Consider the following 204,845-nt stretch of genomic DNA (forward strand, 5'->3'; position numbering starts at 1 on the left):
GCTCATCAACTTCTAAATGCCAGTCAAACAGTTCAAAATTAAACCCTGCCGTCAACTGAATATGAAAAAAATTCGACATTGTAAATTCACATCCCGAATGTGAAAAAAGGTTCAGATTCTGGTTATATTGTATCGCAACGTATCAATTCAGGACTGACAGCAATCCGTTTCTAACTTCATGTTGAAACCCGTGAATATAAATGTAGCTTTATGGATGACAACTTCTTTAAAAATATAGTACAACCCGATTGGCTCGGTATAGAGTCTTATACCTCCATTTTGCAAGCTTCGTTTGAATAATCTGGCAGAAGATCTATTTGACAACGGTATCGCTCTAAACTTTCACTGTCATAAGTTTTCAGAAAATGTTGATCATTTTGATGATGTAAACCGATAAGGGCAATTGCAAGTTTAACAGGCTCTTTTCAAATGTCACAGGCTGGGCGTATTGAATTGCATGCTTGTTGTTTGGAATTTGCTGAATTAATTCACATTTGAAACAATGATTAATGCAATTTATGAGTCAAAACCAAACTCAGAAAATGTATCATCAGAGTGCGGGCAGGCAACTTTAAAGATGGGCAGGCAACATTCATTGGTCACCTGCCCAACTGTCTTGTTGAGTTTGAAAATTATTTCGATCACTTATGTGACAAATCAGTTTTCCAGATCGGGGTGATTCTGGAATACACTTTGCTCAGCGAGGTATGGGGCTTAAACTTCAGGGACACAGTGATGAAACAGAGGTAGTTCTATCGGGAATACATGGTCCTACCCGTACCGACAGGCCTGTGCGTTATTTGTTACATATGGAATACTGGGGACATTCTGGCGATCTTGCCTTTTCGCGAGTACTCATTCTCGCACCTTTGATATTTTTAGCTCGTTTCCAAAGGTCTAGATCGGGAGAATGTCCCTTACAGTGTTGCATAAAGGCCCAATGTGTGCAGCCCATTCGTGATGTTTGTATTTGCTCTAAGCGATATTCCAGCATTGTCAATGCGGTTTCGAAATAATCGAGTCAGCAGGACCAGGCAATCCATGACACCACGAGCATCGATCTACACAATATGCATAAAGGACGACATGCTCCAGCCAAGTCAGCAACTCTGACCCACAGGGGTTCGAATCACTGTTTGGACAATAATTGTTTTAAAAATAATCTAGATTTTTGCAGTCGTATATTGTTTTTATATGTTACTATTAACGTGTATTTCAAATTTGAACGAGATCCTTGAAGAAATGAATTTTTAAGAAAATTCTACCGCTACACTCATTACAGGTTACTCATAACATATAAAAACAATATACGATTGCAAAAGTCTAGATTTTATTTTCAAAATTATTGTCCAAACAATGATTCGATCCCCTGTGCTCTGACCCGTTCATCGTGTCTCACAACGAGCATGGGTTGATGAATAAACAATACAATTAGGAGGTCATTAGCTGCATGTATTCGCTGGGCCGTTTTAGACTTATCTTTTCATTTACAAAATACTACAAAATGGTACTGTTACTTACGGTTTACATCTAGTTGCATTGAAGTGTCATACATGCATAATCTACATTACAATTTGTCATTGAAGGGATTTGTATGGTTAACATATGTATTTGTATATTGTCACATCAAATTGGCGACTGGCTGAGCGGGTAGGGTACCCGACTACAACACCCAAGATTGATATTACTTCTCAGAACTGTCGATATTACTGGGGTTTTGCAAATAAATATCATGGGATGGCTGATTGTGGGATTACAGTCATAAACACTTGAGGTACTTCAACAGGTGTTTGTTATTGATTGTGCAGAAAACATGTCCGGCTAACGACGGTTGGTCTTTTAATTATGTGGCTGAATATTGCCAGACCGGAAGTCACACACGTAGTATCCACGATGTATATCTAAAGATTTAATACAATGCCAATATTTCACTACCAATATTCAGCATAGCATTTTATGCCGGAACAGTTTTCAATACTGCTCAATAACGCCTTTCATACCTATCTCATCTTAAAGCTCATATGAATATATCGTATTCATGCTTTAATATCTATTAAGAATGTAAGACTGTTTTTACGTTTTCTCTGTCGTGGCGTGGGTAGGCAGCGGAAGTGTAACTCCGTTCAACCGGACTGCGATCCTAGTTCAATCCAGGTTTACATTGTTGGTTGTTCGTTGTTTAAGGCCGCAGCTATAAGGCGGCGGTCTGTAAATAATCGAGTCTGGACCAGATAATCCATTGACCAAACTCATGAGCATCGATCTACGCAACTGGGATACGATGACACGATTCAACAAGGTCAGCGAGCCTGACCACCCGATCCCGTTAGTCGCCTCTAACGACAACCATGGGTTGCTGAAAGGTCACATGCAACCAAAAAATCAAACATAATTAAAACAGAATTATCACTTATTCGTGACATATAATATACATTGCTGGTTATGAAAAAGCATATAAACAAAATTATAAGCGTACAATCGCAAATCAAAAGTGCAATATTTTGTACTTGGGTTTACTTCCCAAGAAACGAAGCACCCGGGATACCGAACCCAGTCAGAGCGGGTGGGTGTGCACTCAAGTGTAACGGCTAGTTCATTTGCAGATGCCGTCACGGCTCATTGTCTGTGTATATATAGAGATGATGGGTTTTGTAAATACATGCTCATTTTTTGTGTATAACATTTTGCAATCAACAGACATCATAACATGTCATGTGTACAAGTATCACACCTGCCTGTCTGTGTAATTACATAATGTGACAGAGACCGAACTCGGGCCATAAATCAATGCGTTTTGTTTATGGTGTATAGCCTGATAGGTGTTAAGTTCAAATTGCATGTGGCCAGTGATCGAATTTGTATTGTGTATTGAATATTGTCATTAGCAGACAGGCAGGCAGACACATAGGCGTCAATAAAACAGACATTGAGTTTTGTCTGTGACAACGACATATCTATATCACAGTTAGAAATTCTGTCAACGCTAAATAATGATATTGCTTTTAAGTATCGAACTGAGAAAGTGACTCGGTAAGAAGAACGTGTGGTGAAATAGACAAATGAAATTATATAAACAGTTAAATCGGTAATCTACTGTAATAACATATGAAAAGCTCGCGCCTGTGAAATATCAACAAAACATTAGAAAAATAGCTCACACCAAAGCCTTCACCGAGTATTCACCGGACAGCCCGCTTCCAAGCTGCGCGAACCTATTTCACTGCGCATGTTCTATGAGCGCAGCCCAGCTGTTGAAACCACTTCAATTCCCCCACGCGCTGGGGGAAAATTAGTGAATCGTTTGAACTCCGATTTCGCGCGGATTTTTTCATCGCGTTATTTTTCAACTTTATAAGTTGAATTTGCACTTTTGATGATTTGTTTCGGTAAGTCCATACCGAAAGGTATCAGAATCTGCAAAGTTGTGTTTTACGTTGCATGTGACCTTGAAGCTAACCCGGATCTTCACGGATCTCCAGGTTGATTAATTGGGTACGGGCTGAAGTCCTTTGTGCACGCGTAGATGTTCAATCTGGAACAACGGGGTTCCGAATGAAAGCATAAATACGATATGTATAGCTATACATATACTGTATGCTGGTATTATGGATTTTCGCAGACTTCAGAAACATTCGTCGTTTTCTTTACAATGACACGGGCGACTTCAAAACATTTCACTAACATATAGAAGATAACTTTCTACTAAACACAAGCCATTATTTAAAGAATTTACAATAGCTGTGTGACGATACATCTCCTTTTAATTCGAGAATACACCGCCGTCCAAAACTGTATGATATCCGAAAAGCATGATCCAACGATACGTTGAACCACAACATACTATCTGTACATTGTTATCGGTTTACAATGGTTTCAGAGGCATGTTGGTTCGGAACCTACAGCCCAGTAATAAACAAGTCAGTATTATCAATCTAAAACTTGGAATGGAAAAATGAGATCTTGCCAATGATCTGCAAGTTCTCAAATTCTTAAGATAATGACAATACTGAGATAGCAAAATGGGTACCAAATCTACAACAAACACTGCACCAATGTACAAACGTACAAGCGCGCTCCCAAACACACGTGCACTCGCGCACACAAGTAGATATCTACAGACCCGTGCAAAAAGTATTCGGACACTTGACGTAATTTCCATAGACTTACATGTTATTTCAGTGTAGGATAAATATTTTTTATGAAGTAAGTTTAAGGTGGATCTTCGTAAAATTTGACAGGCAAATTTGAAATCATCTCTGCTCTGCGCGCATAATTTCAGTTCAATTGTCCAACCATTATTTAACTAATGACATCACATTTATCAACTTACGTATGGTTCCACAATGCACAATCCCATAGGCCGCCATGTTAAAGGAGTTCTGTACATATGTTGATTAAATTGTTGCCATTCGATAAATAAGCAACGGAAAATTAAACAGAAAGTATGTGATGGTAGGTAAGATGATTCGTCGCAAATGTGCAAATTTGACTTGGATATTACGAAAATTAAATTCATGAAAATTATTTATGCTTCACTAAATTAACATGTAAGTCTATGGAAATTACGTCAAGTGTCCGAATACTTTTTGCACCACTCTGTACATGTATTACTTTGATAAAGTCTATGGGCGCACCTTGCTCTTAGCATCCAAGGATCGAGATTTGAAGTCACGATCAAATCCCCACCTTCACCCTCCATCCACTGAAAAGCGCTCCGGCAAACACTATCTGACTGATACCAACTAAACCTAAATTGCCTGTATCACAGACATAGACATTCACAAAATACAAACACTAACCCCCATTTCACGCAAGAAATATCTGGAGTCACGCATAAAACACAACCCAGCAGATTGGGATTGTCGTAATTTGAAATGGTTGAAGCGTACGTAAAATATGTCCTGTGTTCCTGTAATCTTGACTACAAAAGAGGCGACATGAAACCTTGCACACACCTCCGAAGCTGCATCACGCGCCTTAGCTGATGAAGAGGGTATCCCATAAACATCGTTAGGAGTGTGCGAAATGGCCACTGGCCCGCTAGACCGTGGCTAGTAAAAATATCCAGTCGGGCCAGTAAATCTCCACAGTCACACTGGCCCGACTGGCTAGTGAATTTTCATGGGGTCATCTTTTAAATAAAATCACTCTCTCCGACTTGTTAAGTTATAATACACTTTTAAATCATGCAAGATTATGGCCTGATAAATGATGGTATTTTACCTTTTCGTAATCTTTTGCTTAGTTTCTACATTCAAATTTTAGACTAGTGAATTATTTTGTGGCTAGTAACTTTCAGGCATAGCTAGCAAAATTTAGAAACTATTTCGCACACTGATCGTTAGGAATAATAAGGTGATTAAACAAAAAGAGTTCATGTCGGGTCTTCAGTTTTTAGATTCAGGTAGTTTATTCGAGTGTGCCGAAAGAACGTGTGATGTTGACAAAAGGCACACACACGTATATGCGCGCATTTACGGATGTGTAAGACACGTGTTATTATAATATAAAAATACTAAGTATTAACAGACTGATATTTAAATTACAAGTATACACATTGATATAGTTTTGTATGATCAAAATTACGTTTGATGGATATAGCAACCTACATTACAAATATGTGGAGACAATTTGTTAGACATTTTGACCATCGATATTCGATTGATTGAACGGTCGATTGTTGTTGTTGTTGTTGTTGTTTAACGTCGCACTCAGCAATATTCAAGCCATATGTTAATAACCGTGTCTGGGCAAGACGATCCAGTGATCAACATTATGCATTTGGTATACGATGACATGTGTCAACCAAGTCAGCGAGCCTGACTACTCGTCAGTCGCCAACATTGGTTGCTGAAGACCAATTCCTGATCCTCAAGGGTTTCGATGCACGAAACTGGGATACGGTGACTGACTGACTGACTGACTGACTGACTGAGTTTGGTTTTACGCCGCTTTTAGCAATATTCCAGAAACATCACGGCGGGGGACACCAGAAATGGGCTTCACACATTGTACCCTTGTGGGGATTCGAACCCGGGTCTTCGGCGTGACGTGGGGTACGGTGACTATGCGGGCTAGTAATTCCAGGGAATATTACGATAGAACGTCTTTTCAAGACTTTCATACTCAGCATCTTTAGTACAAGGAGTTTCTTGTAAATATTCTAAAGATACAGTTTTTAAACTTCTTTCTTCAAAACAGAACATAGTACATACATGTACAATCACTACAGGTAATTAAAAGACTAATTTTAAGTTTGCATGACGTTTATACCCTGTTGCAGTTCTATATTCTATCGATAGTAAGAATGATAAATAAGTTCTGTCAGTACGATTAAACAGTCACGTGATATTTATTGAGTGAGTGAGTTTAGTTTTACGCCGCACTCAGCCATATTCCAGCTATATGGCGGCGGTCTGTCCATGAGCATCGTTCTTCAGTTGGGGTTCGACGCCGTGTGTCAACCAGTCATCAAGCCTGACCACACGACCCCGTTAGTCTGATATTTATTCAAAGCTGGGAATGAGTGATGGAGTAGAATATACAGTAAAGTGGGTTGTATCTCTGAAACGGAGGGACACGGGCATCCCTTGTATGCATATGGGACCACCCGATCCACTACATGACCTCTTACAGAGGTCACGTCAGAATCCTGACTGTACAGGGTACTTATAAAGGAAAATAAACACACTTCTATTTTCCCGCATACAGTAAGGCAGTTTGTATGGTGTTTCTTTTTGTACTGGAGCTTGTTTGATTATCACAAAATGATAACATTGTTCAAAATCACTTCCAGGTTAAGAGTTACTATACAGGCAGGCTTATGCACCATATGCATGCATGTTGTTGTTTTTTGTTGTTTAACGAGGCAAACAGCAATATTGGCGACGTTCTGTAAATAATAGAGTCTGGACCAGACAATCCAGTGATTAACATGATGATAATCTACCCATGCAGTAAGGGTACAAAGACATGCATTAACTACCCCGTTGCCTCTTACGTCAAGCATGGGTTGGTGTAGTTCATATGAATAAACTCGTATTCCAGCCAAGGCCTACATCGAGCACACCTTGGTATAGTGCAAAGTCGTCTAGTTATATGCTGGACCAGGGTTGGTGAAGACCAGTTCTATCCCGGATCTTCACGGGCCCGATGCATATGCATAGGGATTGAATAGATGTATACATATATCCCTGATATCTCATTACTGATTTAATGTTACACCTACAATTAGTACACCAATATACACATACAGAAATACATACACATACGAACTGTAGGTAACAATGCTTGTCATATTAACCTAAATAATTTATCATGATTAAAATATAAAACAGGGCGAAGATGCACTATTTCTGGCCACAATGAAACCTGTTTTCGTTATACCTACAAAAATCGTTACTCATTGGGTGTGATGTGTTAGGAATAAATAGCAGGAATTTTCAACAATCGCTATTTTGGGTGTGTATCAAGACAACAAGACACCGCCCACTTGTTATGAGGTGAAACCCAAGTTATTTTTAGAATGAGGAACTCGACCTGATATGACGTCACTTTGTGGCCAGCGCGCGAATAGTACTTTCCTAACGAACATCTTTATATCGTTAACAATGTCAAATCGGACGTAAATTTATAGGTTCCATTGTAGTTTTGACAAAATCAACAAATACAACTCAGTGAACCAAAATACGATATCATATAAAATCAAATGAATTCTGGAAGTCATAATCATCCTGCCTAAAAATCCCTGCTCACAGCATCGTATGAATTTGGGTCGCAAGAAACTTGCTTTAAAAATATTTCCTTCAGTATAAATGTTTCAGATGCTTTGTAAGACATTGTTGGGCGTACAGGTACGGTACTAGTAGCATACACAACCCTTGCCTATAGCAAGGAAATGCCACTTTTATTTCCAATAAATACAATGTATGACCGGTTTGAAAGTAAACTTCAAAACATTGACTGGGAGTGCGTGTGTATGGTTTTACGCAGCTTTTAGCAATATTCCAGCAATATCAAGGTGGGGGACACTTGTAATGGACCTCACACAATGTATCCATGTGGGGAATCGAACCCGGATCTTAAGCGTGACGAGCGGACGTTTTAACCGCTAGGTTACCCCGCCTCTCATATCAGGTATAACACTTACATTGTGGTGGTGATATTGTACAAGAGCAGCTGGGAACGATAAGGTACAAAACACTGTCACGTACAAGTGGGGAGGTAAATTCAGGTTATAGTCAACTCTCTTTATTCCATTACTGAAGAGGCCACAGGCCTATAGTACAAAATATAAAAACAATAATGGCATACAATCACAATGTTTGCAAAGGTTATTTTCTTTGTTCAAAAGCATGGTGGATATACATACCAAGTTTACGAATATAAGTTGTATTATTAGAGTTCATTATCAAATTAAATTTAAACATGGTAGGATGTGAATAGTAATATTGTGGTAGGTATTTTGTCCTTAAATCAGCATAGTAAGGACATACCAGCAAAAAGTGGAACTCATCTTCAATTACATTTAGTGCACAAAATTTGCACAATCTGTTTTCTCTTGGTTAGTATCAATCCAGATGTTATATTCTCTGTGAGTAGTCGATCTCATGATCAGCGCTGAGATACACTCTGACCAAGATGTCAAAAAGCGTTTTTCAAACCCTTTTCCGTTTCTTTCATTCATGAGCCACCAGTGAAGCATCGCCTTTGTTCACTATATTTTATGTTATCATATTATGGAGGTGTGATGCAAGGAATACTTGAGATGCACGAGAAGCGCTAAAAGATAGTTATATATACACACCCTTTGAACAATACGCAGTTACACGAGTGAGTGAGTGGGTGGGTGTTGAGAGGGTGAGTGAGTGAGTGAGCCAGTGGATAACATTTCATCAGGAATTATGATGTCATCAACTAATCCTCCTCAGCCACACAAAAGGACTACTGTACATAATTTCCCTGGTTCAACAGAAGGAAACGAGAGATCACGATCAGCGTTACCTATTAAAACCGCAAACAGAACAACCACAGAAGAGTGCTTTAGTTAGAAACCTGAACCTAGATTTTCGAAGCTCTCTTAACGCTAAGATAGTCATAACTGCCATACATTAACATTAACTTACGACGATCTTAGCGCTAAGAGAGCTTCGAAAATCTAGGCCCTGGTCTTCAGTAACCCACACTTGTCGTAAGAGGCGATTAACGGGATCGGGTGGTCAGGCTCGCTGATTTGGTTGACACATGTCATCGTATCTCAGTCAGTATCTCGTGATGTTTATCACTGGATTGTCTGGCCCAGACTCGATTATTTATAGACCACCGCCATACTTCTTTTTATATAGCTGGAAGACTGTTGAGTGCGGCGTTAAACAACAACCAACCAACCTTTATTATAGTTAGGCTTACGCTTGTACCCTGCAAATACATACCAGGGGCGAATACAGCTTTTTGAGAAAGGGGGGTGCAAATTATTGAGAAAAGGAGGGGTGCACACTTCATTTTTACCCGAGTTTCAATGGTCATTTAACAAAATTTTAGCACAAAGGAGTGTGTGTGTGGGTGTGGTGTGGGGTGTGTGCAAACCTCTCTCTCTCTCTCTCTCTCTCTCTCTCTCTCTCTCTCTCTCTCTCTCTCTCTCTCTCTCTCTCTCTCTCTCTCTCTCTCTCTCTCTCTCTCTCTCTCTCTCTCTCTCTCTCTCTCTCTCTCTCTCTCTCTCTCTCTCTCTCTCTCTCTCTCTTGGTATAACAGGCAAGTGCAACTTTAAAATGACAACGAGTCCATTGCGTTGACTTGGTGCATAAGGCCGGAACACAATGTTACATACAAGCCAGATGTCGTTTTAACAAGGAAAATGTTAAACTACTCTGAATAAATGTTGCATAAAAAGATGACATCACAGATGAGTTAACAAACTACCAACATGGTGACCTATGAAGATCCGGGTCTTCAGTGTGACGAGCGTGCTTTAACCACTCGGCTACCGCACGGTCAGTAGTTCAATCTGGTCCACAGTGCACAGTATCAGAGACCATATACTTGTCGAACCACACTCAAAGTAATTATATGTTGTATCGTTTTCAGCTTTCACATTGGTTTATTTGCAGATTGTTTTCACATCACAGATGCATGAACATCCTGGCAGATCTTTTGATGCAGCATAGGAAAGACCGCTACAGTTAGTTAATTAGACTTGTTTAACGCTGTCGTGAGTTTTGGCGACATTTCGTGAGTTTGTGACAGAAGAATTTTAAAGACACTGTAAGCTTATCCATATGTATTATAACAAATGCATTATAGATCCTGTCATTGAGTTTTGGCTATTTTCGATCCAGTGAAACGACCACTTTGCATCAATTAAATAACTTGGCAAATATGAACTCATTTTAGTCTTTCTTTTATATATGATCAGTGCATTTTGCAAGGATGCCTTTTGTTTGATGTATTGTAAACATCATTTTGATGCAAACTGTTAAACATTAATGTTGCAGTGATTCAAAGGTTGCTTGGGGTTTGACGACGGATGTTTTGTCATAAATCGCAAAGTAATATGAGTGGTGAAGATAGTAGTATCGTGATATTTTGATCGCCATTGCGCATGCGGAAGACCTAGCAAGATGGCGACTGTCAAGTGAGAGAATCTTTACGATGAAAACATTCGGGGTCTGCTAAAATTCGACGTCGAAGACATTAACAGTCGGTTCATTAGAACCACTTTGGGTGATAGGATTCCGTTTTCATGTAATGTGAGGTGACTTCCCACTAATCGGGAACTGCATTAAACCGGAAGACGTCTTGAAACCAGAGGAAACAATATTCGGAGAGGTGGTACACCTCAAACTGGATATACAACATGTCCGGAATTTTATCAAGTTTCAAGAAATTTTTGCGAATAGGAGGTGAAGACTTCAATAAGAAGAAGGCACCAAACAAGAACATCATTACTGATGTCGATCCGCTGCAGCAGTGGGAAATAATAAACGAGCTTGGCGATGGAGCATTTGGCAAGGTTTACAAGGTGAGTTTGACAGGACATTAGCTGGCAACAAATTAACTATTTTACATCAAGGTAACAGATGGTTGTTCTTCATTAATATAGTTGTCATATTGATAGTGCACGAATATAGGGTGATATGTGATAAATGATAGTGTCTGTAAGACAGACAGGGTAGCGTCATGGGTGAATGAGCATACACATTGACCAGGACATGGCCTCTACAACAGGTGCAGCTATTAACAGGATCTCAATACACTGTCAGGGGTGTGGATTCCAGTTTATGGGTACAGTGATGAGGGTTTGATCAGTGTGAACAGTCACCAGGGAGGAGGCAGCAGTTTGGATTTCCTAGTTTGTAAATTGCAGGAAATGTTTGTTTTGACTCAACAGGAACCATATGACTACCATAGGTCAACATCAGTCCAGTCAATCCATGGGAATTCATCTTTGTGCACATGTAATCTTCACACTCTATGATCGTCGCAAATGTATAATATTCTGTGTTTAATACCAGCAAAGTCAATGTGGACTGGGTCTGAAACTGCCTATACATGCAATATGTTGATAATATTATTCATTTAGAGACAAGGTCCTTGTTGTAAATGTAACACAGTTGCTAATAAGCAGCTAAAAGTTAAAGATTTAGATTCCAAGAAGAGGAGATAGTCAAGAGAACATCTGGACCCTATCCCCTTAATTTCTTCAGTATTATTAGATAATTCACAGTACCCTTGGCATTAGGCTATCTCTTTTCATGATAGGTCTTGCTGTCTGTTAGATGAAGAGAAATGTTCAAGCTAACCAAACAAGAAACATTGTTTTAGGACCACAGTGGAATATTTAATTTATAACTTTGCTTTCATGACATTGACCTCTTTACTTTCATGCATTGTGTCTCGAAAAAAAAAAGGTGTTTTGTAACATCATTGCAGTCTTTCCACAAAATTCTTAACCCTAGAATCATATTTTCTGTAGATAATAGTGAAGTTGTGTGGGTTAATTTTAGCTGAGTATTGAATACCTGCAAAACTTTACTTGACTGCGGCTTTAATTAATCAAAATGTAAAATTACAGACTGTGTTTGACAACCCAGATGTTCTACTTGCTTCAGCATATCATAGGTATTTACTCAACAATGAAAATAACCTTGATAGCTGTGGAAGGATCTATTTTATGGACACACACATGATGCAAATCCTTATACATTTTAGAAATTGTCTTCAAATATGTCCCTGAACCCTGCAATGGACTTTGTATATAAAAATTGAGGTGTTTGATTTATTTACCTTTGGAGGTCTTGTGTCTGATAATGTTTGAGCTTTAATCAGAATTAGAAGTTATGTGCTGATATAAGGTACTTCTAGGTTATCCATTCTTTGATATTAGAAATAACACTGAACGGTTTAACGGTTATTAAACTGAACAGTCAAGACTGGCAACACCTTACAGGAACGTGTGAGAGACACATGTATGATCTGTGAGGATGAATGTAGGTCATCTGTCAGCTGGCTGCAATCAACACAGGCTGCACACATGGTATGTGTATATAACACACCTTGTGGTCTGCAGCTATTACAGTTATCAACAGCCAAATAATGCTATACTTTCCTGCAATAAAAATTGCTCATGTTATCCTACATGTCATACATGGTGGGTGTGGTTGCATTAGAATAATCATATCTATATACATTTTTATGCTTTATCAGTGCATCCTTAAGTAGAACATTCTTTATCTAAAAAAAGAAAGAAAGAATTGAAAATGACTGATACCACAGTGTTGTTTGTTGGTGGTCAGCTTTCTCATTTGGTACAGTCAGTTCTAAATATTCTCTGATCCATGACATGATGATAGACAATCTGTCCATTTCCTAGTTGTTTTTTAAAACCCCTCTATGTATGCGGGCGGTGGCATAGCCTAGTGGTTAAATCGTTCGCTCATCATGCTGAGGACCTGGGTTCGATTCCCCACATGGGTACAATGTGTGAAGCCCATTTCTGGTGTGATATTGCTATAATATTGATAAAAGCGGCATAAAACCGTACTCACTCACTCTATGTCAGCAGTGTTTGAAATTAAGTTTTAAAGCTGAGAGATCCAATGATGAACCTGATGTTAAAATTAAAAGTTACAATTTAGGGGCACCAAGGTTCAGATGCAGTGGGCCCTAACCTCACAGAGCGCAGGAGTCGCATTAATACCCAACACTGGTATGCATGGTATGCATGTATTGTCATGTTCCCTGCATGTGTATGATTATGGCAATGTTACATACAATGATAATATGCAGTTCCTAATTGATGGTTGGGATGCAATATGATACACGTGGCAAAAACTCAACATGTTAACAATGGTTGAGGACTATACCGTTTATCAAAATAGATACAGTTAAGGAATGAGAAACAAGTTTTACTTGTATGGTCATCAAGTACAGTGTTAGTGAATAGACACTAGGTCTGTAGATTACATCATCTTTGCATACACCCACAGATATATTCAGAACATAAAACAGTGTCATTCAATCAGGATTAATTGCTCTTAATTTTCCCTGGAGCCATCAATTGGTAAACAGTCATGGTCTTGTCATCCTGACTGAAACTGTGCTAGATTTTGTTTCTTAGGTGTACTTTTGACAGCAGATAATTGTTGTTGGTTGCATAGACAGAACTGGTTGATTGTGTTCCCCAATGTTATGAGTGAGGGATTTTAAGTTTTAAGCTGCACTCAGCACTATTCCAGCTATATGGCAGCAGTCTGTAAATAATTTAGTCTGGACCAGACAGTCCAGTGATCAACAGCATGAGCATCATTCTACACAATTGGGATACAATGACATGTGCCAACTAAGTCAGCAAGCCTGACCACCGGATGTTGTTAATCGCCTCTTACAACAAGCATGGGTTACGGAAGACCAATTCTTACCCGGATCTTCTGAAGCATATGTCGCTAAGTTTTCTTTATTCCTTTTCTGGTTTCCTTGGTGACAACTAATCCTTGGCTTGGTCATGTTAATGTTTTAAGGCAGCAAATGATGAGCGAGTGTTATGTAGGAATCCTTGGTTTGAATCAACATTTAAACATCCCTAGATTCTGATACCTGAGGAAAAGTCCTCCATGACCTCACAATAAACCTTAATTTCTAACACTAATATATACAATTGTCGGAGTTTGTTTTGGTTATACTGCTGTGAAATAATATTGCTTTAATAAATCAATCATGGTCATCAGTGTATCATACGTAATTTTCTAATAGACCCCTGAAGGTCAAGGTTGGAATTGCAACCTTAGTTACCTATACTAATCCAAAGAAATTATGTGGGGTCATGTGGTCAGGCATGCAGGTTTGATTGATGCATGTTATCTTATTTTTAAGCAGACATAGTCATGGTCAAATTTGATAACATGTGTGAGGCAGCACAGTGCCTTCATTGGCAACAAGGGGTTTGGCATTTAAAAAACATCATTCTACATACACTGTGTCCACTGGTCCTGGCCACTCTGTTTGGGGAAGGAGTTGTTCTGCAACACTGCAATGGCAAACCCCATGGGACGTTTTTTCATATTTGCTCAGCTTTTAAAAAGTAATTGTTTCTGTGGTCAGCTGTGGAAAGGTGGCGGTGATTTATGATTGTTCAGCTCAGGTAAATACACGCCTGCCATGTGATGCCGTGACAACTGAACATGTACACATTCAGCCAGGTCAGGTTACATGTCAACCTGTGCTCTCACTGACTACACTTTCTTCTCGTGTTTTTACGTCTTTCCTCCATTAGTCCCAGTCTTAGTTGGGTATATTCTTAGTTGGTTTTAGTCATAGTTGTTTTTTAGTTCTGTATCTTCCTTGCCACAAATTCAGGGGGCTATGGTAAGGTAGTGGTTAAAGTTGGCATGTTGTGTTGACTTTGTGACTCAGTTTGTTCCTCCATGGGTGATTTCTGGGCGGTGGGGTAGCCTTGTGGTTAAAGCGTTTGCTCATCATGCCGAAGACCCGGGTTCGATTCCCCACATGGGTACAATATGTGAAGCCCATTTCTGGTGTCACCCACCATGATATTGCTGGAATATTGCTAAAAGTGGTGTAAACTCACTCACTCACTCACTAATGATTTCTGATGCCATTTTGGTTACGTCATGGTGATACGGCTAATATCAGCATAGGACTCAATTCACTCATAACAACAAAAGTTTACGGGTTTTGTCATGCTCCTGAAGTGAAAGATTAGATATTACAGAAGGATCTGCGATATAATGACATACAGATCTTGACTTTCAGTCTGTGTTTAGTAAAATGTATTTCCATAATAAAACTAAATGTACCCAAAAATTCACCAAAATCCCATAGAATTTCAGATCAGGTTCCAAAGAAAAAGCAAGCTGTAGACACCTGTTTGAAGGGTGTAGTATTTAGTATTGCACTTGGAACATTAATTCCAGTTCATACAATACGTTATTTGGTTGACAAAAACATTGGGTGGTGGGAGTGGACATTTATTTTTAGTGATTTATTTTAGCAAATGAATCATCTTGCATCAATCTGCATTATGTATCATATTGTCCCATGAAAACTTGCAATGTTGCATTTTCATCTAGACTAACTAAGCACTTAGTCCCTGAATATATATATGATAGGAATTAAAAGGAGCAGCAGTGAGAAGTAAGATTCAGAGGAAATCTAGACTTGCTTTATATAGGGCTTTAGCATTGCAGAAAGGGTTAAGCAGAAGGGACAACAATGCTGTTTGGAGACTGAGACATTCACCCTCAGTAAGGGCGTGTTGCTATGGATGCATGCGTCATAACATACCGTTAAGGAAGGATGACAGTGGAAGGTGACCAGGAAGTAAGTGTTGTACCATGGGGAGAGGAGACAGTGGTGGTGACACAACAAATGCCTTCTTGAGGAGATTAGATAACATACAGCACCAGTCACTCTGTCACGCCTGATGACCAGTTGGGAGTAAACAGACTCGTACAGTGTACAGATATGCTGAGCTAGTGTCAGTCAACATTTCATGATTTAAGACCATGGTGATATGCTACCAATCATCATGTAAGAGTATGGATTTATGATTTGTGAGTATATATGACGGATGAATATACGCCAGCAAGGATAACACAGTTAGAAATTATACTACAGCAAGTTAATGTAAATTAGGAAAAATACCAGTAGGATATACAACTAGTGAATATACACCAGCAAAAAGGGATATACTGGGGTGGAAATAACTTTAAAATTGCTAGTGTACTCCGGTACAGTGGCACATGTAAAATCACTTGCCCTGATCATTTTTCCACTATACCGGCCGTTTTCCTGTTGATTTTTTAAATAAACAACATAATTAACATTGGAATATCAACTGGACACCAGTACAGTGTGATATACAAATTTGCTTGCTCGACAGAAAAAAAACACTGGACTCGGGCATCGGGCAATGGGTTATTTCCACCCCTGATATACTGCAGCAAGGGTATACAACTACTGAATGTACACCATGATGGGGAATATGAATCAGAAAGAAAAGGATTGGAAAAGATACCTACTTTTAATTACACATAGGCTACAACTAGGGAATGTACACTAACAATGAACCCGTGAAGATCTGGGTTAGAGTAGTAATCCATGCTTGTCGTAAGAAGCCACTAACGGATCGGGTGGTCAGGCTCACTGACTTGGTTGACACGTGTCATCGTATCCCAATTGCATAGATCGATGTTCACATTTTTTATCACTGGATTGACTGCCGCCATATAGCTGGAATATTGCTGAGTGCGGTGTAAAACTAAACTCACTCACTCACTAGCAAGGATTACAGCTAGGGAATATACACAAGCAAGGATTGGTGGCACTGATATTAAATCTGTCTGTGACTTTATTCACTAGTCCGAAGTCAATGACTGTAAAAGCTTGTTTCAGTCGTGTAACATGCACAGCTAATACTCTATATTAACAGTAAAATCCACTGAAATTTATGTGGTGGTGAGATAACACTGAGCTTGTAAACTGAAAGGTTTTTGGGTACAGACTGTCTGTGACCGCCTCTGTGGTGTAGTGGTTAGAGCATCCGCCCGGAGAGCGGAAGGGCGCGGGTTTGATTCCGACCACGTCATACCAAAAGACGTTTAAATATGGTACTTGTTGGTCCCTGCCTGGCGCTCGGCATTAATGGGTACAACAAGGACTGGTCGGCTCGGAGTCAGTATAATGTGTCTGAGTGGGGTATTCATGCTTCACTGCAGCATGGTATCTCAGTGGGCTAGCACTATAAAACCAGCTTCAGTCTGGGCTAGTACAAGCTGACGCATATACACATACACACGCATGCACGTCGTCATATGAGCAAAATATTCTCAAGCACGACGTTAATCCCAATTCCACCACCACACCACCACAGACTGTCTGTCCATGGTTGTCTGTTATGTCTAGTATGTATCAGCTAGGATATACAGGGTCCATTAATATCAACACGATCAATAAGTCGTTTGAATTATCACCTGCATATGAGCTTCATTTAATGATTATTGCCCTATTAGGGTGAATGTATGTTTACACAGACCTGTGAGGTGAATAATATGATCACGTTCTGGAAAGGACAATAGTTGGAATAAGATGGAAAACAAAGTTTGTGGTGATGATTTACAGTAAACACTCTCAGGAACATCAGCCGACATATTTGGTCATATCATGTGCGACTAGACCATGGCACATTTGGGATTTGGGATTCATAAATATACAGATTATTTAGAGAAATCAACTTGTCCCACTAGGTTTTTACCAGTTTCAAACTGACGGACCAGTTGGTGTTCCCTTCTAAATGGCCAATATCTGAGGTTTTTCACCAATTTTAAAAAAAAATAATTAGAATCCAATTTTAGGTTATGATTATAATAACTTGTGATTGGCTGTTATGAAGCAAGTTCAAGAAATGACGACTTTCAAAAGATTCCCATTTTGGAACAAATAATGTGTAGTCTGTTTGATGTGAATTGCACAGTGAACACATAGTCATTGAAGTATTACTGAATATGTTGTAGTGTGATAGAAGATGTGTAGACATGTTTTCTTGTATGGAAGAGTGAGGACAGACTGTAACAATCTGTCCTTCAATTATAGGTATGTCTTTGGTAACCATCTATTGATCGCTCTTGTCCATCTGTTGCAGTCCTATCAGGTTCATCATCATGAATTCTTGTAGATGTCCTTCGAAATTGGTATCATGATTAGAAAAGCTATTCCATCTCATGTCTTTACAAAATGTCTGCAGAAAGAAGGAATCATGGGTTTTATTCATAACTGTCCATTATAAGTTACCTTTCAGAGTGTTTGGGAGGGAGGGGGTTACACAGGTGCCCCAGTTTTCAAAGACGGCTGCAAATCGCTGTGGAGAGGTACCATTCTTTGGCATGCCAGAAACCTGTGACTGTGGTTTGGAATCCTGGGCCTCGATTTTCAAAGCTTTCTTAGGGCTAAGATAGTCGTAAGTCCCATACATTAACATTAACTTACAACTATCTTAGCGATAAGAGAGCTTTGAAAACCTAGGCCCTGAATCACCACAGTTATGTTCCTAGGTTCATCAGCACCATGCCCTGTAGACCGCCTCCGTGGTGTAGTGGTCAGAGCGTCCGCCCGGTGAGCGGAAGGTCGCGGGTTCGATCCCTGACCGCGTCATACTAAAAAGAATATGCTACTTGTTGGTCCCTGCCTGGCGCTCGGCATTAATGGGTACAACAAGGACTGGTCGACTCGGAGTCAGTATAATGTGTCTGAGTGGGGTATTCGTGCTTCACTGCGGCATGGTATCTCAGTGGGCTAGCACTATAAAACCAGCTTAAGTCTGGGCTAGTACAAGCAGCCGCACATACACATACACACGAAATATTCTCAAGCACGACGTTAAACCCAATTTCACCTCACCTCACCATGCCCTGTATGCTTTGTATCAAAGTGGTAAATATCGGAGGCCTGCATCACTTCTGGCTTCCCTCCCACATTAAGTGAGTGAGTGAGTTAGTAAATATTTAACGTCACATTGGCAATATCGCAGCCATATCGTGACGATCCCACATTAAGCTAACACAGTGTGATATAGTTGGAATAATGGTAAAGGTTGTGTTGAAACCCAATTGACCCACTTGCTCACTTTGGTAGTTGGAAATTGAAGGTGAAAGTAATTGAATTATTTTCATAAGCCAATAATTTATGAAAGAATTAGACTTCCCTAGACCTGTATACTGTATGCACTATGGATATTTCATATCATGTTTTTTATGTGTTCGGTTAGGTGTTTTAGGTGTTTACCTGCAATTTGGAAGACAGATTAACAAGATCTTCTCTGAATTAGTTTGTTTAACCACTATAAGTGTGTTTCTTGTTCATCACACACGGAGAAAATATTTCACTAATATGATGGAGGGTTTTGTTTTTCGAGAGAATAATTTAAGAAAACTAAAGCTTCTGAAATTTGGCATAATCCGTTGTTTATTTTGTAGATATATCTAAAAATAGGTTAACTTCATGTCTGAGACTAAATCCTAGTCTAAATAGAGATTTGTAAAGTCTGGACCAGACAGCCATGTCAATGACCATGTTGACCCCATGAGCATCGATCCATGTAATTAGGATAAGATGACATGCGATCAAGCACGACACCGAGTCTGATCCCAATCTCCCTAGTCACCTCTAGTCTATCTCACTGTCCCTGAAACGTTATTTCCCCATCCATCCAGCACTTTCTGTTGTGGGGTGGTGAGGTAGCCTAGTGGTTAAAGTGTTCGCTTGTCACGCTTGCTGAGTTCAATTCCCTTAATGGGTACAATGTGTGAAGTAATCTCTGGTGTCCATCACGGTAATATTGCTGAAATATTGCTAAAAGTGGCGTAAAACTAAACTCAATCACTCTTTCTGTTGTGCTAAAGTCTACATGAAGCAAGTCTAGATTTTCCTCTGGTTTTAGGCTGAATTTCCTATTTCACTGGGACTTTTTTTCAGTTTATTTTCTATCAAAATTATATATATGCCAGAGAATAAGTGTTCCTCTAAGTCATCTCTTACAACAAGCATAAGTTGATGGGGGCATCTTGTCTTTCCCGGACTCCTTATGTGTATAGCCATGCAAGGATAAAATGATTGTGGCCTGTCGAAATATACCTCCTGAAAATATACTATTCAAAAGAGGTTAAGGATCACCCTCTTCTTTCATTACTATACTTACCTGTCTTGATATCCTGACAGTTAAACTATGAAAATATCAGGTAGTCCTTCACTTCTGTTGAGTAGTATATGTAGCAGCCAATATCTGCGCTGACTCTCTTATCTCTTGAACAGGTCTTCTTTGATCATATTGATTTAAGTTTGTTTCATTATTTAGTATTCCCTGTTGAAATATTGATACAGGAAAATCTGATATAGTTCATTTGTTGAGATTGTGTTAGGATTGGATAAATCAAAAAGGTTGAAATAGTCGGTAGAATCATTTTGCGGAATTCGATTTTGCTTTAGTATGTTTGACAGAAATAAACACTACCTGATTAAACCAGGCAGCAAGATATTTAGCTAATTCTGGCCTTGCATCTATGAGTCACAGAGGGCCAATCTGTCACAGTGAAGGATATTAGACTTGAGCAGCTTGGTGGTGTAGATGCTTCTACTGATGTTTTTCTGTTTGTAAACATATGTAAATGGGGACAAACAGTGAATGCAGTGAGATGTGTGACTGGTGTACATCTTCTCCACAGGCAGCCTCCTAGGATGTTCAGCCCTGGGGGTTTCTGAAGCAGAACAGGTCACCTCACCCCTAGCCTGTCTCACAGTCCCTGAACCACATTTTTCACTACTGCCAAGCCCTCCCGCCCTAAATGAAGCAAGTCTAGATTTCGTTAGGTTTTGAATCTCCCATCTCACTTTAAATGGGTTTATTTGTTACTATCAGAATTTTATAAATTCAGAGACTAAGCATCAATCAACCTCACCCCATGCTTGTTTCCCTGGGGGACTTGCAGGGCATAGCAGGCCCCTAGACAATTACTAGTCTCTTATATAATTTATAAATTGGACAAAAACAAACAGCTCCATTTAAACTGAAAATGTGCCTCAGGGAGATGGTACATTCAGCCTGTAGCTGAGCAAAATCTGGACTTGATTCATTTAGGGCTATAGCATGTAGATATAAATCTTAACTCCCATACTCTATCATAGACTTAAGTCATATTGGTTGGATTGTTTTGTGAACGTGGGCCACCACCTGAAGGAAAACATTATTGAACCATAAGACAAACAAAATAGGCCCTATCAGTGTCCATTCTAGTTCTACCATGGTGGGTCCTTGTCGTGCTAAAAACTCTTTTGTACTGGTGATCTTAGGTTTATTCTAGTCCTGCTGACCTAAAAAAGCGTATTTCTTAGGCTTAATGAGATTTCCAAACAGTGACATGCAGTAAGCTGAGTGATGGGTTGTCTTCTTAGCCATGTTCTGAAAACACATTCTAAAGGTCCCTGATAAGAAAAGGTGAATTAATGGCTGGTTCAGGATGATGGGAGCTTGTAAATCTACTGAAATATAGATGCTTTTTCGTGCACTGTTTTATGTTATATCAACAGGTCATTTCAGGGAACAACTGATTCTCATCCAAATTTCCTAATTCTGTTTAGTAGATTGTGCTATTAAAATCATGAATGTGAATAATGTCTCTTACAAAACCACAGAATAATCTTTTCTGTTGGCCATTGTACTGTTGCCAAGGTCATTAAGGGGTGTTATTTTGGTGTGAAATGATCCCTTATATCTGTCTGACCATTCTTATTTTGATGGGCAACAGCAGGCCACATCATTTGTACTGCTGACATCTCAGGTCCTGTGTTCTTGAGGGATAATTAACAAACCTGAGACAATATCTGGCTACATTCTTTTGGTCGGAAGGTATTCTGTGTGTCTGACCTGGTCAGGAATAAATAAAATGGATATGTTTCTGAACATGTTTGTTTGTTGTTTGACATCGCTTCAGGATTAATCCAGCTATATATTATGCCAGGCTGTAAATAATCAAGTTTTGACCAGCTGGTTACATGTGACTATCAGTTTATGCAAACAGGACACAACAGGGGCGGATACAGCTTTTATGAGAAAGAGGGGTTGCACACTATTGAGAAAGGAGGGATTCACACTTCATTTTCACGAGAGTTTCAATGGTCATTTAATAAGCTTTCAGGACAAAAGGGGGGTTGAGCACTCCTGCACCCTCCTTCTGGATCAGCCTATGCACAATGACTAGCATCTAGAAATTAGTGAGCCTGACCACCGATCCCGCCGATGCAGATTTTTTTATCACTTCTAACTGATAAATCTTGTGACATTTCAGTCTTAACTGCCCTTAATTAAAGAATTTGCTTGTTCTGTGTTATTCTCCATGCATTGTTAAAGAGGAGGATTTCATTAAAAAAACAAACCTATAGTTTTGTGTCCCACAAGGTACAAAATGCCCCAGATCATCCAATTTTTCCATTCATCTCTATTTAATTTATATTCATACTGACCCGTTCTAGCCTTAATATTTGCGATATTTTCATGTTCATCAGCCAAACATGACATTTCTTTTCAAGCCAGTATGATATATATGAGAGAAGTCCTTGCAACTTTTGACTAGTGTCTGACTGGAAACATGGGATTGTAACGATCCCTGGTTCAACAGTTCACAATAGTAGGTTTCTCTTGGGACTATGACTTATTGAGAACGTTCTTGAATATCACGAAGCTTCACAAAAGCCATGTGTATCAGCAGGCGGTGAAGGCTAGCTAGAAATGTGACAATGTTTTGTCCCAACTGACTACATCAACACGGTCAACAAGGACGTGTGTTGGAGCAGGAAGACAAACACTAGCCAGTGAAGTCAGTTTGATGGACAGACGGCAACAGACAGAGCCAACTGGACCGTCCACAATGTCAGATCACAGTGGTCGGCTGGTTTATCTGATGTCCCAAAGCATTTGTCACTGGTCAGCAATGATCAAGGACAATGTGCGATACAAGCGTGAGGTCCTCCCAGGCAGGTTGAATGGAGTAGAGACAATGTGTTACACCAGCTCTGCCTGCGGACAGGGATTGTGGTAGTGGTGGTAGTGGTAGTAGCTGGAGGACATGGGTCGGGAGCTGTAGGTCACTCTAACCATGCTCACAACACCTCAGGCCTGATCTGACATGATTAGACCTTCTCTCACAATCTAATGACATGGCTTGTCAGATGTTATGAAGAATGGTAGATTTGTTGCAACACTTGGGTTATTTAGTATCAACTGACCCTTGTACTTGAAACCTCTAACATAACCTGATGTCAGAATAAGTAAAAGTATGTTTATGTTCATGATAATGTACAATTTCATAAATCTGATAATGTCAAATGAATATAATGTAGGGTGTCTGTAAAATATTACATGTCACATTGATATATGCAGGGAGTAAATTAGAAATAATGTTTATGTGAAAAACTGAACAAAGCAAATGATATGTTTGATAGTTGAAAAATGTATGACATCAGTTAATTTTGAAAGAGCAGATCAATTGGTTAGGCTAAACTTCTCGAAAGGTCACAGTGACCCATCTTCTGGAGTACATCTAACATGCTTCACCATCAATGATTTACAAGGAGGTGGTGGGAAAGGAGGGTTTAATGCTGCATTCATGATTATTGCAGTTACATAGCAGTTACATAGCAACATGTGTGGCAGTTTGTTCCAGTCTGGACTTGCAGTGATACTTGCAGTGATTGTAGAGTGCGAACCCACTCATTTAACATGCCACTCAAGAAGAGGGAGTGTCTGCAGTTGTTGTTTTCATAATAATGTAATCCTTGTACGTTATGTCTAAATTCTGTGATTGGTGAAAGAATAATTGTTTGCCCTCTGATAAGCTCATTTGAAGATTCCAGGTTTGAAATGGTAGCCAGAAGCCCATCGCACTTAGCAACTCAGTGGCTTGAGTGATCAGACACAGTGGTTTAGTTGAGTTCATGTGATGGACAAATCATGGTTCTGTCATGGTCAATTCAGGGCCAGTAGTGGGTGGTTTGAATCCCAATTCACCTTGAGTATGTTTCTAGACTTGTTGGTACCATATATCGTTGCAGTTGTGGGTTCCACTAAAGACGAGTATTACTCAAAGACCAGTCTTTGGACTTTCTTCCCACATCTAGAATTGATCTTCAGTAACCCATCAGGGATCAGGTGGTCAGGCTCGCTGACTTTGTTGACACATGTCATTGTATCCCAATTGCGTAGATCAATGCTCATGCTGTTGATCACTGGATTGTCTGGTCCAGACTCGAATATTTACAGACCTCCGCCATATAGCTGGAATATTGCTGAGTGCAGCATAAAAGTAAACTCACTCACTCACTCACTCACTCACTCACTCACTCACTCACTCACTCACTCACTCACTCTGTGATACAACAGGAATACTGTTGAAAGTGGTGATAAACTCACTCACTCACTCATGGTCAAGTCAAGACTTGTATCTATATGATTTACCAATATGTTTTGATTACAAAATCAAAAAAGGAAGTTATGTATTCAGTAAGTGCTATATATTATCACCAACAGTCACGATGTGTTCATCTTGACTCTGTTATATATTCTAGTTTCTTTGAAATATGGCCAAGGGAACAATTATAAGTCAGTGTAATACACTTAAAGCTCTATAACTTCTAAAATAATTGGTCGCATCGCCTTGAAGAAATTGTATTGATGTCAAACTATGCTGGATGATGGATTACAATTATGACCATAGCGTTTTTAGCATTTGAGGTTGAAAAAATAATGACACTGTTTGACAAGGTTCAGAGTGATTGAAGGTGACATTAAGAAGTAACTATTTGTTTTGTCAAAAGTAAATAAAGTTGACGTCTTCATAAGGAAGCTGAACAAGGCACATAAACATGCTGAGTACAACTAAAACATCTGGAAATTCAGAACTGAAAATGGTATTATCAATTTCAATAACAAAGAAAGGCACCCTTTATACATTTGAGTTCTTATTATCAAGCTCGCTTGTGGTAAAGTTAGATTCCCAATTTCAAAGGCGGATCTAAAGTATTCTTGTTTGCACACTTAAAATTCCAAAGGGCACACTTGAAAATCTTACAAACACCCAGTGTCAAACTTGAAAATATATCAGTTTCTTTGTGGACCATTTTGTCTCGGTCTTTCCAATCCATGGCAGGTTGTACTTAAAGACACTGTGGTATATCACACTGAAGTAGTCTACCTTCTATAAATACATGCCATGATTGATAATGCAATAGTTTGTAGAAAAAAACGTCGGTCATGTGTGGTAGTGTGTTCGTGTCACATGTTCGTTTTATTATGCAGATATGCCTCCAACCATGGGTGTAGCTACATATGACAAAACATATTTTTAAAAGTGGAGATGTATTTTTCATACTTTGGACTTTTAAAAGTTTTTGAATTCTTGAATAGGGTTTTGATGATCATTTAATAACTTAAGAATATGTTTGCTGTGTGTGTTTATTATGAGGACATACAGTATGTAATAACAAATATATCAAACAGTGTTGAAGGTAGTTGTTAGGAGAATTGTTTGGGGAATAAGGGTATCCCACTTCTTTTGCAAAGACCGCAGGAACAGTGTTTAGTATCCTGCTGTGTGGGATATATCTGCAGGATGTGATAAATAACAATTAGCATTTTTCATTTATATATTAATAGTCAACTTTAATGGTGCCATTACAGGATGAATATCTTGCTCAAAGCGATAATTTTATTATATAATGGGCTGTCTTCTCGACTGGATGAAGTCAGTGAATAAATGTGGTATCCACTGGTGTTGTATAGAGATGAATGTGCAAATAAGAGGTTGTGTGTCTGGTAGATACTACAATCAATGTTTACAAATTTGGCATTGCCTGTCAGAACTGACCATAAGGGATATTGCCAAATTACTGGTATAAACGGAATCAAAATGTACCAAATATTAAATACTAAAAATCAGCATCCAGTGGAATGCAGCCAACGCGTTTGCAATGGGGGGCAACATTATAGATATGAACAATGACATTTAGTGAAGACATTTGAATCAATTTCTATACCTTCTTAGCTTGTTTAGTAAGGTAAGTTGGAACTATTGACTGTCTTCACCATTGACAAATCGCTGAGCTTCCAACATAACATATTTATGTCCACATTCCATTAAAACTTGAGTGTTTTGTTACCAGTTGGCAGGGGGTTTTTTTCAGCCACAATAGAATAAAAGAATAACATTTTATGCTAATTAGTAGTCTGGCATACAAAACAATATATCCAAGAATATATAATATGCCCATGCAAGTATATAATATGCCCATGCAAGTATATAATATGCCCATGCAAGTATATAATATGCCCATGCAAGAATATAATATGTGGCAAGTTTAGATCACTAGAGTTTCTGAAAATGGAGCAAGTATTGAAGCCTCATTTTGTTATATTTTATTGAGATTTTTTTCGGAACTGCATTTTCTGTAAAATATGTTCATTTCAGAATCTCTTTGTCAGTCTAGATAAAACGGTTATCATGCTTTTGTGTTTAGTGGGAGAGAAATGTCCTTTATTAGGAAGGCTCTTTAAAATACAAAGTGTTTATTTCCTAAAACAGGATATGCACCATCCCAAAACACAAATGTGATGTACAACCTATGTATGATAAGCCTACAGGCTCTGTCACTTCTTGAATTACATTAAATTTTAAGCTCTCAATTTGGCCTTTCGAACTGTGAAGATCCGGGTTAGAATTTGTCTTCAGCAACCCATGCTTGTCGTAGGAGGCGACTAACAGAACAGGGTGGTCAAGCTCGCTTACTTGGTTGACTTGGTCATTGTATTCAAACTGTAGATCAATGCTGATCACTGGAGCATCTGGTCCAGACTGACTCACTCATTCATTCACTCACAGTGGTCATTGTAGCTCAATGGTAGATAACACAAATGGGTTTCATGATTTAAACATATTCATACCTGCAAAGTTTCAGCAGGCAGTCCATGGGTTAGAAAAGACAGGATCAATTTCAGTGCTTGCAGTAAACAAGTTTCATTTGTTATAAATAAGTTCAAGAAGGACAATGTTACAAAAACTGAAAGCTTGACCTTATTTTGACCATACACATCTGAATAAGAAACACTGGAGTATGGAACACTAACAGTTTCTACTGTGACCTGATTACAGAGCTGGAAGTATGTCACTGAATCAATCAGATGGCAGACATTGCAGTGGGTGTGGCACTGGGAGTACAGATCACACATCACGCTAATGACACCAGACATGTGTAGCCGCAGGAAATACTGCTATGATATCATCATTATATGACTTTAAAAATAAGTAAAATCTAGGAGTTTCACATTATGTATATATATATGTATGTATGGATCGTGATGGATAATGCAAGAAACTAACCTAGGTGCAGTTCTTGGAAGTGTTTTTAGAACTAAGGCGCTAACTCCCATAACATAGACTTATAAAAATCTTAGCACTAAGGGTTTTTTTGTACAGCAGCGCCCTGATAAACTTAGTGCCATGATCCAATAATTATGCAAATGCGGTTGGTTGCCTAGCTCTAACTTATTTCAAACTCTTTACCAATGTGATGCCTTCTTTTTCAAGAAACTAATATACTAAGCATGCTAAGGTTGTCAATATGCTTAGATAGTGTTTCCCATTGTTTTGCGCAGACATGATGAAAAACATCCTCTACGCAGCATTTCATTTGGTGTTATATGATAAAATGTATTCTAAAGTTAGTTCATCAAGTGAAATTATATGTTAATCATTCATCATTTTCAGAAAGAGTAATTGATAAAAGAGACAATGTGTTTCACTGTCATGGAAATGATCATATATTATGTAACACAATTCTATGTTCTTAATGTGTGATCTTTGGGATACAGAAACACACTCTTCCAATTATATTTTAACTGAGCTGCAAGGCTATGATGAACATTCATTACGCCAAGGCAAGGAAGAAACCCCAAATTTTAAGACTTATCCTATCTCACGACTTGCACCTCTCTTTCTTGCTTCGACTTTTAGTAGAACGACTGTAAACTTTTTTCCATAGGCCTCCTTGTCCATTCGCTCGTGCACTCCATTAGCTTCCTAGTTCCTAATAAAGCTTGCAGCATGCTCCACTAATTGCCCACGTGTCTACCTTGAATGATCATCCTCTTTCTTGTCGCACGACTGTGTGGACGTGCTGTATATTAGGGACATTATTTCACCCTAACATCATGGGGAAAACTGATAATCAGTCAAGGAAAAGGTGTTTGCTCCTGGAGAATCGCCTATAGGGACAGGAAATCAACAGAATCTGATCCCACTCCCGCCAAGTGTATCAAGTTACAGCGACAGAAAATCGTACCTTCACGCAAGAGAGCGACGTCTGTGGTTCAAGAGGATTTAATGGAGGCTTCATCAGATTCTTACTTATCTGTGGATGTTCGTCACCTATTACGTACATGCATCAATCACCTCCTTCCATAGCGTCAGATCACTCACGGGTGGTTGTGATCGATAATTCTTCGATCAGGGACCAGCGCCGGGAAGCAGTGACGGCTTGAGACAATCGCACGACTTGGACCTCCCCCCCCAGTCGTTCTGACTTACAACACTCCGGTAGGCGGGAGACTGCAGATCTTCGTCCCGATTTGGACCATCCTCAAAGATCCGTACGTCACCAACCTGCTACTTCACGGCTCTCAGCTACCTGTTATTGGCAGTCCACCTCTGACGTCGTATCCTGCTCATCGCTCATATCCTGTGGACCAGCTTCAGACTTTGCAATCCACAATAGGTACGCTATTAGACAAACTCGCGATAGAGCTCCTAGGTCCATCGCCCGTCACTCAAGGATTCTACTCCCATCTTCTTGGTTCGAAAGAAAAATTCCAACAAACTCCAGCTCATCTGCAATGTGAAGTTGTTCAATGCCCGATTCCTGCTTCCACCGCCTCACTTCAGGATGGTGTCGATCAACCTTTTACGCACCATCCTGAAGAAGGGAGACTTCATCATCAGCCTAGATCTTCAGGATGCTTATCTTCACGTTCCGATTCATCCAGAACACCGGAAGTACCTTCGCTTCATGTTCAACGGGAATCACTACCAATGGAAAGTCCTACCATTTGGAATTTCCACGGCCCCATGGCTTATTACCCGAATTACCAAGCCCATAACGAGCTTCTTCCACTTTCAGGGATCACCTTCGAAAGCTACATAGATGATGTATCCAGGCTTAACAGGATCCGATCGTATTGCTTTACCAGCTACAGTTCACCACCACGCTGCTCAGACAGTTAGGGTGGCTGTTGAACATCGCGAAATCAGAACTAATATCGACTCAGAAACTCCAATTCATCGGAGCACTGTTCGACACTCGTCAGGGGATGATGTTCGTACCTCACGACAGGTGGATAAAGATTCAGCAATGCATTCCTCCAGTACTGTCTCAGACGAGAACCTTACGACAGTGGCAGGAGCTACTGGGCCTTCTGACGTCAGCTCAAGCCTTAACGTACAGAGGCCAGCTCCAATTTCGGCTGATACAGCGATTTCTACGCCTGTACCTTTAGGCCTACAACCCCAAGGAACTAATTTGCCTTCCAGAACCGCCGTCCAGTCCTTCAATGGTGGCTCGACGAACGGGATGTTTGCACCGGAGTCCCTATGATGCCCTTTGCACCGACTCATCACCTATTCGTTGCTGCATCCCTCATGGGTTGGGGAGCTCACTTCCTCGACCACCAAGTGGCCGGGCTGTGGTCATCCGACGAACGGGTACTTCATATAAACGAGCTTGAATTCAAGGGCAACAGAGCTTCAATCAACCAGTCTTTTGATCCAATCAGACAATTCGACAGTGGTTTGGTATATAAATCATCTAGGTTCGACAGGCTCGGCGAATCTTCTACAATGGGCGATCAGATTCTTCCATCTCATCGACTCACTCAACATCGTAGCCAGAGCCAGACACATTCCCGGGGTATAAAATGTGATCGCCGATGCCTTGTCCCGATCCAACCGACTGTCCCCTACAGAGTGGAAGTTACTGCCCCAGATCTTTCAGTCAATGATCTACCCGTTATCACGGCCTCAAATAGATCTGTTCGCCACAAGGTTCAACAACCAACTTCCAAAGTTCGTATCACCAATCCCAGACTCCTTGGCGTGGGACCTTGACGCGTTGGCAATATGATGGGAGGGTCTCAATGCCTACACATTCCCCCCTCCAGCTCTGCTACCAAAAGTAATACAGAAACTATTGGCCACCAGCAACATACTACTGCTTTTGGTCGCACCCTTCTGGCCAGCGAGAAGTTGGTTCGTCAACCTAAGAAGCCTGGCAGAGCCAAACCCAGTACCGCTTCACCCTCACTCGGAACTGCACCACGGGTCACCTCAGACCCTCAATCTACACGTTTGGCGCATCTTCAGAGGTCTCTCATAGCTAAGGGCTACTCTCGCCGAGTAGCCACAGCTATCACTACAGCGCATCGTACTTCGACCCGTTCCTTGTACGACAACAAGTGGAAGAAGTTTGAAGACTATTGCAAGCTTAGGGGAATTGCATCTCCCACTTCCACCTCGGCTCAGGTCGTTGCTGAGTTTCTCCAGCATCTCCGCACTACTAAGAAACTCAAGGGTACTACGTTAGCTACCTACTTAGCCGCCATTAACTCGGTTTTGGCTACCACCACGAGCACGAAGATTTCCACTGTTCCCGAGTTGCAGAGTCTACTACGCTCCTATAGACTCTCTGACCAGTCCAGGAAGTTCAGACCTCCGGCCTGGGATCTGTCCCTTGTCCTTCGTCATATGATTCTACAGATTATGAACCTTTAAAAGACCAGGACTTCGAACAAGTGACATTCAAGACATTCTTCCTGGTAGCTTTGGCTACCGCTGCTCGTATATCTGAACTGCATGCGCTTGATGTCAAATGGGTGTGGTTCGAGCAGAAGAAACATGGCAAGGCTTTCCTGGGTCTCCGCTGGGACTTCATTGAGAAAAACAAACTGCCAGGGCAACCGGACCGGATGTTTACCATTCCCCCGTTGTCCACCATTCTTGGGCCTGATGATAATGAAGATTTGACACTCTACCCTGTTAGGGCTCTACACATTTACCTTGCTGCGTCCAAGGATCGTCGACGGCTATGGAAGCGCCTCTTCATACCCTTGTCGAACGCTTGAAGAACTGAGGTTTTCCGGACCACATTGGCCTTCTGGATGGGTGCCACGATCCTGCGAGCCTACACCATTGCAGGGTTGCCTCCTCCAGTCGCTTCCAATCCTCATGAGACTCATGCACTAGCCTCGACGATGGCCCTCCATAGCAACTGCTCCTTGACCGCTATCATGGGTCTTCTCTTCACAATACCTGCGAGACTTGTCTGTCACGGATGTCCAGGGACTACACCAGTTCGGACCTTTTGTACTGGCTCAGCAGCTTACATCGGCCCAACAACGCAGATGAGGGACGGTTCCGCATTCGCGTTATTACTTCCTTGTATATACTGAATAAAAGCAGGGGCTGGCCTGATTCTAGTCGCAAGACTTTAATTACGGGAGTACCTTGTAAATCATGGCGAGGCGAGGCTTACTTGCCGAGTTGCGTCCCTTGTCTTGTACAAGGTTGCATCCGACATCCACATCGCTCGGGAGCACCCATCTCCCTGGGAGTCGTTGTGCTTAGTAAGCCAAGGGGTTCTGGAGAACTCACTACAAGCATAGGAGTTGCGTGCATGCGTAACAGGCCTCCCTTGTACATCGCTTTCTATGGTTGTCATCAGTCCACACAGCTCCAAGACCAGCGGTTCGCACTGTCCAGACAGAAGGGTAATTAGCGTCCCGCCGTCCAACCGTGGGATAAGTGCAAGTCATGAGATAGGATAAGTTTAAACATTTGGAAATTTTATTATAAATTGTATATTTATATACTTATCCTATCTCACGCGATGGATGCCCGCCCGGCCTCCCCACTACTCAGATTACAACGTTGGCTCCAAGATGAGAATGATCATTCAAGGTAGTCACATGGGCAATTAGTGGAGCATGCTGCAAGCTTTATTAGGAACTAGGAAGCTAATTAAGGAGAGCAGCATGGAGTGCATGGGCGAATGGACAAGGAGGCCTATGGAAAAAAGTTTACAGTCGTTCCACTAAAAGTTGAAGCAAGAAAGAGAGGTGCAAGTCGTGAGATAGGATAAGTATATAAATATACAATTTATATTAAAATTTCCAAATTTCTCCAGCCCACCCACACCCTTCAAAATGTATTCCTATCTGCTAAATCCTGAAACTACTATGTGCTAAGGGCAGGGAACTTCCAATGAATACTCATTGACAAGTAACATTTGTTGGTAGAACTCAACTTTGTAACACAGCTGAATATAACTGACAGAAAATGTAAACATAATTGGCGTAGTGGTAAAAGCATTCGGTTGGCATGCTGAAGACCTGGGTTTGATTCTCCCTATATCTATAAAGTGGTGTAAAGGTGTACCTACCACTCACTCACTCACTCACTCACTCACTCACTCACTCACTCACTCACTCACTCACTCACTCACTCACTCACTCACTCACTCACTCACTCACTCACTCACTCACCCATCCACTCACTCACCCATCCACTCACTCACCCATCCACTCACTCACTCACTCACTCACTGTCATATGGAGGTACACTGTATGGGATTGAGACAACAGATTGCAATTGAGTCCATAAGCAGAGACCATCATTGCACACCCATCCCAACAAATGTTCAGAGTACCAGGTGTTGAATCATTGATTTGAACTCTCCAAAGTAGTTCGTGATATGCCATACAAGATTGATCCCATCAGTTACCCTGTGAGGATATGCTGAACACTGCTGAAAAGATGGCTAAGTCATAAACTTCCTAGTCGATGTCATTTGTTAACAGGTTAATGTCTTTGACTAATAGGGTAATAAGACAGTCTGATAGCAATGCTATTTTAGCACTAGCAGGACTTACCATAGACCAGGACACCAAGTAGTGCTGTTACAGGCGCCATTAACCAATTCACACCTCCAGCCTGGGATGTGAGTGAAGAATGTTGTTCTGCATCTCAGCTGGGATTATTCCAGCCAATATAAGACCGCCTCCGTGGTGTAGTGGTTAGAGTGTCCGCCCGGAGAGCTGAAGGTCGCGGGTTCGATCCCGACCGCGTCATACCAAAAGACGTTAAAATATGGTACTTGTTGGTCCCTGCCTGGCTGGGCATTAATGTGTACAACAAGGACTGGTCGGCTCGGAGTCAGTATAATGTGTCTGAGTGGGGTATTTCTGCTTCACTGCGGCATGGTATCTCAGTGGTCTAGCACTATAAAACCAGCTTCAGTCTGGGCTAGTACAAGCAGCCGCACATACACATACACACGCATGCACGTCGTCATATGAGCGAAATATTCTCAAGCACGACGTTAAACCCAATTTCACCTCACCACCTCACCTCACCAGCCAATATAATGCCAGTAGTCTGTAAAGCAGAAGTTAACCTGAAACCTAGATCCAAACTGTGATAACATAACAGCTTTCAATGAATTGAAATTGAATCCTACTAGCCGTTTGGGATTCATTTGAGTAAGTGCCTTTAGATAGTGTGAAGACCATTAGAGTTAAGATAGCTGTGGATAAGGCCTTGGAAACTGTTAACAGATTAACTGATACACACAGTGGAGTTGTGTGTATTCCTGCTCAGGGCTCCAGATAAGGGCCGTATCGGCGTATGTACGGATAAAAAATATCCACGATACGTCAGGAAATAATTTAGAAAACGTAGCAGATACGCACCACAGCAATGGTGTACGGTCTTAGAATCATTTTACAGGCGTATTTATCTGAAAAAAAGTATTGTTTTATTGTTTATTGACCTGTTTACACAAGAGTAGCAATATTGTGGTGCATATATGAAACGAAACACAAGATTACTGATAGTCCATTAATTTCCATTCAGTACTCTAAATGTACACTTAAGGTTTTCCAGTACTCCTATATTGAACAAATAAGGAGTACGTACTCCTGATTTTGAAAAATTATCTGGAGCCCTGCCTGCTGTAAATAGTTGACCCAGGCCTTGATCAGATGATGGTTGATAGCATGAACATCGGATCAAGCCATGGAGGTGATATGACACAGAAGACACAGTGCAACAGCCAGTCCCCCTGCATGTAGTACATGTTGGACAAGTTTCTATTGTCTGAAATCCTACCTAATAATGATACATCATTATTTGGGGACGTGTTTGAAAGTAAGTAAACAAATGTGGAGAGTCATGGGTTTAATTCTTAATACAGATTTGAGATGATTTGTGACTGGGGAAGTAATCAGAATGGTTGATAACAATGACTCGCATTACAGTTTAATTCATGCTACATAATGGGAGAAGCTTGGCTGTGGTTTAAAAAAAAATAGATCTGAATTATGTTTATATATAATTGACAGCACACTCAGCTGGCCACACACAAATCCTGGAAAAGGGGGAGAAACAGGAACTGTTTGGTGGCTGGTTCAGTCAGTGTAGTGTCTATAAGCTGGGTATTCATATTAAACTGCTGCATGGTGTGTTAGTGGGCTAGTCCCTAGACTAGTGCAGACTAGAACATTCAGGCACACACATCAACGCGCACACACATTATTAGTGCAATAACCATGAACATGATCAACAACTCTGCGAAAATATGATACAGAAGGACGGGCATAAGATGTAAACATCAGGGGCTAGAGTTTTGAAGCTCTCTTAGCGCTAAGATAGTCGTAAGTTAATGTTAATGTATGGCACTTACGACTATCTTAGCGCTAAGAGAGCTTCGAAAATCTAGGCCCAGGCAATTTGTCAGTCTAACTGTCATCAGGTCATGCCTGATTTGTGTGAATTGCTTGATAATAGTGTTAGCATCTATACTGAAACATCATGGTTATTGCAATAAAGAAGTTGTCAATCCATAAATCTTGTCCCGCTTCATCATTCCAACTTCTAAATGCCACTTAAGGAAGATTAGATGGATTGTTCACCATGTTTGTGCATCTGTAATTTCCCTACTGCACCTTGCACCTAGTTGCCTGGAGCAACATATTCGATTGCATTTAAACTGATCTGATGCATCAGAGATTATCTTTACCTGCTCAGAGGCTTGTTTTGGCAGCAAATGTCAGTAAAAATTCCCATACTTGAATTAAAGCACTCCCAAGTCGTACTTTTATAATGTCTCTTTGAGGGTTTGGTTGGGTTGATTATGTATTTTGGGTGGATTTTGATTTTAAAGAAGAGACTTGAAAAATCTTTAAGATATACTAGCCAATGGTACATAGTTTGGAATCCTAAATAAATCCCGGTACTAGAGAAAAATGTCTGTCCTTATGTTAGCAAATTGTGTTTGAGCTGTTTAGAAACTCCCCAAACTTTGTGCCAGACCACAGCTGATAACCCAAAGGCAACCAACCAGTCCTATCAACATTGCCTAAAAGTAAATAATTTATTGCACAGTAGAAAAGGTATGTTTGATGAGGTTATTTAAATACACAACTTCCTCAACCTTTGACATATTGGACCCACATCAATGGGTTATCACAGATACACATCAGAATTAAGCTCATAATGTCACTAAGGGTAAAGTGTAGGGATATTATTGATCAAACATGAACCTGTCCATCGGTCAGGAAACTTTTTCAGGCCTGACTCAAAGTTAACCAGTTTATGGCATTCAGGCCAATGACTATATTGAACACTGTTGTTAAGACATTCTTCTTTAGCATTTCTAAAGTTGAAAAATATCATGCCAATAGTTTTGATAACGATCAGTGAATGTCCAGATAATGAACCAGTCTGGAACCCTTATTGAGAAGTGATTATCAGCAACGGGTGGTCAGGCTTACTGACTTTGTTGACATGTCATCCCAACTGCATAGATTGATGCTCATGATGTTCATCACTGGATTGTCTAGTCCAGACTCAATTATTTACACACTGCAGACATATAACTGGAATATCGCTGAGTGCGGCGTTAAACAAAAGCTTTTGAAGTGGTGATTGTCAGGTTGTCAATAAGCAGAATCAGGTTTAGGAAGAACATTACAGACCAATTAATAAATAATCTATGTTATAGTGACAGTCTTACTCCACTAGCCGGAAATTGTCTAATGGTGTTCTGTGTATTTTGTGTTCGCATGAAGACAATCATGAGTATCATACCAGACCATACACAATTTAACTAGACTTATGGACAAGTGCTTACAGTGACAGGCTGAAAGTAGTTTACAGGTACCAAGATAAAATACAGCTATTTCCGAATGAATATTCAACACAGTATTGAAAAAAATCCTACTCCTGCTTCAATCATGCCCTACCAGGAAGTGGGCTTATCAGTCACATGCATGCAATAGATATTGTACTACATTTAGCAAATATGCTTTTGGGCAATTTCAGAACAGAACACACCTGCTGTTAGATCTCTATTTGCAAAGATGATGTGCAAACTCAAATATATTGATTGTAGATTGTGGTATATTTACTTCTGGGTATGTAGTTACACATAGGACATACTATCAAAGTCTCCAGAATATAGATATACACAGAAACTTTCATGACCTCCCTTAAGCATGTTAAGCTTGTTCTCAAATTGTGGGGTAGTCTAGTGGTTAAAGTGCTGAAGACCCGGGTTCAATTCCCTATATGGGTACAATGTGTGAAGCCCATTTGTGGTGTTCCCCGCCATGATATTGCTGGAATATTGTTAAAAGCGCTGTAAAACTAAACTCACTCACTCACTCAAATTGTGCATTATCGATTCTTTATTTCAGTGAGTGAGTTGATTTTTATGCGGCTGTGAACTGTATTCTGTTTGTATCGCTGTGTGTCAGCTTACTGAAGGTAAAAGCCTGAGATGATACAGGTCTCAGATTTTTAATACTTTTGTGAATTTCCCCAACCATGGATATGATACTGACATAACTCTGAACACATTCAGGGCAAAGCAGGATCCAGGATTTGAACACGTAGTCCTAGGTTCCTGGTTTGTAAGTTGCAGTCCTTGTAACAATTAGGTCAATCATGCTCCCTTTGATTTCAGAATTTGTGTGGCAAATATGATATGTGTCATGAATATTGGGTAACGAATGCGAATAATTATTCACGAATACAATATTGTAGTTAAGTGATTGATGCACAATATGGAATGCCCATGTTGACAGTTTTAATTTGTCGCAGCAATAACCAGTTATCTCATGACACTCAGATTTGGTATGTAATAGTTTATAGTGGACAGTAACATGTGTGGCCTTGGCAAACTAACATGACTTGTGCTACTGCAAGGCTAGTACATATTCCATAATTGCATATCTCACTTTCAAAAAATTCATTGTACAGTTGTGTCCCTTGCCATTGCCAGGATCCTCTGACTAAAGGATTATTAAGATCTTAGTGTGATAGCACCATCGTGTTCTGTTAGGTTCAGCTGTAAATGTTCTAAGACATCCTGTCAACAAACTGACATGCCATCATATATTTATCATCTGAAATATCTTTTGAAGCAATAAAGACAAATTTTATTGACAACAACTTTTATTTCATGAGTGTGTGACCGCCTCCGTGATATAGTGGTTAGAGCGTCCGCCCGGAGAGCAGAAGGTCACGGGTTCGATCCCCGACTGCGTCATACCAAAAGACATTAAAATATGGTACTTGTTGGAGCTGGGCATTAATGGGTACAACAAGGACTGGTCTGCTCGGAGTCAGTATAATGTGTCTGAGTGGGGTATTCATGTTTCACTGCGGCATGGTATCTCAGTGGGCTAGCACTATAAACCAGCTTCAGTCTGGGCTAGTACAAGCAGCCGCACATACACATACACATGCATGCACGTCGTCATATGAGCGAAATATTCTCAAGCACGACGTTAAACCCAATTTCACCTCACATCACCTCATGAGTGTGTGATGTTCCATACAGATTCTTGTACCATTGTATCTGTACTGAAATGTCGCACTCAAGAAATAAAAGAAGTTGTTATGGAATTGGTCATTGTTGTACTTCCCAACTTCTGAAATGCCTCTCAAGGACATTGTTGAAGCAGGCATCTATAGGGACCGAATTAGTTTGATTTTATTCAATTTTTTCCCCTATATTTTACTCATGAGTAAATTGAACCCAGGGTGCCGTTGTACCAAGCAACCTTTGCGCTACGCCAGTTGTGGTATGTGAGTTATGATCACCTTAGCACTAAGATCACTTTGTACAACAGAGCCGAGGTCCTCCTGTGCAAACTGCATGTTTAATCATGAGACTATCACACCTTTAACTGTTTCTTTTCATGCCACTAATAATCTTGTTTCTGTCTAGGCGCAAAGCAAGGAAAACAAGACATTTGCTGCTCTGAAGCAAGTGGAGATCAAGGGAGACGATGATCTCGAGGACTTCTCTGTGGAGATCAACATCCTCTCAGAGTGCAAACATGAGAATGTCGTCGGATTACATGAGGCCTACTTTTTCGATGGACAATTGTCTGTAAGTAGTAATATTTTGTCACTTCATATGCATGTAAATTAGTGTATTGCTCATGAATGATATCCTATCAGAGGAGATGGTTGGATTCTAATTTGAACCCGCCCTCATTCCAAGAGTGGCATATGGTCCCCAGGACTCGTATCTTCAAGGGAGATTTAGCCTCTTTTATGTTATCACTATGAAACACACTATGGCCATTACAATGAAGTTTTTTCTTGGGAAAATCAAATGTGAAACATCTATATTATTTCATATGATAGCATCAGAGGAACAACTACCTCAAAACTTTATCCTGGTAGATTCTTTGCATTGCTGATAACACGGGCAGCTTAAAAAAATTATAAAATATTATTTGGAGCAAAAACATTTGCATCAAGATATGTGTTCCCTGAAACCTTTGCCGGATTAGCTGATGTGTTTGTGTACAGAACACCTCGAGGTGTGTAGAAAATGTTGACAATGCTTGTTTTGAATAATGAGACTGTACATCATGATCATGACCTTTCAGACAGGTGCTCTTTGGTCTCTTTGTTGCCATCCCTACAGTATATAGCCATAATAGTTTATCCCAGTAGGAAATCAATTTGGCTACAGCTGTAAATAACAATGATAGCTGTTTGGCTCACAAAGAACTGGGTGTACATTGGCACAGCTCATCATAATTATCTAGTTTGCTTCTAGCACAACAGTTAACTGCTGATGGAAAATGAATCTAAAGGTGGTTGCTTGCCAAAGAGATAAATACAGCCATTCTTATGGCTATCAAACTAAATGTATGAATAAGCTAAGTGTGATCATTCATTAATTTGATTTCATTTAGTCGCAAGTCTAAATGATAGTGTATTGTTTTTGTTTGTTTTGTATCTATTTGAAAAAAATATTGACAGAGCTTCTAATCAGTTCCTGTTAGAAGTGGGGTGGTGGGGTAGCTTAGTGGTTAAAGTATTCGCTTGTCATGCGAGGGCCCAGGTTCGATTCCCCACATGGGTACAATGCATGAAGCACATTTCTGGTGTCCCCTGCCTTGATGTTGCTGGAGTATTGCTAATAGCGGCATAAATCCATACACACTCACTCACTCATGTTAGGGGCCCACAAGATTTAACTATATGACATCAAGTGGTTGCTGTCGGCCCGGAGAGCGGAAGGTTGCGGGTTCAATCCCCGACCGCGTCATTCCAAAAGACGTTAAAATATGGTACTTGTTGGTCCCTGCCTGGCGCTGGGCATTAATGTGTACAACAAGGACTGGTCGGCTCGGAGTCAGTATAATGTGTCTGAGTGGGGTATTCATGCTTCACTGCGGCATGGTATCTCAGTGGGCTAGCACTATAAAACCAGCTTCAGTTTAGGCTAGTACAAGCAGCCACACATACACATACACATACACACGCATGCACGTCTTCATATTAGCGAAATATTCTCAAGCACGATGTTAAACCCAATTTCACCTCACCTCACCTCACCTCACCTCACCTCACCTCACCTCACCTCACCTCAAGTGGTTGCTGGAACACTTTTTGTTATGCTTGTTTGACATTTAATGCTGAACTCATCAATCATCAAATGCATGTGTGACAGCCATCAGTTGAAAATGACCAAACAATCCAGGGATTGACATCATGAGCATCCATTCACCCAATTACCACCTGATACAGTTACGTCTTACAAGCCTATGTTGCTGGTGTTTTGACCTGGAATCTCCATTGGTGTGCTGGGACACTAGTTCAATACATGCCAGCATCATTCAAATTTGTGTTAATTCCCAGATACATCTTGATTCTGGTTTGGTTATTTATCAATGTACCCTTTCTTTTATGATTCCCAAAGCTGGTAATGTCTTTGGATGGTGAGGTAGCCCAGTCTTTTGCTTCTTGCACTGAAGACCCGGATTCAATTCGCCACATGGGTTCAATGTGTGAAGCCCTTTCCTGGTGTCTCCCTCGATGTTATTGCAGGAATATTGGAAAAATGGTGTAAAACCGTACTTACTGGTTCTGTTTACCTGCCTCATATGCAGAAATGCTGTTATATAAGTGAAGTATGGGTTAAACTAAGCTCCCTCATTTGCCAGATTCCCGAGGTTCCAATAGGTCCTAACCTCATGCTGATTATAAGAGACTAAATGGATTAGGATCATATCATATCCCAATGGTGTGGATCGTGATATTGCACACTGGATTGTATGGTCCAGAAATGATTCTAAGAAGCTGCCATCATATAGATTCAATATTGCTTAGTGTGGTATTAACATATGAACAAACAAACACTAGTCAGATATACAAGATTATATGTTGCAAACCACTCGCAAAGAGACATGAGAAAAACTGTTCATAACACGAGGAAATGTCAGGTGATTAGCCAATAAACAAGAGGAAACAGCACTCGCAATTACTGATCAATACACCATCGACACTGCACATTGCTCACTAGGCTAATGTCAACTGTGCTTGTGATAAGAGAATTACAACATTCATTGCTGTAGTCTAGCAGATAAGGAAATGTTTCGCACTGTCAGTAAGCTTCAATGTATCCGTTAATATCATTACTTGGATATTTGTTGACATGTCAACATGGATATGTGATTTAAGGGTTCAGTGATCTGTGATCACATTCTGGTGTTAATTCTATTCATGGATGCAATATGATGAATAATTCTTATATATTGTTACGAGTAGAGCTTTTGACTTCTGACTTGAAACTGACCACTACATAGTATCTTAATAGGATGGATATGTAGCAAATATTTTGGGAGTTTGCATTTAGAACTGTTAGAGTATTTCTTACGCTATGTGAAGTATGCATTTTATATCTTTCCCTGTGTTTAATGTGAATTTCAGAAAGTGAAACTGTATTAACATTAAATGATATAGGCTGTTGTTAGGCCTTTGTTATAGTGAGTGAGTGAATATTGTTGTATGCTACTTTTATGCTACTTTATGCTACAACTAGTCTACCCCAATAGTTTGATGTGGTCCGTGCAAACCTATGACTGAGAGCATGAGCATCGATGCACATTCAGCAAAGTCAATAAGCCTGACCACCAAATCCATTTAATGTACTGTAATGACAGGCATAGGTTACTGGGTACCAGTTCTATCCAGGAATTCCATAGGTTGGCTGGTTGGTTTGTTCCTTAACACCTCACTCAGCAATATTCCAACTATATGGTGGCAGTCTGTAAATAATCAAGTGTGGACTAGACAATCTAGTGATCAACAGCCTGAGCATCAATCTACGCAGTTGGGATACAATGTCGTGTGTCAACCAAGTCAGTGAGCCTGACCACCCAATCCCGTCAGTCGCCTCTCACTGAAGACCAATTCTAACACAGATCTTCACTGGCCTTCCCATAGGTACAAAGTCTCTTATAAATCTTGCTCAGCTGATTACAGTCTGCTGTGGCATGCATCTTCCAAATCAATTATTAACTCGGTGAGTGATATAGAACTGGAACCTCTTTATGAAATCCTAACCAGTCTTAATAAAGCTTTGAGTGCACCGCAAGCTGCATGTCTTCACTCAGCTTCATAGCAGAGATTTCAGCAAAGGCAAACACAGATTGAAAGGATCAATTATGGTTATAGAAGTTGGAGTTTGTGCTGATTGATTAATACTCTTTCCTAGCCAACTTTGTCCTGATATCTTTAACTTGCACTGATCATGAGCATTGACAGGAGACTTGTATAAAAGCTAAATTGAGATTGAAAAGATGGTGGTAGATTTCTTTGTAGAACTTTAAGGCACCAAGGACAATATTTAGAAAACCACAGATGAAGTCATTTGCTGTTTTTACGGTGTCATTCATAAGTCTTGAAATTAGTGCAAAAATATGAATGCATTTGTTTGTATTCATAATGCATTTTTATTTGGAGTATATTGTCATGTTGCCATGTCCGGCTCCTGGCACAGCAGAAGCAAGGACAAAGGACATGTTATCATTTGCTCATTAGTATCATCATTCAAAAACTGTATTACTTGCATTAAGTTCATGACACATTTTAGGCCATTTTGGGATGCCATATTTTCATGATTTTAATTATGTATCTGGTTCTTCAGTGCATCTTCATACAAGAAATTCTTTGACATAATCCCAATTTAATCTAAGGTTAGGGGTGGTGGGATGATGGTGGTTAAAGGTCATCACACTGGAGACCCAGGTTTCATTCCACATGGGTACAATGTGTGAAGCCGATATATTGTGTCCCCTAACGTGATATTGCAGTTTCTTTGACCTATTGTATTTATAGTTCTAAATGAATTTACCCAAATCATTAGCCAGTAGGATAAAATGGACCATTCTAGGATCATGATCTGGCTGTAGTGCTGGAGTGATTGAACCAAAAAATTGGTCAATCAATCGATCATTCTTGCATCATCAATTATCGATGAGCTCGGGAGACAAATCAATATTCATAAAAAATGAAATGTTAGATTAAACTTTAGAAACTATGTTTCTTATTGTTATGTTTGTTAAATCAAGGCAAAAACAATTGATGCAGTTTCCTGATTCATAAAAATGCCGTGTAAACAACTTACTTGTGTGTGTCTCAACAGGAAGTATCCTCGATCGTCTGGATCGTAGTATTAATCAGCGCCTCTTTTGTTTGCACAATGTTATGATTGTGTCCCATTATTGCCCACATGAATTTTGTGGGGGGTTTACGATTACTATCAATTATTGATCGATTCCTGAGATTTGATTATCAATCTGCATATTGTGAGATAACCAGCGCTACTGTCAGTACACCCTCAAGAAGGCATAGTGGACTTTTTTATATAGGGTCACATCAATCGACATACTCTTATTCTGTGTTTTGGGGGCAAACTGACTCAATCTGCAACTTAAATCACAAATCTGAAGCTGAAGTCTAGTAAAATTCTGTCCTATCTAGTAAGCCAAGTTGTTAGAAGCCTAAAATTAACAATAAAACCTACAGAACACCTTGCTTTTATCCAAGGTCATTCTAGTAGTCTCAAATGTGTTTTGGGTAGACTGTTAACCATGAGATGTTGTGTTGCAGATGTTCATCGAGTTCTGTGGAGGAGGAGCTCTGGACAGCATCATGGTGGACCTAGAGAAGCCCCTGTCCGAGGACCAGATTAAGTTATGTTCTTCATGAGATGTGCAGTGCTCTTGAGTTCATCCATCTGAAAAAGATCATCCATCGGGACTTGAAGGCTGGCAACGTCCTTCTCACCATGGACGGGGAGGTCAAACTAGGTATGTACAACTTGGGCTCCTGTCCAGTTAGCTGGTTGTTCATAGATGCAGATAGAGCGCCACCAATACCATCACAAGGAAACTCGGTAGGGTAAATCCACCTCAATTTCCTCCTTTCATATAGCCTGGTCAGTATAAGTATGTCCTTTAGAAAGAGAGGTGACAATCAGATGATCTGTTTTCATAATCTGGTGGGATTAGTCAGGTAAATTAGGCACATCAGTGACCCATGTGTTGATTGGTCAGATCTTGTGTGTGAGCTGTTACAATTATGCTGAGCCTGTTTCATGCCTGACGTGGCACATATCGTGTGTTCTTTGTATGCTTTAGGGGGTGTGGTGGCCAAGTGACCTAAGATAGCGTGACAGTTTGCACAAAGTTATGTCCATTACCTGCCTGGAATCGCTAGCTGGTGTGAATGCCTCAATAACTCAGATTATTGTACCAAGTCAGTCAGTTCTAAACCTGAGCACATGAGCTGCATGAAATTTTAAAAAAAGATCTCTACACCTGCTTTTTGTGTTTTTATGCTTTCTGAATATTACATTTGGTAAAAGTAATATTCAAAATTTTAAATAGTAGAAAACACTAACTCACTCATGTCCTCCCTTGGTATCAGCTCCCAGTTTGTGACTATATCATTGAATGTGTCAATAACAGCCTTGTAGTCTTCACAAACAAGAAGTATGTGAGGGTTATGATTCTGAACCAGGTCCCAATGCTTCAGTTTACTACAAGATGGAACTGTATGAATCTGACAGAATATGAAATATTGTTAACGTTTTTGTCTTGCCAAAGCAGTACTAGCTACACCCTCAAAGGACATAATATTAGTGAATTTATTTATGATATAGATCTTTTAAAAGTCCAAAAGGAACATTGCATCTAAATTGCATCATATGTTCATTGAGGCTTTACTGTGACAGTTCCATGTGAGGGGTGGTGGGGTAGCCTCGTTGATAAGGCGTTCGCTCGTCACGCTGAAGACACGGGTTCGATTCATCACATGGGCACATTATGTAAAGCCCATTTCTGGTGTCCCCTGCCGTGATATTGGTAGAATATTGCTAAAAGCAGCGTAGAGCCACTCAGTCCCATGTGAAGCAGCTACCCCCAAGTAGTCTGTATCACAGTCCCTGAACCGCAATATTTTCCCTTTCGTTCAGCCCTTTTTGCAATACTAAAGCCCTAAATGAAGCAAGTCTAGATTTCTCAGGTTCAGAAACTCCCATCTCACTGGTGCTCCTTTTCAATTTATTAGGAATTATTTGTTTTTATCAAGATTATATACATTCAGAGACGTTAGTCTTGTACCCAGCAATACACAATACATGTGGGTGGGGTGGAGCTGCAAGATACCTCCAATACTTGCTTTTCCTGTGTGTGTGTGTTTATATATACATGATAGATACAAAGCTGTGACCTGCCTGTGTGTGAAGTAGGTCAGCTGTACCAGCCTGTTCGCTGTTGTTATTCTGCAACAGGTTCCTCTGCAGCAACATGACTGGTGTACACCATTTGTATAGATTTGTCAGTGTAAGCCTCAGGCTCGACTCTTCTGCACTGCACTACTGTTGGCAAATAACAGATGTGTTGTGTTGCTGGTGTGGTTATTGGATTTACACTTCAGTGCTGCTGGCTAACCCTTTTTAATTAAGACTTACTTATGAATCTTTAAATTAAAAATTCCCACTTGAACAAAATTGTATTATTTTGTCAGCCTTTTTAATTAAAACCTACATTTAGGTCACAAAATTAATTGTTGCCACTTTGAACAAAATTGTAATGTGGTAAATTAGATCGCATAGACCATTTTAATTTGTCGTAGCATGATTTTACTGTTTTAGATTGGACATTCATCTTTTGTATTCTATTATCACAAGTTCTTTTGAGTGACTGTAGAACACTGTCAATTCTTATAATATTGAACAATATGAAACCCTGAATGCAGTTTTGTGTTTAAAAGAAATATTGCCTGGTTGTCTAAATTTGGGATGGGAGAGTCACAATGGCTCCCAAGTAGATCAAGTACATTTTGAGCATGGATGACAGAATGTTATGGAAGGTGAACGCGCTGATGTAGTGTGTGTATGGCATGCATTAATGCACTTTTGTATGGCAATTGTGAGAACAGTTTGTCTTTTTCCCAAAGTCACAGTGAAAAACATTGTCATATCCATATCCAAAATATCCAAAATTTGAAAGACTGTAATGGCAATACAAATATCACATCCATTATCAGGATTATATTTTGCGTTTGACTAGTATTTTTAGAAAAAATTATGTAATTATTATCTCCACTCAGCAAACAAGTAGGTCAGTCATGATGTCACGGCACATCCAGAGTTTATTTGAAAAGAGATTTGCTTGCATTGAACACTCAGTTGTAATTCATTCTAGATTCTCAATGTCCTAGCCAACAGTTGCTTTACCTAGTATTGACTCAGAGTTGGTCATCTATTTGGTGTGTGTCTTGTGTGTCTGCCTGTCCATCTGTGTCTGCATGTTTCAAACTGTCAGTCAGTGATTGCAGGATTGTATCATTCATATTTTGCTCTCTCACCCATTTGCAACTACTTTTTTTTACGTGGCTCTTCTCCCTTCCTATCCATCCCCACCCCGCCAGATGGGACAGTTTTTTTATGAACCAAGGACAAGTATCTATATCGATCAAAGTTCAGTTTTTTAACCTGAAAACATTAAAATAATATATGTTCATGGCGTATACTCTTTCGCTGTGGCTGTCTTTTTTTTTTTTTTCATGAAACCCCATTCCTTAATCTCACCACCCACAGGGTGTGGTGGGGTAGCCCAGTGGTAACACCGAAGACCCGGGTTCGATTTCCCACATTGGTACAATGTGTGAAGCACCATGATATTGCTGGAATGTTGCTAAAAGTGTGGTAGAACGATACTCTCTCTCACTCACTCACTCACTCACTCACTCACTCACTCACTCACTCACTCACTCACTCACTCACTCACTCACTCACTCACTCACTCAAGAAGGTTCCAAGACACCTACATCGTAACTTCCTGTTTTTTCTTCCTGTTGAGTGTTTCAACACCAATGTTGTAAACAACCTTCAACATGTTCAAAGATCACTATTGAAAGGGAAGTAACTCTTGCCTTTGAATTCCAGATAAACACATATAACGTTTCTTCTTTTTCTTTTATCATATGGACCATATTTTAGATACCACTTATGTTTTTGTCTTCCTTGTATCCTTCCGCCAAATTATTTTAAAAAAATAACAGCAGTTAACAAGAAATTGTCTCACAGTGTGCTGGTTGAGGTGTCAGCCCCATGTCAATATGTCATCACAAGCCTCATTTCCTGATATTATCAGTGTGTGTGTGTGTAACCTATGTGAATATCCTTCTGTGCAGGTTGTATTAACTAACAGCACAATGTGTCACTAGATAAGATATTACTTCCTTGATCAATACAGTTAGTCACAGGCAACTTACAACAGTGGCTAGTTTTCCATGCAACTAAACTGAATTACATGGTATGAATACACAATGAGATTTAGAAACTGGTCAAATGTAACACGTTTCAGAGTACACTTTCTCAGTAAAGTACAGATTCTAGTACTTTTGTTGGGTTGAGACCCATCCGGGATGCCAACCTATTCTCTCAGTCAAGCACCTAATCGCCAGCGCCTTTAAGTCATTAAGTCTTACCCATTCAGCCACCATAGGGGTGGTGGGGTAGTCTAGTGGTCAAAGCGTTGGCTCGTCACGCCGAAGACCCAGGTTCGAATCCCCACATGGGTACAATGTGTGAAGCCAATTTCTGGTGTCCCCTGCCGTGATGTTGCTGGAATATTGCTAAAAGCGGCGTAAAACCAAACTCAGTCAGTCAGTCAGCCACCATGGCTTCCACAAATGGAAGACGGACAATAGTTCACGGACTTTAAGTGCTTGATGTGAGTGTGTGGGTTCAAATCCCGGATGGTACTCAACCCAACAACAGTACTAGAATCTGTATTTCACTGAGAAAGTGTAATCCCAAATATAACATGTGTTACGTTGTATTGCATGCTAGTAAGGCAGACCTTAAGATACTGATATGGCTGTTTTTCACCTGCAGTTAGTAACAAATACATATATCAAACTGATCAGAATAATAGACCACCTTCCCCTAAACATCCCTGGCTGTCTCAGTGGTAGGATCTGTACTCTGAATTAACCCGTGAAGATCCAGGTAACAATTGGTCTTCAGCAACCCATACTTGTCGTGAGAGATGACTAACAGGATCGGGTAGTCAGACATGGTTGACACTAGTGGTGGTCCGATTAATTCAAATAATTGAAGATTGGTCGCAGTGACTAAACGACCAAGCAATCGATCATGTTTTCTCATGATCGAACACAAACAATTCTGGAACACTTGTTTTCATAAACAATATTTTTCACAAGGTTGGTTTTGTCTGTTACATTTCATAAGCACTACAAGTTCGTTTCAAGTCATGATTGAATTTATCTTAAAGACGCCAAGAAATTTATGTTCCTGACATACTAGTCATCCTTTAAAGATGTGAAATTTGGCCAAAAAAAACAAAAGAACTATATGTTTTTCCTTATTTGTTTGTGCATTAACAAATTTCATTAATGGCGCTTACCAATTTTTTTTCAATGATTGATCGGTTGTAATAAACCAATCATCAATTATGAGATTTAAGCCAATTCCCAACACTAGTTGACACATGTCATCGTATCCCAATTGCAAAAATTGTTGGTCATGCTGTTGATCACTGGATTGTTTGGTCCAGACATGATTATTTACAAACTGCCCCATACAGCTGAAATATTGCTGAAATCGATGCTAAACAACAAACAAGACTGTGAGGTACGGCGACACCTACTTCTGTTATTCTAATCTAACATCTTCATCTATTGCAGCTGACTTTGGAGTATCAGCCAAAAACACCAAGACCATGCAGCGCCGAGACACCTTCATCGGAACTCCATACTGGTGAGCTACATACACTGCAGTCTAATTACTCCATCTTGCAAGAACCCTGTAGGAATTGTGTGTAGTAGAAGGCAACCAAATGGTTTGGTGGTCAGACTCAGTGACTTAATTCATAGTGTGTCATTGCATCCTAGGTCGATGTTTACAATATCAATCTCTAATTTTCTGGTCCAGATTTAGATTTAACATGTCGCCATCATACAGTTAGAATATTACTGAGTGTTTATGTGCATTTTATTATCACCACCACCAACAATAATAATAATAATCCATGTATGTAGCACTTGTTTTGTTTACTTCAGTTTTTCCTTTGGGTTGATTCGATACCTTAATTATTTACAGTGAGTGTTGTTACAGGGAGGGCCGCCTCCGTGGTGTAGTGGTTAGAGCGTCCGCCCGGAGAGCGGAAGGTTGCGGGTTCAATCCCCGACCACATCATACCAAAAGACGTTAAAATATGGTACTTGTTGGTCCCTGCCTGGCTCTGGGCATTAATGGGTACAACAAGGACTGGTCGCTCTCGGAGTCAGTATAATGTGTCTGAGTGGGTATTCATGCTTCAGTCGCGCATGGTATCTCAGTGGGCTAGCACTATAAAACCAGCTTCAGTCTGAGCTAGTACAAGCAGCCGCACATGCACATACACACGCATGCACGTTGTCATATGAGCGAAATATTCTCAAGCACGCCGTTAAACCCAATCTCACCACCTCATACCATGGGAGCTTCAGTTTTATTGTGTATGTTTGTACATGACCAACTCAAATTGGGTAATGAAGGTTTTTTTTGCGTGTTTTATTTTATAAAAGTATTTTCTGGAAACACACAGCTTATCTGGAGGTCTGAATTAGTCGTGTTACTGTGTGGAGAACAACAGGGTTGCAAACTGTCGCGGCTGTATTGTGTCACTTCCTGGTCTCCCCTGTAGGTCAGGCCTGTGTGTATGTTGATGCTTGGTGTAGTTAGCATAGGCACTTGTTTACAGGTGGATTGTTCAGCCTCATTCTAGTTCTGTAAAATGTCAAGTATGTGCTGTGTACATTCTGTTTGTTTTTTCTGTGCTGAATCAAAAGAAGATTAAAATGACAAATTCTAATGAAATGTATGCATACGGTAACATTTTACGGTGATATGTAGGATTTAAGTAGTACAATTGCTTTCATCATCACAAAAACCTGTTATCAGTAAGGTCACTGTTAAAAAGGACACACCTGGGGTTTTTTTATACTCGTGGATATTAATGAGAGATAGCATTCATTTGTCACACCAAAGTCCAAGTTTTACTTCTCCTAAGCATGACTGAAATACAGTATTATTGTCTTGGTTTCTATGATTTAAAAAAAAAATAATTTAGTGTGCAAACAGTCATCTGTGGATTACGCATTAGACACAAGTTGCTGCACATTTGTGTTTGTTTTGAATGTATTATTATAACTTTTTTTATCTTGCCTATCTTACAACTATAAGACACTGGTTAAATGGATGAGCAACTTTGTTACAATTATTGTTAAGCTCTGATTATCATGAACAGCATATGTTATGGACAGTGTTGTCTATCTATAGAACTTAGTGTGCAGGAAAGCAGTATACCTTTCATTTGTCAAAAAAGACTTGATTATATTAATTATGTAAACCTGACCATGTGTTCTTCCCACCCAGGATGGCCCCTGAAGTGATCCTGTGTGAAACCCTGAAAGACACACCATATGATTCCAAGGCTGACATCTGGTCACTGGGTAAGTAAATGTAAACACCAGTCCATGCAGCCTTGCAATTTAGCATTTGAAGTCCTGGGCCTAGATTTTCAAAGCTCTCTTAGCGCTAAGATAGTCGTAAGTTAATGCATATGTATGGCACTTACGGCTATCTTAGCTCTAAGAGAGCTTCGAAAATCTAGACCCTGGGTTTTATTCCCACATATTTTCAATGTGCTATGTCCATTCTGTGTGTCCCTGTCAAAAATTAATGGAATATCTATTGGGAATATCTATCTATCTTGCATGGGAATGTACCCATGCAAGTAAGTTTGTTTATCATTCCTGTCACCGGTTTGCCTTTTTCAGAACTTCTTATATACTCATTTACTGATTTGCCATTGTGACTGTTGCAGGTATCACTGCTATCGAGTTTGCGCAGATCGAGCCCCCAAACCATGAGATGCATCCGATGAGGGTCCTCATCAAGATACAGAAGTCCGACCCACCTCGGCTAGAAAAGCCGGGCAGATGGTAAATAAAGAAAACATCACCAGTCCCACTGTTATAACGATAGCCTTCCAGATTATGAACTTGATTGTCCCATTGAGAAGCCAGGATCCATATTTTGTGCCAGTTAATTTTGACTATTGTGTGCACTTGTACTATAGAAAAGCATGACGAGAGTCAAAACACTCTTCCTGTGCAAATGGTATATTGATATGATAGTTACGATATTGTTGGGATAGATTGATGAATACCTTTATCGTTATACAGGTAGTTATCTTTTTTTGCATTATTTAACATTAAGACAAAGGCCAGCATGTCTCCCATGTTCTGTATTTAGCAGATTGCTTTGATAATTTTACCTCTGAAGAGTTTTTTAATGTATCAATCTTTTGGGAATGAATAGGTACGCCTCTTTCATACAAGATGCATCAAGATGAATGGAAAGTTATTAACATATATTTAACTCATTGTTTGACTCATTGTTTTCTTCTGTATAGCTTAGAGGGGTGTTATATTGATGATGGGTTGACATCAGTGTTAGGTTGTGTTCAATGTATTGCAAGCCTTGGATAGTTGGTTGCATGGATAAGTGAGCTTTGTTACTTCACATTGATGCTTCAATAGGTCAGTACAACATTACTAGGTCACAGTGTTGCTGTTTCAGCTGGTAGTCAAAATAGTGTATTGCATGAGGAAGAGTGAGATATTACATGTCTTTAAATATGTTTTCAGGTCGAGAGTTTTAATGATTTTGTTGGGAGATGTCTTCAGAAATCACCAGGTCAGAGGCCCATCGCTGCAGACCTCTATAATGTAAGTCACAGCAATTTGGTAGAGACTCACACACGCGCTAATTCTTGGGGATGTCTATGGACATGGTGGTGGTTGTCCAAGCGGCATATGGTGCCGCAATAAACCCTTATGTTCTGTGCTCATTCCAAGCCTTAGATTTGAGCTTTGTTACTGCTGTGAGGGCGGTGGGTAGCCTAATGGTTCAAGTGTTGGCTCGCCATGCCAAAGACCAGGGTTCGAATCCCCACATGGGTACAATGTGTGAAGCCCATTTCTGGTGTCCCTAAAATGACGTTGCTGGAATATTGCTAAAAGCGGTAAACCAAACTCACTCAGTCAGTCAGTGTTGCTGTTGTGTTATCATCACTGCCACCAGCGTGCAAGTGTGTCATTATAAACTTATCAAACTTTTCCCTCGGTATCCATTTTACAGGTGTGTTTTGTATATAATGCTGAAATTTGCTGATTATAGTTCTTGGTTTGTCAGCCTGTGGTCATGATTTTCATAAACTTCTAACATCAAACTGACACTCCATGAAATAACTGGAATACTGTTTAGATCAGTGTTAATCCGAGCTCACTCGCCCCCTCGTAGTTTAATGCCATGTTTCACCAGTAAATAACCCATGAAGGTTCGGGTTAGAATATTGTCCTTCAGTAACCCAGGCTTGTCGTAAGAGGCTTACTAAAGGGATCGGGTGGTCAGGCTCACTGACTTGGTTGACATATGTCATCAGTTCCCAATTGTGCAGATAGATGCTCATGCTGTTGATCACTGAATTGTCTGGTCCAGACTCGATTATTTACAGACTACCACATGTAGATGGAATATGGCTGAGTGTGTACAGCATAACCAAACTCACTCACAGCCTAATGGTTCAAGTGTTGGCTCGTCATGCCAAAGACCAGGGTTCGAATCCCCACATGGGTACAATGTGTGAAGCCCATTTCTGGTGTCCCCAGCCGTGACGTTGCTGGAATATTGCTAAAAGCGGCGTAAAACCAAACTCACTCAGTCAGTCAGTGTTGCTGTTGTGTTATCATCACTGCCACCAGCGTGCAAGTGTGTCATTATAAACTTATCAAACTTTTCCCTCGGTATCCATTTTACAGGTGTGTTTTTGTATATAATGCTGAAATTTGCTGATTATAGTTCTTGGTTTGTCAGCCTGTGGTCATGATTTTCATAAACTTCTAACATCAAACTGACACTCCATGAAATAACTGGAATACTGTTTAGATCAGTGTTAATCCGAGCTCACTCGCCCCCTCGTAGTTTAATGCCATGTTTCACCAGTAAATAACCCATGAAGGTTCGGGTTAGAATATTGTCCTTCAGTAACCCAGGCTTGTCGTAAGAGGCGACTAAAGGGATCGGGTGGTCAGGCTCACTGACTTGGTTGACATATGTCATCAGTTCCCAATTGTGCAGATAGATGCTCATGCTGTTGATCACTGAATTGTCTGGTCCAGACTCGATTATTTACAGACTGCCACATGTAGATGGAATATGGCTGAGTGTGGCGTACAACTAAACTCACTCACTCACTCACTCACCAGTAAGGATAGGATAGATTCTTAAACTGCTTATGATTTCAGCACCCCTTTATAAGGAACTACACGGACAAGAAGCCTATTTTGGACCTCATCCTTGAGGCCAAGGCTGATGTTATTGAGACTGTCACAGATCTATCAGAAGAGGAAGATATCAAGGAAATCAAGGTAAGGGAGACAACTCTATGTGTTCTTATTTTTCTTGCCTGATTGAAAAATGGGATTCTTGTTTCTTGTTTGTAAGATGGTCTAACATTGTTTCTTGTACAGATATTTGTTTGAGAATGCTGTTATCATTGTTATGAATGTTTATTGTCAAATGTAAGATGTTGGTATTAACACCTGCATGTCAGACTTTCTCACGTTATTGTTGTTTGTGACAAAGACAAGGATGCTTAAGCTTCAGCAACCAACACAGTGATGTAAAAGTTAAATAACCCAACAGCTTACTCTCATACTCCCAGTCCAGTCAGGGGCAACAGTTTTTGTAATGTTTCAAAATAAATCAAATTCAAATCACGGAAGTTACCATACTTGTAATAGATTTATTTAGAATTCAGTGAAAAGAAACATATTAAGTTCACTCAAATGAACATTTTGTTTGGCAGATGAAATTTAAAAGGCACAGGGTTTTTTTCAAACCATTATAGTACCTGATTCTAAGCTTTACCTGTTAGGTATTTCAAGCTATGATCAATGCATATCCCCACATACTAACACTATCAGTGAAAGATGTTGACAACTCAACAGTCCTGTTGAATCTAAATGCCCCACGGTTTATACATACTTTCAAGAAAGGAACATATAGACACCATATAGCATGCTCAACTAACATAGTTGTTTGATTGACTCTATGTTTGATTATTTGTTTATTTTAATAACCCTGATATATATTTTCCACAAGAAAGATACTACCCAGTAGGTTATGCATTGTTATATCCAGTGTTTGAAATGAGGAGTGGCAATTCAACTGGCCAATGGAATTTAACAGGTAATGGGACACCTTGACATAATAAGTGATAAAGAAGGAACAGTGGGAACATCATATGATGTTGGGGTATAATGGGCCTTGGAGCATGCTAACATACAGTATTTTATCATTTTCAGTGGTAGAAGTCACTATGATAATATCAAGTACCTGATACTTATTCATAACTCTGTGGGTTGGGTATATGATTGTCCTGATAAATCAACCAACACCACAGACAACTTAAGACAGAATTGTGTAGCTTGGGAAGACATAATATTCAAAATTTGGGTCCAATTGAGATTCAGACTGTTTTTTCCCCTTCAAAGTTCTGTACCAATGAGGCTGAAAATTCCTGGGCAGAAATTCAGTATATAATTAATAGTTTCTTCATGTTGAGGTGTACAGCATTACACTTTATAAGTTTAAGGAAAATGTATAGTATAAATTTATACTATTTTAGAATGATAAATAAGAACATTATCACTGTCTTTTGATTTGATTAAGTAGTTAAAGAACAAGAAACAGTAACTTTGGGTATCCTTCATTTGAAACAGGAGATTCAGCTGAAGTAAATATTCATCTTGGGCAATAATTCCTAGATATGACTGAAACCGTGTCAGGTGATTTGGGGCCCTCTGATTTCCAACACTGAATATCTCTGGTGAGGTATATGACGACTCTTTCTGTATATCCCCAGTTAAACTTATCCAAAGATGAGGGTGCTGTTGAGGACATATTGGAGGAGGAAGCCCAGGTATTCTGGTGTTGCCATGGCAATGTGGATTATTTTATTGTGATTTTAACCTCTCTTGTGTGTTTTGAGTTGCTTGTCTCAACCTCCCTCCTTACATAGCATCCAGGAGCCCTTTGTTTCAACAACACTGTGTAATGGAATAACATAATCTTAAGCTTTAACGATAGTGTTTTAAATTGTTTTAGCCCAGACCAAGTTAATTCCATTTGACTCATTTTTATGGTCAGTATGCTTATTTCATGTTAATATCAGATATCTCTTTAAACAGTAATGATCATGGTCGTGAATTATTTTACCATGAGAATATTTTCAGCAAAATTATCTGAAATACAAGTCGATTTGGTCGGGCTAGAATGTAAACACTTTTGAAATCCTACAAACACAGTTTTGTACAGTGGTGTGTGTTAAAAAGTGGGAAGTATTTTGTCTTTAACTTTGATTTTGTGTCCTGTAACTCAGTGCGGAAGGAGAATAAAGGACACCTAAGCCAATGCTTTTTTTTAAGGTTCTTTGATGAATGTCTTTTGAGAGATAAATCTAAAGGGAAATAATCACAGTGCATGTTTCTGGGGTTGCAAAGAGTGGTACAAACAGTGAGGCTAATGTATGTTTTGTGAAAATCAGTTAGTATCGGATTTGATCAGTAAGGAAAACTTGCAGTGTGGTACAGCAATTTCTGAAATCTCTTTATTGACTTGTGTGTAGAAAATGTTGTTATTCCTTTACTTTTCCTTTCTCCTTTGTCATTTGTAAATGCTCACATTCATCTTTTCATTTGCACTGACTGTTTGTTACATATTGTTCTGTTTTATCATTGGAACCAACCACTCATTTGACATGTGGCTGAAACAAGGGAGATAATCCAGATGTTCACTATTCTCCCCCTTTAACTTGTGTTTGAATTTCTGTTTAAATGTATATGACATCAAATCTTTTTCAACAAAAAATAACTGATTGTCTGATTATGTATTGTTCCTTCACTCAACAAAATTTTGTCACAAGTTTACCTTTGATTGTTGTTTATATGTGGATTCATGAAATAATGTATGTTTATCAGTAACAAAAATGACCCCCTTTTCTTATTGCTTTCTTGCACCTGTAAGGACAAAGCTTTGATTATGCAGGTAAATGTATGTTGTAAAGTGTCCTGTTCTTTAGTATCTACTCACAGACACCTTAATGTGGGTTCTGTGTTCTCGTGGTTCTGCTCATTCTTGCTCCCCACACCTATTAATGACCAATATGGCGATTATGGATTTCGGAGGTCACCAGCATTCTATGCTGGTCCTATGAGACAAGAAAAGGGATCATGTAGTCAGGCTTGGTGACTCAGTGACAGTTTTTGAAGTAGTTTGAGTATATGATTTGTATGTATTACTTAATATTATTTAAGTGAAATTATCTTCAGAGGAATATATTGGCTCATCCCCCAGCATGATATGAAGCCCATTGCTGGAATATTGCTAAAAGCAGCAGCATAAAACCATACTCACTCACTCACTCACTCACTCACTCACTCACTCACTCACTCACTCACTCACTCACTCACTCACTCACTCACTATCTGAAAATGATTGATACTAATAATAACATTTTCCCCTCATTTATTAGTCAAGTAATATGTATTTCAGAATAGTAAGATTTGTTACTCAAAGTCAGGATATATTTTGGGCAAGAGATCAATAAGGTTTTGGCACTGAGCTATAATATTTTTGTATGTACAAGCAGAGATGCCAACCCTTACGCTTTGGCCGTAATTATTACGATTTTGACCATTAAATTACGCCATTACACTTAATGTGCGAAAATTACGCTTTTCTACTCGTTTTAAGAAAATCAATAAAGTGGAAAAAATTTCACAGGGAAGTGTTTCGTAACGCACCGGTACAGGGGTTCAGAAATGGTCTTACTCTTAGCATCGCGCTCATTCCAATTAACTTGTAAGGAATTAAAGTATTTTGTGTAACATGACCAACAATTTTCGATGTATAGAGCTTCATAATGATTGGTCACATGTATTTCTGTCTAGAATATTTCCTATTCATGTGAATAAACCTTCTTACAGGTAATTTTTATAAAGTTATCACCTTTCACTTAGTTTTTTTTTTAAGTATTACACTTTTTAGGTCCAAATTACACTTTTTGACCTCCAGTATTACACTTAGGCCCAAAATAGGGTTGGCATCTCTGTACAAGGCTTTGTCAGGAGACTTCCTTGTTAGTAGAGACTGCCCTAACTGTATTCCTATGGAGATGCCTAGTTGGAATAGGTCCCCATCAATCAATGCTGGTCACATATGGATCAGGTGGTCAGACTTGTACCTGGATGGCATAAATCGTTGTCCAATATATCAGTCATTGGATTATGTGGTCCAGATTATTTATTATTACTGTCATACGACTAACCTGTAATTACTGCTGGGAACAGCATTAAGCAAAACAAAGAGTACATAACTATGTACATATTTCTAGTGTTGTACGTCAGTAGTAGCTCTAACTTACATTCTCTTACTCGTCTGTTGATGTTAATTTCTGTAGTTGCCTTCTTAACAGTTTTAGTCATTTGTCTGCAGATTGTGTGCTAATTTTATTGTGTAACAGTTTTAGTTATAGATTCACAGTTAGAGGATGTTTAACACTAGAATTGTAGTTAACTGTTCAGCTTTCCTATTTGTTCTGTCTGGGTAGACAATCTTCATGAGCTGGATTTGAAGATGACAGGTACTGAACAGATGGTTATGAGTTCTGTGGTATGCTGGTGTTAAACCCAAATCACTCACTTGCCATTTGCTTAGATTGATGTTCATGGTGTCAATCCAACTCGATTCGAATCCCCACATGGGTATGCACACAGCTGAGATGTTGTCTGTGATGGGAACAATGGGCATGAAACACTCTCCCACCCTGCAGTTGTGTGATGGAGATCACTACAGATATGCTAGGGCAGGATTGGTCCACCACCATACACATCAACTGAAAATGAGGCTTACCGTCTTAGCAGCCTATGTTAGACAACGGCATGACTGTTACTCAGGGGGCAGTGGGGTAGCCTAATGGTTGAAGTGTTGGCTCATCGCTCCAAAGACCCGGGTTTCGATTCCCCACATGGGTACAAGTGTAAAGCCCATTTCAGGCATGCCCTGCCGTGATATTGCTGGAATATTGCTAAGAGCGGCGTAAAACCATACTCATTCACTCACTCTGTTGGTCAGGCTCCCTGCCCTTGTTGATTTTACATCTTCCTGTTCCTGTGGAAATTGCTTATAATATCAGTCACGTGTTTGTCTGGTCCAAACTTGATAATTTCCTAGGATTATTGTGCAGCACTGACCAAACAACTGTTGCAATGTGTGACCTGAATGTTTGTCATCATATCCAGTAACACATGCTATCTATCAGCCTGATTGACACTGAGCACTTACAGGCCACTCTTATATTGCTGACTAAGGATTGAAACAGTTATAGCAGTATAAACCCATTTATTGCGCAAAGTGATGCTGTATCCAAGATCTTTTTGATTTGATACTCAGAGTATGAAATAATTTTGCTCAAAATATGGCTTATTTCAGAAAATATGTTCTATATTTGTTATGATAATGGATTGAAAGGCAGTATAAACGATACTTTCAATAACAGTATGTTATCATTCATCGGTAAAATTCTGTTACATTTTACTTGAGATTGTTATAGATTTGGTTGTTGTTTATTGAAAATATTCCTCTTTAACTTTGGACCCTTTATCAACAGGTGATTGTCCTGTTTTCTGGTGTTATTAACACTATTTGTGTGAAATTGTTCTTTGTGATAGATCTTTGTCATCCCTGCCCCTTATTGTGTTCCATATTTCCACATAATGACATGACACTATACCACCAAGAAAAGCTAACAACCACATGATTCTTTCATTAACTTTGGCTAATCTGTCATTGAAGAATCGGACTGTCATTCACTGTTTTGGTAACATAGAAAGTCACCAATATGAGATGTGAAGTTGATCTGATTGTATTTATGTAATCACTATCATAATCATAATCATTATAATGAGACATATCAATCAGATTAATCAGAAATGATGTATGTTCATAAAATGATTTGGAATATGTGGACAGGTAGAATATAGATCAGTCTTGTGAAAACACCCAAACAACTGTTGTAAACTGATTATTTGGTGGATACTTGTCTCCACTGATTAGATTTGTTTTTTCTGACATTATCCCTGAGGCCAAATAAAAAAAATGTTGTGGTTCCGATTACACCTCTTTAAAATTTAGGGGAGGTAGGTAGGATTTTAAAAAAAACAACATTTTTTTAGAAGTAAAGTACAAACTAATAACACATTCATCAATGTGTAATTGTTTATTCAATCAAGCTTGCAGCCATCCTGTCGGCTTTCTCTATCAGAATGACCAATGTCCGTGATGCTGGAAAAAAATGATGGTATCTGAAAGCTTATTTTATTCATACTGCTTAAAAAAATAGGGTCGGCACCAGAATTGAAGGGTCGGTCAGGTAATTGGAACCACAACATTTTTTTTTTAGGCCTGACACCAGCAGTACAACACAGACTTGAATACACAACTCTCTTCTACAATACATTTCCTTGGTCAAGGGGGATTCTAGGTTAGAGCTGGTCAGCAGCACCCTATGCTGGTCATGAAAGGTGTCTAAGTGGTCAGGCTCTGTCATTTGGTTGATGGCGTTAATAGTTGTTTGCGATGAATCACTGGATTGTCTTGTCCAGACTTGATTATATACAGACCTCTTTCATATAGCTGAAATATTGCTTAGCTGGCTCTGAACAGCAATTGGCTACCCCAAATAGTGTTAATATTTAAGTATGCCTACAAAAAAGCTTCACATTTTATGGTATTCCTTCAAAATTACGCTGTGTGGTTTTCGCTTTTCAGTGTATGACATGGGTTACAAAATTTTGATGATCAGCTATATAGATTGCTTTACTCTATGGCATTATTTGAGTTGTGCTAAAGGTTCCTGAAGGGCTTATATATGGCCGCATTTTGTTAGCTCTTTGGCTCATCACCACTTTGTAATAGAGCATCTGAATGTGTGCTGTAATTCCTGTGAGGAGTATTCAAGTCTGTGATATACTGACAAGAGTGTCTATATTTCTATGAGCATTGTTTTGCAAATTGTAAAAATTGCCACAGTGCTCTATTCCAACCTTTTAAAGTCTCTGTCACCTTTTGAATGACTTCCATGTGCTTGATACCTTGGCTGAACTGTCAGGTAGCATGGTATGAACACTAACTCCGGTTGTCTGTTACAGAGGCATATGAGCGATGACTCACAGTCCATCGACCTGGACAACATCTCCAGCTACAGTGGAGAAACCGACAAGCATGATGACAAGGATCGGGATAAGGTAATGTTCAGCTACAGGATGATCTCCACGAGTAGGTGTGTTTTTAAACATAAGGACCAGTGTGCTCACTGTGTAGATCCGCAGGTCTCTTGTTTTGAATTCAGTGAGAGAACCTCCAGGATCCCTGTTAAATTTCATCATTGCAATCCATACATGGTTATCAGGATCCGAGAATGCCAAGTGTCACATGGTACAAGCCATTGAATGTGAATTAGAATCCATAGCAATTTTCTCATGAAGGGCTGAACTGTCAGTTATCTACTTCCTGATCATAAACAGTACCGTATGCTATTCCATACCAGCCTCTGCTGAATCCTTAAAATGTACCCTCGAAGATCCAGATTGGAATTGGTCTTCAGCAATCAATGTTTGTCATAAGAGGCAACTAACAGGACTGGTTGGTAAGCCTTACTGACTTGGTTGACACATTGTACCCGTGAAGGTCCGGGTTAGAATATTGATCTTCAGTAGCAAATGTTTGTCATAAGAGGCGACTAACAGGATCGAGTGGTCAGGCTTGCTGACTTGGTTGACACATGTCATCGGTTCCCTGGTCGATTATTTACAGACTACCACCATACAGCTGGAATATTGCTGAGTGCGGCATAAACCTAAACTCACTCACTGGTTGACACATTGTCTCGTCCAGACTCGATTATTTGCAGACTGCTGGAATATTGCTGCGTGTGACGTTAAACAACAACCAAACCAAACAAAAGCATTAAATGTTTGGTAAATTAGCTTGACAATATGAATGACCCAGTTGTCAACAGATCTGCATTTCGCTGTGCAGAGTTACCTCCCTTTGCGATGTAGGCCACTCTGATGGGTTCAAATTCTGGTTTGCCCCAATTATGATGTGTCAGCACTATACCCATGCTCATGGGTTTCACCAAATTGGAAAACATCTGAGACACTTTGTGATTTCTTCCCACATCAAGCACATTGTCATCTCATAATATGACCATTTGATTGCAAGACTGTTTTAATCAGAATGCTGTTATGCTTGTAATACTGCTCATATAGAGAATATATAGAGAAGCTGCTTACAATTGTTACAGTGATAAGAAATTAAATTTTTAATTTATTCCTTTTATTATCCAGAGTGTTGAAAAAGAAACCGCGAAAGCCAAAACACCAACTCCAGACAGAAAACCATCTCCCCAGAAACAGAAAACACCGTCACCTGTTAAAGAAAAATTACCATCACCTGCTAAAGAAAAGTCTCCATCCCCAGTTAAGGAGAAATCACCAGTACCAGATCACAAACAGGTTTCTGAAGATGAGAACAAGAAAGCTCCATCCCCCAAGAAGTCTCCTGCTCCACCCCCACCAGCTGTGGTGGAGAGCCCTGAGGAGAAGCGGGAAACATCCCCAGTCCCGGCAGTTAAAGAACCAACACCACCAGTGGTTCCAGCTGAAGTTCCAGTGGAGGCAGCAGCTGAAGCTGTCAAGACGCACGAGAAAGAGGAGAATGATCGGTCATCAGACGAGGGCATTGGTCCAAGTGGAGACGAGAGATCAGAGGGCAGCCAGGTAAATAGGACACATATTTTCTGTACCTTGGGGTTTCAATGCAGGGGGGTTGGGTAGTCCAATGGTTAAAGCATCCACTTGTCATGCTGAAGACAGGGGTTTGATTCCCCACATGGGTACAATGTGTGAAGCCATATCTGGTATCCCCTGCTGTGATATTGCTGGAATATTGCTGAAAGCGGCGTAAAACTATACTCACTCATTCACTCACTCATTCACTCACTCTAATGTACAAGATGCCCCTTTGCTTGGTTCTATTTGTGGGAGGTGTGTCGTGGATGATAGTGTATAATTATGGATGATAACTCTGCTGCTGTCAACCACTTGGGTGTCCTGTCTGCGCAGAGTTGGATTCTTGGCATACTAGAAACTTATGATCATGAGCCTGAATCCTAGATCACCCTGTTCCGTTTTCGGGTTCGTTAGCACCATACCAATGGTTGATGGTTTCACCACATTAAGCTGTCACTCCATGATATATAGAACTGTTCAGGCTTTATCCTAACCCACTCAACCTGTGAAGATCCAGGCTAGAATTGATCTTCAGTAACCCATGCTTGTTGTAAGAGGTGACTAACGGGATCGGGCGGTCAGGCTCGCTGACTTGGTTCACACATGTCATCGTATCCCAATTGCATATATCGAAGCTTATGATGTTGATCACTGGATGGTCCAGACTCGATTATTTACAAACCGCCGCCATATAGCTGGAATATTGCTGAGTGCGGCGTAAAACAACAACCAACCAACATAGCCCACTCTGGTGTGTCTGGGCAGATTGGATTGTTTTTTTAATGTTGCTGGAATTTTTATGCCTGCTGTATGAATTTGTTTCCTTATTGATTGGTTAGTGGTTTATTGGGGTGATAGATTTGATAATGCCAATTGGCAGACATGTTTACTTGTCAATTTGAAAGACCAGAGCATGATTCATAATGTTAGTGTTCCACTCAAACTGCTGTAAATTGCCATGCTTTGTTTGTCGTCGACAGTTGTAGCTCAGAGTTTGCTTTGTGAAATTGTGACCAGGATTAATTCAAGGAAGCTCATTCTTTGTGAAAATGCTGCATTGATATTGCTGAAAGTCTGCCCTTCCTTAGTTCAGTAGCTTTGAAGTGACACATAGTTATATTATATGTCCCACTGTGATATTCCTGGAATATTAAAGTATAGTAAAATAAAACCAAATTTACTCACTGGCTATATTATAATTGCATAAAACAGTTTGTAGCTTAAGATTTATTCAGCAATTGTTGAAAATACTGATTCACAGAATTCTTTTATTCTGATTCTTTAATAATGATGTCCTCTTCCTTCAGACGGAGAGCCCTGCAAAGACGCAGGAAGTTGTGGAAAAAGAAGCTGAAGACACCACAACCGTTATAGTCGCATATGACATCGCTGACGACATCATTGATGACGTCATCAAGTCGACCCGAGTTCAACCATCAGTGCCGAGTGTTGTGTTTGATACAATACAAGACATGACCGAGGCCCAGATTGAGGAGGAACAAGCTGAAGCTGCCTCTATAGACGTGAACACCACCTCCATCACCTCCGACACCACTGTGACCTCTTCCACCTCCGACACCACCATCACCTCCGACACAAAACCTCCCACAGAGGAGAAGGTTGAACCTGCTCCTGCTGCAGTTGAAGAGGTGAAGGTCAATGTGCCCAGTAGTGATGTAAAAGTGGATGAAAATGTTAAAGATGTTATAACTATAAACGGACAGCCTGTGCCTGAAACTGGTGCTATTGTTATCAATGGACATGCAACAGTGGTGAAGGACACTGTCGTGACTGGCGTAGGGAAGAATGAAGTGACAATAGATGAGAAGAGACAGAGTGTGATTCCAGAAACAGATCTTGACACGTTTGTGACAAAGATGACCAGTGATGACCGGTCGCCAGTAGACGGCAGGAATGTAGGTTACTCTAACCCAGATGATGACCTTTCTGACAAGCGGTCAGAGACTGGTAGCGCCACCACAGATGGCAGCCTGGAAAGGGAGGAATCCAAGAAAGCAGACAACAATATACAGCGCAGGAAGAAGATACGTGAGAGAAATGTGAGTGTGCAGATTGTGGATAGTACTCCTGGGTCACCATCCGTGCAGACATTCTTTATGGGCCATCCTTCACATGTATTAAGTAATACCCACTGTGAGTAAAAGGCTGAAGATCTGAGATAGCTGAAATACTGCTCATAGGGCTTACAACCTTATCCACAGATATGTGAGTGTTCCACCTTGGCCTCGGGACACACTTTACAAATTGATCACAGCACTGATATTGACTGGAATATTTTAACATATCTGTACAAGAGTTGCTGTGCTAAGATCACTTCGGGGGATGGGGCCCTGTCAGTGCTTCAGATAGCCACGAGACCTAGTTCATTGAACCCTTATGTCTTCTATTCTTTCCACCCTGGCCTATCATTTAATTTTTTATTTTAATTTTTGTATTTCCACTTTTTGGTTACATTTCCATCCATTTCAAAACAGCAATACATACATGTGCATATAGATGTGCATATAGATGTACACAAGATGGCCTATCATTTTATGATACTTATTTCAATCTGAGGCTCAGGGTCCCAGTCCACAAAGTGTTTGTAATGTTACGACCTATCGTATCTCTATACTCTATCATTGGCTTAGACCGCCTCCGTGGTGTAGTGGTTAGAGCGTCTGCCAGGAGAGCGGAAGGTCGCGGGTTCGATCCCCAACCGCATCATACCAAAATATGTTAAAATATGGTACTTGTTGGTCCCTGTGTGGCTCTCAGCATTACTGGGTAAAACAAGGACTGGTGGGCTCGGAGTCAGTATAATGTGTCTGGGTATTCATGTTTCACTGTGGCATGGTATCTCAGTGGGCTAGCACTATAAAACCAGCTTAAGTCTGGGCTAGTACAAGCAGCTGCACATACACATACACACGCATGCACATCGTCATATGAGCGAAATATTCTCAAGCACGACGTTAAACCCAATTTCACCTCACCTTTCATTGGCTTATGAATAGCATTGTGCTACGAACGTTTAGTGGATTGGGCCCCTGCCTTTAGGCTGTTTTCACATGTCCAGCCCAACTATTGGTAGTATAGTTAAACTTAAGTGGTGGCAGCTTCCGATGCCCCTCCTAAAAGGATTTTTCTCATGCTTCCTTCCCTCTGATACATTGGAAAGTACCATGTCAGAATAGGTCCCTTAAACCCATTGCCTTGATAAAACCAGGCATGATTGAAAAGACCTTGCATTTAACCTCAATTACGCATCAAATACTCTTTGATTATTATGTACAAATATAATGGTCCTTATGAACATATGGTGAACATAATGATGCATGATAACAAGTAATTTAAATTTCCAAGCAGAATTTGCTTGATAATTCCTTAAGTTGCCTGTATTCTACTTAAAAAAACAGCTTTAACTGTTAGTGCCTTGAAAAAGTCTTGAAAAGGCCTTGAATCTGTTCAGGATACCATGTGTGTACAACTCTGTATCTACAATCTTGTTTCTCCTACCAACTCACATAAACACTGTCATGTCAGGATCCACTGTGGTGATGTTTGAAGACGCTCATGTGTAAGAATGTTGTCCTTTTAGGAAAGCAAGAGCCATTATCGTACAATGACCAAGACAAGGACGTACATGAAGGATGGCAAGTTCGTCACAACAACAACTTCTAAAGTAGTGGCAGCGGGCGAAGAAAATCGAGTGAAGGAGGAGCACAACCTCAGGTAGGACAAACACTCATTATATAGCTGGGTTAGCAGTATTGGGGGTGACACAACAACGAGATGCCGCTGCCTCCAGATGTCTGCAACTATTGTATCATTCATCCTTGATGTGTATGTAATACAATGTATACCAACCAATCTACACACATTTGACGATTGATGAATCGGTACCGGGTTATCTCCCCATATACCTGTTCCATGGCGCTGCCTCCGTGGTGTAGTGGTTAGAGCGTCTGACCAGAGAGCGGAAGGTCGTTGGTTCGATCCCTGACCACGACATACCAAAAGAAAAATATGGTACATGTTGTCCCCTGCCTGGCTCGGCATTAATGGGTAAAATAAGGACTGGTCGATTCGAAGTCAGTATAATGGGTCTGAATGAGGTATTTATGCTTGTATTAGTGAGCTAGCACTATAAAACCAGCTTAGGTCTGGGCTAGTACAAGCAGCCACACATACACACGCATGCACGTTGTCATATGAGCAAAATATTCTGAAGTGCAACGTTAAGCCCTATTTCACCTCACCTCCCCTGTTCCATGGTCCATGAAGGGAGAGGTGTACTGATTGACACCTTTCAGTGTACTGGCTACTGTGTATGGTATGTGTTTTTCAGGATTTGAACTGAAATGATACAGAATTGCTGTGTTTCCCAAAAGGAGCTTCGATCATCTACCACTTACCAGCTTTGTTCTATTATTTATCTAAGACAAAATGTGGAATTTTTGAGAGCATGTTTTCTCACACACATTTAACAAATTTCCTTTCAGGTATCATTCAAGTTTTCACCTCACATGGATTTATTATCAAAATGATGCACACACCACTAGTATATAGGCACTAGGACACATGTTTAGTCCTCTGTCACACAAGAATACACACTCACACAAAAATAACACAGTTTATCTTGTTCATCACAGTTGAATGTTAGGGTTTGAGAAGTTAAGGGAGGTAACTCTGGTGGCATTGATCCTTTTGGACACCAGATTTGTCAGTTTTTAGTCTGACAAAAGTATGCTGTGATACAAGATTTTGTAACATTAATGTCAGTATTTTGTACAAGTTATGAGACTACACATCAGTCTCCAGCTGTACTGAGTTATGCTGTGGTATGAGAAAGGTGTTTTATCCAACAGTTGATAATATTCTATTCCCAGCTAGTGTGTGTTGATTTTCCCCCTTTGTACTCATCAACATATGTTTATCTTTGATAATTTGTGAATGAAGGGTTCTTAACTTCCAGTTTTGCTATAACAATATTCTGATACAAGGTTCTGCGTGTTATTTGTCTATTTGCAAACCCCATGGCTCTAGGAAATATTTCATAATGTAGATTTTGAAATACTGTTCATAATAATTATAATCCACCAAAGAACAATCTAACATGAATTAGATTCTAGACTGAATTATTTCATGTTGACTGTCTATTTTGGTGCTAAGTAATCAGGCGAAATATTATTACCAGTTCCGTGGCAGGAGAAAATAAAGGATCTCTTCATCAAAGGTCCTGTATTAAGATGCTTGTCTTTTTCTAAACATTGTGTTAGAACACATCTAATGATTCTCGGGGTGTCGGGGTAGCCTAGTTGTTAAAGCATTCACTCGTCACGCAGAAGACTCAGGTTTGATTCCCCACATGGGTACAGTGTGTGAAGCCCATTTCTGGTGTCCCCCCCGTGATGTTGCTGGAACATTGCTAAAAGCGGTGTAGAACTTAACTCACTCACTCTAATCACTCCCAACAGTCAGTGGGTCGTCTGGCAGTTGTGTGAGAATCAAAAGCTTCAGTGTCAGCCTCATCGTTTTGGCGGAAATTTAGATTTTGATAGTTTGTTATTATCTTATCATGCATTCAATGCAATAAGGTAAAACTTTGTATCAATGTTTTATCCCTTGGGACAGTAGGCTAGGGTAGTAGTTGAAGTGTTGTCACATCGCACAGAAGGCCCGGGTTAGATACCCCTCATGTGTACAGTATGTGAGTGAGTTTAGTTTTACACCGCTTTTAGCAGTATTCCAGCAATATCATGGCAGGGTGACACAAGAAATGGGTTTCACACATTGTACCCATAATGGTATGTGAAGCCCATGTCGAGTGTTCGTTGCTGTAATGCTAAAAACTTGTATAAACTCACTCACTCTTTGCTGTAACTATGATATTGTGAAAAGTGGCATAAATCTATTTATTACCTACGAGGGCGAACATATCGGGGTTCATATTTTTCATACGATGAACAAGGCCATGACGTCACATTTCTTCTGTGACGTTGCGTTCTACATGCGGCAACGGCGGGTAGCCAGCCTGTGTTTGAAAGTAGATTTGGGTTTATTTTCCTCAATTTGACGACTTCGGTACTAAACAGAATATTATATTTGTGCCCATATCATACTATGTTTACGACACTCGTGCCCAAATGTCGGGAAATACCAACATTTAGGCACTCGTGTCTTAAACATAGTATGACATGGGGACATGGTACTAAACAGAATATTATATTTGTGCCCATATCATACTATGTTTACGACACTCGTGCCCAAATGTCGGGAAATACCAACATTTAGGCACTCGTGTCTTAAACATAGTATGACATGGGCACTCATATAATATCCTCTATATTCACTCGGGCCGGTGGAGTAGCCAAATGGTTAAAGCGTTGGCTCATCACGCAGAAGACCCGGGTTCGAATCCCCACATGGGTACAATGTGTGAAGCCCATTTCTGGTGTCCCCCGCCGTGATGTTGCTGGAATATTGCTAAAAGCGGCATAAAACCAAACCCAGTCAGTCAGCCTATATTCACTCACTTTGTGAATGACAAGGTTGCACATATCAACATAACAATTTAGATCTAGCTGAATTGGCGGCTTCAAAGGTTGCAGTCAACTATGATACGTTTTCTGTAACTACTCTTCATATCCCACCATATATACTGTTGCTTTGTTGTGCGTCATTGTAAGTACATGTGTTTGGAAACAGTAATTGGCACTGTGAATATTTGCAAGAATTCTTCACAAGCCTTCAAGGATGAAAAGATAACAGATCTCTTACTGCCCTTTTCAATTCTTGAGATCTATCAAACATTTCAATCCATTTCCATTACAAAGAAGAATGACTTGGATGACCGTGTGAAGCAGCCTTCTGATTGGCTGGCTTCAGCAGACTTCCTGGTATGTGCTTGGCATTGAATGCAGCTACTAAAACCCTGACTCTTGAATGCCTGTCAGATAATTCTGCCACCACTGCGATGAAAGTGTCCTCAGGTTTGTTCATGCAGCTATACTGTTGACAAATGTCTGTGGCCATTACTGTGAACGACTGGATGACCATAACTGCCATCTTCCCTATTCCCAGGCCAACGCTTCATTGACTAATTCCTCCTTGTTCTGTTTAAAGAGCGTGTTAGTCAGAATGGCGTGTATTGACATTCAGGCATGGATGTAGTAAGTGCCGCACATCCATCACAATTGCTCTGAGATGTTTGAAACCACACTCCGGCGCAGTGATGACTTAGCATAACATCACTGCCACAGGCTAGTTTGCATATCACGTGACCGGGACTTTTCTCTTGTTTGTAAACAAACGCGCATATTCATAATAAGAAGAGACCGGCCTTATGCAAGCTTTTCGGCGTGCTCTTCACAATGTTTTACATTGTTACATGTATATTCTTCCACAACTGCGACAGTAAGATTTATGACAGTACATATTTAGATATCAAACTGGCTGCATCGTTTGCTCTCCGTCGGCTTCGATGACAGCACGTGGAGCCGTACAACCTATGTAAACAAAGGATCGCTACGCAAATCAAGATAGTGTTACATGTTTGTCTCAGATGATATTTTCCAGGCAGCTGATTTAAGTAAAGAAGAAGTTATTTTGCAGTTAAGCAACACAGTTCTGATTTAAATATACTGAAGTGTGAATGTCATGTCTATTTCATTTTGAAGAGTTTTGAATCATTACCGCCCTCAAATGTCTGCAATTGTGACCAAATATTTAGAAATGGTTGTACAACGAGATATCTCTTTGAACTAGATAATCAATCTAGGAATCACTGAATATGAGCAGATTGCAACAGTAACACCCATCAAGTGATAAAACTGTCCATATTTGATTAAATTCTCTGGTGGATGTACCAGCACAATGGTTTAATCCTTGTTGACTCTGAACTAAGTGGACTAATGCAGCTGTATGGAATTCCTCCACACCAGAGCTGGAACAGATGCAGGCTGATTCATTTGCTTGTTGGAGCCCAATGCCCAGCTTTGATTGGCATCAATATTTATGATGAGCAAATTGGTCTGTCAAGAAGGGTTTTAATCCAGCGACCCATGACAACTTGCCGAAGCTGCGAAGACAGGAGGGTGTTTGCAGCTGAGAGATTGGATAGGCAGCAAGGGCACTGGGGCCAAGACACAGGGATGCTAGCCAAAGTGCTCATTACGAAGATATTGGCAGATTGATTTCCACTTAACTTGAAATGAATGTTGTGTTATGAGCCAGTATGAACCTTTGAAGGAAGTCTGTTTTGGTTCAGTCAAGCCATTCTGGACGTTGGCGTTTTATCATTACATAATAAGCACCTTTAATCAGTAGTTCAAAGTCTAGTGAAAGGTTTTAGAGCTAGTGGAAATGTGAACTTATTGATCTTTTACATGTTGAGAGTAAAATGTGTTGCTATTCATTGATACTGAAGACATTTTTGGTGGCACATGGAAGGCCTAGTTGTTAAAGGCATCACGATTGGCTGTGCAGAGTTGCATCCCTTTGGCTCACCAAGAGCTGTAGATAAGTGGGTTTGAATCCCAGTTCCTCACAATAATGCTTTTAGGTTTTAATGAGTTCATGGATTTCATTAAAGTTTGAAATGTAAAAGAGTTGCACCAGTTTGGGTTTTCGTCCCACATTAGACCAACATAACTGGACAATTCCATTCAAAGCAGTGTTTAACCCAACTCACTCACGACCTCACTCACGACCTCACTCACATGGACATTCTCTTTGAAGGTTTCTGATTCAGACTGACAACAGTCAATTTGCAAAGTAACTTTAAATCTAAACATAATTTGCAATAGGTGTATAGTTAGTTTTCTGACAGCAACTGAAATGTTTATATAGTTGTGGGGGCAGATGGTAGCCTAGTGGTTAAAGTAATCGCTCGTCATGCTGTAGACCCGGGTTCGATTCCCCTCATGGGTACAATGTTTGAAGCCCATTTCTGGTGTCCCCTGCCGTGATAATGTTGTAATATTGCTAAAAGCGGTGTAAAACCACTCACTCACTCACTCACTCACTCACTCACTCACTCACTCACTCACTCACTCACTCACTCACTCACTCTCACACACACACACACACACTCTCTCTCTATCTCTATCTCTCTATAGTTGTGAGAATTATGGGTTTTTTGGTTACTGATGTCACACACAAGTTTTATGTATGTTGGTTTAGATCCGCAACTAAGTCATCTAAGGCCCCAGTGTTTAGAGTGCATTAACTTTATGTATTTGCAATCCGACTGGTACTTCCATGGAACACATAGTTCATGCTTTATGCAGCACCCTGCACCTATCCCTGACTGACCATCGACTGGAGTGTTTGCTGGAGCATGTACAGAACAGACAGGAATGGCCCTCACTATATGGAATCAATATTGTCTAATTTGTAAAACCTATCGCCTTGTATTAATTTCCATCTAAAGTAGGGGCTCTGGCCATTTACGATATTGGTTTCGCTACTATGCTCATGTTTCAATTCATCACGTCCATCACATTCTTCACATTTCAACCAAAGACCACCGTGTCCGTGGAAATCTTCCCGGTCACTGCTGACAGGCTCTTTCTTTAGCCATTAGTTCCTGGAAGAGACTGACTATAGAACTTTGTCCAGACTGCTCTTGCAGTAGTCCATGTTTAGGACACAACAACTCACACCAGGGAATCATGGCATGCTTTTATTTATGAGCATTTCCCACAGGCACAAGAGTGGCTTGATTGCTTAAAGGCATTGATGTCCATTTTCATGACAACATTTGAAGCATATGAAGATTCTATTGATAGTAAACCTGTTAGAAAGCTGACCTATTGTGCACAGCTTGTCCTCTTTGACTGTGTAGAATGACAAATGGGCTGTTTGCAGAACACAATCTTTCGCATAAATGTTATGAAAGTATATGGAAGAGGAGTTTTCTTGTTGTTCAATTAATTTGGTTGTCAAACTTTGGTACTTTGGCCATGTTCCACAAAGCCATGACTGTCGTAAGTCATTGATACAGTATATGAGTTATGATCACCCAGGGCTCCAGATAAGGGCCGTATCGACGTATGTACGGATAAAAAATATGCACGATACGGTAGGAAATAATTTTGAAAATGTAGCAGATATGCACCACAGCAATGGTGTACAAATCATTTACAGACGTATTTATATGAAAAAGTATTGTTTTATTGTTTATTGACCTGTTTACACAAGAGTAGCAATGTTGTGGTGCATATACCAAACGAAACACAAGAATACTGATTACTAATTTCCATTCAGTACTTTAAATGTACTCTTAAGTTTTTCGAGTACTCCTATATTGAAAAAATAAGGAGTACGTACTCCTGATGTTGAAAAATTATCTGGAGCCCTGGATCACCTAAGTGCTACAGAATCTTACTGGAACGATTCCGTTTATCAAATCATTGGGTTAAAACTGTCACATGTACAATAACACTAGAGAGTGAGTGAATGAAATAAAGCCCATTATGACGACTCAGGTGTTTAACACCTTGATGAAAATCATCATCAAAATCACAGCTATGGTGCTGAAAAACTTAATCAGGGCGACCATAGATTTGACCTCAGGTTTCTGGCTCACCTCAACTCAAATAGTGAATATAGACATAATCCTTTACATTTGTCCTTGGTTTAATGGAATCATTTTGTGTCTACAGGTATGATAAAGTTCAGTGATAGATTCCGTATATCCATTTTGAAAATTCTAAATTCATGATTTAACTCTGTCTTTGCCAAAGCAACTTGGCGATTATCTATTACCCTGAACATGGCTTTAGGAGTCAATTGGCATCAATGAGGATATAATTAACTGAGCTTACTAGACCAGACTAATGGCTCAAGTCTCTTGACTCTTGCTGAAGATTGATTGAATATAGTTTCTTCTTTTATCAGCACTGTGTAGACAATTTGGTGTGGGGAAAGTAGTATATAGCATATACATGTATATGGTAGAGCACAATCAGGTGTTTGAGACAGTAACATGTATGAACTGACTATTTTTTGCAAAAATTTAATAATGATGAATATTTCAGATTATGGTAGTGTTGTACTTTGCAATATAGTCAGAGAAAATGAGCATATTTCAGATTATTCTAAGTCGGTTCACATTCACCTAAATGAAGTTATTGATGTCTTGAACAGCATCCAACATGTGGCCAAATCTTGCTGACCTCAGCACTTTGAGTACTCCTCCAGACATCTCTTAACAAGATGCTGTGGAGGTATTCAACCCTGCTCTCTGTCTTATGTAATAACATGCACCTGTACCCAACAGATGCAGTACTCTCCTTCCAACACAATCGTGCAGCTAGGTAATAACATCCCATAACATGCTGCTGCACATCAAGATGAACTTGTTTGACACATTGTCTTCTCTGTGTTATCTGTTTTTGCCGTTTTATTTGTTTTATGAGGTAAAGCTGAAATGAAAACAAAGTTATGACAGAGAATTTGGGGTTTTATAGACAGATTTGGTGCCATGTGAGAACTACTTTTAAAAAATGGTAATTACCCTTCAGATGCCAGATTAACCAAAACACAACATCTATTGATTTGTTTTAGCAGCATTTGCATGTTTCTATAGGACCAAACTGCACCGCATTAGCCTGGCCAGATGGTAATAGCCAGGCATTACGACCCTTATCTCCCTTTTAGTATCTATACTATATAGCATTCCAGCAGTTCTTCTTTTCTCAGTGCAGACAATTGCATAAAACAGGGCAGTACAATTAGTGAGTTACCTCAGCCCTCCACCACCTCCACCTAGAAGGGGAGATAGATGTGTGTGTTGTAGTGGTCTGTATCTGATTAAGATGCTCAACATTGGCCCACATTTCTGTGGCAGCAGCCCACTCAGTTGAGGAGGCAGAAATAACACTGCTCAGTCGACTCTACAGGTGGATTGCTCAATGAGGCTACAGCCTCCATCACGGACAATACTTCGTCATACCTAGTGTCCTAGATGAAGTTGTTCTTTTGGTTCTCTTGGAGGTGAGTTGTTGGTCAGTGAGGAAAGTGTCACGTGTTTCTGTTCCTGTCATAATGTGACCTGTGAGATCTTTGATTCCTGTTAGATGCACACCTCCGCCCACATGTTGCAATGTGATTTAAATGTCAAGCACTAATAGAAATAAATTGGGATGCTTGTCTCAAGAATGCACTGCAAATGGTATCGATCACCTTGGAAGGCCATTCTAGACTTGCTAATGTTCTTTGTAAGAGTTCAAAACAACTGATGAGCATGTTGCATAGCAGGTTAAGAAAACTATACTTTGGTAGAATCTAATATCTTGCAACACTAATCATCTTATTATTGATTGTCTGAAATCTAGACTTACTAAGGTCGTTAGGATCAAAAGTTTTGCAACCATTTGCACCTTTTGTCGAGATGATGTCAATTCTACGCTTACTTATGATTGTCGGTTCTATCTAGAGTCTTACAACTATGGGCATTAAATTTATATGTGAAATCTAGACATACTAAGGTTGTGGTTAGGATCAAGAGTTTTGCAACCATTTGTACATTTTTAAGAAGATGTAAAGTCTGGACTAACTAATATTGTTGGTTTGACATTGAGACTTGCAACTATGAGCATTTCATTTTATATGTGAAATCTGGATATACTAAGTTTGTTAGTGGAAAAGAATATTGTTCAACTCTGTAACTATAAGCATCTAATTTGTGAAGAATTGATAGCAAGGCTTTCTAAAGCCGTTGGTGGTATCTAGAATCTTGCTATTATAGGCCAGTTTTTACATAATGTCAAGAATGTTGTATTTTTATATGGGACCTGGGTTTACACCAGAGATATGTGTGGAGTTATCAGATCTGTTGTGATTTTGCAATAACTAGGCTTACTTTTCCTCCTAATGAGATCTAGATACTGGTTGCATGGATGTTGAGCAGCTTATCTATTTCTGTGCCAGTAATACTGGCTAAAAGCAAGATCTGCTGAGCTGATTACCAAAGCTACTGTCACAACTGTGTATGTTGTTGATAGCTAATACCCTTATGTAAGGTTGATTAAATTATCATCCTAACGTGCTCATGTTGAAAGTAGGGGACCCATTTTCAAACTTACTTTTTAACTTTTCAATAGCCCTAACCTTTAGCTTGTTCCAACAGTCTGATGGTGGAAAGGCCTGAAACATATACACTTGTCTTTTCTTTGTGGGGCAGTGGGGTAGCCTTCTGGTTTAAGTGTTCCCCCCATCACGATGAAGTCCCAGGTTTGATATCCATATATGTAAAGCCCATTTCTGGTGTCCCCACCTTGATATTGCTGGTATATTGCTAAAAGTGTCTCACTCACTCAACTCACTTACTTATCAATAGTTAAGACTACTTCACATTTGTAACAGATTATTATTGGTTTTATGTATTTGGCTTAGGATCAAACAAGCCTGTAAATCCTGGAAGAAGATCAGGAAGTATTTTATGTTGAGGCCTTGACAGCAGCAATACGACACTATATATCCAACATCAACCAAACTGTATTAGCTTATTTTACAACTGAAACATGAAGTAATGGTTTCAATTCATATGGATTATAAAATATCTAATATACCAGCTTAAGGAGGCTAAACCATCATTAATACCTGCAGCTGTTAGTTAAGAACAGAGTTCTTCACGGAGTGCTGAAGAATACGTTATTTGCTGCATGGCTCTTAAAATAACTCAAGATCTCGAGTTCAAACTTGAAGAACCACAGCGGTCAGGGAATGTAACTTGCTAATTACCTTTGCTACATTGGTATTTATGTAGGCTACATACACCTGCTGTAATGATGATTCATTGTTTGATAATTAAAACAGTAATGACCTTATCTGCCAACATGTTTAGTTGGTATATGTGGGCAATATGTTGGAAATGCTAATAAAACAAAGTCTTCTTTCAATATGAACCCAAATACATGTATTAAGCTTTTGACTAACATTTATGAGGAGTTTGTTCACAAGAAGGTGAAAAATTGCTGTTCTAATCGTAGATTTGGAGATTGGAAATGGGGATGAACCAACACACGCTGGATGCACAGTGCATAAAGTGGAATATGGTTTCCATTGAAGTGTCTTGTTTTCTTGATATGGATCTTCTTATATCTAAGTTTATATACAAAACCTTCCTTACGGCTAACTGCTTTAAAATTCCTAAAAGCAACGTAAAACCCTCACTCACTCACTAACAACTAAATGTTTTCTAGAGTTGTATCTCCTAACCATGTGGAAAGGATACACTTGGCCATCATGCTAACAATGCCTTCAGGCTTTCCTTTCATCAAGGTGACACTCTGTTAAAGAAAGTAATTACTGATCAAAGGAACATTATCCTCAACTCACTCATTAAATCTTAAAGGGTAAGTGGTTGGGTATGAAAAACACAGCTGACTATATTCTTTTGGGCCAAGCATCTAAGTTTTATTCACATGTTACCAAATATAAAACAGACCAATTTAATTTCTGTCCAATATTTCAAATGGATTTTCCTTGATAATGCTGTTCATCATTAAAAGACTATCTGGTAACCCATGTCTCATTTGTAGGCAAGACAAGGGCTGTTAGACAAAAATAGTTTGTTTGATCTAGGCACTTTGTGTTCGTTTACTTTGGTAATCAGTTGAGGCAGACCCTTCATTTTGATGATGTTGAATGGCTTTGAGGACACTAAACTTTGAGTGTTATCTTTCTAAAATAATTCAAGTTACAATTAAGTTTTAAATTTAGATGTAGAAAACTCCTGTAATTCCTTTCATCTAAATTTATTTTAAGGATCTCTCTGCTGCGAAACTTAAAAGGGGAGTAATTTCTGAAGTGAATTTGTTTAATTGCTGCATTTTCTTGCACTAGTTTCTGCATTGTGATGGTGTTTTGTACAGGGGGAAGAGTGCCTTGGCAACTCAGATGAAATGGACTTGATAGGAACAACTCACCTCATAACGTCAGTCGATCGATGCTATCAGGCAGGGATACATCAAACCGGAATTTGGATTTGAGTTGATTTTGATCCAATTGAATGCGGGACAGAGGAGTTCTCCTGTCACATACAGACAGAAATATGACTAAATGCACTCCGGTAAAGAGGAACGTCTTGCTGTGTTCATGTTTCCATTACATTTTATGTTGAATCTAGATCTTAGAATAAAAAAGTGAAGAGATATCATCCAAGGTGAATTTACCCACCACAGTCAGTGGCCCAATGCTCGATAATGTAGTTCAATGTGCTGAGATGCAAGGGTGCTATTTCAGGATTCCTTGGTTAAGGCTGGCTCCAAGACTTGCTCTGATTATGATCCATATTTGATATGATCTGAGGCCGGCATCACTTTCGACTTCCTGCTCTGTCATGATCAAAACCAGTTCATCCTCTCACTCAATCTTCCTCTCATGTTAACAGGGCGGTGGGGTAGCCTAGTGGTGAAAGCGTTCGTTTGTCATGCCGGAGACCCGGGTTTGATTCCCCACATGGGTACAATGTGTGAAGCCCATTTCTGGTCTCCCCCGCTGTGATATAGCTGGAATATTGCTAAAAGCAGTGTAAAACTTAACTCACTCACTCACTCATGTTAACATGATTTGATGATGCTAAAAAAATTGTTAAAAAACATAATTTGGAATCAACAACACATTGTTTAGTTTGATGTTAAAATTACTCAAATTTCTTAACATATCTGCCAGTACCATAAGTTACAAAACAATGCATCAGTAACTGTTTCATTGTTGTAAGGTTTTTATGAGATTCACTTTAAATTTTTGTTCAGATATAGCATATGAAAAAGGTCAATAAACATCTATCAGGAAAAATTATCATGATTCATAGTTCACCAGCAGTTCCATTTCGTAAGAAGTATTGACACCAAAACAGACCCTCCATGGGATGCCAGTATCACTTGCTAGTTGAAAGGGCTGACTAATCCAGTGATTTGTGAGTGAGTGAGTTTAGTTTTACGCCGCACTCAGCAATATTCCAGCTATATGGCGGCGGTCTGTAAATAATCAAGTCTGGACCAGACAATCCAGTGATCAACATCATGAGCATCGATCTGCGCAATTGGGAACCGATGACATGTGTCAACCAATTCAACGAACCTGACCACCGGATCCCGTTAGTCGCCTCTTACAACAAGCATGGGTTACTGAAGATCAACATTCTAACCTGGACCTTCACAGGTACAATTTGTGAAGCCCAATGGGATAACTGGTTAGAATTGGTTCTGAATGGGTAGGTCCAACCAGGTGACGTGGTTGATGGTATGTCATCATACTCTCACAGTATGGATGGTTGTTCACAGTATGAATCAGAGTATTGTCCAGATCATTTTCAGGTTGCTATTTCAGCACTCACTCACTCACTCACTCACTCACTCACTCACTCACTCACTCACTCACTCTCACTCTGTTTCCGATTATATGTAGCTGGTTAGTTATAATCCATCAAGGCAGTTCTTTTTTAATTATATATTCAATTCTGTTCCTAGAGATGTGTCTACAGAGACAAATCAAGGGCATTCCCAGTGTCTTGTTTGTCAAACTTACTCATTTATTGGTATCAGCAAATGAAAGAGCCTCCTTCCTCCCACTTCAAGCTGATATATTGTTATACAACGGTATTGTTCAAAATGGTGCAGAACCCAACTCATTCACCCACTGAACGTGACTCACTTGACACCAATCCAGACTGATGTGATGGACATATGTGATGCTGCAGTCTGATGGGAATCATCTCCCAGTCAGGGTGGGATGGGAGCCCCTAGCCTCAGGGTGTCGGGTGTAATCAGCCATATTATAACACATTATGTCAGCCCTGGACATGTCATATAACTGTTGCTACCATCCTGGGACTGTATGGTTATATCGCTTCTATAATTAATTCATCAACAACTGATTGTTGTTCTGTGGACTTTTACATAAGGGCTAGTGATGGTTATGTGGTTGTGTAATCAATTACATTGCTGAATGCACTTCATGGAGCATGGGTGTGTTGAATTTCAATACAGTAGAATACTTTTATAACGAACACGGATATAACAAACTGACGGCTATGGCGAACTGTTTTAAAAGTCCCGAATAAACCGTATATAATCATATAAAAAAGTGAATAGCAAACTACGGATATAACGAACTAATTCCAGTTGTCCCTTGGAGTTCGTTATAAAGGTATTGTACTGTATAGAAAAGATATACAGATATATGGAGTTTTATTCATTTTTTTTAACACAGTACGTGTGTGCATCAACAAGTGATTATATGGTGCTTCATGGAGTTCAGGGTTTAATAATTACTTTCCTCAGACTGAAATTTGTTTTCATATTACACCTGTAGTAATAAGTCTCCCATTACATGCTTGCACTTACACGCCCAGAGAGCGGAAGGTCGCGGGTTCGATCCCCGACCGCGTCATACCTGGCGCTCGGCATTAATTGGTACAACAGGGACTGGTCGGCTCGAGTCAGTATACTGTGTCTGAGTGGGGTATTCATGCTTCACTGCGGCATGGTATCTCAGTGGGCTAGCACTATAAAACCAGCTTCAGTCTGGGCTAGTACAAGCAGCTGCACATACACATACACATGCATGCATGTCGTCATATGAGCGAAATATTCTCAAGCACGACGTAAAACCCAATTTCACCTCACCTCACCTTGCACTTACATCAAAGGGGGGAACAAAGTAGGGTGCCACTTTTTTGTGTGGCAAGACGAGGGACAATCTGATGGGCTATACAGTCTGCAACTTAAGCCACAAGTCAGCAGCACAAGTGTATTAAAATTCTGGTTTTGAGCTAGTAAAATGCCATATGATAACTAGTTGTGTGACGATACTGCAATAAAATGCTTGAATTTACAGGTCATGTATCAGAACACATATAATTCATTACATTACAGGATATATTACTGTAAAATCATGTAAATTATAAAAGAAACAGGTCATGAACCAGATTCTGTAGTCTTTCCTTGTTGGCTATAAATGGAATCTGCACAGTGCCCACAAGCTAAAATGTTTCTCACCTACAATATCCTATCTTTGCTATGTGAAATTTGAAAACAAAAGATTCAGGTTTGCAATTCAGCTGTTAAAAGGGAGGGAATATCAACTTATGAAATAAATGCATTGTATCAGAATATGAATTGTATCACACCCATATTATCAGGAAGTGTATCATACTGAGGAGTCGCCATATTGTAACACATCTAATGATAACACTAACATGTTCTGGAAATGATGCTAGTGTAGGGGCTAGTGGACTCCAAAGTTTCAGCACAGACTGGATTTATGTTGTTCGTACTATCAACCACTTGTTTACCTACTTCATTTGGAATTACATACTGCTATATTTCTGTTGTATTACTTTCTATTCTGTATACACGAACTTTGCTGATGGGCGATAAGACATGTGACACTCCCTACACTTATGGTGTAATGTCCTTGTGTTTTTGCATAAAAGATTGACAACCTCAGATCCATGGATACTTATAAATGTATTTCTTACTGGACAAAGTACATTAATCAGCTTGTAATATGATGCTCATCTTCTGTATTCTTCTTTCATATTCAGATGGTTCTTCTTATATAATTGGTTTGTCAATTTTCATCACAGACGTAAATGGGTCCGATGATTTATATTTATATATAGTTTATTGGCTGAAGCAGGCAACATATTGAGACACAAACGTTTAGAGCTAACAGATTGAATGAGTAACAATGTTTCAATTATAACACAGTGTGTCAGTTATACAATGGTGTTTCAGTTATTCCACAGTGTTTCAGTTATAATTCAGTTATATCACATCACCTTATGCTCAGGGAGGAAGATAGTTATTATGAAGATCGGTCCCTTTAGAATATGAAGGTTAATGGCCAACCTAAATTGTACAAGTATGAGACAAAATATTATGGATGTCAGTTTCTTGTTTATTCTAAATTGTACAAGTATAAGTTTCTTGTGTTTTCACATTTGTCAAGACAACAAGTTCCTTGAGGTACTATGAAAGGTCACATAAACATTATGAAAACAGATTAAATTATGTTTTTTGGGGTGACGTCAATATGTCTTGTCTGTTATTTGATACTGTGCTACAGAATTGTTGATAAGAAACTACTTGATGTATCGATTTAAACGTTTAAACGAGGAACTTTCTAATGATGTGAAAAAGTCAGTACGAAGATGGCATGGTAAGAACAAAATGAAATATTTTCCTACGACTTAATCCAATTTCCCTGAAAATGTGAATAATAAACCCACCTTATTCCTGAGGGTTCATTTGGAGGCGTTGTATGACCTTGGTGCTATTTCTGTGGTGACAGTGTGACACATTGCTAAGGGGATGACACAGACCGATCTGTCTCCACCATGTCCTGCTTCTTATATATGTGACGTAGGCGCATATTGGATGACGTCTCAGATCCATGCATTAGAGTTGAGATATGTTCAGATATAGTTGTTTTAGTGCTTTTTCAAGATTTGTGTCATCAAATGACTGGTGACCTGCAAATGTTCGTCACCATCTGAACATGTCCAGTACCAGCTGTTTTTGGTGAGGAAAGATTGGTGTTGAGAACATGGTTCTTTGCCTTATCCATTGTGCTTCTAAAGTAAACAGACAGGAGACTTCATTTGTGTTCTGCAGCACTCCCCATCACCCCATGTAGAGAGTCTTTACAGATGTAGCATTTGTGTTGTGCAACATAGAGAGACCTGACTGGAGACTGTATTCGTGCTCTACAACTCTCCCCCATCACCCAATGTAGAGAGACCTGACTGGAGACTGTATTTGTGCTCTACAACTCTCCCCCCATCACCCAATGTAGAGAGACCTGACTGGAGACTGTATTTGTGCTCTACAACTCTCCCCCATCACCCAGTGTAGAGAGACCTGACTGGAGACTGTATTTGTGCTGTACAACTCTCCCCCATCACCCAATGTAGAGAGACCTGACTGGAGACTGTATTTGTGCTCTACAACTCTCCCCCATCACACCATATAGAGAGACCTGACTGGAGACTGTATTTGTGCTCTACAACTCTCCCCCATCACCCAGTGTAGAGAGACCTGACTGGAGACTGTATTTGTGCTGTACAACTCTCCCCCATCACCCAATGTAGAGAGACCTGACTGGAGACTGTATTTGTGCTCTACAACTCTCCCCAAAAACCCAATGTAGAGAGACCTGACTGGAGACTGTATTTGTGCTCTACAACTCTCCCCCCATCACCCAATGTAGAGAGACCTGACTGGAGACTGTATTTGTGCTCTACAATTCTCCCCCATCACACCATGTAGAGAGACCTGACTGGAGACTGTATTTGTGCTCTACAACTCTCCCCATCACACCATATAGAGAGACCTGACTGGAGACTGTATTTGTGCTCTACAACTCTCCCCCATCACACCATGTAGAGAGACCTGACTGGAGACTGTATTTGTGCTCTACAACTCTCCCCCATCACACCATGTAGAGAGACCTGACCGGAGACTGTATTTGTGCTCTACAACTCTCCCCCATCACACCATATAGAGAGACCTGTATTTGTGCTCTACAAGTCTCCCAACCATTACCCAGTGGATAGGAACCGATGGCAGATTGTATTTGCCCCACAGAGCTTGGCTAAGGACTCAGATTGCAATTATTTCTGCCTAATGAGGGGAATTGATAAATCATTTTGACCGTCTCCTGACCTGAAGTCAGGACAAGCATCATTCCTATTAAACAGTTTTATCGATTTGGGCTTGATTTGAGTTTAATTTGTGGATTGGCATTTGTGCTGTCGGCTGTCAGTGTTGTCAGGCTGGACAGACCAAACTAGTTATCTGCCATCTGAACATGGCCTGTAGATATTGGGCTGGGGGGCTCACAAGTCAGGGACTCTCACTTCCACTCAATTAGATTTGGTCACAATTGGACTGAAGAATCTACTTCCACAGTTTTGGTCCAGATCCCATTGTGTTCCTCTGATACCGGTCTCTGTGTTGTCACCAGCACCTGATGGTCAGTGCTGCTGTGTTGTCAGGTGGAGGATATTCTTTAGATTTCTTTCATGCAACCCTTTGTGGGCGAAAATAGATACAAGTCATGGAATGAAATTTTGAATGTTTGGGGTTTAGGTTTTTTGTAGGTATAGTTGACAGGACATTGAGACACCAGATGGGATTGTCACCAGATGAATGTTATCGAAGTGATGGAGATATCACTCTTACTTCGTAGAGGCAACACGCTGACTTTTGTTTTTGTCTGCGTTAAGAGGATCCCACAGAGTGAAAAATTACTCAAAGTGAGGAACTGGTTCCTGAAGCAAAGTGGCTGTAGCTGACACTGTTGAAAAAGGAATGATTTGTGTGCTTGAAGCCAAATCATATTATCCAAATTGTTAGACACAGTTGTACCCCTGAACAGCCACCTTAAAACAGACACTGATTTGTTTACATAAAAATTGACCTGTTTCAAAGATATGGTTTTTAAAATTCAAAAGATTTTAACATGTTCCCAGTAATTATGGATCTCTCCCTGTATAATTTGTTATGAGAATGCCAATACAGATATAAGACTTAAAATACAGAATTTGGTTGAGCTTGTTAGACAGGTGAAAAAGTTGTTTTCAAAAGCAGGTTTATATTAAAGGATACTTGGAAATCTTTCATCCAGGTTATTTGGTGAATGAATTCTTTGAAGCTGGCATAAATCAAGGTTTGATGCTGCAGGTAGCACAGATTTGATTACCGCATTTGTGTAATGCCAACATCAATAAGCTACATCTCGACCCTAATTAAGATAAAAGAATGTTGTCATGGAAACCTGGTAGTCTTCATTGCCATCTAGTTGTTGCCTTGTGATGGATGAGAATCACCTTAAGCTTGCATACACAGGTGAACAATGGGTGGAGGTAGGTAGAAGGTAATTTACAGACAGCGGAGCCACAGAACTTGTTCTTCACCCTCGGCGAGCTGCTGCAGCAGTTGTTGGGAAATGAAATCACTGAGATGCAATGAATGAAATATGCAATTTAAAGTCACATTTACAGTGTCATACACTGACCATTTTAATATCAAGTTAAATTCTGGTATCAATGGACATGAAACAACCAGTCACATACCAACCCTTAGTAACACTTAATATAGGCTGGAAATACACCAAATGTTTAACTACAAACAGTGGCACTTTAACACCATGTAGGATTCAGGCTATAGATTTTCTGGGGTGGTGGGGTAGCCTAATGGTTAAAGCATCTTCTTGTCACACGGAAGACCTGACCTGGTTTGATTTCCCACATAGGAACAATGTGTGAAGCCCATTTCTGGTGTCCACAGTGTCGGAATATTGCTAAAAGCAGCTCAAGACCTCACTCACTCACTCACTCACTCACTCACTCACTCACTCACTATAGATTTCCTACAACCACTCACTCACTCATCACCTCACCACTCACTCACTAGGTTCCAAATAATGATCACTTTACCAACAAGGATGACTTCTGTTCTTGTCTTCATATTCATAGTCATTATTATACACATACTACGGGGTCATTTTTTAAACATCATGAGAATTACTCGCCAATCCACCCAACAAAAAACTAACCTGAGCATTTTCAACACAGATGGCTTCACATGTGCAAGATTTCTGTGTCAGGCACTCTGTATCAGGGACACTAGCTTACTTCTTAAACCTGCCCTATTCCCCTGGTTGGACCTGTTTCCAGTTAAATCACTTACATTGGTCACTTAGTACTACACCATACATATGCTCATGGTTTTAACCAGTGGTAAATGTCCAAGACCTGCATCCATTTAGGCCAAGTATTCCCACATCAAGGTGATATAACTGGACATAACCCCATCTTACTCACTCACAAGGTAGTGGTGTGGTATTTAAGCTATTTGGAGCAATGTGTTTACAATAAAGTATTGACAGACTTAGAAATAATAATCAGTGTGTCAGTGTGCATTGCCTGTGTTCAGGATCGATGTGATGTCCAGTTCCGTGATACTTGATCTTATTACGTTAACATCACTCAGTGTACTATGAAACATGCAAAACAGAATCAGACAAGTAAGTGCACTTTCGATCATTCAAAATGACAATAACAAATACAAGTGTTTGAAAAAGGAAATTAGCTGTCAATTGAGATGTTTTGGGGGTCAATAAATATTGCTTCATGCAGCTTAGCAATTTTGTAGTTATTTGCGATTCCGATTTTTCAAAGTTTGGTTGTCTTAAATTCTGCAATATTACTGTCACCATTGCCATAAGATTGGAACTTGTGATTGTCTTTGTGCTGGGATGACTACACCAAATTCTAATATCTACACAGCTTATTTAGAATGATGGCTGTGTCAGGATGATGAGCTCTCTGTACAGACATATTTCAGTCATTGTATCCCAACTGCATAGATCGATGCTCATGCTGTTCATCACTGGATTGTCTTGTCCAGACTCAATTATTTACAGACTGCCGCTATATAGCTGGAATATTGCTGTGTTCAGTGTTACACAACAAACAAAACCACTCTTATTGCGATATAACTGAAATATTGTCAATTTGATTTTTTACTCACCTGCTTTCCAACTAAAAAGGGTGGTGGGGTAGCCTAGTGATTAAAGCGTTTGCTAATCACTCCGAAGGTCCGGGTTCGGTTCCCCATATGGGTACAATGTGTGAAGCCCATTTCTGGTGTCCCCTGCCGTGATATTGCTAGAATATTGCTAAAAGCTGCGTAAAACAATACTCACTCACTCCATCTAAAAATGTATTAATGGTCCAATTTACCCATCCACAAATGATCTCATCACCATTATACGTGTCATATTCCAAAACAAACTGCTACGCGGAAATTAAAGTTGAAATTTCTCATAAATTACCTCTCCCAACTCTTAGCTATTTAGTGTAAGTGGCACGTGTTGACATTAAGCCTCATTTTAATGGGAGCAGTTGGAAGAAAGGGGAGATGTTTGAGAGGCACAAACAGTGCTCATAGTTAGGACGGAAATGTCACCTGAATTAATTTGCATTGGAGCAGGTTAAGTTCAACAATCTATGATAACTGGCCATCTGGTCAGCATGCTTGTTTACTATACCATGTAACAGAAGGCCGAAAAATAACATTATTGATCTATTGCAGTGCTCCAGATAAGATGGAAATTGGCATAAAATACAGAAAATATATCACCTTAACATTGTTTGGAGCCCTTTATTAGACCAGCTTTTAAACATAAATGTCTACTCGTTGCTGTAACATACCCAAACAGAATGGACCAAAGTGAGAACAAATGTATTTAATACCCAATGAAAATGATCACAGAACCCAGTGTGAATGATAACTTGTAAATAAATACACAGTTGTTTAAACCGTTGTCTGGAGCCATTACTGAACCATCTTTTAAACATAAATGTCTACTCATTGCTCTTATATACCCAGACTGGACCCAAGGGAGAACAAATTTATCGAAAACCCTTAGAAAATAATCAATACCTAGTGTGATTGATAACATGTGAATAAATACCCATTGGTTCGAAACATTGTCTGGAGCCCTGTCAGTAGCCTAGCAGTGACCTAGGGAACGTTGTATACATGTTACAGCTGCAGTATCATGACAGGGATACAAGACAGCAGTTGGGGAAACACACTTCTTTTAGTTAGTATAGTCTGTATGTTGATGCATCAACGAAACCCACAGATTTCTTCTTGTCTTGTAGGCATTAGCGGTTAAAGTGGTTAAAGCGTTGGCTCGTCACGCCGAAGACCCGGGTTCGAATCCCCACATGGGTACAATGAGTGAAGCCCATTTCTGGTGTTCCCCGCCGTGATGTTGCTGGAATATTGCTAAAAGCGGCGTAAAACCAAACTCAGTCAGTCAGTCAGTGTAGGCATTAGCACAGTGGTGAAGGTGTTCTTTTTTCATGCCCATGATTCTGTCTTGAGTGAAACCTGTTTTAGGTGTCCTACATCACATTTCGGGAAGATTGCTAAAACCTCACTTGTCCACTCTGGCAATCCTCTATGTCAGCAGAAATTCTGACTATTTGACTGCTCTGCCAGAACAAAATGACTAAATTCCTAGTTATTGATCTCCCTCTCCAGAAGACCTTGACTTCCTCTCTGCGGATCAATCATACATTATTTGTAAAAAACGGGGAGGGTCATTTTTAGTTAAAAATAAATGATAGTTATGATTAACACACTGCTATGGCTTAACAGGCAGCTTGGATTATCCGGGGTAATAATTATCAGATTGTGCACTTTGAGCAGGATATCTAGCCTGGAAAAGGCGCTTTATAAATGTTCTCATTATTATCACGAAAAAAAACCCAACCATTTGGATGGGTTGTCAAATTAATGACATATTTGCAGAAAAGATTTCTCTTAGTGTCACATGACCAGTACCACATTGTGGATATGCTGTTTGGATACTTAATATTCAATTTCCAATTTACATTTTCAACCTTATTAATGAGTTTGTGTTTGAGTAATGTCTTGGAAGACATTTGAGTGTTTTCTATCATGGTTCCTCTTCTGTCACTAGGATCTGAAATAATTGCCTCCGACAAAGATGTGGTGTGAATTAATCCATCAATTATTAAGGTAAAAAGAAGAGTAACCCTCCCATGATATTTAGACTTCTTCAAGCGGCAGCTGGTGATAATCTCTGTTTTATGAAAAAGTGATGAAAAGTTTGCTAACTCATAATATGGAATCTGCAAAAAACACATTGAACATGCAGTGATGAGAATTATAGCCTGAGTCAGTGCGGCCTGTGTGAGTCATGTGACTTCGGTGCTGCCCTCTTGTGGCCACAAGACCTTGATGTGAGATTGAGAATGTCCGCTCGGAAGAGTCCCGTCTTCAAATCCTAGCAGACAAGCTCATGAGAAAATCCATCACGTTTCCATCAGAGAAATCAAGGTTCTATCACATGTGTAAATCTCCACAAGCCAGAATCCATATTTGCTTTACGAATTGAATTATTACTGGAATTAAAGTCCCATAGATTCCTGTGCTCTAGCTGCAGACTGACCAATCAGTGGATGGTACCTAGATATTCAAAGTCCCCAGCCTTAGGGCATCTAGATCATGTAACAATGATAAATCCTTCCTGCTTTGTTCATCCTGATATACTTTCATGTAACAGACTAAACAAAACATGACTGAAATCTTCTCATCTACAAATGAAAAAAGAAGAAAAAATTGGATCAGATTTGATCCATTTCCGTAATTGAAAAAAAAATAAAATACTTTAAATTAATGATCAAATAACATAAGTACCATACACAATAAACTTCAACCACATATTAGTCAGTATCAATCTATATTTGGAAACTTACTACTGATCCAAGGTCTTAGACTATCTCTCTTTTTTTAATATGAAAATTCTTTGGAAAAGTTAATACTAATTTTCGTCCCAAAATACTAATTTTTGCATCAGTTTTTGGCCCCAAAATGGCTAAATGAGGGTTGGCATCTCTGCACTACTATTGCACAAAAGGTATTTGTAATATACATGCACACAACAAAATATATCATAATCATTTTAAAAATATTTTGAGCCTCAATTCTTCCCCCCTGTATAATAATAGAATTAATCTACTGTTGTAGAATCATATCCACACACTAAGCATGCATTAATGATCTTTTTGTTACCATGGTTTTGCATCCAAATGATTATTACCTTCAGATGTTTGAATAAATTTTAGAAGGTGATCTTCATTTGATGCAGAAGAACACACTACTATAGGTTGGTCGATGTTGTCCGTCACCAAATGTTTTTTGTAAACATGTTAATTTCCACCACCTGTATTTAACTTTAGACCAATTTTTTGGTAAACCAATTAAAAAAAATAACAGTCTTTGAGCTTTTGATTTTATGCTTGTTAGCTTGTAAAATATTCTGTATAGCTGGGATATTCATACTTCTACCTGATATTCTTATGACAGTATTCCTAATTACTGCAATATTTGATATAAACATCTTTATGAGGACTGGGGCGAAAAAGGGTAGCCTAATGTGATATTCTTACTGACCCCAGTAAGCCCATTTCTGGTGTCCCCCACTGATGTTGTTGGAATATTGCTAAAAGCGGCGAAACCAAACTCAGTCAGTCAGTCAGTCTTTATGAGGACTAGTATTGTAATTGTAGACTTGCTTCATATAGGGTGTATCATGACGGTATTGTAGGGTGAAAGGGAGTTTAATATGGTTCAGGAACTGTGAGACAGGCTATCAGTTTCCCCCAGTGTTCGTGATATTAGGTTGACCTGTCTATACCCACGTACAGACAAGGCAGTATTCAGGACCAGACAAAATCAATATACAAATTCTTGTCCACATAGATAATTTCACCATTCCAATAACCATCCAGATTAATGCGACTCTCTCTCTCTAGTGCTTTCCCATTGTCTCTTCTTCCCATCCTTTTCATAATCATATTTCATAATATACAAAATGTAAGTAAACTAGTCCATGAAATATATAGGGAGCCATTACCAGGTTGATTTTTACCTGCCTGCTTAGTATCAATGTCAGCTTTGTATTCATATATAGGATTTTCATTTAACACCCACGTCTCTAAGATATTCAATATTAATGTTTAGGCTACTGACAGCATGCCTGTCTGTGTCAGGATATGTGAATATGAAAACTGACATGAAAAATTTGTATTTGATAAAGTTGTCTCAAATAGTCTCAATTTAGTCAGTGACTAGACGCAACTGTTAGATTTAGTGAAGAATTATTTAAATGGATTGCTTTGTGATACTCTTCTCGTCTCTTGGAAAATGAAATGTCGCTTCCAGCCTGATGAGGCTGTATGTGTGATGTTCCAATCTACGACAGATACAGTTATTACCGTCTTATTGGTTGTGAGTCGTCCGCTATGACGCACACGCAATGTGACAGGGCTTGACGTAGTCTGCAGACACACCTGTGGGTAACTCGTCATTAGCGAGTATCTGGGTTTTAGATAACATTTTCAGGGTAATGATGAGGAGTAAGATGAAGACAGATGGTTCCCTGGGAAGAGATGTGTCATATATACAGAGTCCTGTATCATTGGGGCTGCAGATTAGACTAGCTCAGACTCTGAAATATATATTTTTTGAGAGAGACAACTAGCTCCATTTAAGTTGAAATTAGGAGCCTAGTGAGTGGGAGATTCTGAACCTGATGATAATCTAGTTATATTTCATTTAAGGCTTTTGCAGTGCAGAAATGGCTGTGTGGAAGTGAAAATAATGTTTCAAGGAGTGTGAGACAGGCTAGCTTTATACAAGAGCTTCATGAGCTATGTATTTGTATAAAGAAAGCGAACTAATCACTATTTAATTGATTTAGAGCACAAACATGTATTAAAAGTTCAAAAACAACACTGCACAATCAATTATTTAATGCATCCTTTTCAACTTTCATGTACCTATTTCTTCACAGTTTTTATTTACTAAGCAAGCCCAGGGTTTATTCATACATGAACTCTGCTTAATGTTATATTTATATTGGTGTTCTGAGTATATGTGACATGTGACCCAGTTGGGACAAAAAATACAAAGATCAAAATTAGTTGCCTGGAACGGTGTTTTCAGCAGAACTGTTTGGGAATATGTCCACTCATTGGTGTGAATATACCTAATTCACTGGTCCAGGGGTGTATAATATATATTTAACACCTTCAGAAAGCTGTCAGTATCCAATATGAACTGTAACATGAGTAATTACCTTGTGGCTAAACAAGTCCTGTAGTCCCCCAGAGGGAAATCAGGTGGGAATGCATAGGGCAGGAGAATATAACAAAAGAGTTCATCCTAGTGTGTGTAAAACTCTTAAAATCTTCAAACAATTCTTAACCATAGTCTTCCAGACACCCAGGTGCTTTTTCCAAATGTTCATAGGTCAGTTCAATTATTTTTCTTTCAGTTTAATTAGCACAGAATCAAAATGAAAAAAAAAAAATCTTTTTGGTCATGACACAATAACATAAATATCTGGATGATTGAAAATGAGGGAATTTTATTCTTAGCACATGCTGTTATCTCAATTACAGTGAATATCACTGATTAGATGTTCATGTTTCGGATTAATTTCTAGATTGTTTTGTCTTTAAACAGACCCTTTTGAGAGATATTGCGGGACAACACATTGAAGATCAGTATTGTTGAGGAGGTAATGGAGGAACGAGAAAAATGTACATCTCAGAGTCGGATCAGTAAGATGGGACAAGAACATTTCCCATTTTTATTGTTGACATAAAAAGTATCGACCTTACTGACGCTAGAATTTGTAATCCTTTGTATCAGATGCTTTAAAAAGATCTTTAAGAGCCATTTCAAATCATAAAATGAAAATTTGCTTATGAATTCGGCCTAAGAACATTGCTCAGTGTGTGTAACTGATACTATCTCACTTCTCCATGAAGTAAGTTACTGATATACTACTCAAAAGGAGTTTAAGGAAAACCATCTTTTGTCATATGACTGTAGTTAATACATTATGTTGTATGAAGATAACTGGGTATTCTTTTAACTGCTTTGAGTGGTATATATGCAGCCGAAGGGATATGAATGTTATATTTGATTCCTATGTGTTTGCTGTAGCTGTGGTTCTTCAAGTCAATCAACACCTTGCCCCTATACACTGAAGTTGCAATATTGCAGTTTTATCTGAAGAAAGTGCTAGGAATATGAATGCCTCAAAGACTTAACCTTTGAAGTTTGCGCGCCTTGAGCTATTCAGCAAGGAGGTTGAGTGCGTATTGACTGCAGAATCTGGTAATGCAGTATAGGTGAGAGATAGGTTGGGAGGGGATCACCCCAAAGCCAGCTTCCTGTACTGGAGATGAGGGACCTGAGTGTAGGCAAATGACAGTCACTGTGCCCTCTGGACCTCCGCCAGGGGATAGGCTTCAGATATATCCCCCATCAAGCTTACCACTACGTAATTTCAACACAGGAAACCAAAACTCGAGGGAGCCTGCCAACATTTTGGGGACGAAAAGGCGGTGAATGCAATCCTAAAAGGAAATTCGCTTTGACTAAATTTTGCCAAGTAGAGTTCATCCCCATGTATAAAGCAGCCTATCAGATTTATTTTCTTTCATTTGAGTTTTTCAGCTTGCTCTGTTCTGGTACTATTGGATCAATCTTGTCTGATTCAAGCCTTCAGTCATGTCCCCATGGTTCATTTAGGGTGTTGAAATCATGGGAGATTTTCAAAAGAGAGATGGTCTAATTTGTGGAATTCTTTCTTGAAGACTGATGAGCGTTGATAATTCATTTTCCAAGGAGATTTACGTGACTGGAATAGACTACGTCCCTGCCCTCAGGTGCTGATGTACCCACATGCTCTCGCCATGGTCTCCGGTCTGCACCGATATTGTGACAGTTCAGGTTTTCATGAAATTACTTCAAATTGACATCACAAGATTTAAATTGGATTTTATCTGTTGAGTTTGTTGAAAATTTAGGTTGGTGCACTGGTGGTCATGGAAGGATGTTTGATTGTATGAAGGAAGGGTTTTGTGTTATTGTGGCAGCACAGTGTTGGTTATATTAGAAATGTGATGGAATTTTATAGGTTATCGTACATATAATAGGCACCAGCTTGAGCTGTTTTCTAAACATCGTGGCATACAGCAGATGGGCTGAGGTGAACAAAAGGAAATATTTAGCAAGGCCAATCAATATATCAATAATTACTTACATGAAGCTCGGATACAAACATTGATGAATATTGCTTGATGTGTGTAGACCTGCAATGGGTTGACATATTATATGTGCAATAAACTGTCGAGATTTTGAAGGATGCATCATATGACCATGTCACCAAATCTTTGAAACATTACAGTCCGATAATTCATTATTTCTTATCCTTAACCAAGTTAGTGGCAACATTGATTTATTAATGAATCTCATGTTTTCGATGCAACGTTTAGTAATTTCACCTCCTAATCAATCAACTATTGTGACATGTTTCAAGTCTCTTCACTAATGAGAACTGGGCATGAATCGGTGAGCGGCTTAATAACGCTGTCAATACAGGTAGACAGTCTAATACCTGCATTATCAGGACTATACACGTGACTGATGTAATAAGCACAATACCCGATGCAGTCAGGCAAGACTCTAGTGTTTTGCTGACAGAATCACTAGCCCTGCTGCTGAAGCCTTGTTTAAGTAGCGCTTAGCTTGTTTTGTCCTGTAGAGGGAGCCAACAAATTAACACATCCTACCGCCAGCCCTCTCCCTCATTCACTGGCTGGCTCAGCCGCTTAGATAGCCACGCACTCGCCCACTGGTTGCCACGGAAATGCCAGGAAATTTCTGGTTGCTGGAATTACTCGGCATTGTGTGATTGTATGGTGGAGATGTGCATCTTGCATCACGGCTGTCTGGTGCCTGACACAGCTGTGTAGTGGAGTGTGTGTGCGTGTGTGTACATACATGATCATCTCTCTGCTCACGACAACCACCTGTGCTGGCAAAAAAAACAACAGGGAGATATAAACCAGATTGCGGTTGGAAACAGTCTTAATTTACACCATCGGACAAATATCATCATTTGTCTTCAGAAAGTGTTTCAATTAACTTGGAGTGAATGAGTCAGGGTTTGAGGATAATATGGAGATTTTTGTGACAGTGTTGAACTGTTGAGTCTGACACTGAACCCAGCAGCTGGTGTATATTGAATTATATATCCCAGGATCAGGATCTGGTGCCACCACACGTACACTCGTGTCACATGCCAGCGTGGTCTTCATCAAAAATGGATATTATGTCTGGATGAGGATATTACTGGAAGAGCAGATATTTGAAATATTGTAATGATGGTATCTTGTGTGTGTTGAATACCATCCTGGCTGCTGATCAGCTAGGGAACAGCCACATCTCAGATGTGTCAATAGTGGGCCTTGTATTGTAAACATTTATCATTATCAATTATGTTTGACAATACTGGAGGAGAGGCAGCCAGTTCACGTGTTGGCCAGGCAGATAATGGGCTTACTCATTCCTTCAAGGAATTGTTTCATGGAATATGAACATTCAGCTTTATATAGAACTGTGCTGTGAGAGGTATGTTAAAACGTGAGTGAACTATTGTTTATGTCAATGTGATAGCTGACGACAAACAGGTGCTTCCAGTTTCATAAAACTTGGGATCAGGCAAGGAGAGAGCGAAGTGATCTAACCAACAATCAGTTTTGACAGTTGTAGGAATCAAGCCTACCATTATACAGCCACAGAATCAGTCTGATGCTCATCTCCGTGTAGCATGGTTCTATTCATCTGACATTTCTGGACAATTTGATAGAACATAATACCCTTGTCTTGCATAAGGAATGTGTGTTCTGCTTCTCAAGGAGATTTGATTCTTTGATCATCTCTCTCCTTGTAACAAGCAGGTGACTGGGTTTTCGCTTCAGATCATATTTTGTTTATGGTTGAATTTTTTATGACAGATTTTGTCGAAATGCCACCCATCACCCCAACCAGTTCGCTGTACAGACAGACTTTGGCACTGTGTGACAATAGTTACCCGCGTCACGCTGCCCGATCAAGTTGGATCTACCTTGACATGGACAAGTCGCGTGATAGTTGTGGTGACAGCTCTGAGGGGTCCTACAGCACATGCACAACCACAAGCATGAGTAGTTTGTTCCCCATTCCAGAAAAGATACGCAAACTGTCATGTTCCTCAGACTGTAGCGCTTGTCAGGCTACAACGTTTAGGATTGTGTTCGACACTGCCAACGACCTCTGGAAGGAAAACCCCGACCGAGACCACTACAATACTTTCGCAGTCTCTGAATCGGATCTTACAAAGGCAATACAGCACTTAGAACAAAAACTGGGTCCGCATTACGGTCTTAATTCTGAATCATCCACGGATGGAGTTATCAATATACCCCATGATGAAATGAACAAAGCTCTGTCCCCCAGGATCACCTTTATACTGGACAGCTACTGCAATATATACATGATCAGGTGAGACTCCCATCAAGCCATTACAACCTACAAATTAGCTTATTATCAGATGGTGTGTTGCATGTTATCAGCAAGTCCTCGCAGCATTAGTATTCTGAATTCCAGGCAAGGAAGCAAATTACATGGCAAAGGGTATGTGAATGGGTTTATTGAAATTAGTTCTTTGATCAGGATATTGATTCTGTGGTATGAATCATCAATAATAATGAATTTGTTTAAATCGTAGGATAGCAATGTTTTGATAAATTGTTTTCCTCAAGTATGTTCTTGTATGAGTGTGGTGAAAAATTGATCATTGTGTAAAGTTGCATGTCAGTTTTAGTCAGTATTGCTACAGGGTAACTTCTAAAGATGAATCCAGTCATTTTGATGTGACAGTGTGAGACTATGTGATACAGTGTGAGACTGTGTCAAACTGAGAGTCAGTGCACACCTGCTAGACATAGGAGTTATCTCGTGTTGCAGAACCAATCAAAAAGCCATGTATTATGTGCATGTTCGATTTCCATCTGGGACAGTTGCACAGAAACCAGGGTTAAATCAATATATTCCTCTATCTCTATTCAGTGCCAAATCACTGAAGTAATGGTAATGTCGTTGATGCAGTCAGGCTTTATTTTTCAGACTTTTGAAATTTATATCATTTTTGCTATGTGGTCCGTGTTTCACATACATATTTTATGCAAAGGCTGAAGAAATTCATTGTCATCATTGATCTTCCCAGTAATGAAGAAACTCTTTTCATTCTATGTAAATTTAATGTTTTGTTAGTGTAAATACTATGTTAAACGTAAGATTTTCAGTGACTATAGTTGTGTTTATATCCTCTTGTAAATGTAGGAGCAAGGGAGGGGTAGGGTAGCCTATATGGTTAAGCGTTCATTTGTCACATGGAAGACTGAATTGTTGGAATGTTTGATTCCCCACATGTAAAGCCCTTTTGATGGGGGTACCCAGCCGTGGTGTTGATGGAATATTATTGTTAGCGGCATAATACCCACCCACTCACCCACCCACTCTCACTCACTCACTCACTCCTTCACTCACTCACTCACTCACTCACTCACTCGTGTAAATCTGATTGGGTGATTCCAAGGCAGAAAAGGTTCTCAGCATCCCCTGGCAAACTTCAGAGCTGATGAAGATGAGTTAAAGGGTGTTACAGTGCTTGACATGTGGATTGCCTTACTATCAACGGTTATGTAAAGGCCAGCTGCCATGGTAAAACTTGCAAATGTGTTAAAGAAGTATCACTCAAAAAGTCTCATCACAACCAGCTCAAATTGTTTCTGAATGCACCCCAAGCATCATCAGCGATCATCCATGTAGATAATCAGTTGTTTAATGACTTTAACCTTTTCTGGTGTTTGTGTGGAGAAACTGAACTCCAACACACACAAGGGCTGTGTTTGCCCCGACCCTCTGCCTGACGGTATATATCCTGGCTGTATTACATCGCTCCCAAACCTATTGGGTCAGTGTATGTTACTTCCATAGGAGGATGAGGAGCATCATCAACCACTATTACAGTTCTACAAATTTACATCTCTGGTCCTTTACATAACCCTACTGACGGCCATTGTGGTGGAGGGGCGGTGGGGTAGCCTAGTGGTTAAAGCATTCGCTGGTCACTCCGAAGACCCAGGCTCAATTCCCCACATGGGTACAATGTGTGAAGCCCAATTCTGGTGTCCCCCACCGTGATAATGCTGGAATATTGCTAAAAGTGGAGTAAAACTAAACTAAACTCACTCACTCACTCTTTCGTCACGATATGGCTGAAATATTGCCGATGTGACGTTAAATAATAACTCACTCACTCACTCATTGTAGTTGAGTGGATAGAGTGTCAACTCAATGATGGTTCAATCCCTGTCCATGTATTACCCAAAGATGTTTCAATATGGTAAGAAGATACACACACATGTGCATGCACATTGTCAAATAATACAATAGCCTTGAACATGACTTCTAACTTAGTTTCATTGCCCAACTGTTAAATATCAAATAATTAGAAGGTCACTTATAATATCTAAATACTGAAGCCAATTTCAAAGATTCCATGGCTATCTCCAAATACTATTACAGGTAAATTACACAAAAATTAGAAATACAGATATGTATTCAGTAATTTTATCACAATATTTTATTTTTCTGAAAAATAACTGTTGCATTGGTTTATGAGGTGATGCTGGAATTAGCAGCATCACTGAATTAAAAAATAAAATTCAGTAAAGTTTTGATTCTGCTAATGCCATTGAAGTTAAAGGATTTTTAAACACACATGAAATGGAACTTTGAAACTCTCTGAAACTTAATAAGAAGAGTCATGGGATTACACTAACCCTTTGTTTCAATGAGATTGTGAAATCCTGTCAGGGATGTCTTTCTGATGAATTATCCTGTATGACATTTAAAAACTTGCTTCATAATGAAGTAGGACATGAAGATCACAACCTCCATTCTTCCCAGTGCACAATCATTGGGCTTGTCAACTTTTATGAGAGTTGAGAAATAAGAATTCTATTTCACTGTGCTCATTAGAAACCTTCTTTCCACCTTCCATCTGATCTGGTCATTAGAATGCAGAGCGTATTCTGGGGAGATCCTGTTCTTGACAGTAAATGATGGAGACACTATCGGTGACATTACCTGTTGTAGGCTGAAACCTCCTTAGAGGAATCTGCAGCTGAAATTAAAGCTGAATGATTTAGTCTGACCTTGACCCACAGTGGATGTAGCATGTAGCTAAGCGGGTAAAGCATTGGCGCATGTGGGCTAAGACTGAGTTTTAAGCCGTATATTTATGAATCACATACCTGCTATCATCCACTGTGATATTGCTAAAACTTCATCGGGACCTACGTTAGAATCTCAATATGTGAGTAAATGAGCATCCTTTGGGCATGGTAGAAACTTGTAATGGAGGGTTGTTTTTTATCAAGGTTTGTCCTAATTATGCTTCTAGGTTTTTCAGCACCACTTGTTGGTAAAAGATGTAAAAGGTCTGAAACCTTCATCACTTTGGGTCATCCTTCAAAATGTAGGTGACACACTTATGATATAACTTGAATTACCATTAAAGGTGGCATTAAACCCAACTCGCTCGCACACTCACTCACTCACTCACTCACTCACTCACTCACTCACTCACTCACTCACTCACTCACTCACTCACTCACTCTACCCCGATTGAATCAAGTGTGGCTTGTGGTTTCAGTCAGTGGTGTTTGCCTAGTCCAGACTTACGATCACCAATTACAATATTAAAAGCAGGCTAGAATTACGTTCACATTGATCCATGTGCCCATCTCTTGGGAACTGGTTTGCCTAATCCAAGTCCAGTTGGTTAACATGATACAGCTGGGATGTAACTGGCATGTTGCCCCAGTCAGTCACTCACTACTCATATCTGATGTTGCGTTGGAAAGTTGCCATGGTAACAGGTTACTCTGTCAGAGTACACTTTTGTTAAGTGGCTACATAAGAAGTACTTTCATCTACAACCGATCAATATTCATATGCTCATGGCCACAAAGGTCAGTCTCTGTTTTGAAATTGAGCGTCTATGATTGTAGCACACGAACCCACTGTTTCGTAATGGGCTGTCAAGATACTAGTGATGTATGGTGATAAGAACCAATCGCGACTCGAAAAATCAATTTGTGGAATGTACATAAGCTCTTCTCTCCTTTGTCAGGAAGTGGTAGTGGTTGGGAGGTCTTTTTTGCATGTGAAAAATTAGATCCCGTTGGTGAAGGGTTAATCTAAACTAGGATACTGATTGAAAAACGATGACGCAAAAACTGAACGTAATTTCATGGCCAGTTCTAGAAGACAAAAAAATCGAAGGCACAGGAGGCATGTTTCTGTAGTTAGGACTGAAGGTCAGTTTGGAACACTTTGCTGAAGACAGTTGGAAGCTTAGGGCAATGCAGCAGACATATCGATGATAGGATCTTCAAAGAAACAATTCCAAAGTTAACAGGCAAAGAAATATGTAGTAGGTGAAGAATACAACTTTAATTGTGTGTTTTAATTACTTACCTAGTCACCAGGGCTGTAATTTTGTTACAATGTCAAAACTACTCCACCGTAATGGAAGCTCTAGTGAACATTATGGATTTTTAGTCTCAAGTTTTTCAGGTCAGAATGTGTCTTCTTCCACTTAGTGACAAGATGGCCATCTGAGGCAAGTGTTTATGCATCAGGTAGTCAGACTTGGTGTAATCTTGATGGACTTATAATATCCATCACTTGTTTGTCTTGTACTTGTTCCATTATTCACAGGTGGATGGCATCAAGCAGAAATATTGCTAATTTTGGCATTTAACAACAGAGAAACAGAAGATGGTTCTCTCCATAAAGTATATTTCCAATAAACAGGAAGTTCAAAATAGATGTATCTTAGCATATTTATATGATGCTTTATATATATCTGCTTAATTTTGGGGAAAAAACATGAAGGTAAACTTTGAGTAATCATGTTCTCGACAATTATGTCATGGTTTAGAATGCAAACTATTTGTTTAAATGTCAAAGGCTTCAATGTAAGTGGTTGATTCATATGAAAACCTTTCTTCAAAATCTCTGTAAAACAGAAGGTCAAATTTGACAACACCAAGGATCAGATTAATATTATAATAGACCTGCATTTCTGTCCCTTTTTCCTCCCTTTTTTTAATGTTTTGTTCCCAGCCCAAATTCCTGATCAATGATGTCATTGCCTGGAATCTTTGACCTGTACACATCTACATACAAACATGCAGTTCAAGGACCGTGATGACGAACACAGAGTCCTACTTTTTAACAGTGTATTCAGTAAATAATCTTAAGAGTAACAACAAACAATGTTTGAACTTGATTACAAAAACTGTTTAAATATTAATCCAATTGATCAAAGAATGTTCATCTGTGTGCGAACAGAGGACAGTTGTCTTAGCAGGACAGAGATGGTACTGAACTTTGTATGACCTTTATATGTCATACATAGATCAGTAACGTATATATACCGGGTCAGCATGGTATAAACTGTTCGCAACAATGCATGGTGTCAGATATGTTACCATTATCACAGCAGCTGTAATGTAGAACCATCAGTCGGATCTGTGGTACTTATCACTGGTCACATATGCTCTGTTCAAAGTCCGTTATTGTCTATTACTTGTTTGATATTTTACACTATCCATTATTTAAAAGAGAAATTGATATGGAACATCGTCTTGTTATTGATTTTCTAAATGCATTGTTGTTTCCATGTGAAAATCAATCTTTCAGAGGTCTTACATATATATGTATATGATAGCTGCCAGGCTGAAGTCAGTGGAAGTATGGATGTTTATTCATACAATGTTAAGGTGAACTATATAGCTCTGACTTTTGTACGTATTGTCTTAGTGTCTACAACCTGTTATTCAAACATTCCTAGATATATGCTTTTGTGTATGATAGCAGAATTCATTATTTATTTATTTGCCTCAAAAGTTCTCTTCTTCTTTTTTACAGTTTACACAAAATTAGCTTATACAATTCCACATGTCAGACTTAACACTTGGGAAAAGATGGTTTTAATATTTTGACGAATATAATAATAATAATAATAATAATACTTTATTGCCCAAGAAGTGAATTTGTCTTGCGTTATGGACGCTGGAATTACAATAAATACATATATTTAATGGTAACTGGGTTGGACTTAACAGACAGAAAGAATGTACCTGACTTACATATTACCCATAAAATAAATAAAGTGGGGTTAGAGCATAAAGAGGGACTGGACACAACCTCTGAATCAGTGGTCTTAGTCACTGACAGGAATTAGTTTGACTCCCCAGTGGTATGCAGAGAGCAATGCTCATTTCAATAGTTGCATCCAGGTCTCCAGTTTATTCCAACAGAAGATAATAGTACCCAAAAGTCTCATTCTTGTCGGATATGATAGTTAAATAAATAGGCATTGTTCCTTAGTGCTCCAATTTCTGAATGCCTTTCAAAGAAGTTGCTCTGTGAAGACCTTGAAGTCTTGGTAACCTGAGTGATGGACTTTAAAATAAAGTAATTAGATTTTCACTCAAATATTTTTTTTATTATGGTGTATTAAACTGCAAAAGGCATCTGTATGAAGCATGAGTAGTAGGTTGTATGTGTACTGCACATACCATCAAGTTAAGGGTGCAATGGGGTAGTCTTGTGGTGAAAGTGTTTGCTTGTTACGCCAAAACCCCGGGTTCAATTCCCCTCATTGGTACAATGTGTGAAGCCAATTTCTGGTGTCTCACTGCTATGATATTGCTGGAATATTGCTAAAAGCGGCGTAAAACTAAACTCACTTAATCACTCACTCATTCATCAAGTTACGAAAACAGAACATTCACAGTCTTTTTCCTGTCTTCGGGGATTTGAGAACAAGATGATGTGAGACTGTTTGTTGGTTTGGCAGGACGGGATAAAAATGGTGATACATTATGGCTTTATGGCATTAATATCCTGCGTAATATTTCTGTTTGAGACACTGATGTCACTTGAAGCTTTGCCCACTCTTTGTCAACTCTTACAACAAGCATGGGTACTTGAGATCAGCTCTAACCGGGATAATCACCAGTTTGTTTGAACACGCATAAGAATTGGAATTGTATCGTTCTCTTTGATCATCTTGTCATGTTTTGTTAGACTGTTAAAAATGAGATATTTGATGATTGTGAAAAGCCCTCAGACAGACAGCCAACTTTCCCACCCCCTTCCCGCTTTTGTCTGTGTATGGTAGACAATATTGAATATTATGCCATCTTCTCTTTAGAACTATGGAACAAATCAATGTTTGTCTTGCACCACTCAGTACTTATGTACATTTTAATTAACAATGAGGCAATCTGAGAGTAACGAACCAGAATAGTTCAATTTCTTGACAGACATCAGTTAATACTTGGATGGTATGGTCCCATTCTGCAGACAAATCCTTCTATTGATTCCAAGAAAAGATTGGCCTCATTTGAAAGTCCCCAGTCTGAATAAGGTCTTTCTGTGTGTGATCTACATGAACTGTCTTGCTGTTATTTTCTACCCAGACACATTTATTGACTCGGTGGGGCAATCTAAGGACTATATCACTGGAGTAGAAGGTGCTTCAATTCCTGCAAATATCCTTCAGAATATAAATTGCCATTGTCATATTTCTTGACCACTGGTCTTGCATTTGATAACTGGCCATAGGGCATATGCAATCCAGACAGCATTTAGATAGAAAATAGGAATGAATTGGCAAATTGGAAGTCTGATGGAATTTGGTTGTAATCATGATAAAAAGTTGAAATTACAAGGATGTGTTGATGCTAAATATTTACTTCAAATTTATCTGGTTTCAGCTCTTACTATCTTAGTGATTCACTAACAAAAAAATGTCCAATTCAGAAAGGTTCTTGAACAAATAAAAAAAATATACAACCTGAGATCAAATAATAGATTCCAAATAAGAAAAAATCACAAATAACCTTTACATAACCAAATTACCTAGTGAGTGTTTCCTGTCCAAATAATCATTTATAAGAGTGTTTGGTTGGAGGATGACATCATCAATCTTGGATGAGGAGGGCTGGAGAATGTCTGGAAATTTCTAGCTTGATGGACACATTTTCAGCAACCATGAATATCGAGCATCTGCATGCAGAAAACAGGAGCCCAGTTCAGTCTCTCAGTCCCGAACTTGAGACCAGTCTGTGTCATCTGGGAGCACCAATGGGAAAAGAAAGCGCTGGATGCGTTGGGGATCAATGGAATCATTCTCCTTAAGTTGACTGAAATGTGAAATGTTTTATCAGGTCAACTTTGAAATAGTTTGTAAAGGCCTTGTGGTTGTGTATGGGAAATCATTTAAAGGGATATCGATCAATGAAATTTCAACCGATTTAGGTCAAAAGGTTGTTTGAAGTCAAGTCCTTGTATTTTTATGGTATGTTGTTATCAGAGATGATAATCATGTTGGCAAGAATGAAGAAATAAGATGTTCTGTGAAGGTGTTAATGCGTGTGTTTGGTGGAGCAACATTATTGGTGGTTTTTGCAGAAATATAAAATGAAGCATCATTACTGATATTAAATCAGCCCTAATGCAAATTATATCTTTAGCTGCATCCAGTGAAGCCTTACATCAGGAGACCTTTGGATATAAAAATTGAAAACAAGTTTGGCCATTCTTAGAATATGATGTCTTTCAAGTCATCAAGTCATGCAGTTTGAGGTTAGTTTTGTTGACAATCTGAGATGCTGAAGAAGCAAAATGTATTTGGCTAACACATTACATTTTGCCAGATAGTGTCGAAATAATTAATTTGTCAGAAACCACAAAAAAAGGAACCTGCTTGTAAAGTGGTAGTTTGAAATTAGCTTGCAGCTACAATTATGGCTGGAATTCCATCCAAATAGGTCTGTCTAAAAACTCCCCTGAATAGCCCTATTTTGGGCAGGTCTAAATAGTGCAATTATTTGCAACGTTAGCAACAGCCTCTTCAGTGACCACTTCAGTGCTGCAGGAGAAATGACTGCTTCAATATTCAGCTTCCCAACTGAGGGGGTTCAACCCTGTAAATGACGATTGAGAAATAGCCTGCAGAAGGATGATGCTTCACAGCGTAACAGTATCGATCCTCATCTTTTGGCTGTAAAAACAAAATGGAATTGGCAGGTTCTTGTTGGAGGTTTAATCCGGCTAATCAGGAGGATGTTTGGGTCCCAAATTTGGTTTCCCTCGAAAAAATTGTAATTTTGAAATTCAGTATTTGAACTTAAAAAACAGGTACTTTGCGAAACATTGTTTTCATGTGTTCTATTCGCAGAGGTAAGACGTACATCACTATGGGCTTTTCACCCACAGTTAGCTGACAAGCTGTGCTGCTGAAATACTGTTCAAAGCAGCATTCTTCACTCACCTTTTTCACAGAGAGCAGTAGTGGGCATACATGATGAACATATGCCCCTAGTTACGACTAAATTCAAAATCATTTAACTGCTTTAGTAAAGAATGATATGAAAGTAATACATAACTACTTCATGTTTTCTTTATTTAATTATTTTTTAATCATCTCATACCCTGTTCTGATCTATAAATGTTGAAAAATAACATGCAAGAATACAGTCTACATGTAATTCCTTGTAAGGTAATGTGCCATCCGTGTGTGTGTGCGCGTCGTGTCGGGGCTTGCATCAGCTGTATCAGTGTAATCAGGAAGTAGAGTAGATGTATTGCTCCTGTACTTCAGCAGTGCATGTGAGACAAGTGACAGGCAGTTATTCCATCTTGGCAGCTGATCTTCCAGAAACTTTCATCAACGTTTTGCTCTGTTTTGACAGAATTACCTTGTTGTATTGTAATACTTTAATACTTGGGAGGATAAGGGCGGGGCACTTTCATGCTGCTTGTGATATTTGTATTAATAAATTTAATATCACGATAGAAAAATATGCGGACCTCTCCTCCTGTCGTTAAGTATCAACAATATTTGGAACTATTCTCAACTGGCATTATTGTGAGCTCAATACTAATTGTATGTCATTTGACTAATTACAAACAGAGCTAATGATATCCCATTCAGTGATTTTATTCCAAGGTAATTCACCATAATCTAGTCTTGTCAACATAGAAATTACATGTGAAACCTTTCTCACCCTTGTTTGAACTAATCAGACTAATGTCTGATTTTCAAGAGTGTTGCCACTGAAACAAGTTTGTTAAATGGATGCATACATATAATTGCTTTTAATCAGACATTGGCGTCTCAATTTTCAGCCCGTCTCCTTCACGAGGCATTTTATTATTGCTGTTTAGTGCCTTGCACTTACTGGAAGTAAGTTTGTATTGACATGCGTAGATTATACATCTGTTATCAGGGCTGGTTCTGTCAAGGAGGTGCCATAAGTAGCCACTGAATGCCACTTGCAACACTGGTTAAGTAATATCACCAAGGTTGGGAATTCAGTCAAGCTGGCTATTATTAGGGGCAGTGGGCTAGCCCAGTAGGTAATGTGGTGATTTGTGATGCTGAAGATCCAGGTTCGATTCCCCTCATGGGCCCTTGTCTGTGTCACCATATTGCTTAGAGTGGCGTAAAAACACACACTGAGTCAAACTATAAGTATTCTACGAACTAGGGATGTAAACAGATTTCAACAAATAATAGTCATTTGCAGACTTTCAAAGTTTGAACAAGGCAAGTGATGGCCATTATATTTGAATATATATTTGAAGAGGTTAATTGTCATATCAGATTCCATGTTATGCAATAATTAGGCTGGTTAAGGTGTAACATTGTCAGAATATGAGCAATAACTCTGAATCCTGCTTGGAGGTAATTCATTTATAAGGTATATTTATGAGACTGCTATTTTCGACCCAGTTCTGACATTTCAAGTATTCAGTGGCAGATGTTCTTAGGGCTAATTAATGTGACTGAATGAGCTTGAGCGTAGGAAGAACGAAATCACAGGGCACTTCTATATTTACTCTTTTAATTCTTTTGATAGATACCTTTAATCAAGATTTTAAACAGTTTTTAAATTTTACAACAGTTGGAGACTTGTATTTCAGCTGGGGAGATGTGAAAATATTATGATGGTGGTCCTCATAGACTTGTGGGTCTACAACACTGAACAAATTCTAAATACTTCAAATTTGCTTCATTCTGGACTGAAAAAAATTGACAGAAAAGTCAATAAACTATATTTCTTGTTTGAGCAATACTAACTACAAATTTTTGGGCAAGTTTAATAACATTTCTCGAGTCTCAGAAAATGAATTTTTCAGGCTGTGAGATTACTGTCATGTGCAACAAGGCAATTCCGTTGTGACATATTGAGTCAGGACATTAATTTAAGTATTCAGGCATTCAGTAGACTTGATGACTATCTTGTATCTACCCTGAATAAAACATACATCATTGTAGTGGCATTAGATTAATTGCTAGTCCACGCACCCTACTGACAAGTAGGCATGGAGACAGTCGCCAGGCAGCAGTCCTGCCGCAGGCGCCACCGCCATACCCAAGTAGAAGTGGCTCACGCTTTTGGACAACAGATGAATATACAGATTACAGTAATGTGGTCAACTCTGATGTTTTGCTTGGAAACAATGCTGCCCACCACTTGACTGGTCAAGTAGCTTGGTTCTGTCCGTGGACACATTTCCTGCAGATAAATTTACAATTGGCTTGTTTACACTGAAACAGTGTATCATTAGTCTGGAGTTGTTGCATAAGTTCCTAATGTGTTGTTACTGATTATATTACTCTGTATGGTATAAAAGAGGAAATATTTTCACTGATTTGAATTGACCATTGACAGTGTTCCGAAAGGATATTCCACTTACCGGTAGTTAATTTTCCAAAACAAGAACTTAGCAATCCATTGATCTGCCCATTTAATTTAAAACTAAAATTAATTATGAAAGGTTCATGTGATGTGATGGTTCATAGATATGAGGACATTTTCTAAGTCGTAAGGGCCTTTTCCTGGTGCCAATTTTTCACAGTAAGATTTTCAAACAGTTTTATGCCAAAACTGAATATGCATCATTGGAATATTTCCTGTTCTATTTGATTCTTTGCTTACCTTTGTGCACTCAATTTGAAATAAGTCTATCTATAGTTTAATGATCTTGAAAATTTAGGTGAGCTACAGTGTTTACTCTCCCTTTTGTGTGCTCTGGACCTGGATGAGCCAAGTTCTATCTGGATGGACAATTCATGGGGTCACATTCTCTACAATGGTTAACCTTATAGCAAGCATGGTGGAATTTCACTTATTGTGACTGATTCTTGTGGTGCTTGCATTACAAAATGTATGAGACCCATTGTTTGTGTCTCTAAGATTAATATTGCTGGAATATTGTCAAGTGACTGAGTATGGTTTTACGTCGCTTTTGGCAATATTTCAGCAATATCAAGGTGGGGGAGACCAGAAAGGGGGCTCACACAGGTACTCATGTGGGGAATCAACCCAGCATCTTTGGCTCCTGAGCAAACGCTAGGCTACCCCACTGCCCTGGAATATTGTCCAAGACCAACTGACATACTCACTACAGTGTGATAACACTGATTTTGGTGTATCAGGTGGAATACTATTAAACAACTGGTTTATTAATCGCCCGTGGAAGATACTACAGTGTAATATTTTTACGGCGATATTACAGTAGTGTAATACCGCTAGACGTATGACGTCATAGTGGTTTACAGTTATGACATCACAATGCTAATACCTCTGTCACAATGGTATTAGACCTTGCTTGACTCATGGAAAGCTGATAGTCAATACACTTCGTAGGAAGTTTTTATCAGTTTATGTTGGATTGTAATAAACAGAATACTAAACTCGCTTCCGTGAAATACCATTTTTATTAAACTCGTGAAACATTTAGCATCAAACTCGCTTTCACTCGTTTGATTCCAAATCATTAACTCGTTTGATAAAAATGGTATTACACGGAAGGTCGTTTAGTATCTTCTATATATCTCTTCCTTCCTTGTCAGTGTTAGTTTCTTCATTTATCTCCATCTGCTACTTTTTGTATCATGATGTCATCCCACTATTGATCCTCCATCTGGAGGAAATATCAAACAAGTTGGGCTGGTCTACAGTTTGCTGCATATGGCTGATCACAAACTAACCCGCATTATCCTTTGTCTCCCACCTTCACCTTGACGTCACCCTGCTATGTCATTGTCCTCACTCCAAACAACACAGTCCCTTCTCACGCCGTAAACGTAATTACCACATTTGGGGGAGAGTTTGTCAAACAGGTTACCAACAGATAGGAAACATTGTCCCTCCTTGTCATTGTTCCAGGGCTGGAACGAGGTGCCAAATAACAAATAATTACTCTCGCCTCTCAAACAGCCATATGATGATTCAAGGGTCCGTAATCCATGAAGAAATTTACTTTTCATGTAGTTTTGAACTTGAACTATGTGAGTAGCAATTTTCTGTTTGTGTTTTTATATTTGATTATAATATGCCAATACACTTTATGGCAATATTAATCGTTTGTTTATTGTCTCCATGGACTGGTGTTCAGATGTAAGTCATCGCTGTGTTTTGGAATATCATGTTTCAGAAAAATATCCTGTAATGCATTGTTTATCGTGTATTGAAATGGTATTCCGATCACAATGTATTGTTTGGAGTCCAAATTACGCATGTTGGAATATGAGTTTGTTAACCTGTGTTATGCTGCGTAGTACTTCGTAACACTGATGCTGGAGAAGGGTCATCCTTCGGAGCTGTGGTATGTGGCTGCATCTTACTCTCATGAGGATGTAGGATACATTTGTTAGGTGCCTGTAGACAAGCCAAGGAAACCTGATCCTGTATCCATCAGTATGTCGGTGAACGTAGGTTCGCTCATTGTAATGTTTTGTGTATGGAAAACATACAATAAACATGTTTTCAGATCACTTCATTTTCTGACTGACTGTCATCTGAAATATCCCAAAGAAGTTTGCAAATTTGGTAATAATATCGAAACATTTTGTGTCAAATAATGAGAAAGTGATGATAATGTCCCTGTACCATCTGTCGCAACTAAAACTCTGATAAAATATATACATGTGTCTGAAATTCAGCAGGAAAGTCAAGGAACTTTGTCATAATGTTCAAATGTAAGGAATTAGGTGTGCTCAGAATCCAGTGTCATAGAAGGCCTTAGAGACCCAATAATTATAAACACTGCATACAGTGTTGTTTGAGGTGCATGTTGAATTGTATGTTAAAGGTAAGATTCTATGTTAAATGCTGACAGTTTTTAGATTGAACTATGTTTTCTGAGTAAAGGTAATTTAAAGGTAATATTCATGACATGCTGCAGGGGTGTCCCCACACCTATAATCTCACCCCTGCTTCCAATGTCCCACAGGTCACTCTGTCCCCCTGCCTATTTAACTTCACCCCCCTCCCTTCCCGCCCTTCCTGCTGTCTGTACCCCTCGCTTCAGTATCAGACAAGTACAGACAAGTGTTACCATCAATTTGTGCAGTACATTGCGGTCATCTATTCTAGGATCCACAGACTGTCTTGGAGGTCAAGCTGACATTTGTACATGGAGAACTAAGAACTACACCTATAGATATGGGATATGTATTGTATTACAGAGGTCCAGAGTGTAATATGTATTACCAACCTTCCTGTAAACTTGACCAAGTCTTGCAAGGCATCTTTTTATCCTCTTTTCGCCAACACCTGGTATGGTCACCTGACTTTATAGTGATTCATAAACACATGCTTATTGTATAGTCAGGACCACAAGGATTCTGTTTTCAAGCAGATATGTCTTATTCTGGAAAAGGTTTTGTTACTTTTATATTTTATTTGACGTGTGAAAGGCACTGCCTCCAACTGACCTATCATATGCAAACAAACACACGTCACTATGAATATAATATTCCTTATGTATTAAACAATACATGTTAATGGTTGATATAGAACAATTTGTGTGGATACTATCACAAAGTTTAAACAGTGATTGAGGTAACATAACTGAATATTTTCCACAGTAACATTTATCAGATTTGGGGACTTTTTTTATGGACTAATATAAATGTTTGGCATCTTGTACATGCGACAGTTCATAAATGATAAAATCCTAAAATGTTCCCACCGTTGCTTGATGTAACTAAAACTTGTTTTCAAGCATTCCACTTTGCTATGTTACTGCTTTTAGTAAGAAATAAAAAAGATGCTCTTGAACATAAATTTTTCATATATCATACACCTGCTATGGATTATTTAAATCTTTTTAAGACCGAAAAAAGCAAATGTTGCTTATGAAGATAATTCATTATCATGCAGCCTGTTCAGAGCAGGTGTTTTATCAAACAAGCAGAGAGGCAGAGATAGGTTGTTCCAATACCTCTCCATTAGCTTCAACGTCAGGGTCTGGCAAAAAATGAAAATAGTAGTGGAATATAAAAATGTTTAACACTTGAGTCAATCAGTGCTAAACACAGTGGAGTACACTAACACAAACGTCCGAATTTTTTCTGTACATTTTGGTTAAAAAAGAAAGAATTTGATCCTTACATGGTAATTTGGTCTAGTCTTTATTATTGTCTTTGATTTCCCACCAAATTTGGTATCACACAGATAGCGGGTCAAGTCACAGACTGTTGATATGTAATAATATGTATATCGTGAGGCCTGAAAGAATCATGTGTCAGATTTCACAGTAAAATATGAGGAATAAGAAGATTTATATTAACAATAATATAAGAACATTGCTCTGAATCGCCAGTTTAAAATTGCAATCAGCACACCGTGAACTTTCTTTAGTTAGGTGAGACATGTATTGGAAAGATGAAACATTATTTTAGGTGAGACATAATGTATTGGTATTTAGGCAAACAAAGATGATCCCCAATTATTGAGTAAATGACAAATAAGTCAGTCTTTTGTGAAAAGAGAGGAAGTCACTATTTCCGCCCTGAATTTGTCTAACCTAGATTGTTCAGTAGGAAATTACAAGGTTCTTTGTTGTGATGTGATCATTGGAAATTCCTGTTTTTCCCCAAGAATTACTATCACACTTCGTCACCTGCCTAGTTCTTGCAAGGAATGGCCTCTCCCCATTTCCTGGTCTGTCGTGATTCTAAGACAGTATTTTTCATCTGTATGATTTTGCCCGGGAATCATGCCTCCACTTCATTGTGTCAAACGTTGATATTTTAAGAAAAAACTAATATTTGTCCACGGTTGATTTGTATGGGAATGGTTTAGTATGTTTGTTGTATAAACATAGCATAAGACTTTGGGCTTGAGTCTCGGCGAATGTTTGACTGTCCGAATCACATCACAGGTCAATATTACCCAGCATGCCATGTCCTCCATTTTCATCATCCAACTTGGCGAAGATTCCGAGAAACAGGAAATGGCATCTACGTGCACTCAGACGGACCCCATGCATTCTGTTTCGTGACTAGTTGGACTAATATTGAACATTCATAACAAACAAACAGTGGCGTTAAATTCAATTATACTAATACCCCTCCCCAATGGCACTATAATGAAAATTATGTAAATAGAGAGTTTTTTCAGGTTATTTGTCAGGATATTGATTATTTACAATTTTATAATAAAACAATTGTTGAAATGTTTGTTTGAGTTAATAATTGAAATAGAAACATTATTTCCATTGTTGTTGTTCCCTCATTTGGTTGGACAGTAGAATCCTCGAGTCACTCGTGTTTGCTTCTAGATCAAAAGGAAGAACAATTCATTAGTTTGATCAAAACATGTCTTGGAATGTTTCCCTCCAGAATAGGAAATTTGAAATGGAAAAATAATGTCAAACAATCACCAACTTGAAAAAACAACATATCTACCTTCTGTGTCAGAGAATAACAAGTCTTAAATGTCCAACAATCAGTTTAAAAGACAAAATGAATGGATCACTGAAAAACAGTCATGACACCAGGTGTTGGGTATACCTCTAGACTTTTTACTTTTTCTTTCTTTCTTTTTTTTCGCCATATGCGGACAATAACCTAGTCAGTTTGAAATATGATGTATGGAAATATGATATCATTTTACTTTGAAAATGCTTAATACTGCATTCCTGTCATAAATATCACTTGACAAACATTTCCTTAGAGTGAATTATTGATTTGTAATGGAGACGAGTTCCAGAGAGTTAATCTACTGTTTCACTGAGTCTGTCAAGCGGTTGTGTTCTGCAGCTGGGGAATGCGAACATGTAGTTATCCTTCAACCACACAAACTAAAACTGACATCCTTGTTGATGTAATTATGTCTTCACTGTAAGCCAACTAGGCCCCATTTACTTGGAACTGTAGTGGTGAAATATTCCTGGAATGTACTGGTGTACTCAGCTCAGGTCTATCCAACAACAGCAGTGCACTGTGGTGTTCAAGCATGCCTTATATGCATCACTGTGTGGTGCTGCATCCTTTCATCCTGGTTCTGAGTTTGAATCCCACTTTCACCCAATAATCATACCATGTCAACATACTCAGTTGTTTCACTGAAGAGTAGGGCCGGTAGGCTAGCCTAGTGGTTAAACGGTTTATTCATCACACCGAAAATCCAGGTTCGATTCCCCATGGGTACAATGTGTGAAGCCAGTTTCTGGTGTCCCCCGACGTGATATTGCTGGAATATTGCCAAAAGCGGCGTTAAACTAAACTCACACACCCCACCCTAACCACTGAAGGCAAATGTCTACATTCTTTATGATGATGTTTTGCCTGATGTAACTTTAATGGAGTCTTCGGATTCCCCTCACACACTTCATCATTTTTTCCCTCTGGTGTTCATGCAGCAGTATCAAGAATTCATGCAGTGAGCCCTGCTCATTTATATTGGATAAACCAGGCAGATCAGTTTGTGTTAGAATGTGAATAACTGTCAGTGAAGTCATTCTGAAATTCAAACATCAGATCATGAATAATTTGATGTGACTTGTCACAATGATTTGTCATATGTTATTACTATTCGACTGTAAATGTTGAAAGTCAGGAACTGTTGCCTTTCCCTAATGTGCAGTTGTTGAGTGATCTGGTGGGGAGTCCCTCAAGGAACATCTTTACCAAATGTACTCAAGACTGATGACTGGTTGTTATCAATCTTGTATGGCATACATTAATTCCATTTGTCCTCTTGTGAAGAAGCCTTTTCATCTCTTCATGGAATCCGGCAAAAAATTGTGTGAAAGCCAATCAATAGTACTCTTTCATGTCTACTTGGTACTCAACTATGATCAGTCCGAATATAAGTCAATGAGTAGCTTAAACTCTGTGATCATCTCAGAACTGAAGCCTTGACCATGCTGATAGTACTGTGATTTGGTAGCTTCGGGTCAATTTCAGACCCTATTTTCATCCATTACCAATGCTTCTTAAAGGCTGATTTCATTCCTTGTACTACTTGGTTCTACTTGGTCAGAAGGACATTCTCAGTCTATCCCTAATGGGTCAGAGTCCCTTCAGGCAATATTGACCAATAAAATCTCATTACTGCGTGTCCAGTGAGGCCCTATACTTCAAGAGTAACCACTTTTGTTAAAGAAGATGCCCCAGGGAACACTTGGCCTGATTCATAAGTTGGTAGCATTTACCAATGGCATTTCTAGAGGGACAACTGCCTGGGATCCATCCCGGCAGTATTTCTGTGGTTGTCGTACCTGCACCAGGACACTGATATAACCGAAACGTCATTACAGATGATAAGCGTCATATTGGTAGTGAGGTAAAGCCTGGCAATAAACATAATATCGCCAGTGAGGAGAATCTCATTACATTGATTTCCGTGGCTCAGAGATGCTTTCAACTGAAATCCCTGGATGCTGCAGAATGCTTGTGGTCATGCTGTCATGTAATTCTACCACTATGTAGGTGCTTGTGTGGGAGGGTGAATCTGGCTTGTGGTGGCTTGCTTATGTTACCATTCAGGCCAAGGAGGAGTATAATGTCAGTATTGATTTCAATGCCAGATAAATTGAATTCTCCTACGCAGAGATATTTTGGTAATTGTTTTGAATGATATTTAAGTCTTTTTAATTCTTCTTCAAATCAAGTTGAAGTATTTTGTAGTCATATTTTTAACATTTTCTCTTTTAAAGTAGACCTTCAAGCAATATTTTTACATTTAGATATTAGTGTAAATAATGTTATCATAAAATGTATGTGCATAATTGAACTTAAAGACTACTCTTCCTTGTCATAATCTTCTGTTTCTTCATCATCATCAGAGTTAAATTCAGGTATCCTCATGTTTCTCTTTCTATACATACAATAAGTCACTGGGCTTTGAGACAAATTTGTCTGAGCTCTTTTTTTTTTTTAACTGACATCTGGAGATTATACTTCAGGAGCTCTGTATTTTGGTAGTCCTTCACTATCCTGAGATCATTTTACTGCAGTACATATACCGTATATGACCGACTATAAGTCGGAAATTTGATACCAGAAAATGTAGGTAAAAAATCAGACCCAACTTATACTTGAGTTCATTAATCTACCCCAAAAAATCCAAAGGTCAGGTGTGTGAATCTGCCAGCCCTGTGAACTCAACTGGCAACGTTTACACCGGAAGCAGGAAGCATATACGTACTGACAACGTTTCCAAAGGTAAATGACATCGTGGGACAAATAAAACATAAAATATAAAACTTTGTTGTTCGTCTTTTGTAAAATATATTTCATAGTATAAACAATAAATTAAATTTAATCAGATATTTTGATCACAGCTATGTACTTACCGGTACTTTGTTATCGAGCGATAAAGTTGGGCCACGTGACACGACTTGACACGACTTGTTTCACGTAAAGTAAACTTATTTGTATTTTGTGGCAGTTTTGTGTGGTGGTTTTGAAAAATACTGTTAATGATTTAATAAATGCGGTACTACAGATGATATTAATCAAGAAATTACAGGACAGGACAGTAGCGTTCGCTCAATGCATCCCACACATTGCGTGTTCCCAACTGAACAGTTTTTGATACAGAAATATCATTTTGAAGCACATTTACAGAAATATTTACACATCGTAATTTTCACAGCAAACATATTTGAATATAGTAACATTTATATGATGTGTTTTCAATGATAGTTGGTCTTTACACATACGTTCACTTTTTAAACAAAGTCGAAAAACATTTCACACAAACACAACCTTTCTTGGAAGCGATCGCTTAACCAGTTATGTAAGGCTTCTGTTGATTGGCCTTTCATTTTATCATTAGCCAATCAGAAATCTGCTCTCAAAATAAACAAGTTTAAGGTATCTTGAACTGCCCGTTCGCCAAGCTGGCAAAAGAACACGCTTTTACAAAAGATAACAAACACAGTAAGCCAACAATTTATATTGGATGTTTTATTATGCCATATTCAAAGTGTTCCGCTAGTATGAAACAGTAAATATCAAAACAAAACAAACACGTGTTTACGTTTGTCATGTTACAGTGTTGAACAGTCACGACATTGATATACCCAATACCGATACGTACGGGGAAAGGGGCCGACTTATACTTGAGTTACATGGTTTTGGCAAGAATTGAGAGGGTTGAGAAAGGGGCCCGACTTATAGTCAGATCCGACTTATAGTCGGTCATATACGGTAGATTATTGCCTCTGGTCGAGAAATGAAAAGATTGATCCACCTGCTCAGATATGATTGACATAGAAATAGAAGAATCGACAGGAAATCACTGAACTTCCTTGCCTTTCAAAATGTAAAACATTATCTATGAAAGAGCGTGTTCAACAATTTGATTTACATCACAAATGTTGATTGAAAATACAATACCATCTCTTCAAATCAGCAAAGTTGATTCAAAGGCACATTCAAGAGAGTTATTTCTACAATGGCCAAAATGAAGTCTTCTGTTCGTCAATGCAATAGGTAAAAGTACCAGGCATGATGACAAAATATGAAATGAATAAATATTTGCAACTTTTCATCGAGCGCCACGGAAAAGTGGCTTGTCAGGAAGTTGCTCAGTAGCCCAAGAACAAACATGGTGCGGAGAAAGAAGGGAAGGCTTGCTCTCAGTTCAGTGCTAGTTCACCATGAAGCCTGTGAGGCAGGGATATGGGCCTGGGCAGTACACACTCACTGATCTCATCAACCACAGTATAGCCCTACTGGGCACCTGTCACCAACAAAGGTAGGCTGGTAGCACACCTGCACTTAACGTGATGATGTAATTAGTAAATGAACGTAATATCATAATTAGCTTCTGATGAGTTGCTGGATTAAGTGCATGCTTTCAGGGGCACCTGTCATCAGGTGATGTAAGTCATGGAATTAAGTGATATAATGGTGTAATTACCTTTGGAATTAGGAGCGTGATGAAATGTGCTTACTTCAGGTAAATTATGAGGAATCGATGCTTGATTCATGTTGTAATGAACCCTGGAGGAGATAAGCTGAAAAACAGATTCAGCAAACTTAAGTTAGTGGGTGCATCCTTGATTGTGTAGATCATTTAATAATATAAACCAGTCTCGATATCTGATTGCTATGGTATATCGGAAAGTGCATCCTTGATGGTATAGATCATTTGATAATATTATCCAGTCTCGATATCTGATTGCTATGGTAATCAGTTCTGAGGTTTGTCAGCACTGTAACCCCGAAAGATGTAAACATTTTAGACTGACATCACTTTAGGCTTCCTCCTGCTTGAAGCTGACCTGCCATGGTGTACTGAAATTAGGGATGTCACGATACATAAGTTTCATGAATCAATATGTATCACGATACCCATGTCACGATTCGATATGTATCACGATACCTATTTTCGTGGCATTATTGCATAAATTTAGTTACATTTTGAACATTAATATTACATATTTTATAATTGTCCATGAAAAGATCAACATTTTTTATTCTCAGAGATTAAAAAGTTCTAATGTCCCATCTCTGTGCATGAAAAATAATCATTTATAACTCTCATAACATCAAAAAAACATGATACAATTGCAAAATTTAAACCGATACTTTTGAAAATAAATATCGATACAGTTTGGAATGTATCCATAATTGTATTGTCTTAGAAAAAGTATCAATGCATCGATGTATCGTGGCATCCCTAACTGAATTGCTGTTAACATTAAGTCAAACTAAATATGGAAACATTTCCATGAAAACAAGGAAGCCTTGCTTTACTTATCTAAATTACTTTGTTTTGTTGCATTTTGAATATCTACACACATTTTCAGAAGTTGTCATGTCAATGATCAGTTTGTCCCATTTCATGAAAGATTGATTATTAGAAGTTCTTTCAAAAACATGTTATTGAAGGAAAGGGTCTGTTGATTAAATGTCCATGTGTCAATTTATTGAATTATTTTTTAAACATTTCATGAATAATGAAATACCGTTTGAATGATCACATTAATCTATCATTACATGAGTAAAAGGAACCGTTATATCATCTTTTGAAATCCATTAAGGAACTTCACAATTATGTTGTAGGGCTGTTAGGATTCACTCACATTTTCGGTGAATGAATTCCTTCATGAATTCGTTATTTGTAATCACTAGAATCAAATATTCTTGAAAGTTAAAAAAAAGGAGTGTTTATACCTTAATTTGGATGTTATTTATAAGAGCGTGATATGCACAATGAAATACATCTGGCCAAGCCAGGCAAGATAATAGGCAACACATATATATAACTTGATGGTTACGTGGCAACTTGTCATTGTCAGGAATAATTATCACCGTCAACATGGTCAAAACATACAAAAAATTATTTTGTTCTTGTTTCACTGAATATAATGAATAATACATCTGGTATGGCGTTGCTATTGTTATCCAATATTCTTAACAAGTGTCATATTTGCCTCAGTGGATTCATTACAGCCCTATTATGTAGGATGTTTATCTCCTAAGTCTCAGATCCATCATAATTATGTACATTTTTCCATCACTGGTTTAAATGTTTCTACCCACACATAAATGTTATTCAAAGTTTAACTGAAATAAGACTCGGTAAACACAACTGTTTTATGTGTTTTCAACCAGACATCAATCCATATATGTTTTTCATAATTCAAAGATTACTTCAGTCTCATGAGATCTGTGAAGATTATCAGGCCTTGAGTTGTGTTGAAATTTTTCTTGTAGGGTTATTAATATTGAATAACCTAAACTATGAAAGGAAATTTGCACAATGTCCCAGAAAATATGCTGTGTGCATGATCATGTTACCTTATGGTTTTGTATCCATGGATCAGAAAGAATTTCTTCTGAAGGTAAGGCCACATTCCTACTCTGAACCATACAAGTCTTTATTAGTGATACATATTGGTAGGCTTTGTTTCCCCATCAATCTGTGTTTGAAGAAGAAAAAACACAAACACGTGACATTGGTGGAGCCATACTGATATATTCCATGAAATGAGAAACTTTGAGACCATGTCATCTCTACTCCTGAAGCACAAATGATGAATTGCAGGTGTGAACAGATTAAATTGACTTGTATAAATATGAAATTATGATAATTTTTAAGAGACCAGCATCATATAGCTTAAACTTTGCTTACGTGGCATTAATCAAAACCCTCCAGGTTTCGAATATACAACCAGCAACATATGCTGGTGGCCATTTAAAGAGCAGCCTAATGGATCAGGTGACTTGGGTCAGGCTTGTTGACTTGGTTAGTGGCATGTGCTCATGTTCCAACAGTGTTGATCGATGCTCATAATATTGATCACTGTATTGTCTTAATCATTTTGAGGCTGGTGTCATATTGGTGGAATATTGCTGAGGGCAGTGTTAAACTACAAACATATGAGTATGTTGTAACAGAGTGGAAGTCATGTGAAAAATAAATTATTTCACAGCTGATTTCCATTGTTATAAGGGTCGTTGATTTCCCTATATTGTTTTGTTACAAGTTTTGATGAGGTGTACTTTGCAATTATCATTCATGTTTATCACTGGTTTAAGGTTCTTTTATAAGTACATTTTGGTAGAAAACTATTTGGTCTTACAGAAACAGTATTCTGTTAGTTTCATATGGGTAGTCTGTCAAACCCTACATAGAAATCAGCTACCACTTTCACTTAAGTGATAGACAGGATTTTATATTTTTATAAATTTGTGATTGTTTATTTGACATATGTGTAAACAATGGACTGACGCATTGAAAAGTTCTGCTTCACTGAGAATGAAGAACATAAACATCACAATATTTGCTTCTAGGTGTGTCATTCAGTTTGAATTGTCAACACACAGACCTATATGAGACATATGCTCACCTGTTTTGACAATACAACATTCCGCATGCGTTAACAGGGAACAATAGTTAATGTAACCCTTTCCTCCTTACGACTATCTAGACATGCTGTCGCCATTGAAAATTCTACTTTTAAAGTGAGTGTGGCTTTATTTCTGAGATTTTCATGTGAATTCCTTGGATCAGAATGTGTAAATATGTCTGCACAAGCTGCATTGTTTAGGACATGCATGGAATTTGTTAATGTTCATCATTATTGGTGAAACTATCTTACATGTCAGTATTCAGTAAAGCAGAAATGTAAATGTTGCTTGACAGATAATGACTGCTTTTGGAAATATACAGTAAATATGGCTTGTGGTAAGGTAGTTAAGTGGTTATGGTGTTTGGTAGTCAAGTTGAAATCCTGGGTTAAGTTCCATACTTCTTGTGTGCTTCACAATGATATTCCTGGAATATTGCTGTCATAAAACACTATTCATTCACTCAAGAACACACCAATCCACCCAACACCCACCCACAAACCCACTCACTCACTCTCACTCACTCTTACTTGCTCACTCAGCAGGTTAATACCTGGGAGTTGAGGTGGGGTAGCCTAATGGTTAAAGCGTCCGCTCATCACGCTCACCCGGGTTCGATTTCCCTCATGGGTACAATGTGTGAAGCCCATTTCTGTTGTTCCCCATGATATTGCTAGAATATTGGTAAAAGTGGTGTAAAACCATGCTCACTCACTCACTCACTAGTACCTGGGAACAACAGTAATGGTGGTGAGACACAACAACAGAAACACTGATGCAAGATTTTACAGTTCCGGAAGATAACCATTTAATTCATCTGCTTTTTCTCAATCAAATCATGGCCTCCTTGTGATCCCCTTGAACTTTCTTCGTAAATGTCAGATACTTCATTAACAAGAAAATATCAATCTTATCAGAGCTTTAGCAATGCCATTTTTTCCAAGTTAATCTTTCTCTGATTGACAACAGTCCTGAAAAATAATTGTCACGATCAGACTAGGTTGCTGCAAAATAATGGAAGCTAAATTGGCCCGACGAAACTAGTTTCCTGGTGCAGTGAAGTGAGGAGAATGTGAGTGACGTAAGCTGGCTGATGGGGATGTTTGTATTTCTTGAGGATGCAACTGCACTTCGCTGCTCCCAGGTGAACACCGTCACTTGTTCTACAGAGGAACGCTTGAGGTTGATCTGAGTTTACCGTACGGAATACACAGAGCGGAGCAGTTAAATCAGATGCATCTATACAAGAGCCATATCGATCAAGATTTTCTCTTCCTTGAAACTCCAATTCCTAAGTTGTTCTGTATCAATCCCAGCCCTGTGTTTTGGTTGGAGGAATACTTGCTGTGTGTAGTCTGGTGGCGTGTTGACTTAGGCTTGGTGGTAACATGCCAACCTGAGCCTGACAAACAGGAAGACGATGACAGGTGCCCTGCCAGGTTGACTTTTAACACTTGCACACTGGATCATATGGTGTTTAGAGTCTTCAGAATATCTTTACAGTGAAATTATGAGAATAGGACCACAGTCCAAGGAGATGATAGAGACCTTTTTGTGCAGGTGTTTCTTGAGACTGCTGAAGGTTCATTCCGTACACTGGCACAGTATGGGGAAATATTGAATGTGTCATCTGCTGAAATATTGGTAAAGCTGGTGTAAGATCATGCTTCACTCCTCACTCACTCACTCACTCACTCACTCACTCACTCACTCACTCACTCACTCACTCACTCACTCACTCACTCACTCACTCACTCACTCACTCAGGAGGCTTATATTTAATGTTGTTTAAAGTATTCTGTCTTGGTCATTGTCATGATGTAAAATTCATCTGCTTTTTCTGAAGCCAGTTATTGCCAATACTGGTAAAACATCTCATTCATTAACTAATGCACCTCCCTACTTGACCTATGTCTGATATATCACATTGTTACATACTATATACCTGCTCATTGTTTATAGTTTGGTTTACAATGGAATATAAGCAGTTAAAAGTATAATCACAGATACATTGTTAATGTGTTTACACAGTGCACAGCTAGCAAGACAGGAAGGTGTCTGTGTTTTGTCAGGAAGTGAGTTTTTTTTCAATAATTAAAAACAAGTGGTTTAAGAAAGGTCACAGGTGATGAGCAGCCACAGGAAGGGAAGACAGTTATCTTGTGAATACATGCAATGTTAACATATGACATTATCAGTAATGTAGTTATGGACATGTTGTGTCAGCAGTGCAACTCCGAAGGCGCCACAGACACCAAAGCTTCTTCTTATCTCAGATTGCACAGTATTACCAAGGTGTCACAATTGTCCTTGGTTGTAACCCCATGGGGATTGCGGGTTAGAATAGATCCCATCGACCTGTGCAGGTTGTAAGGGGAAAATCACTTGAGCAGGTGGTTGGTTGTTTGGTTTGTTGTTTAACGCTGCACTCAGCAATATTCCAGCAATATGGCAGCGGTCTGTAAATAGTCAAGTCTTCACCACACTATCCAGTGATCAACAGCATGAGCATCAATCTACGCAATTGGGTGCAATGACATGTGTCAACCATGTCAGCAAGCCTGACCTCCCCATCCCGTTAGTTGCCTCTTACGACAAGCATGGGTTAGAGCAGGTGGTTGGACTTGGTGATGAGGCTGATGCTTGCTGTACCCTGACACCTGGGATCATTGTTCACAGTATCAGACCTTGGTTAAGGCTCTGTTTTCAGGCTGCAATCATATGCTTGGTAAAATGCTGAATGTAGCATTCAACAACACACACTTCTGTAGTTTCTTGGACAAGAAAAGTACCACATGTCACATTTCCTCCTTCAAAATGCTGTCTGAATCTGTTGCCACAGTAAGAGGTGACTAATGGGATCAGGTGGTCAGGCTCGCTGGCTTGGTTGACACATGTCATCGGTTCCCAGTTGTGCAGATCGATGCAGCATGCTCATGCTGTTGATCACTAGTTTGTCTGGTCCAGACTGGATTATTTACAGACCACCGCCATACAGCTGGAATATTGCTGAGTGTGGCGTAAATCTAAACTCACTCACTCACTCACTCACTGTTGCCACAAGGACAGTTAGGTTGGCTACCCCTGTCATCTCTGCCTTACAAGTCAGTGTATTATATGGCCAGATACTATGTTACATGCAAGTATGTTTTCATCATTTATTTTTTCACTCCTTTATATTGAGGTCATCAGATTCTGAATTTCTTACCACAGGTAACTGCTTTCAAATTGAGGCCAGAGAAATTCTTCTTTTTGTCTGTTAGATTTCCTAAGCTACTGTTCCACGTTGCAGGAGGGAAAAATTAAATGTATGGTCAGGGCATATTTTAGATAATTTACTATGAAAATTGACATGTTTGTTGATAAGCCTGAGAATTCAGGATATTATTTTGAAGGTGTGGTAGTTTGTTCTTGTGATATTTTGTTGTGTTTGTTGATTTTCTTAAACCTTGGCAATATGTAGGGTAAAGAACAGACGAAACAAGAAATGGAGGCTGCAGCTGAATAAAGATTTTAACATTTATGTACTTGAGTGTGTTGAGTCTGGAAAATGCACTCAATTGTGTTTATTATGAAATTTGATAATCAGGCAACTAACTTTATAGGCAATGATGACATTTTGTTGAAAGAATATGAGTATGCTCCAGTTCAGTTTTTTAGAAAGAGTTGTCAATTTGCAATCCCAGAAGTTTGGATCATATCAATACAATAAATATTATTCTAGTTTTGGGTTATTTCTAGCTAATATTTCTCTCCCAATTCTGTGTCCATTGTAGACGTAGAACCATCTGGACAGTTACCTTGGTAACATCCACAGTCTGAATTACAATGTGGTAGTAATGAACCGGATGTATCATCAGTGATGCTTGGTTGTGAGACTGGTATTACCTTTGTTTCTATTTGGGTGTGAACCATGACAAGCACCTGTCAACCTGAAGACTTGATATCCACACAGCAGGAGATTACCACCTAGGTCATGATCTCCTTGCTTTGGCTTCTTGTCACAAGATAGATGAATGACCTTCAATCAGAGCGTTGTACCTCTGTAGTTGCACTGTGTAGCTGTATGGTGTCGGTGGTTAGTTATTGTGATCACAGGTAGCATCATCATGTTGAAGGAGTTCTCATAAATACTGGCACTGACCTTTCAAAACTGTATGAAGAGTTTGTATCATGTGTGGAGAATATGATGCTGGATTGTCTGTTGTTGGTAGCACTGCTAATGGGATGTAAGGTAAACTCATTATGTGTCTTAGTTGGAGTAATTCTACACCATTGTCTCTGTATTTCACCTGAAACTGGAGCTGTGTTTAATGATGGTATTGATTTTTGCTTGACTCAACCTTGGTACCTTACAAAATAATAATCAACTTTCGTGAGCTGTGATTATATGTCAAAGATGTAGCAAGCACTTACCATCAGAATCTGATTATGGTTTTCTGGTGTAGATGGGTCTTTTGTGGTTTTCTGCTTGTAATTCTGCAAAGATCTTGGTTAGAACTGGCCTTCAGTAACCAAGGCTTGTCTTAAGAAGCGATACAGAGGATAATGTGCTCAGGTTTGAGGGCCCAGCGAATGTATTTCATTGTATCCCATTGTTGCATGGATCGATGCTCTTGATGCCAGTCCCTTCATTGTATCATCCGGACTCAATTATTTACAGTCATTATGTAGCTTAAATATTCCTGAGTGTGGCTTTAAACAACAAACAATCTGAATTTTAGTGTTATTCTACCTTTCATGGTATTGCATTTAAATGTCCAGCAGCAAGACATTACACTGAACTTGAGTGAGTCAAATATTTATTTTGTTTTGGACACAAAGGGTTTTGTTTTGGCAGGGAAAGGTTACTTGTGGAAATCTACTTTTAGTCACATCAGACTTTCTCTATGTTCTTCCATCAACGAAACAGTATTAACAAAGGAACAGGATGATATTGCATGTCTTCAGTTTGAAGGATTACATCTTATCATATAATGGTTCAATATATTTCCCATGTTCAACATATTTTTTGTAACAAGTGAGTGACCATCTCTTCAGTTGGCTTTTTTCTATTGCGTCCGAGGTGATGATTGATAAGTAGCATTATTAAATTGAATTGTATCTGGACCTCTCTTGTTCTAAAGGGGGCGGTGGGGTAGCTTAGTGGTTAAAGCGTTCGCTCGTCACACCAAAGACCCGGGTTCGATTCCCCACATGGGTACAATGTGTGAAGCCCATTTCTGGTGTCCCCTGCCGTGATATTGCTGGAATATTGCTAAAAGCGGAGTAAAACTGAACTCACTCACTCACTCTTGTTCTTGTTGGCAACTAGAGTAACTCTAGAACATGAACTAAGGACCAGAAGTATCTTCACACTGCACATCCTGGCACTCGTTCCTGTTTGTATAGAACCGAGTGAATGAGTGCCGTATTCTGTATCTGTAGAATTGCACTTTATGTCACCCATACCAAACTGGTACCATAAAGAGGCAACATAGGAAGGCAACCCTTTAGTATTGATCTGACAAAACCCCTGGCCACTAATGAAGCCATTTCCGAACGCATGTCATTCCCTCCTCAAAGACTGATGATGAATGACAGCAAGGCCTGAAGTGTCCAGCACTATGTATAGACACACGTATATGAATCCATCACATCAGTGCTATATATAGAGAGGTACGCCAAGTCAGTACTATGTATAGATAGATAGATCGTCATGTCGGTACTATGTATAGATAGATACATCACGTCGGTACTATGTATAGATAGATACATCACGTCGGTACTATGTATAGAGAGATACATCATGTCGGTACTATGTATAGAGAGATACATTACATCAGTACTTTATATTTACTGGGTACATCACATCAGTACTATATATAGAGAGGTACGCCAAGTCAGTACTATGTATAGATAGATACATCACGCCGGTACTATGTATAGCAAGATACATTACATCAGTACTTTATATTTACTGGGTACATCGCATCAGTACTATGTATAGAGTGAGTGAGTGAATTTTGTTTTATGCTGCTTTTAGCAATATTCTAGCAATATCATGGCGGGGAACACCAGAAATTGGCTTCACACATTGTTCCTATGTGGGGAATTGAACCAGGGCATTCGGTGTGAAAAGTGAATGCTTTAACCACAAGGCTACCCTACCCTACGCACACGCACACACACACACACACTGTATTAACTTTAACTTGGTGCACCTAGTGGCTGCAAGAGTTGTATGATCCTCAGTGAGTTAAGTTTGTCATCCGACGATCAAGCAAAAATCAAAAGCGCCTTTGAGCAGCTGAGCTGGATATTGGGGCTATACAAATGTTGGTATAATAATGTATCATGTCAGTACTATGTATAGACGGGGTACATCTCATTACTTCAATGTATGGACTGGCAGTGTTGGAAATGATATGGTGTCTGAGATTTTTGCCTTTGCTGTTAGAATCTAAGTACCCTTGTATCTCAAGCATATATTAGTGTAAGGAGCACCCTTTGACATGCTTGATTTCGAACTCTTGACAGAGATATTCACACAAGTGAATCAAGTGAAAACAAATTAAGGGGTTCAGGATTCTTTAAGTTTGGTTCCAATAGTATTTGAATCTGTGGACTCCCAAATGGATTAAACTTAATTATCGACATTAATTCTTGGAAAAATGACTTAATGCATAATTTTAGACACTGGCTGTTTTTGGTGTGCCAACTGTTAAAAAGAACCTCTAACCAGGTTAGGGATTCAAATGCACAGTGTTTCAACTTACAGACAGAAACTCTCTTCGGAATTGTATGGCTGCAAGGTAATGAATATTTTAGTTTTGTTGGTACTAGGAGCAAGATATATTGAGGAAAGTGTCACAATGATATGCAACATATTGTGTGGACGGGAATTGTTCTGTATCTGAAGAATATTGATCAGAGTTTCTTCTTAAACAGCATCTCGAGAAGGCCTCTGTATCAAATCACAATGCACATCTTTTCCTTGACTTACTGGATTAGAATACATCAACCCATGCTTGTTGTAGGATACCACTTTGATCAGGTGGTCAGACTCACTGACGTAGTTAATGCTAGGTATTGTATCCCTTTTGTGCTGATTGATCTTCAGTGTGTCAACCCTGGATTGTATGGTTCAGTCTTTGTACTGTTGATCAGTGGATTGTCTGGTCCAGACTCCATTATTTACAGACTGCCGCCATATAGCTGGAATATTGCTGAGTGTGGCGTAAAAGTAAACTCACTCACTCACCACTTACAGACTACCTTCATATAGGTGAAATATCAAGAACCCATAAATCATAAATGTTTGATGCTTTAGCTATCATCAGTATTCCTCCACTAAATTCCATTTATTCATTTTATGAAACTGCAAGGAGTTCCTGTAAAGGTCTGAAAACATCATCTTGAATGATACAAAAATCAAACTGACCAACACATACACTGAATCTATTTTCTACCAGTACATGTAATCAGTGAATATTTCAAGGAGACAAACAAATAACAAGTGGAATCAAAACTGACCGTAACTACCTCTTGATGCGTGAACGTTTGGAGAAGACCCAAAAACCCAACATTTTACAAATAGCAACACTGATCTTAATCAATGATCAGAGAACATACCTCAAAGTCACACAGATAACATTAAAAGCAATATTGATCTTAGCCAACAAATTATCAGCGAACAAGTATTATACGAATACTTACATAACCAATGAAGTTTCAGTGAACATTATGAGAGGACAAACAACATGTGTAAGTAATACTGTTGACATGGTGGTAGATCTTGCACCTGATGTGTTCCGCTTCTGTGTTCCAGGAAGCAGGACCTGCGTGAGCTGAAGCTGCTTCAGAAGCAGGAGAACAAGCAGTACCAGGACCTCATGTACAAGGCCCATGTCGCCAGAGATGCTCAGGAGAAGAAGTTTGAGGCTGACATGCAAGTAAGTCTTCTGATTCATACTGGGCAAAGCCAGAGTTTCCAGGGATGTCTGGGCGGTGGTTAAAGCCTTTGCTTGTCACGCCAAAGAAACAAGTTCGATTCCCTACATGGGTACAATGTGTGAAGTCCATTTCTGGAGTACCCTGCTATGATAATGCTGGAATGTGGCCCAAAGTGGTGTGGAACTATTCTTTAGTGATGTCCACAGAAGCAGCAACCATTACAAATACAAAACCCCAAGCTGTTGACTTGCCTGAACTCCAGTATTTAAACTGTTATCACCCAATGAATATCTTTGAATGTGCAACACAAGCCTTCTTCACTGCCATATGTCTATAACTGTTTGGGACTTTTGGGTAGCATGGTTGTTAGAGAGACATTTGTGAAGGGTTGAAAGCCAGTTTGGGCTTCATATCCATTGAAAATTGCTGAAACTGCCTCAACACTCTCTCTAAGATTTTCAGTGCCCGAGGGTCTTTAGGACAATGATTAGCATATGCATCTTTCACCCTGTGCTCTTCTACTGCTTCCAAATTTGACTGACTGACTGACTGAGTTTGGTTTTACGCCTCTTTTAGCAATATTCCAGCAACATCATGGCGGGGGAATACCAGAAATGGGCTTCACACATTGTACCCATGTGGGGATTCGAACCCGGGTCTTCGGCGTGACGAGCCAACGCTTTAACCATTAGGCTACCCCACCGCCCCTCCAAATTTGAAGTAACACATGTATACAAAAACAACAAAAAAGAATATGTTCAAGAAGTACCCATCCATCCATCATACACTGATTATTTTAAACATGAACGACATTATCTCCTTTCATTTAGGGACTTGGCAGTTGGCTCTAGGTTTCTGTGTCTAGGTGTTTATGTCCTACAAACTTGATTGACTTTCACAAACAACCTAGCCATCCTCACAGCTTAGCTGTAGAAACTAGAGTTGTATAAATAAATACTGCATCGGGACATTAACATAACATATGTTCACATTGATCTTGTAACCAATACATCCCCGCCAGTTTAATGTTTTGCAACAGGTTGCTTCATGTCACCATAGCCTATGTGGTATCCCCTGGACAAAAGGCTATTTATGTGAAATGTTCCCTGAAGAATGCCAAGTTTGATTGCTCAGTTACATATTTGAAAGCATAAAAATGCTGAAAAAACGCTGAGTTATGGAAACCATATTCATAAAAACTTTGATTTGTTGCACAAAAAAATATTGTATTTCCTATGTTGTCATTTTCTTATCTGATTCATGTATTCATGAAGGAATAACTTTGTGGTGACTTCGGTATGGGATAACAGACAATATTGCACCTTGTTACACAACCGGCCCTGCTGGCTGGCACTTCTCCATGGCAATATGCCTCAGTACTGCACTGCCGGACCTTATTCCACCTCTAGAGACACTAAAACTTCCTTATAAGGTCAAACTATTGATTACCATGGTGACTGATAGCTTTTAGCAGGAGTCCCTTCAGACCAGTAGACCGATCTGTCTGAGCTGCCCCAGAATGCAAGCTGCTAATATCCATGGGGATATTTCTGCATCAGCAGAATTTACATTTTTTCAATTCCCCAACTGTGAAGTTCACTTTTTGAAAGTAATAAATATCGGGGGTAATGGTAGCATGGAGGATTACTTGTCTCATGCTAGATTATGGCCTGTTCTGCTCTGAACACTGAGAGCATTGTAGAATACAATAGCTGTCTGTAGAAGGGATTGGTGGGACAGTGGGTATTGCAGACAAATTGTACATTAATTATACATGAGGAGATGCATATAGGCAGTGGTTAGGGAAGGGGGGTGCTGTATGGTAAATGGTACTGTTAGATCATAAGTGATTTATTTGCTGGAAAGTATGACAATATTTTATTGCTGGAACTTGTTACTTGCTGAAATGTGACAATAATAACATATGACAATGTCATTGTTTTCTCCTTGAAACATATGACAGTGTTAAGTGCTACTTGCTGAAACATATGACAATTTTGGTGTTTTATTTGTTGCAGCATATGACAGATTTTACTTGCTGACAAAGCTAGTGTTACTTCCTGAAACACATGACAATATTAGCTTCTTACTTGCTGAAACATATAACAATGTCCATGTTTTACTTAGTGAAACATGTGACAATATTAATTATCAACTTACCGAAACATGACAAACATAAGCCAATTCTACACAAAATGGCTATTAAACATCATTCACTTTCTCTACTGTTGATATCACAAATTAGCAGTTATAATTTTTTAATTTTTTTTCGTTCAGAATCTGGTCAAAAACTTTGACCAGGACATGGAAACGCTGACCAAACAGCAGAAGCAGCAAGTGGAGAAGGCAGAGCTGGCCCAGTCCAATGACATGAAGAATGCTGCCCGCAAGATCAAGACCGAACAGGTACAACAACCTAGCCATTTATCTTAACTCCAACTCTGGGACAGACCGGCTTCAGTAACCTATCTGACTCGACTAGAATAGATCAGATGGTCAAGCTTGCCTGATTGATTTCTGGTGTCCCCCGGCATGATCTTGCTGGAATATTGCTAAAGGCAGAATAAAACTCAACTCACTCACTCATGCCTTGTTAAAACTAGATTATGACATACTGTGAAGTAAAAGTGATGCCCATGGCCTGTGAAGCAAGACATTGGTAAAGTAATATGATAGTGTACATTGTGTGAAGTGTTTTCCTGGTGTCCTTCACTGTACAGCTCAAATACTGCTCAAATGGCACAAAACCAGGACAAACCATGCTTCATCGCTCACTTGCTCATTCACTCACTTAATCAGAATCTTAAGTCTAGTAGTATGATAGTAAGGGATATCATTGCTATCACGGTCTCATTTCTTGATAAATTCCTAATGTCAGTATTGTATTGATGCACATTTTTAATTTTAAATACAACATAAATAATTCCATGCCAGAGGAGCGCTTACGTTTATTAAGTTTACCATGGTTCTGATGGAGAATGACATGAAATTCATTCATAATGATTTGGCAGATAAGTCTACTTCATATTTAGCATTAAAATGATAAATATCAATGAGGTATTTCTTGTGTATACACATACAGAAAACTTACAGTTTTGAAGAGTACTTGGACTAGTCTTTGTTGGAGGAATAATTTTAGAATCAGAATGTTAAATTTTTAAAATTTGTATGTTGATGGGGTGTGGAAGCCAAGTGTAAGGTTCTGGTATTCAGTGATTGTTGATTACAAGTCGTTCCCTTCAGTTATTGTCATTTATTGATAAGATATGCAGACCCAACACCACTTGATGAATTTGAGTGTGAAGGAGTGTAAGATTCAGGTATTCAGTGAGTGCTGGTGATTGCAGGAGAAAGAGGTGAAGATATTCAAGGAACAACAGAAGCAAGAGCTGAAGCTGCTCAAGCAGGAGATGGACCTCCTGCCCCGAGATGGCAGGAAGGAAGCTGTGCACAAACGCAAGGAAGCCAAGGAAATAGAACTTACAGACAAGGTGTGTAAGAAATTCTTAAGCTGGTTTTAAATTGTACTTGACATGGATAGAAGGACTTGATCAGTAAATAAAGAAACATACTGAGTCTTTTGGATGAGCATGAGTACCTGTAAGAGAAAGCTATCAGTTATGTTCAATATTTCAGTATGATGTCAAATGAAATTGCTAATGGCTGATAATGATGTTGATGTCTTACCTAGTTGTTTGTCCTGTAAGGTTGCCTTCTTTTGATGATGTTGATAGCAATATGGTTGATGATGATGATGATGATGATGATGATGATGATGATGATGTTAAAGGAGCGGTTGTTCTTGGAGAACCAACAGGAGAGGATGGAGAAGCACATGAAACAGTTGGGAGACCAACACAGACAGAAGATAGCTCTCTTGGAGAGCCAGTTCCTTCAGCAGAAGCAGCAGCTACTCAGAGGTAGGTACAGATGGGCACTTATATAGATTTGGGGAAAGAGATTGTGGGGGATGCCTTGTATGGACCCTGGGTAGAGTGGGTATAGAGCTTGAATCTTGTATGGATATAAGAGTTGAGAGGGGAGGGTAATCCTGTGTGGACCCAGAGCAGATCCAATCAAGGGGATCACTGGTTGAAGTCCTAGACACTGGAAAAGACACTTCAGTTAACAGAAGAAATACAGCCCTGATTCTGAATCGTGGTCTGTCAGCATCAATCATGTCACTTTGTGGCTCATACATCAAGTTGACCAGTGAAGGTCGGATTTGAGTTCGTCTTCAGTAACCCTTGTTGTAAGGGACGGCTAACGGGATCCGGTGCTCAGGATTGCATTTGATCACTGGATTGTCTGGTCCAGACTCGATTATTTACAGAATGCTGCCATATAGCTGGAATACTGCTGAGTGTGGCATTAAACAACCAACCCACCAATCAACCAACCAACCACACATCAAGTTGGCATCAAATCAGTGTACAGATGTGACCTATACCACATTTAGCTTTACTCCCATGTTAAGCTGAGACACAAAGGATTCTACTTTTGTAGCAATAAGCCTACACACTCCTGTAAAGGCAGATAGTTGAGGACATCAATAGATTGTTTCCTAAATGCCAATTTGAGTATATTTTCAAACAAGACTGTAGAATGTTCTTTTGACAATTAAAGAAATTCAAGAAATGTTAATTTCCTAAAGTCGTTTTGTGTCCAGTGATACCCTGGATAAATACACTTGAAATACACTTGAGGCAGTCCTGACTGGAGCCCCATCAATTTAGATGTCAACTTCAAAAATATATTTACAACATTGTGTTTATTTTGGGGGAAATATCTGAATCAGGTACTCAGGCCTCTACATGATGACTTCATTCGGGACACTTAATTTGGCCATTTAGATGTTGGCTTAAAGATTTATTGACTTGAGTAATGACTAGTCAATACAACACTTGGCCTTCTGTATAATCTGCTTAAGTAGAGCAAAAGCACCACAATCAATAGGGACAGCCTGTGAATATCACATTTGTGTGGATCTTGGGAATCATATGAAGACATGTCCATCAATTAGCATGATAAGGGGAACTGGTGGTCAGGGACCCGTTTCACAAAGCGAACGGTAACCCTAAGATGATCATAACTTCCATCCTTTAACGTATACTTACGACTGTCGTTGCACTACGATCACTTTGTGGAACGAGGCCATGGCTCGTTGGCTTGGCTGATACATGTATTAATATCATTGGTCATCTCTTCACTATTGTCATATCTCTGTGTATTGTATCTGATGGAGATTCCACATAAGAGTATGTCCCATACAATCTGTGCTGGTCATTTAAAAGAGGCAACCAAATAGATCAAGTGGTCAGGCTCAGTTCTTCGGTTGATAGATTAAGTGCTCACAATATCAATCTCAGGATTGTCTGGTCAAGATTTCATTATTTATTGACCACCATCATAAAACTGGAATACTGTTGACTGAATTATTAAACAACATACCAAATAGCATGATCAGGTTGTGTTGAATATGTGTATGTTGTTTGCATGTTGTTGTGGTTGTTCCAGCTCGAGAGGCGGCCATCTGGGAGATGGAAAAGGAGCAGCTCCACGAGAAGCACCAGCTGGCCAAGGGTCAACTGAAGGAGATGTTCTTCCTGAAGCGGCATCAAATGCTCACCAGGCATCAGAAGGTACGAGGGCAAGGAAGTCACAGAGAGGTTCAAGTGGTGGGAACATACAAATAGGTTCAGAGAGTGTGTACGCAGGGAACTCATTGAAGGTTCCAGAGGGTTTGTTGGCAGGTGCCTCACTGGTAAGATCAGAGGGTATGTAGCCGTGGACTTGATGGATAGGTTCGGAAGGTGTGTAGGCATGGATGGGGTGTAGGCATAGACCTGATGGGTAGGTTCGGGAGGAGTGTAGGCATGGACCTGATTGGTAAGTTCTGAAGGGTGTAGGCATGGGCCTGATGGATTGGTTCAAAAGGGGTGTAGGCATGAACCTGGTGGATAGGTTCAGAAGGGTTGTAGGCATTGACCTGATGGACATGTTCAGAAGGGGTGTAGGCATTGACCTGATCAATAGGTATTGAAAGGATGTAGTCATGTACCTGATGGATAGGTTCAGAAGAGTTGTAGGCATGGACCTGATGGATAGGTTCAGAAGGGGTGTAGGCATGAACCTGGTGGATAGGTTCAGAAGGAGTGTAGGCATGAACTTTATGGATAGGTTCATAAGGGATGTAGGCATTGACCTGATAGATAGGTTCAGAAGTGGTGTAGGCATGGACCTGATGGATGGGTTCAGAAGGGGTGTAGGCATTGACCTGACAGATGGGTTCAGAAGTAGTGTAGGCATTGACCTGATGGATGGGTTCAGAAGTGGTGTAGGCATTGACCTGATGGATGGGTTCAGACGTGGTGTAGGCATTGACCTGATGGATAGGTTCAGAAGGGGTGTAGGCATTGACCTGATGGATAGGTTCAGAAGGGGTGTAGGCATTGACCTGATGGATAGGTTCAGAAGGGGTGTAGGCATTGCATTGTACATTGACCTGATGGATAGGTTCAGATTGATAGGTTCAGAAGGGGTGTAGGCATTGACCTGATGGATAGGTTCAGAAGGGGTGTAGGCATGAACTTGATGGATAGGTTCAGAAGGGGTGTAGGCATTGACCTAATAGATATGTTCAGAAGGTTGTCGAATTGTTGGTGTATGTAGGCATGGATTTTGAAGATAAGCATTACTATGTGTTGAAAGTGACATGGTATAACTATCTGTGGCAGGAAATTGACCAGATGAAACGCTACAACTCAGCGAAGGAAGAGGAAATGAAGGAGCGCCATGCTCTGGAGAGGCGCCGCCTACCCAAAATCCTCAAGAATGAGGCAAAGACAAGAGCACAGATGTTTAAACAGAGCCTCAGGCTTAGCACAATATCTACACCTGATGATGACAAGATGAAGATTAAACAGGTGAGATATTATTGCAGGTTACAGAAAACTATTGACACCATCTATGAAGTATTCTATCGGTATAGCACCATCTGGTTTAACACAATGTTTAAGGAGCTCATTATCTTGTATGGTATTGGCAAGAAAACATTACTCATTCAGTGGTTTAAAACCATGTATGATTAATAGGAATTTCAAGATAATTTTAGGGATGTCAACTTCTATATTATGAGGAACACAACCTTACAGAGTATGTATTCAGAGTATATAATCCTCACCTGATGAAGGAGTAAGCATATACTCCAAAACATTGTGTTCCATATAAGAAAGAAGTTAAAATAAAATTCTCTTACTTAGGAATAATATCGTTTGTTTTAGTGTTTCATGACATTTCAAGTTGTTCATGCAGTCTTGAGGAACTCTTGAATCTCTTTTAGTAGACCTTGGTTACCATGGTTTTAGCTTTACTTGAGCAAGTTGACTGTACAATCATGAGGTCTTACATGATGCTGTGTGTATTTTCAGTTTGAGGAGAATGAGAAGAAGAGAATGAAGGCCGAACAACAAAGGCAGGAGTCGAAGCACAAGAAGCAGTGGGATGACCTTGTGTTCCGCAATGAGACTGCCCTCAAGGAACTGGAGCAGCTACAGGTACATGCAACTACAGCTTCGCTGTCACATTACATATAATGTCTATCCATGAAGATCTGGGGTAGGATTGGTCTTCAGTAACCCATGCTTGTTGTAAGAGGCAACTAACGGGATCGGGTGGTCAGGCTCTGACTTGGTTGACACATGTCATCGTATCCCAATAGGTCAATGCTCAATGTGGATCATTGGTTTGTCTGGTCCTGACTCAATTATTTACGGACCGCCATCATATAGGTGGAATATTGCTGTGTGTTAAACAACAAACTTATTTGATAACAGATATGCCTGTAGAAGGGAGATAACTCTTCAATGTTCTATGACATGTCTAGGGAATCAGAAAAATGAGGTGGGATCACTCAGTTTCTCTTTTTGTATAAATTTATATGGCTAGGATGAATAGAAACTACAATTGTGTAAGGTTTGTCAATAAAATACATTCCTTGAACATTAAGATTGTTAATGCATTGTTGTTGATGATGTAGGCTGAGAAGAGGAAGATGTTGATGGAGCAGGAGACATTGAAGATCAAGGAGGTGGAAAAACAGTATGAGTTAGAGCTCAAAGAATGGAAAGCACTGCTCGTACCAAGAAAACAGGTAATCTCACTCTTCATTATGAGCAGGGGCGGTGGGGTAGCCTAGTGGTTAAAGCATTGGCTCAACCGGCCGAAGACCCGGGTTCGAATCCCCACATGGGTACAATGTGTGAAGCCCATTTCTGGTGTTCCCTGCCGTGATGTTGCTGGAATATTGCTAAAAGCGGCATAAAACCAAACTCACTCAGTCAGTCAGTCATTATGAGCAGGGGCGGTGAGGTAGCCTAGTGGTTAAACCATTACTGAAGTTAATCTGTCATGGCATGATAGTATCGGGTTGCCCTTAATATGTTGGTTTTTTTAACTAGTACTTGTACCAAAATTGACAAATTGAATATGTTTGTTCAAGAGAATGTGCTATTATTCGAGGTTGGTTGGTTCAATTTACATACCAAATCTAGTTGTTTCCTGTAACATGTACCTTTCAAAATACTCACTGCAGAAATATTTCCATTGCAGAAACTTGAGGAAGAGTTTTCCAGACAGCGAGATGAACAGGAAAAGTTTTATGGTGCATACGTAACAGGAGATGTAGATGGCCATCCGCCATATTCACGCTCCTCACAGGGTAGTGTTCGCAGCCGAGAGGACACAATGCGATCAAGACACTCCACAGTGATATAGTTCCGACCATAGGGACATTGGTCACACTTACTTACATTCTGTGATGGGACAGCATATACCGGCAGCACAGCCACATCGGGGGGGGATTCAAGGGAGGTCACTCTGCAGGGCCTTCTGTTCTACAGATTGTTTAGCTGAAATATTTCCTGTTGGATTAGCTGAGTTTGTACTTACCTTGTGATGTGACAGTGCTGAAGTGACTATACAGTGCGTGGAGTTGCTAGATGCTGCAGTTAGACTTCAGCATGCCACTGATGGCCGGACTCTTTGCAGATCTGATCCAGACACATGGTGATGCAATACTGGTGCAGCCGCATCAGTGCATGGAGACAGTTCAGACTGCACCAGACCAAGGGTCTTCATGCTGATCTGTATGATTCAAGTGCTGGACATTGGTGCATCCCCAAGATCTATAGACTTGAGTCGAAAATTCATCTCCTGGTGCGCGAAACACTGTTAACACTTTCACTGCTAACAATGAGTGCTCCCAATGTTACCATGTGCAAGAGGGTTAAATATTCGCATATGGTGCACTATATGTTTTCAGTATAAAACTCAATTGTAGAATTGTAATTTCACAACAACCTAAGATTTATTATTTGGACAAACTAACTTCACAGTCCATATCTACGAGCTTTTGATATTTGGCAGACATCTGGATACTTTCTGCAAATCACACGAGAGATGATACAAGAGTTACCATGTGGATGAAATCCATGGGATGTGTGAGAGTCCTGATTTAGGGCTGTTGATGATAAACATGGCAGTATGTTGTACAGTGTTCCGTCATTGATTCCCACAAACCAGGAGGAACATTGTTGCAATCTGTATATCTTTTCATCTCCATGGTTACAAGGACTAAGCACATGTAAGGCTTGCAGATGTCCTACAATGCTATTGAATAAATATTCATAACATTTATTATACACCATAAATTAGTATGTATATAAGGTAGACTTGAAGACTGTTTGTAGAACCAAATATTTTACTCAGAAACAGAAAATGATCACCATACCCTCTTGGTGCAGGACACAGATATTTCGCGGTAGTTTTGAACTTTTGTTTCAAAAGGTAGTTTGTCAATGTCACAGACATTTTGTAAATATTGAAGTAATGATTCAGAGAGTGTGACTTTGACAAGGAGACAGTGAAGATCATGGGTTTTTTTATGTTCACCTTACTGACCTTCAGCAGACATATTGTGAGCTTATTCTCACAGCTGATAATTACAGGGTTTAAGAGCAGTTTTATGTGGATAAATGGTTTGTTGGTGGTACATATTTGAACAGACGTGAACAAATCAACATATTGTGATGATTCAATGTGGAATAATACTTTAGTTTCTTCACTTGTTAAAGTGTTGAGACGCACTGCGTACTAACTCTCCCACACAACTCCCTCCCACGTGCCACTCTTCTGCGAATCTTTTGACAAAATCTGTCACACTTTTTTTTATTTTTCAAGAAACTTTCAAAGCCACTAGCACTGTGGAATCACTGAGTAGAATATTGATCAGTTCAAAGTTTTATGAAGGAAAAATTTGATTAAACATTAATTGACATTCTCATAAAGATTGTTTTGGTGTTCGAGTCCTATGCTTCTTGATGAATCAAGTTGAATGCATTGACTCCAAATCAGTTTTGTGCAATGGAGATATCGCTCATTTTCAGAGAATAAATTTGATGATTAGAGCTAATACTCATTATTTATTAACTGTCGATCCCAAAAGGTTTATTATTTTCCAACATGGAAAACTAGCAGATATGTTAACCTCAGACCCCAACTTCTTATTTTATCAAGATCAAATTTTTGAAATTATCACACCCGACCAAATTAAAGTTTACTTGACCAAGGCGTAAGATGTTGCAAATGGCCGCCTGCAGAGGAGACAATATTCATACATGAAACATTTAGCTGTGACATAAATTAGTTTGAAGAAATACAAAAAAATATATCATTTATTGACATTTGGCAGAGCCCCATAAGGAGAGTGGTGTTAGAGAGTTTGTGTCTTTACCCTTATGTTATGTGACTGTGCACAGATACATGCAGTCAACACAACTTGCCCTTCAGGCATAAAATTACAAACAGAGCTCGTATATATTGTGTATGGTGCAAGTTGAAAACAGACCCAAAGAAAATAGATCTTGGAGAGGACATATTTTGTTCTAACTGTTAGGTTATTTGGATTAATGAATGTCAGTTATTTCAAGTTTTAGATATCATTTTGAAAATCATTTCTTCAGAATAGACACAATGGAATAAGAGAATGGTTAAATGTAACATTAGAAAAAGTGTCCCAATATAACACGTTACATTTCTTCAGAAGTTGTTTGCTGAAGATGTTTATCACCAGCCCTGTGTCTTCTGAATATTAAATATGCATTTTTTTTAAATATCATCTTTAAGATTTCATTTTCAAATTCCTCCTTGTGTAATATCTGTTGGTTGTAGAATTTGCACCATCCCTTCCTTTAGAAACCATTTGGGAGATTGTGCAATTATTTCTGAGAGTGGACGTTAATGATGCTGTTTGTAATTTTACGTTCTGTCGTACCTGTACAGATGTTATATATTGATCTAGTATCTGAAGTGTGATTCCTTCACAATATTTATGTTTCAGGGTTTTCTAAAGAGCTTGCTTTGTACAGAACTTTGCACTGGCTTTGAAACTTTCTTTCAACGAAATTTGATTTTCAGAGGGAGGATGTTGTTTTAGTGCTTCTGTTGAGGTGTTTCTAACAGCTTCATCCTCTTGATGTTGTATGACCGTACTTGAAGATTTCAAAACTTACCTGTAGTGTCAGAGCCTAGCACAGGTGGACATTGCTTCTGCGATTGCAATACTTTGTCTTCATTAATACACACCAGTTCGTTGCAATCCCAATATTACTGTAAATCTTTAAGTTAATGCGAAAGTGAATTAAATGCAAAAAATGATAGTAGTCATTGCTTGCATTAATTAAATTTTGCAAGTGAGGCAGTTTTGTTTAATCAGTGACATTGTGACAGAAGAAGACCATTATTCACTTCAATTTGAATGTTCAGTCATCTGCTAGATCTGAAAAACCTCTTCTCAAGGGTCAGTTTTGAACTGGTTGAAGGTAATATGGTTTGTGCTTACAAAGCTCTACAATCAATGAAGACAGAGTTGAGTTCTGATAGCAGTCGTTGCTACAGTACAGATGCAAGAACCTTTACCAAGCAAGCAAGTCACATGTGTTTTCTTGGATAGTTTAAGAATAAATATTTTGATGTGAAGTAAAACTGAACAGTTTAAGATGCTTCAAAGGTATTTTGTTTACTTTTCCTTTGAGTCCGCAATATCTCTCATTTTGCTGACATTTAGTTGCATTGTCTTATTTGTTCTAATGGAGAGATGATTTAAGCTTATGAAATTGATGTCATGTTCATAATATAAAATCCCTCTTCACAGAAGCCATACTGAGTAAGTTAATAAGCTCAATATGAAATTGGTCCAAATTGTATTTCAGAATCTGTTTCATGACTCGGATATCTCTATCTTGTGCGAAAACATGGATATGTGTCCGCACCTTCATATTATTAACAAAGTCCTTCAAACTATGGATTTGGAAGAGGAATTATGGTCACTTGAACTAATTATGAGAATTCCAATAGTCTGTTTCAAATGCTACAAGACTTACAATGGTATGTCAGAATTCAGAACTGGCAAAAAGAGGCAAATATGTGTATGGTCACGTTTCCATAAATGTTAACAGTATTTTGTTATAAACACCTTATTACATAACCATTTAAATACCATATCGAATAACGCACATCATTGTTTCAATATTCCTTCATTACACAGATTACACTAATTATGTTGATAACAGGGAATAGTAGAGTTACCTTCCAGTAAATATCTTACCACTGGTGAATCAGTAAATATCTTACCACTGGTGAATCAGTAAATATCTTACCACTGGTGAATCAGTAAATATCTTACCACTGGTGAATCATAATGAATGTAAACAGAAAGCATGACAGTGCTATGCAAGAAGGCGTCAATTTAGCACACAATATTCTGAAGAATTGTTTGTATTCTGGTAGTTTTCCATTTTTCTGTAAACATTTGCTCATTTGTTTATGATTAGAGATTCATATTAAAGACATTCAGGTACTTTGCACTTCAATTTCTTGCCAAGTATCAGTAGGTAGTGTTTTGGATTGGATTTAGAAATTAGACTTTCTTTACTTGTGTTACCTTTTGAAGTTGTGTGGGAAATAGTATCAGCAGTTTTCCTGATTGAGCAATTAATTATTATCCATCGTGAGTAAACTTACGACTATTTTGCATCTGGTGAACATGTCTAGAATTATTGAGAAATATTTGCTAATCTGTACATTTACACAATGGGTTATGTATACACAAAGAAAATCTGTATAAATTACGTAAAGCGGAGTTGATTTGTATAAAATGAGTCGTCTGTGGAGAGGACTTTTCCCTGGTTTTCATACTCAATTCTCAACACATCATACTTTGTGATATATGCAAACTATGCTTGCTATTTATAGTTTGAAATCTTTGTCTTTTACTGTAAAAATGTACCTTAAGGATTCACATGAATATACTGTATAATATATAGAATCAAAGTAAAGTCAATCAAATAACACCAGCTTCCTGTTTTTGTTTTGCCATTGTCAAGTGCCACACTCGGCAATACACCAGGTGCATGATGTCTGTAAATGTTTTGGGGCGGTGGGGTAGCCTAGTGGTTAAAGCGTTCGCTCGTCATGCCGAAGATCCGGGTTCGATTCCCCACATGGGTATATGTGTGAAGCCATTTCTGGTGTCCCCCGCCGTGATATTGCTGGAATATTGCTAAAAGCGGCGTAGAACCATACTCACTCACTCACTGTAAATGTTTGTATCTGAACCACACAATCCAGTGACTAGCATCATGAGCATCATCTACACATTTGGAACATGATGATATGCATCAACAAAGTCTGCAAGCCCTTCCATTCACCCCTGATCTTGTAACATCCCTCTTGAATATCAATAAAAATAATATTTATTGATTTTAATGCAGATAGTCACTTTAGTCATTTCTGTATTTGAGTGAGTGAGTATGGTTTTGTGCCTGTTTTAGCAATATTTCAGTAATATCAGGGTGGGGACAACAGAAACGGGCTTCGCACATGTGGGGAATCGAACATGGGTCTTTGGCGTGACAAGCAAACTCTTTAACCACTAGGCTACCCCACTGCCCTCTGTATTTTAAGGGCAGATTGGTTATGTATTTCCTGACAGTACCTAGCATTTTTAAAGAATGAGTAAGATTATGCTCATTGTGATGATATAGAGGATGAAATCAAACTTGTCATCAGGCCAGTCACAGCCCCTTAAACAAGGAAATGACAGATGAGTACTGTGGCACATCACAAGAGTGAACTGGACTGAACATGCTGTATCCATGTCCTGGTGTTCAATGTTCAGGAAATCATGCTGATTTTCAAGGCAGGACATTTGGATTGACTGGTCACACTGAAGGCATGTTTCATTTCCCAAAACAAGGACAATGTGCTCTGCCCATTCATTGTATACCCAGACATCACGTGGATGGAGCAGTGCTTAAGTGACAGAACACTCTTCTCACATACAAAATCTTGTTAGTGACATAAATACAGCTTGTTCAGCTTGACCTGAGCTACTCTACATATGCATGACCCGGGAGGTCAAATGGCACAAACGGCAGGACGAGTAAACTTCATTAAATAGGGGTGCAGAGAATGTTATTAATGTTGCGTTCGTGCAAAACATGCATACATGGATTCGTTACAGAACCTGTCCCGGAAAACAACACTTCTGAAAAAAACCAATCATTTCATGTTTTAATTGAATTGTTTATACAGTCATATGCTATCTATTTTGGTTTGCTAACTTTACAAAGTAAGACGTCAATTACTTTCACAATCCGATTCACTCTCGCTATCACTCTCTACACCCAGTTCAGTTATCAGTTTTTCTATTTCATGTTCAACTGCAATATTTCTGTCCCAGTAGTTAGGACATTGCTGACGATATTTTGACACTGAGATGTCAAACGGCGACCTGGTCTCGGCTGTTCGGACATGTTGACAATCAGCTGACAAAGGTACACCCCTTCACAATAATAGACCCAATCAGTTGTGACACGGTCACGCAATACATTAGTATTCACTTGATCAGGTCAAGCTGAACAAGCTGTAGTGGGGTGTATATTTTATGAACTTCAAGTAGAACGTGGTGTATCTTCTTCAATAGTGATGACACATGAAAATTAAAAAGGTATCTTATTTAATCAACATTAACAAAGTGTTTTGGGGTGGAACTGGCATCAAATACTATTCCCATGCCAAATGCATACTGAGTGTTAGAATCAAGACCACAAAAACTGCCTGATCAGAACATTGAACTGATTAATAGGTCACAGATGACTTGTAACTCTAGCCATCTGACAAGGATTGAGTTACTGTGACATCATCACTATGAGCAGAGGCAATCACTGGATATACTGAGATTTTCAATGGTCTTGAAGGAGATGTTTAAAAATTTATAATTCCAAAATCATGTGAGAAAGCAGTTGACCACTTGATTCGTAAGTGAAGAGGGGCGGTATTGTAGCCTAGTGGTTAAAGCGTCCGCTCGTCACGCTGAAGACCAAGGTTCGAATCCCCACATGGGTACAATATGTGAAGCCCATTTCAGGTGTCCCCCGCCGTGATGTTGCTGGAATATTGCTAAAAGCGGCGTAAAACTAAACTCAGTCAGTCAGTCAGTCGTAAGTGAAGAGATGCAAATAGTTAGTCATTGGATAACATTTGTGCAAAATGTTGCCAGGAAATGTTTATGCATTTTTCTTTTGAAACACATCTTTCATTAGATGCTATCAGTTGCCATAGACTGCAAGAAACTAATTCAAAATGCTACAGCTGCAAAACATTCAATCTAAGTTAGTAAAGTTATGATTTTTTGTGATCCTTATCAAAGTGTGAGTAGTATATGACCACATACAACCAACTCATGTTAATTGTACTTTAATACATCCAGAGACTATACCACCACATTCAAAATGAACATAAGGGTTCAGTATCAGGGTTCCTTACACTTGACTATTTGGCTGGTTGTGTTTTCAAATAATATTGTTTTCTTTTTCCATAGAAATATAACATCATAAGTGATCCTTGTTTTTGTAATATAATGGATGGCTTTGGATGCAGATGGATTGTCTTAGGTAGGGGAGATCACTCTTATCTCATTTCTGGCAACTTCAATGATCAGAGAAGTGCTCGTAATATACCCAACACCAAAGTCTTGTTTAAGACAGGAGGAAAGGTCCGTTTCTACTTTCTATATTGCACGGTTTTGCAAGTGAGTCACCAAAATTCTTACATTAGAACGATGAGTTTTCAAATTGGAATTCTAAATTATAAAGTGTCCCCATGCCCTGGTTATGATCCCCGACGGTCACATGACCAGCAGCCTCCTCACGAACACAGTCAATATAGATGCGACCTTCACCTCTGTCAGATAGTAAGGGACATCCTATAGGCCACAGGTAACGTTCTCTTCAGTCCTCTCAAAATCATGAGTGTGTTTGAGATTACGTTTCATTGTGGATTTAAATATATCATCCCCTGTTCCTCGAGGGAAGGCATAATGGCCACGAAGGTTTACGAGATGTGAGATCTGGACATACAGAAGATCCGAATACATTGCAGAAACGATAATCCATATTCACTACAATAAAAGAACAAGACCCCCGTTGCTAAATGTGTCCACTCAGAGCACCTCATCAACAGTCTTGAAGACACTACTAATTTATGTAAAATTCGCCACACCCTGATCATTGAAAGGAAGCTTCATGATGCCGGACAAATCCAAATAAACAGGAATTAGCTGGAAAGAATTAATACTGTGGCATATATATGCCCCCCGTTACAACAACCATTCTCTCAGAATTAGAGGCTATGGTTCTTTCATTGCTACATTTCCTATATAGACCGACCGCCTCCGTGGTGTAGTGGTTAGAGCGTCCGTCCGGAGAGCGGAAGGTGGCGTCTTACCAAAAAGACGTTAAAATATGGTACTTGTTGGACCCTGCCTGGCGCTCGGCATTAATGGGTACAACAAGGACTGGTCGGCTCGGAGTCAGTATAATGTGTCTGAGTGGGGTATTCATGCTTCACTGCGGCATGGTATCTCAGTGGGCTAGCACTATAAAACCAGCTTAAGTCATACACACGCATGCACGTCGTCATATGAGCGAAATATTCTCAAGCACGACGTTAAGCCCAATTTCACCTCAAAATTAGCTGAGGACGAGTACGTTTCCAACAACTGTAGTCCTCATTGACCAGTAGAATTCCCGCCCATAGTTCTCGTCCAGTTCTTAATGTTTCAATATGGCTACAGGTTGGAAACGAATATAATTGACACAATAGTAAAATATAGAAAATATGTCGTCTTGTTCAAGCAGGGACATCTACAGAACAGTCAAGTTAGGTTTACACGTGTGCTCGGGGATCGCCCCTAAAAACATCACATCACGTAACACTACAAACCTAGTAGTGCTCTTCAGACGTTCTGTGAGTTTTCTGTTGTCTTTAGAGTGAATGAGTGAGTTTAGTTTTACTCTGTTTTTAGCAATATCCGAGCAATATCACGACAGGGGACTTGAGAAATGGGCTTCACACATTGTACCCATTTGGGGAATGAAACCCGGGTCTTCGGTGTGACGAGCGAACGCTTTAAATACAACAGTGACCCAAAAACAGGATAATGAGTGAGTGAGTTTAGTTTTACGCCGCACTCAGCAATATTCCAGCTATATGGCGGCGGTCTGTCAATAATCGAGTCTGGACCAGACAATCCAGTGATCAACAGCATGAGCATCGATCTGCGCAATTGGGAACCGATGACATGTGTCAACCAAGTCAGTGAACCTAACCACCCGATCCCGTTAGTCGCCTCTTACGACAAGCATGGGTTACTGAAGGCACATTCTAACCCGGATCTTCATGGGTCAAAAACAGGATAATAATATACATGTAGTCGGAATCGTGCAATGGATTTCAATCATTCATCCATTCATTCGAGCGAATTCTGACGTTCGTTGTTTACTTAACGCCCGTTGAGGTAAAATCAAACACGACTATAATTACTGAGGGAACAGGTCAAAAGGGCCAAAATTGAAAAAGTCAATGGGGCTAAAGAAAAGTCAAAAGGGCCAAACTTGTAGAAAATAGTAAGATTAGAAGAAATTCATTACATGTTGTTGCAGTGGTTCTAATCCTAAACATTTCAGAGTGTCTCAGTGTTGTTTATTTAAAACATCTCCGAGTGGTTAAGTGTTTATTTGGTAAGACTAAAGAATACTGGATACCTTCCGCCATCTTTGAAAGCACTCGAGTTTACTTTGGGTTAGGGTAAGGGTTCAGTCTAAGTAAACACTAAGCCTAAGTAACACTGCTATACTGTATAGCAGTGTAACGGATAATACTGAGCCTAAGTTTACTTAGACTGGGTAAGGGTTAGGGTTAGGGTAAGGGTAAGGGTAAGTTATAGACAAAATGCCCCAATTTATTTAAAATTATGAAATATATGCCATAAATGCATAATTTTTGTCAACTTCAATCTTATATTCTTCATATAATATTATATAGTAATATTTCTGACAAATGTTCCATTACTAAACTGCTAAGAGCAAAAGTAATATTCCTGTATACACAACACTGTAATACCAATTATTTGCATGGTATTAATGTTTTTGTAAAGAATTACAAACCTGGGACAATTTGACTAAAAATCTGGGGCATTTGACCAAATTTGCTGGGGCATTTTGTACCTGGAGCAATTTGACTGGCACCCTTACTGATCAGGGATTATCAAAGATTGGTAGGTGAAACAAATGATGACGGCAAAATGAGTCACTGTGCGAAAAACAAACGATATTCAGTGGTGTTGCTTACAACGTAAAAAATGTTACTTCATGAGAACCCATAAAGAATTGATTTCAGGTTTTAGTTTCTTTGCAGATTAGACAGTTCATTCATAATTTTCTCTCTTTTTTATTACTTTAAAAAGAAACAATGAGTTATGCATAAAATAAACCAATTATCTCGAAAGTTATGAGCGCATTCAAGAAAAGAACTGGTACTCCATATCCCATGCGTGTTCTTTATTTACCTTATGGAACAAGTTTCATATTTGCTAGCGGGTTACAAGGAGACAGTGAGGAATTATCTCCCTTCTAAGTTCAGCGTCAGGATCGGAAGAAGTAAATCACACAGAAGATGTGACTTACTTGTCACTTTACTGACAACACAGTCATTATAATATTATTGTTTCTTGACTGACAGTGTTCTTTGTAGTTGTGTAGACAGCGCCAGTGTCGTTCCGAAGACTGACGACGAGCATGAGTGTAAGCCTTTTGAATTGTTTGTGTATATGTATCAGAACATTTCGACATGATTCAAATACGTTGTTTCACGTTCTGTGAAAAACAACTACAAAACACAAACAAAAACACTTCCATGCCCAAGTTATGTTGATTTAAGTAGGCTCATATATCTGAAGGTCACCAGTAAGTGGTTTATTTTGTTCATTGTAGAAAATTGAGGAACTTAGAAAGCAGTGATTCTGTCAGATGAAAATTTTGATTGATGTACCGAAAAAGGATTATTATGATCAGATAAAAGTTTAAATATTGATTGATCAAATTCTGCTTTCTTATGCCTTAGACTTTTGTAAACAGATTGAACTGGTATATTATGATGATTTGAGTGTTTTTCAAACCTTCCACTGACTGTGACAGGTAGGGGTCAGAATTAGCATCAAAAGGGCATTCTGTCTGACATTAATACTTTTACCTGTTGTCAGTAAAATTTGGGTGAAATCACTGAAATGGTTTTGAAATAAAATGTTGTAAGTTTATTTTCTAGTTCCAATGGTGCTTGAGATGGCAGTGATGAACATTCTCTCATCATCAGTTGTAGAATGAAAATCCAATCTTTGGAATTCTCCTTGTTTGGCTGACATTGTTTAATTCTGGGGAATGATTTGTGATATTTGGCAAAGTTTTCCAAGGCAACACATCCTCAATAATGAAAAAATATGATATATCTCTATTCTCTTTTGATAATACCTTGGACTGCCTCACCAACAATGTCAGTTTTATTTGAATCATTTGAATCCAGTTCAAATGGTCTGATGGTAAATGTTGACATTAAACATGTTAAATCAGTTTACACTGTACTCTCAAGATTGAAACAAGTGAATATGCTTGGAATGTCTTAATATTCAGATCAACATTTTGTCAGGCAGAAAAGTCTTCAGCTGTGCTAAAATAAGACATTGCTTATCATTCATATTGCTCTTTTATTCACATCCCGTAACAGTTATATTATGTGCCATGTAGGACTGAAAATATGCCTGTTAACATGCTTATCAGTAGCTTGTTGCAGTAATTTATTGTCTCTGTTTTACAATAAGCAGGGGCTGGTGGGGTAGCCTAGTGGTTAAAGCATTGGCCCGTCACACTGAAAACCTGGGTTCAATGGGTTCAGTGTGTGAAGCCCATTTCTGGTGTTCCTTTCCGGGAGATGGTGATTTCGTAGGCTGAACCAGTTCGTAGATGCGGTGGATTTGTAGCCTAGACTGGTTCGTAGACGGTGATTTCGTAGACGTGCATAAATAATTGAATAATAGTATTTTGTAAACATATTAAGTATGATAATCACTTGGATTGTGTATAACGAAGTTGTTATGCTTTGTGCCCTTTCGTCATCTGGCGGAAGGTAGCGATGTCGATTTCTGTGTCGCAAAGGCGATGCTGCCACTGATCGCAGCTGTCGCACTGGATGGCATGCTGTCTAGGACACACTTCTTTCACACATACAAGCATAGAGCCATGGTTGATGCTGAATGATTTCTTTTTACCTTCTTGATGTTTATATACCATACGTGTTTGTACAGGTAAACTCAATTTAATATATTGGATGTGGACCACTGTGAAGCATATTTTATATCACCAATCATACTTACCTAATATATTTTATTTATTTCACAAAATGCAAACACTTTTCGTTTACATTAAAGTCATAATATCGATTTTCATCATCATTGATGTTGAACTTTCCCCATTTTACTAACGTCTATGAATCCACCGCTCAATCCGCCTACGAATCCACCGGATTTCCACGTCTACGAACCAGTCTGGTCTACGAATTCACCTACAGCCACCTTGCCGTGATATTGCTGTCATATTGCCAAAAAGCAGTGTAAAACTAAACTCACTCATTATAATAGGCAGTTTTTACTACATGTGTGACATTTATTCAATGTTGATCAGACTTAGCCTAGCAGTAGCTTTTTTTTTATCTTTGTATGTTTATCTGTAAGTGCAAACAGAACATGAGTGTCAGCCTGGAGAGAGAAAGGTCCATGGGTCCATGCTATGTCACTCCAAAAGATGCTAAACAATGGTACTTGTTACGTTGTCTTGATGCTCAGCCTTAATGGGATAAAATAAGGACTGTTCTGCTTGGAGTCGGTAGACATAGGATGTGCATGTCAAACTGTGGCCTGTGGCATAGAATCGCAGTCAGATATCAGTATATAATAGACAATAATCCAGACTAATACCAGTGTAGGAAAGATGTAGAAAATCTAGCCTGTCCACAGGCCTGGCAGGTCAAATTTTGTACCAGTCCTGCCAAAATCTAGCCTTTCCTCCAAATATAAATAAAACACCTTCGGCAGTAAATATTCAAAAAGGTTATAATCATTATATATATGTCATTGGTTTGCTAAAATTGACCCGACATGAGGACGGACTAGATATTTTTTTAACCCGTCCTCCACAAAATTCACCCGTCTCGGATGTTGGGACGGGCTATCTTTCCTACACTGCTAATACAAGCAACTATATAAGAACTAAACAGCTTGCTTTTCTTGGTTGCTGTCTGAAAACAATGTTGAATTTAAACCAAATAATCATTATCAATTAGGAAGTGATCTTGTGTACTACCATTAGACAGGATAATAACCATGGAAACAGTAATAATTGATACTTTCTGTTGTTCAGACTCCTTCAAGCCGCCGTCGCACAAGTCGCCGTCACACAAGACGACTGAGCCAGGTGCGGTCTCTGTTGAGGCATACAACGTCTTCCTCAACAGCCAATGCTTCTGCAGATGTGGTGGATCTAGGTAACGTTCTGTTAGAAAGATTTCTTTGTAACTGAACCTGACAGTACTAAATAAATTATTCATGATAATCATTCAAAACAATGCAGTGGGTGGATCATGTTAATGATTGATTATAATGTCTTGTTCGTGTGATCTTAATCATTTACCTAAGATGAAAATTATAACAGCAAATATTCAGTTATATTCTTTCTCATGTAACCGGTATAAGCAATGTGATGAAATGTATTTTAGTATACCTTCAGTACCTTTGAGATCAGGGATTGTCACATTCTCATTTGTGTAGCGTTAATTACACATAGTGACTGTGGAAATAGCAGTTCAGGATACTTTTATTTTTATTTTCAAACTCGGAATTATGTTTCATGTCTTGAATTGAAAGGCAGTGAGATTACACACTGAATTTTGGCAAGTTTCCATAGTTTTCCTCACACTTAATAACTCAAAACAAAATTGATCAGTGATAAGTTTATCAGTCCTGGCTGAAAAGGCATCAGTTATCAAGATAAAGTAGTTCAATATACATGTACCATCCCTTTAAGTTTTCACCGGTTTTAGTGCTACCCTAGGTCATGTCGAAAATGCATTGACTGCTCATGAAAGCACTCTCAATTACCCATTTTGTTATACTTCATGTTACCATTTGGTTATCTGAAGCCTTCACCATCACAGCTTCATTATGACTCCGGTTAGATCGACAGGATTCTAAAAGAGCCATTGTTGAAACAAGTGCAGGGGCGTAGCTACCATAATAAAGAAAAGCCCGTGCTTACACATGATTGTTGCTAAAAAGGCTTGACAAGCCCTCAATACTATCTAAATATAAAGATTTGCAACATATCGGGCTTACACAGAAAGAAACAGCTCGCTACACACCTGAAGTGGCTATTTCAGCTCAGCTTGCCTTAAGTTTCGGTGGGGGCGGTGGGGTAGCCTAGTGGTTAAAGCATTCGCTCATCACGCTGAAGATCCGGGTTCGATTCTCCACATGGGCACAATGTTTGAAGCCCATTTGTGGTGTCCCCCTCCGTGATATTGCTGGAATATTGCTAAAAGCGGCGTAAAAGCATACTCATTCACTCACTTATTGCATGTTGTCAACAGTATAATGGGGAACGTCTAGTACATGTTGCAGCATTAAGACTTTCTCCACCGTTTGAATACTGACAAAAACATTATTACAAATAGTACACATACTACAGTCTTGTTCCGATGAAATATATTGAGTGCTTTCTTGTATGATTCAGAATGCACTCTTGTGCAGAACAATGTTTGAAACAAAGTATTTTGTTAGTGGATTCCATGCTCATGAGCAGGAGAAATTGTGTTCTATCTTACAGTTACTGATAAGGAAGATTGAGATACCAGTGTCATCCTTGAAATGAAACTTTGCAGGCAATTGGGTGCTGGGTATTTATCAGAATAGAATGAATTCATGATACTGTGATGATAAAATTGTAATGGCTTCTTGTGCCAGTAGTTGCAGAGGTCTTTGGAGGTGAACAATCCTTGAATCTTGAAGTTATGTCTACTCCTCAAAGCATGTAGTTCAACTGTTAAGCATTTAAACAGAATTCAGATATTCTTTACACTGTCTAGCTGTCACATCAGTGATTATATGTGACAAACATAGATCACATATTTGTTCTGATTGTACACCTCCAGGAGATCAGTAACCACGGCAACCTGATTGCTTCAAAGTATCAGTCTGCAATTCAGCTACTTGTCAAAAACACACAAAATGATATATCAGCTTCAGTAATTTATGTATTTTTTAATTTTTTTTATTATTATAGGATATTTATATAGCACACATATCCACACACTAGTGCATGCTCAAGGCGCTGGTATTTTTTCCCTCGATCTTTGGATGTCAATCTCAACTGCACATCGCATTATCAATCTCAACTCCTTGGGGAGTATACAACTCTTGCAGCCACTAGGCTCACCGAGTTGTTGCGGCTTTCTAATTTGGTCAATAAGATGTCCTCGTATCCCAAAAATGAGCATCATGCCCACTGTATTGATTACTTTATTGTCTGGTCCAGAATAGATTGTTTACCAAATGGAATATTTCTGTGTGCGACATTAAACAACAGACAAACCAGCTGAAAGTCGAAGTGCAGTAACATCACTAAAAGACATGGCCAAAATATTTTGACAAGGTGGGCTTCAGAAATAGAAACTTTTACAAACACAAAATGCCTTTTAATGAATAATGTCAGTACAGACAGCTTGACAATGGTGTGAATGTTCCGATGTTCTGGTGTTTCAGATACAAATCATAATGGCATGTGCATTGATCTGACGACTGATGATGATGAAGTGATTGACCTGACCAGTGTTAATGACAGCCCTGTTGTTGTGAGTACCTCACTGATATCGATTGGAGAACCAGATGAAGAACATAACCCATGTTCTCAGTCCACTGTATGTTGCTTTCTTCTGATAAGGATTCACACATTTACATTTCAATGTGGTCATTTTATCAATCACTGGCTTGTGTGGTCCAGATTATTTACAGAGTGTAATTTCTGTGCCTGGTAACAAGATGTGGGTTAGTATTTGTCTTCGGCAATCCATGGTTGTCCATGGGCGGATCCAGTAATTTTTAAAGAGGGGGATTCAGAGGGTTCGAACCCCCTGAACCCCCAATTGGCTCCACCAACGCAAAAAATATCTTCAATGTGGTCTTAAGTCATTTTCAAAAGGATCTCGACCTCTGGATCCGCAAATGTTGTCTCAGGAGGTGACCAGCAGGTCAGGACCTTGCTCGATGCATGCATCCCGATTGCACAGATCAATAGGGCACGTAAGTAGGTCACGCACTTCATGAGACCTTTGTACTTCCGGTGACAAACAACATTTCATACCTTTTCGATTGGTCTCATGGTTGCCAGTTGTCAGTAAGGAACAAATAATCCTTGCAAGAATAACAAATTTCCAATCTAACCATCACCAAATTAGCCAACTATTACGACTGTCAACAGCTGTGATAGCCAGGCATGGTTGTACACTTGGTCCGGTCTAGTAAAGTCATATTTGGCGGTCGCACAATTTGAACCAGAACTGGTTCTTGAGTCCACTCTTTTCACCAGAAATCTGGTACTGGAATAAAGCTGTGGCCCATCTCGCATGTCACAAGTTGGTGTGCACAAATGGTGCTGGGAAACAGCTTAGTACTGGAAGCAGCGCCTTGTGAGACTTACAGGCCCTATCCCCACGATGTCTGTGGCTGGATTTTCAGGTCTTGACTCGATTAATTATAGACTATAGTCATTTAGCAAAATATTAGCAAGTGTGGTGTTCAGGGGCAGATCCAGGGGTGTGTGTTCACCCCACACACCCAACCATCCAGCCTCTCTCTCTCTCTCTCTCTCTCTCTCTCTCTCTCTCTCTCTCTCTCTCTCTCTCTTTCTCTCTCTCCCCTCCCTCTCTCTCTCTCTCTCTCTCTCTCCCTTCCCTTTCTCAGACTGCCGCCATATAGCTGGCAAATTGCTGAGTGAGGCATAAAACTAAACTCACTCACTCACTTATCACACCATCTACCCTGATAACATGGATCGTTGTTCCAGCCATCATCACAGACTTGCATATTTACAGGACGCAGTGATGTACTACCCATCATGTAGTTGGAATATTGATGACAGCAGCACAAACAACTCCCACAAAGTCTTCATGTGGCTTTACCTCTACATAATTGTTATGTGGGTCATGGAAGCAGTTTAAATTGACCACTTTGGTGTAGAATTTTGTAACTTAGGATTTGTAAATGAAGTATCTTATTCTTAGCGGTGGGTATTATTGGAAGTGATGAACGTTTGAGTTGGTGCATAATCCTTCAAATCATTATTTTTTTCTTCACAGGTGCTGTCAGCCATTGATGGTAAGTTGACTATTCTTTTCAGTTACTTAAATTACCATGGTGAGTTTTTCTTAAGTGGGAATGTTTTAAAGCTGTTAAATTATTTCTTTTCAACAAGTTTTAATAGAAAATTTCAACAATCCTAGTTTTATCATGTTTGATTTAGCACCAGGGCTTGAGGTTTGACTATATTTGAGGTAGTTTTAAATTTGTGACTGTTTGTTAAAACTCTGGAGAGCCCATTTAAAAAATCGTAGTTAGAAATGTCTTCAGCAACCCAATCTTGTCAGAAGAGACAACTAACAGGATCAGGTGGTCAGGCTCGCTGACTTGGTTGATACAAGTTATTGTTTCCCAGTTGCGTAGATCAATACAGATGATATCAATCACTGGATTGTCTGGTCCAGACTTGATTACAGACTGCTGTCATACAGCTGGAACATTGCGGAGTGCAGCGTTAAACAAACAAACTGTGAGATTCAGTGAGTGGAACTGCCTCCATTAGTTTTGAAACAGATTCAGTGTCATACCATTGTAACACGTAGAGAGAGATTAGGAAAATGAAAGTCAGATAGCATTTGAAAGTGAGGGCTTATGAGAGGAGGCATGTAAATAGTTGCTTTGTTTTTTGAATAATAGATATATGGCATTTGTATTTCAGTTTGAGATCAGATTTCTCCTGATGAATCTCAATCCATGACATTGCTATATTTGTCCAAATGACTCTTCAACATTCCTATCAGTGTTCATAAATTAGAAAACAAAACTGTTATTCTTGCAGCTGACATCAGTGGAAATAGAAGGTCAAGGTCATTTAGAAGTAGAGGGCGACGGAGGGGCCGTAGTATATCAAGGCGGGCAGCACCAAGAACACAACGGATATATCAGGACTCTGATTCAGAAGATGAAGAACTTCCTGCATTTGATGCCACAGGCACTCCTTATAGGTAAGGGCAGTTAGGCGTGTCAGTGATTGAAAAGTTTAGTATCCCGGTATCAGGGGTTTTCGAGACAAAAACGTAATTTTTATCTGTAATATCATTTGAAGTTTTAATTTTACTAACCTTGGGTGATAAAGGATATATTCATCTATTTCACACAAAAATATCAAGTGTTTCCTACAAAAATAAGGTTGATGACATCGTATCTGCGAAACTGTTGCCGTTCGCCACATCCGTGGATTTTGTATGGGTTTTCGACGATGAACCATACTTTTCACTCCGCACAGCGAGGGAGTGTTGTGATAACGTGTCTTTCTATTTAAATATTGCCTGTCACCAGTCACGAATGATCTTACTGAATTTTCGCTTGCTTTTTTTTGTTATAAAGGCAATTGATTTTGCATCTGAAGTGGTATTAATGATCTCGGGTTTGCTTTTTAAACAACTTAACTTCCGTTTTTCCATTAGTATATTGTATGTATGGTATATGATTTTTTTTTCAGATTCGGGAGATTCTGTTTTAAATTCATAAGAATGTAGGGCTTTCTCATGATAATACATCTAGAAATTTGAATTTCATTGGAGACTAGTGAACACCAAACTTCAGCTCAGCATTCAAATGCAGAAGATGACAATATAGTGCAGGGGCTTATGTAGCAAAAATGCTTCCCGTGGGAAGTGCATGTTAATTTTTGGAACCACTAATTGTGATCAGTATTGCATATGGATTCAGAAAAACCATGGTTCCATTTTTTCTGATGATTATAAGTGTCATTCTGGGGTAATTGAACATCGGTACCCATAATCATATTTTTATAAACCTATGACAACATTTGCATGTAGTATGTCAAAATTTACAACTACCATTATATGTCATGAATCCCAAAAATATTTGTATGCATAATAATCCCTATGATCATAAGTGCTTTGGCCAAAACCGAAGGTTTGTTACAGAGGGTATGCATTCAACCCTGTTTGTGTGTGTGTGTATTTATGTGTTAGCATCTTTACTCAAATACTACTAGATGGATTTCAATGAAACTTTCTGGATCTCTTGGGTATGTCCCAAGGACAAATCAATTAGATGTTGAAAAAGTACACTCTTCAAAAAAAAGAAACGCAAAAGCAAAATATCATTGAAAAATTTATTCAATTATGTGAATCAACGAAAATAAATGGTACAGCATTGAAATTATGTAGAGCAATACATTGGTATCTCATGCACATTTCACAAGAATGACAGTCATCATAGTCATTACTGCTGTCCACGAGGTGACTTTGACATTACTGCCTTGTATGGCCACCTCTTATTGCTAGAACTGCACGACACCTCCTTGACACAGATTGAATCAGTTGTTGGATGTTTCGTTGTGGAATCCTTCTCCATTCCTCCTGCAGCATGTTGAACAACAGTTACTGTTAAAGCCTCAATGGCGGATTACGACGTTGACGTACACGTTTATCTATCTGATCCCACATGTAATCAACTGGTTTCAGATCTGAGGATCTGGAGGGCCAGGGGAGGACATTGATGTTGTTATTGTCCAGGTAGTCCACTGTAGCGCACGTGCTGTGTGAGGTCTGGCGTTGTCCTGATGGTACAGCTCCCTTTGGCGGTCTACAAGACGATGCACGTGAGGATGGAGAATCTGGTCGGTATATCTCGCAGCCGTAAGATTGCCTTGGACCAATTCCGATCTGCAGGTGTATGAGATGGATCCCCACATCATCACACCATCTCCACCAAATCTGTCCACTTGCCTGATGCAGTTGGATGCAAAACGTTCATTGCGTGGTCTGTAGACACGTTGTCTTCCGTCACGTCGCTTGAGGGGATACCGCGATTCATCATTGAACCATATGTGCCTCCAGTTTCCAAGGCTCCGTGGCTGCACCACGTTTCACCACCTGACTCACGGACGTTGATGTAATCGTGTCAGAGAGAGGGTAACTTGTGGACGTCTGGCATGCATACCTACCTCTCGGAGATGATTCCTGATTGTCTAGTCGGACATTCTCCGGGCTCCAAACCATTCTTGTACTGTGTTCCGTGCGGAATGATGGCAGTCACGTAGGTGGGTTACCCGGATGTAGCAATCTTGGGCTGTGTGGTGACTCCCGGTCTTCCTGGTCTTGGATGGTCATTTGTCGAAATGGAATGCACAAAGCGATCCCACAAACGAGTTATTGTGCTGGGATGAATGCTGAAGGTCATCGCCACGATACTCTTGGATTCGCCAGCTTGTAATCGTCTAATGGCAATATTTCGGTGGGTACCGTTGAGACGTCCCATTTTCTCATCCAATATTTGCAAGGGCCTTGGATGAATGTGCGAGATGCATTTGGGTCTTTTATAATTATAGGTTGCATGCGGAAAACAATAATTGCGGCTTTTGGTTGTGTTCCATACCGGGCAAGCTCATCATGATAATCATGATCGATAAAACCATTCAAAATCGTTTATGGTTGCATTCGCTCACACATGTTCTTCTAACCCATACCAACAACAATATTCAACCCTCAAAACATGCTTAATTTGACATTTGCGTACCAATTTTCATTTTTTTTTTCAAATTTTGTTTTACGTTTCTTTTCTTTTTGAAGAGTGTATGTTAAAGTACATGTACACAGAGGTCCTTTGAAAATAATCGCAATGTTAAATAAATGGAGAATATGAATAATAACTCAAAAAGTGAATGAATCTTGGTGGTTATGTTTGGTATGACACAAGGGTTATCTGCGTACGGTTTGGTGAAAGTACATTAAAGTACAAGTACGCAGTAGTACTTTAAAAATGTAACAGTGAAAGGAAATTTCTGTGCAAGGCGGAGGCATGTTCTCTGACGAGGGCCCTTCTAGTTTCCAAATTAAGAAGAATTCATACTTGTGTTTGTATGACAAATAATGTCGAAACTTGTATTTCAACAGTATATTTTGTTCTTGCAGGTTAATGACGGATTGATTGACTAAGCAAGTTACTGAACAATGTGAAAGTTAAAATAAATATACTAGTGCACATTAATTTGCACTTGCATACCCCACTTGGAATATGTATTTATCTGTTTACTGTGATATAATTTGTCACTTCTGTATTAATACATTCAGTTTGTATTGACTGCAGATTTGGCTTTATGTCATTTGTCATTTAATTACCGAGACACGAGTGTCACTTGTGCACGACTATATGATAGTCACATTAACCTTACCTGGGTACTATTATTACTACGTACATAAGTGTGTCATGGTAGTATATATTATGAAATGGGAGAATACATTAATTGAATAACTTGTTTCCATTGATATAGGCCAATACTTACAATGTTGGTGTCTGATGAAGGAAAGACAATATTTGATTAATTTAATTGGTTATGCCATATTTTATGTCACCAAATTGAAATTAGAAGCATATTATGTGGTTATCTCTATGCCATACATCACAAGCTGCATTTTGATATGCTACATGACTATGTTGTGATAGGTTGTGAAAACATGTTTTTCTCGAAATGGTGTCGCAAGCAATTTTGGGAACTCATATTCAATCACCCCACAATGACACACACTTACAGCAAACAGAAAAAATGGAACCATGTTTTTCCTGAATCCATACACAACAGTGATTACAATTAGTATTGGTTCCAAAAATTAACATGTAATTCCCACAGAATTACACAAGCCCCTGCACTAATACAATGTAAATTTATACTCATTTGAGATATCATAATATCACAGTGATGTGATTGGAACAGGATGTTCCTGATAATGAGGCTATGGGAAAATGTACCTCCTATGATTTCATGGCACATTTCGGTTGGGGTCCCCATTTGCATTAATTTGGTGACACATTTGTTTCATAATCATTTTCATAAGAACTGTGTGAGCAGATTTAGTGCTGTTTCATTGGAGCTAATTTACTTGAGCCTGTAGTCTCTCCTAAGAAATCAAGAAAACATCTCAAGTGAGAAAAATGGTAAAGTCCAAGGGTTCCTGTTACGGTTTAGGCTAGAAACGAAAAGGGTAAACAAAAAGAAACGGAGTACTTAATGATCTGTTTGAATTGTGTGTCAATGGTTTGGCATATACGTCTTTACAAGTGGATGAGAAAAAATGCTCAACCCTTACAATCAGCAAGTTAATGAAAAGAAATATTTATGTGTGACAAGTAGATGTGAAATCTGTAAGTGCTTATCAAAGTTACCATTATTCTGTTTTTAGAAAATTCTTGAAATGACTCATTCCCTAATAATTATTATCCTAAATATGTTTTACTCAGTTAGAAATAGCACAGAAATAATTGGCAGGTAAAACTGTCTTTTGGCAAAACAGCAAAAACTCTTCAAGTTCATTTTTGGTTAGACAGCATAACTCAGATTCTGTTTAAGTGTGAATTGTTTTGTCTTCTACCTTCATCCTACTGTCCTATTTTTGGGTGATTATTAAGAGATGTTTGTCAATAGTATGGACCTTTGACGTACATCATACAACCCTTGCTTGTCAAATCTTGATAAAGCTAGTTTACCTGTTGACCTGTTATGTAACACTAAGCAGATCTAGGCTTGCTGTATGTGTATAATTGTGGTAATGTCCAGTGTTTCAGTTTCAGATTGTTCTTCATTATAAAGGCAGCATCAGTTTTTCTTATAGAGTTGAATTCAGCCAATTGTGCAGTTACTGTTTGTTTTAATCTTCACACTATTCAAGAATTGTTGAAGACATGAAGGAGAGTTCATTTTCTGCCATGGTTGCTAAGAAAGGGAGATAATAATATTGAACAAGGGAGATAACTCAGTATACTTGGGTAATTTAATGTTCTGCTCAAATAGTGCTCATTTTTTAGTACCTGGTTAAACATTTTAGCCCTTGCTGTGGGGAGTAACTCAAACTGCAACCAGAATAATACATATTGATGTGACAAACTATACAACAAGGCAATATAATGTGTTTGGCCAGGTGAGTGACCAACAAGATTCGGTAACGTTATATCATGTGATCTGTTCCATGTTCCAGGCCAAGTGGAGAAGGATCTGGAGTTGTGACATCTCCTCAGCAGATCACCATCACCTGTCCCATCTGTATGGATGATGACAAACAGGTGTGTGGAGATTATAGTATATATTCAGGACTTGGGTATTCAGGATTAGAACTTGTCCCCATGAACCTTTGCTGGATGTAAAGGAGATTTCATGGATTAAGTGCTCATGCTCAGTTACTCAACATGTTGTTATACCCCATTATCATCATTTTGGTTGGTGCTTTGGTTCTTGTTAAATGCTATACTCAGCAATAGTCCACCTTTTTGGTGGCTATCTAATTGAGTATGGACCAGACAATCCAGTGATCAATATCATGAGCATTGATGACATGTGTCAACCAAGTCTGCGAGTCTGACCACCTGACCCTGTTAGTCGCTTCTTATGAAGACCAATTCTAAGCCGGGTCTTCATGGGTCTGTGATTTAAAAGACAAGTTTAGAGTAAAAGTTCTGCATAAAAAAATGTTTACAAAGTTAACATTTATGTCTGTTTTGTTCTGTTGTAACAAAATGATGAATGAGAACTTTCCCAAGTGTAATTGCTTAGGAATGATAAGTCCATCTGGAAAACCATCATTGGATATATATTTGTCCTGAGCACAATGTGGGCTATAATTTTGAATTGTATTTCTACTGTTCACGTTCCCATGTCTAACATTTTTTCAGATTCGCCGAAGTGACCGCCAGATTATGTCTACAACATGTGGTCATCTGTTCTGTGATGAATGTATTGGACAAGCCATCCGGGCTCAACACTGCTGCCCCACGTGCCGGAAGCGATTAACACACAGGCAGACACACCCTCTCTTCTTGTGATAATACCGTCCGGCGTCCATCCTTTCAACAGTGATATCTCCTAGTGCATGCATGCACAGTCAACTTGGATTGCAACAAACTCAACTTTCTTTCTTTGCAAGATCAGATTTGTCATTCAATGTCTGAAACCATTTTGATGGGAAAAGCAATTTTTAACCAAGCACCATACAGAGGTCAGACATGGTGCTAAACAAAAAGGCACCCTAGTACAGTTATCTGTTGGTTGGTATTTTGTGAATCACAATTGCTAATAGGACATGGGTCAGCTTATATGAAACTCTACACTATGATGCTCTGCAATATACATTATTCATGAGTTTTATTCTGTAAGGATATGTTTCATTTGACAAGTCTTTGTAATGACTTCCCATTCGATCCAAACTGATCAACAGTTTGTTTTGGTTTTGAACAAATTCATTGAAAACAATTTTAAAAATCAGTTTATCAAATTTATAGTGTTTTCATGCAGTCTTATTTCAAGTTAAGATATAATATGTATAATGATATGCATCGTATCAGAAATGAAGTGCTGTATATTACAGCGGAAGCTACCAAAACCGGCAGCTGTCCAATCCAGCAAGTTGTCAACACCGGCATAAAATCTCAGTCCGTGGCAAGTACAATTATCATTATTTAATAGCTCTGCAATCCAGCAGCTGTCAGTTCCTTATCTCGGTATGAAATGAGCTGCCCGAATATGTGTTTTTATAGTAATCAGCTCTATCCAGGGGGCGTAGCCTAATGGTTAAAGCGCTGTCTAGACCCGGTTCAATCCCCACATGGGCACAATGTGTGAATCCCATTTCTGGTTGTCCCCCACGTACATGTTGCTGGAATATTGCTAAAGCCAACTTCCAGTCAGTCAGTAGTCAGTCAGAGCTGTGCTGCAAAATAAGTCTGCCACAGTGTATATGAGAGTGACAAAACTGGTTCAGTTCAAGTCTTAGGAATCAGCTATACAATCCTGCACGCTGTCTAAACCAGATTATTTCTTCAGTCCTGACGAGTGCCAGTTTAGACAGCTTCCACTGTACATATACTTTGGTATAACAGTGCCGGTTTAGACAGCTTCCACTGTACATATACTTTGGTATAACAGTGCCGGTTTAGACAGCTTCCACTGTACATATACTTTGGTATAACAGTGCCGGTTTAGACAGCTTCCACTGTACATATACTTTGGTATAACAGTGCCGGTTTAGACAGCTTCCACTGTACATATACTTTGGTATTTTGTTGCATAACAGTGCTGAGGTGAAATGGTTCTATTCAGTCTGATTTTGGGCGATGTCTGACGTTGTTGTTTACGAAGTTGACTTGATCTTGCCGTGCAGTTTGTTCGAGACAAAATGATTGCTATTTATTGTTTGACATGTTCATTATTGATGTGTGATGTTTATCTGCTGATGTTATTGCATATGGAGGACCCTGGAATATTTTGTACCAGTCTTTTGTATGTCTTGTCATCTTTCCATTCCAATTTCTGTCATTGACGTAGCAGTATTCCAAAAAGATTTTGATGATACCAAAGACAGGTGTTTAAATCCTTCTTTGTCAACTAGGGACCAGAGGATTGGATCCAAGATTGACAGGTAGATAGTCAAGACATTTAAAGCTAAAACTTAACAACTGTTCTCATTGGATAATTAGCCCAGCGTCAACTTATCAAGTTTTGCCTTTTTCAGCACTCAAAACTGCTCAAATTACGTTCTCGCTGTGTGGAACTGATATAATAGGTATTCAAATACCCAATCGAAATAGTGATAATGGTTACGAAAATTGAAGCTAAGGTGTCAGATTCGATTTTCGATGAATCGAACCGAACCGTTGCAGCCCTAGAGTAAACTGCTAACATGATAGCTCTTGGTCTATTTTGCATCATGTAACCGTGTTCTTCATCAATTAATGTTCTATTCAGGTTGATCTTGCATGTGGATGTGCTCGTGTCTTTCATTCCATTGTTATTCTAGATTGTCAGATTGCTTCTAATGTACTGCCAGTTTTTTTATTGGGATCACACTGCATATTTATGTTGTATATATCATTGACAAAGACCTCGGTATTGTCATCACATGTTGGGTAGTGTATGTTATAATTGAACAGGTGTTTTCCTTCAGGCACAGTTATGAAGAAAAACCTTGACTTTAAACTGTTAGGGACCGTTTATAATTTAGGGTGGGGTGGGGTGGTGGTGTTTGATGATGATATTTATAGAGAAGCATGTACAATGTGAATGACCCCCTAATTATTTGTACAAAGTAAGTGACCTTGCATATCATGTACAAAATCAGTGAATCCCCCATGACCCTATGTTACACATGATATCTGTTGCATGATATTTTATGTACAAAATTGCTGACCCCCAGACCCCACACTCAGTAAAACAGTTCTTGACAAAACATCATCATCATCATCATCTCTCTCAGTTATGAACAGTATAATGTCTAATCAAAACACTTATTTAAAAAAAAAGATGAGATTCTTTGTCCTGTAAGCATGACAAATATTTGGCAACTGAAATCATGTTTATGAAATGATTTTGCTATCATTTTGCTTTACATTTTGATTGCTGAATAACAATATTTGAAGGCAATGGAGAATCTTTATCTTTTCAAATATTTAAAATAGTAAAGATGTAGCAGAATTTGTTTTAAGATGGCAAGCGAATTTCCTAAATTTGAAGATTTATTTCATGGTTAGATGATATTCAGTGCTTTATTAGTACTTGCACATGGAATAATCAAATGCTAGATGGTTGCATTAGAAGAATAAGATCATAACAAAATTCAATACATGTGCTTAGTATGGTGAAATATCTATATAAGACAAGTGCAGTACATGGATCTTGCATGGAGAAACCGTTAGATTAAATAGATTAACTGATGTAGTGTGAAAAAAGTGTTCTTAAACTTTTGGTGAATAGAGTTACGTCCCTTGGGCATGCCAGAAACCATGATGGTGGTTTAGATTCACAGTCTGCACCATTATGGTTTGTCAGCACCTTACGCCTGCTCGTGGGTGTTGGCAGAGTTGTGAACATCTGAGACCTGCATCAGTAACAGCTTTCCATTGATATCTGTCTGGTATGTATTGATGTAACAGTTCACATCCTCGATAATCTCCAGGGTATACATTTCGATCACTCTCCACTATACCCTGGATGCATCCACGGCTTGGCCCGATAATTTTATTACCTCCCTTTGCTGGCTCCACTTCTCTCAGTAGCCAATCAGCTAATCCGCTGTTACATCTGAGCTTGCCAGTGTCAACAATGATAGCGGGTCGCAGTCGCGAAGGTTTGTTCGCAGTGCCCCTCTTATTTTTGGGGAAATCATACAGACAAATTGACAGATCTGAAACTTTAAAAAAAAATATGAAAGAACTCCTACCTCTTTCAGAATACCTCTGCATCAATTGTGTTGCCAAGTTTAAACGGTTAGATAATTTAAGAAGAGAAAGTGAGTTGTGATTGGTTCGCTCAACTTCCGAGCGTAGACACCTGATTGGATAAAAATCCAGCCAAGGGAGGTAATAAAATCATAGGGCCAAGCCGTGGATGCATCCAGGGTATAGTAGAGAGTGATCGTAACATATACCCAGGAGATTATCGAGGATGAACAGTTCAAAGAGATGACACAATCACCACACTGTACATGAGGTGTGAGAATGGATTCTAGGACATCCTGGTCTTCTTGAAACTAATTGGGAGTGAGTGAGTGAGTTTGGTTTTACACCGCTTTTAGCAATATTTCAGCAATATCACGGCGTGGAACATGAAACTAATGAGTAATGATTCAAAGTATTGTTGAGGAAGAATTTAGTCAACATTTAGTCAGAACATCTGATGTGTCATCTAAAATTTAAATTATGTTATAATTGATAGACTAGACAAGCATAATTTATGATCCTTGTTTTTTTAAACAAAGTTCTCCACCCTTGAGTTGGTGAAGCTGAGTTAAATGTAAGAAAATGTTGATCGGTTCTTGATAAGTTTCTGTTGGTGTGTAAATAGGAAGAATCAGCATCATGTGACTCTAGAAACTGAAAATATGGAAGCAATTAATTGGTACAAAATCCAAACCAGTTGTGGTACAATCACAGAGTGACATAATAAACAAATACCGGGTCAGTCATTCCCACAGCTGCTTGAAACACAAACACTGGTAGGCATAGCCCTACATTTGTCACTGCTGGGTTTTTAGTTGCGAATAAAGGGCCTTTAGTATAGCACGAAGACCACAGCAGTGACAATACATACCTTGATGCTAGTTTATTGTGACAAGTCCCTGTGGTCAATCGCACTAACATTTACATCAATATTAATCTAATCAAAAATATTTACACAAATGTTCACCAAAACAAAATCAACAAATATGTGCAAAATCAAACGCAGTAAAACAGTTATTGACAGAAAGGTAAAACAGTTATTGACAGAAACATTCACTCATAAAGAATCACATAAATATTTGCACATGAAACACTCACATTCATTCACTCAAACATTCATACAAATTTTTATCAAATATTTAACCCATCATTCATGCAAACAATTATTCCAATATTAACAGACCCAAAACATTCACACAATCCAACCAGTGTTATAGTGTTTGGTGATGATGCTTTAAGTTGCAATATTTGTCTGTGTTTTTGTTCATGTTTGTGGTACAAGTTGGTGGGAATAGTTTGGAAGGAAATCTGTATGCCCTGTAAATGTATACATACAGATGGTCCTTTAGTCTTTTATGTGTAATGTTGACTATATGATATATCATATTTCCGGAATAAATGATACGTGACATTCCATATGTGTGTGTTTTGAGTTCAAACAACTAGCCTCAGCTCAGCCTGTCAAAGAATAAATTGGCAGGTTGACAGACATAGTTGTCTATTAAATGGAACCCTTCCAGTGTGCAGTTACAGTGCTGTGACAGTCATAACTGGTTTTGGTATGAGACTTATGATCATGGAAGTGTTATGATTGCTTTGTATGGGATCAGGTGGTCAGACTCACTGACTTGGTTGACACATGCCATTGTATCCCAACTGCGTGGTAGGGTCAGTAGGGTAGCCTAGTGGTTAAAGCGTTCGCTCGTCACTCTGAAGACCCGGGTTCAATTCCCCACATGGGTACAATGTGTGAAGTCCATTTTCTGTGTCCCTCCGCTGTGATATTGCTGTAATATTACTAAAACTCACTCACTCACCCCAATTGTGTAGATCAATGCTCATGATGTTGATCACTGGATTGCCTGGTTGAGTCTTGATTATTTACAGACCGTCGCCATATAGCTGGAATTCTGCTGAGTGTGGCGTTAAGAACCAACCAACCAACCTTCGTGGAACTAACTCCAGGCAGGATAGGGTCCCCAGCCATCTATATTGGTCATAAGGTGACCAAATGGTCAGACTCGTTGACATGGTTGATTGCTAGTCATCTTACCAGATGGCGTGCAAACACCAGGTGTTGTGAGTGATTTGTTCACCACAATTTAGTCTGTTTGGGCAGATAGTCAAGCCTGATTAATCTCTGATGTTATATATTATGCCCACTCCATCTATCACTGGATTGTCTGGTCCAGACTTGAATATTGACAAGCCACTGCCACACAACTAGAACATTGCTGAGAGCAGATGAGCCCTCACTATATCACAGGTCAATAATGAGTTTGATTAACTGCTCAAAATCATAAAACATGACCCAAATCATTTTGTTTGTTTGGGGTTTTTTTTGTTTAAAGTTGGGTGGTCAAGATCGATGTCTTTACTTCCATTGCCGGTGAGACATACATAATGTCTGCGAATATCACTGCCCTACCCCATGTATTTTGGCTCTCATCACACTGTAAAATCTTCAGGTTTCAACCAAAGTCATCTTCACTGTCAACTATCCATAAACAGTTGTGCAAGGAAAAGTATCTTGCTGGCCCAAGGCTCTTGTGCATAAGCATGGTCAGATGTCTCGCATCTTTTCTCAAGACTTCCATCTGGATTTGGAACCTATTGTAGAAGTGCAAAACTGCCTTATTCTGGACTTATCTCTGAGACAATAACAACTTGCTGAACACCCAAACATGAAAAGGAAAGAAGACATGCTGCATTCTAATTCTGATGCACCACAGATGCTTGAATTCATTGAGTCATACCCTCCCTGGCTAAATTATGTGAAGCAAGTGACATATCAAGCCAATGAGAATGTGCTGAAACAACTGCCCATATCCCAACAAAGACTTCTTCAGGTGAAGTCTCACGTCACAAGGATGTCATGTCATGGATCAAAGAGCTTCATACTGTCCGTGGACACATCATGAAGACTGGGACTTGTACTGAATGGTTTCTGGTTGGAGTACATCACGTCATACCTCCTCTTCTAAAATATAATGAACTGGTGAAGGTCCCGGTTAGAATATTGATCTTCAGTAACCCATGTTTGCCGTGAGAGGCCACTAACGGGATCGAGTTGTCAGGCTCGCTGACATGGTTGACACATGCCATCGGTTCCCATTTGCGCAGATCGATGTTCATGCTGTTGATCACTGGATTGTCTGGTCCAGACTCGATTATTTACAGACCGCCGTCATATAGCTGGAAGATTGCTGAGTGCGGCGTAAAACTAAACTCACTCAAGAATATAATGAGAGCCCATCAGGGGACTTTTCACTCACCACGCGGACAAATCAGGTTTGTTTAATTCATAGTCTGTGAGACAGCATGGTGGTGCTGCAACAAGATCTCCCTATGCCATGTTGGATGTCCAGCCAGTTTTATAGTCTCAGAGACAACATCTTCTCTCACAGGTCCAGAAAAGAGCAGTTTCAGAACAGTCGAAGAGGTTGTCCTGCCACACATATCGTAACACAACGCTTCTGTAACCAGAAGCCAGAAGTCTGGACCAGACAACACAGTGATCAATAGCATGAGCATTGATCTACGCAACTGGGATGAGCCTGACCCACCGATCCCGTTAGTCGCCTCTTACGACAACACAACAAGAAGCTACACAAGGTTATAGAGGAAGTTCGCCAATTCACCACAGAAAGGTTTTATCATTCAACTCGGCAGTTGACACTCAAAGTTCAGTATTCCAAACAAAGTGACATCTATATTTGACCAAAGACCATTCCTTTCAGGATTCTGGAGACAGACCTACGTACCTCCTCGGCGCTAAAGCAAGAGGTTGATCTGCACATTTTGAGTGGCAACATACAGGGGGCAATAGATGAAGGAACATCAGCTCACGAGGAAGGGTGATTTCTGTCTCTGGCAATCCGGAAACTATACAAATTGTATGTATCTCAAATCAGACCCTACACTTACTTTCTCGGAGACTGAGCTTCAACCTAACGAGGTTGCATTTCCATCAGGAACTAGATCCGGAACTGGAGAACGCACACATCACTAAATGCTTCTACGCTCAGTCTTCTTAGTAAGGAGGGCGATGGGTTAGCCTTGTGGTTAAAGCGTTCCTTCGTCATGTCGAAAACCCGGGTTCGATTCTCCACATGGGTACAATGGGTGAAGCCCATTTCTGGTGTCCCCCTCCGTCATATTGCTGGAATATTGCTAAAAGCGGCGTAAAACCATACTCACTCATTCACTCACCCACTCTTAGTAAGGAAGAAGAATACGACAGAAGTGTATGATTATTTCTTAAAGTTCTCCGTACTGAATTTCTTATCAAGTTAGATTGGATCCATGAGGAAGCTGTGAACCGCGCTCGGGAAGGGAGATTGACTTATCCGTTTCTATCTCCAGAACGCTTATCTCTATGTACTTATACTCATTCCGGTTTTCCATATATATCGCTTATCTTCAGTAAATGGACACAACCTAGAATTTCAATTTCTTCCATTGGGCATATCGATCATTCCTTGGCCGTTCAAGTTGATCACGAACCCATTCATAACGTTTACAAGAAAGTTTATCGTAATGCCTAGGTTTGTTTAAAGTAAATCTTTAACTGTCTTAATAGCGAAGTCGCTGGGTTTGCAGCTTATTTAAATTCCTTATAGAATTGTCAGATTTTCGGTTCAAAACTGTTTGGTTGAATCCTACAAGGAGATTTATTAATGTCTCATTTGTAACAAAATCCATGAACAGTATATTCATATATACTTTTCTCTGTCACTGAGATCACTATACCAGTATACTAACCCTCTTAAATGATGTTCGCTCGTCACGCCGAAGACCCAGTTCGATTCCCCATACTACAATATCCTCTTATTTCTGATAAAATCCGCCGTGATATTGCTGGAATATTGCTAAAAAGAGGCGTAAAACACTATATTGTAATGATGAAATCACGTGACATATTGCGGATAAATATAGTATCATACTCATGAGACGTTAATAAATAAAACATTCAAATTGGATCCATTACTTAAAACGTCTAAAACGATTGTCTTAATTTTTAAGGTAAAATGGTCTTGCAGTAATTTGGTCCCGTCACTATATATTTGGTGCCCCCTGTTACCACGCGGGCCAGCTGACAACCAGTTCGTCGAACATGACTTGCTGAGGGACCGTTCATAATTTATGGCTAGTGGGGATCATGATCACACACACACACACACACACATAACATTTATGTACAAAATAAGTTCCACACACACCCTACGGCATGTCATGTACAAAATCAATTACCCCCCTTCCCATAATTTCTAAGCATAATTTGCTGACCCTCCTAGTGCGTGTGTACAAAACTGATGACCCCACTAGCTCGCCAGAACAAAATGGGTGACACACCCCTCCCTGCGTACATGAAAACATGTAGACAAATTTCGCGTTTAAAGAAAACTAGATACAAAATTTGCAGTAGTAGGAAAACATATTGCTTTCTTAAATAAAATGTCCCGTTCCGCTTTACAAGGACTTTCTTCGCAATCTCTTATTTACATATTGTTATATTTTGTATGTATTTATTTGCTACTACTTATTTACCTAAGAGCAATGCAAGCACAGTTTGAAGCGCACGTAAATATGCAACCTCGATCAGAGGTCGTGGAACCCTAGTCTCTCTAAACAGACCCTGCGTAAATATATCCAAACCCACACAAGTCTAGTCAGGCAAGTCTAGATTTCCTCAGCTTCAGAAAATGAAGAAAGTCTCAGGGCTCCTTTTCATTATATATATATTTTTTGTTTACTATGAATTTTTTTCAGTAAAATATGTTCATTTCAGAGACTAGTTGTTAGTCTACAGGTACCCCTGTATATTACTTTCTTTCTGACCATCGAATCTGTGAAGATATCCTTTATATATTTCTTCTGTGAAGACATCCAGTATCTCATACAACCAAGCGGTAATTGGAACCCCGGTGAAAAACTCGATAACACATGTAACATTGCCATGGTGTCTATACGGTGCAGAAATTCACACACGACCGTATGTTTCCCTGAAATTATCTCATTTCTAAAACTTCGGAGCAATATTGTTTCTACACGTCAAAACACACTTCATCAGTAGAACTAGTTATACAATGACAAACGGCTTTGTGGAATACAACTTCTATATATTTCAATGCTTATGTTCACCACAGGTGCTAGTTTGAGTGAGTGGGTGAGTGGTGAGAGAGAGTTTAGATTTACGCCGCACTCAGCAATATTCCAGCTAAATGGCGGCGGTCTGTAAATAATCGAGTCTGAGGTGCTAAAACTCTTGCTGAGCAAATGATCAATAACTGAGGTGAAGGACATGGTAATACAGCAAACATTAGATAGGAACACAGATCAGAAAAACAAAACAGGGCAACAAATGACATCAACATTTAATGTTGACTCCCTGAAGACGAGCGGCTAATTCTCAGTGGAGAGTTACGTCCCTTGTATTACCAGACACTCGCAATCGTGAGTTCAAATCCCGGGTCGCTCCGATTATGTTTCAATGTTTGTCAACGTTATGTACATGCTCGTGGGTTTCACTACAGCAAGTCTGAGACCTGCGTCAAGCTGACAAGGCGTGGCAGTATTGGAATACTGTTTCAGTGCGTTCCACTAATTAATTCACTTGCTTTAAAAAAAAATCATAGAATTTAGTTTTGGCTGGAGTATGTATACATTAAATATAAAACCTTAGGGAATAAAATAATCACATAAAAAATAGTGGATTTCTGGCCTTAAAGATGGCTTAGATCTAAATTTGGGACCCTTTGGGCTACTTTCGATTTATAGGGCTGGTGGTACCGTGGCTCTGATGTTCATACGAATGGGTAATTACGCATAACATTAAAATCTAAGTTACCAATATAAGTATCAAAACTTCCTAGTTAAACATACCAATTAACTTAATAAAAATTGTTGTAACATATAACTTCTTTTTTTAGTTTGATTTCTATTCTCGATTCAAAGGAAACTTCGGGGTAAATAATGCAATTCAATTACCCTAAGTCATGTTGTTCTTATGTACCTAAAGTTCACAAGCAAGTTGAATAATACGGGAAACATGTGTGTGATAGTTAAATTGCCGGGCATAAGACAGTATACTTTTGAAAATTGGACTTGATTAAACATTACAAGCGTCGTCAAACATTCCAAAGCTGAAAACAAGTACACGAAACACTGCAAAGCACAACTATGATATACGAAACATCACCATCGAAAAACCTTTTTTGTGATTCTTTCATTTTGAGCCATCGTCAAATATGGATATATTTCCATTTTACCCGGCCGGAATATTTGAAACAAATAAACAAATGCAACATTGTGTATGCACAGAGAAAGAAATACTGTTCCATAATGTATAAGCCACTTATATCAAGAAAGGGAAAATGGTCTTTTCCAACTGAGAAGATGCACCTTGCATATCAACATTAATCTATATATAAGTAAAACAGGCAAAAACGTTCAGCGCTAAAGACGCCTGTCGAGAATCGAACCTACATTCTCTAATCGGTAGACTTCGCGATAAATAAAACGTGATTAAGCGATTACTTCCCCCTTGACAAGTGCCTTACCAACAGGGCATTGTGGGTACAGAACAAGGCAAGTGTCCGCCATATTTATTAGGGATGGCAATTTCTGGATTGACAGCTAGTGTTTTAATCCGTAACTAGCGTCTATCCTCTGCACAACGCAGGAATTTTATACACGCTGGAAACTTATTATTCTCTCTGCAAGTCAACATGAGTGCTGTGGATAACAAAAAGGCAAAACGAAGGAGAAGCAAGAATAATACTGTCACCAAGTCTAATGCAAGTTCCAACGTCTCAAATAACACCCCACAAGGTTCACATATTTCATTGGGTGAAAATGGGGAAGCTGAGGTAATAATTGTGTTGTCTTTTAGTTCCATCATTGTGTTTTCTTGTACAAGATCGATTATTTTATCCGTGTCCATATTTGGAAGTCCCAGTGTTTGACAAACAAGTACTCGTTGTGTCTCAACGCAAGGTACAAATGTACATTTCATTCTTCAAAACTCGTGCTGTGGCATAGGGTTAAGAGTTTGGGAATTATGTATGATACAGGTCAGAAGTAATCATTTACCTCAAAGAAATCTTGACATCCGTGTTTCAGTGCACATGCATCTGTGATATACTCGTGCAACGAATGAACCGTGGCATGCTCATACTTGACGTCAATATATTGCAGACCAGTTCATGCACCATTTGATCATCTCCCCTAAAACTCTGTGATGTTGTCCTTCAAGAACAGTGTGAAGGAAATTAAGCATGTTACTTATATTTTTCAGTGTGTAGATACCAAACGATAGGGTGTGACCTTAACTGACACTAGACTTATACCTACTCCTAGTCGCTGGTCATACTGTCAGACATAAAGTTACTTACAACATTCAGAGTCTGAAAGGTTGCAAACACATTGACACTACTTACAACATTATGAGAGTATACCTTATAGGCCTACACACACTTATTGTCAGATGTATTTTACAATTGTAATTATTAGAGCTGTGACGATATATCATAGTATCGATAATCCTGATACTTTATCTAACGATAGATATATCGATACTATTTTTCGTATCGTGATATGTATCGTTGACCTTAAAATTGTTAATTTTCACCAGAAATTGACGGTTATGTCCAAATTTACACTGTTACTTGCTATCAAAGTATGCTTTTTGAAAGAAAATAACTAAAGATAGCATATCATGATATGCATCGAATCGTTCCAAGGTATCGCGATACGTATCGTATCGTGAAATTTCTTTATCGTCACACCTGTGGTAATTATGTATTCATATTAGGTGTTTGGTTTTCTCAATACTAGATACTCCTGTTTCACAATTACATGATCATGATAATTGAAATTCAGTTATATAGCTTTCTGACACTAAAGTATAAGTACAAGAGTCAGGTCGCAGTCGATTGCCATTCTAAACAACAAAATCATTTGCAAAAGTCATCATTATGATTGGAATTAATTATCTGCGAAGTTGGGTAAAAAAAACCCTAAAATTCTCAAGAGACTTAGTACACACATGGCAGTCAGTTGATATGAAACCAATTGTGTACAATGACTGATGACAGAAGTCAACAAATTCTTTAACATCACATGAAGACTTGGTACAAGAGTGATCACTTCAGTTCTTAGGCAGGATAATGTAAGTAATAGTTGACACAGGATATCTCTCCTAGAGCTAACATAAACTCTCATTGTTTCAATTGAATGTATGCACTACTGGACTCAATTTTTAGCAAGGACGATGTGTGTGTGTGAACAGTTAAGTGAACAGATCATTATTGGTTGGTTGGTTGGTTTGTTTAATACCGTACTCGGCAATATTCCAGCTACACGATTGCGTTCTTTAAATAATCAATTCTGGACTAGACAATCCAGTGATCAACATCATGCTCATCAATCTTCGCAATTGGGATACGATGGTATGTGTCAACCAAGTCAGCAAGCCTGTTAGTCGCCTCTTACGACAATCATGGGTTACTGAAGCCCAATTCTAACCCAGATCTTCACGGGTAGATAAGTATTAGTACTATCATGGCAATTAGCATCATCAGGCAGTCAAGTTAGCAATGTAAAATCTCTCTGCTAAAGGCAATCTTTGGTTTGAGCAATGTTTTACCGCTTTTAAAATCTCTCTGGTAAAGGGGGGGACACCAGAAATGGGCCTAACACTCTTTGGTTTGAAGAAGTTGGGGTAAATGCCTTATTGTTACACAACCGAGCACACTAAAATGACAGTCACAGAACCAAACTCACATAATGTCAAAACACAGTTCAGTCACAAATTATCATGAGAATTTGTCTAGTTAGCATTCATCAAATGTATAACTACTACTTGAGTATTAAAACTAGTTTCTCCACATGAATTGTAGACTGTAGTGCACACATTTACTCCAAACTGAGTGTTGCAGTACTCTGTTAGGTTCCTGAGCATGTGGTATAACTTTTAAGTGAAATCAGGTGATCAGATGTGACTAGGTAGGTTGAATTAATGTTCTTCATTGTACCTCAACAGCATGGGGTTGCTCACAATATTAACCACTTTTTTGTTGGGGTCCAGATGCTACGATGGTGTCACTCAAATATTGCTGACTGAGGTGTTTAAGCATTCACTTACTTCTTTCAGTTAATTTTACAGCAATTCCCCTCTATTTATCTACTTATGGAAGAAGCATAAAGTAGAACCAAATTTGCTCTCAATGTTGGTTGGCAAAGGTTTGAAGGAAATTAAATTTGTGAAGGTATTGCATGCAGATCTTAGTGCTTGGCTACTGAATATTCTGAAAAGTCGGTACATTCTTTCTTTGGTCTTGATGCAAAATATCTTAACAGCTACGTGCCAAACACTGTAGCATTATTAGAATCAACTCCATCCATTACTTCTTTTGGAAGATGGGATTTGCAAGGAATACTACCTTCAGTTTTAAGTTTGCAACTAATGAACTAATGTGTGTGTAGGAAGGTATACTTCAACCAGTCTCTAAATCTGTTGGTCATTGTTGTATTTCTTGGCTAGATAACAAATTTTTAAAGGTAGAACTTGCCGTATCAGCCTTAATTTTTTATTTATCTTTATCTTGTAAGGTATAGTTATATTCTACAGAGTTGTAATTTGTGGAATGGTAACACAGTGGTTGTCCACAAGTCATAAGTCCTGTATTTTCCCACTCTTGGGCTAGGAAACTTGTTATTTTTGTACTGTGGTTGCAATACTGCCTTTGATTATTTTGATGCATCAATTATCGTAAATGGGAAGTATTTAAGATCAACCAATAGGTTCTGCTTGCATTTAACTAAAATGAAGTTAAAATGCTTACCGGTAACTTGATGTGCACTGAGACTGAAATAATCCTCTTGACCATTGCTACCAAATCACACTATTGCTGCTTGCCAGGACAAGTATTTGGTTAGTATTTGGTTTGATGTAATGTCACATACCATGTTAACATGATTGAGAAACCAATTGTATAATAACTTCATACATTGAAAATAAACTTGATCACAGCATGTACATTTCAAATGTCTCTGACGGCACCAATTGTGTTTTCACTATTACAGTATACAGCTCTTGTATTCAGCCAAAATATCCAATATTTCCAGATTGGAAACTACCTGCCAATGAATGAAGGGTTACAAATATAATATTGTGACATATTGTGTATCTAACTAAAATATTGTATTGCATTAGTGAATCTTTTCAGCCCAAAAGTACTGTAATGGTTTGGGGGTTTGTGTAATAACATTAATTATTGTACAGCTTTTGCATGGCCCATCCAGATCCAATTGACACACATTTTCACCCTCAGTTTAATGACCCATATAGTGTATTACATAAAGCTATTACCAATATGATCACTTAGTCTGAGAGTATTATCACTGGGTCCATCCATAGATCAATAAATTATGTAATTGTGCACACCTTTGAATTGAATGGTCATCTGTGTTCTTCCTTTCAGTTTTTCACCATCACAGTTCATAGAATAATGGATATATCATTTTCACACCATTTGCATTGTTTCAATCAAATTGTCAATTATGTGGTCTTTCTTCACACCCTGTCACTGAAACTGTACTTAAATTAATAGTGTAAGTTTTCATGCCATTGAATCGTTTTGTCAGCTGTGATGTTTCTTTCACAGTTTGTCAAAATGTTTGAATTTCAAGGTTGAACATGTCTCTTAGCAACATTTTCAGTACATTTCATCGTTGTCATAGTGAGCTTACAACATGCATTAGTCTGAACACGGTAATTGCTTGACCCGGACGTCAGGCTACTGACTCGAGCTGATTTTGGTAAATATAATATACATTATGACATTGCTTATTTTATACTATCCAGTGCAACCAATGTGATATTTTATTTTATTTGTTGGTCCTGAATAGTCATAGTATTTCCTTAAGTTTGTGACAGATGAAATGGAAATTTGTTGAGCAGCTGATGATAATGGGTATCGTTACATATTGTATTTGATCATGTTTGAAAACCATGTAATGTAACTCGTGAAAATAATTGTTTTACCATATTAATCCAAATGTTGACCCCTGGCCTAAAATGCATAATGACATTCATGTGACGAGCCTTGCCTTTGACCCATAAAAAGTTTTCAGGAAGTGATGAGACTGTAGACTAAGAATTTTGTGATATTGTAAGGAGTGATAATCATGATAAACATTCAATTATCATTTACTAACTTCACAAACTAAAACTCAGCATCTTGTCTAGAAATCAAAACTTCCATGACATCAAAAGCCGGAAATTTCAAATGATGCTTATCATATAAGATTATTACATATGTGTCATTGTTACCGCCATTGTGTAGGGAACCTGAAATGATAATGTACTTCAGTGCATCCAGATAAAAATGTCACTTTTTATTGCAAGCCAGTGGGTCAGATGTTCTCCATACATTTCATGCTTGCATTAATTTCAGGATTTCAAGTGTTCCAATTTATATGATGCCATCCAACATATCAAATGGTCAATTTATGATAAATCCTGAGTTAATGTGGCATCATATTATATATACTCAGTTTGCGTAAGTATAAAGTAAGTCACAGGTATCAGACCGTGTAGTGTTTGTTTGTTGATTGACATGGCTGAAATGGTGTTGACACATTCAGCCTGTTCACTCACTGTATTGAGAGCTGCCACAGGGTCATGCTGACCAGGTCACTCTGCTCTGTTTGATGATTTCAACTAAAACAACAATCGCCACCTTTCTCCTCAGTACCATAGTGTTGGACATTGGTCCAAAACTATCGGGTATCTAGTATATTAGTATTATAGTAATCTTTTTCTTGGACCAGTGAGATTAATAAGAGGGTCACATGTTGCATCCGGGGCTCTTTTGATTTAGGAAAATTGGAAATTATGCACAAACTGTTTTACACATTCAGCAGGGTGACATTTTGTCTAAATTAGTAAACATTATTTACATGTTTTGGTCATAACGTACACAGATCCAACAGGACTAGTACATCTTCTGTCTGCAAGCGCTGAGGTCTCTGCTGAGATGATAATTATCAACCATTGCATGTCATCATTTTGTCATTCTCCAGGTTGCCATGTTTCTGCCAGTTGTCTCTGATTATAGACTTTTGAAAAAATGCAAAGATCAGTACAGACATACTGTCTACAAACTGGCAATTGATCATCAAGATGTCTCGGGTTGTGTAAGGGCTACATTGAAATAATCAATATTCGGTTGATAAATGTTAAATTGTTTGGCATGTTCAGTCTGATAATGCCTACCAGCAATTAAACAAGCTTACAGAATGTTGTTAAGAAAATTTAAGTAAACTATTCAATATTTTATTATATCTTCTTTTTTAATTGTGGTTATAAACAAGATGAATATTTTAGAATAAATGGTTGTTTTTCATGATTGAGTGTGCTTTGGGACAGTAAAATCCTGATATTAGGAATAAACATTGTTTTTAGCAATTGATAAGTAATTAAATAGTGTTAGTCCTTATTACAGGGTGTTTAGCATCCCATACTCTTAACCATGGTAATCATTACCAAATAATGCCATTCTTTAGTTCTTTCATCATGCAAAGTATGTTCATATATTACAGTTGATCCCTAAATGTTTTCCTTGAATGCATGCATTAATATGTTACATGACAAGCTCAAGCAGTAATCAAAAAGTAAAGTTCCAAATATGGAAACTGATTCTCCAAGTGTCAGTGCATTTTATATATCTAAACATTTCTATACCAATGACAAATTGTCCATGTTCCCAATTGTCAATTGTGACTTGATCATCAATAGAAAAGTTTTATGACATTTTTTTTTCTTATCTTATAAACCTGATTATCTTACTCTTAGGATTTTTTTTTATATCTTTGTAATGAACATTCTATATTTCCTAGGCTGACAAACCTTTATTTACTATATTGTTGTAGGCCAATTTAATGACATGCATAAGAATTATCAACACAGTCAGCAGTGACCAGACATTCATTAAAAACAAAGTCCAAAAACTTTCAAAGTCAATTTAAACTTGCCAGGATTTTTTTAATGTAACATTCTTGTCATTTTAATTTTGGCTAACATTTCTTACAATCGCCAGCAGCTGAAGGGATGGTGTAAATCCAACTAGGGTCCATTCAGGTAGCCAAAGTACTGTAAGTCCCCATGGTCCCTAGTTTGGTGATCTACCTTCTGGTGTTGGCGATCTATAGCTTGTTTTTATATTGTATTGTCCAAATAGTGCTATCAGTTTTAACTCTCCATACTAGTTTTAGTTGTAATTGTGATATTCTAGTTGTTTTACTGTCCTTCGTCGACAGGTTTTTTATTATATACATATATTTCATTTCAATATCAAATGTTCTCGTCACAATATGGCTGAAATATTGCCGATGTGACGTTAAATATTGACTCACTCACTCACTTCATTAAAAAACAAAATAAGGATATCTTGTTGATTGTGTCTGACTGGTGATTATGAGCACACTAATTATACTTCCTGTTCTAATTTTGACTATTTTATACCATTTGAGCCTTTGAAATTCATGTCAGTTGCCTGCTGGAGGCTATTAAATTGTGCTGAAGACAGAAGTAAATAGTATTGATAATGTTCTCATTTACTTGTAGGGATTGAAGGTCAGACTCCCAAACCAGTTTTTGATGCTCCAGTTTTATACTGACTGTTTTTCTCTTGTTCAGGCAGGATGCTCTTTGTATTTAACAGTTTACGGAAGGCAACTTATTCTATATAAATGTCTACACAGTGATTAAGAAGATACTTGTTTCATATCTTTTTAGATGTGTTGCTAACCGTTGATGTTATGTTTCATTGTATTTGGTACAAACATATAATTGAATGATGTCCATGAATGTTTTTTTGATTGGCAATGTTGATGGCAAGAGGATTTTGTATTTAAATATTTGTTCTTTGGGCCAGGTGTAATGTGTATATGGTTGATGAATAGTAAGTGTGTGAAATGTAAGATTTTTTGCGAGATTAATTTGGTCACCAGTCACTGATGCTGGTTATTAAGTGACTAATGTGATTGGGTGGTCACATTCAGTGTCTTGGTTGATGGTGTGTTTGTGTAAAACGACAACGTTGACCGCTGACAATATCAGTGACTGGATTGTCTAGTCCACACGATTTTACAGGTCGCTGTCAATTAGCTCAAATATTTCTGAAGGGGGTGTTAAGCAAGACACAAATACAGAACAATTGGTTTGACAGTAGAGAGACTAGGTTACCCAGCTTATGTTTAGCTCTTGGTAGTCAAACACATGACTGATGTATTTTCCACGTTTCCAGGAAGAGAAATATATGTCATGGATGCAATTTTGTTTTGAAGCAGCAACATGATATCTGTGTACATGGTGAAGATATTTCTACCTCAACGTTATACTGTTGAGTAAACAATAACTTAATGACATGTTTGATTTAGTCATGTGTACAAGCAGCACTCAACTATCTTGCATGGGTGGTCTCGGACCTGCTTCACTTCCTAAATACCAGTTCCTCTCACCGTTGAGGGCCTCACCCAGTGAACTGGTTACTGGAAGCTATGTAGGTTAGCGGGATGTACTGTTGCACCAAGTGTTGCAATGTTGGCAGCTCTCGCCAACAGTCTGGCCTGAGATGTGCTGTCTTGGTTTTGATATGAATCAGTCAGTGTTTAAGTTAACAAAAGTAGCCCATCCTGCTGTATTTTTAAATATGTGAAATAGTACCAGTTACCTGTTTAAAGCACTGGTTTATTTTAAGTAGCCGTAACTGTTACTTCAGTTGTTCCGATGGAGTTAAATTCTACCTAGCAGCAGTGTGTGGTATATATTACCATGGTAACATAACTAGATATTGGGAAAAAAAGAAATACTGGTAGTGCTATGTTTGCACTAGTCAGCGTATGAACTAGACTAATATCTAGTCTCTGAAATTAACATATTTTACAGAGAAAAAAAACTGTTCATAAAATATAATCATAATTAATGAAAAAAATCCCAGGCACTTTCTTCATTATGTTTGGGTTTGAAACCTATTAGTATTGAAAATTATTCACTGATCATGTTGATAGTATTGATTTATACACATCTGTGATCATTTTGTGTAGGAACGTAAAGGGTTCAAAGGCATTAATGCATCACACATAGATCGTGCTGTACTGGTACAGCTGTCTCTATATATAGAGTCTATCACTGATGACCTCATGACATTAATTCCTGGTCTAATTTTGTGCATTACATATTTCAGAATTCTTTTCCTCATTTTTTTTGTACTGTATTGATCGTTTTGCTTATCACAGGCCTTTCTCAGGATGAATGGCATTTTTGTCTGTGTGGAGATGACCTTTAGATGTGGTATAGATACTGTAACATTGGTGATATTGTCGTGGGTCATAAAGTGGGACACTTTTTACGGTTCATCATGTTCATATTTCCTTTTCTGAGGGCTAATTTGTTAGCAGTCTTTCAGTTAAGTGATAGTTTACTGGTGATAGTTTACTGGTATAGTTAGATTGGTGCAAGTGTACTCTGTGTCTATTTCATAATAATCATCATTATGGTTAATCATTTGATTTAGCTGGAGACTGATGGCAGTAGGATTGTTTTAATGATTTTATCAACTTTACTAGAAGTTTCTTTTGTACCTGACCAAATTTTAATTATATCTTTAAAACATTTTGGGTGATAGGTTCATTTTCTAGGACGCTGACACACACTATCTGGAAACAGGTTAGATGGTAAACCTGTTTGATGGTAACCAGATGGGAACCTGGGTTAGAACAGGTCTCTAGGTACCTATCCTTGTCATTAAGCAAGTTCCCCGCCGTGATATTGCTGGAATATTGCTAAAAGCGGCGTAAAACTAAACTCAAAAGCATGTTCATGATGTTTGTCTGGTAGTGTGTCATTGTGTCCAGCAGAGGGGGAGTTTGGCTTAGGACTATAGTTTTCCAGGGCTCCAGATAAGGGCCGTATCAGCGTATGTATGGATATAAAATAAGCACGATACGGTAGGAAATATTTTAGAAAACGTAGCAGATACGCACCACAGCAATGGTGTACGGTCTTAGAATCATTTACAGATGTATTTATCTGAAAACGTGTTGTTTTATTGTTTATTGACCTGTTGACACAAGAGTAGCGGAGAGCGGAAGGTCGCGGGTTCGATCCCCGACTGCGTCATACCAAAAGACGTTAAAATATGGCACTTGTTGGTCCCTGCCTGGCGCTCGGCATTAATGGGTACAACAAGGACTGGTCGGCTTGGAGTCCGTATAATGTGTCTGAGTGGGGTATTCATGCTTCACTGCTGCATGGTATCTCAGTGGGCTAGCACTATAAAACCAGCTTCAGTCTGGGCTAGTACAAGCAGCCGCACATACACATACACGCGCATGCACGTCGTCATATGAGAGAAATATTCTCAAGTACAACGTTAAACCCAATATCACCTCACCTCACCTCACAAGAGTAGCAATGTTGTGGTGCATATATGAAACGAAACACAAGATTACTGATACTCCATTAATTTCCATTCAGTACTCTAAGTGTACTCTTATTGTTTTCCAGTACTTCTATATAGAAAACATAAGGAGTATGTACTTCTGATCATGAAAAATTATCTGGAGCCCTGGTCTTCCATCGCAGATTTGAAATATTTCTGTGTAAAGTCTTTAACAATACACAAATACTTGATGTTGATGGTCGAAAGCTTGACAATTCCCCATGAGTTATTGTTCCAGACTTCTGCATGATATGACTGGTATAATACTATGTGCTAAAAACAGCATAAAACCAAATAATCTATTCTGAAATATTCCCATATTTGACCTTCAAATTATTCGAGTTTGCTTTTTTAGTATGTTCAGTGTGTTTTTATTCAGGAATAATAAGGTATCTAAAAGAAGAGCAATAGCCAAACTTTACACCATTTGATCATCCTGGGAACACCTGGGTCATATCATTTATCCTTCTTGGAAACGTACAGGACATGCATTATGGAATTCATAGAAAATGAGGAACAGCAGTATACTTGATTTGAGTCATGCTGATTATCAATCATGGAAAAATTAATATCAGGGTCTGAAATACTTTATTTTCACTTGTCTTTGAAAAACTATTTAGTCAAATTAGTGATACTGAGATGCCATCAGAATAATCGTAAAAGTGTCCAAACAGAAATGTCAAGTATTTCTGGAATTTTGCTTGTCTATGACAAGATGATTTGTGTTAATTTTGAACCTGGAATCAACAAGATGTATCCCTAACCACTGCTAACTATAAATGTAATTTTCTCTACAGAAATTAGAGAAGTTGATGGATGCCAGTGACGACTCTGAAATGCCTCTGCCAACATTTCCCCGGGGTCCAAACCCATACTTAGACCGAGAACGGTGCCTCCTATGTGGCTGTGAGCGGCAGGACCCTCCACAGGCAGAGAAGATACTAGCCGGTCAGTGACAAGCTAAACATAGTAGATATATATGGGTGGTTAAGGCAGGCTAGTGGTTAAGTCTTCTATCTTCCCAATGATCGATTTTCTGCACAGGTACGGCATGTACAATTTATGAAGCCCATTGCTAGTATCTCATGTGATATTGCTTGAATGCTGAATCCTCAGAATTTGTGTATATTGGAGGAACGATTTAATGCAATATTCAGATTTGTCTCTATCTCTGTAACTGTGTGTTTATGAAAAACAGGATACAGTAAAAACAAGCAGTAATATTGATGTGGTAAGAGTAAGACATGGGTTTGAATTTGATCAAAACGAATTCCTATGCTTTTACATTACTGAATGCTCTTTTAATTTGTTTCTAACGACTCTAGGAAATGAACTGCAATGTTAGCATGTTTATGTGATCTATCCCAAAATTGAATAGGTTCAGTGAAGAAATGAGATTTTGTATTATGCATTTGTATCTTTATTGTATTTTGTGATAAACTGAAAGAAGGAAATATCATCTTTATCATCTATATCTATCTAACTTCAATGTGGAGTTATATCCCTTGTGGATTTGTGGCTGTTGTACAAATTATTGACTCGAAATTGATTTTGTTACAGAGATGGATGGTGATGCTGAGAAAAACACAGATGTTCATGAGCTCACACAGGTAAGTTGGCATTCATGTTCTGTTGTAAAATGTGTCATCATATTATATATTATAGTATTAGCATGTAATGATAGACAATACACATGATATTGGTGGTGGCGCGTGGTCCTGTGCTTAAAGCTCAGGTCACAAATCGGTGAAGTTAAGCAGCGTCGAGCTTGGAGAGTCCTTGGATGGGTGACCGTGTTTGGCAGCTTGACTCCTGAGAGTTTCTAGGACTTGAGTCCTGCCCCACAACGAAGCACATGTGACACATGTGGTCTCACCTTAGGCAAGTGAGTTTGTTCAAAATTGTCTCTGTTCACCCAGCAGGAAAATGGGTACCCGGTGGAAAAAAATCATATGACTAAAACCTTCTAGCGCCTAACAGGCAGCTTGGGTTATCCGGGGTAATAATGGCCTTGATTGTTAGCTCTATGAGCATACCTAGTGCGCAGTTAGGCGCTATATAAATGGACACATTATTTATTATTTATATAAATAGTAACGATTTGGCTGAAATACTGCTGATGTGACTTTAAATTTTAACTTTAACTCACACCTTTTTTATAGCAAAATTAACTGTTTTGTTGCTAGTAACTTGTTCATAGTTCTTTACAGCCTTAAGAATTCATTATTGTATGCCCTTTCAAAGTGATAGAAATTAAAAATGGGACAAGGGTCTTTTAGGGGGTTGAACTGCTGCATTTGATTCTAGGGACCCTTCAATGTTTGAATGATTACAGGACTAGGGCAGTTAAATTGTATTGCTATATATTGTAATTCAGGTACCTTTATTGTGGTGCATATTTCAGTATTTTAGGAGTTAAAGCATTGACAGTGACACTCATTGTACATGCAAATCATGTATATACTAAAGCCCTCAATATAAATGTTGTGCTTCAGATAACAGCATTATCGAAAATTAGGATCGATAGCTACTAATTCTATTTTCTTTTGTTGTACAATTTAGAGTATATGAAGTGTGTCTTTTTCTCAATTTCAAAGGGAAACATTGCTTGTGATTGAAAGTCAATATTGCAATATGTATTGTTTCCATAGCGTACTGTGGGAAACCAGTATTATCATGCAGTAGTATACAGGGCAATATAAATTTTAAGATTGCTTTAAAAATGTGCCTTGCACATGCATGTTTAGGTATCATTTTGTGTCCGTGCAGAGGGACATCACACTGAGTAAAAACTTTCGGTCCATATAGCCTGAATATTGCTGAGTGCGGTGTAAAACTAAACTCACTCACTCACTGTGTTCACCTATTTATATTGCTTTGATTATTCAATTTCAGTCTTGAGTTTTGAAAGAATATCTAGAGTGTTTGTTAAAATAATGCTCTTTGTATATTTATGTCTCCCCCCGAAGGGTTGGGAGACCTATTGTTTTTGGTTGAGTTTCCGTTGGCGTCTGCGTCGGTGTCGGCGTTCCCATTGTTTCCGGAACATAACTCTAAAACTACTTGAACAATCTTTACCAAATTTGGTATACTGCCTCTCCATATCATGTAGATGTGCCTTTTGGGGGTTTGAACTTTCTTTCAATTTTCTTTTTTTCTGTTTCAATGGCAAGAAATTTGGACTTGTCTTTTTGACAGGTAGGGTTTGTGTACGGAGCATATCTCTGAAACCACTTCACCCATCTTCACCAAATTTTGTGTACTTAATATCAATTATTAGTAAGCTTAGAAGCATCAACCATATACATGTACTACTATAAAACACCATGAACTAGACTAGACTATTGACTATGAACACTATTGACTAGAGACAACTCTGACTGAAAAACAACAGCTTCATTCATGCATTTCGAAATAGAATCATTTAGAATTATGAATGTTTTGTAAAATATAACTGTGGAGTTGTTGATTTGTTGATAAGCAATTAAGTTCAATTGAATATAAAAATATTAAATGAAGACTCTACAAACTTAATAACATACTATCAATACTATGTATTTTCATACTTTAAGAGATTTTGAAATTGAAGGAATCAAATGAATTGTTTGAGGTCTCAACGTTGAATTGGGGGAAGTGGGATACATCTGTTTTTACGAGTAAAAACTCTTTGAGTAGTCAGACACTGATTTGGTTAATCCATGTCATCGTATCCCAAATAGATTGATGCTTGTGATGTCAGTCACTGGAATGTCTGGTCCAGACACGATTATTTACAGGCCACTGTAATAAGCTAGAAAATTTCTGAGTGCAGCATTAAACAACAATCAAACACAATTTTATCTACTTTTTTTTTCAGCTTCCCTTGTGGGTATGTCCATCGTGTCGGCGAGCGGCAGACAGTGAGCTGGAGAAGAAATCAGGAGTAGACATCAATCTGGTAGGATAATATTAACAAGAATTCCAACAACTCTAGATACTCAGGTTAAATAACAACTTGTGCAACAGATTAATTACACCTGAGATATTGAATTTCTTGTCTTCAGCTCAGTGTGTGTCACAATAGAGTTAGTGAGAAGCACTGGAATATTGCCAAGTTTTTGTGTTCAACAACAGACACATTATAACACAACTGAGTCTGTTCACTCTTTTTGTTTCATTCCCTTGCTGAGTCATTGACTGTTCGACTGTGTCTGAGTTTGGTATTTAACTCTTTCAACACCAGTCAACCAGAGGCATTTACTGCCATGACACTGAGTTCCCAGAGACTCTAAGGTCATAGATGAAGCCTATGTTTATGAAGGAAATTATAAGTTTGGACCTAACATAAAGTAGAGTTTCGAGGCTCTTTACACACTGTTTGATAAAGGGGGCGGTGGCCTAGCCTAGTGGTTAAAACATTCACTTTCGTCATGCTGAAGAGCCTAGTTCGCCACATGGGTTCAATGGTGTGAAGCCAGGGTTTTAACTGCTCTTCAAACTGGGAGTCCTGGGGACTCAGGGCATAGAAGAGTCCATTTCCAAAATTGGGGTCCATCAATTTGCATTAAATCAGTGATAATGAATGCTTCCCATTTTGATAATGTTATGTTAAGATATGTGTTTACTTTCAATGTCATTAGAATATTGATTGTAAATAGAATGTTTATATTTTAATATGGGATATCATTACAAACTCAGAAAGTTCTTTCCCAGAAAAAAATTATATTAGCGTCCACAAGGACACACAGGATTTTAGTTTGGGGTACTTCACCTTCTGCGTCCAATGATCTTTATGAAAATCCCGTTGTGAAGCCCATTTCTGGAATATTGCTGGAATACTGCTAAAAGTGGCGTAAAACTCACTCACTGTTTAATAAAAGGCTTCTTTGACTGATATATAGCATGGTACAGTGTAATATGCAGCATACAGTACTCCTGGAAGTGTTGTTACAGGAGCAGGATCTACACCTCGACACATCCAGCCTCCCCTTCCTCCCAGAGGTCAGTCTCGGTGGTGCCTCTGAACCAACCACACCCAACGGCACACTCTGCACGTGTGAGGCCTGCACAGAAAGGAGGTATCATGACTGGTTAAGTTCATTCTTTTTCTCCTCTCAAGCTTGCATGGTTTGCTGGCATTGTACATCAGCATGCTTGGGGGGCTGTAGCTTTGAGGAAATATTTTCATGTAGGTATGTGTACGTCTATGTAGCCATATGCAGAGAAAATAATAATGATATTGAGCATATTGATGTGCACCAAGTCCCCACCCTATTCAAAGTGCTAATATTTAAACCATAACAGATCAGAGAGCACCTAATTTATCATCTCACCTCCTTGTGTAAGTTTCACATTACCATGTCATCCTACTAGGTACCCATTTACTGCTTGGTGAACAAAGGCACATTTTAAAAGATGTCACTTGTCCAAAGAGACACCACACGTGCTACACGTGCCCAACAAATATTCAGGTGTCTTGCTGCCAATTGCATCTACATCTGTCCCCGACCAACAGTGTTGAACTTCCTCGAATTTGTGACATCTACACATGACCATGCAGGGATTGGGATAGAGAACTTTGACAATGGGCCATTTTCAAGACTATTAGCCATTTTCTGAATTTAGAATGGGCCACTGCCCTTGTATCAATAGTAAGCTTCAAAAATTTCAATGGGCCATTTTTTTTTCTAATGTGCAAAATGGCCCATGGCCCCTGCCTTTCCCAATCCCTGACCATGTGAACGTTTACATTGAACAAGGCTCTGCATGTGGAACACTAACTTAATGATAAGGCATTGCTGTGGATTGTGAAGTAACCATATTGTTGTAAAAGTAAGTTCCATGTTTACATATGTGTGAGAACCAACAGAAATGGTTTGGCAATGGCCACAGTAGATTTTATGGCCAACTGTTACCAGTGTGCTATCTCAGTGTTGACTTCTGTAATGTGGCACCCAAAAATAACTTAGTCCAGGACTGATTTCACTATCATCACTGTCAAAGCTGATGTGATACCGCTTTCATATTGCCGACAAAAAGATCACTCCCATTTATTAATGTTTACATGGGCGGTGGGGTAGGTTAGTGGTTAATGCGTTTGCTCATCATGCCAAAGACCGAGGTTCGATTCACTACATGGGTAGAATGTGTGAAGCCCATTTCTGGTGTCCCCTGCCGTGATATTGCTGCAATATTGCTAAAAGCGGCATAAAACCAAACTCCTTTACTCACTAATGTTTACACTACATTGGTTTTTCATTATCCTCATGCTTTTAGATATTCTGACATTTTAGTAACATGTTTCTATAGTTGAAACTAATTCAGTTTTTTTTCTGATATGGTGTTGGCGTTTTTCGTGTACTTAATTGCTGTGTTGCTGTTGGATTGCAGTGAAAAAATTCCACAACTGTTGTGAGAAATTAAGAACTACCTATTTACCTTGTTTTATTGCACTTCAACATCAAGTAAACTTTGTGTTGTAGGCAAATTGAGGCCGAGCACGAACGGGAGACACAGGAGCTTCAGAAGTGTTGGACTGACCTCCGAACTATTGTCCGAACACTTTATGGTGCTGACGACCCAGCATTGTCAGAGGAGGAAGGGGTTAAGATAAAAGATCTTGTGTGCAGGTACGGAGTATCAGTTACGTGTGCATTATTGTGGATTGGGTCAAAGCTTTGAGCTGTTGGACATGTTGTGGAGGACAAAAGAATTCTTCAAATATGATTCAATTTGTAAATAGTCTTATTCATTCTGCCTTGATACAAAACTACATGTTAAAGCTCCAAAACCCACATGATTGCACTAATACAGGGGAAAGCCATGACTTATATATGATGATATCTAAACATTTCTATTGGTCATGACTTGTTTCATTTCAAGTTTTCATGTCTTTATGGTGCAACTGTTTATGTTTATTCATATAAGATCTCTCTATGGATGTGTATTTTACAAACCTATTGTGTTCAACCTTTTCTCAGACTATGCAGTCGAGATCCGCATCAGTTGTTTCTTCGGCTGGAATCTCAAGTACGGGAATTTGTCATCGAAAAGAAAGTACGTCTCCTCAAGCAGTTAAACTGCGGCTACAAGTCTCCTCCACAGGCAAAGGAGTTCATCTCACTGCTTCTTGATGAATACAACCAGCTGTGTCTGGCATCCAGGCTTACAGCCGAATACCTCACTGACCTTGTGAGTACCTGAACAAATATTGTTTCTCTTTTCCTTGAAGTAAAGACAAAGGCCCCGTTTCGCAAAGCTCTCGTAAGCCTATGAGCTCGTAACTTTTCTCGAAGCATTTGTACCTCCTGTGTTACATTGTAGGAGGTACGAATGCTACAAGAACAGTTACGAGATCTTAGGCTTACAAGAGCTTTGTGAAACGGGGCCCAGGCCAGTTGTTCCATCTCGGGTTCCATCTCATCAAAGGCAACACACAATTTATCTCATCGATTTGGTTGTATATGTCTGTGTTTGCTCAATGCCACTTTAAGAAATATACCTGCTTCATGACAGTGCCCTGTAAATAACAGCCTGGATCAGATAACCCAGTGATTGGTATTAAGAGAAACTTTTAAAGCTGGTTCGCATGATGAAGTCACAAGCACATATTGAACAGTAGTGACTGACTTGCTCTTTGTTTACAGAAGGAACACATCAAGAAGTTCAATGTGACGTGGGAGCTCCATAACAAGCACCTGTTCCAGTCAATTGTCTACACTGATCCGGCCATACATAACAGTCTGCATCTTGTCATTGATCAGCTGAGGTAGGCCATAACCTAATAGACGTCTACTAACATTCTGTTTGGTCTATCAGATCAGAACTCAGCAAATAACTTTGATGCAACACTGGAAGTAATTGATTCTGATGCTCAGAGCTGAGTCCTGGGCAGTAGGTTTTTGGTGCAGACTGGTCTTTTGGATGTGCCCACCTCTGATATCATCAGTCATTTTTAACCCCCAATTTTCTCTTGATGCTGGTTTTATGCATTTGTAGTTTTTGAAAGACCAATGCAATTAATATTTCTTATTGTAATTTTATCATACTTACAAAATATCCTATCATTTGAATAATTTAGTGATTTTATAATTGGGTGTTTCAATATAAATGCAGTCTGAATGGAAATATTAAGCAAATCATTACCTGGGTTGATGACAGCTGAACTGCTTTTATGTTTGTCATGTCATTTGCTTTGTTACCTCCCTTTGTATGCAAGTGAATGGCAGTTGGTATCTCAGTGAACAGACCCATAGAGACAGGCTGTTTGCTAGATACCTACCATTCTGTTTTGTATTTATATCCACACGGTGTCAAGATAACATGTAACAGTGACGTCTCGAATGGTTGTTTTTATGTTAATATATTTATGTATATATACTCTTATTAAACTGGGGCGGTGGGGTGGCCTAGTGGTTAAAGCGTTGGCTCGTCACGCCAAAGACCCGGGTTCGAATCCCCACATGGGTACAATGTGTGAAGCCCATTTCAGGTGTCCCCAGCCGTGATGTTGCTGGAATATTGCTAAAAGCGGTGTAAAACTAAACTCAGTCAGTCTTATTAAACTGGATAGAAATTGGAATGTGCATAAAAAAATCATTACCTTAGAAACACATATGAATTCACCCCTTGAGGTGTTGGTTATTTGGTAATTTTTAAGCTTAAAATATGTCTTGAAGCATACATTTTTTATTTACATACTTGGGCATACTAGGACATATAGGTAATAGATAACCTGATGTATAAACAACAGTGACAGTGTCTAAGATGTTAGCCTATTCCCATGGACCATGCCATTGTGTCATGGAGTTTGCGTGACATCTTTCTAAAACCATGGTATACAACCATGATAAATCAAAGCTGACTAACTAAATGAATCTATTAATCCCTCTTTGGGAAACTGTCACAGTGTCTTGTGGACATCGTTTCTTTTCGACACGATAATAGTTACTGCAGATTTCAGGTAGAAATCTTATGGTGAGATGGTATGTAATATTAGCAGTTGTTAAACACCAACACATCCTTTACCCAAGCTATGTTTTGTGTGGCCCGAGTTGGTGATGTGGTTTGTCTCAGTGTATTTGAAAACAGAAATGTCCCATGTCAGGTCCGACATGTCGAAGAAAACGCTTGTTTTCCTCATGTGTTGTTCACAGGACTTTTATTTGTTAAAGGCCATGATAGCAGAAGGCCTGATATGCTTAACTCATTCCTTTCAATATGACCTTTTTCACAATTATAGATGCTGCATGTAGCTACTTAAAAACTTAGATTACACTCACTCGCATGGGATGATGCAGTTCTATTTCAAAAATGGTAAAGATGTAGTTTTCTGGTTATTACAACCAGTATTTACTGTTACTGATTTTATCCACAGAAGAGGGGCTGCATCCAAGGAGTCTTACAACGAGGACACGTACCCCAACTTGTTACACCGGTTCCTGAAATTCCAAGATGAAATGTCTGTGATATTGGTGGTGTGGCGGGACTGCCAGCAGCTCATAGAAGCGTACAATGAGGAGCAGGTGAGTGTTGTCTCTACTTGAACTGGCAGTGAGTCTGGTATGTTGAGAATGCTGATGATGCGTGTCACGATAAGCTGATGTTATGTATCCAGACATATCCCCAAAGTTGGCTGTTCTGATAAAAATTACAGTACTCAACTGTAGCACCATTTGAATATCCTCACGTTCCACAGGTATGTGTTACATTATGTATCATGGTACTCATATTGCATCAAAATTGCCATGAACCATGGCCTAACTAATGAGGTTCTTGTTATCAACAAATTTGTGTACATTTACATGACTGCGCATATTGATGTTTTCTGATAATTTTATGCAAACAGAATAAGCATTTTGATTCATGATTGTGGCGATGAAAAACTAGCCCGAACAGTGATCCTGCAAAGTTATTGCCAAAATGAAGTATATATAACTTTTTGAAAATCATTACAGTTTTAAGACATGAATGAATACATGTCGAGGTGTATTGTGTATGGTATCAAGATAAGTCATTGCAATTAATGAGTTCAGCTGTAAATGTGCATTTCAGTGACTTTATCCAAGTATGTGAAAAAACAGGTTTTATATTTGGAATTATATATCCACAATTTCAAAAGGCAAACCTGACTGTTTAGTGCTTGTGGTATAGTGGTGTATGATGCTGAAAGAACTGTAGGTAAGTGTTGAAGTCACCATCTGATGTTGCTGTATTGCAGACCGCACTCAAGGTGAAGCAGAAGTGGTTGAAGGAAGACTGGGAGTTCTTCAAGGCCCAGAGGAAGCTTCTGGAACAGCAGGTGCTCAAGAAACAACCCAAAGACAGACTCTCACATAGGTAGGCAGTACAGATACAGCTTCTTTGTACTTATGTGTCAAACAAACTTTATTCAATTGTAGCTTCACATAATGCGTCCTGATCATTTGCAAACTCTTTATTTGTCCTGTAAGCCTTGAATTGTATTTGTTATTTTGGCAAATAATACCTGAACCATGTACATCATATAGATTTCATGTCAATGAATAGTCGGATTTTGCTGTGGGGCTCTGGAATTCACATTTATTGAAATATCATACATGATAGAAAGGGTTGTGCATTTGAAAGGTCATGCAGACAAATAATGAAACTTTTGAAATTTCTCAGTGCACAAAAAGTTGATTTATAATCATTAATGAATAGCATAAATAAATCACAGAATATTCTCTTATTAGTAAAGAAATTGTGAAGTTGAACTTACTGTAAGCAAATCATACTCACATCTGTAAGGAAATGACATGAAAGAATTATGGAAAATCCTAATGATATATTTAGAAACACATGCATGACTAGAGTGATGTCATTTCGTACATGACTTTTCCCGTTCTATATATTTCTGTTGCAATCTCTTAATAGTTGTCTGCTATAAAATTCTATGTATATGATCAATGTGGGAAATATTATATCTTGCCACATTTAAGAAAATATACAATAGTGTTGTTCTACTTTGACCTTGATTATTTGTAATCATTTGCAGTATGGAGGTGCAGTTTACAGAAACAATGAGAAATATGTTGACTGGCACCAAACCAGCACATGAAGAGTGTTTTTGTCCTCGGTGTAACAGAAAAAGGTAATTAGTAATTACCTGACACAACCCTGGCCAACAATAGGTGTGCAATTCCGCACAGAGATCTGGATGAAATGTGTTAATCTGAGAGAGAAAAGTGGGGTGGAAACGTTTCGGAGTTGAATGATCACATGTGTTGATATGAAGAAACAAGTTACCAATGATAGTTAAAGTGTGAATTTTTGAAATTCTACATTAATCTCAATGTTATTAACATGAAATGACATGTTGTCCCAGGAATGGTGTCCACATTCGTTGTGCAGAGTTGCATCCCTTGTGTGTGCCAGAAACCATCGATCATTGGTTTGAATACCGTTCACTGTGTATGTGTTTCTCGGTTAGCCGGCACCATGCCTGTGCATGGTGTTAAATTTCATAAGACCTGCATCACATAGGACAGTTCTCCCTCCTTATGTTGACATGCCGTGATGAAGCTGGAACACTCATGTTGTCATTTGACTCAACTCACTCATTAACAAAGACTGAGTGGTAGGCTTGGTTGGTTGGTTGGTGTTTAACACTGCACTCTGCAATATTCCAGCTATATGGCGGTAGTCTGTAAATAATCGAGTCTGGACCAGACAATCCAGTGATCAACAGCATGAGCATCGATCTACGCAATGGGCAGTTGGGTAGCATAGTGGTTAAAGTGTTCGCTCATCACGCTTAAGACCCGGTTCGAAATTTCCCGCATGGGTACAATGTGTGAAGCCCATTTTTGGTGTCCCCACTGTGGTATTGCTGGAATATTGCTAAAAGCGGCATAAAACTAAACTCATTTACCAAGAAGATACTCTGAACTGTCCCAACATTGTTTGTTGTATAGGATGTGATAACTGACATACTAATTAGATGCGTTTACTTCCAGATGTACCTGTGATGAGTGTACAATTACCCACATGATCACATGTGGTATAATCAATCCCGATGCCTTGGAGAACAACAACCACACCCACACCTTCAACTTCCCACATGACCCAAGTCGCTACGTCATAGACGTGGACCCACCCTCCATGTCCAGTACCTCTTCCAGTAGTGGCTCATCCAGTCCAATCATGGTCGAGAGGAACAGACTCACGCTTCCGTTTGAGTAAGTATTTCTTTGTTTTTTAATGCCACACTCCGCAATATTCCAGCTGTATTGCCGCGGTCTGTGTATGATCAAGTCTGGATCAGACATTCCAGAGGTCAACAGCATGAGCATTAATCTCTGGATTGTCTGGTCCAGACTTGTTTGAGTAAGTAGTTTATGACCTGGTTTGTCCTTGAAGGAGTTGGCAAGTGCATTTTGTTATTGTCAGCAACATTCTGGCTTCATGATAGTCTCCTTATAATCATGTGGGCCAGGCAAATCGAAGTATGATCAATGATCCATGTCATAGACACTAGTGTTGGTCCGATTAATTGAAATAATCGAAGATTGGTTGCAGTGACTAAACGACCAAACAATCGATCATGTTTTCTCATAATCGAACACAAACAATTCTGGAACACTTTTTGCATAAACAATATTTTTCACACGGTTGGTTTTTGTCTGTTACATTTCATGAGCACTACAAGCTCGTTCCAAGTGACAATTGAATTTATCTTTAAAACCCTACGAAATTTATGTTCCTAAGGTACTAGTCATCCTTTAAAGATGTGCAATTTGCAAAAAACACCCCAAAGAACAACATGTTTTTTCTTTACTTTTTTGTGCTTTTACAAAAATAACCAGGAACATTTCATACATGACGCTAACCAATTATTTTCGACAATTGATCGGTTGTAATGAACCAATCATCAATTATGAGATTTTAACCAATTCCCAACACTAATAGACACCAAGTGAAATGTTTTCATTTGAGTTGATTCCTCATGGTCTCCTCTAGTGAGTCCAACCCATGAAGATCCGCGTTAGAATTGGTCTTCAGTTGTAAGAGGCAATTAACAGGATCGGGTGGTCAGGCCTGCTGACTTGGTTGACATGTGTCATTGTTTCTCAGTTGCGTAGATCGATGCTCATGCAGTTGATCATGTGATTGTCTGGTCCAGACCTCGATTATTTACAGATTGCCACCATATAGCTGGAAGAGTGCTGAGTGCAGTGTTAAACATCAAACCAACTAAATTTAGGATTGGTACACAGCTGCCAGTGCTGGTTTGCATGAGGTGACATTATTTGGATAGATCGGCCTCCCAACTTTGTTTCATTACATGGATTGTTACTAATAATGTCAGTCACTTGATTGTCTGGTCCAGCCTGGATTATTTAGAAAAATTGCATATGTCTGTAATTTTGTTACGGTGTGCAAGTATTGTGGTCAAGTTTTCCATTGTCATTATTTCATGTGCACTATTGTTTTCTATTGCTGTAATGAATTTTGTTATGTTTAGAAATGAAGAAAATGAAGACATACCTGAGGAGATAGATAGCCAGTCTGAGGATGAGGAAGATGATGGTGATGAAGATGAAGATGATGAAGACGACGAGGACGAAGACGATGAAGATGATGTTGAGGATGATGAAGTAGAAGGAGCTGAAGGAAGTCAGGAAAGCAGCAGTGCAGGTGATGGTGGCAGCGGTGGAAGTCCCACGAACATTGACCTGGGGGACAAGCGCATGCAGGCCTGGGTGGAGACGGAGGCACTGAAGCTCATGGAGAAGACCGATACATGTGACTGTCACCACTGTGTTACACAGACACAGGCGGAACAGTTGGTACGTTTACTACTCTTCTCTTTCATAATGCAGTGTTAAAAATTAAGCAAGAATGTCAAATACAATATAAAACAAACTTTATGGATAACAGCTTCTTTTATTTCGTGAGTGTGACGTTTCAATACAGATTCTTGTCATTCCTGCTTGATAATGGTACAAGTATCTATTGAAATGTTACACTCACGAAATAAAAATGTTGTTATCCGTAAAGTTTGTTCAATATTGTACTTCCCAACCTTTAAAATGCCACACAAAGAAGAAGAAAGTCAAAGGTTCCTTGTCATAACACTAACGTTAAAAATATTTGGGGGTCCTGAGATTCAAATTGGGAGAAAAGTCAAGGACCCAGGACTACAAAAACTAATCAATAGGGTTTATATACACTATGAAACCGTATGGCATTAAAAAAATCATTATCTTAGAGATTTGTGTATATTGTTTTGGAGATGCCAGAAAAAAATCTTTTGATAGGCTTTAGAAAGTTTTGTTTAAAGTTTTCTGTAGTTTCTGTGTTTGGGGGCGTACATGTAAAGTTTTTGCTGGGGTTAACTTGTAAACCAGGTGTGGATGTTTGTATCATCTCTGATGGTTTGAGTCCGCTTTGCTTTACCTGCATTTAGTAATGTATACAACAGACAGCTGTTCATTTTCCTATCTTAAAAGATGTGATCATATTTCATGTGATGAATAGTTGCTGCAATAGCACACCAGTTAAAGCTGCAACACATATATACCTATAGCCATACATGTTGACATTCATGTGTTTTACTTTCAGCAGAAGGTAGAGGACAACCAGTGTCAGTGCCATGTGTGTCTCCAACAACAAGGCCAGACTGTGTCCACCTCCCTACCCCAACATGTGCCCATCACGCCCCGCCCCGCCCAGCTGACCTTCACATCTACCCTCACATCCACGGCTCACCAGGCCTACACAGCTTGCAGGCTCGGAACATGCGGTCCATCTTACAACCTCAGCTCTATGACCTCCATGGGCCTCTCCGGCAATCCAAACTCCCTGTCAAACTAGACTTTGACAACCCTGAGAACATTCAGGATCACTTATACCATGCGTACGGTGACTGGGATAATACTCCGTACGACCCTCGAGTGGTGATAGGTGGTTATAGGTACGGAGGAGGGCTTGGTTCTGATCTTCTTCCTCCTCCACCTATCACAACCAATTCTCCCTACCCTCCGGAGCCCCTTTCAAGTGTGTCACAGACGGCCACAACTACCACAACCTGTACAACCACTAGTGCTTTAAATAACCATCTTGCAAATGCAATTACCAAGTCGATGGACAGGTCCAGTGATCATCAAGTGAAGCCAGTCCTCTCAGACAGTTGTGCCAAGTGCTCTGAACCAGTGTCGTCGCTGTCGTCGTCGGTGTCAACGTCAGTGTCTCAGCCTCATGGACCACCGTGTACGAGGCCAGCTACTCTTGGTGGCAACACCCAAGTCCAGCAGACAGGAGTTAAACAGCCCCACACTCATTGTAAGAAGCATGTGAACGGAAAGACGACCTCTCAGCCCAGCCATAATCATAGTTTACAAGCACATGGAGGCCTACAGGGGGTGCAGTCTGATCTGTTGAAGAATGCTGCAAGGAATAAAGATGAACTGTCGCGACCTCTCCGCAACTCCAGTCTGAACCCACATCCATGCTCTCATGCTAATACTCGGAATGCCTCCTCTGTGCATCAGACACAAGGAGACTCCCATGCAGGATGTTGCCCCAGCTCGGTACCCTTGGCTACGACGGTCAACAATGTGAGTGTGGGAACGTCCACTGTGTGCACAGACCCAGACTGTGATGCTCACCATGACGACAACTGTGACAGCATTGACGACAGCTGCTCCGAACAGAGTTCTTCCACCTCCACTTCCAACAACCAGAAGGAGGGCAGTAAATACTGTGATTGCTGCTACTGTGAATTCTTTGGGCATGGGAATGTAAGTATAGACCAAGTCTACCTGTTCACTCTGTATTTAGTAGACCCTTGAAGATCTGGGTTAGAATTTGTCTTCAGCAACCCATGCTCAGTTATGGCATTTTTCTGCCGATCCTCAGATTTCCGCTGATGTTAAGCGTCTGGGGTACCCCCCCATTCGATGACACAATAATTATTTTTCAGCTGTAAGTAGATTTTCCTGTTGCCATCCCTGCATGGTTGTAAGAGGCTAATGAGATCGGGTGGTCAGGCTCGTTGACTTGGTTGACACATGTCATCATATCCCAACGGTAAAGATATTGCTCATGATGTTGATCACTGGATGGTCTCGATTAGTTACAGACTGCTGCCATATAGCTGGACTATTGCTGAGTGTGACATTAAACAACACACAGACATAAGCTGTATCTAGTATTGTATGTTCCTTTAAGATGAACTCTTAAGGTTCTTTATATTAACAGTCTGCACCTTTAACCACTGGCTTAAAGCCTGAATTTTTTGTATTTTGGTCAATTAAGCTCAATCAGTAACAGCCCATATGTTAGAATGCACAGACATTTATGTTAAAAACTAACTGTGGTGATGTTCTGGTTCAGACTGTGATGATCATGTTAAGGTTGGCATGAGTTGAAAATCATCTGCATGACATATTTGGAGTACTAGGCACAAAACTTTTAACACTCGCATGCAGTATTAGAAAGATTGAGGAGAATACTGAAATGAGGATTGTGCTACTTCTGTAGCTGCAGCAGAGTAGGCTTCTGGATAGTACTTGTTTACTATAATGACCAAATTACAGTAAGGCCTAGAAAAAATTTGTTGTGGTTCCGATTACCCAACCGACCCTTGAATTCTGGTGCCGACCCTATTACTTATAAGCAGTATGAATGAAATAAGCTTTCAGATACCATTGTTTTTTCCTGGCATTGACGGATATCGGTCATTCTGATAGAGAAAGTCGACATGATGGCCGCAAACTTGATTGAATAAACAATTACACATTGATAAATGTGTTATTAGTTAGTACTTTACTTTTTTTTTAAAATGTTAAAAAAAATCCTACCTACCTATCCTAAATTTTAAAGTGGTGTAATCGGAACCACAACAATTTTTTTATTTGGCCTAAAGGAATATAAGAATATCCTTGGCACAACCATGCTAGATTATTTAAGGTTGTGTATCAGTTCTGTTGTAAGAATGCTTCGCCTGATTCAGTACAGTCTTGGTCCCATCATTATGAATGCCTTACTCAAGAATGCATTAATAAAGAAAGGCCCTCACGAGTGTTGTGATGTGAAGGCTAATGTAGTAATATTGTAATTCAGTGGGACATCCGATCTCATTAGTGCGATTCATGAATGACTATTTGTATTTCCATGAGGACTACCTCCTTTGCCATTCAGTAGATGTCTAAGCTCTGCAGCTAATTGTTTTGCAGATTCATATTCATTCATAACCCAATATAAACAAGGACAATATTACCAAGTATCTTCAAATATTCCTAGCATGCCTACCCGTGAAAGTCCGGGTTGGAATTGGTCTTCAGCAACCTTTGCTTGTTGTAAGAAGCAACTAAAGTGATCGAGTGGTCTGGCTTGTTGACTTGGCTGACACATATCATACCCTAACTGGGTAGATCAATGCTCAGGTTGTTGATCACTGGATTGTCTCGTCCAGACTGCATTATTTAAAGACGGCTCCCATAAAGCTGGAATATTGCTGAGTGCTGTCCATTTGAAAATCTTTTTGTATCCATTGCTTTTATATACCTGGTACATCCAGCATCAGGTTGAAATTTCTTGTTTCCTGAGCAAACATTATCAACATCAAGTGAAAGGAAAAAAGAACGGATATAGTTTTTGATGTTCTATTCACAAATTTTCAGGATGAATGCACTGCTAAATGTAAAATCTCTGTCACCTGACTGCCATGTGATTGAAACTCGATGTTTGTTGCTATCAAACTGCAATTATTATCACTACTGGAAAGCAAGTGGAAGTTATATTGTTTATCTTCAGAATGGCTTGTCTTCACTTGATTATTAGCAGACATAAAGCTATCTTTGTTAATGCCAATTTCTGGTGTCCCCGCTGTGATATTGCTGGAATATTGCTAAAAGCAGCATAAAACCATACTCGCTCACTCCTTGTTTATGATTAATCACAATGTGTCATGAGTTACAGATTAGTAGCTTTTGATACTGTTACACGCTTATTATTCTGTTCAGTCATTAATTTCTGCATCTGAAATGAATTTGCTCTGACTTTGTCCTGTTTAATGTATTGAAGGATTTTATGTTACGTTTAGTATTTCCCCAACCCAAATCTCTTTTTTGATTGTAGCCACCGGTTGCCCAGACCAGCAAGAACTATGCAGAGATGAGAGAGAGACTACGGAGGCGTTTAAAACGGAAGGTAATTAGAGTCCGTTCTGTCCTATGCTCCTAAAAATAACATGTTCAAATTTCTCAGGTTTCTCGTTGCCATGGTAAGATTACAAACTGTTAGTGCAAAAAAAGGTGTGACTTATAAAAAATAATTTATGAATGACAGGGGTGACTAACTTCTGTTCCTTTGATAATTTTAGTTGTGTCAAAACACTGGAGTTTATACTTATATTCTTCTGGTGGATCGCCTTGAGCAATCACGGCTTATTTCATAAGAAAGAGGCTCAGAACAGCAAATTTTCAATGAAGTGGTTTATCTTTACCAAGCAGACGGAAGCCAAGACAGGGGAGGAACAAGGTGGCCTGACTGAGCTGACTATGGAGAGTTCTTGTAGTCACAGCAAGCTGGCGGATCCTCTTGAGATGAAAGGGCTGGAGGAACTACTTCGCTTCATCAATGGCACTGAAGAGAGCAAGAAAGAGGAGAAGGCTCAGAGTAGCAAGGCGGCAAAACGGGCTCGTCGGAAACAGAGACTAGTAAGTGCACATTCAGTGGAATTGACTGAATTCAGATCCTGACTGTCTTATTCCCCGTGAAGATCCTGATTTACACAGTGAAGCATTAATGAACAAACACAAAGCGCCTAAATTGAGAGAAATTATCTTTTTGCTGTCTTATTGCTCTGATGAAGTATAATGGTAGGAGACAACGATCACTTCATGACTTGGTTCGAAGTTGCCAGAAATCCTATCGACAAAACGTCTGTAGCACGTCCTTCATAATCCAATGATGTAGTATAGAGTTAAGTTAGGTTGCTATGTTATGAATGCTTTGTGGATTGGGAACCTGTGCTCTTCCTTTAAGGCCTTAAAAAAATAATGTTGTTCGATTACCCGACCGACCCTTGAATTCTGGTGCCGACCCTAGTTTTTTTTAGAGGTATGAATAAAATAAGATTTCAGATACCATTGTTTTTTCGGACAATGGTCATTCTGATAAAGAAACTCGACATGATGGCCGCAAGCTTGATTGAATAAACAATTACACATTGATAAATGTGTTATTAGTTCGTACTTTACTTCTAAAAGAAAAGAATTCCTACCGACCTAAACTAAATTTTAAAGTGGTGTAATCGGAACCACATTTTTTTTGTTTGGCCTAAGTAAGAATTCTGAAATGAAAGTCTGTTAGCTGCGGTGGCTTGAGTCTTTGATTAAGTTACCAAATACAAAACAAAACAGGAATTAGTTATTTACAGGTTGCTATAATATGGCTGGACTGTCATATTGCAATATTTCTTCACATTAAGGTCATTGACATTTTGTTGGTTTAGGTTATGTTTATGACATTGCTCCTATCAATCTTGAAATGTAATATTCAAAAGGTTAAAACTGAATTTATATGTGAATGGTTAAGACTGAATTTGAAATTGAAATGATAAAATAGTTCATCTTGTCTCCTTATTAATTTATGAAGGCTGAAGAGAAAGCACGAGAAGAAGATCGTCGGCAAATGGAGGAAGAGAAGAAGAAGAAAACAAAAGAGGATAAAAAGAAGAAGGAAGGACTTTTAAAACATCTTGAAGAAAGGTTTTCATCATCTTCAGAATTCGACTCAAGTACAGGCTCACTGAAGAAGAAGAAGGGGAAGCACAAGGAAAGATCTGAGACCATCCTTGCGCCTCTCCCAACCTCTGTACCTCCTACTCAAATGAATTGTCGAAGTGTTCCCAGACCCATCGAAAGTGCCAAGCCAGCTAAGGTGGAAACAATAGTAGAACGGAAGCAAGAAGTCATTAAAGGCCGAGATAACACACCATCTCCCAAACAAATCCTGAAAACCTCAGGTTCAGGCAGTGCCCCAACAACTCCTACGAAAGACTTAAAACAACAGGCCATGACAGACAAATCCCAAACAATGACTCCTGACAGACAGCGGCGAGCAAAACCTGCTCAGAGGACAACACCCTCCAATGACACAGTTGTGTCGAATCATCCCAAACCCAACACAACTCCACAGCCAACTCCAACAATCTTGTCCAGACAGCCTGCCCAGCCAGCCAAACACACAGCCCAGCAGAAACCCCTACAGAACAATGTTCCCAAGACTACCAACAATACACGTAAAGCAGTACCTCCACAGCCTTCCCCTTTACAGAACCATGTGGACACCCACCCGGAAGTGGATTTGTCAAAGAAGGGCAAGAAGAAAGTTGTCACACCGGTAGTACCACCAACAGCCAGTCAACCTGTATCCAAGTCCACCCACAAGCAGAATGGCTCAATCCTCAACAGAGTGGAGATTGTGCAAACACCATCAAATAGCAATGGGAAATCAATGGAATTGACCTCGGGAAAGGATGCAAAAATCACTAGGAATGGTGTTGTATCAAAAGGCAATGGTGAGCTGCTCATAAGACCAGGCAAGAACCACAAGCTTGCAGATAAGAAGCAGGAAACTGGAGCTCCAGAACAGGTACAAAATACATTATCAATTGCTTTTATTGGCTCAGCAAAATCAAGCAATATGTTCCTAGTAATGTTTGCCACGACGGCTGTGGTCTGGTCCACACACTTTCATGGTTAACTGCTTACATCACCATCAAGAATGTAAAATGTTTTGACAAAACCAAGACATTGCTTGATGTATGATGTAAGTACAGTGAAACCTGTCTAAACCAGCACCCCACGGGACCGAAATAAAATGCCGGTTTAGACAGGGTGCTGAATTAGACAGTGGATCATTTTCCAACATGGCTGCCATTTACACTCGTCAATCTCTTTATCTCTATAATGCCTTTGATCTTTTGTAATTGTGCAGCTAATTAAAATTGGAAGTTGCGGTGGCTGAGCGGGTTTGGCAGCTAACTTTATGTGCTGGCGATTAGGTGCCTGACTCTGAGTGTGGGTTCGAATCCAAGATGGGACTCAACCCAAAAAGTACTAGAATCTGTACTTTACTAAGAGAGTGTAATCCCAAATATAACATATATTAAATGAAAACAATGTTGATGTTTGCCGAGAGGAGTGTATTGGATTAAGGGACCCTGATTGGACTGCTCGTACCCATGCCGGCTTAGAGTGTTTGATTCACCGCGTAATCACTACTTCCTGATTATCTAGTGTGCCAAGAGGATTAATTAGTGTATTGGATTATGGGTCTTTGATTGGACTGCTCATACCCATGCCGGTTTAGACAGAGTTAAAATTGCTTGTTGGGACCGGAAAGTCGTGCCGGAATACGGAATAGACAGGTGCCGGATTAGACAATGTTTTAATGATCATAATTTCGTTGTGAAATGGCAGGACCAAAATTTTATGCAGGTTTTGACAGTTCGCCAGGATTAGACAGGTGTTGGTGTTGGCAGGTTTCACTGTAGATGAACAAAAACCACAAACACTGTAACAAGTAACAAGAGTTTAAGATCAAGTATACGTATGATATGTATATATGATTAATTTGAACAATATGCTATTTACCTATAAGAGTGATGTGAAAAATCAAGAAATGAAGTAATTTATTTTTATCTGCAGAACAAAAATGGAAAAGTCAAGAAAAACAGGAAGAAGAACAAAGGAAGTGATGGCTGTGTTGGTAAGCAAAGATTATGAACTTATAAAAATCCCCTGCCTGGACAAGAAAATCTTTGTTGATAATCTGGGAGTTTTCATGGTGTAACACTTTACATGTCTTTTATCTAAATCACACGGAATAAATTCAGTGTTTCATGGAAGAGAAAAATTTATGAATACACATTGTCATTTTGAAAGTGGTCAGACCCATGGATTTGAATCCTGGATGGGACTAAACCCCAAAATGTGCAAGGATCTGTTCTTTACTGAGAGAGTGCAATCCCAAATATAACATGTTAGAGAGAAGTTATAGTTCTTACTGTGTGTAGTTTGCAATATGGACATCATATGTAAGTGATTCAACTGCCGCTCAATGTCTCTTGTATTATTCTGTAAGATGATGTGTCCCAAAGATTTTATGATATATTTTACAATCCTACCACTCATCTAAATGAGCTTACTTGATCAAATATTCATTGATGCCAGCTCATAATGTCAGCTCATAGAGTTACTCCTTGGAATGACATTGTCAATGTTTTGTTTCAGATGAAATCTTCATGCCACGATCTGAGTCTGACCTTGAAAATGGAGACATGGATGAAGTGGAGCGGGAGCTAGAGGAGTTTAAAAGGTGAGCTGTTGGGAGTTGGCTAACCATCAGTGAGTGTGGCATGTTGTGGTTAGAATAGATATCAGATGTACTACTTATGCTGGTGGCCGTCAATCTTGCATGTTAAAGTTCTGTGATAAATTGCAAACCTTTTGCAGATCTTCTTCCGAAACTGCCAGATAGCTAATTTTTACAATTTCATGGGTCTCAGTTTGATATTCACAGTTATCTCCCCTGCTGAATAATCCCACTGTGTATAACCATTGACTTGGTCAATACTATTGGTTTCTGTGCATATGATCGACATGATGATTGTTACATGAGATTTCATAATTCTCTTAAAGGTTCTAATACATCAGTCTGTGACTCCATCCACAAATGTGTTCAAGCTGAAGCCTGAATCTTGTTAAATATCTGTCATTTTATTGCAGTCAATAATGGCCCTCAAAATGACACGACAATCTAGAGATGTTTCAAGAACACATGTTTAGGCTTACAGACTTTGTTATAAATTGAACATGCACTTGTTGCAAGTAAAATCAAATTCCTCATGTCAAGCCCTGTAATATTTTCTTATGGATGGACACTGCCATGAACATTAAATGTAGGCGAAAAAGAAATATGTTCTCAGTTTCAAGGAAACTATTTTTGTTGCAGATTCTGTTTTGATAGTCCACAACCTCAGAAGAAGGAGAAGCTCCAAGTTAATTTCAACCTGAAGGACATCTTCTCTAAGAAGAAATCTGGCCTTGGCTGTAGCTAAATGCCTCAGCTTTTTATGTGGAGTTTGTTTCGCAGTATGGGCACAGATTGTCAGTATTGTGGGGACTTTGCTTTAAATATGGTTTTACTTGTGTACCTCACAGGCCAGGTCGCACAATGTGTGCTGTAGTAGTGCTGTATTCAAGATGGCTGCTGCTCTTGTCCATGGCGACATTAACTAAGAACATTATACACTTTGTCATCTTCATTTTATTGATTTCACTTGGACATAATCCATGATGAATTTAGACTTCAACAAATGTTACTATTCCCAATGTGGCATTCCATTCCTCCATCAGCCCTCATTTGTCACTCGAGGTCAGCAACACTTTTTTGTAGACAAAACCAGATATTTGGTTTAAGATCATCTTTGGTTCAAGGAGGTTTGTTTTTTTCCTGTTTTTTTTCACCGAGGAACCTTTCCTCCAGTTATCATACTTAAGTACATGTTATAGTTGTTGAAAAGACTACTGATATTTGGAAGGTCCATTGGAATGGATTTGTGAGACGAACAGTTATTGTCTTTGGCAAAGGTGACAACTTTTACAGCTTGTGGAAGATTGGATGGTAATATGAATTGATTCTGATTCTTGAGAACTATCTCGTAGAGGAAGAAATGGATTTTAATGATCAAATGATGTTATGGCTCGCCTGTAATTCGAGCTGCTGTTAAATTGTTGGTTGGTTGGAAGCCAACTCTTTGTACCCAACTATGTGCAAAGCTACCAACTGCTGTAAGAAGCATGGGGACTGAACCGCACCAGCGAGTGTCTGTCTGTCCCTCAGTCCTGTCATTGCTCATGCTGCTATGCAAGACGTTAAACCCGTGCTGGTTTAGCCACAGTATATGTGATGCAAGATGGAGTTTTGGTTAGATTTGTTTGCAGGGCCTTGGCTGTGTATTGCATATTTATTACCTGGATGTTAGGGGGATTATGTGGGGAGGGATGAGATGGTTTGGGTCGGGAGACACAGTCAAGCGCTATTGTTTGTAGTTTGCCTAGTTGACTTTGCGTGGCTTGTACGGAAGATTGAGTGATGCATGGAATAATCACATTTTTTTTTCATTCATGATGACGCAGGCAAAATTCTGTTTGTTGGGCTTGATTTACCCTGCTGTATTTTAGCCTGTATATTATCCTATAAACTAAAGTTACCCTTTTTACAGAAACTGACTTTGTGTTGTCAATTATATATGTTCAGCTGACATAAGCTTCATAACAGAACCTGGTGTAGCTTTGTGGTTAAAGTGGTTTGATTCCCCACATGGGTGCAATGTGTGAAGCCCATTTCTGGTGTCCTTGTCGTGATGTTGCTGGTCCCAACTCACTCATAACAGAACCTGATGCATCTGTACCAACTCGGCACAATATTTACCTATCAACATGCTCATGAACATAAGATATCACACATGCAGCTGAAACACAGATTACTTTCAAAGTTTTTACTGTCAGTAGATATTCAAATTTTTGTGAGAAATACTGATGACCAAATATTCTCATAATTAGTACACAAAATATGTACCGGTAGTAAAAAACCATACATACCGAAAGTCAACTTAATGAGACTGGCAAGTTCAGAGAAGTTGAACATTGAGAGCAAATAATGGTC

At 39.0% G+C, this 204,845-nt stretch overlaps 3 protein-coding genes and 1 long non-coding RNA gene across 6 annotated transcripts; all 4 read left to right on the plus strand.

The window, feature by feature from the left end:
* Positions 1 to 50,872: 50,872 nt before the first annotated feature.
* Positions 50,873 to 138,322, plus strand: LOC124265691 (STE20-like serine/threonine-protein kinase). Of its 3 annotated transcripts, XM_046700489.1 has the most exons (18): positions 50,873 to 50,990; positions 51,699 to 51,779; positions 53,358 to 53,480; positions 54,980 to 55,036; positions 56,140 to 56,160; positions 60,324 to 60,419; positions 61,524 to 61,955; positions 63,275 to 64,027; positions 65,569 to 65,702; positions 126,505 to 126,628; positions 128,907 to 129,035; positions 129,977 to 130,120; positions 130,420 to 130,549; positions 132,147 to 132,271; positions 133,367 to 133,555; positions 134,060 to 134,185; positions 134,668 to 134,781; positions 135,240 to 138,322. In XM_046700489.1, the coding sequence occupies exons 1-18, from the start codon at positions 50,988 to 50,990 to the stop codon at positions 135,402 to 135,404; spliced, it is 2,946 nt and encodes a 981-aa protein (XP_046556445.1). In that variant the 5' UTR covers positions 50,873 to 50,987; the 3' UTR covers positions 135,405 to 138,322. The 3 variants fall into 3 exon arrangements, with proteins under 3 accessions (XP_046556445.1, XP_046556446.1, XP_046556447.1); XM_046700490.1 differs by lacking the exon at positions 56,140 to 56,160; XM_046700491.1 differs by lacking the exons at positions 54,980 to 55,036; positions 56,140 to 56,160.
* A 7,355-nt stretch (positions 138,323 to 145,677) lies between these two features.
* Positions 145,678 to 159,999, plus strand: LOC124265711 (E3 ubiquitin-protein ligase RNF4-like). Its single transcript, XM_046700514.1, has 7 exons — positions 145,678 to 145,831; positions 148,496 to 148,619; positions 150,892 to 150,980; positions 152,484 to 152,502; positions 153,263 to 153,428; positions 158,427 to 158,511; positions 159,118 to 159,999. The coding sequence occupies exons 1-7, from the start codon at positions 145,826 to 145,828 to the stop codon at positions 159,265 to 159,267; spliced, it is 639 nt and encodes a 212-aa protein (XP_046556470.1). The 5' UTR covers positions 145,678 to 145,825; the 3' UTR covers positions 159,268 to 159,999.
* Positions 160,000 to 162,766: 2,767 nt separating this feature from the next.
* Positions 162,767 to 164,068, plus strand: LOC124265648. The gene is made up of 2 exons (XR_006895498.1): positions 162,767 to 163,642; positions 163,683 to 164,068. It is a non-coding gene; the product is annotated as an uncharacterized LOC124265648 (long non-coding RNA).
* Positions 164,069 to 170,225: 6,157 nt separating this feature from the next.
* LOC124265639 (protein FAM193A-like) lies at positions 170,226 to 204,405 on the plus strand. The gene is given in 21 exon segments (XM_046700432.1): positions 170,226 to 170,525; positions 180,962 to 181,112; positions 181,725 to 181,774; positions 184,021 to 184,101; positions 185,097 to 185,221; positions 186,626 to 186,772; positions 187,124 to 187,334; positions 187,790 to 187,911; positions 189,520 to 189,667; positions 190,363 to 190,481; positions 191,158 to 191,253; positions 192,119 to 192,340; positions 193,627 to 193,951; positions 194,727 to 194,816; positions 194,819 to 195,904; positions 198,246 to 198,317; positions 198,617 to 198,826; positions 199,767 to 200,765; positions 201,824 to 201,884; positions 202,409 to 202,493; positions 203,130 to 204,405. Coding segments are annotated over 21 exon segments (4,647 nt in total). The 5' UTR covers positions 170,226 to 170,384; the 3' UTR covers positions 203,236 to 204,405.
* Positions 204,406 to 204,845: the final 440 nt, after the last annotated feature.

Source organism: Haliotis rubra, unplaced genomic scaffold (assembly GCF_003918875.1).
Source record: "Haliotis rubra isolate DU_JTF1 unplaced genomic scaffold, ASM391887v1 Scf99, whole genome shotgun sequence".
In the NCBI taxonomy this organism is placed as follows: Eukaryota; Metazoa; Mollusca; class Gastropoda; order Lepetellida; family Haliotidae; genus Haliotis; species Haliotis rubra.

Coding starts and splice junctions, on each gene's coding strand:
- LOC124265691 (XM_046700489.1), top strand. Junction 53,481..54,979: donor AAGATATCAAGGAAATCAAG/GTAAGGGAGACA, acceptor GTATATCCCCAG/TTAAACTTATCCAAAGATGA. Junction 126,629..128,906: donor AGTTTGAGGCTGACATGCAA/GTAAGTCTTCTG, acceptor TTTTTCGTTCAG/AATCTGGTCAAAAACTTTGA.
- LOC124265711 (XM_046700514.1), top strand. Junction 148,620..150,891: donor TGCAGATGTGGTGGATCTAG/GTAACGTTCTGT, acceptor CTGGTGTTTCAG/ATACAAATCATAATGGCATG. Junction 158,512..159,117: donor GTATGGATGATGACAAACAG/GTGTGTGGAGAT, acceptor ACATTTTTTCAG/ATTCGCCGAAGTGACCGCCA.